Source organism: Python bivittatus, unplaced genomic scaffold (genome assembly GCF_059951505.1).
Source record: "Python bivittatus isolate LINGU-HERP-01145 unplaced genomic scaffold, Pbiv_v1 ctg000070_np1212, whole genome shotgun sequence".
Lineage (NCBI taxonomy): Eukaryota > Metazoa > Chordata > Lepidosauria > Squamata > Pythonidae > Python > Python bivittatus.
In genome coordinates this window covers 51,385,607-51,588,315 of record NW_028277034.1, presented here as the reverse complement: position 1 = coordinate 51,588,315, position 202,709 = coordinate 51,385,607, and the positions used below count along the sequence as shown (strand labels likewise).

Here is a 202,709-nt window from a genome sequence, read left to right as displayed (position 1 = left end):
TTGGAAGGCGCTGCAACAGCTGCAGACTGTGGCTATTGAAGCTGCAAATACCTTGCAAGGTCTTGAAGAGAAAAGGCATGATTGCAGTGAATTTTTTTCACATGCATCCACCGGCCCTTGCAGTACAGCGAAAAGAGTGAAAAAAATAATGGAGTATCTTATGCTAGGTTCAAATGGCCAGGAAATCTGAAGGGTGAAAACCGTGGCATTTGTACAGAAATCCTTGAAAGTATTTATGGAGGGTGATGTCAACTCCTAGATGGCGAGTCAAGCTGGTCAAGAATCAAGGTCAATTCTTGGTGGCTACACATCTATGCTATTTCATAGCAACAGTACTGAAACAGTTTGCCATTGGCTTCATTTGGAAAATGTCCTACCTAGCCTAAAATTCTGGAATTTCCTGGGTGGTAGGGAGGGTATCTCCCACCCAAGTACTAACCAAGCCAAACCTGCTTGATTTTCCAGGATCAGTCACAATCTCCCTACTGTGGCCTACAGACAGTGTCCTTCATACTTCCTAGCTATTTGTTGTACCTGAGTGTATGTAGGCTCACACACACCTAGGTGGGCACAGATGTTATAATACAGAGTTGTTGTGCAGCCGTGTAACAATATATCTGTTCTACAAGGTGCTGAACAATGTCTTTTTTTTTTTTACATTGCCTTAGATTTCTGATTATGCTTTTGAAATTGTCCAATCTGTCCACATTTTTCATATGAGCACTTCCAGAAGGACCAACGGGAAGTTTCTTTGTTGGTATGTTTGCTTAATTCATACCTCCCTTCTCTTCTAGGAGATGAAACAACCTATCTGGCTCTTTCTGCCCCTTCCCTTGTTTCATCTGTAAAATCATCTTTGGGGCCAAATAGGCTAAGAAAATATGACAGACCCAAAGTTTACCAATATTTATTTATTTATTTATTTATTTATTTATTTATTTACTTACTTACTTACTTACTTACTTACTTACAACCATAATATAAAAACAATATACCAAAAATGCAAAGCCAAAAACAATGAAAATAAAAACAGAAGAACGTAGGGCCACAACCAATCCCCCTTGATGCAGCCCACCACACTCTCTTCCAGCTCCAGCTTCACCCTGTGCATAGCTAAGAGGTCTCTCAAAGTCTAGCTTGACTGTAGCTGCCACACTTCTAGAGGAGATGATGGTTTTCATGCATTTTTCATACCCCATTGCAGAAGAAGCTACAAATTTGATTTTGTCTGATTTTAAATTAAAACTCCAAACTTCAGGGATGCTCATAAACCTGTTTTGCTCCAAATGTGCAATTTCAGACTACCATACCTGAGCTGCCAAACTCCAAACAGTCACCAGATGGTATCATAGAGTAAGGTTTTTTTGCATCTGCCATCTAATGATTGTTTGCAGCCCAGATCTGGTAGCCCTGAATCAATCAGTTCATATCAATCATTCTTCTGCTGTCAATTGGTTTGGAACTCACTTTTCCATCAGTTAATTGAATGAGGCAGGCAAAACCAGTTTTTCTGTATAATTCATGACCTGTTTTCCCAAATGCACCTGGGTAACATTCACTTCAGCGTGGAGTCCTGTGGCCAATGCAGCCCGCTCCTCAGCCTTAGAGCAAACCGGTTTTTCCTGCAACATGACATTTTTCTTCAAAGGCCAAAGCGAAAGGTTGTTTATTTAATCTGCCTTCCAAGTCTTTGGGCCTGTCATCCTGATGAGATGGTTACCAAGTCAACAGATATTAAAATCTTCATGAAACAGCCATCAGGAACGGAAGCTATTGGAAATACCGGCAGATGTAAATATATGAAAAGCAAAATAATGTAGCCTTTTCCTGGGCTGAGGATGATTCCAAATATATGCATAAAAATGAAGTTGGGCTAACACTGTAGGAAGAGAATCTATAAACAAGAGTATTTTATCTCCCACCAAGCATAGCTTCTCATTCTTATTCCTTTTCCCTTTCTTGACCATTAAATCAAAACAGCATTTAGTGCCAAAATCAAACATCTCACTTCATGCACCCAAGGATATATTTTGAAACATAGGAAGGTATCTAACCAGATCAGGTCTAATCAGTGGTGTCCACAGGAAGGAGAAGGGGACATGGTAAGGTATGATATGGTATTTACTGGATTTATAAGGCCACCCAACTCCAACAATGGGATTCTGGGTGGCGTACAATAGAAAAACAAACAATAAAACCAAAAGAACCAAATAACATATCATATCAAATCAAATCTTTACTACGTTGATAGACTGGTGTATCAAATAACATAAAACATGTACAATATATACATAGAAAACACAAAATATAAAATGGCGTCCAAACACAATAATAAAAACAACCAAAAGGGGACTCCATTCAACTGGACCCAAATGCCTGGGTCTTAATGGTTTTCCCACCCTCTAGAACATCATTCCCCCCAAGGTGAGGTTAGCCCCCTCTTTGTTAGCCTTTCAGAAGGCCCTTAAAACACAGTTTTCCCATCAACCTTGGGAATCCCATGGGGAGTCTGCAAGGTGGCTATATGAGGTCAAGTGACTGTTGTTCTCCCGCAATCTTGGGTTTTACGTTTTTTTATTTTACTTATGTTTCATTATTTTCAGATTGTTATCTAGTTTAAACTGTTGCTATATTTGTACACTGCCCAGAATCATGTTTTCATGATATGGGTGGCTATATAAATATGCTAAATAAATTAATACATTTGCATGTAAGTTCCCAACTAAATTATTCTACCTTCAGCCTCTCTCTCTTCGGACATTCATGGATGGGAGAGTGTAGCTGTTACCCCAAGACTCACATAGAAAAATCAGGTACAGATCCTAGGTTGGGAAGAAAAAAATCTTGTCCAGAGTTAAGAGGAATTGCTGGGGGGGGGGGGGGGGGAAGAACCTTTTCTCATTTTATCACTGCCCCACCAAGTGCATGATGTTACCCCATCTTCTCTTTTTTTAAAGATGGATAGCTACCTGGATGTATCTAAATCTGAAACCCCGATTTCAGAAAATGTCAGAAAATTGAGACTTTCACTGGAAACCAGGTCCCTTAAAACCTGGTTATGTCGGACTTCCCGGGAAGAAATGGCGGACTGAAGACTGCTCTGCAAAAAGTGGAGCCGATGACCGCGGCAGAATGAAGAGCCGGCGAGTAGACCAGCTTTTCGTAATTCATCTCAGGACAAGGATTTGGGATTGTTCACAAGTGCTCCAGACAGTTGCTGCTCATTAGGAGGCTGCAAGACAGTGGTCTTTGGCAGGTTTAGAGCTCTGAGAGACTAGGGAACACCATCTTTGCTTATACTGTGGTTGGTACCTTTGAAAGGATGTTTGATTCGCATACTTACTTTTCTAATAACTTTTGGAGATTGATGTCAGGTTAAGCCGAAGAAACTCCACGAGACAGTACTGGAACAGCTCAGTTACTTTATGAGCTCTCACCTGCTAGACAGAATCTCGCCAGACTGAATCTAAACTCCCCAAGCCAGCCACTAAACACTACGAATTCCTTAGGGTGGTGCCAGTCTCATCCTCTTCACTTTCCCATGCTCGCGCTGGGGGCTGAGGAGATGCTTCTGTCCTTGAACCTTCTCATCCCAAACCATCACATCTTACCCTTTTTAGTTCTTTTTTTATTATTATAATAATGATGATGGTGATGATGATGATTTAATTTTAGAGTATTTTTGTAATTATGGTTTTTTATAGTTTTATTGTATGCTGCCCAGAATCATGTTTCTATGAGATGGGCGGCCTACAAATATGATCAATAAATTAAATTAAATTAAATTAAATTAAATTAAATTAAATTAAATTGGGAACCAAAGTATCCCATCAAGTGGGTACCATTTTATATAAGGCAATAGGGCTGCCCCAAGTCACTTTGCTATTAGAGTGAAAAGACAAGATGGCCTCCCTTCTATTCACAAACAGAAGGTAGTGAATTGGCAGTGACACGTTCCTTTCACTCTACAGTGGGAAAACATTCTTCACTATATATATTGCAACAGGGTAGTTTAGGGTGTGCAGCTTCAATAGAAGGTTTCTACACAGAGAGACTTTTAGGACATTTAGGAAAAACCTATACAGAATGTGGCCATTGTTTCTCATTCATTCATTCATTCATTCATTCATTCATTCATTCATTCATTCATTCATTAAATTTATATGCTGTCCATCTCCCCCAGAGATTACTGGATCCCCATTACTGGGTTTAATAGTACGGCTGGCTCACAGGAGAAATAAAAAGCCTCTCTGAATTAAAAAAAAAATCTATTTGCTGCTGAGAAAGATGGAGATCTTTTCCCAACAATTTCCAGATCCAGGAGCAGCCTTTACAACTGACTTTCTTTCTCACTTGTCGAAGGCTCCTTCAGTGATGGTGGGATGGAGAGAAGGTTCTTACCTTAATATCTATAAAATGTGGGTTGGTCCACTTGGGAGAACCCAGAGCATGAAAGGGTGATTCCAAATTGTGTAGGGCTTTATAATCAGGACTGGAATTCCCTCAGAAGCAGATGGATTACTTTTTCACATTTTGAGATTAAGCAGTTATCATTTCTACAGCTCTGGGATGAAATCACACACTTGAATTAGCCCTGCTCTTTTCTGAAGGACAGACTCATTCCTAATACATGCCCTAAATGTAATGTGATTTTGTCAACCACCTTCCTCAATATGCAAACCACCTCTTATCACACCAACCATCATTAGATTTCCAATTCTCTTAGGCTAGTAATTTATCTCACAGATTACAGTTTTTAAAGAACCAAAGTTCTGGTTTACATAGTAACCAGGGTCATTTTAAATCAAGAGTGCTTCAGCTTTATATCAATTGCACAAGCACTGTTACCATCTCTAAGTATATCTCAGCCCCTATCTGAATGTTACCTACAACAATGCTGTTGTCCACCTGTTAAAGCAGGGAGTTTGCTCTACAGCAGGACTAAGCAATCTGTGGTGGTAGTGGTCAACAGTATCAAAATGAGGGGTGTAACTGAAATGATTGAAACCCTGCCCTTTTTGATACTCTAGGCACCCCCACCCATGGACACCCTTGGCCCTAAGTCCCCTTGTGTCTTAATTTCACGTATGCTCTCTACCCTACTTCCAAAGTCCTTTGCAAACAAGGACATAAGAACAGACCTGTTGGATCAGGCCAAGACTGCTGTGATTTCTTGCCTGGACATTTTGATCGGTGGGCAGTTGCATATCCTTAGACCAGTGTTTCTCAACCTCAGCCACTTTAAGATGGGTGGACTTCAACTCCCAGAATTCCCCCAGCCAGCAGGCTGGCTGGGGGGATTCTGGAAGTTGAAATCCACCCATCTTAAAGTGGCTGAGGTTGAGAAACATCGCCTTAAATGCCCATCTGAGGTCAGATCTTGCCACCCACAGTGATTCTAGGGAGGAACCTAATCTTCCAGTGTTTTCTAGTATGTTAGATTTTATACCTTCCTTGATCTAAACAGCAGCACCTCCCCTTCTGTATCCCATTAATTCCTTCCAGATCATCACATTTCTTTTTTCATTTGTACTCCCCTCCATCCCCATCTTGGCTCAGAGACTTACAGCTTAGGCTCACTGCTGTCATGAACTAGAAGCTTGGTTTGTCTCCCTTATATAGATTCAGCTTGTCCCCTAGAGTTCCCCAGTGCTCAGGACATCCAAACCCCTTTGTCTGGCACCACTCTCTCCTCCATACCTTGAAAACCATGAGTTCTGCCTGTATTCTGGCTCTGCGAGTAGGACAGATGGCATTTCTGAGAAGGGTTCCTTGGCAGCACTGGATTTCAATCTGCTACTGAGCAGCCTAAATTTGGCTTCTGGAGCTGGTTAATTACAGTGTTTAATATCACTGGGCCAATGTAGGTTATAACTGCTGCCTCTCTCCAACACCGCCCAGCAGATATCTAGATGGTCTACAACCTTCACACCAGGCCAGCAAATTGCCACGCCATCTACAAGCCCAGCACAAACCCATCCCTCTGTGTTTCTAGTGACTGAATTGCCCACAGTCAAAAGCTCTCCACCCCCTTAGAGAAGTATCTTTGGCACAAGCCTTCTTCCAGTGGGAACATCTCCTTAATATTCTCTTTCTCCAAGACTCTTATTCTCCTTGAGATCAAGGGAGTTAACACCCTGGGAGCGGGACAATGTTCCCACTGGTTGGAAGATCTCATCTTTTGCTGCATTCTTATTTCTAGCAAAAATTACCTGGCCCTTTTCTGGAAGCCTGCTGTAGGTGGAGGAAAAAAGAGTGAATGAAAACAAGGAAGGAAGGAAGGAAGGAAGGAAGGAAGGAAGGAAGGAAGGAAGGAAGGAAGGAAGGAAGGAAGGAAGGAAGGAAGGAAGGAAGGAAGGAAGGAAGGAAGGAAGATACCCCCCTTTTTTTCTCTTTAATCCTATCCTATGGGCATGCAAAAAGCTCCTCCTCAATGAATTACAGATGTGGCCTTGAAAAGAAAAAAAGTTACGCAATTTTGCTTGGACCAGAACATGGGTCTAGACAGCCCACTGGCCCCCATTATGCCTAGACAATGAGAACTAGCAGCAGGAAGCAGGAACAGAGTGGCATGAACCCACTCTGCCCTCTGTTGGGCAGTCCCCTTAGGAGGCTGATATATTCCTGCCAATGATGAACTCCACAGCTGCTCCTCCTCACCCCCACCCCCACCCCCAGCTTTTCTCAGATGTAGAAACGTACGCACACATCATCCCCGTATGAGCAATACGCAAACTTTCTCAGTGGTGTCTTTTGCTGTACAGTGAAAACTGTCATGAAAATTATTACTCATCCGGGCGGTGTCATTTACATAGCACGCTTGTTGAAACTAGGGCTGGGTGCAGGGAAGTTTGCAGAACAGAATTGCAGCTGGAAGGCATTTCGCCAAGCTGGCACTGGAAGCCGAAATATGAATCAGCTGAAGGCAAAAGCAGGATCCTCAACGTGCTAGAAACATTGCAGTTCCCCAGCCCGGAAGAAGGAGATACAAGATCAAAAGCAATCCATGCCATTGAATGGCCCAAGCTGAAGGCAGTTTTGCTCCCAGGCACAACCAAGGATTCATCTCGGGTGGGAAAATTGTTTTCCTAGGCAAGGATAGACTTTGGGCTCGCTGCAGGTGCAGTCCCAGCTGGTACAGCCAGGAGTTACACAAAGCAATCAAACATTGCAAAATACCTACATACACTACATATATTTTCCCTCTTCTGCTCGCCCACTGCTGGCTCTGAAAGGACTCCAGGTGCTGCAATTTTATGAATATATAAAGCTTGTCTTCTGAGCGCTTCCCAGAGGTGGCCAGGAGCTGCCCTGGTTCAGCATGGATATGGTTTGTCCCTGCCCAGTATTAACTGATTCCAACCATGCTTATTTTTTAAAGATCAGCCAAGGTTGGCTAGGTTTTATGAAAAGACAATACATGGAACCCTCATCAGGAACCATGTTTGAGGCTGTGAAACAGTTGGAAGGGATTAAGATCGGTTTGCTGATAAAATCAATGAGTGATATTTGCTAGCGAGCGGGCAGATCATCAGCAGGAGGAAAGGCTGGTCTATGTGTGTGTGTGAGGAGGGCGGGGACAAAGAACTGATGTCTTTTGGAAAACATAAGGCCAGGAACGAAGAAGCAATGATTCAGGCCTGAGGACTGGTTGTGGAGAGGACATTGAAATGAGAAGGTTATGGAGAGTACCAGCAGAATCCTGCAGCTGTGATAGAAGCATGTGGTCTGTCCAGCACATCTGCCTTCTCTCACAGTCTTGAGAGGATCGTGCCTTATGCCCACCTTATAAACCCAGCGGAGGATTATAATGCTGCATGATTTATCCTGCAGCATATAGGCAACTGTGGCTGATCTTGTACTTGGAGGGGGGACCACCAGAAATTCCCAGGGTTGTAGACTAGACTGAGAAGTTGAGAAAACCTGGCAGGCGAAGCCAAATAACTTCTGTCCTGAAGCCAAAGAAAGTGGATGGACATGTGTGTGAAGTCACCTGAAGCTGAACTCTACCTGAAAGAGAAATTAATGTTATCATATTAAGGGATTGTGGGATTGCAGTTGGAGAAGCCCTGCTTACATTACAGTTTCTGAAGGTTTCCCATCTCAAACTGGCAGGAAATCAGGCTCCTAATCAAGGCCACAGTGGCTGTGGTCAGAGGGGGTTCCAAGGATCACAACAGCAGAATTCAGAAGCCCCATGGTGCTCGGGGCTTCAGGGAGCTCACTCATGAACACTTATGGATGTCCATAGAGCCCCTTCCAGGCACCATGGAGAAAATTAAAATAGCAAGTTGCTGCACTGTTTGGAAGGGGCCATCTGCACAAAGTAACCAAGAGTGGTAGGGACCATTTTGGGTCTGTCAGTGGCTAGGAGCAATCTCCCCGTTTATCTTCTGGTTAACAAGTCTTTTTTATTTGGACTTGCCTACCACAGCAACTTTGGGGAGAAAAGGCCCATGATATGCTCTCAAAATTCCCAAAGTGCCCACCAGACCCGCTCATGCCATAGGAACAGCAAGAGGACAAAGTCAATCTTCAGCATTTCTTAGCCTGAAGATTCTTCTTTGCTTTCTCTCCTCAGTCTGCCTCCATCAATCAGCCTTCTTGAGGGAAGTAAAAGAAAGTCTCAGTCTGAATGGAAATTTGGAATTTTGTATACCAAAAATACCTGTCCTGTGACCCAGTACTAATTGGTCAGAAGACAACACTGATTTTGCACATTCTTTCTGCAAACTACAACCCTCCAGATGCTTGAGGTCAGGAATTATTTTATTGAAGAGGGAAACCATAACCAAGGAACTCATCTTTCAGGTTTCCTCCTCGCTGCCAGGAGAGTAGGGTGAGAAGAGGCCTCCTAACAGCCTCCACAAATACTTTTTAGCAAAAAGGGCATTTGGAGCCAACTGCCCTAAAGGTTCTCACCTGGTGCTTGAGCAACAAATGGAGAGACCAAGAAGAGTTGCAAACCCTCTCTCTGAGACATGCTGGTTCTTAAAGAGGTAGGGTTGTGTTCCTGCTGATCTTTGGGAGAGTTGGAAAACCCGGTTCAAAACTGGACAGACAAATCACAGCTGCTAGAATCAAAGGACATCCTCTCACCTCAAGAACTCATGGGTTTCAGACCTGATCTGATGGTCTCCAAGCGTGTAGGGCCTCAATTCCTATAGCTTCCAGCCAACATGCTCTAAGGGGAAAGACCATGTCCAAGGAATGAAGGGACACGGGTGACCCTGGAAGCTGTTGCTTCTTCCTTTCGCATTGATCTTCCCTCTCTCTTCCACAATTGTATTTATTTATTTATTTATTTATTTATTTATTTATTTATTTATCATATTTATCTATTTCCATGCTCTAGAGTTTAGATAATAAACCCCTTGAGGGCGGGGACTTCTTTTCTGCTTGTGGCACATATAGAGGGGAGAAAGGGAAAGAATGCATCCGACAGATGTAATATGCAGGGCAGTCTGCCTTTCAAATGAGGTTATGGGTTACCCATCTCACAGGGTTATTGTAAGAATGAGATACCAGCTGCTCCTTTCTTTCCTTGTCCCACTTCAGGACCTAGTTGTGTGTCTGTTCTCACTTGATTGTCTTAATATCTGGCCATTGTTTCTTCATAACGTCCAACCAGTAGCCACACAGTCATACTTTTTCTTCCTTCTGCTGGATCTTCAGGCATTCTCCAGTTGATGTGACAAATGACTTTCTTTAACAACAACATCATCATCCATAACCGGCACAACAAAGAGTGAAAGCATCTATGGGCTCTTAGATGATTTCTTCTTTTTGTAAATGTAAGTATATTGAGTAATCATTGTGATTTCCCCTTCCTCAATAAAAGTAACAGTGGTAATTGTGTTAGTGCAGCCATATCAACTAGCAGGAATAGCCAAGTTTGTAAGCACTAGGCCTGTGCAATGCTTCAGGTATGATTCCCAAAAAAATACTTTGGGGCACACATGGGCACAAATGTAGCCCCTGTCTGCAACTCTTTAACACAGCCGCATCTTTTCACAGAATTGCACTGCACAGCCTGAGGGCTGTGCAAGATGGGAGGAAAGTCATAAACCATAATTCTGCTCGTTCACCCAACAGCCAATATAACCAACATAACAATGACGAAACATGCCCAGCATGTGCCTGGGGCATTTGCAAGGAGGGGGTCAGAAGATGGTGGCCACGGCTATGTAATCAAAGCCCCACCTCTTTTTAAAAGCATTGCAAAAGCAAACTAAAACCGGGCACTTCCTTTATACAGAAAGGCTCAGAAGTTCAGGAGTTTGAATTAAGAAATCTTTCTTCCTCTCCTGCTGGAATCTGGGTTCATACAAAACGCTGACAGGCGGCAAGTTTAAGACAGAGAAAGTCGGATCTGTACTTAAAGATACACAAGCCTTAATTTACAGTCAGGTCCAGAAATATTGGGACATCGACACAATTCTAACATCTTTGGCTCTATACACCACCACAATGGATTTGGAATGAAACAAACACAATGTGCCTTAACTGCAGACTGTCAGCTTTAATTTGAGGGTATGTACATCCAACTCAGGTGAACGGTGTAGGAATTACAACAGTTTGCATATGTGCCCCCCACTTGTTAAGGGACCAAAAGTAATGGGACAATTGGCTTCTCAGCTGTTCCATGGCCAGGTGTGTGATATTCCCTCAGTACCCCAATTACAATGTGCAGATAAAAGGCCCAGAGTTCATTTCAAGTGTGCTATTTGCATTTGGAATCTGTTGCTGTCAACTCTCAAGATGAGATCCAAAGAGCTGTCACTATCAGTGAAGCAAGCCATCATTAGGCTGAAGAAACAAAACAAACCCATCAGAGAGATAGCAAGAACATTAGGCGTGGCCGAAACAACTGTTTGGAACATTCTCAAAAAGAAGGAACGCACCAGTGAGCTAAGCAACACCAAAAGACCTGGGAGACAATGGAAAACAACTGTGGTGGATGACCGAAGAATCCTTTCCCTGGTGAAGAAAACACCCTTCACAACAGTTGGCCAGATCAAGAACACTCTCCAGGAGGTAGGTGTATGTGTGTCAAAGTCAACAATCAAAAGAAGACTTCACCAGAGTGAATACAGAGGGTTCACCACAAGATGTAAACCATTGGTGAGCCTCAAAAACAGGAAGGCCAGATTAGAGTTTGCCAAATGACATCTAAAAAAGCCTTCACAGTTCTGGAACAACATCCTATGGACAGATGAGACCAAGATCAACTTGTACCAGAGTGATGGGAAGAGAAGAGTATGGAGAAGGAAAGGAACTGCTCATGATCCTAAGCATACCACCTCATCAGTGAAGCATGGTGGTGGTAGTGTCATGGCATGGGCATGTATGGCTGCCAATGGAACTGGTTCTCTTGTATTTATTGATGATGTGACTGCTGACAAAAGCAGCAGGATGAATTCTGCAGTGTTTCGGGCAATACTATCTGCTCACATTCAGCCAAATGCTGTAGAACTCATTGGACGGCGCTTCACAGTACAGATGGACAATGACCCAAAGCATACTGCAAAAGCAACCAAAGAGTTTTTGAAGGGACAGAAGTGGAATGTTATGCAATGGCCAAGTCAGTCACCTGACCTGAATCCCATTGAGCATGCATTTCACTTGCTGAAGACAAAACTGAACTGAAGACAGTTGCAGTAGAGGCCTGGCAGAGCATCACCAGGGATGAAACCCAGCGTCTGGGGATGTCTATGCGTTCCAGGCTTCAGGCTGTGATTGACTGCAACGGATTTGCAACCGAGTATTAAAAAGGGAAAGTTTGATTTATGATTATTATTCTGTCCCATTATTTTTGGTCCCTTAACAAGTGGGAGGCACATATGCAAACTGTTGTAATTCCTACACCGTTCACCTGAGTTGGATGTACATACCCTCAAATTACAGCTGACAGTCTGCAGTTAAAGCACATTGTGTTTGTTTCATTCCAAATCCATTGTGGTGGTGTATAGAGCCAAAGATGTTAGAATTGTGTCGATGTCCCAATATTTCTGGACCTGACTGTATATGGTAGGTCAGTGTTTCTCAACCTTGGCGACTTTAAGATGTGTGGACTTCAACTCAACCAGTCGCCAAGGTTGAGAAACGCTATGGTAGATACTTGACCTACCATTAGATTAGATTAATTATTAGATTAATATTAGTGATGGCTGTTCTTTTTGCTAACCTGTGGAGCAACCTGACAAGGGCTAGCTGTTTGGAAGGGGGCCGGATCCATTTTGCCTGGAAGATAATTCTCATGCAGCCATGCCAGGATGAGCATTATCTAAGCATTTCTATCTCACCGCAGAGCTGAACAGCTGGGAAGTCAAAAGAAAACCTTATGCCGTCAGAGAGTTCTCAGCATATAGACAATATTTCTGTTTAAATCCTTCAGGCTTCCTTTTACTCCCTGCCAATTCAGAAGGCTGTTTACAAAGGACTTAACGCTGTGCTTTGGGGCACAGGAAAACAGTGACCTCTCTTGATTTGTCTACCGCAGGTTGGCGGCTTCAAATCCCCGTTGGGGAAGAGCGAGTCAGCAGCGGCCCCATGTGGCCCCCCTATGCATTTTCCTGATTGGACGTGGCCCACTGTGGAAGCTGTGGCTTGACCACCTCGGCCAAGGTTTCAGAGACTTCTGTGCAGGACAGCGTTTGCTGGCCAAGAAGCCCACGGGAAACAGCTGTTGTGTCACGGTCGGTTACATTCAGCAAAGGAACTGGTAGGAAAAGGAGTTTCCAAAAGTGGATTTTTATTACCTGATAGAATTAGGGTTTTATAAATCCCAGCAAGCAGTTGCTATGATTTGGAAGTGACTGCGAATTCCCTGCTGGCAAAGAAACCACACCAAATAAAAGCCCTAAATATTTATTATTGTTTATAACATTGGCTAAAGGAAAAAAGAAAACTTTTAGGATGTATACAGTGAGTTTTTAGGAAACAGCGAGTAGATCCCTACTAATATGGGACTGAAGAATGATTAAAGTTGAATGCAGTGTTGTTCCAAACGTGGGTATCGAGATGCTGCAGAAATTAAAAATTCTACAAATTTAAATCCCAACTTCAGCCACTCATTCTACTCGGTGCTCAGACTTCTTTCAATTTCCCCATAGCTCAAAAGCTAGCTTCTACAATTAAATGGGCTATCCACTGCCCACTCCATGGCTTATCGTGAATTAGCATTGCTCTTAATACTATAGTGCTGTTTGCTAGAGCTCACAAATAAATCACACCGCCACTAAGTGGTGGCAAAGGAATACAGAAAATACTCTGTCCTGCCATCTAGTGGCCCTCTTGATTGCAACCAACATCTGGGTGTCCCAGCTTAGCCATTAAAAAAATCAAACAGGTTCCAGTACCACCCAGCCAATTCTTTTTAACCAAACTGCTAAGATGAGGCAACCACAAGGGGGAATTCCCAAAGGCAAATGTCACCACTTCTAGTAACATCCATCAGTTGTGCATGTTGGAAAGTTGTCAGCCAAGCCATTTAAACTGTGTTTATTGAAAAAAAAACGCACACAACTGGTTGGGTTCACACATCACTCTAAGTAAGCCTGGCTGGCTGGGGAATTCTGGGAGTTGAAGTCCAGAGGTCTTAAAGTTGCCAAGTTTGAGAAACACAGATTTAGGGGGGGAAAACACATAGAATTTTTTTTTTCTTTGATAATGTAAGTATTTCTGTTAAAACTGTCTTTGTGTTTTGTTCTTTTTCTTTGCCATTATTTTAAAAGCAATAAAAAATTATTTTAAAAAATGCTGATCTAAACCATAAACCTAGAAACTGGGGTGGCATGCATGCTTTGAAAGTGGTTCAGAACGAAGAGCTCTGGAGGTCATGAGCCCAACATACGTATGTGAAACTGAAAAAGTAGCAGTTGTTTTGAGTCCCCTCACTAAAGTTAGTACAACTATTTAGAGCAGTTGCACTCTTTCAGGCTTGTACAGAATCCTAAGAAACCACAGCCTACTTTGATGAGAGAGATGCTGTGTTCACATGAGGTCCCAAGCACTTCCCAATTATTCTCATAGCCCTTCTATAAGCCTCATTATTTGTTAAACCAAAATTGACCAACCACATTATGGCTTAGCATCCTGAGCAAAGTATTGGGGTACCGAGGCTGGGTTTGCACACAGTGTCTATGTCCACCCTTCTTTCGGAGTTCGGATTTCGTCAACAAATACAAAGCTCCTTTTGGAAGACACCAAATACACCTGGGTGTCTCTGAGATGGCCATTTTTAAATCAAATATGTGGTTGATTTTTCTTGCTCTGGGTCTAGTTCAACCATCCTTTTGCAACTGGTACACTGTGCTTTTAAGAGGACTTTTTCCCCGAGTAAAACCAGCTTTAACTGCAACAATGAATACAAAGAATGTTTATGGGCTCAGTAGGAGGTGGATGAACACGGTTGCTGGGTGATATAGTTATTTGTGCACAGAGCAGCTGCCATGCCTACAAACGTGTCAGAGAACAACTGTGCCTACCTGCCGGTCTGGCCTGAACACCCTTTATTCTATAAACATTTGAGCCAACAAAGTTGGAGGCCTCAACACAGGATATTCTGGAAATACGAACACAGAATATCCCTAATTTTTTTTTAAAGTTCTCCCACCTTAGCATTCTTAAAAGGAAAAGCAGCATAAATCCAGACTAAAATCTATGAATTATATTGTCAAATGATTAAGAGGAATACAGAAATGGGGTGTTTTCAATCTTTATTTCAGCCCAAAGGTTTCCAACATGATCAAACAAAATGAAGCGTACATCACACATCATACATCACAGAATCTTTGGATGCTAAAAGCCTGGATTAGTTTGATTACATCTAAATACACCATATAAAAATAAATCTATTTCAGAGGGCTACATCATTTGATGCTTTGCAGTTTTAAAACATGCCATGGTAAAGAGAATAATAATTTAAACCACAGTTACTTCTGAAGCTCCTTTCCAATATTCCCTTGAGGATATAAAATGGGTCCATGTTTCTAAAAAGAACAACTTCAAGCTTAAGTGGAAAATTCAGTAGTATGTTCAAATCAATAAACAGCAAGAAAGCAATCAGATACAAATCAGCTGCAGGCAGTTATACCCTAGGCCAGTGTTTCTCATGCTGGCTGGGGAATTCTGGGAGTTGAAGTCCAGACCAACACTGCCCTAGACCAATCTAATGCAGAAAACATAAAAAAAAAAACCACCTTTGGGGACAATGCAGGAATCATTAAATGGTCCTCATTGAGGTGGTTCTGTTCGGCATCCATGCAACTTGCAATACATAGCTTGGCGTAGCTTTCTGGGTGAAGGAAGGAACAAGTCTGAGTCCAAGGAGAAGTCATCATGGATGGTTAAGAGATACATAAGAGAAAATGCTTTACCTTTGGCATTTTATTCTACCGAACGATGTCAATACAGTAACCTAGGAAACTGAGGAAATTGCCTTCAGGACACAGGGGTCTGCAGGACCAAAAACTTTCCACTGCGATGCAAGCTCCCCTCCTTTTGAACATGCATGCAACCTCCCAATACACGTAGAAAAGGGGGGCAACCTGTATTGCAAAGCTGCTTTCACCATTTACCCACCCACCCCTGGTATCCACACCCCCAGAGAATGCTTTTGCTTCAAAATAATCTCTTTACCTATCGTCCATCTATAACAGCCTTTTTGCTAACTTACATCAAGCTACAAAAATCTGCTTCACTATTACTTAAGGGTCCAATTGTGGGCCAAATGCAAGCTTGATAACCCTTTCATCTCCAGCTTCTAGGGAGGGAGCTGCAAGCCTACGGTATCATCCCACAGGAATATAGATGACTGAAATGTGTGTAATGGGATCTGACATATCATCCAAGTTTCACTAATTACAGAGACATCAGTAGTTTTACCAAAATATTTCAGTCATGCTATAAAAAGGATGTGATGATAGTTCACAGCAAGTCCTCTTCAGCTGCTTTTTGGCAACAGACGATCACTCCCAGCACAGACTTCACCTAAGGCACTTGGATACACAGCAAACAGAAAACCAGCTCCTTGCAATATTTAACCATACAATAAAGTCGAACCTGGTTAAGCAAAAGCAGCATTGGTAAAACAAGTAAGTGATATGAATGCTGGGAACACTCTGCTTCAGTTAGACTTCGGGAAGTGCTACAAAGTACTCAAAAATTCTTGGACCTGCAAGATAAAAGCATGAAAGTAGCAGTTTACAGTAAATGGACAAGCTAAATAGAAGTGGGAACTAAATTCTGGGATTATATTGAACATGCACACAGTTAAGGATCCATAAGTATGGTAACCAGAATATTAATTTGATCTTAATTTATCCTGTAAGTTTTCTGGCCTTGTTAGATGACTCTGCTGCCAGAACCACTAACAAGGGCATCTGCCTAATTAGTGGTTGACTGAGTTAAGCAAGCTACGTGAACTGGTACCTTAGGGCAGGGTATGAACAATGCCCTAGGGTATGAAAAAGGTTACCATCCCTGTGGGCTGAATCTAGATTTAGGCATGGATAACTAGGTTAGCGGAAGCTGACTTTCCCTATTAGTCACCCTCTTGGCAGCCCTCTGGAAATTCTTAGAGAACTTGGAAGGTTGTGCAAATTGAACTGGGCTATGATTCTCTCTCTGTGTATGTGTGTAATGGGACTAGCTTATTAATTTCACATCTGAAATGAGAGAGTAGTGAAACCTATGCCACCTAGAGGTGGTTTTGAGGAGGTGGCATACAAATAGATGTTTAACTAGAAAATAAAATATTTTTTCACAATTTAAGAATAATCAAAGCAAGTGTTCCCCAGTGTCCCTCAAAATGCACTTTCCTGTTCTAGTCCAGTAATTTGCAATGGGCTGAACCTGAGAATTCCTAAGAGCCCAGAAAATCCTGTATTTGCAAGGGTTTCCATGTATCTGATGGATGATACTCCACAAGTTAGTTGATAATATTTCACAAATGCACCTTTTTGTACATGCATAGTACCCAGCATGGAACCCAACAAAGGTGAATGCTGATCTAAGATTTCCACAGACACATTCAAGCAGAGAGTTCTTGATCATTAACAGTCACTTGGAAACATAAAAAGTAGTACTCTCTGGTAAGTGTTACCTTCTCAATCATATTTTCATGTTTGTCTTTGTTGCTTTTGAAATCTTCATTTACATCCAGCGTTAGAATGGGTACCTCTTGCAAGTATTCAAAATCCATTCTGTAAACAACAAAAACTGGATATTTGAATTGAAAACCTAACAAAGGTAGACAATTTCAGAAATACATAACAATCCTATGTCACCCGCTCTGAAACAAGTCCCAATGTACACCTAGAATCATATCCTTTACTAATATGTCTTTAAAAGCCTATAATTCATAACAGCCACATTAATTAAGGTCATCAAGAATGATAAAATAGCTTTTAAAATTAAAGTCAGTAATGAAATCAGATATATTTTTGGAAATGGAAAGTCTCTAGCAATATCCATTGGCTCAAATATTTGATCTAAGGCAGTGTTGTCCAAACTTGGCCACTTTAAGATGAGTGGACTTCAACTCCCAGAATTCCCCAGCCAGCATGGCTGGCTAGGGAATTCTGGGAGTTCAACTCCACTCATCTTAAAGTGGCCAAGTTTGGACAACACTGATCTAGGGATTAAAAAAATTCCAATTCACCAGGGCAGAGACCATTTCCAATTGGGCCTCACTATATGCTTAGGGCCCAATGTCATCTATACAGAAGGTTTAAGAGAAAAGTTGGTTGATCTCTCAAAGGAAAACACCTTTGCAAGAACATCAGCAGACAGATGTAGTAGAAACAATCAGGGGGAAAAAAATACCGTAACGTCCTGTGCTGGAGCCAGCTTTCATGTTTGTGATGAAGCTTCTCCAGGTATTCTATGGGAATGCTTTGTTCTTCATCCCTTCCACGGATGTAAATCCTATTCAAGCATTTCTAAAAGGAAAAAAGCGAGAGTAGAGCAGAATTTTCAGGCAAAATAGCAATAAAGCAAAATGCCATCTTCTGGCAGGAAACAGCAACAACTTTAAAGATCAGCATTTTAATATTTTTAAAATTAATTTCCAGTATCATGCTACATCACAGAACCCCATCTGCTCTTACAAACCAGAGAACACTGATTTTGTGCCATCCAACCATGTTCTCAGTTGCCCAAATGCAGCATTTCTAAACTACTATCAAGATACAGCTTTGAAGTCAACAAGATCTACTTCAAGCTAAATATCAATACTTTGTCCTAGAATTTTTGTAAAAAATGCTTGCCATCATTTTCAAGGTGTTACTAGCATAGCAATATAATTTAGTATTTCCAAAACATTCATTTTTACACATTTATTTCCAAAGCGCATGGTTCTTATCCAACCAGTCCTATGAGGTAGGTTGGTTTAAGTCAGAATGCAAAACTGGACACCGTTAAGTAAAGAGAAAGGAATCCTCTTACAAACATGTATTTCAACTTTTATATTTCAAGAAACGGCCAGACGGTTTGAGATTAAAGCTAATATGTAGTTAATTCTCTCACTCCAAATTTGTCCCCTTGAGTAGTAGCTAAGGGAGAACAATAAAATATTTGAATTCTGACTTCCCTCTGAGAAGGCTGAGAGTAAATCAGAGATGTGGGCAGGCACATTTTACAGGGTCAAAATTTTCCACCATAGGCAAGTTTGTCAGTTTCAAAGTTGTATGACACTTTTCTAATAATTGTTTTTTAAAACTGAGAAGCTAAAAGTACATTACAATGATATATTATTTTATTGCTTATTGCACAGTGTTTTTAACATTCTAATAAAAATGGTTTTTCTCCACAGATCAAAGCTTTTAGTTTTTTAATGTAATTTTCAAAACTCATAATAGTCTAGAATTTAATTTTTTTCCACATTATAGTAAATGATGTAGCCCAAATACTTATGCAGAACTCTGACAGTGAGACAAATGGGTTAATTTAAACTAAGCTTATTTGCATGGGAGATTTTTTCAGAAAACCCACATCTCTACAGGAAATATGATACAAACTTGTTTATTGAATTCATGAAGATGGAGGAGTTTCAAATTCCTCCTTACTTAAAGCCTCTAAGCCATCATATGTATTAAACTACTAAAGAATCTATCCTATCTCATAAATGCTGATCAAGATAAATCAGTATGATATGATTGTCACACGAAGATGTTAATAGAACTGAAATGGTAACACTGATACCATCTCAATCAGAAGTTAGCAATCTTCAGATTATCAGGGGCCACACTAAATATTATTTGGCTGGAGGGTAGTGACATGGTCAGATCAGAGTTTTTCTGTTTCTTTTTCTAGTTTTAATGAGGAGGGTAGAATGGTTCTTAACTATGATCCACCTGTTTTGGGGCTTACATTACAGTTTCTTGTTACAAAATGGGGAAGCTGCATCACCAATGTTTGTTAATGGTGCAGCCAGAATTCATTGGTGCAGCTGACTACCTCAAACCTAAACCCTTTATAATGTTTTAGGATTTCAGGAGAATCCAAGGTACAAGGGTTGTTATAAGCTTTAGGAATCAGAATTGGGGGCAACCCCACTTTCTTGAACTTAACATCGCAAATAATTTGAGTAACTCTTCATGAATACATAGACTGAATGCAACAGAGGAAGCAAAGGCATTTAGGATCTGTAAGAGAGAATGATGAAATCAGGGGCAACATGTCAGCTATTAAAAGTGTTTCACATATGCAAGAATTTGCAGAAACTAAGAATAGTGTAGAGGTAAGAGCCAAAACTGCAAGGGATGTGTTCTAATGTCCAGTATATTCACAAAGCTTCATTTCTTACTTCAGGAGTAGCTCGGAGATAGATGATGCCATCCAGTTCAAGGCTGGATCCAAACTGCTGATTCATCCAATCATGCCAGTCTTGATAAATAGTCCACTCTGTTTCATTCATACAGTCAGAGTCATATAAATTGGATGCAAAGATGTACCTTTCCAGAAAAAAAAAGAATTCAGGTTCAATTATCCTAAAATGCAGGAAACATTATATTTTGGACCTGGAAAAAACTATTGCATCTGGGCTTCTACTGAATCTTTTGAAGTCAGCTGTGGTTTGGCAGAACCAAAATACCAAACCTTTTGATTGTTCTGTGTTTAGGACAAAACAAAATCTGGGCAGGCAAATACAATGGGTTGCATGGCCAACGTGGTCCTCTCAGAACAGCAGATCCTACTGCCCCTTCATCTTCCCAGCACCTTTTCTCCCTCTTTTTAACTCTCATCCCCAATGTCACAACACAGCATATCCCTCCAGATCTTCCCACTGACTTCTCTCCTTCCCTCAGAAACTGCAGATGTTCCAGGGATGTTCCAGGGCGGTATTTCTTACCCGCACGCTCACCTTCCCTCTTCTGCTCAGCAGCTTCTCTTTCTCCCCTTCGTTGTCAATCTCTTTGGCTTTTTCTCTACTCTCCAAACCCCTTCTGCCTAGATCAAAGCAGCCATGTTTTGCTCCATGCACAGATCCAAACAGCCCCTTTTAATTCTATCCATGGACTAAAACACCAGAAAGATGTGTGTTTCAGTTTGGAACAGCTGTTCTGGATGAGGAACATTTTATGAATGTTCCCTAATTCTGAAACTTTTCTGAAAATGCATATATGCAATTTGCTAGAGAGAAAAAAAAGGATAGAGAGAAAGCATCCTTGAAGCTAACAGTTGTATGGCATCTTTTAAGAACTGCTTAGCTGAAGAGTGAAGCAAAACAACTGAGAAAAGTCTTTTCAATATTACATCTTTTTGATTACCAGATTCCAGTATTTGCTGACTGCCCCACCTTCCTTCTGAATACTTGTTACAGTTGTCTTATCCTTGCTTCTCATTTTGCATTCCCACCCTTCGGGAAATGTGGAATTTATCTAACTAAAATGATTGGAAGAAGGGCAATGACATTTTGTGCACCGAGAGCAAGACATTTTGGGGCCAGACTGAATTCAATATTCCAATACAATATTGTGGCATCTCCAAGATCCAGCATTCTTGTCTGAACTGAGAAGCTGCTATTACCTTTGAATCAAAATGTTCAAATCTCGCTCTCCTATCTAAGCACTACAAAATTAACATTAAGTTTGAATGCTGTCTCTAGGGGTGTCTGATCGTAGGAACTGAGAAGAAGGTGTTGCTTACATTACAAATATAGTTCCTAAAAAAAAAAAAATTCCCACAGCCAGTATAACTGTTGCCAGTCCTTCATTGCCACTTGCAATTGTGAGATAGGTGGGTATATAAATCGACAGAATAAATAAACTCCTATAAAGGCAGGCTCCTAGCTAAGACCTGGCAGTTGCATGATGTTCCAGGGTAACTACTGAAAAGTAGTTTATGTATGCACACAGCCAGATGTGTATATTGTGCATGCTGCCTTCTCCGAAGTAAATGAATAACATGACAGAAGCCAACACCAAGGCTGTAACCTCAATATTTGTCTCTCCCCTATAGTCCAGCTACAGTCCAGCCTTCCCCAAAGTATGTACTCTTCAGAATTCAACTCCCAGAATTCCCCAGTCAATATGGCCATTACTGAGAATGCAGGAAGTTGAACTTCACCTATCTGGAGGGTGCCCAGATTGGGCAAGGCTGTTCTAACCCATTCTGGTATCAAGAAACTTATTCTGGGGATGGAAAAAGAGGAAAGCTTTTCAATTTTTCAAAAAATGGAAAGGATGATGAGAGGTACAACTGAGGGGAGGAGGGATGACTAAGAAAACAATCATCAAGAAGCATATGGGTACCTGTCACTATAAATGGATCTTTCAAAGAAAACCACAGCGTTCTCAGCTTCTTTTAGTTTCCCGTCAAAAGACTGGATCTGAGCCCTGATTCTGCTCAGACAGGCATAGGCTTGAAAGGTAAAGGACCATCTCCCAGGCTTCTCATACATCATCTGAAGTAAGTTGCCACCACTCTTTTGAGAGGCTGTCAGCTCCTGTTTAAAAATTCATGAAAATTACATGAACATTAAAAATGGCTTTTCTTTGAGAATAGATAAGTGGGATTTTGCAGTTGAAAGCAGACTAAACCCATTTGGATCCTCATAGAGGCACTTAAACGTTTCACCAGTAAAAAGTCTGTATTTCAATATGCATGATTTTCACTACAAGAAAACAAGCTTCCTGCATTAGTATTGTAAAAAGTGGTGAAGTTTATACAGGATAAACTTCTGTATAAATATTTTTTGTTTAAATATTAGATTTGGCATTTGATTTAATGCCAAATCTAATATTTAAAAAAATCTATATAGATACCTACAGTTTTAATAAAATACTGTGCTTTACAACCAATATTCTAATGAGTGCAAATAAAGCAATCTTGCATAAAGGACATCATGCCCATATTTATTTATTTATTTATGTATTTATTTTTAAACCTGCCTTTATTACTTTTACAAATAACTCAAGGCAGCAAACATACCTAATACTCCTTCCTCCTCCTAGTTTCCCCCCAACAACCCTGTGAGGTGGGTTGGGCTGAGAGAGAGTGACTGGCCCAAAGTAATCCAGCTGGCTTTCATACCTAAAATGGGATTAGAACTCACCGTCTCCTGGATTCTAGCATGGGGCTAGAATAAACTCAGGAAAACAGAGTTGTTTCCTCTTTAATCTAGACCTGTGCAAACATTTTAATCAGCAAAACCCAAGTCACGGTGCATCTTGCTTGACCCACCTGGCTTTTTAAAATTATTTCCAAGAATGGGCCTCTGTAGAGACCACCTAACATGCTTAGAAATTTAAAAAGTAGCAACTGCAGTGCAGTGCTTTATTTGAAAATAGGACCACCTGCCCAGAAAAAATGTGCTATTAAAGTAAGCAGGGCTAGTAAGCCAGGCTCTTCACTCAGGCCTTGGGGTAGGATGGAAGTGAGCCCAGCAACCGGAAACAAAGAGTTGGTGGGATGCTGTGGTGATGTGATGGGATATATTATATCATTGTGGGGTTTTGTGGGTTATATATATTCTGGACTTATGAAATGTTGTTGTGAACCGCCCAGGATTATCATGCAAAAGACAGGTGGCCGTGTACATTTCTAAATAAATAAATATGGAGCATCCTGGAAGGCTGAATAGGGCAGCAAACAACAGCTTTGTCAGTTTTATTTCTAGTCACCTGGACCTTTGTGACTGTCCACGTGTCCCCATGGCAGTGACTTATGACACACAGTGCCACTTCTCCTGACAATCATTTTGTGACCGCATTCACATGTTCCCAAATTCTAAACGTACCTAGCGATTCAAGAGTTGCCTCCCCACATCACGGGTCTTATCTCATATGGAATGCAGCAGTTTTATCTTGTCCCTCCACTGTTTTGCCTCAAAAATCTATTTCTTCACCCAAATCGTATAATCATATCTTCTCATACCTCACAATCATCTTGGCAGTTCTGAACATTGCACCATCTTGCCAGTGGCTCTGGAACAACTTCCCATTCCTTTTGGGCTTTTTTGAGAATATTCACAAAGGTAGATTTGCCTGCAGCTAAGGGAGAGAAGATACTCATCAAACCAGTAAGATTCTGTGGCTGTCTTTAGAAATTGCTACCAATTTGAAAAGGGGAACTGTTTGGTAGGGCAGCATCAGAAATTAGCCTTGGTTTAATACTCAGGAGGGCAGTTATTTACATATACAAAATAATCCCTTCCTGTTATCTCCCCGTGGCTTGCTTTTCAATTTAACATAAATTCCAAAGCAGATGCTAGTGCTGATGATAATATAAGACTTTGTAAGCCTTGCTTGTTCTACTGTCTAAATCAGTGCTTCTCAACCTTGGCATCTTTAAGATATGTGGACTTCAACTCCCAGAATTCCCCAGCCAGCATAGCTGGCTGGGGAATTCTGGGAGTTTAAGTCCACATATCTTAAAATTGCTAAGGTTGAGAAAGACTGTTCTAAGCTATGCTTTAACGAAGGTTGCTTCAATAAACCACCATTGCCTGAGTTGAAGTCCACATATCTTAAAGTTGCCAAGGTTGAGAAACACTGGTCTACATGTATCCCAAGCCCTGACATTCATATTCAAGCTTGTGGTTGTACTCTTAGGAAAATGAATGATGCTCTCCTGCTGATTATGTTTCAATAATTTCACTGTTTTCAACAATTTTTACCATTACTTTTTGGGTGATCTTGTATTGTTTTCTGGATTTTTTACTTTGTAAGCCACCCAGTAGCCACCCACACCCTCACGGTAGTGAGATGGGCAGCCATATAAATTTAAAAAAGCAAACCAACAAACAGCGATTTAGGTTTTAATGCCGTGCTTCGTTTCACTGCCATTAACTTTCAAACTAAAAACATGAGTTTAGAGCAAAATCCAGCTAGAACGTTTCTGTCCTCATCCAGACCACCTCTCTGGATTACCGCTCCAGTCTTTAAAATGCACCACTGCAAGAACAAACACACCCATAAACTTGCTACTTTAATTTATGGCTGGGGAAGAGCTGCCCCTACAATGGCAAGGGTCAAGCAGACCCAGGATTGACCGAAATCAAGATATATTACGTTGACAGCGTTCCTGCTATCTACTAAGCGGGCTACCCACTGCGAAGCAACCCCTCCCTTCACCGCTTACCGATATTGCCCTCGATGGCGATCTTCTTCACGCTGCTCCGGCTTCGCTTGGGTGGGGTTGCCATGGAAACGGCGCGCCGGTAACTAAACGGAGCTCCCCCGGAGAGTAACGGCAGCGCAGGAAAGCCAAAAAGCGCGCTCCGCCGACTTTGCCCAACGTCACTTTGTCTCCCCGCCGGCGTTTGAATTTGGCGCGGGATCGATCGGGGTTGGCTGCACCGCCCACTGACGTCACGCGAGGGCTCCTCCCACTGGCCTCGTTGTCGCGTCCCCAGCCAGCGGGTGTTGTCATGCGACCTCTCCAATCGCTTCTGGCTTCGCTACAGGGGCCCGAGAGGGACCGAAAAGGTGAGCTTGAAACGCGAACGCCGTCATCGAGAGGGCCGCCTAAAAGTACAGTAAAGAGCCGAGGTAGCTAGGCGGACAACGCCGGCTTCAAGTGAAAAAGGGAAAGGGAAGGCTAGCCGCACGCCGAACAACGGATGCAGCCGGAAAGAGGCAGTCGAGCTGCGAGCGCATCGATCGGTTATGATGAGGTTGCCATGGAACCAGAGACACCCTTTCCACCCCGGACAAAATTGATTCCCTGCAAAACGGGGAGGTGTTTTTGTGTGTGTGCTTTTTAAAGATAATTATTCTGCCTAGGTAGCTTTGCACCCACTGCGAAATATGGGAGAAACTGCATATAGTGTATGTGTTTATTTCCATCACATCCATGGACCAATTCAGACAGCCTGAGCATGTCAGTGCATGCTGACTGGGGAATTCTGGGAGTTGAAGTCCACACATCTTAAAGTTGCTAAGGTTGAGAAAGACTGTTCTCAGCTATGCTTTGTTTAACCAAGTTTGCTTCAATAAACCACCATTGCCTGAGCTGAAGTCCACATATCTTAAAGTTGCCAAGGTTGAAAAACACTGTCCCAGGGAGTGGGATGCTGGCTTGCAACTAGTCCCTAGGTTAGAGCTCCTAGCTGCCCTCAGCATGAAAATATTGCAGAGAAACTGGGTTTGGGTTGTGCTTGCCTCCTGGCCATCATCATCATCATCTGCCCAAACTGGTCATTATTGGTGGGGAATGCAGCATATGGCACAGATATCTCCGTTATCTTCCTAAACAGCATTATCTTAAAGCCTCAGACTGAACCCACAGGGGATAGTGGAGGAGATATTTGACAATAATAACAAATCATTGACAATCATCATCAGTCAGTTGCAAAAGACAGCTTGACTTGGAATAGCCTACATCCTGCAATACTTTTGACACCATCAAATAACATCTGCCTATCCCAGGTCCTTGGGAAGGACTCGATAGGTGGATAAAAATGCCAAATCCAGTCTAAACATCTGGCTGACTGTGTGACCAACAGCAATATTGTCTAGGTGTCCATCTGGTCCTGGCCAAGGCATTTGGAAAACCGCAACTTGTACAGAAAGAGGAATCAGCGGAAAACCAAGAAAACAGCTGCAAAATGTGTAGAGAAAGAAAGCAAGGAATGGTTGAGGTTCAGAGACAAAAATGCAGGGTGATCATTAGGAAAGAAAGGCACTGAGAACATGAATGAGCACTGAATAGCAAAACAAACGTACCAAAAAAATGTCAAGAGGAAGGAGAAGACCAAGACAGCCTTGGTTGGAATGGAGCTAATGAGATGCTCAGAAAGAAAGAGATGAGAAGTTTAAAGCACAATCTATCCACTGGTGGATATACATGGTGGGAGCAAAAATAAGTGTGCAAGGTTTGAAAGGTATAGAGAAGTATCGTGAATAGTGCTGGGGCAAACCTGAGTTGGTAATGTTTCCTTTTCTTCTTTTTAATCTCATATTACAGTGTCTCAGTAAGTGATAGCACTTTACCAATGGTCAACCTAACCATGGTTTATTCAATTTTCATTTCTGGAATTGCATGATGCAGTAAATCATAAATTAACCCCACAGACTGGACTTGCACCTGGGCTAAAAATGATTGGCTAGCTTGTGGTTAAATGTGTCATTTGCACACACCATTTGCAGTTTTTCTTCAGGTTCCTACTTTGAGTAATCTTAAAGAAGATTGAAATAAATGCATATTTATCTTGAAATAAATGCATCTCCCTTGCTTTTTCTATATATCATAGCTTAGGTTGTCACCTCCTATACAAACAATGGAAAGGATTTAATGTCCTCACCAAAAACTCTTTAAGGTGAGAAAACTTTTGAGAACAAAACTCACCTCATTTGGGAAATAAGATGTTGCACCTACTCTGAAAAGACAAATGCAAATCAACTCTGCTCACAAAGCTTCTATGTATTGAAAAACACACCCACCACAAATACCAAGCCAATAGTGAAAGTCTAAGGTGTCCATAGAAACCAACTGTCAAATTAAAGAACTAAGCAACCAGGCTGTGCAAGAATTAGGCCTCATGTAAGAGATGTGGCTATGGAAGGGCCAGGAAGGGACAAATGCTGCTTTTTATTTTGCAAGTTATCTGCAGGATCAAAGCTGCTGAGTTACTCCAGAATCCAGAATGGCTGGCTGGGGAATTCTAGGAGTTGAATTCCACACATCTTAAAGTTGCCAAGGTTGAAAAACACTGTACTAGATATAGCAAAATGAGGCAACCATGTTCCTTTGGACTACAATGCTCATAGCCCCTACCAGGCAGTCTATAGTCGGAGTAAGGAGTTTGCTGTCCAAAACGGTGGGAGGACACAAATATATCTTTTCCTGGAATACGTGATGAGCTGATCTTCTTTTTACCAAAAGGATTGTGCGTCTATACTTCCTTCTCTCAAATTCACCAACCCGATGGCACATAATTAACAGATATATATGTGACCCTTAGTAGATGATTCAGGAAAGGTTTAGGCTTCCTTAATTTCAATGGGGGTACTGTATCATGCATTCAGTTGTAGTATCCGTCTTCCCAGGCATGAGAACACATATACAAACGTACTAGAAATCCGTAAAATGTCTTGGATGTTGGGTAGTCCAGGCTCAAACCAAAAAACAGAATGCTTGGGAGGTGCTGATCCCTGCATGGAACAAAATGGGGCTGTTTGATCCAGGTAGAAGTAGCTGGAGGAAGAATCATCATCATCTAATAAAGGAATTCTAAAACTTTCATTCCAAATATTATTGAAACCTGATTCCAAATCAAAAGCGGACATGTTCTGTGAGTACTGGATAAAAAGAATCCAGTCATTACCCAAAATGAATGGGGCTCAAATATGGGTCTGTATGTGACTAGGCAAAAACAACCCCCCCACACACACTTTTGAGTAGCCTTACCTCTATCTGAAAACCTAAACGCTTTATCAGTCTTTTGGTAACCTGAATTGAGGGACTGGATGGATATGGGTTCATTTTATTGCCATTTGATTTGCTTGGAGTACAAACAGTTAACAAACCCATGTGAGGTAACTGCAGAATACCTTCTGTGAGGAATTATCAGATGTGCACAATGTACAGATGCATATGAATCTCACCTATCAGACATTTTAAGCATGAGAAGGGAAAAAAGGCAGTCATGTTCAAACATAGCTATTTATTTTTTTTCTTATAAACAGCATTCATTTCCTTACTGAAAAAGCCTAGAATTTATATAGTTTTTCATCCCATCACTTACAACAATATGTATACATTATTTACATCTTTTCCAATATATGTGTTGCAGAATTTCAGACATCCAACTTTTTTATTTTTAATTAAAAAGCCATTTTCAGGTAGAACAAGTACTGATTAAGTGACTACAAACTGAAGTAATATTGGCACAGTTTGCTTACAGTACAGGTTATGTTGCATTTTATATTTTTAAATGATTCTCATGTCCAGCATCTGCTATTACTACCTTTTTCTCTCTGATAAGCAGCTACCATATTTTTTCTTTAATAGAGAGGGAGTCACTGATAGAGATCAAGCTCTGTCCCTGATGCAGCATAAATTCTGGCACACAGGATCTGTTTAATTTAATCAGCAGAATCAAATGGCAAGGCTTTTCTAAAACTACAGGGTTTTGTCCACACACTTACATGTATTTAGGTTTTCTTGCTGGAGACACGGAAAGTTAACCAAAAACTTTCCACATCTCCAGAAATGTATTCAAATTTGACATGCTGAGATGCAATCTTTGACTATTACTGAATGATAAATTGGAGCTGTTCAGTTCAGAAAAGCTTAAGGTTGATTCTGCTGGTTGTAGATTCTCTCAATCAGACAGGAAGCAATTGCCACAACAGATCCATTTGGAAGCATGTTTCTCTGGTCTCGTTCCCTACCCTTCACCAAGCGAGCCCAAATAATTGCTCCTATACTTTTCTAATATGCTGCATGAAGAATGACCTGGGTGGATCTGTCTGCAGGAACCAGAAGTACTAGCAAGTAACATCTTCTCAAATCTTTTCTTTCCCCTCACTACATACCAAAAGCATTGATTCTTATGACAATATTTAGCAACGCGACATCAGTGAGTAAATTCAAAAATGGAACCAAATGACATTTCAAAAGATTTGTGTTCCAAATAACCTAGTAATAAGTGTACAAAAATAATGAGTACAGTTTAGTGGCTATAAAAATTAATTTTCCCTAAAAATACATTAATCTATGAAAAACTATTGAAAGGACAGTGCTCTTGGGAAGGAAAATAAGCATACAAAAGCATTTTAAAATTGGAGTTAGTCTGCTACTGCAGGAGAGAATTATGTTTTAAAAAGGAAACCCATGTGTGCAATAGACATAAATGTAAATATACCTCTAAAGTGGCTAGCGGTTCTAGAAATGCAGTTCAGGAAAACCCAAATAGTTCTTGCCTGTTAAGAAGTGTAATTCATCTCCCCCACCCCCACAATATGTATTAAGTAATATGAGAGCACTGCAGTTGAAAAACTGGCAGGTCCAACTTCATATTACAGTTTTAAAATAGGAATTCTGGCATTTAACTTGCACTTTAATATTTGGGGAAAAGAATAAATGTCTTAAATTATTTTCCAGGTAAATCAACACACACATACACACCCACACACACTTTTTCCCCTCAAAAAATAATATTTATATGGAAATCTAAGAAAAGGCTTTTAGTAATGGGAATAAAAAAATTTAAAATAAGACCAGTTAATAGCAGCATTGGCCTTTTGCCTATGAAACAAGTTTGAGAGATTGGTGTCAATTTCAAATTGTTAATAGAGCCTGTTTGGTTCTGTAAGATTACCAGTGAATATTCAAAGTTCTCTCTTGCATAGTAAGCAGTTAAAGAAAAGTTGGCATGCAGTTGAAAAGGGGGAATTTGTCCTTTTGACAGTTATCTCTTTAAAGCCCACCTACTACTACTAAGCAAAATGTAGCATATTTTTATACTTGCACAATTAGTATGAATCCCTGACATGGATGTGCAAAGTAGATACATAATTTCTAGGACCAGGATGATAAAATTTTATCCTAGCAATGTCAATTCTCTGGATTAAATCAACCACTGGCTCAAGAAAACACAACACAGCTGGTTTTAACAGACTTGGGTCTATGCTTATGACCATACATCTTGGTCAGCCTTGTCTAATTAAAGTACATTACCTATTCAGGTGGGTAATCAAGACAAAGAAACACACTGGCAGGTGAAACAGAGAATGAAACCAGTTCAACCTTCTGACATTTTAAGGCTATTCCTTCTTTGTGGAAGGAATGCAGTTTTTGTTAATGGCTGGTCATGATGAAAAAGTAAGTTTCTACCCAATGTTTAGTATCAAAAAGCATATATTTTCTAACACAGTGTTCTTTTAAAAGAAAAGGCTAGATTCCAGGCTGTGACTTTTTTTTAATACTACTACAGTGTTCAATTTTCAAAATCTGTATTCAATTAAAAGATCAAGGAAGCTTTTGTATTTGTATTGTAACACACTCTTAAACAGTAAATAATTGTTCAGACTACCAAAACAACCCCACTAAAAGCTTCCAGTGCTGTACAAATTCAGAATAACCACTCCCTTAATATTGTCAATGCTTCAGTCTTCAATGCAATAAGAAGAGTTGAACCCACAGCACTTAGTCAATGATCTCCAAGTTTTTATCATCCAAGAAGGAAGTTAGCAATGAATGGAACCCAAATTTGTCAGTATTGTTTCCAATGAGTCCCTGAAATTTTAAGACTAAAATTATGAGAGAAAATTATGTCCAAGCTAAATTGATTCCAATTAAACATTATTCTGGATACTTACACATTTCAAGACCCAGTCATATGTTTAGAGGATACCTGACGTTTTTCTTATTTTTAACAGACATTTTTTAGGAGTGGTTAAAATTACTAGATGGAGATTGGGGACATTTAAAATGTTAACAGTCCCAATCTATAAACTGCTGTTGACATCTCAACTTTGAACAAAAATGTTTTTGATTAGCAATTTAAACTTTCAAATTCAAGATTCAGAAATCAGGACTGTGGATCTGACTTCTAAAATCTAATACTGACTATTCTGATTATGAAACACTGCCAAGATTTTGATTATTCATTTTCTACTAGATCAATAGGGAGAACTATCATTATTAAGGGCTACCAGATTATAAGAGTGAAGAGGATGAATTAAGAACAGCTAGATAATGTAATCACAGTAATCTGTTTTGTTTTTCCTCATATCACTAACTGTCAACACTACTTCTCTGGTAAAGAGTATATTGTATGCCTTTTATCACTTCAGCACTTAAAAGCACCAGAAAGGTATATATAAAATATCAAAGATGTCATAAAAACATACTATGAGAAACTGTTGCGTACATTAGACTTTAAGATATCATTCACGGCCTTTAAATATTATTGGTTTAATGGACACACAGCACATACATGTGCAATTTGTAGCCAGCTCCAGTGATAATGTGAGAAGTGGTCTTCAAAGTCAGGGTTTAAGGATACATAGAGCAATTTGTGTATTTTACTCAATCCATGGAAACTGTGAAGCAGATAAAACCTGTAACATTCCAGAAAATAAAAATTGGGAGATTTTGAATTTAATACTATACTCAGAGAATTGGTAAGTTTCAGCGGCCCTGCAATTTAGAACAAAAGGTGATGATCCTAAGTCATGAAATCAGAAATGGGCTTTTCATTTTTGAATTCCTCAGAAGGAATGATCCCAAATTCTAAATATTCTATGATGAAATATTTATAAAAACTACAGTACTAATCCCATAGCTGCCTGGGTCTGTGATATTGGCTCTTTTCTTCATGTGAAGAGAGAGGAAAATAAATAAAGCAACACTGCAAAATTGTATCAAAATTTGTATGTGTACCATTAAGTCATCTTAAATGCCCACACACTAAAAATTCCAAAATACAACTGCATTTTGTATCATGTTACAAGAAATCAATGCTTTCACTTAGAGCATTCTTGTACAAGTGAGATTACAAAGGGGCTGCAGATTTAGGATGCATGAAATGGTAAGTATAGACTATGGTAAGTAGATTGAGACAATTTCTCTTATTAAAAGCTGAGAGACTAGGGTTGTTTTAGCCCCATTTTTAAAATAACAATGGTGCATATATAAATAGTGAACATTCCTTATTAATATTATTGTTCCTTGAACTACTTCCCCTTTTATTTTGACTTGATGCCATTGCAGGACTCTTCTTAAAGGGCAAGAAACTTGATAGTACAGTTTGATAAAGTAATGATCAAGAAAATAATCCCACTGGTAGATCAAAATGAGTTAAAATCTTGGCAGAACATACATTGTGAAAAGTGGTCTACCCAATACCATTCTTGGCCCTCATAGTACTGAAGACGTAGATGGGTAGCTCAGTACGATATTAAAAAAAATAAAATGAGCCGCTCACTCACTTCTCCTTCCCCAACCCATGTTCATTTCTAAAGTCATTGCTTTCTCTTAAAAACTGGAGATCACTGACAGAAGTTATGGCTTTTAGAAAAGGTTTACACATATTTATTATATATAACAAGTATTAATAAATGTCCTGGGTAGCTATTTGTGTTTTCTGTTTCCAGCAATGTTCTTTGTATGTGCTTTGTACCTCAGAAGAGAATCTACCAAGGCACTTAGAGAAGATTAAGTCTCTTTAAGGACCTTCTGAGAATGGTATACAACTGGCAATGCTGAACCCTTCCAACTAGCAGTGTCACATTTCCCAACAAGCATGTTATTTTTCCTTTATTAACACACATCTGCTAAAAATGAACAATAACAATGAACAATAACAGAAAACCATTTACTGTGTGTATCTCACTAAGTGAAAGAAGTTTCACTAATAAAAGCACAGAGAATGGATCTAGGTTGCCTGAATTAAAACAGAAGTTTCCTTTTCTCTCTAAAACAAACAAACAAAAGGTTGCAAACCTCCACACACATACTCAGGCGTTAAGTTCCATGGAACTTAGTGTGTAGAGAATTTCAGCCCAAATCCCTAAAACCCCACATGCCTGTTTAAAGAAACAAGTGATTTCCACAATTTCATTTTCGCTTATCTGTCCTTTGAAGTGAGTTTTTCAATCAGTTCTTGAAGTGGAGCAAGTTCTCTTCTGTCTATAAGGTTAAATTCCTGTGGAAGGTGGAGATAAAATCAACATCTCAATCAGATACTTAATGAAAGTTATTAAGTAACTAAAAGCAAAATCATTTTATAGGGAGATTATGATAGGGAGAAAAAGTTATTAGACAAAAGATAGGCCACCTAGGATGGTAAAAACTGAACTTTTCACAGGAACTGCTGCTGCTCAGGAATGTAATTTTCCCACCTCTTGTGGCATGCACAGATAGCCACAAATTGCCCCTTGTGGATACCTGAGTTCCCTAGCTAAAATGCCACGATGTCTCTAAACCTCTGATGCATAGGTGCACAGTTTCTATACTGTTCTAACTAGAGCAGATAAAAATCAGTGAATAGAAAGAGATTGTGTTTCACTACCCTGCATGTACTTCTGAGGTGACAAGATGTGAACAACAACGCTAGTTTGCAAGTTATTCTCTAGATTAGAGATCCTAGCTTGAATAGAACAACATAAACATGGTTGAGATAAAGGGAATGTTGCATGGGTATTGGTAACGTAGTCTACACTTACTCTGTGTTACTGAACAGAGTTAAGTAAAAGACTCAATTATCCAAAGCAGAATGGGCAGCAGAGGTCAGTGTCCATGGGCCCATTCTGGTGACAACCATGGCATGTAGATGACTGCGTTTTGAAATATAAGAGGTATGAATGATAAAAAGTATGAATTTACAAATGAAAAAAAATGGATATGCTATGTGTCTGTGAAAGGAAAAGAAAAGGGAAGGATGTAATAACTCTGAATGGGGGTGGTGTGATCTTGAGGAGTGGTTTATATGCAGAAAAGTCAAGGCATAGGTTTAATTATAAATGAAAGAGCTAAAATGTATGTTAGAAAATATGAATTGATGTAATTTAGGTGGTTGTCATTGTACATGAAAGTAGGAATCCATAAGTTGGTGATAGTTGCATGTTACACTCCAGTGAATGGTAATCACAGAAAAACTGTTGATGAATTTTGAGAAAAAAATGTGTCACATTCTAGTATTTCAGAGATCTGGATGGGAACAGTAGTGATATATCATACAACGGAATTAAAATGCATGTTATAAATATCAGTATCCAAGAAAAAAAGAACTGGTGAAAGGAAAGCCAAAAACGTTAAACAATGGTATTACATACTATAGAATGTTCCTTGTGAAGGAATAAATTATAATTTTAATAATTAAAATGAGTTTCCTAACTAATGATTTAAATCAAATCCACACTACCTCTAAAAACAAGAAATCTGCAATTGTAAACTATCAACCCTGGTAGAGACACTGCAGCATTATATTACATTATGTTTTACAATATGCACAGCATCTGGTATTTAGGTACGCTCTCAGTTTGAAATTATACTAACAAAAACATTTTGTATCCACAAGGTAGATGATGTTTCCACATGTCAAATCCTAAACACTTCAACCTCTACTATGAAACTGCAAATTCATGCTCATCCCATGGTTGATGAAATAACGCTGAAATTGCAGCAGCAGTTATTATTGCTGGCTTTCCGTAATGCTTTCATTATTTCTATTTATGTACATATTTTAGATCTGCATTTTTTTTTAGAGGCGTCCAATTCTGTGGCACAGAATTTAATTAATGAAAGTAATGCAAGCGCGGCACAGCAGCAAAGTCAAGATCATAGTAAATAGTTTCTAAATGACTGAAAATTCCAAGACAAATAAATATTTCCCCTTAAAACGCCAAAAAGCTCAAAGAACCATTTTGCACATACAAAATTAAAACACAGCAATCGCTGTGTTTATTTACCTGAACAAAAAAGATAAAGTGCTTGAAGGATGTGTTGAGATGTGCTTCTTCTTGAAGTTGGATAACAGGATCAAAGTGCTGGTGATATATGTGAGCATAAACTCTGAAGAGACGCTTTAAGATGGTCTTAGCTACTGACATGAAATTCTTTGGGAAAGGAACACCTAGAAATCAAGAAAAATGTAATCACTGCGATCCTACCAAAAAATTATCCCTATGGCAAGAGTGTGAGGATGTGATGGAATGGAACTATGAAGGCCAAACTCAGGGAGATAAACATTTTCTTAGCTCGCCAGAAGAGCGTGGGAGGAACAAGAGGATGAGACTGGCACCTCCCTGAGGAATTCACACTGTTGTGGCTGGAGGACTTTGGGAGCTGGGGTTTCAGTCTGGGAAGATTCTTGCTAGAGGTTGTAGCTAATAAACATAACTGGACTGAATTGGCATTGTCTCTTGGAGTTCTTTGGGCTAGGCCTGACAGAGGACCAGCTCCAGCGGAAAACCACTATCCAAATACAAGTTTTTCCCAGCAAAAATATTTAAACCATACAGCAAATTTCATTAAGTGTCCAATCTGAATGATATGGACAAGTCATCTCCATCCTGATACACTGCGATAGAAACTCCCAAAGTTCTCCAATCAGCATAGATGGCGGGGAACTCTCAAAGGCACAGTACTAACACATCCAGAATGCATCAAGTTGGGTAGGGTTCCCATGAACCACTGATTAATATCCGGTTTACTTGGAAGACTTTGCCTTGTGAAATTTACACTGATAAGGGCATTGTAAAAACCTGAAGACCAGGTTAGGGACATATTATCATGGAGAAAATCTATCTATGTGGTTGCTAAGAGTCAGCACTGACTTGATGGCACATAATCAATCTATCAGTCAAAATGTGAGACTGGAATGAATAGAGACATAACCTAGTAGTTCTGAGGGGGGACAATCATCCTCTAAATATAATTTTTGGGTTTTATGATTATGTATTTTTATTGTATGTATTGCTGCATTCTGCCTAGAGTCATCTGGAATTGGGTTAAAGTAACATAACGTAACATAACGTAACATAAATGCAGGATATATCTGTTTTAAAGATGGATGTTGCCATTGCAGATAATTTAGTTTTGCTCAGCAAGGTCAGTAAGGATGCAGAACCCATCTTCAAGGTATTCCAACTATTGATAAAACCATATTTTATAGAATCCAAATCCTCAGATGTTTTTACAAGAATTCAGTTTAGTATTCATCATAATTATAGATGTCTGAATTTGTTAATAAAAGCAAAAAAGAGCAAAAATATATTATTTTGACAGACTGCTATACAATTAGGCAGCTGTATGACTGCCAAGTTAGTCAGAAATGGGCATACACAATTTTAGCAACTTCTTATAAAAGACTGGGTAAAAAGTATTATTTTGGGGATGTGAAGTGTTTCCTTGTAGCAAAGAAGTATATCACATTGCTTTGAAAAGACCAAAGAGCTTAATGAAATAATGATCGCAGCATACATTCAAGAGCAAACATGAATATCTACAGGTGGTCCTTGTGTAACAACCACTCGTTCAGCAACTGTTTGAACTTGCAACGGCGCTGAACAAGGGGGACTTACAACCGGTCCGCGAAGTTCCGGTCATCACAGCGCCCCAGCAGTCACATGATCGCAATATGGACACTCGGCAACCATCCCATGGTCACGTGATTGCCATTTGCAACCTTCCCTGCTGGCTTGCCACAAGCAAAGTCAATGGGGAAGCTGGCAGGAAGTTGGAAGTTGCGGTTACATGACGTTAACAACTCATGGTGATTCACTTAACGCTAGTAACTGGGGACTGCCGGAATTGGCGTCACTAAGCAGCATGTTCATGTGACATTGTGCTTTATGAGCCATCCAAATGTAATTGATATTAAATACATGATGTATTCTTCAGAATTTTGTGTGCATTTTCCTTCCGTACTTTCAGAAATAACATAAATGACCAACCTACTTTTATGTTAGTATACTGCCAAAGCCCACATTTCAGAGTTACCTATTTTGGATGGAAATAGCGTCTCATCATCCAGCTGATCCTGAACCCAGGTCATAAGATAATCAATGTACTTTGGTGCTGAGCACTTGATTGGCTTCTTTATATTTGTCCCATCTGCCCAATGGTACTCATATCTGGAATGGAAGAAAAATGAAATAGGTTCCTTTTAAATAACCATAGATTTCCGTTTACATCATTGTGTTTTTAAAGGGAGGACTGGAATATGAACATTTAATTTTGGGTGGCCCCCAAACATGACCAGGAGGACTTTTCTTCCTTTTAAAATAAGAATAAGTTGTTCTCTTGCAGTATCTCAGATGGAAGGCTGGGTGCCATTCCTGGCATGCAGTGTTCCATTCCACCCCCACACACCCCAGCAAACGTCAGGAGAGATGGAGCGAAGACCACACAAAATACAGAACTTTCCCTCCATCTTTTATAACCAAAAACATTTCGGACTTCTTAGCCTTTTAAAAGGTAACAATGAAGACCACAAACTGTTTCCTAAACTAAAACATGTTTAATATTATTATACAATAAAATGTAAAATGCTATATTCTGCCTCTCCTAGTTTCACTGCCAGAAGTTAAGCATGGACGACATTCTTACTTTGGCCCTGCAGACATCACTGAACAGCTCTCTTCTGTGCAGAAGTCTGTAATTGTTCCATAAAGCATGTTGATCTGGTTAAAAAAGTCCACAGCTGTCAAAAGAAAAAAAATTCTATTTAGCAAGCCAGGGGAAAAAACTAGACTATATTCTGTGTATCTTTCAGCAGAATAAATCACCACAGATTACAAAGGAAATGCTCTTCAGAAATAGACACAATGTTTTTAGAAAGCTCAAATACCAGGATATAAGCGCTCACATGATTGCAAATACAAAAATTAATTTGTTTAAAATAAAGGAAGTGTCCATAACAGATTTCTCCAAAATTCCATTTCTGTTGGAGCACTTCCAGTGAGGCTGGCGAACTGATGCCCCTCACTTCATGGGAGACGTTGCAGCCAAAAGGCAGGTGAAAGAAGCTCAGGGTCTGCAACAGACTCAGATCTTTAGGACGTCTTCTTAGGACTCATTAATCAAAAAAAAGATCAGTCTGGTAAAACATCAGCAGGCATCAAGAAAAACAACATGAATCTTAGTACTTGATCAAGCTTATCTGGGTCAATCATGGTTACACCCCCAACAGTGGTATTCTCCAAATGCTAACAGCATGTTCATAGGAAATCCCCATGGTTCAACTCATTATAGACCTGCTAAGAAGAATTAATGGTTGCATGCAGTATACTATGGAATATATACTAGGGGTCTGGATAGCATTTGAAAGGGTTGGCAATTCATGCAAACAAAGCACCTCTCTTTGAATTGCTAAGGCAGTGGTGTCTTGTGCAAGGTTTGTGCAGCTGATCCTAGCTTTCACAAAATCTTGGTGAACCTTAAGCAAATAATCTTGTGACCACTTGCCTGACCTACACAAATTTTCCACAGTGAGGTTTGTCAAAGAGTATTTCCGTCTTTCATATAACTTAGGAGAAAAGAGAAACAAGCAACAAGATGCTTCAGATATCAGATTCTCATCTAACTATAGTAAATGTGTACAGTACCGCAATGTGTGTGGTTAACCATAAAAAATTAATTTATTAAATATGCATAACTGCAGAGATACTGTAGAAAAAAGTATACCTTCTTTTCTGATAATGCTCTTATTATGATAGATAGCAACAAAGAAAAGGAGATTGTTATAACAGTTCATTTACAAGAGTTCCTGCACAAGTTGCTTTTGATCAGTACTGAAACTAAAAGCATTTAAAATATGTTAGCTAACTGGAAGACTCTTATTTTTTTTCTTCTTTATGAAACAAAAATAATGAGGTGATATAATAAAAAATGTTAAAAGGCTGCAAATTTATATAATAAAGAAAACTCCTCAAAATTGGAACAATTTAGTTGAAAATTCTCCCCCTTGCCCTTCCAAAAACGCTTAAACCAAAGAACTCATACCAATGGTCTATTGCTCTAAACTAAGTGTAGATGTATCCTTTTGGGGTTGGATGAAAGAACTGTTGTAAAGTTCTGACTAGGGTTTTGTTTCTAAAATGTACAACTAGAAAACAGGCTGGCTGGAGTCCAGCCTTCAGGTTCAAGCACTCTGAACCAATTTCTCAATGTTTTCTAGGACAATCTCTCATACAGGATGTTGCAGTAATTCAATCTCAATACAGCCAAGGTACAGGTGGCCATAAGCAAGTCCACCTTTGGAAGGAGATATGCAAGCATGCAACCTAGGTCAAACTACTCATAGAAAAAGCCATGACATGAGATTCCAGAAGCAATCCTGGCTTCAAGAACACTGCCCTCCTTTCAAGTGTCATCATGCAGCAGAGGGGGAGCAGGGAGAAGGCCACTCCAAGGCTTCTACCGAAAGACCGGTCGCCTCTGGCTCTTCTTCCATCTTCTTAACCAGAAGACTTCATGGAAGGAAGATCAATTCCATCTATCTCTTCCTCTCCATGGACTGTTACAATTCCACCACAAATTTTTGTAAGAACATCTGTAACTCTGTAGAGTGACCCATCATTTGCTTCCATCCTCCATATCCTTTTGTGTTGTTATATTAATCCAGAAGCTGCTCAGAAAGTCTTTTCAGTGGAAAAGGGGGTTAAAAACAATCCAAAGCAGACCTTACAGCTCTATTCAAAGGGCATTTTTGCTGACATATAATTCACCCAAGAAGTTAATAAACCAAAGATAAATTAATGAAGTCTGTTGGAATGAATGTTTTACCTGAACACTAAAGACCCACATTTCTGACTGAATTCTCATTGGCATAGGTTGAGCAATCCTTTCTAAAAGTGCCAGAAATCCTTCACGCTTCCCATTATCTCTCTATCATTTAAACAGAAAGCTATTGACATTAAACAGAGTGGCCGCCTTCATTCTGCTCTTATGAATTTTCCATTTGCTTTTCAGCAGAATGTGGTGCTTACAAAACCATTCAAAATGCAGCCTTGCATCAATTAATGGGTTAACTGAGTATCTGTACTAAAAAGAAACAATTCCCATTTTGACAGTACAGAAGGTGGGGAAAAATAATGTCATTGGGAAGAGGGCAGACTCTGATGAAAATTTTCCATCCTGCAATAATAGTCTATTCTTTTCAATTTTACAGTATCTGCAAGTTGGCTGTTTCAAGATATTTGCAGACTTCTATCTGAAAACCAACCTTGAAAACATAAACCTCTATGTTTTGTTTGAGTTTGGCTGCAAACACAACATCAGCACTGAGAGTTCTGTAGCCTTACACAATCTGTGGTTGTCTGGGAAAATAAGTTCTGACAATTTCAATGCTATTGCTACTAATCTACTAGTCAGATTATTTATTCAGCAAAACTCACACCTATCTTCAACAAAGGAACAACGTTCCTGCAATCCAAATTATTTATTTTCACCAGACTGCACTCAGATCAAAAGGAAAAGAGGAAGTGAATATTCCAAATGGTATTCTCCAAAGAGATCTGCATTTGCACTGCCAGTACCCAAGTCTAAATGGCACCGTCATCTCCACCACATATATTTCTATTAAAAAGGCATGCATTTCTCTAAGAAAATGTTAGGGGTCTCTCTGACCATCCTTTTCCAGTTTTTCTCTGCAATCACATTTACATGTACTAATAGTCAGCATAATAACACATCTTAAAACTGTTCTTCACTGTTGATATGAACATTAAGAGAGACAGGGCTCCTCACCCATTTCTATTCACCAGAGAAGATGAAGACTTCCTCTCCAGAAACCAGGGAAAACAAATTCTGGATACATTCACATAATCCCACGCACATCCTTCTGGGAGAAGGACAGGGTGCAATCAAACAGCAGTTTTCAAACTTACATTCCACAGAATAGGACTGTATTAGTCAAAAGACATGATGTCCTTTATAACCTTTATCTGAGTAACCAATTTTGTCCTTATTCATAGAAATGCCTTTTTGATATTATCATAGAGGCTCAGGTAAGTGATTTAAAACTTATGGAATGTATGCTATCCCAAATGCTCATTTGTAATCATAGCCTCTGCTATCCTACTCTGGTTTTACAGCTGTAGCTATGTATCTGAAAAGAGAGCCTCTGTGGTCTAATGCTTAAGGTGCTGAACAAGGAATGGAGAACCTTGAGTTCTAGGCATGGAAGCAGGTCCATGACTTTGGGCCAGTCACTCTCTCTCAGTCCTAGGAAGGAGGCAGTGGCAAACTTCTGAAAACGCTGCCAAGAAGACTGCAGAGACTTGTCCATGTAGTTGCCAGAAGGAAAGCCTGACTTGAAGGCACAATCTTAAAAAAATCTGAACAGCAAGGAATTAATAAATGACTTTGCATTTATCATGTGTTTGCTATCCTTAATGGCATTATTGATACATCAGATTTGCCTTTCACTAGGAAATTGGATTCCCTCCATATTAAACATCACATTCTTGTAATCCCCTTCAAGTGAGAGTTGATGAACCTGGTTCAAGAAGGCAAAAGAAGGGAGTCAGTATCAGAACTCAGGGAAGGCGTTTAGATGTGAAAACAGAGATGCAGCTGAGCTAGACCAGAAAGCCAAGGAACGGTGTGCAGGGAGAGGAATGGGAAAAAGCCAGTAAATAATAGACCATATCCTATAGCACACAGAAGAACTTCACAGGTTAAGAAAGTGATTTAAGAACAGAAAGAGTCAGGGGCCAAACATGATGGGGAGGAGTGGGTGGGGAAAAACTCTTTGCCTAAGCCAGAAGATTCACAAAGCTCAGAGAAGCTTTAGAGATGAATTCTCTCTCTGCTCTAGAAATGATTCTACTCTACTCATCCACAAATCTTCTTGCTCCAGCATAAGGACAGCACACCTACTATTTCTGGAGGACAGGAACGCGTGTCATCCTAGGCTGCTGAGAAGGCTCTCTCCCCCTTCCTTTCTTGCTCGGTATCAAAACTGGTGTCTTCCAACCTCTGCCAGCAAAGTGGGGCTATGCAGCCTGCCTGCTGCGTTCACCTCAGTGTAGGCAAATGCCTCCACTCCAACTGACCAGTGTGTGTTATCGTGGGCACACATATATCCCTTGAGTCACTGATCCCTGCCCTCCGTGGCTATTCCTGCTCAGCTGCCTCTCTCCTCTGAAGGAGCCTTCCCACATAAAGCCTAACTGCATGGCTGGCCAGAGAGAACTGGTGAACTGTGTGGAATAATGAGATAGTAAACCTTCCCTTTTTTAACTTATTTTTTTTAAAATGAGCACATGAGATGACCAATATATGGTGGGATAGTAATGCTGCCTTTCCTTTTCCCTTTCATTAATCCATTGGTGGACCAATGAAATGGTGGAATAGTAAAAGTTCCTCCATCTCCACCCAGCTGAAATGCTGGGAGGAACCTGACCTGAGCTGTTCCAGCTTCCCATCCTTGCTCAACTGAAAGCAAGAATGGTAAAACTGCCTACAGTCTCCAATATTTACAGCTGCAACATTTGTTAACAACATTGTTTGGACCAGCAGCATTCTCAGCTTCCAAGACACCTGAGATACCAGAACTTGTTAAATCCTTTAGAACTAAAAAACCTACTATTACTTTTTATAGATATTTGGTATCAATAAATCAATTTGAGATGCAGATGTTAAGGGATGAGTGGAATAAAGAACTAGAAGTTTCTATATTGCCTAGACAATGGGAGAGTCTTATCTTCTATAACAAGAGTGTCAATGGATCTTAAACTATGACTTATGCAACAAAAAATAATATTTAGAATTTACTGGGCTCCATTACATTTGTATAGAAAAGGACGGTCAAAAACAGCATTTTGTTGGACGTGTAATGAGGACAATGCCTCTTTAAAACATATGTTTTTACAATGTCCTATACTTACTAAGTTTTGGGAGAAAGTAGTAGACTATATAAACATGATTGTGCAACAAAAGCTAAAATTTTCAGAGGATAACATTCTTTTGAACTATATACCTAGTACATGGAATTTGACACCTGGACAACGTAAATGGATTCTCCATGACCTTACTACAGCCAAAAGACTGATATTGCGGCACTGGAAAGAAAAATGTATGGCCCCATTTATTCAATGGATTGAAAACCTGATTGTACTTGCTAATTACAAGTGGATTGCCTTTAGACGTAGACTTTGTATGGACAAGTATAATGAAATATGGGACTCATCTATACAAAATACAACAGGTTAAAAATATGGCATATATAAATGTATTGGAAACATATATTCATTTGAATAATATTTGCATTAGATAAATATATATAAATGTGTAACTATTTACTGTATAATGGTATACTACAGGGTTTTTTTTTGCTGTTCTCGTATTTTTGTCACTTTTTGTAATACCTTTTAATGTTTTCTTTCTTCTTATGTATTATTATTATTTTTGTGTTTTTTCTTTTTTGTTATTAATTAAAAAGCAATAAAAATTTATTTTAAAAAACCTGTCTACAGTGTTTTGTGCGACCAGTAAACCATGGTCCAAAAGAGTAAATGGAAACCATATGTCCACAAAGAAACATGACTAATCCTTGCTTTCAAAGCATGAATAGTGGGGTGGGGGGTGGAGCAGGAGAATCCACCAACTGGGAATCATATTATATTATTATATGGGTCTTTCTTTTTTTATGTTTCATTCAAATGAATAGAATTAGTATTAATTTCTTTTTTTGACTGCAGAATCACTGTATTATTAATATTAGTTCTGTTTATTATATTTTCCTTGGTATATTTCACCTAAAAAATAACTAAGTCAGGAACCATGGAAACATCAGTCCAGACAGAACATCTGGCTGGCACTGTTGTCAAATCCAAGGAACAGACTTAATCCAGACAGCAGTTCCTTAAGCCAGCTTCATTTCCAGCTGAGTTCGGAAAGGAGACATGAAGTGAAGCTTAATGTTTGCTGCACAAATGTGCCTCATCAACTGCACTGCCATAAATCCAAAGCACAACAAAATTTCTGGTGTTTAAGGCCACTTGGGTGGCCTTGGCTGATTTTTAGTTTTAGTTTCCTGTTTATAAACTGGAAGTTTTCATTTAACTGTTTTCTAATCAACTGTTTTTTATTGTATTTCTATTATTTCACTAGTGTTTGATATGTTGTTCATCATCCAGATTCATAAATGGGTGAGGTGGTTTACAAATATTGTAAAATAAATAAAAATGAATAGTTCAGTACTGTGGGGAAGGGAGAATACTTTAATTGGCAGTTTAACTAATCAGCGAGGAATCATTTTGTGATTAGAAATTTAATCTAAAGCTGAATGAACTGCTGTGCAAGCGTTTTGAGTTAATAATAGTTTGAACTCAAAACAGCCACTATAAATATTCTGAGCTCGAGCTCAAATTTTCCAAGAATTTTGTTTCAAAGTCAGAATGAAAGTCATTTCAAATCTCACTATTTATGTTTCTGCCATAGGAAATAAGCTTGAAATCAGCATACCATCCTTAAAATTGACTGTTTTAAGTGATCTATGCACAAAGCAAAATAGATATATTCCATGAGTGAAAACCTTCAAACCACTTTAAGTTTTGTTCCGAGAAAATACAACCAATTCAGTCATTCTGATGGAATGTTTTGAGTGAGGCAGTTTTGTTCTGACTTTAAAACAAAATACATTTCCTTTTCATGCACGACCTGGTGTTCAGGATGACAGAGAAGACCACTAACGTTTGGGCCAAAAGTTTCTATGAGTGGCAGGCCTACAGGTATGTTTCTGTGAAACAAAGTCTCCTTTCTATGCAAACATCCTATTACTTGGAAAATCATTTGTACCTATTGTAACCTCATTATTACTACTGCCTTGCATTACAGGACACAATAATAATGATATATCAGTATTCTTAACTGATTAAATATTTCATTTACTGTATATTGTACTGTGTCCTGGGCAACAGCCATTTAAGGTACTGCTGTTCCCAAATTGTAAATGGTGGGATGAACAGGTACAGCTGAAAGAATTAGAAATGGTTATTCCCAATTTCACAACTTGCATTGATTCAAACGCGGCCAATGGGCAAGAATGAGAGGTCCTCATCAAATCATTTGGAAGGCACCAAGTTGAGCAAGGCTACTTTTTTATTCCCCAACCACAAAATACATTTCAGATTTCTTCTACTATTCCCTTTCAGTTTCTTGACAAAATATTTTTCCACAAAAACAAGGGAACTGTTTATTTTAACAATTATCTTAATTCAGCTAAAGAAGGGTATCTCAGAATAGCAAAAAAGCTGTCACTGGAATCTAAATGAGACAAACCCATCAGACTGGTATCTATTTTTAGTATTTGCTAAAGAATACTGGCTCTCAAAGGAAGTACCTGAAATTAAAATAAACTGCTGTTGGAAAACCCAGATTTTTCATCACATTTTTCTGCTTCAGATAATTCTGCCGTTACTTGATATACTGCATTATAAATGGAGACACTGAAGCTCCAAAGAAAGACTGATTATACTTGGTGCTACCTCTGACCTATACAACTTGTGACCCACTAAGAGACCTATATATCACAGCTTCCAAGCCTTTAACAATCCCCACTTTCACAGCCTCAGAAAAGCCATAAATCCAGGAAGTAAATCAATGCCTTTGATGAGTGTGGTCCAGGTTGGTGGGGCATAAGTTCCATAGGCCATGTTATAAAACTCTGTTAAGAGCCAGACATACACAAATTTACCGAAGAGTGTTTCTGGAATCCAGAAATACAGAACTATCATTTGTGCTTGGACTGAAAAAGATAGGAAACGGACATCATTCCAGAGCAGAAGAAGAGAGACTCTTTCTGCATATTTGAGCAAATGAACTGAAACTGCACCTTTTTGTTGTGCTCTTTAACCCTGCAACAGACTGAGGAAAAGAAGAAGGGACTGATCATAACCACAAAAGGACAGCAGTAGCAGATGATTCAGCTGAAAATATACACCACGCCTTGGACCCACAAGTTGCCTTAAAGCATGTGCTCCTTGGATTTTGATTTGATTTGCCATCTCTCCCCATATTATGCCCCAAACAGGATGAAGCTATCCAACGCCATATTGACTCATTTCCAATCTCCACAATTTATTGCCACTGCTGAAGGCAGATTTACAACCTCCAAAACATAAACGTAACAATTACTTCCTAGTAAAAAATATGTCTAAGTTGCAAATTCCAGGAGGAATGGATTATGTTAAAAAAAAGAAAGTGCTTTCCTAAATCATCAGTGCTGAAACATATACAGAAAAAACTTACTGTTCACTGCAACCCATTCGTTTAGATCTTCACCCTCGGGCAGCATAACAGCCATCCGTAAGTTGCCACTTCCAAGAGTTGCCTCTGCATGTTTCAGCAGCTCATATTGGTGAGAGCCTTCCGGAATATTCTTCTTTGGTTTAAAAGTTTTAGAAGAGCGGCTACCACTGCAAAGGGAGAAGAATATTTTGGCTTCAGAGAAACCTGAGCACTAAAAGCACTAGAGAAATAATTTCACAACAAGGAACTTCATTCCCATTCTCATATATTCTTGGTTAAAATACACTTCTTCCCCCCTTCACAAGCAATATAAAGAGTTACATGTGGACAAATAGGATTAATGTATCTCAGAGGTCAGTATTATGACATCTAACCTAGATGGCACCCACAAAACCCCCCAATTAAATAAAAAATATTGACTGAAACAATTCTCTCATGAGATTGCCAAATCTCTCAAGGTTTCAATGTTCTTGAATGAGATGGCAAAATCTTGTTGCCTGAAATTACGTACTTTATGTTATTAGATTTGTAAAGCTGCCCAATTTGGAAACAACTCTGGGCAGCACACAATATTAAAAACAGATAAAAATAACAATTAATGGGAAATAATGGCCACACAGAAGACCAAAATAACCCCAAATAGACAACAGCCCTCTAAGGACCCCAGAATCAAAATTAGCCCAGAACCCAAGAAAACAAATAGTATTGTCCAATACAACAACAGAGTTATATTAGGAGTTGATACCTGCCACCTGAAAATGTTGCAAAGTTGTAACTTATCCTTATTATATTAAATTTATGTTTCATAAAGGTAAACCTTTACACAGAAAGGGATTTGCTCTGTATTATATATTCCTCCTACCCTGAGTTTGACTTAAATTTTCCCAAGGTGGAACAATATATATTGCTCTCTTTAGTTCTGTATCCCCATTTTTGCTATTGGGCAAATATTAACATTAAAAATAATGGAGAAGTTTCTCCAAATGGAAAGATTAGGACAAACTCCCTTCACACATCACCACAGCTACAAGGCATGGCCTTTGTGCTGATGAGGCTATTGTTAGAGGGGTCCTAAATACAGAATAAAGGCACACTTGATTTTGAACAGGTTGAAAAATAGAAGTCAGCTTGAAACCTTCCCATTGATCACGCCCAAAGTTATGTGTAGGCAAGAAATATCAAGGCAAGTAAAGTGACGATCTTATTTTTGTTATGAATAAAATATGTGAAGTTATTTATTGTGCTTACATGGCATTCCTTCAAGTCACTGACTGATTGACTGATTGACTGACTGATTGATTGACTGATTGATAGAATCCCTTTATTATTTTTATAAATAACTCAGGCGGCGAACATACCTAATACTCCTTCCTCCTCCTATTTTTCCCATAACAACAACCCTGTGAGGTGAGTTGGGCTGAGACAGAATAACTGGCCCAAAGTCACCCAGCCAGTTTTTCATGCCTAAAGCGGGACTAAACCTCACAGTCTCCTGCGTTCTAGCCCGGTGCCTTAACCACTAGACCAAACTGGCCATGTTTTGTCCCAACTAGACATCCTGTTTACGATTAATACTTAGCATCTTGGCAAGGGAATGGGGGAGTTTTAGGCTTGGCCCCCTGCTGCTGTCTGAATCCGGTCCCTCCCATACACCTGCAATCTGCAAGGAAAAAAGCTCTCCTCTAAATATTGGGGAGGGAATTACCTGAGCTGAGAACACATTAGAGGACAAAAGAATAGAGACTCCTTCTCCCCCATCCCCTCTACCCTATACACAATTCTTAACTGCTTTAACAATTCTCTGTCCAAGCAGTTGCCCATCCAGGCACTGAGGAGACAATATTAACTTGGTTTTAGTGATGTGACACCATTATATGCCTTCTAACTGGACCAGACCTCAAACCATACCAGTGTCTCTTGAACTGTCTGAATCTAAGCCTCCCACTCCCTTTTAAACTTCCTCTATTTTGCAGTCTCCACCAAGCTCAGCAGCAGCCATCTGCTCCATCAACAAATATGCAAAAATCCTTGCACATGATCCTGCTGCACAAAATTAATCCCACAGTGTCACAGAGCAATAGGTCATGCGCTCTTGTCCCCAAAGCAACAACCAACCCAGAAAAACAGCATCTAAATTAAGCAGCAATTCCCTCTGAAGCTCCTGTTCTTTGGCATCCAATAGTGAAAGACCTCAGTCATATTCAGTCAACCTAAATCAATGATTATCAGGGAAGAGGGAAGATACCACCAGCTCCAGAAGCTTCCTGACCTCTCCAAATAGCCCACCTCCCTGGGTGTATGTGCCATTCTCCATTACGTGAGAAGGAAAGACCTATGCTACAAAAGCAGCTTTGCTTCCTGATGAAAATCAAGAGAGCACTATTATAGGAGGAAAGCCTCTCATCACCCTAAAAATGGGGAGCTTCTCAAATTTAGTTTCCTAAAGCTTGGATGCCACTCCTGCCGGTATACATCAGAACTGGATTTTCACATCCAGAAAGATAAGAATCAACTCTTTAATTTTTGTGCAAAAAAAGGTAGACATACAAGCACAGATACTTTGACAATGGATAGTACACTGACCAGAGATAAAAATACCTTCCAAATTAGGAGGCAACTACCTTAAGCTGCTTCTCCATTTTGCATCAAAAACACACTTTGATGAATTCATATTTTGTAATACAATTTGGGGTTTGATTCAAATCCAGCCCTGGGGGTGAAAAACAAGAGGGCAGCAGCTGGTTCTGAGTTCCTACTGTGGCCTATGGCCAGCATAAACCCACCTTAACAAAGGGGCAGGGAGGCTGACATGTAAAGATCCCATCTCATTGTCCACCCTCAAATACAAATGAGTAAAAAAAACTGACCATTTAGCAAAACATAATTCTAACCATTAGAATTAAAGGTTATGGTTATTTATTAAAAATAAAGGTTATGGTTTTGCAGACCATATTATTACATGTCATTACAATGCAAGTGAACTTAGATTAGAGGATTCTAAGAACTGAATTTGCATAGGCTGTATCAGACCATTATCTCATCATCACAGACTAGACTTGACTCTCTAGAGACCCAATCATTTTTTTTTTCCTTTAAGCACCTGCTAGCTGTCTTCTAACTAGAGGTCCTGGGAATTCAACAATCATACACTCTACCAGGGTACTATAGCTAAGAACAGATGCATTTAGCTGCCTAACACCTATGCAATAGATCAAAGAAAAGAGGGCTACAAGAACAGAATAGCAGTCCTATATTCAGCCATCAAGTGGCTCTTGTCACTAGAAACTAGACTTTAATACACATGTCCTTGCAGCCTTCAGTTTTAGACTTTTAGAATTAATACATAATTGAGATATAGCCAAATTAGTTTCCCATGTAAATCCAAGGTTAAAAAAAAAATTATAAATTAAACTTAAAAAGATATGCCCCAAATATACTTCAATTGTTCCTATTCCTAAAGTCATTATCCCCCTTCAACTTCATATCAGCCATCCCATTAAAACAGATCACAGTACTATAATTAGATCACAGCTGTACAAAAATGCTGTTGAACAGTTGTACACTAAGCCAGACTCTTTGTTTGAAAGAATGTTGTGATTATTTTAAACTCTAGCTCACAACAAACTCAGCACTTTCACCTACTATATATTCTTTACAACTAGTGCCAAAATGCCAAAACCACCTCTTTCTCAAACAGCAAGTTAATTTATGCCAGCAAAGACCCCCAACTATGTTTTGCTCTATGAAAACTCATCTGGCTCAGAACGTGGGATTTCCCCCAATCCAGCATTCAACTGGAAAGTTTTCTTGTTCTGCCCCTTTCTTTGAAAAAAGTTTTTTTGTTGTACTAGCTTAGAAAAAAAAAATCCTTCAAAGTTAAGCATCACTTAATATGCATCCAAATTCAATAGCACAAATGTATGTGTTTTCAATTCCTCGCAAAAGACAGAATGGACAGTAACAAACCATTGAGAAGAAAAACAAAGGAAATTTAATTAAATATATGTTACTACAAATCTATCCCTGAGCTATAGTGGAAAAGAAAATGAAGTTAGTTTTGGATCAGATCTGACATTTCTCAATTCTTCTAATCAGGGTTCACATGTTCAAAGGTATGAGTTTTCATACAGTGATCCTACTGCATTCTTGCAATGCTGGTTTTTCTCTTAACCTCATTAATAATCAACTGATATACAAAAATCCTGCTTCTGTCTATACTGAGTATAAAGAATATAGACATCAGATCCTCCCATATGAACCTAAGGGCCAATCACATGAAAACACAATATACAATGTTTAAATATTTTTCCAATCTGGAGTGTTTTCATATATACATTAGATATATGTTTAAGTCATCTCAATGCAGAATAATGTTCATGCTACACTCAACACACTCAGCAGACAACTAGATCTTCCAACAGAATGCTCATTATCTGTTACACAAGCTGCAAAGCCACAACTGTCTAGAGTTATATTTTGTTTATATGTTTATAACAATCAAGACAATGCATAGCTCTACCCTATTTCCAGCTTTCAGACAGGATGTTGCTTATATAATCAAAATGGCACCATCCATGCCTAAGGATGAAGGTAGCAAGCTGTGAGTTGTTGAATGCTGATACTCCAAGAAATACCATATAAAAAAGAATCTTTTAGCTAGACAACATTACGTTGCAGGGCACAGTCAAAACAGTGTAATGAGGACTAGGTAAGATTAGGAGTCAAAGGATGCTAACTTTGGGGAGGTATGGCAGAAGATCAAATTGGAATGAAATGCCGAGGGAGGCTCACTAAACCTGACAGTGAAGCACTTCCGGGAGCAACATTTTGTTCCAAATTCCCAGTACAATATGATACTGTGCAACTATTTCCTCTGGAGAAAAATACAGTGGCAAATCTGTAATGCTCTGAGAGTATGAGTTACCTAACCAATCTACATTGCACAACAGTGCAGATACTCCTATAATTGTGACTTTGTGCTCACATAATGTTAGGAGCCAAGTTGCTGCTGAATTACTTTACATGAATCAAACCCTTGTTTAACAAAAACATTCTATTGTGGGACTGTTCAACAGTGACATATTTTAGCTATAAATAATTCACTCTAGCCTTTACCCAGGAATATATTTTACCCAATTGAGCAAGCTGATCTAAGTTCAACTCATCTCCTCCCAGAGGTCTTTAAGGATGCTACAAATTTTTATAACTAAACTTTCGTATCCATGGATAGGTCTCAGGGCTTGTACCATCATGTTCCAGGATTCCTACTGTATAACTGTTTTGTTTTATTCAAAGGAATGTTACTTAGATTATTTAACTGTAAAACTTTAAATCTGCAAGGGTGAAAAGGATCATGGACTTAGAATGGAACATAAGCTGAATATGATTTAGCAGTCTGATAAAAAGGGAAATACATCATGACTGGTACAGTTTCCAAATCATGGGAAGAAATCACTGCGTTGTGTTCTGCATTGGTCAGACCTTACCTTGAATACTATGCCCACTTCTGGTACCACACTTAAGAAAAATTCAGAGAAAATGAAACAGGTACAGCAAGACGGGCAGTAAGAATGACTGGAGACTATAAATCATACAGTTGAGAAGTGATTAAAGGAACTGGACATGTTTAAACTTGAGAAAAGGTATCAGAGTGGAGGAGCACATTAGCACTACTCAAAGACATATTTATTTCATTTCGATACCCTCTTCCTTCCAGAAAAGCCTAGAGTGATTTACAGAACATTTTTTTCAATAGCCTTAAGTAAGACACAATAAAACCAGTAGGGTTTCAGAACAAATAAAAATAAAAATATAAACATTTATTTAAAAGAAAGAAAGAAACACATAGTAATAGGCATTCTGAGATATAATCTGATTCTGAACAAGTGCTTACCCCATAAATGCTGGGTAAATAGGCATGTCTTCAACTGATTTCTTAAAGAAAACAACTATAGGGAGGTTTACATAAAACTCTTATGATTCTATATAGGAAGAGTATTTTAGGATTATCTGTCCAATGTATGGCGACTGTAAATTTCTAGATCCTTGCTTTTCTATGGTTCTGAAAGCAAGTAAAAAAATCAAGATTTATTTCAACTGGGGTGTCTGATTTCCAGTTTTTAATAGAAGCCAAACCATCAAGGAACTGTCAGTTTTATTCTCATTCCTACTGAAACATCCTTATTTCAAATTCAGGGTCCTTCAAGATTTCTTAAAGCTCTGAAATGTTTGTTAAAGCAGTGTGGTCTACTTCCTCTTTTACCATATAGATAACAGGAACTGTACGTACCCACTGCTTATTCTCCCTTCCTAAATTACATATTTAAAACCATACTTCCACTTTTTGGCTGACAGTCCAAAGCAAAGTATGAGGAGGAAACATTTTTCAGCACAAAGTTTGTGCATATATTTAGCAGCTGATATATTCCAGACTATTCAGCTTCCAGACATGAAATAAATAGATAAAAGATACATTCTGAATTTCATTTAATTCCCAATTATGAAAACTCACACATCCATGACCGTGTATTTTCCTTATTACTTTCCCACTCATGTACACCCATACACAGAAATCAGCTTTCTGATAAAAAACCAAGTTCACTTAGTTAACATTTGTAGAATTTTTAAGAAAAGTACCTCTCAAAAAGACTTTTTTTTAAATTACCTGGGATCAAGCAAAGAGTAAGACATAACTGATCTTTGTAACTAATAGTGTGGCCTCCAAAACTAAAAAAAAAAAATCAGCATTAGGCTTTCATATTAAGGTGACTATAAAATATTACTTGTTTTGAACAAAGCTATCACTAATTAATGAAAATATTATGCCTGAAATTCTACATACATGTACCTTTAAGGCCCACTGAAGTCAGCCACTGAATTCATCAATCTAGGCAACTCCCAGAATTACTGCTGAGATATCTGGACATTAATCAAAACATCTGGAGAACATCCAAGATAAGATAAGATAAGAAGTTTAATGAATACTAATTATTTCATCTCTTGTTGCAAACACCCCTTAAAAAAAAAATCAAATATGAAGATCTTATTTAAACAACATGGAAAAATAATCCATAAATTGGTTCATAATGAATCTCTCAAATCCCTTTTTAAATTCTCTAAGCTGCTGACTATCATGGCAGTGAATTACATGAATTGGTAAACATTATAAAAAAAACATGTTACTTGTCTGCCTTGTATCCTCTGCCAGTCAGCTTAATTAAGTAATCTTCTCAGAAAAAAAGCTGACTATGTACTCTCCTTCTCGGCGACATCCATAAATTTTATAACAACCTCCTTATTTACTATACCATATTTACCCTAAAAAGATCAGGTTTTCCCCAGATAATTTACTTTTAAAATGGGAAGGTCATTTGCTGAGAATATGGTCATCAAAGTTAAGAGACTGTGGACAAGTCAGAGAACAGGGACTCTGCTGATGAACCGGAGGTGTGGAATGTAACAGACAATATCTCTTCCTTACAAATCCCTCACCAGGAGAAATAAAAGTGGGAGAGAGGTATAAGTGATGGGAGATTTGGGCACTGCTGCATGAATCTCATGGAGAATCCTGTAGGGGAAGCAGGGAGAGATGGAAAACCAGGAGCTGCACGGGTACATGATACACGCAGATCTCTAGACATGTATGCTAAAAGCAGGCAAAGGCATGCATAAGCTATCTGAGAAATGACAGGTGGTGTAGAGATGAAAGGTACAAATGCAAAAATGAATGCAGCAAAAGATGTAAGCAATTAAAATACAGATTTTAAGGTTACAGTATTATTCCATGCAAAAAAAACACTTATCAGTTTTGACATGTAATGCAATAGACACATATGTCTATACATATATATTAACATGGAAATCAGCAGATCCAAAAGAAGGGAGGAAATGTAGCTTTTGTGTCTAATCAGAGAAAACGAAGAAAACGAATGATGTAGGGAAAAGCTTAGGAAGCAACAAAAATGCAAAGCATTTTTCAAAAAGAATGCAAGGCCAGTAATGTTGGTGCATTCAAATAATGGATTTGGAGACCTTCTAGCATCTGTCTTCTGATTAAACTGACAGACTCAACATATTTCAAAATTACACGATCTGAATGCTGAGCCACAATTACACCCCTGAAGAAAAAAAGCACAAAATCCATTATTATAGAAAGAAGAAAAGAGTAGACTTGTCAATAAAGGTGGTAAATGACATCTTTAAGCATAAAATATATTGGTACCTAATTGCAAAGGATAAAACAATATTGAAGGATCAGATGCCTCTGAAATAATTGTTGGATGTAATAACAAAAGATGGATGCTTCCTTACAAACTTAATGAAAAGGACTGACTGAACTTTTGTTTTGAAACAGAGGGATCCTCTGTCCTATACACATGCAAAGAACACCTAACAGCAGAACTGAAGAAAATCTAGAGAAATTACTGATTTTTCTCATCAATTAAATAGGATCACTGTGCAGCTGTTCTATGAAGTAGTGCACATCGTCTTAAAATTTCAATCCAAAGAACAGTTTTATGGCACGGGATCATATATCAACCTGTACAGGAAAAATAACTGGATAATGACAGCTTAATTAGATAAATCCAAAAGACAAACTGAGAGTTTAAGAAATACTATATTCAACATATGAAATCAAAGATGATACTCGGGTTGGAAGTTAAGAATGGCAAAGACTATCAAAATGAGGAAGACAACAGTAAGGGTAACTGTTAAAAAATGGAATGCAATAAAAAAAACTTCAAAAGTATTAGAGAAAAGCTGATATTCTTGACAGATATTGATTAGATATTGATTAAAGGTCCTTAATAAAAACATATGCAGTAAAAATACTGTATCTTGCAACAATTCAATACATGAATTAAGTATAGAGAGAGGCTTCTTAATTGTCTAGCCTGATTCTATTGCTTTCACAGGCTGACAAAGGCAGCTGAAATTCATTTCTGACTGAAGTGACATAAAAGCACTTATAACAAATATAAATAAATAAATCTGCCCACCTTCTGCATACCATATATGATCTTATACACCTTTATCATGCTCATTCTTTAGTCTCCCCATCCCCCGGAAATCTTCAAATATACTCCTTCTTCACAGACTTTCCATTTAAACACCTCTCCATTAAGATAAAAATGGGCCCCAAAACAAAACTTTTCCTTACAGGAAGGTGTTTCAGCCTCTTGTTTATTATGGTCATCCTTTACTCTACCTTCCCAGAGTCCATGAATTGCAAGGCTACTGATATTAAAGAAAGCTTCTTCTGATCAGAGTCTAACCCTGGATTACTAATCTTCCCAAGTATTCGTATTAAAGTTTCAACATACTACCACAACTACATAATTTCACCACTACTTCTTGTAAGTAGATTTCACTGTTTGAAATCATAAATCCATTTCTGATTCAAAATTTTATTAGTCACAGATGAATTTGGGATCCTGGTACCTGTTCATATCTGCTATACAAAGTCCCTAGCTTTCAAGCATTGCTATTACTATTCATTCGGTTTAAGGCCTTTTCTTTGAAGTAAGAAGCTCTTTAAATATTCCTTTCTTTCCTTACATATTGAGATATTAATTAGCAACACAATCCCTTTTCTATTCCACTGAAGAGTCTCCATGCACCAAAAAGACTTAACACAGTCTTTTGTCAAAAGTCAGCAAAACATGTAAATACAGCGCCAGTCACTGGAAAACTCTGAATGATGTTTGGGTATGTTAAACAGGAAAGCAAAGGGAGGTTAAACTTTAAATCTTCCTAGCTTTTCAAATTGTCTCTTTTGGCAACCACAAATTGAACACCACAATGTTTTACTTTGCACAATTTACATTCTCTCTTTCTACAGCATGGATACTCAGTTATCAATACTGGACGATCAAATAGAGATGTCCAGCTGCAACTGGACAACTGTAATACTGTAAATAGACATTTTATTAATTATATTGAATCCCTTAGGTTCTTAATAAAATATACTATTTTGTTTCACAATTCATTCAGTGTTGACTACCAATTCAAACAGGATAAACACTTGGGAAGTTTGAAAGAAGACTTTCAGAAGACATTACAATGCAAGGGTGAAACCCTACAGAAAATATTTACCAAGAGGAAAGAGATAAAACAATACAGCTAAGATAGAGGAAGGAAGGAAGGAATCACAGAGAAAAGGAATGGGGAGCAAGGCTGATGAAAATGTCTACACTCACATTTAAACATAAAACAGCAGCAACTGTCTCAAAGCTGAAACAATGCAAGGAACTACGGATCTATAAACTACTAAAACTCTTAGTGTTTGTCTGTTTGTAATCTTCAACTGGGCGAACCAGTGCATCATAGGACAATTATTTTTGAATCAACGTACCTCAAATGGGCTAACTTAAAGAATGTGATCAAAATCTGGGACCCATTTCTCCCATAGGATTGAAATTTGGCAAAGTTGTGGCCCCTTCAGCACCACCACACCTTCTGACTACACTTCCCAGAAGTCCGTAGGTTGTGTGGTGCAAGGGAAGATGGGAGGGGCATATCCCTGCCCTCTTTCCTGCCCCCCTCTGGCCCCTGCACCCAATTGGCTGGCGGTAAGGCCCGACGGGCAAGCTGCGATTGGCTGCTTTGGAACCAAGGCCAAAATTTGAAATCTCTTAATGGCAGTTGGCAGTGAGGGAAGGACAAGGGAGCAACCTGGATGCCTGCAGCCAAGGTAGGGCTGGCTGGGGGGCACTGGTGGTCGATAGGTGAGCTCTCTTCCTCCCTGGAGGGAGGAGGCCCTTGGGGACACACCGGGATGGGGACCGGTGGTGCAGTTTTCCTCGTGCCCTGTGGCTCCCTTTGTTCCCCCTCCACCCAACAAAGTAGCAGGCAGTTCCACGGGTCAGCTGAGGAGGAGGAGGAGGAGTGATTTCCGACAATCCCTGCCAGTTTCCCACAAGCAAAGTCAATGGGGAAGCTGGGAAGAAATCAGAAGTTGCTCCTGCTGCCACTGCTTTTTTGCCCACCCGTAGATATTCTGTTTCTCTGTTTAGGTAAGGAAATATCTCTGAAAGGATGGCCCAATGGATCACAGGTTGTCTAGTACAGAATAAAAATTACTTGGTACACTTTACAGAAAGATATACGAACTGCAGAATGTTATGACTGCATAAACAGATTCAAAATCTTTCTGTGTTTAACTGCACTTACTCCCCAGTAAGTGTATTTACAGTTGTAAACTGAGATCATGAAATCCAAACTCATTCCTGGAACAAGAAATCTGTATTAACTTGCCACTGGATTACTCAAGATTATTTCTTATAAAGTTATTTAAACACCCCTGAATCTTTTCGTTTGTAGCTTTGTTAAGTTAATCACCAGAGTTAAATCCAGGGCTGAAAGAGCAAACTCTGAATACACTATGATCTGAAAAGATGTACACTGGGGGGCAAGAGAACCTCAGAAATAAATATTGGGTTTTGGGAGAAGGACAGTTGAAGGCCTGTTACAAAGCAGTGGTGAAGTGAAAGCACACTGCCTTCAGAAGGAAATCCTGAAAATGGTGATTAACAGGGTTGAGAAGTAACTAAAAGGGGAAGAATGTAAATTAGATATTCACATAATAGAAGCACGTGGCTATAGAAGCCATCTAAACAGAAATGTGGATTTCTTTTAAAAAGTGGAGTATTGTACACTCAACACTCCTTTCTTTATTCTCCATGGATAACTAGAGAGAACAGAATAAAATCAAAGAGGTCATGTCTCCCTTTGCCATAACCCTCACTACTTCTTGCTAATAAATGCACCCAGTACCTTAAGTCTTCAAGCATCAATCTTCACGTAGATCATTATATGCCTTTTTGTACAGAAGGGGCTATATTAGAAATATTGAACAGATAATGAACCTTTTGCTATTAAAGATCCTCTATTACTACCCTTTAATTTTCATATTGAAATATATGGTACTGCATTACATCCCTTTTTTAATTCTAGAAGCTTTCTAAAGAACAGAGGAAGTGTTTGTTGTTGTTGTTTTTAATTTTTCAACTAAAAAGTCAGGCTGCCAGATGTCCACCACTGATATGGTTGGGATACTGGTCCATACTGGTGAGGAGTGGCAAATTGCAGATGGCCACAATGTGCCTTGTTGTCTGGCAGAGAAATTTAAGCAGACTAGTACACTGTCACTGAACGCCTTTGCAGACGACCACATCTGTAAGCCAGTTTAAACATGTATAAACCACTCCAAAGAAATATATTAAAAATGCAATTTCCTTTAATCGATAGTTTAATCTCACAACCCTCTCAGTTCTCCACCACTGAAGATGGAAGTTCTTTGTATAATTGTCAACCTCATCACTTACAGAAGTTCTTCCTTCATTGTTCCAGTTGTACTATACATATGCTAATGAAACATAAGCTTATTTGATTCCAGTTCCGCAAAGCCCAGAGATGCAGAGTAAGCAGATATAACCAAAATAACTGATAATTCTGTAGGTGGACACCCCATGCTAAAATAAGTAGCTAAAATTACAGATTAGTTATTTCAACTTTATAACATAATGGAATGTTTTACATGGGAACTTTACTAGAATATTATTTAAGCAAGTCACATTGAGAGATGTAAATGTGTAACTTTCACCGCAGCATAAGACTTCCTGCTTTGCACTGCTTAGAAGTAAAAATGGCCCACATTAAATAGTAACTCCTTTTTCTACCAACTAGATCCATTACCAGCTACGCAACTGGTTATTTCAACACATGCAAGTTTCATCATGAAAACAGTCTTGCTAAATCAGAACAAAAAAATCATCCATCCTAGCCAGGAAGCCTCTTACAAACTTCCAAGAACAGCAGCTCTCCTGTTTGTCTATCCTGTTTTATAACCAGAGATACTGTTCCCAAATTTGGTTTGTCGTCATTATGGGTAGCAGCCACTGATGGAGTCCTCCATTCGAGGATTGTACTGCTGTCACTACAAGCTGTAATAATAAATATAATAATTTATAAATATGTGAATCAGGAAAAGGTTTAAAAGACGATGCTGAAAATGTAATCAAATTCAATTGTTCAGCAACACTATGAGCTATTAGCACTAACCAGGGATCCTACATAACAAAGATCCCAAGCCACTTTAAAAGTCAGGATCATGGTTGAATATAGCTCTAACTAACTGAAGATGGGGGAACTTATTGTCAGCAAGCACAGAGCAGAGATTACCAAGGATAGGTGGCTTTTCCCCCAGGCACTGGAACCAGGATGTTGAAAGAGCTAGTATGGTCAGACTGGTGGATGAATGTGAGTTTTATCATGGCCACAACACTGTTCATTGTTTAAAATGGTTTTTTTTTTAGTGTACTGTGTTTTTATTCTGTTCACCACCCAGAGCTCCTCCTGGTAGATGAGCAGCTATGTAAGTTTATTAAATAAATAAAAACACTTCTAGATTTCTTAAATATGGTTAACAGGAAGACAATGTTTTGCCTGCAAGGCTTATATGATTCCAAAACTATATCACAGAACAGAAATAATTTGAAGAGATGTAAAAAGAATACACAGATTACAACATTATGTATACTAATGTAAAAAAATCACATCAGTAAGTGGAAAAGTTTAATGCTTCATTTTCAATTTCTGGGATTTCTGAATCTTACAACTCCAAGCCATATCTTTAAATTTCTAAAGCTAATACAAAAATGTTAGTAAACTTTAACAAAGAATTTGTCAGCAATGCCCTCTATTCATCCTATGCCAGTTACCATAAAGGAACAATGAAGTCAACTCCATCATTCTTGTGAAAGATCAGGGAGATTTTCTCAGAATTTTTTTTTTTATTTGGAGAATGCAGATTGCTATTCCAGGAGTTTAGAAAGGGTGGCAATGCCAGTGTATTGAAGAAAACTTGGATTCCACAAAGTCTGGGTTGATCACAAATAAGATGCCCAGTCCTAACCTGGCTATTTTTCCAAACAGAAAAATAATCTTGTCAGCTGTAAGCTCATGGCTGATCTTTACTGCAGTTCAATTATTACATAAAGTGAAAGTCTAACAAAGAATAACAATTTCTCCATCCAGTATATACTGTAGAGAGTAAGGAAGATGACCTTGACAGAAATGTACAGGAACTGTTACCTAGGCAAAAGGGGCTGAAGCATTTTTTAAGTCCAGAGCAACAAGACAACATTTGAAAGTGGCTTGGCTCAGGCAGATGCTTCCCTGATTCACTGGAGTATAAGAAGGGGGAGGAGGTACAGCACAATCAGACTTACCAGAGTATGTTAGTATAGCCAATCTCAATAAAAGGAAGTTTAATATTCCTGTGGAGTTGATTTGTTGGCCTGGTCTACCTAGTGGGGCTGACAATATAGGCATATAAATATTTGCCAAGACTGCTGGTGGTGCAAACTGAAAAGTTATCAAAATAGATTCCTTGAGGCTCACATACATTCACACAGAAAATTCCAGAAGACATGCAAGTGTCTCTGGTGGGTGGGTGGGTAGATGGATGTTTTCCAGGAGCCTGAGGTGCCTTTCATGGAGACCTCTCTTTGTATTAGCCCCAGAATACCAACTCGATGAGGTCGACTGGGCTAAGAACCTCTAACCCAAAATCACCCAGCAAATTTCCATAGCTTGAACATCTTAACCATATCGCTACACTGGCTCTCATCACATCAATATGAGAAAATCTTTTAGCATTGTTTTTGGATTTTAAGAAAGTTTGTAAGAAAGATATAATGAACCTGAATGTTACCCTCTCCCACCAAGCTGATATGCTAAGTCTTGCCTTTGCAAGAATCTTTCTGTTGCAGATCAAGAAAGTTAGGGAACATGGTATGTTTCATATATTCAACAAACCTGTTTTTACTTTAGTAGGAAATATTTTATCAAGTTAAACAGTAAGCAAATCTCCAAACTTCAAACCTGACCTTTGTTTATTGTGAGTAATGTCTGGCAGGCATCCTTTTAGCTTGATTCAGGGACTCCTGTGTGTACTTTGTAGTCATAACATGAACATCAAAATAAGCCCTTACTTTCTCAGAGATGTGCGATATGGGACAGTTGTCCTACAAATGCAACACAGCTCCAAGCAGTACGAAAAGATATTTTGGCTACACAGTTTAGCCAGCTATCAAAAAAATGTATGAAGTGCTTCTTATTCTGAAATGTTAGGACACATTTCAGAATAAGAAGAAAACTTAAAGAGTTTAACCTCTGGAATATCTTATTTATAAAAACTCTAACTTCTTGACTACCCATTGCAGCCTGTTCCACTTAAAGCTTCATTCTTATCTGTGATAAAGATTCTAATCTAGCCCGGATATGTCAGAGAATCTTTTGCCAAATAAAGCCAAATGCTGAATAAGCTCTGGAAAGTTGTGATTTACTGTCAAGCTCTAGTGTAAAACCATATATGTAAAACACATGTGATTCATTCAATATACCTTTTTATTACATTAATTTTAATTAATTTATGTTTTACTGTGTCAAGTAAACCCAGAAAAGTAGATTGAATGAACGCCCCTGGCCATAATTCAGTGGGTTTTTTTTCCAAGTATTTTTGATAATGCAAATGTGTCCTAAAACTGTTAGACAAGTCATACTTGATATTTTTCTATATTTGGAATGGGAAGGTTTTTAACTTAGAGAGGGGTAGGCAGCCATGGGTCTGTCATTAAAACCATTCATTTTGATGCTCTCAATGGTAAGGAAGATATCAGGTAATGAGAAGGTACTGCTAAATGTGATTAACTAATGCATCTTATGCAGTATTTATTTCTTGGATTGCTAGAAACTGTTAGACGTTTTTTCTGCTCTTTGTCCAGATCATAAAGTTACAACTGATACACTGCCATCATATAATTGGCTTGTTACTAGATTGTTTAATGATACCTCCATGATTTTTTTCTTTTCAGAAGGAGCGGCCATGCAAGAAGCTATTGTTATATTATGGCATATGATGGGAGTTTTTTAAACCGTGTTTTGTATATATAGAAAATCCACTGAATAGATTTATCTGTAGCTAAGACAAGGGGGAGGGAACTGTTCCTGGATTTTTATGAATTAGGGATAACATGTAAGTCTTACCAGAAGAATTTGGACTGATAAGAACAGGTTTCTCATTTATAAAAAAATTCTAAGATTCTCATGCGTTCATTGAGTTTTGTGGTAATGTTACTGCCTAGAAATTTTGTATATTTGTTTCATCCTTCTGCCATGTAGATACAGTTTCTAAATTCTATTGTGCAAACTTTTTAGGTCTAAGACTGAGCTTATGAAATCTAGAAAAAGAAGTAGGGATAAGAGCTCTAACAGATTTTTTGAAAATGCTGAGGGTTTTTTAAAAATTTCCTTAAATAGACCTGAATGAAACAATTATAATCACTGAAGATATAAGCTAAAGTCTTGTAGCCCTATAAAAAGCATATTTTAGACTTTTTATTCATGATTTTTGCAAATAAACAATTCTGCTGGCAATTTTTTATGGGGGCACTTATATAATTGAAAGACTAACTAAGCAAAAGCAATAAGCAACTGAGAAAATAAGATTTTAAGAGCATGTCCCCCCCAGGCATTCTTTTTCAGGCAATTTAAATAATTTTAAAAAGCATGGTGTATTGCCATATGCTACGCCTACAAGAACTATCTTTAACATCATCCTGGGAATTGCAGGGTAGGCTTTTGTAACTATGCAGTAATTTGTTCTTTAAAAAACATTGCCAACTTGAAAGATTAGGTCTCAAATTTCCAATGAAATATTCATGACTGTCCAACAATCCAGAATCCTAGGAGCACAACCCCTGCTACTGGTGTATGACCACAGCCGGATCAACTTGGTCATCCAGAGAAGAAATAAACTGGACATTTATCTGTTGTGATTTGTCAAAAACACTTGCATTCCTATTCCACTACCTTCTCAGAACCACAAAAGCTCTTTAAAAAACTGGAAAACGGACTTAGAAACTCAGCTTTTCTCTGTTATTTCAGGATGTTTGATTTCCAGCACCATCTTTAACTGCCACAACAGAAATTAACTTAAAAACTTGTATTAAATAAACACACACACCACACAAGAAAGATTTGCGTTTCTGCCCCTATTTGTTGAGAGCTGAAAAGAGATGGAGAAGAGCTGTACTCCCCCATCCTGAATTGCGGATTTATCTGCTTGTTGCATGTCCACTGTCAGTCCTAAGACCACAAAACTTTCTCAAAGTTGCAAGGTGTTGGGACTCAGGGTCTGGGAAGCAGTGCCCACAGGATCTTGCTGTTTTCATCAGGATGATGAAAGCAGCGCTGCAGCATTATGCTACAACCTCCACCCCTTCTGGGCACGTGTGCAACTTCACCACACATGTGGGAAAGGGGTGGGACTTTCATCTCCCTGATCTCTGCTTGCCCCTCTTCGTAGACACTGTTAGGTTCGAGCAAGCAAAATAAAAAAGAAATAGCTAGGAAATAATGCTACTCCATGACACACAGTGGTGGGTTCTTCCCTGTCTGAGAACAGCAATTTTAAAAGCAAGCAATCTACACGTCAGGGTATATTCTGGTTGTGATTTATGGAAGTTTCCAGCGATATTAAAAGCAGGGATGAATACACACCATTAGCATTACTACTAGGACGCTCCGAAGTAGGAAAATCAGATCTCTTGTAGAACTGCCACTAGAAACAAAAGCTGTGTCATCTACTTTAGCCACAGTAACCAGATCCAAGAATGTGCACATTATCTTTCTGCTAACCAGAATGAGAGGGCACAGAGTGATGGTAACTATGGTGAAAACAGGTGAAAAGGACTGGGTTACACGGTTAGTCAAGAATAAACTCACTTTTGAAGCATACTTGCACAAGTTATGTTTTCCAGCTTGCAGCCATCAAATGTGGTTAGAATGCAATACTTCAGCTCACAACTAGCCATCTAACTGGAAGATTTAAAACTATACCTCCATGGCCATATGTTACCATCAGTACTTCACAACATTAGTCTTCTTCAATGAAGTGCTATGAATTGTTTATTCTTGAAGCCCCCAACATATCCCTTGCCATTTACCCTTTATTTAAGGGATAATTCACTTAACTAATGTGTATTATCGTAATTACAATGCCTCCACTCCTATACAGAGATTTGGTTTCTGCTTTTAAACCAGAAAACCAAATGGAAAAAAAACCACAAGCTGTACGTATTTATGTGCTAGTCATGACTATTGTTTTGGCATAAAACTATCTCCAAATTAATAGAACCAACTTTCAGAATTTTGGAACTGTTATCAATCTGACAATACTACACAGCATTTGGAAAAATCCATTTAATAAATATGAATCACACCCTCAAGATACTTATTATTCTATAGTAAATTCCTACTTACGTATTATTATTACTCGTGTACCACTTTTGGGGTAAGCCCATACTTATGGATGTTGCTTCCTCAAAAGTTAACATCAAGAAAGTTCAGTAAGGACTGTCATTTATTTGTTAAGATTTATTCAGGAGTTCAAGACAACATATATAGCACTCCCTCCTCACAACAACTCTGTAAGGAATGCACCAATCTTTAATAGATGGGCTCCCATCATTTCTCAAAGGTCAATAATGGAAGTGGGGACATGCTTTTTATCATCACAGTTGTAAGATTTCTCTCCAGTGCAGTGAAAGATCACCCTAAAAACAATCTCCATTCTCACTGCAATCCCCCAGAGCAAAATGCAGAATTTCGAGGACACACATTACTTAAAAAAAAAAAGTACACAATGCATATCCTCCAGATGCTCTAGAAAGACCCATCAGGCTGTTAAGAAGCAAACAACTGCCTTCTAAATTTAGATACATATTTTTAAAGTTTTTTTTTTTAACTAGATCAGAAACTTGCTTCTCATTACAGTCAGAATTTTTCAAAAAACACTAAGAAAAACCAGTCCAGTATAACCACGCAGCTGTGATTGGTGGCCAAAACAGAAAAGGAGGAAGAGCACCTCCATATAACAGGACCAACTGGGTGAGCTGCCAATCTGGGTTTAAAAAGGCAAAACACAAACAATGCACGTGAACACAAAATGTTTCCTTCTAAACTGGGCATCTCACCCATTCCTCCACCCGAAGAACCATCGGGAAAAGGCCAGGGTCACTGAAAAGACTCTTGGAAAGAAAGGATGATTGATTGCAGGACCCCTCGGCAAGGGTGGGAGGGAGATGCAATTCCATTTTATGGCTACCAAACGAAGCCCCTGGGGAGTCCCCCAGCTGCTGTGAATGGGGACGGAGGAGGGCAGAGGAAAGCAAAGACATGGGGAGGGGGCATGGCGAAAACCCCAATCACCCTGCCCCAATTCAACTGCAAGGACTTTATCTCTTTATTTAGATTTATTGGTCACCCAACTCCAGTGGACCCTTCAAGACCCTTAACACACACCCCCACGCACCTCTTACCATATGGACCCCAGCAGATCACCTCCAGGCACCCAGCAACAAGGACTATCCCCCCCCCCCCACTTCACTTCACTTCACAGGCTTCCTGGGAAAGAAAAACGCTTCAAACTTTTCAGAGAGGAGATCCCGGGGGAGGCAACTCATCCGCCAGCCCCGAGTCCGCTTTCGGGTCACTAAATCCTCCCCCCTTCCCCCACTGTGGTGCAGGAGAGCCCCCCCCGCAGCCCCGCCACTCGTGTCCGTTTTTTAGAGGGGGGAGGAGGGGGAGAGATAAAGGGAGGTCAGCAAAGGAACCCCCTTCCTCCCCCCCCAATAAACGACTGCAAAAGCGCTTCCCCCGCTTCCCGCAGGAGCCGAGATGGGCGGGAGGCAGGCGGCTGGCCTCGAAGGGGCGGAAGGAGGAAGCGGAGTGAGGACGGGGCAAGGCCGAGGGGAAGCCGAGAAAGCGGGAAGGGCGAGCGGCGAGGGGGGAGAAGCGGCCCGGGCGGGCGAGCGGGCGAGGAGCGCCTCGCCGGCCCCGCCGAGCTCTCCGGCCGGTTCTGCCCCGCAGCCCGCCCGGCCGCCCTTCCTGCCTCCCAGGCCACGGGGCTGAGGCGCGCCGGGCCGCCTTCCTCCCGCGGCCCGGCCGGGCGGAGAGCTGTGCCCCGCCGGCCGAGGCGGAGGCCGAGGCCGAGGCGCAGCGCTCCCCGCCGGACGCGTCTCCCGCACTTACAACAAGAAGCTCATGATGGCGGCGGCGGAGCAAGAGCGGCTGCCTCGGCGCAGCTCCCAATGGCAGGCGGCCGCGGCGGGGGAAGAGAGGCGGAGGGAAGGCGGGCGGGCCCTGACGAGGCCGTCCGCCGTCCGGAGCCGCCTCCCCTCTGCGTCCTGCGCCTCGGAGCGCGCCGGCGGCCTCCGCTCCGCCCTCTCAGGCGCTTCCGCGCGGCGGGACCCGCAAGCTCCCGCCCTTCCCAGGCAGGCAGGCAGGCAGGCAGGCAGGGGACGATGGGAGTTGCAGTTCCACGCGCCGGGAGAGGACGGGTGGGCAGCAGAGGGCGGGCTTCTAGCCTCTGGCCGCCCTCGGGCTTCCTTCTCCCCCCACCTGAGGGCCCCCCTTTTTATTTCCTCTTTCATCATCAGGGCTCCTGCGCCTCTTGGGCCTTCCCGGCTGCAGGTCATATTCAACAGGTGCTGCCCGCCTGCCTGCCTGCCTGCCTGCCTGCCCACGCCCTTCGCAGGACATCGGAGGAGAGCTGCCCGGAGGATGCCCATCTGCTGTCCCAAGGAGCCCGGGTGGCATTACTCCCTGGGCCAGTCCGCCTCCTTGGTACGGGCTTCAGGGGGCAGCTGGGCCCTTGGGCCGAGACCCAGGACAGATGCCGGGAACCTGGATTGGGGCTCGTGTGAACTGCTGTTCTGGGCAGTGGAGGCAGGGAAGAGCATGTTTTCTTCTGTTGCCGCTGCGTCCACACAGAGTCCTCCAGCTAAGCTGGAAACTAAATGTCACTGCATCTGTAGGGCCATTGCCACATGCAGCAATGCCCACAGCGATCTGCAGTGACACCCGCATGACACGCACATGATGCAATGTCATGTCCTTGAGTCCCAAGGGGTGATGCAAGTAGGTAAGTCACAGCATTTGTGGAACATCGTCCCATGTTTCGTCATTTGCCTCCCACCCTGGTGACACCCATGATCAGATGACCTGTGTAACGCACTCCAACCGACGGTTGGCTACTGCTTCAAACGCTCCTCAAGGGCCGACCCAAGTAGAGCGCCTGGGAGGTGAGGGAGGCCTGCTTTGTTGTGGCTGAGCACAGGAGATGCACTCTTGCCACCTCCTAACCCAGAACCAGTGCTCCAGTGCCCCTCCCCAAATCCCACATCTGCTTCTTCTGAGGATGTGCAACAGCGTTTGGAAAGAGAATATCCATGATCAACAGGACACGCATCTTATGCAGATCAAGTTTCAGTGTGCAAACCCACATCTGATCCATAACTCTGGCCAAACCCAGTTCAACATTTTCATAGTCTCCTCCGTGGGTGCTCAGAAAGAGAGAATGAGTTGAGAGGTCCACCACATCATCACCAATCTCTTGAAAGACCTCCCCATGTAGAGAAGGATAGAATAGAATTCCAAGGCAATTAACTTATTCTTTCTTTGGCTGGACCCCAATAAGACCAGCCCCACTCATGAGTCGAAGGAAGCATTCTGGGGTACAGGAGAAAGTAACGAGATGCAAAGGGGAGTTTTGTTGATGCTGCGAGCCAGAGTTTGCAACGTGTTTACTAAATTAGCTTTGCTGCTTGGGTTACAACATACTGAACCATAAACTAGCCAGTCATGGCCAACCTGTGTGTTTGTTCTCCCTTAAAAAAAAAAAAAATGTGTGTGGGGTTTCTGGCTTGTCATGTTAGTTTAGTGACTATTGATTTGGGGGACATGGTGTGTGGTTTGCCTGGATAAGTTTGTGGGTCTACTTATTATTCAAATTTGTATAGCCGCCCATCTCATATATATGACTCTGGGTGGCTTACAGACAACAATTTTAAAATAGGGGGAAAAAACAATATAAAAGCATGGCTGGTGTGGGTCTTCCGGGCTGCGTGGCCGTGTTCTGGAAGTTTTGTTTCCTAATGTTTCGTGACATTAATGCTGTGACTGGCATCTTCAGAGTGCAGGAACACAGACAGGAGCACTCTGAACTCTGCTCTCTGAAGATGCCGGTCACAGGTGCTGGCGAAACGTTAGGAAACAAAACTTCCAGAACACGGCCACACAGCCCAGAAGACCCACACCAGCCATCGTATGCCGGCCATGAAAGCCTTAGACAACACAATATAAAAGCATATTAAAAAATCATAAAATACATAAAACTCACAGCTGAGGTAATCCCATTCCTCAAAACAGCCACTGCACTGCACAGATCTGTTGTGTATGCTTTGCCAAAGAGAGGGAATATCATGCATCTTTGCTTGTGTGTAGATATTTTTCTGAGTCTGCCTCCTCCGAAGCAGCTCTCAGAATGGTATACTCAGTCCACTTCCCTTAAGCTCTCAGAGCAAAGAGATACAGATGTTACGCCATGCCCCCATGTACAGGGTTTTACATTACTTCTACCACTCCTCTTGGACGGTGGGGAATTGCTCTATTTTTACCCAGTATATATATATATATCCAGTATGGTGTATTTCAGTTACCTTGACTACCAAGAGGCATCGCATGACCGGTTTCATCTTTATTGGGAATCGTCAGACTCAAGTAGCCAGATGTTATTCTATGGGGTTCAAACCCTCTACCAGGACCAGACCTTTGCACTTTAGATGACATAGAATAACATCTGGTTACCCATGTCAGGCGATTCCCTGAAGCAGGTATTTGGGGGAACAACTGCAGTGGTGCTGCAAGAAACGCATTGCACTAAACAGTTTTCAACTTTCTGCGGCCAAAATGTTCCCTCATCCCTTGGCAAAATAATAATAATAAAACAATACCCACATGCCAGAAGCCAAACAAACAGGACTCCCAGGAATGTGCAGGCTATGCTCAAGACATGCTAGCTTCCATTCTTTTCTCTTTTTTTAAATGTATAAAGATTAGGCACAGTGGGGAATTTACTAAGCAGGTTCAGTGTTGGAGGATACATTGTTACCCCCAATGCCATGTTTAGATATCCACGCACTATGCCATAGGCTTGGTTCACACAATGTACTAAACCATAATTCCATGCTAAACTCTAAACTCTAGGCCACTGTTTCTCAGCATCTGCAACTTTAAGATGTGTGGACTTCAACTCCCAGAATTCCTGAGCCAGCATGGCTGGCTGAGGAATTCTGAGAGTTGAAGTCCACATATCTTAAAGTTGCAGATGTTGAGAAACACTCCTCTAGGCAGTTCCAATTAAAGGGAAGACCTGTGCCTTTTCACTTTTTAGGAGTATGAAAAAAAAAATTGTGCTCCCTCCAAATTTTTGGCTAAGTCAACTCTGCTCTAACTCAACTCTGCTCAACTTAGGGCACCTTCAAACAGAAAATATTATTTTACAGCTCTCTTGCTTTGCTTGGAGGAAGCCAACATATCTTAGCGCTTATATGCTAGTAACAGTGCATTTCCTTTCTATCAGAAGAAAGAGAGACCAGCCGTGGTTAGAGCTAAAGGAAGAGGTGTGACTCTGTTCCTCTGAGCAAAACTCCTCCTTCCTTTTCCTTTTGCCTTTCTGAAGCAGCTCTCAAGACTCTCTTACTCAGGAGTAAGTAGTCCTGAGAAGACTACTGCTTACAAGCTTCCTTTCTGAAGAGGAGGAGAAGATCCACATAACAGATTACAAAAAGAACTTGCCTCTTTCCTACGTATCTCCCCCTTTTCTATGTTTTGGTGAGGGAGACGCAGGATTATCCCAGAGTGCTTGCTACTCACATTGCAGTGGGAACAAATGTGAACATTTTGATCCCTGATGCAAAATCGCCCCTTTTCCTCCTCTAGCTATTATGATACAGCAATGGCTGTGTCAGCCTTGCGAGGTAGTCCAGACAAGAAGCACACCAAGAAGTACTAACTCTAACTTTATCATAAGGTCACATTAACAGAATCTTGGAAGTCTGAAAGCACATCTCTCCCCCCCCCCCTTTATAGTCCAAGAAACTAGGGAGGGTCCCTTCTGAGACACTTGCCACACCCCAATTCCTTCTGTGGACTCAGCTGCCACTTGTCTGACCATGGTCTAGTCTACGGCTCTTCCACCCATCTCCAAAGGTCATTCCCACATACCATTACCGGCTGCCAATTTCAAGGGGTTTAAAAGAGGACAAATGGATAGAAGACAAGGTTATCGGTGCCTTTTGACAGTTATTTGAAAAGCTAAACGCACCCCCAAGCCAAGCTCAACTCCTGGTCACTGCAGCCATGCACTTTCCCTGGCAGTTTTATAATGGCTCTTGAACTAAGACTGACTTCAAAAGCAACTGTGGGTACAAGAGGGAATATTGCCTGTTTATTCATGTTTGCAGTTGGCCACCGTGTTGCCCAGAATACTAGATTAGACAAGCCTTGGGTATGATTCAAATGGGCTTCTCTTATACCAGTGTTTCTCAAGCTTGACAACTTTAAGATGTGTGGATTTTATGTGTGGATAAATAAATACATTTTTATAAAATGTATTTATTTTATCAGATTTGTACGGCTGCCCATCTCGCAAAAAGTGACTCTGGGTGACATAACAATCAAATAAAGCAACAGTATAAAAACAATTATTAAAAATATGTATTATTATATTTCATTATTATTATTAAAAATTAAAATATTATTAAAAATTAAAATATACAAACCAGAGAGAGTGAGTGAGTATATCAACCACAGTAGGGGAGTCATCTTAGCATGCCACTGGTCCCCTGGGACTCCCAAGTCTGGTGATGTACCCAAGTCTTGAGGGACTTCCGAAACATTAATAGGAATGGAGGTAATCTAACTTTGGGGGGGGGGCGTTGAGAATGTTCCATAAGGTGGGCGCCACAGCAGAGATGTGGTCATATGTGGGCATAGGGTTCATAGCTGGTCAGAAAATTCTGGAATTAAAAAGTATTTTAAAATTATAAAGACTGAGTGGCTTTGGGTGTTTGGACCCTCTGGTGCCAGGGACTTTCCATCGTTGGTCTTGGATGAGGTGGCACTGCCTCAGACAGACCCAGTGCACAATCTGGAGGTTGGCTCATGCTCAAAGAGCAGGTGGCAGCTGTGGCTAGGAGGGCCTATGTACTATGTACAGAAAAGGAAGTTGCACTTTTCTCTTATATGCTGTGTGAATTCAGTTGTCATAATGGGGTGGTCCTTCTTCCCCTGTTCTGAAAATTTTGTGTTCATTCTTTTTAAAGGATGTGAAATTAATAAAAACAAGGCTGTTGGGGACTGCTTGTCAGTGTATTTTCCTGAAAAGGGTGCTGTGCCTAGATTAGCTGAATATTCTGACTTCAAAACTATCTCCTGGACTGTGAATCTTTTTAGATGTCTAATTTGGTAACAGCTGCTTTGAAAAACAGTGAGATTAAATTGCTAAAACACCCGAGTTTAAAGGAAGTTTTTTTTTAATTATGTACATTTTAAAACCTCTCTGGAGTGATTCCCAATACCAAAGTATGTCCTGAAGATAGTAAGTTTCAACTACTTTCTTTCAAAGTGTGTACCACAAATTCAATGGTCATTATACTGCAAGAGCATTACAGCATGACTTGCACGGATGTGGGAAAATCTGGGTTTGACTGTATTGTAGAGAAGGACCCACAGGATAAAATGCCTCTACAAAGCACAGCAAAATAAAAACAATTCCTTGCACAAAGAAAAGCAGCATCTCAAGGGGAACTAAACCTCAACTAAAACCCAACAGCTCACTCTCTATCTAGAGAGATTTTCAGGATGCAGGTCTTCTAATCATGAGATCTGCAATTTAAGTCTAAATTGAGGCTTATGGCTGTGGGAACTAGTTTAGAAATAGACAGAGACTTAAAAACAAAACTGGTAACTGCTAACCCATGGCTGTATTTTGTCCAAAGAAATAAGAACAGTCCAATTGTTTTTTTTAAAAAAGGTTAATTATTTTGCATTTCAGCGGTCCATTGAATAGCTAACTGCAGATGGCTGTTTTGCCCAAAGAAGGCCGTGTGAGAGAATAATATAAAGAGGATCACAGTCAGTTCCAGCGTTGTTGGGGATTCGGGATGTCCAGCTGCTTATTGCAAGTTGGCATCAGTTGCTGCAGAGTTGCATGACTGCAGAGGACCAGCTCCAGGCATTTGACTTCCACTGGTGTGAGGAAGCACTGAGCCTGAGGCTGGAGTCGCTTGTCTGAGATGGGCGGCTGCATGAAGGATGGATGGATGGATGGATGGATGGATGGAAGGAAGGAAGGAAGGAAGGAAGGAAGGAAGGAAGGAATGAAACGCCACCCAACCAACGCTCCAGACCCGAACCTATGATGCAGCTAGCAAGGGCTTGGAGCAGTGGTTAGTGGAGTCCTTGGGGTTCTCCGAGCTTGGTTCTTTTCTTGCAAACGTTTCATTACCCGGCTAGAAACGTTTGCAAGAAAACAACCAAGTTCAGAGAACCCCAAGGACCTCACAGTTCAACCCTGAGCTACACACATTCACCTCTATTGATGACTTTAAGATACGTGGACTTCAACTCTCACTTGGGGTCTCTTTGGGAAGGCTGCAAAGCAGGCCAGGGGTGTAAAGAGCCCCCCCAGATAGGGGCGCCCCGAACCCCACCCGAACCGCGGAGGGGGGAGAACGAAGGTGCTGGTAAAAGGTACCCCCACCCCCCAAGCGTCTCTTCAAACGGGTTCAGGAAAGCACAAGCCTGCGAAGCGGCGGGACTCGTTTGCAGGCGAACCAAACGACGCCGCACTTTCCGAGGAAACGCTCGCCTGAGGCTGCCGGGCCGCGCAGCCTCCCCTGCCAGAGGCCGCCGGTTCGCTCGCTCGCGCAGGCGCGCGGGCCAGCCCCGAGCCACGCGCCGGGGTGGGCGGGGCCTCCTCCGCCCACCGCGCGTGCGCAGCCCGTCCCCCGGCGAAAGGCGCTTGCCCGCGCGTGCGCCGGGAGGCCTGGCTCGCCCGGGGTGGTCGCCACGACGTCGACGAAGCCTCCCTCTCCCATGGCCGGGACTCGCTGGGTGCTGGGCGCGCTGCTCCGCGGCTGTGGCTGTAGTTACAGCAGTTGCCGCCACACCGGCGCGGCCTGCCTGCCGCTGCGGCCCTCCTCGTCGTCGCCGCCCGCCGGCGCCCTCGGCCTTTGGGGCCGCCGCCGCCTGCTGCTCTTGCTCGGGGCAGCCACGCAGAGCCGCGGGGTCGCCAGCTCCGCCGGGCCGGTGCCCGGCTTCGGCTCCTGGCGGGGATCGTTGCTATCCCCGGCCCTCGCGGGCCGCTGCTACAGCCAGGTATGCCGCAGAGGCCGCCCCTGTTGCGGGGGCGCCTCTCTCTGCCCCCCTTCCCCCCCAGGAGGCGGCTTGGACTACAGAGCACCTCATCCCCAGCGCCGCTCCGGGATGAAGGTCACGCAGGACGTAGATCTCCCCCCCCCAACCCTCGCTCACTCAGGCTCCTCCTCGTCCCCTTTGGAAAGGAAAATGGACGCAACATTTGTATCCTTTCCCCGAGGACCGCCCGCGCGGGCGAGCAGGTCCCCCTTCGCCCCTGGGTGACCTTGCCGGGCGGCCGGGATTAGGCTCCCTCTGCCGCCGCCCCCCGCAAGCCCTTTGCGGGGGTTGCCTTGGGGCAGAAGGGGCCCGGCGTGCCTCAGGAGGCGCGGCGGCTGCCGCTTTTTCTCCGGCATTTAAGGGCGCTTCGGGCTTTGCTGAGCAAGTTCGTGTTTGCCGCGCCGGTTTTCCTAACCGACTTTGCAACTTCTGGCGGAAGGTGTAACTTAAATGCCCTTGAGGCCCTCCAGGAACCTGTTGCTGTGGCGTAAAACAGGCCCTCCTTTCCAAAACTGTTGGATTCTGGGGCCTGTGTCTCATTTCTTCCCGTGGGTCATTTTGAGAAGCATTGGCAGGATGACAACCTACTGTTCTGAATACTATTGATTTATTTCATATTTATTTTTTATATATATATGTGTGTGTGTGTGTGTGTGTGTATATATATATACATACATATATACACATACACACACACACGCGCGCATTGAGGTTCATAATACAATTGTACGCTCTTGGTATCCAAAAGAAAGAAACCTGCTGCGAGGAGACATGCAACTTGTAATTTATCTGGGTAATGTTTGTGAGCAGCTCTCTCTGCCGTAAGGACCTGGGGTAAGGCTGACAGGATGAGTTCAGTATGCTGTCGTAGTACGAAAGGCAAATGAAAAGAAATCTGAGTTTGGGAGCAGATAGAAGAGGTTTCACATTCTAAATGAATACCACCAAATGGGTTCTTTAGGGTTGTGCGGTGTGGTGGATCTGATTGTGAGGAAATGTTTCAGAAGTGCAAAAACAGCACATGTCTGTATCGCATTACAACTGCTGTATCTGTTTCTAAGATGGAGTCCTGGAAAGAGATGTAGCTGTTTTAATGAACCACGGACAGATTTGCATTTGCCTTCCTGTGGGTTCTGAAATACCTCTTCCAGCAATATGCACAGACATAATGGTCATCATTTATATGCATTGCAAATTATGTAAATAGCTAAAATAGAAACTTTCATCCTTCAGATTAGTTTCCCCAACTTTGTGGTATCTTTCAAATGAGTTAGGACTACAACTCTTAGAATTCCTAACCAGCACCAGCAGAGGAAGTTATAATTCCTCTGTAATACACTAGGTTGGCAAAGGTTGCTCCTAATTGGCTGGTGTGGGTCTTCCGGGCTGTGTGGCTGTGTTCTTGAAGTTTTGTTTCCTAACGTTTCGCCAGCACCTGTGACCGGCATCTTCAGAGTGCAAGAGCACAAACAAGCAGCCACTCAGTAACCCAACCCCGCCCCCCACACACCCAATCCCCCCTTCCCCCCCCCCAGATCTCTGTAAATACCCACAAAAGGGTCACATCACCCTGGGCACAGAGAGAACTGCTCCTGTCTGTGCTCCTGCACTCTGAAGATGCTGGTCACAGGTGCTGGCGAAACGTTAGGAAACAAAACTTCAAGAACACGGCCACACAGCCCGGACGACCCACACCAGCCATCGTATGCCGGCCGTGAAAGCCTTCGACAATACGTTGCTCCTAATTGTTAATTTTTTATCTTGATCCTGAGCATATCTCCCTATCTGTGGCAGACACACATGCAAAACTTCTCAAGGCCGTATAAAAACAGGCAGATATACTATTTAAGCAAACTAGTCCTTTGGTGCAGATGGGCCCGGAATATCAGTCCAGTTAGCTCATAGCTTGTCTAAACTGAGGTTGTTGTAAAATATTATGAGAACTGGTTTTATATCTTCCAAGTAAACTTCTACTCTTTAGTGTCCATCCTGGAGTGAAGGCTTCTACCTGTGTCCCAAAACTCTTCTTGTTCCTCAGATGCTGTAACACACTTAGGGATTCATTTACAGCGATAGCGGCCAATCTTTTAGCAGTGATGGGGATTACTTGTGTGGCTTTTCATGACGAAATGAGTGCTAACAGTAATCACCATAAGTGGGTAGTACCTGCCCTTTTGATAATACCCCTGAGACAAGATGTCATGTGAGAATATTGAATTCTTGTGAAATTCCTTAATAGTGCAAGGTCTTAATATTTAATTAAATATTAACATTTAATTAATTTTTTGCTTGTGCAAGTTCCACAGGAACTGTACCATCTTGCCAGTCCCCAGGATATGGTTATGGCATTAAAAAAAAATCCTCTCTCTTTCTAGGATCAAGAGTCTTTTCAAGAGGGATATCACTTACCCCCAGAATATGAAATCTCTTCCGATGAAACAGAAGGGCAAAATGAAGTTCATCTGATTCGGGCCCAAGGCCTGCCATATGACTGCACTGAGCAAGATGTTCTCAACTTTTTTTCAGGTAACTTCATTGCCCTGACTGGCCCACTTGTAGCAACTAAAGGCTACTACCTCCTGGCATTAAACATACTGTTTAATGTTTCACATATATTTTATGAAGTCTCAGCTGCTGACTGTTTTGGGATGGCCATAGAAAGTTAAGCAGGGTTGGACCTGGTTAGTACTTGGAAGGGGACCAGGGTTGTAGACTAAACTGTGTAGTTGAAGAAGGCAGCACTCTGGAAAAAGCTAGCACCAAGGGGAGAGCCAAGACTGAATGGATGTGTTATTTTTTTTAAACTACAAATGCAAGCAGAGAGGAGAATGTATAAAAAATATCCCTCCTTAACATATTTTGTTACTTGAGGCTGATGTACGGGGCAGAGGCTGCAATTGATTACCAAAAATAGGTATATTAATATTAACACGTTAATGTGTTTGTATTACCCCCACCTTTTTTTAACAAAAAATTAAACAGCTGCATGTTTTGACTAAAATTAGTGAATTTTATCATACGATATTGAGAGATTACAGAAGCTGTGAAATGGGGCTGGGGAATGCGAAATACAAACCATTCAAATATACTCCGGTTGATTCATAATGGCTCGGGAGAAAAGAAAGGTGTCTGTTGTCTCTTCATCCATACACTTGCTAACTTTCTAGGGTGCAAGGTCCGAAGTGGTGTGGAGGGCATCCATTTCCTCTTATACCGAGATGGCAAGCGCAGAGGAGATGCTATAGTTGAACTGGAGTCAGAACAGGATGTGCTGAATGCCTTGAACAAACACCGGAAATACCTGGGCCAGCGCTATGTGGAAGGTACTTCTTGTGAAATGGTCCAAGAACCCTTTGCCGACAGCTATAAACTTCTTTAAGCTTTAAAGAAATTCACCATTTTTGGTGTTGGACTTCTTTTCCCAACAGTTTTTGAAATACGTAATAAGGATGTTGATGTCCTAATGAGGAGCCTGAAGTTCCGTTCAGCACCCGTAAACAATGATGGAGTGGTACGACTGAGAGGTCTGCCCTACCGTTGCTCTGAAGTAGATATTTCAGAGTTCTTCTCAGGTGACATTGCATGGAGCACTGATTCATTCTCATTCTTTCTCCTCCCTCCCTCCCTCCCTCCCTCCCTCCTTGTGTATGTGTGTACATTGGGTCGTTGAATTGTTTTAGAATTATTAAGAACTTGGAAGCATCTCATTTATTGTCTGTTAAGTGTATGACTGTTTGGATTTCTTGAATGGGCAGGAAAAGTTTGCAAAAAGGAAATAGTATTGTGGCCTATTTAATATGGTTGCAAACCTTCCTTGTTTTAAGATCAGGAAAAGAAAAGGAAGAGGAAAGATATATAATCATGTTAACAAGAGTTGCTTTTGCTTTTCTTAGACAGTAATTTAGAATATTAAATTGGCTTGCACCCTATGTCTGTGCAAAGCTTGGAGTTTAGAGAAAGGTTTGATCCCTCGGGGCCAAAATAAAAATAAGTTGATGCATAGTGTCAAGATCGTTACATTTACGACCGCTTTGGATGTTTTACTGTGTTACCGAGTGTGTATGCATTTTATTTTTCTTACCAACAAATTGCAAGATATGGCTTCTGGTTACCAGGGTGAGTCTACTGACATGCTGCAAAATGTCTTCTCTTTCAGGTTTGACTATACAGGACATAGTATTCGTTTTTGACTACGAAGGAAGGAGGAAAACGGGAGAGGCATTTGTACAGTTTGCAACACCAGAAATGGCTAATAAAGCTTTGTTGAAGCATAAGGAAGAAATTGGGAATCGGTAGGAGAATAATGGAAAGTTGGCCACTTTTAAGAGGGAATTAATGGGCGTGTTATCGTTTGCACGTGAGGCAAATAGTTTTTGTTTTTAATACGAGATGGCTCAAGGGTGGGCAGTTGCTTGCTACCTGTTGAATGTTCTCATATTTGAACCGAGCTTTTGTTATTAAAAAGGCTGCTTTGGTAAGTAATAATCATGATCTAATTCTCTCACTTTAAAAACAAACGTTATAGTTATATAGAAATATTCCCGAGCCAAAAGAGTGCAATTCGAACACACAGTGACTTTTTCCGGTATAAGAAGATGATGGTATCTCCTGTTCCAAAACAATGTTCTGAAACTATTTTTGAGGAAAGCAAGTTGAATGAGGTCTCGAAGCCCAGTTCAGCATATGAAAATGAAAACAAAAGTGGTAAGTGTGTACAGTATTTGTTTGGAGTAATTTTCCAGGGAAAATGAATAAATAAATGGCACATAAATATAATTTGCAAATCTTTGTTCTGTTTTCTTGACTTTGCAGAGGCTTTTAAGCAAGTATTTGAAAAGGATGTGGCTGAATCAGGAAGTTTCTCCTCCCCGTACTTTGTTCACCTGAGGGGGATGCCTTTTCAAGCAACAGCACAAGATATTATACATGTATGTAGGGGTACAGTTATTTCAAACATCCTGAGCAATTGTGGGTGGGAAGAAGCCTGTCATCAACCTGAATTTTAATGTCTTACTCAGTCACTGAACCTTGTAAAAAGATCTGATTAACCTGAAGCTAGTTTTAGAAACTACTGGCTGAAATGCATTTGTTTGAAATTCCCAATAGTGCTTTGCCACTAGGAAAGGGAAGTGGGAGTGCGTGGGAGTGTTAACTGCAATTGTTTTCCTGAGAAATTGAATGCTAATGCTTAACATTTACATTATTTGAACCCAAAGTTTGGGCATCTGGTGTATGGTTCATTGTTAGCTTTTTTTAGCTGGTCTATGATTTGATAGTTGACTTTACTCTTTTAGTTATAGTTTAAAATAATCTTGTTGATTAACAGTGGTTGATCTGACCACAGCTTCTACCTTGAAGGCACCAGGTTGGTGAAAGCGTCTTAGGATGTACCTAACGGGGCAAATTTTATAAAAATCTGCTTATGTGATTGCACATGTATAAAAGTACATCAGGATTGTGCTTCTTAAATCTGGCCAGCTGCTCCTAATAGGAGGGTTTTCAGAAATAGTTCCAGTTACTGCAAAATGTCTGTGTCCTCATGACGAAAAGGTCAGAAGTCCTGAGAGTGTGTCCTAATTGTTGGGAACTCCTGAATTCTGCTGAATCTCCAGTTTATGAAACATCTTTGGCTTATGTTTGCTTGCTTATAAAGCAGATAATTTAGTTTATCGTTGAATAGATAGATCACATTTTAGAATACATAAGTTATAAATATAGAAGGGTATTGCATCAGCTTCTGTTTAATCTTAGCTTCTAAAACTCTAATATTCTTTATTTAATAATCAGATGAATCACAAAATCTGACTTGCCACTCTCCTGTTTTTGTTCTGTTTTTAAGTTTTTTGCTCCCTTAAAGCCTGTGAGGATCACAATGGAATATAATTCAAGTGGTCAAGCGACCGGAGAAGCAGATGTGCACTTTGAAACACACACAGATGCAGTTGCAGCCATGGCCAAGAACAAGTTTAAAGTCCGTAAGTGCATCTTGTGAATTTTTCACAGGCTTACAGGCTTTGAAAAGCAATTGTGGGTGGCGCTATATATTTTTGAATATACTAATGTCAGGAACATGGATTTCCTGAAGGTAGGTGTTAGTCATAACACATAGCTGATAGATTCCTTCAAATTAATTTTCCATTTACCTTCTTTTATTTTGCAGAGCATAGATATATTGAATTATTTCTGAATTCATCACCAAGCAGAAAATAGAGCAGCCCGTGACAATGGTATAATTCCCAAAGTTTAGGTGAGTTCATTGACAAATTTGCGTTGGGGCAGCCTGATCTGTTAAGGAACAGTTGGATTCACTGGGCAATTAGGGACATTGTTTCTTACAACAACCGCTTGGATACCTTCTGGAAGAGCACAAGATAGCTTTGAAGGTAACTTTTTCCTGTTACTAATTCCTGATAACTTGTATGCAGAGACATACTGCTTCTGGGAGATAGCATGTAATGATCATGGCTGGTTGCTGCTTGATAGCTGAATTCTCCATAAATGTGATTTCTCAGTGGCCAGTTTCAAACCAAAAATGGTTTGGACCAAGAGGAACATACTCTGTTTTTTAGGACTTACTTTTTGAATTGTTTTAAGTTTTTGAAATGCACATAATGGGCTAAAAAGAGGGGAGTGTGGCACCTCATATCCAGATAGGTTTTCTATCAGATCAGCATGTCAACTGGGTTCAATATTCTGTGTTCATATTGTTCTCTAATTAGCAGCTGTGTGACAACCTATCTGTTCACATCTGTGTTCCTATAATCACTTTAAATTGCTACTTATTCAGGCTTTTGCAATGATTAAATCTGGGGGAGAATCAGACTTTTTCCATTTATTTTGTGTAGCTTCATTCTCCCATTGATTCTGATTCTTTGGAACACAAGCTCAGATCCAGGCCATTAGCTGAGCTTTGCTCTGTTTAAGTAAGTAATTGTTAAGTCAGAACCGAATTTACTTCATGTATTTTACTGGGAACTAAGGGACTTAAATCCATTGACTAAAATTACACATTGCACTAAGTCATTATTTATTTAACTGTAGCTGTTTGGCTGGATTAGCTCAACACACCAAGCCATCAGCCATAATTTACAAACATTTGCTAGTTCACACAAGATTATCTCAATATTTGGTTCTATAGTATTTTAAAAAGCTTGTAAGAGCTGTAGAATAGCCAGATTTAGAACATCATTAAAGAGAACATCTGTTCTGCTAAAAGAATCAAAAGCTTGCGTCAAAATATATGTGACATTCATTTTGTGTTAATTCTTTTGGCAACTCTTGCAAACTCTGTAATCTCAACTGATGCAAACTCTAAGCACAGAAAAGTTGTACTAGGCCACATCTGTACTTCATAATCTTCAAAAAACACAGATTGCTTGATATTCCTTTATGGATGTCATTTGCAACTGACATCCTTGACTAGAGTAGGGAAATAGGCTAGTGTTTATCTCTGTTAGTTTAATACGTTTGTGTTCTCTTTCTCAACAGACAAAATCAAGATGCATTTCATCTGCACATGTTCCTAGAGCTGGGCTACTGTTGTTTTCCCTCCCTGAATTGTCTTTCAAAGAAAATCCAGCGGCTGCGTCTGAAACCCTTAACAAAATGTTTGTGCAGGATCTGTTTTATGTAAACCAAAATTAAAGTTCAACTGTACTTAAACTCGCTACAGTACATTTCCTGGTAGATTGGGAGCCAAATTGAGAAGTGTGGCTTTGGTTGTCAGTTCTGACCATAGCTGGTGCAGATAGAGATAGCCTTTTGTTTCAGAACATCTGGTTAACAAAGCGAACTCAAGCATTAAATGGGTGGGAGGGGACGACTAGCCTCTAGCAGAGAGAGAGAAGAGGAGCTGCAGGAAGTTGCAGCCAACTGCTCTCTGCTCAGCCACAGTACGTTAGGGGACGGGACCTGAGTTACATTTGTGTGAAACTTAGTATCATCAGGGCTTTGAGGCAGGAACTTGGAGGAAATGCTGTCCTTCACTATATGAATGCAATGGAGGCAACTGCATACAAGAAAAAATACTCATGAGAGCATCTTCTATATTGTAATAGGCTCAGGAAGTTGATTTGGATGGTATGCTTTGTAGGGTGTTTTTGCATCAAAATCCTCTAGTGGCTGGAATAAAACTACTCATTATCTTGAAGAAAAGTCTTGAATATATGTAACGTGAGCAATAGGAATATTTATTTTTCCACCCTTGAACTTCCACACGTTTAGCTTTCACTCACAAGTTGTTTAGGTTGATGTAAGGGTGTTTCCAGACAAGCAGGTTAGCATACATAGAAATGGGATGGGGTATTGTCAAGGTGACCACTAATGAACAATTTCCTTACTGGGTTTTGATAAGACTGAAATGGTGGAATGCCATTAGTGACATGCTGGCAGAAGGGACTGGACAAAAACTTCTTCAGCTGCCTCTCTTCTTCCCCTGGCAATTACTAGAAAATTCTGCCTTCCAAAATGGGAGTTGAACATGGGGTATGGGGAGATCTCCCCCAATCACCCAGTTTTGCCTTCTATGAGGAGTTTCTTATTAGCAAAATTACCCTGGCATCCTTATGTTGGATACCCAAACCGGGTACATCTGGTACTAATTCCCAGATATGTGTTGCAATGCATTACAACAAACTATAAAGAAAAATTAAAATTCTAGCCTGTATCTCAGACCCCATGTCTTAACCAACTGGCTATATCAAAACAATGAGACTTGTTGAAATGGGCTTGATCCCTCCCTACGTACTTTTTTTAGACTCTGACATAAGAGCCTCATACGGGGTAAGTGTGTTCTGTAGATTATGCCAGTGTTTCTCAACCTTGGCAACTTTCAAATGGATGGACTTCAACTCCCAGCATTCCCTAGCCAGCATGCTGGCTGGGGAATGCTGGGAGTTGAAGTCCACCTATCTGAAAATTGCCAAGATTGAGAAATACTGGATTACGCTGTAATGAACACTGGTGACCCCAATTTCTACTGCCATGATCATCAAGCATATTTAATATGCTTAACAGAGGCTCTTTTTCTTAATTCAATCATGGTGCTTCAGGGTTCTTTATCTTCTTCTGCCAGTTCTTCAAAACAACTTTCACAGACAGTGCAAGTCCATTCAACTGCCAGACTTCTGAGGATGATACTTGTAATCAGACCATGAAAGCAAAAATATAGAAACTAAGCCAAAACCAAGTCAAGTCCAAGAGCAGGTAATCCACAGGCCTCATGCTGTTTCCCACAACCCTCAGAGCATCACAACCCAGTGGCATCTTTTTTTTAGCAATTTCCCAGTAAGATAAAGGTTAAAATGGATTAATGCATCAATTTATTCCTTTACATATCCCCCCCTTAAAAACAATTCAAAAGCCACTACTTCATAGTTCTGAGCAGGATCAATATGGGAAATGAATCATCATAAAATTAAAATATTGAGGTTTTACAGGGCAAGTTTCTACAAAAGCAAAACTCTGCTTTACAGAATTCTCCCTTGTGAATGGAAGTATTAAAATCAGACTGCAGAGTGGCAAACCCCACTTCTTTCTAGCACTGAAGATGTTACCTGGTTAGGTAACGAAACATCTGCGAGAAAACCACCAAGCTCAGAGTACACCAAGGACTCCACAGTTCAACCCTGAGCTACAGATACTCTCTTCTATTGGCTTTATGTTTTTCCAAAGAAGAATATGTGTTATGTGGGTTATACTAGAGTTAGATTTTCTTCCCCTTGCAGGAATACCAGTTCAACACACTTCCTCCCAGAAGCAATATGAGATGATAATTAGCAAAAACAGAATTATTGCACTGAGAGATCTTGACTGTGCCTGTCCATTTCAAAGTGAAATTAAATTCCTGCCCTTACGTTTTGGAAAGCTTGGTGAGGCTTACATATGGCCAGTAAAGATTGCACTATGCAGGCAAATGAACAACAGATTCAAATACATTCTGCGGCCTTGTTTTAATGTCTAGTTCAAGTAGACCATTTCTTACAAAGGATGAAACACTTTGGAACTGTACAGTAGTCACCACTGTTGAGTTCCCTGCTGTTAAGCAACAGTCTCCATCACGTGTCACAATATTTTCCATAACATGCTGCCAAATTTTCAGAAAACCATGAAATAATGGATTAAAAAAATCACATTGACCTACATTGAGTTTAAATGAACTGTAGTACTGCCCATATAGTCCTATTTTGTCATTCATGTCTACAGCTTGAATTAGCAGCTCTGCAAATTTTACTTATTTAAATATTAAGGGTTCAAGTTATTCTCTATTTTAAGAATGAATGAATGAATGAATGAATGAATGAATGAATGAATGAATGAATGAATGAATGATTGATTGATTGATTTTTACAGGTCATCCAAACTGTTATGATTCTTAGTTGCTGGCCTTGGCAACCTGCAAAAATAAGATACCCAAAACATTTCCTGGGAAGTTCAAAGAGACTACTTTTGCTGAACATTTGTATGCCAAACCAGCAAAAAATGAATGCAGAATAGCTGCATACCACAGTCTGTCTTTCAAAGACTTTGTAAAGGCAAACCTTTTTTTCTTTTAAGCTTGAAAACTTTAACTTGAAAAATACAAAAGCATGTTTGTGCCATTTTATCATTAAATTGGTTTGTTTTATTTTTTATTATTTTATTTTTATTTTTATTGTTTTGCACATGAACGTTGCCAAATATATTTCTGAAGAGTTTAATCAGGTGCTTCATGTTTTGCAAAAACAGGGTTCTTTAGACTAGAGCTACAAAAATGCTGTATTGGGGTTCCAAAGAGCCTGCCAGAATCACTTCTGGCACTCACCCCCAGGTTGGGTAGGGTCAGTATTCTGGCCCCCCTTTCCTCCCATTTTTGAGAGCATTAAGGGATAAAATGTATTCACTAATTCTATTTTAGCCCTTAGAACACCTGAAGCCCTCTCCAAAAAATCAGGAATGGCAAATGACCCTCAGTGGCAACACAAAACCTGGTGTGGCTCTTGCAATGTCAAAACTTGTATGCCCCCATTTTAGGCTATACAACAGGGGTTGAATGTAATATCACTGAAATACAGAGATTTGCGTATTCCAAGGTAGTGCTTGACTTACAGCTTGCAGAGGCCTATTTATGAAATGGGGCCCTCCACATAGCTCATTGGTTCTTTCTTCCACAGAAAACAATGCCTGAGCTAGACCAGGATAGTTCATAAGACTGGCAGAGACCACTGAGAATTGTAACCTCTGCACAGTTGGCACCCCTGGAAAAGTTGAAGAGTGCAATGTCCTGTTTTCTATCAGGACGCATGTTTTGAGTTCATCAGTGGAGAGTTACAGCCAGTATCTTCTTTGTCAACGAAGATGTCATATCTCAAACTTACGAGTGCAGTAACTGTTTCTAACAGACCCATGAATGAGAAATCCCATAACCTACATCAGACATCAGATGAAAGTCTTCAAGGTGCAGTCAATGCAAAAGCTTCAAAATTACACAGTTATGACTGACTGTCAATGGATGACAACCAACCACACATTCTTTCTGACTCTGCAAAAGCAGAAAAGAATATTCCCTTGAAATACATTTCAAGCAGCTCCAGAGATCATTAGACGCGGACTGATTTCAGACAGGAAGTCAGCTAATAGAAAGCACTGTCACCCTCTGGGTCCTATGAAGGGCTTCCAGAATATTGCTGTATTAAGTACTTGTGGCAAAGATTGCAGACACGCTCTGGGTTGATGCTGGACGGAAGAGGCAGTTCATTCGCTGAACAATCCTCACAGAAAATGCCTCCACAGTTCTTGCAGATGTTCTGAACAGGGAAGAAATAACAATCAGAGTTACTGAGAATTCTAATTCACTCAACTGCAATACATAATGTGAAGTAAGGAGAAAAAAGGGTCAATTCTTAGCAACTAAATGGTTTGACCAGGGTTTATTTAATTATTTCTCTCTAATATCTTGGGAGACCAAAGGCTGGAAACTGAAACTAGAATGATTGGGGAAGAGGGGTGGTGATACAAATTGCTCAAGGCTTGGATTTGTTTTAGTTAATAAGCTGTTCTATTGCTAAGATTCAGGTCAGTTAGCAAATCCCTCTCCACCTTCGTGCAAGACATAATGAGAATTCCACTCATCGAGCAACAGTAAAAAAGTACAGATCAGCTATCTCTATCAAATGTAATGTAATGCTAGGATGCAGCATAAAAACAGGATCAGAAAATGGTCACCCAGGTTAAGAGATGGGCTGAGTTACCTTTCGTTTGCTCTGAGTACTTTCTTCTTGACACAGTTGGCACAGTGTGGACTTTTCAGGAACTTGTTCCTAAATCATTGAAAATACACTCTCATTTATGCATATTTTTGGTCAACCCTTCCATTTTTCCCATGGAAAAGCTTACCCTTAGCTAAAGCCTTCCCTCTCAAATGGGCAACTTTCTCCCTTTCAATTCTGTGCTTGCCATATCCAAATAGATTCATAATAAACAAAGATTGCAGTGCAAACGTCTTTAACATAAGCAACAATTCTTAGACCCCAAATTGCCAAAAAATATTCTATAAGCATCGGCATCACCCATCCAGGCTGGTATGCCTGAGGATTGTGGCCAACAGTTTTGCAACATCAGGAAATATTTTCTTGGGTTTTAAAGTTTAGGGTTGTTTTTTTAATTGCTATGAAATACATTTAATAACTGCAAACTCAATCCATCTTTCATATCCTTACATCCACTACTCATAACGGCTACATTCTATTTCCAGTGTCAGAGCTTCTGAGTAACAGTTGCTAAAAAGCACCTAATCCTTATGTTCTGAATTGTTTTAATATGAAATGCCAAGTGAAAAGCAACTTATTAATTCTTAGGAGTACAAAAATCAGAACTCTACATCCTAAAACAGTTTAGATATGCATTTTAAGTGTACCCCTCGGCTATAGAAGATTAACTGGCAACCCACGGCATCTTAAACAACGGGGCCATACAGCAATAACCCTTAGCAAAAATAGATATCACCACATTTGCACTTGCAAGAATTTGGAAGTTCAAGCTAACCTAGGCATGGGAAAAAAAATCCAGCTACTGTTCTACTGAATTAATAAAACCAGTTACTTACACGCTCCTCTTGCAGGTCAAGAGACACACTGCAATATAAGATATGGATTTAGCATGTTGCTTCATCTCCATCTTGCAAAAATCAGGTATTAAGCATGCTTTGATTTCCTGTATCAGTACTGTGCCTCAAACAAGTTTAACATACTCATTTATCTCAAACATAAATAGGGTTAGGATGCTTGACTCCACACCAATCCTTCATCAAAAGCAAAGGGCCCACAGGCTTCTTAATAAACACCAAATCAGATTCCAACAAACGCTCAACCTCACCATGCAATCGTCATACATCCGGCTTTCTACATTTGTTAAAACTAAGACAACAAATTATGTTCCAGGGTAGGAATACAAGATATAAAAGAATTCAGGCCAATAGAGGCGTTTGTTTCAACCCACAACAGAGATTGAAAAATGAAAATCTTGAAACTTACTACAATGCGTATCTTTATAACATCTACATTACTTGAACTGCCTTCACCATTCCCCGAGAAAATGTCCCGCCCAGTGGGGAGATTTGGGGAAATTTAGCACGCTGAGCTTGGCCGTACAAAAATCTGTATACTTATTGTGTCTGAAAGCAATTATATGCCAAACTCACTTCCCATATCTAGAGCATCGCTAAATAGTAGCAGGGAACCATGGTCTTAATGGAACCTATTTAAATTGGGATGATACACTAAGAATGTTCTGCAGCAAACATGAGATAGGGTTTCATACACACACACACATATACAAGGAATCACAAGAAGGCTTCCAAACTGACCTATGAATTATAGGTACCATCATTCCATTTGTTTAAGAGAAGTCAAAGATTGTGATTCTTGCATTTAGTCCATACCTGCTTGGAAGAACTGCATTTTCTTTCACTGATGCTCTCCGTTGGGAATCTCCTTCAAGGTGTGTGTTGCTTGAATCCTATTAAAGCAAGTAATGTATCGAACAATCAAAGCAAAATACCCCAAGGCAGACTCTTTATTTTGAATCTGCCACCAAAACCAAACCAAGTTCCCTACCTTTCCATAACAGTGCTGCTTCCTGTTGAGAATAATGGAGCCACCTGTCACTACTAGGTCAGAGGTCAATTAAAGGATCAGAATGACAAGTGAATCATCAGAATTGTCTGCCTACGCATTACCCTCCATAATATGGGGGTATCTAACACAGCATACAAGTAGTCCTCACTTAACAACGGTAATTGGAACCGGAATTTCCATTGCTAAGTGATATAGTCATAAAGCGCAATGTCACATGACTGCATTGCTTAGTGATGGCAATCTGGGCAGTCCCCGTTGCCGTTATTAATGAACATGACATTTTCTTGGTAACAATACTGAAGTGGGTTGTCTTTTTGATTGCCAATCTAGCCTACAATCCTGGAATTCTCTGGTGGTCTCCCATACAAGTACCCACCAGAGTAGACTTAACTTTGCTTAGCTCCCAAGTTTAACAAGGTCAGTCGGGTGCTGCTACCCGCTGAGTACTTTTAGGTCCAACACCTCTAAACTCTGAAGACAGCCACTAATCAGACTGATGTAAGAATCTTTGCGAAGACTGATGCTTAGAAAAATCCCTTATCAATCAATACAAGCCTGCTAATGATTCTGAAAACTTCAGGTGCTACAATTCTGCATCAGTTGCAATGGTTACAATTGGTTTTTGAGATCTGATTGAATGGTTTGGGATAGATCAAAACCCCATCCCTGTTTTAAGTGTCCTTTGTGTGATGCTTGTAAAAAAGGAGCAGGGCTTCAACCACATGGATATGGTTACCACCTTGACTTTTTTGACACCCCACCCTGCAGATCCCCGTTACAGGATATTTCAATATGACTGACAGGAGCATGAGTCCCAGCCACAATCAATAAACACTATGCTAAGCACCTGGTTTCAAAAGGAAGTAACATTAAGCCAGTTATGTATAGAGCAACAAAAAAGAAGCATTACTATCTTTGATCCTGTCTTCTGAATGCCTCTGTTAGGGCTGAACAAGCTTTTGTTATCTGGAATCCCATAAGGTAAATGCAACCACCGTTCCCGTTCCCGTCTCAGTTCCAGTTCAAGCTGGCCTCTGAAGTAACAACAGGAGGAGAAAATAGGTTGAAATATAACACACACCTGGAAAAAAGTGAACTGGTTCCCAACCTTTCCCTTTGGAACTATCCTTTTAAAAATGGCAACTTTGACTTGAACAACAGTAAATGAGTAATTGAACAACGCCAATACAAAATCACTAAATTTTGAAAATAATTTTGTGGTGCGTTGGCTCTCATAGCACCTCTCTGCTATCAGTTAATGCCTGTATGTCTTTTTTTCAGGCTTCCAGGCCAGCCTAAAAACGTAGATGAGGCTGCTTTAAGGAAGTGACTTGTTAAAGTAATCATGATCCTTAACCCAAGATGCAGGTATCTGGTAAAAAATTCACCACATTTCTGCCTGTTTTGGGGGGCCGTTTTAAAGCTTAAGGGCTCCAACCCCCCAAATGCAAAAACCCAAGGAGCTCTGGAAGGCCATGTGTGGCCTATGGGTTGACCATGATTCAGCTCTGACCTATTCTCCTCCCATCCTTCCCAGAATACTGTTACATTAATTGTCTTAGACAGAAATCCTACATATACTTGAGAATAAACTCCACTGAATTCATTGGGGTTCACTGCCAGGTAGAAAGATAGATGAAGGACTATAATTATAGAATTCTGCAGTTTCATATTTAACTTCTGCCACAGATTTATTTTACGGCATCCCCCGCAGTGCACCACTGTAGAAAATTTCAGTTTAACTTTATTATTTCAGTTATTTTAGTTTAATTATATTTATTGTTCTTAATTTGCATAGTAAACTATCAAACAGCATTGTGCTATGATATTCAATTTATAAAGGCCTTGGACAAGTAAAGCATTTAAAAAAAATATTACTTTGAACCGTGCAGGGTCACTTTTTATGAGAAGTAAATGCACCCAGAAAGTGTGACGTGCATGCTTAATTCGTTTCCAGTATCAGCCCTTTAGATCAGTGTTTCTCAACCTTGGCAGCTGGAAGACGTGTGTACTTCAACTCCCAGAATTCCCCAGCCAGCCATAAAATAAATCCATGGCAGAAATTAACTATGAAACTGCAGAATTCTGTAATAACAGTACGCTGGCTGGCTGGGGAATTCCCCAGTATGCTAGCTGGGGAATTCTGGGAGTTGAAGTCCACACATCTTCCAGCTGCCAAGGTTGAGAAAAACTGCTTTAGATATTCAAGTGCCTTGTCCTTCTCTGATGATCCCTCCTACATTCCCCATCTTTGCTGACTGCATCAAACAGTGGTATGTTCAACATGGACACACCAAAACATGAGTAAATTATGTATGTGTACCACGCCTGGTCATAACTCTCTGATGTGTAAAGAAACTATGCTCATCTACATTTAGCTATTCAGGGTCCAAGCATGCATTTGATGCCCATGAACAGAGGATCAACATCATTTAACTAAAGGGTAAGATGAATGGATGGAAGGATGGATGGAAGGATGGACACACGCACTGAAGACTCAGGCACTTAGTTATGTAAACAGTGGTTAATGGGTTCATCTACTGCCCTTCTTTTAAAGTGGGCCATAGCAACCAATGGGTGACCAGGAAAACCAGCCGCAAAGGTGGAGATTACTTGCAAAAACCACAGTCCCTTGCCTGGTGCAGGCGCATACAGTCTCTCATAAATTAGAAAGCACATTTTGGAACCCTCAGAAAATCACTTCCTCTCTCAGATGGGAAAATGCACACAAAAGCATGTGAGGAATTCAGCAAAATATCTAAACGATACATCCAGCTGAAAAAAGCCCACCCACTAAAGATACCCAGGGGAAGGGAAACAGTTCTCTCTTCACCGCTGCTTGGTAAGTTGCTCCACCTCCACCTGAAGACTGTTGATCTTCTCGCCAAACTCCTGCTTGAAGAGACGATTGTCCTCCTCCAGAGATTGGCGTTCCCGTTCAGACTGCTGCAATCTGGGTATGAGCCACATGAACTTGTGATAAAAAACAAAAGCCATGGTGGGGAGGAAGACTGAGTTGAAACAATAAACAAATAAAAACAAAAAGCTTAATGGGAGATGGAGGGATAAGTGTGGGAACGAGAAGAAGGGCAGGGACAGAAACGAATCTAAAGAAAGACCAAAATGGGTGAGGTGAACCAGGCAGAAGGAGCTTCTCTTTTCCATTTTTTTATTCTATTACTACAGTTTACAGTCATTAGATGATAAACATAAAACATCACTTTTATCCATAGTCAAAGCAAATCTCAAGTACAGAGTATGTGAAAGGTCTTTGTGGGTTCTTTATTATGTTACACTGCAGCTTTATACAAGTAACTGGAACTTGCATCGTGGGATACCTAGGATATTAGTGCATTTATCTAGCCCCATCCACAACCGTTACATCAGGTGAAGCACGCAGGGTTCCGGATCGAATACAAAGTTGTGGGTGGTTCATCAGGGTTCCCAGACTATTTCAGATGCTGCTCAACAAGGAGAAGGGGGGGAAGTATACTATCACAACACAGAAACTGATTTTGGCTACTTGAATCCACCAACCAGGGGGCAAATACTTAGGATGAAGGATTAACTGGAGGGTGGTCAGGTAGAATAAATTGCTCTGCCAAAGTATGGATTATGCCTGCCTTTCCACACAGGCTCAAGGATTCAGTCGGTCACGTGGCACCATCTGTGATGTATTACTTCAAAATACACAGAGGGAATTTTTCAAAAGTATCTCCGGGTGGAAAACAGAGAGACCTGTACGATGGGGCCACCTGTACATTCAAACTGGGCTTTCATTAAGGTTCGGTTGGCAGCTGCAGAGGAATTTGCAGCATTGGTGAGGGGGGTGGAGAGGTGCCCACTGGCTATCAAAGCTTGCACTTAGTCAGCCCTTCGTCCCAAGGGTGAGAGGCACCAGTGGGATGAATTCCACTCTAGGGAAATTCTGCAAAGGTAATATTCTCTGCACCCACTGGAATCAAGGAGGATCCAAGGCCCTTGTGAGAGTCCTCCCTCACACAGTGAGGGATGAACAACCTGGGAGTAATTCACAATATGTTGCAAAAGCCAAAGAGAGAGGAAAATAGGACAGTCTACATCGGTGTTTCTCAAGCTTGGTGGCTTGAAGATGTGTGGACTTCAACTCCCAGAATTCTGGGAGTTGAAGTCCACACATCTTCAAACCACCAAGCTTGAGAAACACTGGCCTACACAAAAGGGCAGGAAGGATAAAGAGATATAGAAGGAGTTGAATGTTGTTTCTCTATCTAAGGCCTGTTCTTGCAACACAGCAATTGCTGAAATTCTGCAAGCATAGCTTCTAACTTTCTTCAATAAAATTCACTTATCCAAAGCTCTTGGATGTTTTATGAGTTAAGTGGTTTCAGTCCTGCCTATTGGGTGAAGCCTGACAGCCCACAAGCAACAACCTAATTTCTCAGAGGTGACTACTACATTTTTCCTGGGTGCAAAGCATGATTTCAAAGGATATTTTAAATAGATGGGACTGTGAAATGTGAAAGCAGCCTACTTGAGTAATAGGCTAGGCACCAACCTAGGCTAATCTTGGAAAGCTTAGCAGAGTCAGATCTGGTTGTAACATGGATGGGAAACTACCAGAAAATATCAGGGCTGTAAACTTCAAGGCTATAAATACCCCAGAAGAAGACAAGTGGAAACACTTCCACAATGCTGCCAAAATAGCCAGATGGTCATGACCATGAAGTCAACCAGAGTTGAGTTTGACCCAAAGGAACTTCACCTACCCTATTTGGGAAAGGGACAATTCCCCTCTCTCCCAAAATGTTGAGGGTGATTCCTCAAAATGTACATGAGGAGTGTGGGTTTTTTGAAAACTCAGATTGTAATTCTAGGGCATTCTCACAACATTAACTATATGCCATTTAGATATTGTAATGAAAATACTAAAACTTTTGGATAGGAATTAAACGTGCCATCCCAAAATGCCATTTTTCAAGGTTCAGGAAAATAAATAAATAAGTAAATCTGACTGGTGTTGTCAGACAGATTTATAAGCTATGAAGTGAATGAGATTTTACAGCCATATAGATTTTAAAATCAGGCTATTATTTTTTATTCCCATCTTTTTTCCCATTTCCCCATTTTGCCTGGACACAGTAAAGGTGATTTATATAGGATGAAACTATTTCAATCCTATTGGGAACTAAAAGGAACACAATTTTTTAATCTCTCTCACACACACCCATCACACATGGACATATCCTAGGTTTACACTTCCCCAGATCCTCGATCAATATAGTCCAAAGCCGTACTGCCTAGGAATGCTGGAAAATGTAGCCCCACACATCTGGGGGGTACTTGGTTGAAGAAGAACAGACTATTTAAGATAGAAAAAAATAGTTTGGATAGTCTGAGAAATGTTGATAATTATCTATACACTGAGATCTCTTTAAGATCTAGCACTGTGACATCTTAGAACCACCTTTGATTTCATCAGAAATAGGAAAAGAAAAAACACATTGTTGAGTTGCAGCATGGTGTCTTACTAAACTTTCTAAGGCTTAGATGATCTTTCACTACAACTCCTAGCAAATCCCTTGTTTGATACAGATCACTCAGAATCAAATGTTAACCGCGGCAAAAGGCAGCTTTAAACAATGGCCAAATTATTGTATGCTGTAGTTGTTCTTAGTCAAGGAGTCATCAGCATTAAAACACTACCAGTTTCTGTTTATCCCTTTTATACATGAAAGAAACAATTATTCAGTCTTTCCTAAAAGAGGAAGGGAAGGGAACACGCACGTATCATAAAAGTCCATCAGGAAATGAGAATCACTATCTTTTAGGGAGAAAAGGCAGAGGTAGAAGGCAATGCAAAGGGAAAGAAGGGTTTACCAATTAAAAAATAGCTAACAGCTAGATTCTGCATCCATGTAACCTAAAGGGGATGAATAAATTATTTCCCCCATTATGAAAGTGGCCTGCGCTGGCTTATTATCTTAGCTTGTCCTTGTCCTGCAAAATTCCTGTCACAACGTTGAGCAATGAGAATTTGCATGATTTGCATTGTCTTAACTCTGGGTTCTTCTGATGGGTATTCCTTAATACCCATCCACTGGCAGCTATGTCAAACAAAGGGGTCGTTCATCAGATGAATTGGCAGGTAGCCTTAAAAGGAAATTCTCGGAAAATAGAGTGGAACAATGCAATTGTTCTCAACTGCAAGCTGAAGAGAGTGAAAAATGCAAGGAGCAGAGTGAGTCCAGACAGAAGTGTAGTTTGCTCTGCTCTCTCAAGCGAGAGACAAGTTCTCATCCTGCTTCAATTGGGGTGATTTTAAGAACAGCATCTGGGAACGGGAATATCCCTTAGAAGATTGCTGTGCAGCCCTCACATCTCAGATGCACTTTCAATTTACAAAAAACTCTGAGCAAGGCTCAGGTGGAAAAGTGTTCAGTGCAGACAAGCCTTTGGTTAATAATGGCCAAACGCTCCTAAAAGCAAGTTCTAACCATGATGTGTGTCTCTCCTGCTTATGATCAAGTGGAAACACAAAATCTACAAAATCATGGTTTCCTGCAGGCTCCCAACTTTTCTCTCTCTATTTCTTCCATCTGCTTCACAACAGGGAAACAGAGAACTATCTGCTTTCTTTGAAACATTTGGGGCGAGGCAGGGACATTGCTACAATTTTCTATTATGTTGTAAAGACTAAGAAAAAATGTGCAGTATACAATTGCATGTACATGGCCACAAATCTTGTTTTATCTATTTTCTTTCTGGAGTATTCACTGATCAAATTGCTTGTAGTTTAATAAAGTTTAAGCATTAATTGGGGAAAGGAAAGCTAGAAGTTAATTTTTCTATTTCCAAGTAAAACCTTTTTTAAAAAATTCCCACCAAATTCCACGTCAACTTTAGGTGACAACATGTAATTCTGACATCTAAATTCTCAATTTCATTTTGCTCTTCACTCGTAACGGAGCTGAGATGTCAGAGTTGTGATGTGACCAGCTGCAAAAATTAAAATGTCTAGTGGGGCTTCTGAATTAATTTGTTTGCTGCGCTATTTAAGGTTTTTGCCTGTTTCACCAAATCCTTTTCGCTATAGGAAAAAAGGAAATAAAAATGATATGTGGAAAATGGGGGTTGGAGTAGAGAAAATATGCAGTAAAAGAAAATGCCAGTTAATTGAACAAATATCAGTGGCTGTATATTACAATACTTTAAATAAGCACAACTTTAGTACAACTTAAACTCTTGATCTTCATTTCATAAGAGCAAGGCACAGTAACACGTATCTCAAATAAAGTTACATATTTTCAAAGTTCAGTGATGATGTATATGTTTCGGAGCCCCTTATTGTCGGATCTTTCCTCAGAATGCTAGCATTTAATTTATTTGGTTCAATTCAATCATCTCATTAAGCCACAATGTGAGATATTAGTTGAACTTAGCATGTCATGCAACCCAACCATCATGGCTTGCAAACAATGGTTATGGCCTGCCACAGTGTGTGATGCCAACTAATGGTGACGTATGCAACCATTTATGCAACCATGACATAGCACATTACATCAACTAGATTTCAGTCTATTAACAAATGGAGAACATACAGTTAAATTCTGACTTTTCCAATTTTACATTAAATTTTCAATCCATGTTGCCAAACCTCTACTGTGCACACAAAATTAAGAGGAATATACTTGTGCTTGATTATTCTGGGATAGTGAAATGAAGAACTCAGAATTTTACCTTTGTAATTGGCAAGTAATAGCTGTCCTAGATTTATTCACAGTGCTTCCCTTTAAATACTCCCATTCAATCAGAACAGCTCAGACTAGCTTAGCCTTAGCCTTAGCCTGTCTGGAGGTGGTCAGTTTGAGGGGATTAATTTTTTTATTAGAACTACCCATGTGTCTTCAAACAGACAGATGCTGACAGGCAATAGCTGAGAATTTTAGGAACTATTGTGCTGGCGCGTTCGGAAGGGTAGAAATGTTTTGAGTAACACAAGAGCCCTGATGCCCTGTATGAATAGAGAACATGGCTGCCTCTGGTCAGAATGCTTTAGCCTCACTTAAGAACACTTGTGGAAATGTTCTCCTTTTAACGTTAGGTGGAGAAATTTTGTATAATTGTATTTCTTTGTACATTCACTTTTCTGAAAGACAATTTCCTTTTGAATGTTCTTTCAGAGGGGAAGAGGATTCTGATGACATTCTCAGAGGTAGAGTCTGGTGGACTCACATCTATTTAGTTACAGAGTGGTTAAGGGGTGTGTACATTAATGTCCTGACTGTCATTCTACTATTGGCTTTCCAAGGGTCTGCAGATGCTTCTGAAATCTCTGTTAAACCCCAGGTGAAGAATCAGGACAGAATTCCTCTTACAGGGCTTTTTCAGTAGCAATGCAATTGTTCCTGCTTACGGGGGAATCCCTCCCTTGAGAAATGCTGCAGAATTTCTCCTTCTCTGGGAAAAATGGAGATGTCATATCTGGGATGCAAATATATGGATACCCATAGATGGCAACAAAGAGGTACAAAAAAAGGTCCAGCTCTTTGCTGCCACCTAAAGGTGGTATGGAGTGTTGCAGAACCCAAAAGATGGTCTACATACAAGCAGGTGGTATGAATCTTTGGTGGTTTGGAATTCTGGGAGAAGGCTGGCCTGAAGCTGTACGAGTGCTATTATATAACAAGCAGGCCAATATTCCCGGACTTTTCTGCAGCAGACTCATTGTAAGAGATTGGCCCTTGCAAGATGCAAGTTTAAACAACTTAAATTCTATTTTCATATAGCCCAAGAAGGAATGAATATAAATCACAATTATAGCTTGCTTGAATAAGCTGGCTCTAAGTTTACCTCTGTTCAAGCAGTTTAATTGTGGCAGCCATTTGACTGGTCTTCTCCTCCAAGCGGCTATTCAATTCACTCTTCTGTTTCATTCCCAGGTCTGAACTCTAAAATAACAAAAGGAACAACAACTATCCTTACTAACCCTTAAAGATTCTGAGGTTATGGTTAATATTTGTGCAAAGACCATCATGTGCAAAATATTTTGCATGAATATATTTTGCATTACTGTATCTCCTCCAATTTAATGCCTCCAAATGTGTTGGTCTACAGGCCCTATAATTCCCACGCCAGCTGGCATGGAAGGCTGGCAAAGGCTAATATACACATCAGCAGTGTAGCAGGAGAAAAGACATTTATCCTGCAAAAACGTTTAAAATCTCAAAAGGTACAGGAATAGGGGAACAATTGTATAGTCTCCTGATAAACATGGCTTTAATAGTTAATAAATAAGATACACATTCTTGCAAATTGCTGGTTTGCATAAGCAACAATTACTTATATTTATATGGATGGCGGATCTTTATTTTTCCTTTAGATGCTGTGCACATTCCACTGATTGTTCAAAAGTAACTTCTCATCTCCGTAGAACTGGAGAGGTCCCTTTAAACCAGTGTTTCTCAACCTCAGCAGTCTTAAGATGGGTGGACTTCAACTCCCAGAATTCTGGGAGTTGAAATCCACCCATCTTAAAGTTGCTGAGGTTGAGAAACACTGCTTTAGACCATCAAATCCAATCAAATCTTTAACATGACCGAAGATTATTTTGGAAAATGTGCAATTAGTAATATTTGTGTTTTAGATGACAGAATGAAACAATCTAAGGTGCATGAGAAACACCTCAAGTTTTGTTTCTTCTAGTGAGGAGGGAGAGAGTGGAATTTACAAAAGGTAAGGGAGACAGCAAGCACAACCCCTCCCTCTCTTTTCAACCCAGCGTAAAGGGAGAGTTTACTTCACATTTGGACCAGCCCTGCATGGACAAATTGCAAAAGGAATGCAGAGTTTCTTCTAGCTATTCTCACACTTTGAAAATTGCTCCACAGAAGAGTTACCTGGTCAGTTGTCCTACTTTAAAGCATTCTCATTGTGAAAGCTTTCCTACAGCAACCATGTCCCAAAGATTCAGTAAGACCATATTCTTTAACCACACCAACCAAGAGAAATGAGTAAAAAGCCACAGTGTCGTGGCAAGCTTCATAACCGAGCAATCTTATTCTCCCATGTCCAAGCCCTCCATTTTTCCCAAATGAAGGCTAGGAGGAAGAGAGGCAGAGCCTGCCATCAACCCATCCCTGCTGGTTTACCTGCAGCTTGAAAGAAAGTTCAAGTTTTAGGGCCCTGAGATCATCCAGTTGCTGTCTGAGCACCACAAGTGCATCTTGCTTCTCGCAAACATCTTTTTCCAGCATCTTCATAGCCAGCTCCATCTCCTGTCTCATTCCAATCTGCATTTCAAGTTCTTTTTCCACATCCTAAACCATGCACACACATATAGACATGCTATGGCAGAGCGAATGTTTGAAAGACTCTGCCCCCATAAGAAATGGCTATGATTCAAGAAAGGGTAGGGTTGAGTAGAGCGCTATAGTGTCCATTCCTCCAGGATATGGAATAAGACATTAATTTTCAATGATGACTCTAGGAGAGGAAGGTTAGCCTGCCACAGAGGAAGTCAGAGCATGTCTTTTCCAACATTAACTAGTACAAAAGGTATTATGGCGTGAACATTCAGGGGCATCAGAACAATATTTAAATCTGACGTAGTGGAATCTGGCATGTAAAAAACCTCACTCCTTAATAAATCAGGTCACTTTCCAAGCAGTTCACACTTTCTGATGTAAGGGGAGTGGAAACAGCGATCTTTGTGATGTTGCTGAATTCCAAATCCCAGAATCCCTCTCCACTGGCCATGCTGGGATGGGCCTACAAGGAGTTGTAATTCTGCCATAGCTTCTCTACACCTGCTATCCACCTTACCAGTCTTAATTGTGTTTCCTCTTTTAATTGTTTCCTCGCTTCAGTAAGGGCATGTCCGTCTGCAGTTCGATCCTGCTTATTTACCTGTAATCGATCAAGACGTCAGTAAAGCAAAGAGAATAGAAAGGTTATTATCAACAGAGATGACACAGATTAAATGCTAGTGCTGTCTCTTCTAAGCACAGAGTTAACCACCATTCTCCACAATACAATGTACTGGCTGGGGAGGGAGCATGTTGCAAAAATGCCACAATCCTGTCAGTTAACACCAAAAACTATTATTTCTAGTTTATACATGTGTTTGTCAAGTTTAGAAAGCTGCTCAACTCCATAAGGACTCTCCAGGTATAACATCCAGCTTCTGTACTGTTTCATTTGTTACCCTGCCCCACCCAGAATCACTTGTAGGGCAGACAAAGTGGGAAAGGAATGGGATTGGATCCAGTGGACTCCACCTACAGAGCCACCAACCCCAATCAGGCCACAGTGTTAGGGTTGTTATCCTCCTTCTTTGAGAGATGGAGAATCCTAATAGCCAAACAACCTTGAGAAGATATTATACATCCTAACACAGGAACACACAAATCACCTGGAATGTATTACAGGTGGTCCTTGGTTAATGACCACTCGTTCAGCAACCGTTCAAACTTATGATGGCACTGAACGAGTGGTATTTAACCACCAGTCCTCATAGTTCTGGCCGTCACAGCACTCCCACAGTCACCTAATTGCAATCTGGGCGCTTAGCAACCAGCCTGGATTTCCGACCATTACAGTGTCCTGTGGTCACGTGATCACGATTTGCAACCTTCCCTGCCAGCCTCTCACAAGCAAGTCAATGGGGAAGCCAGCAGGAAGTTAGAAGCTGCAGTCACGTGAGTTCTTCACTTAATGACCTGCAGTGATTCACTTAACGACCATAACTGGGGACTACAGGAACTGCCATCGCTAAGCGGTGCAGTCATATGACATTGTGCTTTACAGTCACATCACTTAGCAACAGAAATTCTGGTTCCAATTACTGTCGTTAAGCAAGGACCACCTGCAATGCAAAACACAAGCAGAAAGCAGAAGAGTGAAGGTGATCAAGAATAAAGAGGTCTTATCAAATGAGCCATATTACAGAAGCACAAGAGAATGGAAAAACCAATCCGTCCCCAATTGCTGGATGTAATACACACATACATACTGACCTTTCGGTTGGATTCCAAAATATATGAACTCTCCTCCTTGACTCGCTCCATTTCTTCTTGCAGTGTTATAATTCTGTTGTTTGCAACAGCAAGCTGCATTAACCACAAGAATACAAATGAAAGAAAATCTACCACTGCTGACACTTTCAAACAATTTGGGGGTTGGGGGCTGCAAGTCCACCTACAGTTCCTTATATTATTTTCTTTTCAATATTCTTCTAGCCCATACTCCATAAAATGCCCACCTAGGAGGCACACCCTCAGCAAAACTATGTTGCTTTCTTGCAAGATAATAGAAACTTCCCAATTTGTAATCCAGACCCATCTGTAGTTTGTTAGTGTCACCTTTTGCACGATTCCACAACAGCAGTAACTCTCTGTTAGACATCTGTACTCTAGGCCAGATATATTTCCATTCCATAATGTTAATTCATCTAGCACCTCTTGCATTTGGAATCTACTATGGGGTATGCATGAACCAGACTGGGATATTAGTTAATTATAAGTGATCTAATTTATTTATGTATCGTAATGTACCTAAAGCCTGAATGATGTCTCTTTTAATTTTATCCTACACAGGAAAAATAACACATTTCTTTCATTTCTACCTACCTCCTCAGTAAGTTTAGTGTTGGATTTTTCCAAAGCATCAACCTTTGCCTGCAGGTTGTTGACTGTAGCACTGTCAAATAAAAAGACACGTAGTAACTATATGAAACTTAAGAATTCAACACTAATTGACCGAATTTTCTACAGAAGATTTACCTCTTTACCTTAAATGTCTATTGAGCTCTTCTACATAATTTTTCTGGTCCAGAATTGCAGTAATTTGACCATCACTGAAAATGGGACACAGTGAATATTAACGATGTACATAAAGCAATATTAAGCAATACTGCCGAGCAAAGCAATAAGGAAGAAGAATTTGTTTATTGCATTCATGAAAAAGTTAGTAACTAATGCACGGATAATTACTTGGCCCCTAAAAGAGCAGACATCAACTTCTTTCTGACATAACAAAATAAAGTTCATCAATTCAACTGACAGTTGTTTGCCAATCATACATTAAACTACAATTAAGATTTTTAAGGTCTAGTATGGTCTGAACTGACATACAATAAAAACCAATTATCCTAGAATAATAAATAAATAAATGATGGTTTGAAAAGAATTTCACGTAACGTGAAAAGGCTTGCAAATTACTGTTCGTCATAATTATAGACTGGCATAATGTCTGAATTGGCAAGTCAGCATTCAGCCTCCAGAGCCAGGCTGTCTGCAGGGGAGGTCAAAAAAGTCAAGATGGTGATGACAAGAAGACATCCCACCCCCTTTACACATGATGATCAGTGGTCCCAGCTGCCATCTTGACTTTTTCTCACACACACACACCCCTGCTCCAGAGGCTGCTTTACACAGAGATGAAAATGAATCTATAAAAATGGGTGCTGAGATGATAGAAAGGTAAAACACATAATTAACTCTAAGCCAAACTAGGCTTCTTCAACTCAGTTGCCTCCAGAAGTGTTCAGCAACATCACATGTAATGCCCAGCCAGACCCTTTTAGCAAGAAATAGTGTGAATTACAGTCCTGGTTGAGAAGGCTTTCAATATGGCTTCCATGTTTGAAGGTTTGTTTGCATGGTTAAAGTGACAGGAGAGATTACCAATAAGAAAAATTAACTTAATTAAAATTTCATATTTAATTCACTGCTGCTCCAAACAGTACCAGGAGTCTTTTTGTAAGCCAAGTAACTACATCTGTATCACAGAACTTCAAACCTACTACAGGTAGTCCTCAGTTAATTACCATAATTGGGACTGACAACTCCATCGCTAAGTGACACAGTCGTAAAGTGAAAAATCATGATTGTGCCAACTTATGATGGCAGTTCCAGCAGCATTTGTTAAGTGCATCATCACGTGACGATGACTTGCGACTTCCTGCCGGCTCCCCCATTGACTTTGCTTGTTGGAAGCTGGCATTGAAGGCGGCAAATGGTGATCACATGACCATAAGATGCTGCAACTGTCGTAACTGCGTGCCAGTTGCCAAGCGCCTGAATCACAATCATGTGACTGAGGGGATGTTGTAATGGCTGCAACTTCAAGAACCGGTCGTAAGTCTCCTTGTTCAGCACTGTTGTAACTTTGAACGGTTGCTGAATGAGTGGTCACTAAGCAAGGACTACCTGTATATATATTTTTTGTGCCTTCGATTCAGTGTTGACTCCTGACAACTGCCTGGACAGGTCCCTGCAGTTTTCTTGGCAACATTTTCAGAAGTGGTTTGTCCTTGCCACCTTCTTCCTAGGGCTGAGAGAAAGGGACTGGTCCACATTCACCCTGGTGGCTTCGCATCTAAGGCAGAGCTGGAACTCCTGGTCTCCTAGTTTCTAGCCTAATGCCTTCCACCATTACACTAAACTGGCTCATACTGGTATCACTATTAGCATTTTAAAGTTTTCATGTCTTTTTTTCTTCACAAACCATTTCACTAGTTAAAGTATTTCCAGAAATTATTACAACGTTGTGTTAAATCTGGCATTGCAGGCTAGGGTGACAGTTAACAGAAAAGAACAAAGCAGTAAAATTGTCAAAGTTCTCCTACAACAGAGCTTCACACAACCATCTAAAATACAGATTCTGGATAGGAATAAAAGGACTTACCCTTCACTGCCTTTACTGCTATTGCCATCCTTCAAGTACATTGAAAAATCAATAACTCCAACCTACAAGAGAAGTAGTAATATGTCATGTCTGACACTCATACACTTTTCTTTCACATTATTTTTCTTATACTGTAACTTATTAAGTGTGTGATTCATCTACGGCAGTGTTTCTCCACCTCAGCAACTTTAAGATGTGTGGACTTCAACTTCCAGAATTCCCCAGCCAGCCATGATGGCTGGGGGAATTCTGAAGTTGAAGTCCACACATCTTAAAGTTGCTGAGGTGGAGAAACACTGATCTAAGGCATGTTCAGTAATCAGGTACATGGTACAATCAGACTCGCAAGATTGATGTCAGCCCCATTAGGCAGACCAGACGAGGAAATCAACTCTACAGGAAGGCTAAACCAACTTTTATTGAGATGGGTTATAATCACAGAATCTTGCAAGTCTGATTGCACTGGACCTCCTCCTCCTCCTTAGAGTTCAGTGAATTAGGGAGGTGTCTGCCTGAGTCACTTCCAAATGTTACCTCACTGTTCTGGACTTAAAATAAGTTTCTCCCCTTGTCACCCCTAGTAATGGATTTTGCACATCTCTGTCAAGGTCATCTTCCTCATAGTAGAGTGTACTATACCTGGAAAGAAGAGTCACTTCAGAAGTCTGCCACTGTCTCTGAAATCAGTTCTACATCCCTAACTTACTATCTTCAATCATTTATCGTGCCTCTACATCTCCAATTGCCTAAAAGTCCAGGAATAAACTCTGCAAGTTTTCTTTAAAGTGTATCTCCGAGAACTGCTGTTATTTCCACATAAAATGGATGCTTTATTTGCCATTTTGTTATCTTTTTAATTTATTTTAATTGTATTTTTAATTGGTATTTATTCATTTGGATTGTTTTATTGTGTATGCCATCCAGAGTGATGGGCAGCTATATAAATGCGATAAATAAATAAATAAATAAATAAATAAATAAATAGTTGCTCAATAAAAGAAAAGAACAAAAAGGATGAGATTTTTTTTTAATCAAAGGGAAGTTTTTCCCCTGTACTAACGGTTTTATTCTTTAATATGAGAGTTTTTATTTATTTATTTAACACAATTTCATTCAGATTTTGAACATTTCTTCTGTTGTTACTTGTCCCTTTGCTTCAAGGAAAATGAAGGAAAGAAACTGAAATAACATTTTGGTTTAAAATAATGTTGAAAAACATGAAGGGACATTTTACTATGCATGGTGGACTTGTGAAAAAGCCAAAGACCTTTTGTATCATACAATGATACAAAAATTTTTAAAGTTTAATATTGCAGATACCAGAACTTATTTATTGGGACTTATGGATACTAAATTAGAAAAGATTCACGATGATTAATTTTGCATATGGTAACAGCAGCAAGATTACTATATGCACAAAAATGGAAGAATACTGAAGTTCATACAATGGAGGAATGGATCGTAAAACTGTTCAAATTAGCAGAAATGGCAACTGACTTGTTTGGTCAGGAAGAAAACAAGAAGTGCTTTTTAAAAGACTGGAAACCTTTTATGGACTTTTTGCTAAAAGAAGAAAAAGTGAAATGATGATTTATGGATTTAAAGACTGAAAATATGAAAATTAAATAAGGTGTTGAAGAGATAAGGGGGGGAAACGATGGGTTTGTCAATATATGTTGAAGAGAAAGATGGAAGTCATATTTCATAACTTCAGTTTTCTTTCTTTTTTTCTTTTCTTGCACATTTTTCTTCTTTCTTCTCTTTTTCTTTAGATTTGTCTTCTACTTTTTGTAAAATTCTCAATAAACATGAATTTAAAGAAAAAAGCATTTTGACTTAAAATACACCTGGTAGGAACTAAGAGGGAAGGAGAATGTTTGTTCTAAAGGACATACAACATACAACTGTTTAGAAAAGCTCCATGAGCAGTAGTTAGCATTTGATTGAAGGCAAACATCTGTACAGCAAAATTAGAATGTGCAAATCAAATCAGTAGTCCTCTAGATTCTTGGTTCCTCCAACTGAGAACATCTCAATGTTTTCGTTTAAAAAAGAGGCAGAATCTGTCTTCAGAGTTTAGTGAAGTGACATTTGATTTCGCACAGCCAACATTAAACAGCCAAAATGCAAGAAGGCTAACTGTATCTACAAGCTACAGTAACTCAAGAGACAGCATATCATCCTCAATTATATGTAAACTAAAGATCCAGCACCTGAGAATCCAAGTCTTCACCCTTCATGCAAAAATTTGCATCAATGACATTTAGGCCCACTAAAAGTCCAGCAATTATAGCACCTTCTTCCTCCATCATTAGGGCATTTGGTTCATAAAATTCACTGCAAAACACATTGAAATACAATTTGTTACATCATGGCAGGTGCTTTTACACACACGTTCTATACAGGTATAGATGATTTGGCTACGAAGACCCACATATAGTTTACTTGTCCTTAGCCTTGTTGTTCGCCACCTAGAGTCAGTTTGTGTGAGATGAGGGGCTATATAAATGTGATTGACTGATTGATTGATTGACAGATAAATCAACCAACCAACCAGCCAAACCTTCTGAGGTCATGAGAAGTCCATACCCAGCAGAGCAGCCCTGGTACTTGCATACTCTCGATTCTGTGCTTTCTAAACTCACAATTAAATAAGCTCTTCTGCCACTTCATCTTGGAAGGAAGTTTCTATGGCAGAAACCCTACATCTATCACTTTTCAATCATTCACGTGAAGACACAAGGCATGAAACCTACATTGGGCAATGGGCCACAAGGGGTCTTGCCCTCTAGGTAGGCACAATCCTCATTTCCCAGCCACACTGAGCAGCAGGGCCTGAAGAAGAGTTCTATATGCATTCTTTTACCTTGGACATGTTTTATGGGAACTCCATTATGCAAGCTAGAATTCATACTCTGTTATCCAAGGTAAGAATGTTTCAACCTAACAGCTGGAATGACACAGGAGTTAGGGCTCTCAGAATTCAGAGGAACCCTGAACAGAACCCCAAATGTCCATCAGAGAAACTGCATAAATGTTTTACTACTACATCAAAGTAAACAAAAGACATGTTTGTGGCAATCCTTCAACTTCACTTGGTGGTATCTCACAGATTGGAGAGGAAGAATCTAAGTGCATGATGCTATTCTAGCAAGTCTCCAAACAGAAATGTTTAGATTTCATCCTCTTAAAAAATTCAGAACACTGAATGCAGTGACACGTAGTATAAAAAGTCTGCTCGAAGAGACCAACTGATTTACGTCATGCAAGCTGATTTACTGAAGCCAAGGCTTTCCAGTCAGGGACAAACGAAGTTCTCACCTGAGAATTTCCCTTCTGTTTATCAAAGCTTTCATGTACTCTGAAAGTTTCTTCTGCATTAGCGCCAGACGAAGCCAGGCTCTCCCTCTCCCCACGGGGGTCCTACCAAGTCCCAAAAGCAAATGATAAATGTTGTTACACATAAGGCGGTATGTAATCTAAGTGCCAGATTCTGCACACAAAATAAACAATAAAATTGGGCAAAGAATTTTTTTCCTAATTAGACAGAAGTAAATTATGAAAAACTGCTCTTTTTTACCTCCACACAATTGGTTTAACTTGGGGCAGCCAGAATCACAGACAATATTTCAGATGGGGACACACAGATTTACATGGTAGTTTTTACAATATGTATTGTACTGCTTTATTTTCAAATCCTTTTCCTAGCTGAGCACAGCAATGAATTTGCTTGTTTCCCTCTTGTTCCGTATCAAGGAAACATCTAAACTGAAACAAGGCGAGAAACCATTCCACATTGTCTGTAAGAGATAAAATATGCCAGAGCTTCACTTGCTCCCTCTCCTCCTTTTCCAGGCATTGTGTAGAAGAGAGTGCATGGAAGGAATCATTTCTAATTAAAATTAATTCAGTATGAAATCTAAGCTCAGAGAATTTTCCTTTGCTTTCAGCTCTAATTAAGAGGTAAACAACCTGCAGCCTGTATGCAAAGCTCAACTTTGTTCGCCGGGGATCTTTCGTTTCTTAATTCAAATTTGCAAAAGGATGAAAGTTGACATAACCCCCGCATGTTGCAAAGTTCAACATAACTTTGTACCATGCAGGAACTATGCCAACGTTGATTCCTCTAAGGAGTCACTGAAACGTAACATCTGACTGGGGCACCTAAACTTTTGCATACAACTAAATACATTGCCTCCACTCCTGGAGATAATGTTTAATCAAAATTACTAATAGCCATTTGCAATCTTAGCCTCAATGACTCTTGTCTACTCTTCTTTTCAGAGATGCCCAGCTTGATGGCCATCATTATAGGTCTAGAAACAAATCCAACAGCCTGACTAGCTCTGTATGAAGTCGTTTTTGTCCTTTTGTTTGATCTGAGCCTCCTGGCATATGGCTTTTATGAATGACCACAATTTTACAGTTCTATGGAAGGAGATAAACTTTCATAATCATTTTCTTGCCACATCATGAATAATTTTGATATCTTTCTTATCTATTACTCTTACTCACCATTATCATTTTTCTTTACTGGAGAAATACTTTATTCTCCTCCTTTAATTGCTTTTTCCTCTACCTGGTTCAATGTGATTTTCTCTTTTTTTGAGATGTGGCAGCCAGATCAGATTTTGTGTTGGAGGACTAAGAATATACAGCACGGCCACGAGAATTTCAGAACATTTTGTTTCTGGTTAAGATTAACTGCAGTTTACCAGATAGGCCAATCCAATCGACACTTCTTAACTATGGTTTGTTTCACTGTTTAAAGCAATGGCAAGCAACCTCATAATCCAAAACTTCAAGAAGGTCTTGCTGGGTTTCTGAATGTTTTTACTGAAAGTCTTTAGGGACCATCTGGTTTCCTAAACCTAGTTTAGCTTCATTTACAAACCCAGCTTGCATGGGTATCCTTTCCTGCCCTCCTTTTTCTCCAACCACAGAGGAAGATCCTTTAGTATCTAACATACTCTAACATACTGTACATCTAATACTTCATGTATTGCATCAAGAAAATGCACAAATAGCAAAGCATAGCCATTACAGCCTTCCACTTTTCTCCTTACACCTCTGGAGCAAATAACAGAAACATAAAATGCAGGTGTTATGGACTGGTATCTGAGTCCTGAACGAGTCCCTAGTGAATAAAATTACCGCTCCACAGAATTTCTGAGAAATGCTTGACCAGCATCTCGTTGAAAGAATAGAAGAAGACAACACTTACTTCAGCCCTGGCAGATCTTTAACACTTGCTGTGATTTCTCCAGCTTCAGGGACAAACTTCTCTACCAATTCCAGAGGCCCCCAAAATGACTTGTTTTGGCCCAGAAAGGTCTTCTTGGCTAAAGAAAAACATTTGTGTTTCTAATATCTGAATTGGCATCTCAAGTGGTTTGGGACAGTGGTATTGTATTAGAAATTCAAATACTATGTTTCCAAAGCCCCTCAATATCTTAATCCAGCCTTCCCCAATCACACCTCCCAGGTATGGGTGCACCAGAACTCTGATCATTCCCAGGAAGCATGGCCAATGATCTGTTGGGAAGCAGTAAACCAGGAAGGAATCTCTTAATCCTCACTGATATATTTTTGGAATAATATTGTAACATACATTAGTACATTCATGGGACAATCTTTTAATGTTAAAGTTGCTAATGTTATGTTAAATTATGTTCCAAAACTTTGGAATCTGGCTGTTTTGGGGGAGCTATGGTTATATCAGGCCTGGGGTGTTGCTAAGATAATTATTTTGAGAAATTGGAAAACCAGTCTTATCCCTGATATTACAGATTGGATTCAAGAGATGTGTAATCTATCTGTTTTTGAAAAGGCAGTTTCTTCTACTAATCAAGAAATGACAAAATATATTCTCCTTTGGCACAGATTTTATGGCATTTTGTAACAATAGAGAATCATCATTTATTTTGTTTCATTTAGATTCAGAAACATTTAAATATTGTTTGATTTTTGATGGATAGGTGATCTGTATATATTGTTTAACCCTGTCCCGTTTTTGTTAAGTTGGTTATTTTGCTTTTGTTGTTTTTCATGTTTTCCTTTATTTTTTTTTCCAATTTTGTGTATTTCATCTTGTAAAGCTTAAGATAAATAAACTCTATTAAAAAAAATTAAAAGGAAACAGTGTCTTAATCCATCAAGAGAGTTCCTCATATTTATCTTTTTATTTGCTCAGCTTTGCATCCCTTTTCCTTTCAGAGGAAGAGCTGGACACCAGACCTGGATGCCACAGAAGGAAGCTGCTCACCTTCTCTTCCCCCTCTGCTACTTCTTGCTTTCATACATGTGAGCATCTGGTCCATCTCTTTCTGATTTTCAGCAAGTACACTGGTATCACAACATTTATTACAAAACCAACCTTTATATATGCATCCATAATGAATAACAGTGGATTAATTGAGAAATCCAACAGTATACAAATGAGTACGGATGTCTCTGAAACCACGCAAGGCATACCAACATACATCAACCAGTTTTCTACTTGAGAAATGAAGGGATTTACTGGCTGACATCTCTGCCTCACACTCTAAAGAGGCTTTCTAGCAAGCTCTGAGGTTACTGATGTCCCTTCTCCTGACTTTCTACATCAAAACCTGCTTATTGAGGAATCTGCCAGCATAATTTTGGGGGATGGATTTGGCTTTAATGCCTCTATTTCCTGGGGAACCACGTTTAGAGAAAACAGACCAGGATTACTCCATCTCACTTCACTGGATAAGAGTTTTAACTGCTATCAAGTATCTGTGCAGAGAATTCAGGGCAAAAAAAAAAAAAGGATTAAAAATACATATTACTTAGGTCTTTGAGGGCTGGGGGCGCAATTCTGTCTGGTGACACAGTGATATCAAAAACTTCTCAGCTTTTTGCAGGGAAGGGGACTGGGGGGGTTTTAAGAGTTAAAGCAGAGGGATATATTGTCAGCACAATCTCTATATGCTTTAAGAGCTGCAGCCTGCAGTGCTGTGCCTTGGTGTGTCAAATGCCCTAGGGAGGACTGCTTTGCTATTTTCATTCCTACCTTTTGCCACAGAGCAACGGGGGAAGTGATTAACAACAGCATGCAAAGGTTTTCAGGTCAAGAGTTACACAAAAATATCCTTTCAGTGGGATTCTAGTTGCACTCAAAAAAGTGGGCAATGCCAAGGCAAAAACATTTTGGGGATCAGGACATATTTGGTTCTTCCTCATGCATTTAATAATGTTCCCGTCCTGTTCCATTTAAAAGTATACATTAAAAGTCTTAGTTGATTCCATAAATAAATACATTGACACATTTTTTAGGCTTGGATTCTTATCCTAATGGGGTAGACCTCCAAATCAGGTATTGGACACTGGATATGAAGGTATGTTGAGGGAAACCTGGAAATAAGATCCATACGCAGAAACCCGCCCACTGCCAAGATATGAAAAATAAACACTTCATGCACTTTATTGGTGAAAATGCGTGATCTAAAACTAATGATCCCTTTAAACAGTAGTTTACCTAAGAAAAGCAAGTAACCACATACTGCCCTATCTATAAGTTTATTCCAATTTAACCCTGTGGATATAATCCCCTGAGGAGATCTTCTGTCAATCTGCACCCACCTTTTAAGCCATGTTTAAGGCAGTGCTCCATCACTACAAAGAACTGCTGAAGAGGTGCATAGTCAGAGTCCAAGGTTCTCCCAAGATTAAGAGCGGATTCGATCAAGCCCTTTATGCTTAGTTTCGCCATATTCATCAGATTCATGCGTTCATTAGCCATGAGATAGTTGGGATCTACAACAGAATACATATACAAGGTTTGATAAGAAGCAGGATTGTAATTTCAGTCTCTGTTCCTTGACTGAAAATACCTTTAAGAAAACCAAGGGGTAACCATTGGAAGACCTACAGTTGGAAGACCTGAAGGAGCACGTTAGGGACAGATCCTTGTGGAAAATGTCTAATGTGATTGCTAAAAGGTGACACTGACTTGATGGCACATCATTTTCGTCTTCTTCTTATTCTTCATCATCATCATTATCATCATCAACAGTCATATCTATCAAGGAACATTTCAGCAATGGCTAAAGTTAAAAATAATGCTCGTAGAAAACAGGCAAAGCTCTAAGGTAGCCTTCCCAAAAGATTGAGTTGGACTAAGCTCCCCAAATTTCCACCCAGGTGGTAGAAGACAATTATATGTATGTAGTTTAGGAGGAACAGATGTAGCATTTAACTACATCTACAATATGTGTCATTTAGTGAACAGGTTTTCTCTGGGGATTTATACAATCTTAGAAATCAAGGTAGAGTAAAAGATATTAAATGGGGCAGGGGGGTTCACTTTTTGGGATCTACACGTTTTCAAACAAGGTTGGGAAGCTGAAATCTATTTTGGCTTCCCAGCTGATCCTCCCACAAGCTGACTAATTCCATGGAGCTTCCATGAGGCCTGGGAAGTTGATTAGCTATCAGCTCAGCACTTCCTCCAGCGGAAAACAAAACAATTTTGCAGCATTTCTTCTGGAGCTGTGAAACACTGCTTCATCTTACCCCTCAGATCTAGGGGCTGCATCCTTGCCACCCTTCCACATCCCCCAAGTATAAATCCACACAGCTTCCTTGCTCTGACATGAGAAAAGGTCACAAGTCATTTTCAGAGGATATGTCTCCCTGCCACGACCTGTAGGTCATCCTCTGCTAACAGCTATGGCACCCCATGGATGACTTTACATGCTCTGCTCTGGACATGATACTTTCCTCCTAATTCTGCTTCCAGATGTGGGGTGCATTCATGCACAGTCACAAAGTGGCCTAAAATGACATGTTCCATATCAACAAGCTTATGGATCCAATTGGCTCTACTGGTTTCCTGTGGCATCACCCTTTTTCACCCAGTCCCTGATCTGTTCTCCCACCCCTCCCTAATGGGAGACAATTTGTATAAGTATCAATGATAAATGGCAATTTATTCAGAATACTGTATATAATATCTGAAAAACACTCCTGACCTTATACAGGAGTGTCATCATTCTAGCCTTACAGCTAACACATAAGGGTTGAAGTGTTCCTCAGGCTGAATCATCTGTCTTGACTACAAAGACAAGATATCCAAGAAAAAATTGATTCTCCTCATTAAATTCAATGCCCAACCACCTCCACCCACCTTCTCTATTGTAACTTTGTTATTTGATAACATTGGAGGCCTCAAAATTTAGTGACCAAAAAAAGGCTTATCTATCTTGGAAAAAACAACTTCATTTGCTACAAAATTCTATTACTGAGGATATTCAAGATGTCCTTTCCAATCTAAATCCAATTTTCCAAAGGGCAGAAGTCTTAATATAAAAGTGAAATTGTATTCACTGTGAACTCTAGATGATGTCACATCCACATATATTAAATGTTAGCAGTGTGCAGTGTTTTAAATCTCAAGGCAAAAGGCGCTTTGGAATATGGGGGAAAGTGCAATCCTGGGGAAAGACATGTTTGGTTTAAGAAGCTATAGACCAGCATTTCTCACATTTGGCAACTTTATGATGTGTGGACTTCAACTCCCTGAATTCCCCAGCTTGCTACATTTGAGAAAGACTGCTATAGGCAGACATTGTGTGTACACTTACACAAGCTCTGAAGCACCTTTTGGCTTTCCAATTTATACTGCTGCACAACTCCACTAAGTATTATTATTTCTAACCAAGTCTCCTGGTACAGCTGATTTGCAGACATATTTACAAAGACAATGTGGGTTGCAATCATGACAAAGGCTGATGTTGACAATTCTGTAATGGAAACAGCGAACCAAGAACAGCATAATCTAATATATGGGAAGGAGTGGGATTGTCTAAGAAATTAACTAATGCAATAGATTCTTTTTCCTCTAAGAATGGTTATTTGTATTGCAAAGCATGCATGAATCAACAGTGCATTTAATCAAGCTGTACGACACTTACTTTACACTCAGAGCAGGTTCTCTGGCAGAATCTCCATAGACTAAACCCTTGTCAATTCAGATGCTCTGACTGTGCGGGAAACCTGCCCACTTGCCTTGGCCATGTCCCTTGTGAATAAACTCTGTTCCTAAGCTTGGCAGAAGAGACAAAGCCACTGGCATTCCCCGCTTCTTAAAGAAAATCTTAAAGCTGACTTGCATGCCAAAACAGAAGGCTCAAAGCTTGAATTTAGAGACTTTGGTAGTCTACGGGATAAATAGGCAAATCAATAAAGTAAACATTTCCTCACAAAATGGGAGTCTTCCTTCCCATGAAGAACTGGCATGCTGCTGTGCAACAGAAGGAAGTTCTGACAAGTCCAGGAACCATACCCCTGGACCTGAGTTTGTCTCCAAAGGCCAGTCCAATCTTGAAGCACCTTCAGTGGTTGCTGATTAGGTGCTAGGCTCAGTCCAAGGAGATGGTTTGGGTTTTTTAAAGAACATCTAGGATGAGGGGGAGTGGTGCTGGTTAACTAAAAACAAGAGGAATAGATTATCTTCCAAACAGTTTTATCTGTTTTTTTATGCTTATTGCTCATCTTATTCCAGGAAAGTGATCCTTTTGGCCCCTTGCTCTTCTATTCTTGCAAACATTCCAGCAAACCTCGGTAGAATTTTATTCATAACGTTCTATTAATTTAAACATTCTTCTTTATCTTTGTTCTAAGATGAAGATAGTTTTATATCTACTGTAAACCACCTCAAATATTCTACTGAAGGCAAAATATACCTTTTCTAAAACAGATGAAATAAAATGATAATTAGGATGACAAGAGTCTGACTATAACATTTCAGACCAGTAATTAACTGTAGAAAGCAATGTCCAATTAAATAAACTGGTTAAAAAGTTACTACTGGACTGTTTAACCTTACTATATGCTGCTGCCTAGCATCAGAATAGATGTTCAGATCTTCTTTTCATTTCTGGGTTTTTGGGTTTCATTTTCTCCCAAGTATAGCTTACAATGTTAAACAACTATGATTAGCTGCACCAAACTGAACAAGAAAATTAAGCATAAACAGAACTGAGAGGCTAGATATAAATCTGGGAATAACCAGATGTGAAGAGGACTTAGGATCTTCCAGTTTTTTAAATACAGCAGTTTCAGGGGAGCTGACTGTGATATCAAGACAGGTTACAGCCATCTCCCCACTTAATTTTCCTCAAGCATCTCATGTGCTTTGTGAAATAAAATTAAGGATGCTTCCATGCCATCTCTGTTTTCACTCCTCAGCCCCTTTAAAAACTGGATGAAGACCATCCTCTATCATCTTTACTTTTGTTCCAAACACAAACACTGAAAAGGAGCAAAAATGTAATTTAATCGCCCTTCCACCCCTATAATGCTAGAGGTCCTGATTTCCCCTTACCTCCACTTCATACAAATAGAAATAAAATAAATATAACAAGCATGTGTCCTTGCTTCAGGATTCATGTGTTTGTTTCATTGTATGCAAACAAAAAAACAATAACAAAAAAAAAGTCTGAGCAGTTTCCACAAAGGAGACAGCAAAGTCATCAAAGCCATCTTTCCTCTTGAAAGACCTGCTGGGAGCTGGGAAGCATGGTGCGGTAAGAGGTCCTGCAAATGGGGAAACATCTCACACTCTCCAAAGAGCTGCATGTCAGAGAAGGAACTAGTTTTATTGTGGTTTCAAATACACCACAGCCAAGATATTTCTAAATGGACTTAGCTGCGGAATGGTATGAGATCACACAGATGCGGTGCTAATTTAATTTATTCAATTTAGGTACCGCCCTACTCCAAATTGACTCTGAGTCATATATAATAAAACCAAACAAAATAGAAAATACAATATAATAACATTACAGTACAAAAGAGTACAGGAATCAATGGCAAGTCCAGTTAATAACACCCACACCCCCAAACAAATCCAACAGGGGCCCCAACTATCCTAACCCAAGACCTGGGAGAACAGCCAGGTCCTTAAAGCTTTCCCAAATGCCACCCAGGTGGGAGCCACAAAGATCTCAGGGGGAGCCTCATTCTAGATGTGCTCGGACAGAGAAGGTACACTTCCTGGGTCCTGATAGATGACACTCTTTAATTGAAGGGACCCAGAGTACGCCAACCCTAATTTGGAAGCAAAGGTAAGTTTCTTTATAGGTATCATAAAGGGTCCTTTATATTGTTCTCCAGGGCAAACAAGAGTCAACAGTGCAAAATTCAGGGGGTAAGTTTACACCTCCACCCCAAACTTCACAGTACTGATTAGATTCCCTCCATGATATTACTACATCCTATTCATAGCTCTTCCATATACTTTCTAGAGCTGGGCAAATCCTTTGAGAGGTACTTTGGAACATCTGCATGTTCAGAATATCGCTTTTGGAATAATTAAAACAACCATGTCTTTTTCCAGGTTCATGCAGCTGTTTTGGAACTTGCTCCTGGCTGTCTTCATACGTCTGTGAAAACACAGCCACCTCACACATGTGAAAATGGAGGGGAATGGGTTTTGAAGATACTGAGGGTACCTGGAAAACGATACAACTGCTTTAACCACTCCAGAAACAGTCCTTTATTCTTGCTCCCACACCTCCCAAAGAATTCAAAACCTACTACTTTCTCTTAAACTAAGACTAGAACTAGTCACATGTTGACAAATGCACAGTCCCAACCTAGATTTGTTAGAACTGATTAGTACCAGATGAGATGCTGAAGTAGAACTAAAATCATGTCCATTTTTCATATTTTCATTAGGCTGAGCTTTACTTTTTCCCAGATACAAAAATCTTTGGAAGCAACACCTTTCTGATGTAAAGTGGGAAACAAGGAAATGCACAAAAGCCACTCGATTATATTATAAAATGTAAATCCACAGAACTGAAAGCTTACAGTTTTTTGTCATAATGTCAAGACTGATTCTATCAATTTCTGCATTCTTGCCCAGAAGCGTGGCACAGAAATTCTCCAACCATAGCCAGATGCTGCTTCATTTGTTACCATTCTTTCCACACTGAACAGTGGCATATGACACACAGGCTGCATTTACATCACACATACAGCCACAAACCAGCCAACCACATTTTCGCCTACTGTTTTGGCAGGAGCTGCCTTATGTATGGTTAGTTTATTATTCCATGTATTCTATGAAACCAACAATTTGTGAACCCAGCTGTAATCTTGCTAACCATTGGTAACCAAACAGGGTGAGCAAACATTGCCAGCAACATCAAGTTACAAACACCATGTAACACAACACAATTTTACTTGCTCATTCACTTATAAAGGCTACTGTTCTTTTAAGTGATGCATAAGTAATACTGCAAAGAACATGAATTATTATGTTTAATTCGTGGCCTGCTCCAGTTTGTGATAAAATCTAGTCAGTCAAAAACTAGTTTTAAAAGCAAATGAAGGCATAAGTGAAAGAAGCTCCACCATACAATAATCTACACCCCTGTAAACAGATTTTTTTCCCGCAAGATCCGATATCAAAATTGAGCCTAGCTTAGAGGAAAAGCTTAGGGAGATAGACAAAATCTGTCAGGGGGAGAATTCTATTCCTCTTATCCACACATTCCTTTTGTTCTTAAGCAGAGTTTACTTTTGTTCTTAAGCAGAGTTTGGTTTGCTGCTTTTCTATATTTTTGAGACATGGTCACACTCTCATTCTTATCTACTTGGAAGCCAGTTCCACTAGGTCCAAATTATTATTGATAATAATAATAATGATAATAATTTATACTCCCAGTGAGACACTACCTTGACATGGTTGTGGGGCTTGCATGCTCCAAGGAGGATGAGAGTTATGCCGGAGGTTCAACCATACTGGACAGGTCTCATCAGAGGAGTCAGACGAAGAGTGTCTCTTCCATAAACAATATGGTGAGACATAATTTACAGAAACCTATACTGGATCAGTCATCGCCTGGGTCAACAAGGACCACGCTAGGTGTTCTAATTCCTGGACATCTGGTGACAAGTGGGCTACAGGACTCAGAGCTGTTGGCTGAGCAACCAGGGCCAGCAGCTGGAGGACTATTGGAAGAAAAGCTGTTGCCAATCCAGCAATGGAGAGACTGCAATGAACCAGCCAACACCTGACATAGAAGAAACAGTGCAGTTCTGGACGCAGCTATGGGACAACCCAAAAAAATACAACAAGAATGCAGCTTGGATAAAGGAGGTAAATAAGAATAAAAAAGAAGCTGAAATGAAAGAGCTTGTAATTCTGCTGCAAGAAGATTGCACAGATTGACTACAAACAACATCATGGCAAAGTAATAACACTGGTACATTGGAATATCTGTAAGAAATACCATTTGCCTGTAAGCAAGAATTGGTGGGACCACAAAACAGACAAACTAATAGAAAATGAAGAAGCTAAAGTGCTCTGGGACTTTAGAATTCAAACAGGCAAGCACCTGCCACACAACACCCAGACTTAACAACTGTTGATAAGAAAGACAAAAAAGTCTGGATAGTGGACATTGCAATACCTGGAGACAGCAGAACAGAAGAGAATGAACTGGAGAAAATCACAAAATACAAAGACCTGCAAATAGAAGTAGAACGACTGTGGCAAAAGGAAGCAAAGATAGTGCCCACAGTAACAGGCGCTTTGGGTGCAATGCCAAAACATCTGGAGCACCCCTTGAAGACCATCAGCATTGACAAAATGGCCATCAGTCAATTGCAAAAGGCAGCTTTACTTGGAACAGCTTCCATCCTGCGACAATACATTTAACACCATCAAACAAGATCTGCCTATCCCAGGTCCTTGGGAAGGACTCAATAGGAGGATAAAATGCCAAATCCAGTCTAAACATCTGGCTGACTGTGCGGCCAACCATAATAATTTATTAAACTTGTATGCCACCCAACTCTCAATGGCTCTTATAATTAGGAATATACATGCCTAGGAATGAAGTATTTTTGTTACATTTCAATTATTTCTCTGAATGTCTAATACAAGTTCCTATACATTTGTTATATGTAACTGTTCTTTCCTCCATAACACATTCTCCTATGGCAATAATGAATATTCACAACTGTGCACATGCACTCAGTATATACAGGCCAATTGTGTTGAAGTAGTGCGCCAAAAGGACAGGACAAAGACCGAAACTTTGAGATGCGAGTTGGAGGCAGCCATGTTTAACATCTGCTACAAGAAATTAACAGAAGAAACTAAGCAAGCAAATGCATGGGTGTGGCAGAAAACATTTACTAAAGCTTTTAAAAGTCTATAATAAAAGAGGAAACAGTCAAGAATGAAGGGTATAAATGAGGAAACAAAAGGTTTACAATGTGTACCCTTTAATGAATCACTGAACCTGGAATAAGTGTACTGTGATGGCATTATACCTTTGGAATGACATCCCTTTCAGAAACTATTCAGGGGTTCCTCTTTGCTGGATTTTTTGAGGACTTAAAAGATTTATTTGCTCCAGTCCAGATATGATCAAGTTTAGAATATTCTTTTATTATCTGCTGCCAGGTGTATGGGCTGTATCAATTATTTATATATTTAATATTATTTTTAGGATTTGGTTTTGTATTTTTAGGTAGTAATTACTTTTACTTTATTTTGAAAAACAGGTTATATGTCTACTGAAGTATATAGCAAGGTAGAGTCTGGCTTATATATATATATATATATTAGCCCTCTAGAAGGAGACCGCTATCTAGTGACAACCTATGGATTGTAATGCGGACTATGCTCCTTCTAATAGTTACCAAGAGTAGCCCACAACTAAAACAAATAAATAAATGACGGTATGGATGCATATTGAGAATGCAATGGACATGACTGCATTAAGAGAAAATGCATATTTTAACCGAGAAAAACGCAGCACAATATGGGCACATCCAGGTGACGACCACTGGAAAGCCATGAAACTTTCAGCTCAAAAGACAATAAAAGCCACGAGAAATGGAATGGAAATAATAGCAGGAAGATGTTGGGGTGGCACGCACCTTCTGTATCATCGCGCAATTGCTCCACCAAATCTGTCAAATCCTCCCAAGAGTCTTTGCAAACAGCAAAAAAGGAAAAGAAAGAAAATGTCATGCAAGACTGAAAAAAAAATCAAGGTAAGAAAAGGAACAACAGAAAGGGAGGTTGTTATACAGGAAACATACTGAAATTATCTAAGATTTAAAATTTTAAAAGGTAGTTTTGATTACGATACTGCACAGTAATATAGAAAATTAAAGAGACAAGAAAGAATGAATTTTTTAACTAAGTCAAAAAAGCATATTAAGTATATTTTTATTAGTATTATTTAATAATATTATTATTATTATTTTTAAACATGGTTAGAATGAATTTGTAACCTGCCTTTTTATGGAATAGAAAGTTTCAAGAAGCTATATACCAGTCTCCAAAACTACTTTTAAAATTATTGGAGATCTCAGTATAAAAGAAGAAGAATCTGTTCTGGTCTTTTGCACCACAATAATTATCTCTATTTTTATTTTTTATTTATTTATTTATTAAATTTTTCAACCGCCCATCTCCCTCCAATGGGGGAACTCTGGGCGATTCACAACAAACATTAAAAACATAAAATATATAAATACATAAAACCTTAATTAAAAACATTACTAAAATCTCTATGCTAAAACAACCCATTATGTATCCTTTGTGCATAAATTATACCAAAGATATTGATAGCATCATGTTCAGTACAGCACCATATAATGAATCTGACCCTACCACGAATAGATTTGTTCAATCAAAATGAAAATTCCAAAGAGACAAGAATGTATAAATTGCCCATAATTCACCATCTTGGTGAACAGGAACCATTCATAAACCCAACATTCTGGGATAATATTTTCTTTCTCTCTGCGTTCCTAATTCAAACTCAATAAGTAGTCAAAACAACTTGTGTGCAAGCATTTCTTCCTAATACAATATAGGAAGAATGATTAAATACTGGAAACCATTCTGGTTTCCTCCCCCAGAAAAGCTTTAATAATCTCATCTGTGCGCATGCATAAACTTGCAAGTAGCAGAGAAACAGACATTTGTACAATGCTTTTAAAAATCCAGTACATACGAGATTCCCATATCTCACAATCGATGCCCAAATTCCTGTTTTCATTCTCCACAGGAACTATTATCTTGCCCTCTGACCACTTGAAAACATTACTCAGTAACTTTTTCTGGCTTCTAAAATTTAACCGTGCTGTCTGTACACGTTTAACTATATTGCATAGGCATAAAAAGCTGGTAACATGGAGTTTACTCATCAGCTAAAACATAATGTGGTTTAGTTTTGGCTTAGTGTGATGGACAAAGTGGTTCACTTGCTTCAATTGGGGGCAGTAAACTAGTCTGAAATTTTGCTTTAATACTGGCTTATTGATAGCAACCATAGCTTAGCAGGATGTATGAAGGGAAGCACAGTTTGTTGGTAGTTTCCTAGCTTAATTCTGGTTTGTTTTTGTGCTTTGCCCAAGGCATTGATCAGGTTTGTTTTTTATCCACAAAATGTCTGAGGGAAGTGTCGCCAGGAAGAAGGCAAAGTACCCTAAGAACTGACCAGATAATAAACCAGCCAACGTTGCAGTTCTTCAAGACAGTCTCGTTTTTGACATTTTGAAGAATCCACAATTTAATGCTAATATGACAGCCCTATTCCTTTCCTACCCTCAACGTTACTCGCAGGAACAATGTCGGATTTTCTCCTCCATACAAATATATGAGAGTGGCTGTTGCTACAGCCATAGAACCTGTGGCCAATTCTCATGGAGAACACGATGAGATAGTTCCACAGGAAAGCACAAGATCATGCAGCTTACAGCCAATGGACACAGACACATGATAATGGGATAACTGCTAATGAAAAGTCTCCTTTCCATACACACTGTGTTCTTCACATGCAATAATATTTCAGATTACAATATCCCATAATGAATATTGCAATATATACAATTTTAAATATATGTGCTCAAGGAGATCCTTTCCAAAGAATGCAGCCCACTTTTAACACCAAGAAGCAGAATAGATTAAAATTTAGTATTTGCTGTATTTTTATTCTTTCCAACAGAATATTGGAAAGAAGTTAGGTAAAGGAGCTTGTCTGTCTATCAGCGGACTACCTGCTCCCTAGGACATCTACTGATCCCACACACTCCAACAGGGAGGCCCTACTCCAGGTCTCCTCTTTGTGCCACCTTATGAGACCTTGGAGGTATGTCTTCTTGTTGGCAGCCTCTGATTTTTGGAACAATCTACTGCCTCCCTAAAGCTCTGCAGGCCTTTAGAATGGCAGTTGTATTTGTTGTAGACTTTTTTATGCCACCCACAGTCATATCAATGTTATCTATCTATCTATCTATCTATCTATCTATCTATCTATCTATCTACCTACCTACCTACCCACCCACCCACCCACCCACCTGATAACTCTCCAAAAACTGAACTGAACAAAATCAAAGTTGGTGGGTGAAGAGAAGCTAGAAAAAGAAAGATCTACTTTGAAGATGGGCCAGATCCTGTTGGATGCTGCAGAGAAGAGCATTCCAGAAAAAATCCCCCCAAAACATCTCTAAGAGAGAGGCTGTTGGGAAGCAGCTCAGAAAGTTGGCGACTTCTCCATCCTCAAGCCCCCCTCTAGAGCTTTTAATAGGTTGGAAAGAATTCCAGAAGCCACGCTGTGCCTTCTTTCTTGTTTCTGTACAAAAGAGCAAACTGGATTACATTCCAGAGATGTTGCACTATATTCAAACAACTGTAAAGCTGAAACGTAAACACACTTCAACCCACTGAAATTAATGGAACTTCTTTCTAGGTATGTATGTGCTTCCAATTTCATAATAAAACAGGGAAGGAAGGAAGGAAGGGAGGGAGGGAGGGAGGGAGGGAGGGAGGGAGGGAGGGAGGGAGGGAGGACTAGCGGTTTGCAGAATTGGTCCCCTGCTAAAGAGAAGGGAGAAACTAAGAGCACTAGTCACCTTCACTCTCACTTCTTTTGTCTGGGCTACTGAGAAGGTGCTGCAGTTATCCAACTGATATTTCCATTACAGGGCCTGAAACTCAGGACCCAGAAAGGGGCAAGGAAGGAGTTCTCTGCAATGGGAAGATGGATCCACAATGTCTAAACACCTGAGCTTTGGAATGTTAACTAAGTCATCACTAAGAACACAGAAGTTCAGAACTTCTTTCAAACCACTACAGAATCCTGGTGCAACAGTGCCCTTAGAGTATATTCACTGATTTCTGTGAGAATGAAACTAGATATCAATGAACCTCTTTAAGTTAGATCAAGATCCAGCTTAGCAAGCCATTGTTAATATTAATAATTTATCCATCTTTCCAAAGCATTTCAAAAGATATTTGGAAGAGGTAAGAATGGCAATCTAGAAGCACTTCTCAGCACTCAACAAATGTTAGAGAACTCTCACAATACAAGATAAACTGTTTCCCATTTCACTCTGTGATCAAGAGTAGTTTTGTTAGAAACTTGCTAAAGATGTTAACACTAAATATTTTAGCTATCGATGATTACCAGCATCCTTACTCCTCTTATTATCATATATAAAAAAGCATAAATCAGTTTCTCAAAGCAATGAAGTTACCTTTAAAACAAATTACATATGAATACAGCTGGGCAGTCTAAATTAGATTTTGGCTTCTGGGTTTTTCAGGTAAGTGATTGCTATTCCTCAACTGATGGTTAAAAAACTCTCATTTTTAAAAGAAAATCTGTAACTGACAAGTACTTTTAATAAATACGTACATATGCACCCACAGCTGGAAGCAAAGACCAGAATCTAATTAACTGTTTGCATTATGGACAACACTTCCATGTAAGACATATTTCATATTTTCTTTCTTTTTTAATTAGTTACCCACTATGAGCAACTCTGCTAGAGAGCTGCTCTAGAGAGCACTGTATCTTTCCAGGGTGGTTTTTAGCGTAAAGAAAGGAGATTAAAAACTTCTGGAAAAAAATGGTGAGCCACGTAAATCTTCAAACTGTTATACTATTCATGATTACTCAGGAAATTCCACTAAATTCAGTGGCATCTACTCTCAGGTATATGTGCACATCAATTTGCCCTCCTAAGCTGAGACATATTTCTCTTAATCAAAACAAATCCTTCCCTATTTTTAGCAGAATAAAATATGTACGTTTCAAAAACAACATACAGTATCTTGACTACTACTAGCCCACAATCATTTTCCTTATAAGTTATAATTAAATTCTAACCTACAGTGGCAAAAATTATTGCATTCCCTTTCATTTACAAGTATTTGTCTGATGTGAACCATATAAGGTGCATTTATGTGGATGTATGTAAATGTGGGGATTTCTCAGAAACTACCTTTGAAATTCTTTACACAGTAAAATCCAGCTTTATTCAAACATAAAACCCATTGGGTTTAATGAGGCTCTCGCCACAGAAAGAGGGTTCATAGACTGAAATCTTAGTTTCAAATAAGTTTATCGGAAGAATGCTACTGTGAAAGGAACAGGTCTAGAGTTACCTTGGGTGAAGCAAATTGGGTGAGACTGAGGATCGCAGCCATTATTGATTAAAGTTTGGGATCCCTAGCTGCTTCAAAAACCATTTAGCCAACAGCCAGCTTGGTTCCAGATCATATAAAACAGAGATTACTGTATTGCTTCAAACTGGTAGAATTCAATATTGCAAACCAGCTGCATTTTGAGTCTCCCTTTACACACTGCCTCCCAAAAATACTTTCTTAGAGCCAGACAACCTTGAGAGCAATAATCTACATTGTAAAAAAGGCCAAAGGCCAAATATTATATGAGTAGATTTATATTGAGTCTGTTTTGCTTAACCATGATTTATCACTAAATCACAACTCTCTGAGATCATGCATTAGGGTAAAAAAACAATGGTTTGCAAGCCATAATGACAAGTTCATGTAGTATGCTAAAACGAAACCAAGTAAATCATACTATGGCTTAGTTCAGTGTATGAATCCAGTAAGTAACTGCACAGAACAGTTAAGCGTATAACTGCACGAATCTTGGAAGACACTATCTACCAAAACAATGTCATTTCAGCGGCTATGATAAACACTAGTTTCAACTAAGTGATTGCTTAACAGTAAGATTAATTACATTTTAACAGCTTCCAGACAATATAAAACTGGAAATTTAGAACATATATTGCTAACTCCATATACTTTGCAAATAAAGATTTGCTATGAAGATTTTGCTACATAGATCTTATATTGATACAAATGCATGCTTTTCAGACTAGTCAAAATAATGTTTATTGGGCTGAAAAATGGCCTATCTGTGTAGTTTTTAATCAATATATGGTTTTTCTTTATACATTTTTATCAATGTATGTATTCCTGCAGAAGGTTTACATAGGCAAAATGATATTCCCAGTGTCTGGAATATCTATCCAGTGCCTTCTTTAACAATATATATTTCTAGAGATCTAAGAATTACATAAGGAATTTAAGATTGCAGCATCCATGATTTTATGAACCTTCCTAGCTAGCTTACCTTGTTAGAGCTTGGAAGCTAAGCAGAATCAGCTCTGGTTGGAAAGATAATTCCAGGACTGTAGGCTAGACCAGGAAGTTGAGAAAACATCTCAGAAGAAGGCAGTGGAAAGCTACTTCCATACTGTTGCCAAGAAAGCAAGATGGTTGGGTCCATGAAGTCACCAAGAGTCAAGTTCAACTCGAAGGAGATTTTTCTTATTGATCTTTCCTTAACTCTGAGTTCCACAACAATATTAGAACTAGGATAAGGAATGTAGGTTGCTTACTATCAAACTAACTTGTTAGAGGTTTCCCCCAAAGTCTTTTCTATGTCTCATTTGCCTTTCTGACCAGGTACTGTTTCTATTGGATTCATTAGTATTTCCACTTGAATTAAATTGTGCAGATGACTTCACCTGATTATCAGAATGGTATGATCCCTAGAAACTCAGTAATTAATAGCTAAAGGAAAATCATCACTGTAGTTAAATGTTAGTTATTAAAACACAATTTATTACAGCTGTAGAAACTGTTGGGGTATATTGGAAAGAAGGTCAATCAGAGAAGGGGTTCTCATAAAACTGGAAAGTGTGTAGCAACATGCACACACATACATATGCACACACACACACACACACACACACACTTTTACAGCTAATATTCAATTGCTCATATACATAAAATACAGCTAATAGTCACTGATTTTCTCTGTTAAAATAATATTATTCCTTTTATCATTAGTAACCCAAGGTGAAATAACTTCCATGAATGTTATAACTGCTGAGAATATATTCTTCCAACAGGGTCAGCTCATGTGCATTAGCCCAACTTTAGATGCTAAAAGTGACTATAGATTTTGTTCAGCAGTGAAACGTGGAAGGGAACCAAGGGCCCCTAATTGCATTTTCTTCCAATTTTCTACCACAACAAAATCACAGTTCATGTTTAGATGGTGAAAAGCCCTATATGCATGACAGTTGTGAATTATTTACCACTGTGTGATTGTCGGTAAGGGCAATAAGAGGTAACGGTAAGTTCAGAGAAAGAATGTCAAATGCAGACAGAATAAAAAGGTCTGCATTTATTTTAAATAATGCAAATTATCTAATGATACTAATGCTGCTACTTCCAGGATTTTTTTTCAAATCCAAACACTTTAATTTTTAATCATTTTTATGGACTCCAAAGCTTGTGGTCACCTCCTTTAAAAACGGAATGTACTGTAGAAGTAGTTTGGTGTCACCTATGCCAAATGCTTTCAACTTTCACCCTTACAAAATACTGCTCATTATGCATTCCAGAAAGTCATCATAAAGGATACCTGCCTCTACTTCTGAACTGCTTAGTTTATATAAAATTAGAAATAAAACAACACCAGGGCATATCTCAAAGGAATTTGTGTAAATGAACCCTTAAATCTCAGTTTGGATGCTTTTTTTAAGGGTTCATTTACACAAATTCCCTTGTTTAACTCAAATAAGTGGCATCTTAAAGACATCCTTTTCAACGCCTGGGTGTAAAAGCGTTTAAAATTACAATGGGCAGCCAGAACAATGAAGGCTTAAGCAGAGATTAAGTGTGGGATAATCTCCTGCAAAATAAAGTTTCCATATATTAAAATCATTTCTTCATTTTCATTTCATTAGCTTCCACTTTTCCTTTTGTTTGCCTTCCAGTTAAGAACTGAACAGTCCTCTCCTGGTGTCTCAAATGTAGGGAAGTGCCTGTGAATGCTGTATGCGCGTAGTGGGGCCATATGATAATATTAGCCAGCAATTAGACTTCCTATTGCGTGAAACATCCCCAAGGATGGCAGGTGCTGCTTTTCTATCTAGAGTCTATAATTTATTGCCACTATATCATGGATCAAAAGCTTCCAGAAATGTTTTCAGCTAGAAGCAGAGATTGGGAAAACAAAGCCACCCAAGGCAGTTACCTGTGCTTCATGTCTGGGTCAGAGATGGGAACCAACAAAGAAAGAAAAAATCAATTGGCTGTTCTCTGTGAAAGTAAGGACTGAGAACCAGCCTCAGTTAACTCTGGATTTTATACAACAAATCATCCTCACCTTGAAATGGGCTCAGGTAATACAAGGCTGCCTGTTGTGACACTGTCAAACAGCACCGGATTCCACACCTGTGAATATTACACTGGGGCATGATATTGCAAAAGTCTGTTCTCACTTTGCTTCAGAAGAGCTATTATGATAAGAATCCAGTCAGTACAGATTTGAACAGGGAGCTGAATCCAAATCAGCTCCCCCAGATGCTTCCTGGTTTTAAAACAAAGCCTTTAAACCAGGGAGCTAAATGATACCCTTTATACAATTCCGTTTCCTCTATCCCCTATAATTTCCCTACTAACTTATCTGCTCTTCCTGCCAAAGCAGACCACCATGAAGTCTCACCTGAAGCCCCAAAGGACATATTTTCTACTTATGCCATCTAGATTTTAAACCATAAAATTCCTTCCATATCAGTAAGTGGCATATTTTTTTTTTTTTTTAAAGACAGCTGCTTCAGTACCTAACCCCATCATTTTATTTTTGGCAACTGTCCAATATAAAAAATAAACCCCCTTTTTCTTAAAAAAAAAAAAAATACTTTAGGAGGTTGAAATCCCATACTGAAATATCAAGATGAATTTTCTTTCGAGTGCAGAACAGAACGCCCAGCCTCAGCTTATTCTGCTAGATCTTGCTGCAAAGAGCCCAGGTGCCCAAGAAAAACAGAGTAATCCAAGGGAAGTCAACTGTTTTTCCTGCTGCTGACCTTAGCCTTCAGCCAACGTTTCCGTTCCACAAAGCCGCTGCTTTTTAAATCAGACTCGGAGCCGACGGCACGGACAACTTTCAAATTAAATAAGGTCATTCAGTGTATAGTAAAAAGGCTAAGTTTGGCCCCCAAGCCCTGGAACCGGGGGGGGGATCCACACATCCCAGTCCCCACCACTTTATACTGCAACAACAAGGGTTGGAGGGCAGAATGTGCAACTGTACCTTCTTGGCTAGGTTCGGGATCAGGTGTGAGAGAGATGTCATCCAGCTCTCTCAAACACAGCCATTCTCCATCCATGGACACTCGGAATTTGCAAAGATAGATGGTTTCCATGGCAGCCTGTGTGATCTTGTCTGTGGTGGGAGTTGGCGTATCGCTTTGAGGCGTCAGAGCAGACATGATGACTCAGCTGATACAACAATAAAGCAAATTTGAAAAAAATAAAATCAAACCAAATCATAAAAAGGAAAAATCTTCCCGTCGAAGAGAAAAAAAAATCAAATACCTTGCTGGCGCAGGAAAGATTTGCTCGAGATCAGACAATGCACTACTTTGAGGAAAGCAAGGCACAGGGGAAGGGGGGAAGATGCCCCTTCTCAGCTGTTTCCCGTTCTCGGCTTTCTTCTGCAACGCTGCACACCCGCGCACGCACACTCGATTTGGCTAGGAGCTATTATTCCTAAAGAACCACCTCAAGCAAGGCCTCTGCATCGGGGGGGGGGAATAGCCTTCTTTGCGGTCTCCTAAAAAAAGCCTTTTCTTAAAAAAAAAAAAAAAAAAAGATGGTAAAACAAGAAGGAGAAGAAGAAGAAGGAGAAGAAGAAGAAGAAGAAAAGGTATCCAGGATCCACTGAGATCTACAGCTGCTCTCTCTCTCTCTTTCCTCCCTTCAGATCAGCCCAGATACAGAGTGATAATAGGACTGGACTGTGCGCAGTTAAGGAGGGTGTTGACCAAAATGGCTGACTAATGAACTGAAATGAAAATTCAGACTCATGTGACCAGCTTGCTCTGAGCGTATGGCAAGCAATTCCCGAGATGCTTTATAGATGCTGCCGATGCAGGAAGAAGAACGGAGCTGATCTTGCTCTCGACATCCCCAGCCTCTGCTCAGCCTGGGCTAGTCCAACCCACCTCAGGGCACAAAGAGATCTATATATAAACATGCTTCCATCAACTTGAACTGAGGCTCAGATGTTTACAGAATGGGGTTTCCAAAACACATTTAGCACACACTTAGTATTTTAGCAAAGAGGTCTATTTCCTGACCGGGGAGTCTGCGTCCCATAAATGCATCCGTTTCATGTGTATTTAACACCAATGCCAGGGGAAAAAAAATTGAAAAGGGATTCTGCTAAATACCCAATGCTTTGCATACAGAGATATTATTTGCCACATAAGTAATGTACAAACTCCAACAACAGCATGTTTTCAAAGAGGATGACAGCATATTTTGTAGCTAACGCCAGTTAAATAGTCTGAAAAATTCAAAGGCACCACAGACACAACCGAACTGGTTGGTCTGCAGCAGAAGTCATAACCTCAGTTTGCGACTAATGTAAACAGATTTATTTACCTCCCAAGAGAATAATAAGGAAAAAGACACTGCAGATTCCGGTTCCTGGAGATACTCATTACCTGTTTATTATGTTTACCCTGGGATAATTTTCATAAGTTCACTTCATAAAAAGTGAAATATAACCCTAGAAGAAATTATCATTGGATGGATATGAAATGACGGAAATACACTCATAAGAGAAAAACAGACTACTATTCTAGATAACAGGACTGCTGTTCCAAAGTCATCTTAGATCTTGCTTGAATCTGCCATTAAGAACTTGCTTGAAGTAGATATAGCCACTGTATGCTTATGAGGTAAAGAACTAAGAAGAATACTGAATATTTGAAACCAGGAATGGGCAATTAATGCCCTGAGACTAGACATAGCTAAATCAAAACCCTTATGGAGGAGATCAGATCTTTCATAAGAGCTTCCTGTCTTTTCCTCTAGGATACTGCTTAAGAGTATCACCTAATGCGAAGAGAGGACTCTTTGGAAAAGACCTTGATGCTGGGAAAGATTGAAGGCAAAAGGAGAAGAGGACAGCAGAGGATGAGATGGTTAGATAGCATCACTGAAGCAATGAGCATGAAACTGAGCAAACTCAGGGAGGCAGTGAAGGACAGGAAGGCCTGGCGCGATATGGTTCATGGGGTCACGAAGAGTCAGACATGATTTAACGACTGAACAACTGCTTAAGAGAGAAGGAAGAAGTTATCAGAAAAAAGGGGCTCTCAGAGGGTGAGTGAATTTACTTTTGGCTGTAGCTCATTTCATTTCCATCTACCATGTGGCCTCCAACAATTATCTGAGGGACTGTAGATGGCAACAGAAAAAAAAAGGTTGCCCACCAAATTTTAAGCCATAGGCAAGGCTTCAGAAGAATGTGACTATTGACCAGATCTGGCAATATTATAATAAAACCCACTAAGAACAAATATTAAGCCCTACGAATAAAGTAGAACTCTACTTACAAGATAAGAGGCCTATAGCTAGGCAATTATGATTGATAAGCCATGCTCGAATAACAAAACATTATATTGTTTCTTTTGCAGAGAAAATGATACCTTTTTTGCCCATTCCGGACTGAAATTCCCACAGCCGATTCTTCGATGAATATACAGAGATTAAGGAGAGTTTCCTTGTGTGACAATCAAAGGTTTAAGAGCTGCTGGCTTTACGTGCTCAGAAACAGATGTGAGAACACACATTTAGACTCTGTTTACTTTGCTTTTTGATTTCTGAGACTTTTCCAAGACCAAATCACAATACTGTCTAAAGCACTTTTGTATAACCAACTACGTGCCACAGAAGTTTTAGAAAGACTGTAAGTCTCACAGAATTGCCTCAATAACCATACTCAAATGCATCTCATCTTCCATAAGTCACACTGCATACACCTATAAAGCAGAGGGGGCATTCTCCATGCCTCGTAAATCAAAATAATGCTCCAGCTTTACCTTGTAGTATGCCTAGTTCCCACTGTTTAAAATTAAAAGACTCTAAAATAGAAATTATAGCCAAGTAGTGCAGAGAGAACGGTGGATATCAGGAGACATATCTGCAAACACATTGGTGCCAATGAGTACCATTTTCATTTCCTTACTATAGGTTTCCTACGATGTCAAGATTTTCCCAGTAATTACATTTTTAGCTATCATGTAAACCAGAAGCGTACATTAAAATCATTACATACCAGATACTAATCTATGCTCTGATTTAGGCTCAGAATAGGTAATCTTTTTTTCTTCTTTATTCTCATTACCCATGATACAATAATACAGATGGGAAAATACATCAGCATTATTTGCTCAAGGCTATCCAAGGATTAGAACTCAGAAACAAGTACTACAACCTACACATTATATTTATTATCTTACTAAGGAAACAGTGCTTGATATTTCGTAACGGTATATTTCATTTATCTTCAGTTTGGTTTCTTCAATGCTATCTCTGATCTCTGCTACCTCCCATCTTATTTTGTATTTACTAGTGATGTACAAAACGTTTTGCATTCAAAACTTTTCCACTTCAGAACAATGATTCTGACTTGCCAGAACATGTTGTTCCAATCTTACTGGAAGCAGAGCTAGTAATATTCAGTGTTTTTCAACCTTGACAACTTTAAGATATGTGGATTTCAACTCCCAGAATTCTGGGAGTCGAAGTCTACACATCTTAAAGTTGCCAAAGTTGAGAAATACTGGTTTATTACTGGCTTAAAAATATCTACCAGCCCACTTGGCTGCTCAACTCTGTTTCCTATGATACCTTCCAACCCACTTGAAAGAACTCCCTTAAGCGGAAGATCCTTTCATGTGGCCTTTCTCAGACCATTTTAGGTAACCTTGGTTAGTCTCAGGCTAAGCATCGGATTGCCCAACAATTGAGCTACAGTATAATTTGAACAGGCTGCCCAGTTTTTGTAAGTTACTAAAAACAATTAATTGAAGAGGCATGCAGAGAATAATAGAGATATGGAGAGAGTAACAGAGATATGGAGGAGCAATTACCTAGGCAAAAGGACTGGAACATTTTTAAGTCCAGAGCAATGAGATAATATTTGGCTCAGACAGACACTCCCCTGGTTCACTGGAGTATAAGAAGGGGGAGGAGGTGCAGCACAATCAGACTTACAAGATTGTTATTACAGCCCATTTCAATAAAAGGAGATTTAGCCTTCCTGTGAAGTTGATTTCGTAGTCTGGTCTACCTAGCAGGGCTGATACTCCTTCCACTCCCTGACCTATTTAAACTACAGTTTGGTTTTAACCTAGGCTTGCTATAATGCCTTCCTTCAGCACCATTACAGAGTAGGTAGATATTGCAAACTCCCCTTGCCTCATGGTCTTTGCCCTTGTGGCACACCAGAGGAAGAATCCATAACACGTGTTCTTTCATATTGCAGGATTTATACAACATGGCATCAGAACCTTATTCTTCCCCTTCTAGCAGCAATTCCTGGACCCTCAGATAGTTTCTACACTGATTTTCTGCTTTCTGATAAACTTTTTTTTATACAATCTACAATATTGCAAAGTTTTCTTACCTAGCATCAAGGCTTCAGCAGGGGATCCACAGAAAGATTTAAGATGGACTGCTATATATGCTTATTTGTGTTCATCTATTTTGGCTCTCTCCCCCCCCCTTTTTTTTCTGTTTTATTTGCTTTTGTTCGTATCTGTTTTAAAGACTGTAATAAATAGAATTGACTAATCTTACTGGAAGTATTCCAAGATGAAAACACCTGTTTCAAGCTTAAAGCACAAATAGTTTCAACCAGGAGCACTTCCAAAACGCTTAGAACAGCATCAGAACTCTTTTGGTAAGGTTGGAACATATTTTCTGTTCCGATAAGGCAGGAATATTTTGAGTTCAAAACATGTCAAATTTGAAATGTTTTGCACATCCCTACTTTTTGATTCCCACTGAGCTAAATTCCAAACAACCACATATTATTTCCTCTACAAAAATATTTCCAAACTTCTTGGTAATACAACATAAAAAGAACCGATTTATCTATAACATAAAACTTGGTCCTGACAAACACTTATTTTTCTAGCTGTATTAGGCCTGGGCAGTGCTTCAGATCTGATTCAGAAGAGGGGCTTCAGAATACATGGGAGTGCAAATGCAGCTCCTGTTTGTGACTCATTAAAGCAACTGTGTCTTTTTCCAGCATCAGATGGCTGGAAGGAAGCCCCACAGCATTCTAGAAAAAGATGTGGCTGTTTTAATGATTCACAGGCAAATGCTAAGTTCACACTCCCATATGTTGTGATGTCCATCTTTCAAATCCAATCTGAAGATTGCACAGCTTAATTAGATATAATGCAGCGATGTCTTCCTAATATGGAAAAGGATAAAATGATATCACTTTGTAGCGTACATGAACCTAGACAGACTGCCTCTTATGTCCTGGGATGGCTGGTTTCCTAACTGGGTCATAACCAAATCCATGAACTTGACACTCCAGAATACCCATCTCTCAAATCCAAATGTCTGTGCTACTTCTAATATACATGTCACAAATTTGACAAACATGATGTAAGATCTGGAGCAGGGATGGGGATCCTAAGTTCCAGGATGTGGTTCCCCATCTCCATAGCTGCTGAAAACTGGTGGCAGAGATTTGAGATAGGAAACACCCCAAAGCTTAAATGTAAGCCGTAAAATAGGCTTAACACATAAAGAATAACCACCTAAACTTCCATGTCAGCCCTTTAAGGTAGGCTACCTCAAGAAACAGACATGGCAGGGATTCCAGGAATACTCTTTACTGGAGTAAGCAAAAACAACAGAATTTTGAAAGCTTGTCCAAGTTTCTCTTTGTCCAATCCTATACTAAACAAAATCAAGGCAGGGTTATTTTGCGTTTCTTTCTCACACTTTTCTCTATCTGAGGACTGTGCAATCTCTTCTCCATTCCTTCTTTAATGGGCCATTCCTTTCTTTTCCCCTTAACAGCTCTCTCTCGTACCTTTCTCGAAGATCAGCTTTGCACTCCGTTACACCCCAAACATACAGACCTGCACACGTAAAAAAAGATCTTGTCCTGCCCAATTTGCATCTTTATTGCATTCATCGTGGCTCTCAAACACCCCAGCCATGAACAGCTTGACCACTCCTGATTTAGAGATAAAAGCCCTGAAAAGAAATGTTTTCCTAGCAGCTAACAGCAATAAAACTAATCCTAAGCAGAAAAGCACACCACGGGCATCAGTTGTGAGGGACATGGACTGTCAAAACGTACTTCACACCTAGGTGATTACTTTAAGCATTGTTTGTGCAGTAAAATGCTTTGGGCAGATCTAGCCTTGATATAGAGTTTGTATAGAACTTGAAAATCAAATAATGCTACCCTCCCTTTCCCATATATTCCTACTAATTATTAAAGTTATTGATACAAATTAGTCTTTGGGTAGGCAAAAAAAAAAAATCAGTAAGCACTAGATGGAAAGTAGTCATGGAAACATGATCAAAGTCACTTCCTCCCCCCCCCAATAACCTGCCACCCACCGTATGATATTTAATGATTTCACATAATAAAATGAACTACCAATTTTATACTAGGCAATAGCGCAGGATCAGTTTTTGCAAAAGGAAATAATGTTAAAAGAGAAGCATGGTAAGATCTTCCAAGTTTTCATTCTTGTTTTGGCTCCTTCCGTGACTTGAGACAGAACACATATGTTCTCCGCTTCAGTTTCTCAATCTGCTTCACAAAAATAAATGCCTGATTCACCAAGAGCTGCTCCAAATTAGCACGCTGCTTCATTCATTCTTCAAGTGCATGAGCAACATGCTATTTGGCTGGTAGAACTGGTATTTCAACCTTTCAGTCAGCTTCTACTGTACTGTACACCTGTCTCTACACACATCACAGATAATGAACCCCTGTTCACTGCCATAATCAACTGATAATCTTGCTGTCTAAATAGTTTTAAAGCTCAGGTAAGGTCTATTTATGTAGTGGCTAAGAGTTAACACCAACATGATGGCACATAAACAATCAACTGCTAGAACATCTTCTCCCGTATCAATCTGTTCCCTAGGAGCTCTCAATCACTGAAAATAAGACAGCATGTCAGACTTTTAAATACTGTACCCATGCAAGTTTTCACTACTTTAAGCTAGTTGTTTTTACTGGCTTGATTTTTTTCTAATATCTTGTGGCAATGTTTTATTCATTTTGTAATATTTGTACTGTCTTCTTTGGAACCCAACATGAAGATACTGCTTAGCTCTGGAAGGGCACAGTAAGTATGTTTAGAAAGTAAGCAACATTTTCTAATACTTGCTATTCTTTCTCTTACATACATTTATAATAAATGTCCTAAACTTCTTTAGTCTGCCTGCTTTCTTTTGCTGGAGCAATGTACCTCTGTGGTCATTAAAAAAAAAAAAAAACACTGGAAAGTTAAGATAGAAGGAAAAATAAAAAACTATATATTCAGGGGGGGAAAACTGCTAAATTTAATCTACAAGAAATACACAACTTTTTTTTCCCCTAAGAAAATCATAGGAGCATAAAAATTTTGCCTGTTTTAGAAATTTGAACATAGGCTTCCTCTACTGAGTGTATTATCTGATGACCAAAAACAGTTGAACAAAAAGTTGTATCAGGACTGGTATTAAGTCTCTTGGGGGCAAAGAAACCTCTTCTTTTTGTACTGAAAAACCCTAAAAACATCATATGCAGTACAAGTGGTGGTTACAGCAGTAATAGTGCTCAGATTATAAACAAAATACATGCACACTGAACACGATCCGTTACTAATATAAAAACAGTGAGTCTGCTTCAGTCACACCCCTGGAACATTCCTTCACCTTTCTACCAATTCAAAAAGGCAACCAGCATTACAGAAAAGGATAGAAAAGACCCAGCCAGAGTCAATTCTCCCCTTGTCTAAATCAAGCAAAGACTCCTTTGAATCCAGCTGGGCTGCTGGTGACTTTACAGAGACTTCCATAGTTTTCTTGGGTACATACAGAAACGGTTTGCCATTACTTTCTTCTGGTCTTCCCCCACCCCAATTTCCCAATCTAAAAAGCAAACAGAAACTTTGATTCCAAAGGAAAACTCAAGTGCTGTTCTTGATCTTTACATTCCTTCTGCATTCCGAAGACAGAACATACCTTTTCCCAACCAGCGGTCAGCATTAAGCAAATGTTTTTAAAGTACTGTAGTTGCTGATTACGTGCCATCAAGTCAGCGTCAACTGTTAGGCACCACAAAGTTAGACCTCCAGGAGGATCTGTCCCCAGCTGGGTCCTTCAGGTTTTCCAACAGGGTACCCATTAGCATTGTAATTAAATCCTTCAACCTGGTGGCTGGTCCTCCTCCTCTTCTCTTTCCTTCCACCTTTCCCAGCATCACAGGCTTCTCCAGAAAGCTAACTCACTACTATCATCACTACTATTTAAGGAAAGGGCTGATATTTATTTTTAATCTTCTTTCATCTACTTTTAGCAACGACAGCACAGCTAGCCAAGGCATCTGCCACTATAATAAGGAGGTCTCGCCGTGTTGCTGTTTCTCTCCAGAATCAGCCTCTTTTGCTCCCCAGAGGTTGGGTGAGACTGGTGGGCAGCAAAGGAAAAAGGGGGGAAAGGGAAGACGGGAACCCAGAGTCGTAACCTGGGCACTTTCTTGGGAGGAGGCCCCGCAGAGCGACCTCCAAATGAATCTGCCAGGCAGGAAGAGCAGCAAAGGCACTTCTCTCCAAAAACCACTTTGCTTTTCCTTAGCGGACACCAATCTTCAGCTAAACCAGCTTTCTTTTGGATAGACTTTAACCCATCAGTTTAGGAACAAAATCACAGGCCCTGACACTGCAAAGCAGGTGACAAGGGACTGGGAGGACTGGGAGAGGCGGTGGCTGGGGAGGGACGGAGGGAGGGAGGGCGGCCCTTCACACCCACCAAACCAAAAAGGGGGTGAAGCCCCCCCAGGAACAAGTGGGAAGGAAACCTTCCCCTGGAGGATTTGGGGGTGCGCGGAGAGCGGGGAGCGCCCATGAGAAAGGGACACGGGGGGTCGGGGTCCCGCTCCCCCCCGCTGGGGATGAGGGGCCGAGGTCTCGCCCGGGGAAGCCCCCGAGTCGGGGGAGGGCTGGGGCCGGGCGCGGCTGCGCGGGGAGCCTGGAGGGGAGCGGCCGGGCAGGCGACGGGCTACTCACGGGCGCCGCCGGCTCGCGGCTGGCCGGGCTCCGGCCCCACGTAGCTGAGCAGGACGGGCAGCGGGGCGCCGCGAGGGCCCGGCGGGGCGGCGCGCCACGCGCTCTGGGGCTGCGCGCCGGGCGCGGCGGCGGCGGCGGCGCCTCCGCGGCCGGGGTAGAGGAGGAAGAAAGGGGGCGAGTCCGGCGCCGGCGCCTCCTCCGCCGCCCCGTCCGCCTCCCGCCTCGGGGCGCGGCGGCCGCCGGGGCTCTCCATGCCGGCCGGCGCGGGACTCCTCCGCCTCCCGGCGCGTCCGCGACGCGGCGCCCGGAGCAGGCGGGCAACTTTGCCCCGCCGCCTCCGCGCAGCGCAGCCCGGCCCAGCCCCGCTCGGGCCCAGCCAGCCGGGGTGGCGCGCCTCGGCCCGGCCCCTCGCCGAGCTCCGCCCCGCCCGCCGCCCCGGCCCCGGGCGCCCGCCTCGGCTCCTCCCCGGAGCGCACGGCGGGGCGCCGAGTGGGCCCCGGGGGGGGGTCTCCTTCCCCGCCCGGTCCTCGCTTTGGGGCGTGGCGGGTTCGTTCGTTTTCTTTCTCATTCCCTTGGGGGTCTCTTCCCCCCTTTTGCTCCGGTTCTTGTTTGGGTTTTGGGGTAGTTTAGGTACATTTTCCTTTTTTTATTTTTTTTTCCTCTGCGCCTTATAGCTTGTGTGGGTAAATAACAGGGTCTTTTCAGACTATGTAGTGGGTTTTTTTTGTTTTTTAATATACCAGGAATGCAGTTAACAGCTTATGGGGTTAGTTTGCTGTCACAAACGGCCACGCTTTTAAAAAAAAACGTTAATTGCCGTGTTTTGAAGGGCCGAAGATCAGCAGCAGTCCGGCAGCGCCTTTTCCAACCGACCAGTTTCATTAAAAGGCATAAGCTTAGGCTTTTAATAAAAGTTGTTAGTTGGGAAAGTGCTACCAGACTCCTGGGGTTTTTTTTCTTTTTTCCACCATAGACTAACATGGCTCTCCCCCTACAGTGGGTTTAAGAGTCACTGTAAAGAGGTTCAAATACTGTCTGTATGTTTGTGTGTGTATGTGTACATATACATGTGTATGTGTGTGTGTATACACACGCACACACACACCCCTACCTACCTGAGTCAGTCTCTGAGTCAGTTTTTGACTCCTGGCGATTGCCTGGACAAGCCCTTGCAGTCTTCTTGGCATCATTTTTTATTTTTGGCAGTGATTTGCCAATGCCTCCTTCCTAGGGCTGAGAGAGAGTGACTGGCCACATCTGGCTTCATGCCCAAGGCGGGACTAGAACTCACCATCTCCCCGTTTCTACCCTGGTGGCTTTTAACCACTTTTCCTACCCCTCAACTCTCAGGCCTTTCCCCATTACGGACTTACATCTTCTCCCCCTCTTCTCTGATCAGCAAGAAAAGTTTCCCTCACTGACATCTGTCACCCTCTGCAATTTGTTTTGCCAGGCTTAGAACGTGTCTGGCGTTCAATGGCCCGGACTAACTGAAACACGTTCTTCTGAATTTACCCAGTGATTTTGATTTCCACAACCCACTAAACCATAAACCAATCTATTTGAAGTCGCAATTGTTTTGTTTTATTAAACAAACTTCTATAGCCGCCCTGCCAGAAGGTACTTCTGGGTGGTAAACAAGAATCAGAACCACAAAATAATTTTTTTAAAAAAACTGTTAAACCAATATTGATAAACTTTGCATCCATCAGCCACCCCGTCCCAGCTTCATCAACAACCTGGCCCTAGTGCCTGGGGGAGATCTTGGGCCTTCGCTGCTTTCCTGAAGGTTAACAGGTTTGGGGCCATTTGTATAATTATTATTATTATTATTATTATTATTTTTATCCTGCCTTTTTTAATATACATATCTATTTGACCAACTCAGGGTGGCAAACATACATAATACTCCTGCCTCCTATTTTCTCAACAATAACCCTGTGAGGTAGGTTGGGCTGGGAGAGAATGATTGGTCCAAAGCCATCCAGCCAGCTTTCTTGCCTAAGGGAGGCTTAGAACTCAGAGCCTCCTGGTTTCTAGGTCAGCACCTTAACCACTACACTAAATTGGCTGTTTTTTATCTGTTTTGTGGGTAGGCTGGACAACACCATCTCCCTGTTTGCCCAGCATGCCCTTGTCTGGGCACAGAGAGGGAAATTAATCGCATGATTAGCTTACGCAGCCTTTCTCTAACAGGATTAACATGCAGCAATTTTCCCAAATAACCCTGTGCAGGTACTCAGTACTATTTAAATACTTAGCTTTTAATAGCTCTGAAGTACTTAATTCTGAGCAAACAGTGTTACTCCATGGAATTAAGTAACATTAACTCAATGGAGTATCATAGTAAATTTGTAAAGATTCATAGTAGCTAGTTAATGAGTGGTAAAAGCATGGATTATGTTTCCAGTGCAGGGTTGACAATTACATTTCAATAAATTTCATTACAAAAAGTAATGAGATTTGTATTCTATTGCACCTGAATTCACTTTTCATTTATTTACTACTGGAATTTCTATGCACTCTACTCCAAAACACTTGTCTGTGACTCTAATGCCTATCTTGTGTTTCTGAAATCTTGGATAAAATCATAAGTTTTGCCCCAACATCAGATAAATTAATGTCCTGTGTCATTGCCTTCCCCCATTCCATATTACCTGGTTAATTTTTTTTAATTGCCTGTATCTTTCTTGCAAATAACCCATTATAATTTTTTTCCAACTTCTGTATAGTTATCTAACAATTGTTAAATGTTACTTTTTCCCATGTGTAGTAAGCTTGCACACTTTCCAATGTCTAAAATGCTCTTAATTCCAGGAATTAAATTGGGCCAAAAAGAAAGATAATTTCAAAAATTGGAACAAATGATAGAGGGTGGGTTCTATCTTCGCGGAGGGTTTTAAAACAAAATCTGGACAGCTATTAGTAATGCTATAACTGCATAGAACAGAGTTGGATTGCCAAATTCCTTTCAAAATGTAAGAATGTAGGAAAATTATGTACAACTCTGCAGAGTTTAACTTTGAATTTGTAAGAATTTCTGGGACCTGTGCTAGACAATTTACTTATAAACTACTGGCATGATAATTTTTAATAGTTTACTTTTAAACTGCTTAATAAGAATCCACAAAACTAACAATTGCTTTACTAATTCTTCAGTAAAGTTTAGTTGAGCTTAGTACGACATGGCAAGTGGAACTAATTAAATGACAGCCTTTCACTGAGTAGATAGATACAAAAATTACTACTAAACAAGTCTTCCCCAAATTAGCACCCTGTTATGCTGGTCTACGACCATAATAAACATCTGATTTGATCTGGCACCCTCCAGGTGCTGGCTGGAAGGTTTGAGGAATTGGTCCGTAACATCTGAAAATAATTAAGTTGGGGAAGGCTATGTGTGGTGTACAGAGGAGTACGGCTGTCTCAGTAGGTGGCACCATCTGGCCAACCTTTTCTAGGTTCAAAATCTAAGCAGAGGCAGACTTGAATCGTACTTGTATGAGGAAACTACCAGGCAATATCAAAGCTGAAGGTTAGACTGGAAAATAATAATAAAGCCCCAAAGAAGGCAACAGCAAACTACTTTTGTACCACAGCCAAGAAAAATACACGGATATGTCCCTGAAGTCACCAGCAGTCAAGCTTGATACAAAGAAGACTTGACTTTTATGGAAGGCTACAACAGCATGAAAAGCTGTCCTGAATTGGTAAGAGTGCTAGTTGTATCCAATGGTAATCCAAGCAGACGTCTGCTCATGTATCCCTAAGTTATATTGTCATCTATCTCCCCTCTCCACTGCTGCTATCTATGTCATGCCACATTCTATTCCAGAAATAATACCAATCCTCAGGTGCAGCTGGAGGGAACCAAATGAACCATGATTGAAGAAAAGCAGGTGCCTCAATTAGTGCTTATTTAAACACTTTATACTAAGTCAAAATCCTGTAACGGCTACAACCCCAGAATATTATTATGTAAAAATAATACATATGTTATCATTCCAAAAAAGATGTATTTATTAAGCTTATGTCCACTATCTTCAGTCTGTAAATAAAGAGGGAGCGATGAAAGAAGGAAGAGAATGGATCACTTAAGCTTAGTACTTTTCTTAACTCCAGCACGAATGCCAGACAATTCGCCTCCATATTTCTGTATTTCTCTTCGGAACTCACGAACTTGTCCCTTTCTACGGATCTTGGCTCTTCTGAATTTCTCACGATGTTTTACTCTTGGGTTACGGTCAATCTTCTTTCTTTTAGGTGTGAGGCCTTTATTTTTCAAAATCTGGTAGGTTGCTCCTCTCTTTTGATCTGATACATCCTCTTCAATGATGAGATTACTTGTGCCTTCTTTTTCTTGTTTCCTCTTCTTCTTAAGCATTATCTTTTCTTCCATCTCCTTATAAAAATTCAATGCAGCTTGTTCATCAAAATCTGAATCATCTGTGGGTTCTTCTTCAGCCTTGCCATTAGAAAACTCTGGAGATTTTGATTTCCTTTTATTAACTGCTTTTCTGACAAATAGCAAGGACTTCATCCTACTTTCCATCCCATTGGTCTCACTATTATGGAATTCATTAAGAAGCAGACGAACCTCTGGTAACAGTTTTTGGTCCACAACTCCTAAGTCATTTATTAAGTTTCTGTAAGTTACAAGCCTTTCAATGACTGGATGGCCATGGACTGGAATTCTTTTTGCTTTCAGCACCAAGTAAAAACTGATGTTACAGCAGTAGTTCAGATAGAGGTGATATTTGGTTTGCAAATACTGGCTACCTTTTCCTTCTGGGATGACTCTGTTCCTGATCATCTGCATGAGCGGCTCCACTTCATCTCTGAGTTCAATGACTTTGGCTTCAAAGTCCTGAATCAACTCCAGCAGTTCCGGAGATTCCTTTCTCAGCAACTTCAGCTGCTCCTTTTTAGAAAGAGATGCCAAGTCCTTGGCAATTTTCTGTCCCGACTCCTTTCCACTTGGCTCAGCTGCCCTGGTGTAAGCCTGCAGGAGGTCTAAGCCATAGTCCTCCTCCCCCAAATTCTCCGCCATCCGCCTTTGAATGGCCTGAGCCTCCACCTCTTCTTCCAGCTCCTCTGCTTCCGCTTCCTCCTTGCTCTTCTTGGGGGCTTTGGGACGGCTCCCTGCCGCCTCGTAGTCCGTACCATAGTAGAGCTTCTTCCGCTGACCCCAAGCTAGCTCATGGGGCAGGCCTGAGCCCCACCTGCCTTCGCCCCGCTGCTCTTCCAGGTCGCTGTCCATGTCCAGAGGCTCGTCGTCGTCCTCCTCCTCGCCACTAGGCCCTGCGTCCTCGCTCGGCCCTTCCCCATCTTCTTCAGACTCGCTCTCCTCGGACAGCTCCAGGCCCAGCACCTCCTCCTCTTCCTCCTCCTCGCCTTCCTCCTCCTCGCTGCCCAGCGCCGCCAGGACCGCCTCCTCCAGCCGCCGCTCGTGGAAGTCGTCCGCCTCCTCCGTCACGCGCGGCTCCCCCGGCTCCGGCTCCTCCATCTTCTCTTCTCGCTCTGCCGAGGCCCGCAAAGCCTGCGGGATTTTCCGGCGTGGCTTGCCCATGATGGCTGCCGGGCGACGAACGGGGGAGCCGAGAGGGACTCGCGGTCTCCCCGGCAGCGCAAGATACCACTTCCGGGTCGAGGTTCAGTCCGCCGCCCAACTCGGAACCCACTTCCGGTTTCCGGGGAAGAAAGGGATTCGCTCTCTGTACTTGCCGCCCGATATTTTTTTTAAAAAAAATATTTAGTTCCTAATGGAGCGGCATGAATCCCTCCCTTCCGCCCCAGTCCCACATGTAATCGTTGCTTTTCCCAAATAGTTGAACTTCCGGCGGCCGAGCGACTCGGGGAGAGCGAGGCTTCCGGTTCTGGAGAGGGCCACTTGCGGGTCTGGAGAGCTTGCGGCGCTCTGGTTAGAAAATGACCATAGAGAGTGGAGCTGGCTGCGTGCCAGAGTCCCGGATGTCCCTCCGCTGGGGCCGCGGGAAGGAGCGTTGCGTCTGAACCGTGTCTTTGTGGCTCTTGACTTTTTGCCCGCCGCCCCTCCTAACCCCCCTTGGTGTGTACACTTTGGAATGCTCTCTCCCTGATTTTCGCAAGGAATGTGCTGCTGCTTTTTAGAAGATCTGCCTCTGCACCCAGACCAATAGTTTATGAATGGTGTCCCCCCTGCTTTTGTTTTCATTTTAATTTTTCTTTCCCCCTCCTGTTACTATGGTTTATTCATTTAAATTGGTTGGCCGCCCAACTGCAGTGGTCTCTACTGTCCGTTTTTACTGTATATGGTTCCTGTGTCGTTTAGTTTATTGCTGTGGCTGGGCAGCCTAGATTTTGCAGAATGTGTAATAATAAAATACAGACAATGGGATATGTAATTAGCTTCACTGCCACTAAATGAGTCTCAACAGGTGAGTGGGGCTGGCCTTTCCTGGACTTAGAAGCTCTGCAGGGTTTGACCTGGCTAGTATGTGGAGACAGCCAAGGAGACCAAGAATGGAGACTTAAATTGGGAGGTCAAACCGATGACAAAGCCAGCGGCCCGCCCATGTTGTTGGCAAGAAAACGGCATCTGGTGCTTTCTGCTGGGGGCAGGATGTACAAATACAAGATGACAGCCACGACTGTGTGCTTAAAGCCCTGTGATCATAAAAAATCAACGTCTTGATTTTTGTCATTGCTCCCCACACAATGCCCCTGATGCCTCTTCCATGAGGTGTCATGGAGTTGAAGAGTTGAATTTGACTAGAGGGCATCTTCATCTTTACCAGAAGATGGAGACAGTTACAGATTAGATTAGAATAGAATAGAATAGAATAGAATAGAATAGAATAGAATAGAATAGAATAGAATAGAATAACTTTTTTGTCATCCCACTATACACTCTACACCAAGTGCATAATAAAATGAAATTCTGTTGCAGTTGGCTTACAATCATACACTAAAATACAATCAAGATACCATAGTTACTATAAAATATACATTCTGTACACATTTGACATTAAACATTCAAACATCTAATAGCCTGGGGGACAAAGCTATTTACCAGATTAGGTTTTCAAAGAGATGAAACACAGTGCTGTGACCCCAAGCCAATCTACAAAGAAAGGGACAATGTCTGGGTAACGCTCTGCTCCCCTTCCCTCCTAATCATAGTATCTCATAGCTAATGAAGAGGCTAATGCGAAATACTGGCTTTCTTTTGAGCTTTTAAACAGCTTTGATTCCCTGTCCTAATGATTAAACCTGTCTATTTTATTCAGCAGCCACCTCTTTTTCCTCCTCAAATAATTATAGCAGCTGCACCTGTTTTGTGGTTTTCTTAAAAATAAACTGCCACCTGGGCTGTTTACGTACAATGGTTCCAGGGTTGGGTCTAATGTATCACTTTGCGGGTATCAGATGCAGTTTTCTTTCCACCACAGTGAGTCTTGGAATAATTCGATTTTTCTTCTTTTGGCCTCTCTTTCTCTCTCTTCTTAATCGACTTTTAGTTGATTGAGAAAAGGGACTATAAAATATTCCAACCTGGCAGACTATCATGGTTATGGAGGCCTATGGGAGAAGAAAAGGTGGTCTGGCCATAGCAGTACTTTTGACACTGAATTATCCAAGATTATACTTGAGTTTAAAAGTAAAGTAGCCTTGTGTTGAACTCAACTACTCATGATCTATATAGTTCACATATATAGATACACATGTCTATATAGTTTCTTTGTCTTGATGTATGATTGGTTTGCAATTGTTTTTTTGTATGATTTTTGTTTTTACTTCCTAATCTAGCTCACAGCTTCCTATACTTCCATCCAAATATTATCCCAATAATAATCCCACTTAGCTTTCAAAATCAGCCAAAGTCAAGTGGGTTCTGCCACTTCCTGAGATTTACTTGAGATTACCACAGGCAAAAATGACCACCTGAGCACAAGGAGGACCTTCCTGTTTAGTCAGACTTTTCATCTCAAATCAGTGGTTAGTGCATTTTAACTGGTTTATCAGATTTTTAACTAGTTAGTTAATGAACCTAGCTGAGTGTCCTCTGGGCAAAATAAAATAAGTAAATGAATAATTGGGGAAATGTTTACAGAAATGCTTTATAAAATAAGAAGTCAGTAACTAAAGGTAACATTCTTATATTACCCTGGAAGCCACAATGGTAGGGTCCCAGGATGACTGGCTCTTTGTTTCGAAGATGCAAGTAACTTAGTTGATGTTGGAGATGATTCCAGTATGGATGCCTTGCAGTAAGAAGCTGCTGGGAGCAGGTTAGCCTGAAGTGAATCCAGGAGAGTTTTGTAAGTGGCAAAAGACCTGCATTATACAGAACAATCAGGATCAATCAACTGTGGCATTAACTTGGGCAAACATTTATTATTTTATCTATTTAAATTTATTAGCCAGCCAATTCTAATGGAAACATACTAGAGGACAGGCAGTTTTGATTAGGTGTGAAAAACATAATTCAGATGGTGGAATTTATGACAGGACCCATAGCAGTGGAACTAGAAAAGGGGGACTTCCCTTCAGTAGCTTAATTTTCTCTCCCTGTCATTCTTCAAATACGCTCAAAGTGCAACAGGCAGAATTCCCAATGTTTTCTAAAATTCACTATCAGTTATGTTCATTGTAAACCCTGAGTGGACAGCAAGGTTCCCTTCACTGTCTCAAACTCCTCTTTCCCCAAGATGCAGCTTCTGTCCATGCCACACTCTCCCTGCCCTTTGTTTTTAACCTAATGAAAAAATAATACATCACATCTTTCTTTGCTATAACATTTATAACTTGCTCTGTAATCTAAAGCATATTGGATCCAGTTGTGGTTAATCATAGGTGGGTCAAGTACTCCTTGTACATGCTGGCATTCTCTGAAAAAAGACATCCCACCTGATGCTAATAATATATTAGCTCTAAGTCTTGATTTGAAAGTTATGTTGGAGGGAGTGATCCCCAAAATAACTCATTTTCTTTGTTACAGAACCACAAAAGGAACGGAAACGTTATACTTTAGAAATAAAACTGTGGTCAGAAGGTGGGTATTTTTAACGGTGTGCTTGGAGGCAGTTAAAGGCAGCTGGACTGCAAAAAGGAATTTGAAATCTAGGTATAAATCACACTCCTGTACCATTGGTAACAGAAGGAATTCTGCTCTTTTAAGCCAGTAAATTTAAGCAAATCAGAGCAAGAACAACCTTAATCCAGCAGAAGTGAGGACCGAGTTAATGAGAAATGGACGGTGTATGGATAGATCATATGTGAAGGAGCTTGGGCAAAATGCTGTAGGACCCCCATGGGGTCCCTCCCCCGTTTCCTTCCCATATCTTCCTTATGCTTGCTCTCCTCTTCCCCCCCCCTCTTTTTTTTCAGCCTGAACATGCTTCTATCAAATGCCCAAGATGAAAGATTATTAAGCTCAGTTTTGCCCTGGCTTCTTGTCTCTCTGACCCTCTGTGCCCAGAGACCAGAAAAAAACTATACAAATCCAGCAACTTTGGTGTATTCAACCAACCATAGTCAACCAGGGCAGAATCAGACAGATTCCTATATTCCTATATCGCCTATTTGCCAGGTGGGAATTAGACATTCTTAGAACATATTTGTGATACAAAGATGATGGGCTCAGCTTCATAACGAGAAAGCTCACCTACAGCGCTTCTGCAACCCAGCATTTCCACACCTCTGTCCCTCACAAGGGTCTGAAACCTACCTGTGATTATCTTTACTTCAGCTGACCTCCAAATACAAAGAACTCAAGCCAACCTTGAGTGCTTCCTCTCTTGTGCCAGCTGACCAGTAGGACAGTGTGAACAATGCCATTTAATCAGTGCCTTGATCTGAACCGTCCTACAGCAGTACTAACAGAAATCTCCCTACCCTCACTCCACACAAAAGAGAAAGAAGATTAATTGCTAGTGCCCCCACCAGTGTTTTCTATACACACGTTCATTTGTCTGGTCATTTACCAAAAACAAAGTGAGCAGATGTTATGAAGCTATTCCTCCTGCATTTAAAAACCTATTTTTAAATGGGTTAACCTATGAAAGTGAAATGATAGAATATTGCCCTTTTTTCAACCCAGAACTTTTCCCAATGGTTGTGACTATAATTGCACAGGCTTGAGGGGGGGGAAGAGGGATATAGCATGAACAATGCCTACAGATCGGATACTGAAGGTTGCCTTGAGTTCCAGGAGCCATTAGGTGGAATGAGAACAGAGTGGCCACCAATGCACCGATAGCTGCAGGGGGAACGAGAAGGCAGTCAAGGTGGTGGTCACAGCAACACAATCCAAGCCTGGTCTCTTCTGTGTGTGTGTTGACATCAAAGGGGCAGGGCTTTGACACTGGTGCCATGATTGCCATCTTGACTCTTTTGACTCCCTTCCCCCGCGGATTCTGCTGCGTCAACGGGAAAAACAAGCCACGTCCAAGCTTTCCAGAACTGCAGAAATTCAGAGGAAAAACAAGCTTTGCTCCAGTTTCAAGTCACCCAGCACATGGGCAGAAATAAATGGGGCAAGATCATGAGACCAGACAGGTCTGGGGCTGATTCTCAGCTGGTCCAAATGCCTCATGTAGGTTTGCCCTAGTGTTATTAGATTAGATGTAAAAGCATTGCTCAGCGATTTTTAAAAAAATCATTTTTGTTTCCTTACCACAGGACTCATGTTAATTTGCCAGTCAATGCAAGAAAGTCTCTGTCATTGCTTTGTTTGTGGTCACTGTCCCCAGGTAAGTCTGCCATCTTTTCATTCACCATTTTCCTCTTTCCTGTCTCTTCCCCTCCTCTGTGTTGTGTGTCTTTGCTGTGCGTGTATACTGTGTGTGTATATGTGTGTGTGTGTGTATACACGCACACATATACACATTCTCCTTCTACAAGTCTCTCTGCGGCTGATGAAGTGGACAGTGATTCAGAAAACCTTACGTGATGATAATAAATGCATTTATTCTTTAAGATGCCACAAGAATATCTGTGTTTTCTGCTGTAAAAGACTAATGGACCTATCCCGCTGGAAATCAGTGTCTTTTAGATTAGCCAAAGACTATCTAAAGCTAAATTTATTCTCTGCCACATGCTATCCTTTTTATGTGCTGATGGCCTCTCCTGAGTATCATCTATTCCAGAAAAGACTGGATTACCAATCGTACTGCAGTACTAGACAATATTAATTTGTTAATCAAGAGTTCCAAAGCAGTATTTTTCAAACTTGGCAAGTTTAAAATGTGTGGACTTCAGCTCCCAGAATTCCCCAGCCAACACTATCCCAAACCATCACAACTTGCTCAAAGCACACTATGTTACTTATTTCTCCATTTATACTACATGTATATCCTTTTAATAATTATTTTATGAGTGTCTCTCAATCCATAAACCACTATCAATATTAATAAAAAATATTAACTAAGGTGGGGAAGAGAAAATGCTACTGTCTAGCCAAGCTTTCAAAGAATGGGGAGGTTTCCTCTCTGATTAGTAAGCTAACAATAGCTTGTAGTTTCACAATGTCTGGTCACAGTCTTCAGTGCTGCTTGCTTGTAATCAGCATTGGTCTTTCAGAAAAAAACTGGTGTGCAATCCTTCCACGCACACGTCCTTAGCAGAGAAGCACCTGAGGACAAGAGTTAAGGATGAAGGCCTCTTGGATGTTCTATGGAGTTGGGATCATCTTTTGCAGCACAATTCTTGTAACAGGTATGTGAAATCTATCAAGAGAAAGCCATGCAGGATTGTCAATGCAGCCTGGAAGAATTTGCCCGTTGTTTTAACTGGCGCATTCATCTCTCAGTGATGCCCCTTAGAGACTTTTTAAAAGCCAATAATCCTGGGATGGGAGGCTTAATATATTCTGCTAGGTGGTTTAAAATGAGGTAGGTGTGCGTGCGTGTGCAAAACCCCCCCCCATTGCTTTAACTGGCGCATTCATCTCTTGATGAGGCTTATAGGAAACTTTTTGAAAGTAAGTTAGTCAAATTAAGTGTGCCTTTTTCCTATTGTGTTACTAATACTATATATTTTTATTATGCTCATTTTGTAGAAACTTTCTATAATCTTAGCATTTATAATTTTGGTTGTAAAATTTTACGTTGCATTCATCATAACCATAATGGCTATTCATTCAAAGTAAGAAATGCTGGAATAAAATGCTTATTTTATCCTGTTTTAAAGTGATGGGGGGGGGGGGAGGGACATAAAAATATCCAGAGACATCTACTTTAAACACTTCTAATTCAATAAAAAAAAAGCATTCCAGTATTTCTTACCTTTAAAAAGTCTCACTTCCTGCACCTTCATAGCTATGTTTTAGAAAATAATAATTCTAAGGTGCTTGGTCATAACAAAACTGTTTGATTTGCTTTTATGGAGCAACCTAAATGGTGCAATTCTGCTTCCTTCCTGGTCAGACAGATGAATGGAGCATATCACGTCTACCATGTGAATTTTGACATCTCTGTTTACCATCTTGCCTGTGGCGATGCCTTTTTCAGACTTGATGGTCAGAGTCCTTTTCTGGCAGAAACACCCTTCATTATATTTCTAAGATCCCCCAAAAGGTAGCTCAGAAGGGCGACTAAATTCAGAAGCTGGAATCAGGAAGGCAACCCAGATGGGTGGACATTTGATGAGACCACGACCTTGTGTGAAAGGAGGAAAGAGAAAAATGTGGGGTTGTAACAGAGCTGCCCCTATTTACTTGATGGAATCTTGGGCCGTTAAAATTGAAAAACTAAGTGACGGTCAGTTCAACAGGTTAAAGCTTTTCCCATCATGGCATCTCCAGTGAGAAAGACCAAGTGATATGAATGACCTTGAAAAAGTTAAAAGATTGAAGATTAAAACACCCGCACTCGTACACACAACAGCCTTTGTCAATTAGAAAAACTAAGGACAGCCTTTGTGCGAGCTGTCTGGACTAGGGACAGAGATGGGCTCTCTTTTTTCTATTGGGCCTCATTCCTCAAGTAATGTATTGGGGGGGCACACATTAAATAGGGCTGAATCAGGCAGGAAATGTGAGTGTGGGGCAGCCATCCCTTTTCTAAATTCTACTTTTCTTTCTTTCTGTCCTCCTCTTCTCTCCCTCTCTGTCTTTCAAACAGCAGCTTCCAGGGAAGGAGCCACCAGTAAAGTGAGTTTGCCATTAGGGCGACACCAAGATGAAATTATCCCAAAAGTCAAATGCAGCTTTAGAACCACAGGTAGCCCACAAGTGTTTAGAAGAAAAGAGACTGCAGGCATTCTGCATTCAGAAACCTCAGCAGAAGAATGCTGCCGATAAATTGGATGCAACGTGCTGGATAACAAATGTCTGACTGGGTCTATGAACTCTGCCTTTTTGGTCAGTTAGAATGCGGGAAGCTGATTTGCAACCAAAGCTGGAACTCCAGGTTGGCTTTGGTTTGTACAATGTATTGAGCCAAAATGCAACTGGCTAATTTGGAACTCACTACGTTGTACAAACCCAGCCAGTGTGTTAGTTGGTAGTTCAATAGTCTGTGCAAACGCAGGCAACATTGAATGCGTGAATTGAATAAAACCATAGTTGAGTTTACCATGGGTGTTGTGAAGACACAGCCATTGCATACAGAAAGTCCCTGGATCAAACCCTCCACCTCAGATACTTGAGCTGGAGAAGATCTCAGCTTCAGATGCCAAAGGCTGCCATTTGGAATCGATTCAGATCAGTTTCCCCCACCTAGTATGCTCCAGATGTCATAGACCAGCTTCTACATCATCTCCCTGCCAAATGGCAAGTCCAAGTCTTCTAAAGGGCACCAAGTTGCAGAAAGCTGAGCAAAAGAGATGACTCAGCTGATTTCAAGTATTCATGTGCAACTCAAAGATTAACTTGCAGGATCACAACCTGTGCCTAAAAATATATCTTGAAAGGCTGGGGTTTCAGATTCTTTTGCAGCCATCCTAAATTTAGCTTCCAGTGTTTTTCGGTTGCAGCTCTCAATATTACTAACCCTCCAACTTCTCATTCAGCTGGACTTGTTTTGTCGGGACTGCTGGATGCACGTGATGAAATCAAACCCTGGACAAAATGGCATGAGAGAATGTTCTTACTTTTTGTTGCCTCATTAAAGCATTTGATTTGTTTAAGCTTACTGGCAGCAGAATGATGAAGAGAAGGTTCTGGTGGACAACAAGTGCCAGTGTGTAAAGGTGACATCAAAATTTGTCCCTGATAAAGAGAATCCTCAAGAAGAGGTGCTGCAGAGGAACATTCGCATATTGTAAGTGGTGCCTTATCTTCCCTCTGCATTTTGCTTTTCTGTCAATATCTAACAAAAGTGTAATCACAGAAAGGGATGGGGCAATGACAGAGATGCACAACTTCTGGAGCAAGAGTGGGCAACCTGAACTCACCCACCCCCCAATCTTTTTGTAGCTCTTGAAGCTCTTTCTGGACTCAGTGTCAAACAATGTTGGCAAGACGCCCAAAACTGTAGCGCAGTCTCCCCATCTGGCACCCTCCAGATGCACTGGGACTGCAGCTCCCAGAATTCCACAGCCAAATTACAGGTGTTGCCATCCCAGGATATCTGGAGCGTACCATAGTGAGGAGATTGCTGTAGTCTAGACCCTAAAATACAAGACAGCCAAAGTGATGTAGTGATAAAGAGGTTGGACAAAGATGGGAGATACCCAGGTTCTAGTTCCCCTTCAGCTACAGCAGCTTCCTGGGTGACCTTGGGCAGTCCCTCCCTTTCATCCCAAGAGCTAGAGTGGTTCAGTGGTGAAGGTGCTGGACTAGGACTGGGGAAACTCCAGTTCTAGTCACCCCTTAGCCACAGAAACTCCTTAGGGGACTTTGGACCAGTCCCTCTCTCTCATCCCAAGAGCAAGTGTGGTCTAGTGGTGAAATGGCTGGACTAAGACTGAGGAGACCCAGGTTCTAGTCCCCACTGAGCCATAGAACCTAACTGGATGACCTTGGGCCTCTGTGTCATGTGAGACTGGACTATTCTAGCCTCAGAACATTTTGACCAAAAATTTTGCATACATTACCATCCAAATGTTTTCATAGGAGTTACCATACTGGTTCAGAGAACCATCTGTGTACAACATAGAGTACAACTATATTTTTGCGCTGTTGCTATGGAAAACTACTGGGAGGAGAGAAAACCTGGCACCCTCTAAACATGTTGAGCTGCAATACCCACAATTCTTAGCCAATATAACAGATGGCAGGGGATGATGGGAGATGCAGTCTTAGACAACTGGAAGGCATTTGTAATAGGGCAAAGATACATTCCTGTTGTACTTCATGAGGACAAACCAATATGTGATCAATCTTATTTTATTTCCTTTTTCCAGTGTTCCACTCAAAGCCAGAGAGAACATTTCTGACCCCACTTTGCCAGCAAGAACCAAATTTGTATACAAGCTCTCCCAACTGTAAGACTTTCTCTTGTTTGTACTTCAACTGGCACCAAAACATTTATGGGCAATTTCAAGGCACGTTTGTGTTTGCTGATGGGCATAGAACTGAAATGGTACCACCGCTGTGTGTCTTCTGCCAAAGCAGGTCTCTTGTCATTTTGCCCAAGGCAAATGTTGTGTCCTTGTAAGATGTTTTAGAAATGACAATATAGTGAAAAAAAAATATTTATTTATCACATTTATACCTGCCACAATCAAAAAGACTATCGGTGGTTGCCATTAGGAGTAGATAAAACAAATATGTAAACATTAAAACATTTATGGTGAATTTAAAATTTTAATAAAGCCATAAAACCAGAAATAAAATAAATACTTGGCAGCCTCACATTAACACTACTGCTATCTGAGTCAGTCTCTAACGTCAGTACAGGTATCTTCTCAATGTATCATGTAGCAATTACAAGTTCTTGACAACCTCATTATTCTTAGAGAATATTGAGTGAGAAGCAGTGAATATAGCATGAATGGCAAAATCGGGTTCATTGGTCAGAAGTGCACAATTTACGTCTATTCTGGAACTGAATAAATGGACTATTTATTTATTTATTTATTTATTTTCTATAGCTGCTCACGTATCTCACCATCACTTAAAGTTCTTATATTGAAGCAATCTCCTTTTGTAGCCATTCTTGTCCTGTAGTGTAGAATTTTGGATGTGCGGGGAAAAGATATCATATAGCGTCTCTCTTTTGCTCAGAAGCCAGGTAATTATGAACTTTAACAATAACGTTGCACAAACCTATAGCATTGGATATAAATTGTTTTTCTTTAAGGAGGAGTAGAGTTAACAAAAATCCCCCTCTCTACTTAGTCATGATTGTGGAGTCCTTGGTGCTCTCTGAGAATAATGAGGTTGTCAGGAACTTGTAATTGCTACGTGATACATTGAGAAGATACCTGTACTAACGTTAGAGACTGACTCAAATAGCAGTAGCATTAATGTGAGGCTGCCAAGTATTTATTTTATTTCTGGTTTTATGGCTTTAGAGGAGTAGAGTTATCAAAAATCCCCCTCTCTACTTAGTCATGATTGTGGAGTCCTTGGTGCTCTCTGAGCTTGGTGGTTTGCTTGCAGACATTTCATTATCCAACGTCTGCAAACAAACCACCAAGCTCAGAGAGCACCAAGGACTCCACAGTTCAACCCTGAGCTACATATATTCTCTTTTATTAGTCATGATTGTCACACAAGAGCTCCCAGTGTCTGTCTTCTTTTGGCATACATAAACTCATCAATTCCTTCCCTTTTCCCCCATTTCTTCCATTCAACTATCTCTGTGTGTTCAGCCTTCCTTCCTTATTCAGAAGTACCAGCTCATCTTTTACGGGCGTCCTGTCAGAGCAACAATTTCATCGCAGCATGTGATGAACAAACACAGCCCCAATAGCTGCTTTTCATAGAGCAAAGTAGCTTCAGCATGTTTGAGAGCTGAAGCAGGAAAGTTGGAACCAACAACGCTCAGGCCAGAGAGAACCGTTATGTAAATGTGGGGCAAATATCTGTAACTCTCACGGGTGAAAAAATGAATGGCTAGAAGTAGTGTGTTGACTCAAAAGGATATAAGGAAAAGGATCCAAACCTTGGGGCTGCCTTTGTGTTTGTGTGTGTGTGTGTGTGTGTGTGTGTGAATTTATATATTTTAATTCCGATATTCTGCAGCAGGCATATACATGACTTCTTTCTTGTCTGCAATAAAGCAACTTATCTAGCCATGTTGAAGCATCTGCCATTACCGATTGCAAGGTTGGGTTTCAGTAGAGATAATATTTATAGCCATGCCTGATGTGAAGACTTGACAGCGTTGGCTAATGGGGAGCTGAGCAGGATAGGGCAGGAGAAAGAGAGTTTATTCTTTCCCCCCTCATCTCTTTTCTGATTACTTCTTCACCTTGCCAACATGGGCCTGGGCCTCCAGCAGGGGAAAAATAATTCCTTGTGAGATGGGTGGTGTCTAAATTCAAAATATAAATAAACAAACAAGCAAATAAATAAATAAATTTCTTTTCTGACGAATCAGAAGCTAATTTAGTCACAGAGCAATTTAAGTTTTCATCTACTATTAATAAAGGCAAATGCAGGAGCTGCTGCTAAGTGAGTGGAATTCCATAAAATCATTTGGCAGTTTCAGCAATAACAGAAAGGTAGATTGATCCTCTCTTCTGGAATATTTCTCAGTGCCTTGGAGGGTTGTGGATGGATCCCTTGGCTTAAAGTTTCTCTTCCTGTCTTCTGTTCTAGCTGTGGCAAATGTGACACCCCAGGAAGTGGAAAAGAAGGGAGGTTTGGCCTGAACACTTTATGTAATGATCCTGAAGAACCCTGTTACACCTACGACCGGAATAAATGTTACGTTGCCTCCAGCTTGTTCTCCAACAATGGGAAAATAAAGCCCATTGAGACAGCCTTAACACCGGAATCCTGCTATCCTGATTAGATCACAACTGTAATGTTTGTTGGGTGTGTGAGCATGTCTACACCACAGAAATGTATGCTGACCTTATATCAGTGATTGCTTCCACAGCTCATTTGGGGGGGATACATATCCCAAGCTTCACATACAGAAGGACCCCCTTCCTTTCTCCCATATTGAGTATTTATATGGATCCATGGACAAAAAAGCCATACAAGTAAGAAGGGGAAGGAGGAGGTTAAATGAACATTCTATTCTCCCAAAGAATCTTGGGAATTGTAGTTTGGTCTGGATGCTGAGAATTTTCTGAGACATCTTAGATATCTCTCTTGGAACCATGGATCTCCTGGGTGAAGAGAATAGCCATTTTAAGTCTTTGGTGTAGACATCCTCATATTGCTCTTAATGCTTAAAAGAATGTTTAAAAGTTACCCATCTCTTCATCTGCATCAGCAGAATGCTGTCCCTTGATTTCTTCCACATGCTTTTTCCAATGTAAACAACTACTGCTTTCCTCTTATTATCTGCATTATCTACTACCCTTTTCATTAGTGCATGTCATCAATAAAATTATATTTCATTAGAATGATAGTCATTTCATTGGAACTCAACCCTATGAGTTAGAGTGGGTTAGATTTCTAACTGCTATGAAAGTGGTCTAATTCCACTTCAAAGACCAGCGCTACATCAAATTATTTTGGAGTTGGTCCTGGTAAGTTGTGACCTGAGGCCCTCAAATGTTTTCCCTCTTATCCCAGCTCAAGATGCTACATGTGGACAATGTAACATGTATTGGTGTGTATGGAGGGAGCTGTCTGAAATTATACATTCCACATTGACAAACCTGTGGCTCCAACTGGCTCTGTTGGTTTCCTGGAGGACCTCCCTTTTCTATCTGGTTCTTCATTTGTTCTCCCATCCTAGAACATTTCTTTTGGTTATCAGGAACCCCAGTCTCTGCATCACATAGTGGGTGATGTTGGGCAGGGGCAGAATTTTATTGGAGGGAACCACCAGTCACACCTCTTAGAATGTTGTGTGTTAAACAGCATGGACAGCAGCACAGCACAAACCCATTTCAGGTGCACAATAAGGACATAGTGCGGGGGCGGCAAGATTTAGGACTGCAGGAGTTCCTGCCAGCTGTGGGAGGGGAGTACAACTAAGCAGCTGTGTGGGTGTGGCTAGTAACAGCAAGGAGAAACTGGTGGAAGAAAACCTTCAAATCTCCATTGGGTGACTCTTGTGATCTTCTAGGTGTACCAAACAGCTCTGTGGGTTCCAACTGCATCATTTATTCCAATTTTCTACCAGTTGCAAAAAGAGATAAAGGATTCTGTAGGCAGCTGGGAATCCTCACCAGGTATTGCTCAGAAACTTTCATGTAGCTACATGCCCCAAGAAAGGGAAGCCTTTGATATTGCCTTCCAATTTATCAATATTTTAGATTTAATTAACACTGTAGTTAATTTTAGAAATGGTGCACAATTTGCAAGTTCTAAAGAAACTTTTGGAGACTGAGCCCAAAGCACTGCATAGCTCTAGTGATTTCTGCATGGCATTTGAACCACTGATATTTGTTCCTTCTATTACTGGATGGATAGTCAAGTAACGAAGCTTCAGTCACCTATTGTCCAAAAGTGAAATATGGTTTGTTAAAACCAAACAAACCATATTTCACTTTCACACAATATTGTTAGCATGTTGTGCAAATTGAGCTAAGTGTGGCTCATTCAATAAACTATAACTAATTCAAACATGGCTTGGCACAACTTGTGAATCTCTTCCTTATATATTAGTAAAAGCCAAAAATGGCATCTGGCTTTTTACCTAGTGTAACAGGTGTGGGAATGCTTGCATGAATACTTTAAAGAGGAAAGCTGTGTGCTGGAAAAACTTGAGAAGCTGAAGAGTTTGGGTAGAAGAATTACAGAGGAAATTCTGTGGGTAAGGAAGCTAAGGAGCAAGAAGGAAAACAGCAGCTATGCTATGCAAGATCTGCTGAAGCAAACCCTGGATTCCTAGATGTAGACACATTTCCTGAACTGCACTGATTCCCAGAACCACCAAGGATAGCAGTCAGCTCAAGTTCAGCTCAGGGGAACCAAGGAGAAGAAAGAAGGCCTGAATGGACATAATTTGATCTTGATCTCCCAAAAGATTCTAGAAAGTGGCAAATCAGAAGCTTGTAAAAGCCTCCCTAGAGAAAAGCAGAAAAAACTCAATCTTGCTATGCACAAGCACTCTTTTCCACCCTGATTTACTTTGTGCTGGCTTTCCAAAGTTGTAGCGACAATGAATGAATGAATGAATGAATGAATGAATGAATGAATGAATGAATGAATGAATGAATGAATGAATGAATGTTTGATGTGTAGGACTATTAGGTTTATGCTCCACTTTTGCTTTCATCTATTTGAATATCCTTCTCAGTACTCATAATTCAGTTTATAACTGAAACACAACCTGAATCATAATTGTTGTGCTTGGAGCCAAAGACTAAGAATTCTGGAAACTGCAATCCAAAGACATCTAAAGGATGCCACAGTGGGGAGAGCTGACCCGTGTCACATGTTCCTATTTACAAACATGCTTTCACACCACATCTGATCAGTTCAGGCCCTTTCTTCCCTTTTTCTTCTCACTCTCTCCAGGACTTTGAGGGAGCTGAATTAGCTGGACCACACCTGTGCTCCATCTATAAAAGAAGGAGCCCTTTTGCAGGGGCTGTTTGTGATCTTGCTGAGAGGAGAGATTTTGTGTGTGTGTTGGGGAGAGAGAAGAGAAGGTTGAAGGTAAGAGAGGAGAAAAGTAAGAAATGCCAGGCCAGAAATGGCTTGGAAAAGTCTGGACAACCAAAACACAGAAGAAGTGGGCTCTGATTCAGACCCACAAGAAGAACCCAACAGCCACACTAACATCTCCAGAAGCACCAATAGCCTACAACCCATACCCAGCTAATGCTGGTACCAAACTTTCTCCCTTCCAGCAAAAGTCTTGGAGCCCCTGAAGACCTTGCAGCAACTTGGGACAGAGGCAAGCAATACCTGATTGAAAAGCCCAAAATAAAGCCAGCCAGTAACTAGACACACCTGGGTAGCAAAAAGATAGCTAAAATTCAGGCTGAGGAGTTCCACAAATTCCATGGTTGGGAGAGTGCCCAAAGATAATGCTAGCTAGGCTTGATCAGTTACTCAGGTAGGGGCCATTCAACCCTTCCTGTGAAAAGGAAGAAGGAAAAGAAGTTAGTAAAAACTCACAGAAACTATAGAAAAGAAATCCTTAGATACATAATATAGAAATGTATAGGAAGCATAAGAGTAGGGACAATTAAATAGTTATAGAAAGAGCGATAATATTGAGAAAATAAGTGGTTATCCATTTTTGCATTATAAATCTTCTGCAACAATGGGAGAAAAACGAACTCCATTACTTGTGTGTGGTCTGTACCATCTCCCAAAAAGAACCCATCACCCCCACTATGCAGAACAATTCTTCACATGTCTATTCAGAAGAGAACCTTCTTTACTTCAGTTGGACTTATTCCCAAATAAGTGACTAGAAGACTACAGCCTTAATTCATTTTTCATTTAAATCCATTCTCAGAATTGCTGAAAACTGCACTGTCTAAGAGGACTGTGGGATAAACGTATCATCCTGCTTACATAGAAGATCAGTTGGGGAGGGGCTCTATGTATCAGATCAAATAGCTGGAGTTCTGCAAATGTCCTGAAGGAACTTGTCAATTCAGCAGAGAATTCCTACTTAAATAACATCCAAAATAGAGCTGTAGCAGGCTTCTGTTCTCTTGATCACGGGATGCTTGGGTCTTTGTATTAATTTCCCATCACTGATGAATAATCTTCTTTGAGCTCTTTGCATCTCTGGAATTCATTCTTGGTGTTCTTCAAAGCTCCCACTTTTGGTCCAACACCATTCTGTTCCTCCAGCATCTGCTGCAAAAACTGAATCAAAACATACCATTTCACTGGATGTTCAAAGGAACTGTTCTATAGGCTCTATGATCCCAACTTTTGCTGACCCAAAGACTCTAGAAAGTGATCTTATAAAAGAAAGAAATGTGAGGGATGTAAAGGCTTCCATGCAACTGCAGGATCTGGTCTCCAGCAACAGGTTACTGGATTATTAACAGCACATTTTTTCTGACTACCATGATTTGGGTCATCACCTGCTTGATAAGGGGTGGAACAGCTGCTTTTCAGGCAGGAAGTCTTCACGTGAAAATATTTACATCTCCAGGAGACCTCTTCCTAGCACACCTACCAAGATTTTAACAAAGGGCTTGCTGTTATCCTAAGGCAAAATAGTTTGGCTTTCTGTCCTTGAATTTCCTTGGAGAAGGAACACAATTTTAAATGTAAAAAATTAGACTTGTTCTTTAAAAGTGAACATTGAGTTTCTTAGGATTTTGGGAAAGCAACTTATTGGAAACAGATCCTGCTATTTACAGTCCTATGAATTATAGCAGGCAGGAGTCAAAGCAAGGGCCTTTGGAGCATTGTTCAAAAGTTGCAATACAATTCTCAACACAGCCAATAATGCATGACTTAACAGGCATAAGAGCTCATGTTCTTCCCTTGCAGCCTCCAGCTGAAAGACTTCTCAGTAAACAAACTCAAAAGATCTCCTTCCCTAAGTTCATGGACAGCTGGTGCCAGGCAAAGGAGGCAAAACACTTGGGTCACTAAAAGTGAGGTGGGATGGGGTGAGATTCCTCTTTCATATGCTGTTTCAAAGTCTTCAGCCAAATACCTATAGACCTCCCAATCCATCTCTCCCCACCCTGATTCTCTCTTGGTTCACTGGACTATAATTTTTAACACTGAGCCAGCTGGCTAGGGATGCTGAGGGTTGTAGAGCGATGCATCTGGAAGCTCAAGATGCTAAAAAGCTGCCCTCATCTAAAACTAGACAGGAAAGAGAAACAGAATGTCAGTAGATGCAAAGTGAGCCCTTTTGGTTTTGGAATCACATCTGAACAATAAGAAATCAGAGAAAAGCAACCTGATGCCCTCCAGATATTTTGGCCACTGAGTGTGTTGGTTGCAACCAATGTTTAAAAAAGTCCTGAAACATTTGGAGGCCATCAGATTGTTTACTGCTAGGTGAGATGTAGGCATTTAAAGTTTACCTCTGGTATCCGGTAACCTTTTCTTTCAAGAAACTCCCTGAAAGCATGAGTTCCATGAAGTTGTATGAACTTGGCACTCTGCAAAATCAACCAAAAATCAAGATAAGTCCTTCCCTCCTTCCCTCCTTCCCTCCTTCCTTCCTTCCTTCCTTCCTTCCTTCCTTCCTTCCTTCCTTCCTTCCTTCCTTCCTTCCTTCCTTCCCTCCTTCCTTCCTTCCTTCCTTCCTTCCTTCCTTCCTTCCCTTCTTCCCTCCTTCCTTCCTTCCTTCCTTCCTTCCTTCCTTCCATCCTTCCATCCTTCCTATGCTCCTTCAGCCACCTGCCCATTCACATGGGGTATTTGTTCATTCCACTTGTAGATCAGCTCTGTACTTGCCTGATCATCAGTGGTAGGTAGCAGATCTAACAAAAGTTTGACTCAGGAGGAATGCAGAGGGGATCACTGTAAACAGAATTCTACAGCTAAAAAGCTGGAGCTCAGAACAGACCATTCCTCAGTGACAGGAACCCTTACCTTGTCCTACCTCCCAGTTCCTCCTCTCTCCCTTTTACACACTAGGATTTAGGCATCATGGCACCCTTTTACCAGTTGCCCTAATGTGAGCAGGAAGACAGCTCAGAGCTTCCCCCAGTGATCAGTATCTTTACTGTACATTCTTTAATTTTCTTCATTTGTAAGACAATGGATTGCCTTACCTTGGTTTGGGGAAGCTGTAAAACACAGCAATTGGAGCCAAACAATCCAATCTGAGCCATGGTGGGTTGACATCAAGGTTGAGGAGAAATCATTCTAAACAACTTCCCCAGCTTGGGCACTCCCAGAGGGTGAATTTCAACATTTGAATTCTCCAGCGAGTCAGAATTCTGGGAGCCAATATTTGAAGGATGTCCAGGTTGTTGCATTAATGGGGACAAGAGGGTCCCTACATTTCTACTTCCCCCTTCTTCTCTCTTCCACCTACTGGAGTGTTGTCCTAACTTGGCCACTTTAAGATGAGTGGACTTCAACTCCCAGAATTCCCCAGCCAGCATGGCTGGCTGGGGAATTCTGGGAGTCCACTCATCTTAAAGTGGCCATGTTTGGACGACACTGACCTACTGTTTCTCTTCATAGACAATTATATCCAATTTGGGCTGCCAAGAAACAAATGGCTGCAGGAAATTAACCACCCCCCCATCTGCACATCTTGTACTTCAGATCACACGTTGTGCACATCCATATGCACAGCATCTGTTGCAATATCCTAACATACGGACAATCCTAGAAATATAGTTGCAGTGAGAACAAAAACCTTCTGCCTTCTTGCCTCTCTTCCAAAGGTGGGGGCCAGTGGACAAAGGCCAGAAGAAGACAATACTGTATGCCACCAAGAACGGGCTGGAGAAAGAGAAGTTGCCCACCCACAGAGCTGGCCAAAGCTTTTGCTCTCCCACTATGTCTTTTTGAAATTCTACATATCAATAAACATTTTATCTATTGTCAACTAAATGAAAGGACCTGGCTGGATCCATATTTGCTCAGGGATGTCAGAGCACTGGCATGGAGAGGTTTGCTATGGTTTCCAGATCGGCTCGGTGCTCCTGTGATTCCAAGCTGTCATCACCGCTTGGCAACCAGAACGATTGACTTCTGACTCAAATGTTGCTCAGAACTTTCCCTTTTTCCTTTCCTTTTTAGCACTGACGCTCCATAGAGCTTGAGGAGGTCCCACTTTCTCATCGGTAGAATCACTTGCCTCATCTTGCCTGGTCTCCTTGGCTGGCCCCCTTCTCATAGTTAGTAAGCCACTGTAGCACCACAGTGTCCTCACCCAATATTCATTAGAGCAAAAGGTCATCTTTGCAGCTCTTTCCAGTCAAGATAAGCTGTTTCCTACTGCAAAAACAGATGGGGCCAGACAAAGACAGGGATGTGAGTCCTGGCCAGATGATCAGTTCTTCCATTGGTTAGCAGAAGTGAGCACTGGTTGGTTTCAAATACATTTTTGGCAGGTGCAGCGAGGACAATTGCAAGAACTATTCCAAAGGTTTGGAGACCAGATCAGGAAATCAACTCCACAGGAAGGCTAAAACTCCTTTTAGTGAGATTGGCTATACTAACATAATCTTGCAAATCTGATTGTGCTGTATCCCCTCCCCTCTCTTATAATCCAGTGAATCAGAGAGGCTTCTGCCTGAGCCATTTCCAAATGTTATCTTGTTGCTCTGGACTCAAAAAACGTTCAGCCCCTTTTGCTAGGTAAGGGTTCTTGCATATTTCCATCAAGATCATTTTCCTTACTCTCTATACCCTCACCTCTCCACTCATTCAGGCAAAGGCAACTGCAGGGTGGGTCAAAAAAGGAAAAAGTTGCAAGGCTTTGATCGTGCAGGTGTGGGCACCATCTTGAGTTTTTTCAGCCACCCTGTGGATACCTGTGCACAGAGGCCCTTTGGAGAGATTTGCCAGAAGTACAGCAACATGGGATCCAGCCTTGCTGTGGCAAGTCTCTGGAATACATTGCCAGCTGGCTTTACAAACACATCTTTTGAAACAGCCTTTTAACACTGGACAATTCTCATTCATTCCTGGATTCAACTGGGTTTTATTGTTTTATGCTCTTCCATAAACTACTGAGAGACATCATTAGTTGGCAGTACAAAAGGGATTACAATAAGCAACCCCCCTAAAATGTTCCACTTCCTCACTGTTCGTATGTTACGTGGTATTTTTACTGGTCATGCTGTATTATTAATCCAGAATCTGGAAAAGAAATCTTCCTAGGAACTTGCAACATACCTCTTCACTTATGATCTTTCTGGAATTCTTGATGTTGCTCTCTTTTGCTTTTGGGTTTTCTAAAGGTTCATTTGCTTTCTGTTTTTTCCATGTCTTGGGGTCCAGATACCAAGCCCCATATCTGATCTTCTCCCATCTGGGCTGGCAAGGATCCTGGGAGAAGAGAGGGAGGGAAAGAACATCATTTTTATGTGCTCCTGAATCTCTCAGCACCAGGGACCCTTTCTCTGTCTGTGAATCCCAAGAGCTGTGAGTAAAATGGCATGCTTTTTTTATATTAAAAAAAAAAGGTATTCTTGCAGAAAGCAAAACAGAGAAGCAGGACTTGTAAATACTGTTCAAGCAATTCAAACGATACAGAGAGTCCTTGTTTAGCAACTGCCTTGTATAGCAACCATTTGCAGTTATGACAGTGATGAAAAAGTAATTTTGCAACCAATCTTCACATTCACAACCTTTGCAGGTCAGTAAAGCAAAGGAAAGCTGAAGTAAAATCATAATCACAGCTGTAGTTTCATTTAGTGACCACTTCAGTTAAAGACTGAGTTGCCTGCAGCATACTGTGAATCCTCTTTAAAAACGTCTTTAATTTTTTTAAAAATGGCTGCCATTTGGAACACAGACCCATTCACAAATTCCAACCACGATGCCCATGGCTAGTCACAAAACAGCCCATTGCCAGAATTCAACCTGGTATAGTTACTTCCCACCCCGCTACCCTCCCAGGCTCCAGTTACATCCCCATTACCATCCCAGAATATCTTTTCTCTTTCTGAACAAGCAGGTGGGCCACATTACCAACATAACTACTACCTGCCATGTTTGTTTTCTAAGAATGTCTGTGGGACCCCATGTAAGATCCAGAAGCATTCTTGGAAATAAAGTTGATGTTAAAAGTTGTGCTTTCCTTTGTAGCAAGCCAGTTTCTTTTTCATTTTTAAAAGAATCTATTAACAATTGAAAGATAAATGGGGGAGGAACCTGATGGTGTCAGAGGAAGTACGTCCAGACCTATCGTTATTCTTGGGCTACAGATTGCCTATGCCCAGCTTAGAGACTTGGGATTTCTTCAGCTTTCCCAAACAAAAGTCAAGGCTTAACAAATAATCTTCATCAATGCACTATGTATCTGGATGCTAACGGTCACCCACCTTAGAAGACTGAACATCCTGATCAGGGTTCTTCCTCATGGCCTGAGAAGGTGGCATTCCAACATGCTTCCTTAAGTCCATTGGTAGATCATGGAGTTCCTCAACATGAATTGGAAGAAATATAGGGAGCATGGTCTTGTAACCTTCATCAAACATACTTAGAACAGCATCTTCATCGATGTTATATTTCTCTCCTCCCTGAAACGGGAATTCAAATCAAGCACAAGTATCCAATAAATGCATTATTTTTTTCCAGCAAAAGGTATATTCTTTCTGTTAATTTGTTTTACTTATTTATTTATCTGTAAAGCAAAATGGTAAATAAGCTTTGAAATATGCTGCTTTTTTTAAGCATCTAGGAATCAGTTTTGGTTTTAAAAAGTACAAAATAATTCAGGTTTATTATAAAGCTACTGGCCAAGAGTTCAATAAGTCAATGCAGATATACAGGATGTAGCTAGGTACTTCTGAAAGATTTAAGCAATTATTCAGGTCTAGCTGAACATTACACATAAATATACAAAGCCACCACCCTCTTCTGTTAATCTGCAAAGGAGAAAAAATAATTTGGATGGAAAGGAAGTTAAGGTGGAAGTTATATCTATTTTCTATTTGATACTTATGCACACTAAGATTTAGGAAACTTCCACCCCGTTGCATTCGTTTCCACTCCCCGATCTCTCAAAAAGGACTGTAGTGCAAACCTGCAATCATCTTCATGGGCAATAACTTCCAAAGGGAGAGAGCAAGACTAAGCAAACAGATGGTGAGAGGTAAGAGATCCTGCCAGTAAAGGCCCCCAAAATTCTACAGAGTTGCAGCACATCAAGAAAAATGTCTGTCTTTGCTGTGGTTTCTCATATATCTCAAAGGAACTTGTAAAAAAATCAACTCAACTGGATTTTGCTGTCATCATGGGAGTTTGGAATCATCTGGAGATGATTCTGAACTGCTGAAAGGGTTCCATGTCTAAATGAATGGGCCAGTAGCTTCCCTATTGGACTTTAAAGGAGCAGGATAGAAAAAGTATTGACACTTTTGAACTTTGGTATTGGAAAAGACTCCTGAGAATACTCTGGGCAGCCAGGAAAACAAACCGATGGATCATCAAACAAATCAAATCAGAGTCATCACTCAAAGCACAAATGACCAGGCTCAAATTATCATACTGTGGACAAATTATGCAAAGATCTAGCTCTCTTAGAAAGTCTACAGTTCTAGGAAAGGAGGAAGGAAAGAAAAGGAGACCATGATCAGCAGAAGGTGACTCAATTACAACAGTGATGAATGCACTATTGGAAGAACGGAAGTAGTATAGGTTGGGGACAGATCTTCCAGGAGAAAATCTATCTGTGTGGTCACTGAGTCAACACCAATTTGATGGCATATAATCAATCAGTCAAATAATCAGCATTCCTATCTTAGTATAGATTCAAAAGGCACATTGAAGGGAAACATCATCCCAGGACTGGAGGAATGACTGAGCTCCCATTTGAAATGGAGGCGAGTGCAGCAGAAAAGCTTGCTCTGTCCTCTGGCTTGTCTGCTAATACATGAAGAGGTGGTTGCTGGAACAAGTAGAAAACAATTGTAAACAAAGCAGCAACTACAGCAGGGTGGGGACGGGGGTGTCAAAATCTGCAGTGTCACAATCAAAGTCCTGTCCTTTTCCTTTGGTGTACCCACCATCTTGCAGATTTTGACACATCCCCCCTGCAGATGTATATGAGGCCAAGTCAAGAAGTTCTTACCCAACGTTTTAATGTCAGAGAAACAATGACTTGGGTTCCAAGGGGTTCCAAGGTCAGCTGGAAGCTTGTGGGCTATAGGGAACCTACCCTGATTTTAAATTATAGATGTGATCCAGCCTTCCAAAGGAAAAGATGGTGGTACAGTTGGGCCTTTGCTAGTCATCCAAAAGCAGTGGAGGGGACACTGTTTTCACAATGCAGGCATTTCAATTTCCAAGAAGATCAGGTGCATCCTAAGAGTAAGCTAAGTTTGTAGCTTTCGCTTGTTCCAAGTTAAGGGGCTATCACTGAATGGGCCACAGCAGATCAGTCCCCTAGTTTGGAACCCAATACCTAAAAAAAATCCGCTCCGTTCTCTAAAATATCACGGGGGACTGTGATAATGCTGTGATTCCAGCTATTCAGAGGAGTTTATACTTCTCCGAATGATGCAACACTGTTCTTGGCCATTTAAATGTTTCAAGTCCAGTCTGGTGGACACCTTCCCAGCAATGTTGTCTAGATATGTTGGACCACCACTCCCATAATATCATACATGCTAGCTATGCTAGACATGCTATGCTAGACATGCCTATGTCTTATAGTCCAACTCAATGGGAGAGTTGGGTTACAGAAAGTGGATGAAGCGTTGACTTTTTCAGTTTCTGGTGTATTCAGAGCAGCATCAGGAGACACGCTGGGTGGTTTCTTTGGTGCAGAAGACATCTGGGCTAGGAAAGAAAATTCAGTGGAGGTTGCTCTGACTCACTAGAGAATCGAACCCGTCGCAAAGGTCTTTGGTGACTTGCTTTATGTTCTCGTCGAGAGGTGGAACGTAATTCAACCTGGCCTCCAGTTCTCTTGCTGCCACTTCTATGGGGGAGAACCAGGTATAAGGAGCCTTGTTTTTTGGACCTTTGCTGTAAGAGACATTTGCACATGCGTTTACACCACAATATTTATCGAGTAGCAAATCCCAAGATATTTAATGAGCTGTTCTCCCCATTAACTAAGCACTAAACTGCAGCCTTGTTATCTCTGCTCTGCTGGGACTAATTAATATCAGTCAGTGTTTATTTACAAGTTACTTTTCCTAAGTAACCAGAGGCATCAACAACATGGGAGCCATGATCATGAAACTGAAGACCAGCCCTCTTCTTAGGTGCATCAATGCAGTAAAAAAGGAGCAGAACTTTATAGTTGCTGCTGCTGCCATTTTGACTTTTTAGCCCCCCCACCCCCCAGACACCCCAGAACCAAAGTGTTTATTCCTTATCACATTATTAATTCTCTCAATAACTCTACAAAGTAGAGTTCAATCAACTGGACATTTATCCACCTCAAAACACCTCCCCTATTTTTAAACATTTTACAGACCCAGTAGGCACACAGTAATTTGTTTTTCAGCAAAACTTCAGCCACGTAATTTTTCCATTTCCTTATTTATTGTATAGCATTTATGATCCCCTTTTTACTGACTCAGGGATACATAACTTTTTCAGGGCTGAGTCCCCCTCTTTGCCCTTCAGTGACCAGACTCCAAAAGCCAGTAGAGAAAATGAAATATATCACTATTATTGCAAATCCACCCCCCCCCACACACACACACTACATCGTCTTAAGATTTTAAGTGTTTCTTGGCAAACGCTAAAGGAGAGTTGTTTCTTATCGTTGCTTTCTTCTTGACGTTACTTTGACCTTTCAGTCTAACCTACACCCCTGCTCTCCTGTCCAAAACCAAACTAGGCCTAGCCCTGTTTAGCTTTCCAGGTCTGAATAACTAGTAAAAAACAAGCTAGACATTTGGGACAGTGGAAAATACAGTGGTACCTTGGGATACGAACGCCTCTACTAATGACCTTTTCAGGTTACGACCAGCTCCGGCCACAAAAATTTACCTCAATGTGCAAACTCCGCCTCGGGGTACGGTCATTTTTCTGCCCTGACACATGATCCGCGGCCGTTTTCCCGCCGCGCCGCACCCAGCCGTTTTCCTGCCGTGCCGCGCCCGGCCATTCTCCCGCTGCGCTGTGCCGCGCCCGTTCTCCCGCCGCGCCGCGCCTAGCCGTTCTCCCGCCGCGCCGTGCACGGCGCCCGGCCGTTCTCCCACCCCTGACGCGTGGTCTGCGGATGCCAGAACAGATTAACGGTAATTACATTGAACCTTATGGGAAAATTTGCTTCGGGGTGCGACCAAATTCGGAGGGTGGAACGGATTAACCAGATTTACATTGAACCCTATGGGGAAATTTGCGTCAGGTTATGACCAACTCGGGATACGCCCAGAGTCACGGAACGCATTAAGTTCGTATCCCGAGGTACCACTGTACTTTATGTTCCTCAAAGACAAGGCTCTGCACAGGCTGGCCACACGGTGGCGCTCAAGAGCCAAAGAGAACCAGTATATTGGAGAATAAATCTTACATCCCTCACTCATAGTACTAGCTTGAAGCCCCCCAACCAAAAAATCCTCCCCCCTCCATTTATTCTGTCTGCTTGGGCCAAATCACGTAAGAAAGCTGGAGGAATGTGTGCTAAAGCTGGACTTTATGCACAAAGCAATGGGCAAAACCCTTCAAAGTATCAAAAAAAAGCATTTAGAGAGGGTGGTTGAACAGTCTGGCCCCAGGATGAAAATACTCCCCACTTGCCAAAAAATGCCCGGAGTGAAGAAGTTCCAGGGGGAAGCACCTTTCAACTGGGTTGGCTTTGGACGCCACGTGATGCCATCGCCTGGCTTCCTTGGTTATGGCTGTGCATATTGCGGAAAGGCAGCCCTTGTGATTCATAATGCTGGTGGATGATGGGGTGGGAACTAGACAGTTATGGGTTGTGAAGCTTGGGCACTATCTGTGGCCTGGCACTCACCAGCTGACCCGTTTGGCCCTCGCTTGTCGGTTTCTTTTGTCTTCCAAGAGGGGCGGAATTGTAGAAGGAGGACGGGGTTCCCGCTCGAGGTTGGCATCAGGTTCTTGACTAGCAGGAAGCACATCGGGGTCGAGGACGCTCATGACTTCCTTGAAAAGCTGAGATGGAGGGAAGGGAAGGGAAGGGAAGGGAAGGGAAGGGAAGGGAAGGGAAGGGAGGAAGGAAGGAAGGAAGGAAGGAAGGAAGGAAGGAAGGAAGGAAGGAAGGAAGGAAGGAAGGAAGGAAGGAAGGAAGGAAGGAAGGAAGGACTTTCTGAACACAAATATGTCATCCACGTCTGGCTCCAAACAAATTATGACATCATCATATTTCAAGCATAAGATTCTAACTCATATTTGTTTGTTTTGTTAGTATATTTATCAATTATCAAAATACAAAAAGCCTCTGCCTCTTTGGGAGAAAAGACAAAGCCCTCTTGGTTTTTTTCCGACTCTTTGTGGTAAAAATAATCTCACTGGAATTGGAATGGCAGGATTTCCTTCTCCGTATAATGGATGTGGAGAGGATGAAGACTCCTAGCCCTGCTGGCTGAGGCTGCTGGGAATCGTAGTTCTGTGATTCCCACCCTGATTGTAAATTCAGGGGTTCCCTCACTGGGCAGATGCTCGAACCCCACAGTCCAAATGCCCCTTCCAATTCTGCAATCTGCAGGTTCTCGTGTTCACCATCAGAGGCTTAAAAAGGTATAAGACCAGGATTCCTCCAGGATGTCCTGTCCATCAGGGTTCCTCAACCTTGGCAACTTGAAGATGGGTGGACTACAACTCCCAGAATTCCCAGGCTGGCTGGGGAATTCTGGGAGTTGTAGTCCACCCATCTTCAAGTTGCCAAGGTTGAGGAACCCTGAGGTACATGTAACCTTATTTTTAATACCATAGGACAGTGTTGTCCAAACTTGGCCACTTTAATTCTGGGAATTGAAGTCCACTCATCTTAAAGTGGCCAAGTTTGGACAACACTGCAGTAGGAAATCTTCCTTTGAGAAGCTGCACCTCCAGGGGGCGCCCCTGAAACAGAGTCTCACCCGCTTTTTGCATATTCCCTATAAAGAGGTCAGTGGCCAACTTTCCCGCCAGCAGGGGGCGCTCTAACAAAGCCCTCCATCCACAGATGTAGTACGAAAATGACCAACTTCTGTTTATAAACAGATCACAACAGTTGTGCTTTCTACTTGCATTAAGAAATCAATAGCCATACAGATTTGGAAAACATGTATGAACACAACTGTTATTATATTTCAAGGGACTCATTATGCAAAGGGGAGGGCATCCCATGAAATGAGATCTTCATCCAAGGGCGGCGTTAGCCAGGATGAGCCCATGATTCCTGCAGCCTATTATCCTCCCTCCTGTGCAAACTGGCCAATGACCAAGGGACAGACAAATGCTTCCGGACATGAAGCTGGATACCTTAAGGAGAAGGACACATCAGTCTGGAACCAACCCTCAACAGCAAATGGTAGATATAGCAGGAGAGTTCTTGAAAAGGCCCCAAAGGAAAAGGCTTGTTGTGAACTGAGTGAATGACCATCTTTGCCTCAAAGTAAGGCAAACGCTAAAGAATAATACGACTTCCGTCCAGAGCACAAAACGTGCCAAGAACAAGGACCGTTTTTTCTCTTTACTCGGCTGAAATCTGTGGCTGCTTGTTCTCATGTACTTTGAGTTCTGACACTTGGAATAACAACAAAAATCCCCTCTCTTATCACTTTTAGGCATGTGAGATTCAGACGGGGAATTCCTCCCAGCGCTGGGCTCCCATGAAAGAGAATCCTCCGCTGGTGTCAGCTAAGATACTCAGAAGCCCTGGCTGTCGACTTCACCAGTTGCACAACTTCATGAAGGTCTCTCTCTGAACCCGGAAACTTCCCCTGGGAGACAGATAACTTAGCAAAAGAGGAAACTTAATCTCTCTTCAACCCACGGGTCAATTTGTTTAGAAGACATTGTTTTCATGCAGGAGCATCTGGATTACATCAATGAAAAGTCTGAAAGCCATTTCCACACATGCTTTTTCTGCTGGAGTGAAGGCACCTCGCTAACCGTTTCCGGTGGATGTGTCCTCATGCTGATCTCATCCTAAACTTGTGCTGAAGCTTTAATTGCTCCCTTCTGGAAGCGGTGTTTTTCCTCTTATTCTACCCAGGATGCCCCATCCAGCACATGGAAGAGGTGGCTTGAGGTGACACGGTCAAGAATGGGGATCTGCCCTGCATCCGTTGGTCTGGCAGGTCTGCTGTGGGTCTGGTCCCCGGGCTCAGCACCCCTTTTTCAGGGCTGATTTGGCTGCGAAGGAAACTGGATCGCCAGCTTCCACCGGCACAGTCTTTTTTCTTTTTTCAGCAGGTCAGTCAAGGCCTTGACCACTGGTCCTAGAGAGTGCAAAGCTCTGAAATTAACTAGGCCACCCTTGGCTTAAGGCATATAATTGAAAGGACTGTCAGGCAGTCAGGATGCATTGTGGAAGCAAAGTTTTGGACTGGGGCTCCCAGGTGGGAAGGGAGCAAGGCAAAGTGGTTGCGTGGATGTAGCCTAAGTAGGGCTAGGGAAAACTTGTTTGGTGAACCCCAAACCCCAGTCACCAAGGAAGCAGGGTCCAAGGTCTCCCAGACAGTCGTCCAACAAAACAAATGGGGGTCTACAATGGCAGCTGGCAGATATAAAACCCACCTCCCAAACATTAATTGGCTGAAGCACAGTAGTCACACTCACAACTGCCTGCTTGGCCAATGGGGAGGATCCAGTGACAGAACAAAGTTTTGCCAGACTGTCCTGGTGCAACGGCTTAGGGGAGACCATGGAGGACAGGAAGGAGCTGTGGAGGACTCTGCAGTCCCTAAAATGGGAACCCTTTGCCACTTCCCTACCTGGCCCTTTCCCCACCTGTGGATGCTCTTGCCCACGTACATGCTTTCCTCCCTTTTTCTTTGCAAAAATTGTCATGGAAACATGGCCTATGAGTTTGCTGGAGTGATCAGCTGTGCAGGAATGGCTTGGTCCCCATTCATCACCCCTTGAAGCAGCTGGTTCATTCTGCCTAATGGTAGAGCTGGCCCTGAAACAGATCATCGTTGGTTCCATCTAACTTAGTCCTAAAGCTCCTGTGATGTTCTTCAGCTGGGCATGTGGTGATCGAGGTGTTTTCAGTGTGTCCATGGGGAGAGGTGAAAAGAAGCAAGTTGGCAGGTTCAGCGCTGCAATCAACGCCCCGTCCTATTATAGGTGCGGGCAGTATTGACACATGCACAAAAGGGATGCCACTTGGTCACAACGCTGTGGCCACCATCTTGAGTGTTTGGACCACCCCTCCCAGACACCACTGAGCATTATCCTTTACCTTCCCTTCTTGTCTCCTCAATCACCCAGATTTCAATTTTAGACCTCCAGAGACACCTTGGGTCTGCCAAAGGTCAAGTCAGCAATTACAAAGCAACTCTTAGTTTCTCATTCTTCTCAACCAGCTTTCTTTTTTTTAAAAAAAAACTCCTTAGCCATCTGGGAATTTACACAGAGAACCATCTGGGAATTTACACAGAGAATTTGATGGACCAAATCAAGGGGCTTCCTTTGCCACTTTCTCTTCAAACTCTTGCTAAACAGCTCTTTATGAAACAGATACAACATTTGTTGTTGTTCAGTCGTTAAGTCATGTCCGACCCTTCGTGACCCCATGAACCATATCGCACCAGGCCTTCCTGTCCTTCACTGTCTCCCGGAGTTTGCTCAGTTTCATGCTCATTGCTTCAGTGAGATACAACATAAGTCCTCAGAAATTTATAAATTAAATATATTCTGCAGCAGAAATATTTATAAAATCAGATCATGAGACTCTAGCTTAATTATTTCAATATATGATTACTGTGGCGAGATTATTATATGTATAAAGATGGAAAGATTGGGCATTACCCACCATGGAGGAAGGTTGGTGAAATTGACAGAACTTGCTGAGATGGCCAAATGGACTTCTTTAATTAGAGAAAGGTCATTACTGACATTCATCAATGATTGGAAACCCCTTATGGACTTTTTGTGTAAAAATGAAAAAAATGAACTTGTGATTTACAGTTTTGATGATCAGACAGGATAGATTTTAGAAAGAACAGAGTCATGATGTAACTTTAGAGAGAGAGATTAAAATATAATTGTACTTATAACTGCTGTGAGGATTATCAGAAGCCACCTCTTTGTACCTTTATATCTTTCTTTTTTTTTCTACTGTCTTCTACTTTTTTTCTTATTGCACTTTGAGCTTTTTCTGTTTTCTCTGTTTCTTTTTAGTTTTCTCTGTTCTATTTTAGTTTGTATTAGTTCTTATTATTGCTGTTAAAACTTTTAATTTTATATGTGTGTGTGTATGTGTGTATCTACACACTGTATATATAATTGAAACGATTAAGCTAGAGTATTTGTATGTATGTATGTGTGTGTGTGTGTGTGTGTGTGTATACTCTAGCTTAATTGTTTACTCCACCAAAACAATTTATTGGTAAAAATCCAAAATTTCCAGCCCAGTTATTTAAAATTTTTTATTTTAAAGGTTTGGAGCCCAATTAGGATGGGATGGGACAAGAGGTTAGAGCAATTCAGACCCCAGATCTTCAGTTTAGTCAACCTCCATACTTCCCCATCAACTATAACTGGAAAACACCAGATGGCAATTGACTTTTTCCCTGTTGTGGCAGAATGTATTCATTTAATTAATTTTTTGCTTGTTTTCTATTAAAAGTAATCTGAAATTGAGCTAACTTTGTAGGAATTATAGATTCTAATAAGAGGGGACCCATGCCAAATTGAAGACAAACTATTATAGATCAATATAAATGTAGATGTACTGATGATATATACACACACATAGTTCCGTGTCTGTATCTATGGAAAAAGAGTGCCAATATAATGTTTATTGCTTAACCAAGTTGGGAACCATTTTCAGGCACTCTTTTCTGGGCATAAATCCTGCTCATTTTCTGATGATTAGGCCCAAGGTTGTTTCGCAACAACAGCCATACCAAATATTGATCTTGTTAATGAAAATCCTGCCTGATAAACAACCAAAGTGGAATGATAAAAAGGGAGCTCTATTTCTCATTCTTTTAAAATTTAATACATTTGTGTTTAATGACCTATTATAATACTCCTAATTTTCTTCATTTTGATGTAATTGGACTTTTGTACCTGTGTGAAAAGGCTTCAGTGCTGTGGCCCTCAAGCCAATGAACTAGTCCTCATGAGGTCCTCGGGACAATTTGAGGTCCAGATTTCTGCTTTAAGCATCTTAAGTTCCCAGCTATGAATTCTGTTTTCATGCTTAAATATTATAGCCAGACCTTTCCTAAATGGTTCATTTTTTGATTGCTAACTGAACTGAACCTTGTTACTCCCTTTCCCTTTCCCTTATGCTATAGGCTCATTTCTCAATAAATGGCATACTGGAGTTTAAATATAACTCCCTGGCACCTTTCTGGTTTTTTATTCTCACTTATACAAAGGCATGCCTGCCCGTGTCACAAAGATGCCTCAACACGTACTTTCCCACCATGTGCAGAGACGCCAATTGGTGTTGAAAAATTAAAATGCTGGTGACAGCCATGAGATCAAAGCCACCTGCCTTAAAAAGGTGGACTTTGGTCACACAGTCATGGCCACCATCTTGATATTTTTGGCCCCCCACCGCTGCAGGTCCCCATATACACATAGTAATACTGTATTCCATATGGACGGATCTAAAAGGGTGCAACTGATTTTCTTAAAGTGGTTTTACTTTAGGCTAAAGAGTGGAAATGTGACTGCCATCAAAGAGCCCAGATTGAAAGACCTTGTAAAAACTGGGACAGTTCTCACCTCTGCAGGAATGCTCTCTTGCAAATGTGGGTAGAGCGCTAAAGGGTGTTGGCTGAGGCAGTATTCGGCTTGAGCAATGTGGTCCCTTCGTGTTCGGCTCACCAGGCTGAGCTTGGAAGTGTAGCTCTGTGGCTCGGTTAGCATCTTTCGGGACCCCTGGGATGCTCTGACAAGGTTCTTAGGCTTCCCGGAGAGAAGAGGAGGGCTGGGTCCCCTGGCCGGTTGGGTGATGATGCCCTCAAGGGAAGGAAGGAAGCCCTCTCTGAAGTCATCCAAACCGCTCCTCAGAAACCGCCAGCGTTGGCCATTCAAGGAACCCGAGAGTCTGGATTTATGGCAGCCGTGCTGTTGAAAAAATTGAAAAGGCATGTCTTCCCCACGTGGATCTGAAAAATAACCACACTTGTTAGGGGTTATCACTTGGTTTGGCTGGCCTTGCCATGGCTGAACTGGGCTGACCCACCCAAACCGAGCCAGCAAAGCTGCTGTCTGTCACTGATTGTACATCTATGTTGAGAAAAGCATCTTGGCTTAATTTCATAAGGGTTTATTCAAACCAGATGTTTGCAGCCTCTCGAGCAGGAGGATGCAGCTTCTGGTGGCTTACAGATTGCACTAGGATTTCCACAGCAGATTGAGAGCTATGCCGTTTTGTTTCTGAAGCCCCCCCAAACATCCCAAGAGTGAAAAAAGGGGGGCAGCCCTGCTCCCTTGGCGGGGGAAGCCCTGAGAGCCACAGAAGAGATGCTGGCTGGGGGGCACTTTGTTGGCACTCTCTGATGTAGCACCTCCAGAGATGGCACCCCTAATGTTTTTGTAGCAGCTGCGCTGTATTTATTTGTTTGTTTCCTGCAGGACTTCTAGGTGTCACAGGAAGTCTGGCAGTGATCTTTTCCACTCAGAAATGAACAAAACAAAGATATGTAATTGCTGGGTTTCTTATCATCCTGGGAGGATAAGGAAAAAAGAGCGATTTTCTTTTCTAAAGGATTGACCGTAGAATCATTATAAAAGCAGGTAGCTGGGAGGTCTATTACAGTGATTTTGCTCAGAAAAATGGAAGTGTTATCTCAGGGAAACTTTCTGTATGATTCTTTTCCTCTTTTGCTTCTGCCAAGCTTACTCTAGTTCCCCCAATTTTCCTGTAACACCAGAGTGAGTAAAGGAAAGAGGAGGAGGAGGAGGAAGAGGAGGAGGAGGAGGAGGGGAAGAGGAAGAGGAGGGGGAGGAGAAGAGGAGGAGGAGGGGGAGGGGAGGGGGAGGGGAGGGAGAAGAAGAGGAAGAGAAAGAGGAGGAGGAGGAGGAGAAGAAGAGGAGGAGGAGGGGGGAGGGGAGGGAGAAGAAGAGGAAGAGAAAGAGGAGGAGGAGAAGGAAAAGAGGAGGAGGAGGAGGAGGAGGAGGAAGAACAACCATTCTTATTGGCATGCTTACACAAAATTTAAAATAAAGACCTTTCATTGGTTACATAATGGTATTACTATCATTACAGTTAATGAGAAAAAAGGACTATTCTTTATGCTCATTTTTAATCCTGTGTGTATGTTTAAAAAATCTCTTATGTTCATTAAAGCCTGTAAACCCCTCCCCCCCCATTTTTTGGGGGAGAAACTGTCTTGCTGATTCTTGTGATTTTTTAAAAAACAGTTGATGCAGTGGCAGATATATATCTGGTGAACTTTTCTAAGCATCGCCAACTGATTTCTGCTCTGCTTAAAACTGAACAAACAGGGTATCTCTCTTCTTGTAAAAATGATGTAGCCCATGTTAAGGGGTAGTTAGTAATAATAATATATGCTTTATATCGAGCTACAGAATTAAACAAAGATGCTGTTTTTGTTTTTATTTTAACAGAATAATGTCACACTGTAGACACCCTAGGGTGCATTTTACAGCACAAATCCAATTCTTTTGTTCATGGGAGCTTATTCTCAGATAAATACATTTAGAGCCGCCACCTTACATTTGTAGCTGAAGTCATAATAAGAAAAGAACATACCGGCAGCTAAAAGCAGCGGAGTGATCCAGCATCTGTGTCCAAATCAACAGTGCACAATAGATTTTTGCAAATATTGCCTAAAAATGTGGTCTTGGGTTGTCTGGCATGCCACTTTCTGAGTCTGCATCTAGCAGCAATCTTTAATTCTGCAGGAGAGGAGACAACTGACTGCGTTCCCAAAGGACCGCTAATAAATCTCGGTGTGTTTGGGACTGGTCGTTGTGACAACCAGATCTGCCCGGCTAATCATTCATCACAGCACACGCTTGCCTTTTATCCTGGGCAAAAGCTGTCTAAGAACGCAAGGGGGAAAAATGTAGATGCCAAGGACAGTACAGTTCATGCAGCACGCAAAGGAGCGTATGGGTTGTGTCCCTCCAGGACGGTTTAGTGCAAGCACTAGGACATTCAGGCAAATGCTGGGATCTGTGCATCATAAAATCATAGAACCGTAGAGTCAAGATGACCTCAGAAGTGATCCAGTCCAGCCGCTGCCTCAGTCCATCTCTGCAGGGCCCAAGGAGGCCGGTGTGCAGGACCGATCACATATTTTGCCAAGGCTTACGGCCACTGGGGCAAGTGGAGCCAGATATATGATCCTCTATTCTGGGAACTTTTTACAAGAGATTAAGGGCAAGTTGGGTGCTGTGAGCCTTTCGTGGTTCCCTCACCAAAAGACTTTTCAAAGTGTTTTTACTGTTTTTTATATGTAGTTGTTTTTATGTATTTTTTTTAATTGTTGTACGCCGCCCAGAGTCACCTTGTGACTCTGCACTGATAGATAGATAGATAGATAGATAGATAGATAGATAGATAGATAGATAGATAGATAGATAGATAGATAGATGCTATTTGACATGCCCTCCAAAGTCTAATACATCCTTTGGATTAACAACAGTTGCAGCACCTAGCTTAGCATCTTGCACAGCAAAATTGGACTTGGCACGGTGCAGAGGCTCTATTCAAGGATGTTTGCATGGTATGGCCAAAAAAATCAAGATGGTGGCCACGACAGTGCAACACACATAAAAAATAGGTGGAACTTTGATCACCCATCATGGCTACCATCTTGATCTTTTTGACTATACCTTGTGGAAATGCCTGGGCCTGTTGAAGTCTCAGGACAATATTGTCTCAGATATCCCCCATATCTGAATAGTCAGCTATCCCTGAAGTTAACTTTGACAAGATTACATAAATACATCCATGAAATTGTATCTGCAACAAGAAAATATGGAAGTACTTTGTATTACCTCCTTCCAGGGTACAGGTACTTAGATTTTTCCCAGTCTAGTCCATAGCCCTGAGATTTCCTGGTGGAATCCCATCCAGCCTGTCCTTGCTTAGCTTCCTAACCTTGGTTTCCTCCCCACAAAGGAGCTCCTTCTCCTTTCTCTCAAAGCAAAGGTTTTCTTCCACTCAAAACACACTGCAACTAAGAAAATCCGGTTGGACAAGTCAGACAACTTTCCTTTTCTTTTGTGCTAAAGCTTGGAATTTGCAGTTAATCTGCACCTGTTTTTCCAGATGGTTTTATTAAGTCCCTCCAGGGGTGGTGGTGGATTATGGCTTATCATGAAGTCTGAACCCAGCTTGATTATAGTGGGGTCTTCCCAGTCATTGAATATCTGGATAGTCTGGAAATTTGTTGAGGTACTTTTTAAGATTTTTCTCATGGAATAATGGGCATTTGCTTAGTTTGGTACTTGCATCTATCATTCATTTGGCCTATGGCCCATTGTGGCTGAGAAGCCTGGGATCTGTACTTCCAAAACATCTGGATGGTGCCAGAAACGGAATTAAAAATATCTGGATTCCATCATCATGTCCATCTCCACCCCAATCTGAAAACAACCTCTCCCTGATTGTCTCCAGGTACCCAAGATAGAAGAATTGGCAGTTCCTTTCTAGCTCCCAATATTTGACCTAAGGAGTGTAACAACTCTTAATCTGGACCTGCATAAATGCATAACCACAACATGGCCCATCCTCCACCACCTTTTGGAGACAGTTGACCTTAGGCTATTGAGAATGCCAGAACATCTACCAGCACCCCTGAAGGGGCTTAATAAAACCATCTGGAAAAACCCTGAGTTTCAGTTTCTAATAATGCTACTGTTTAGCAGAACTTAGTGGCTGGTTTCAGGAAAATCCCCAGCTTAAATCTTACCAGAGATCATCTAATATTGAAGTCCACGATTAACCACAAAGACCACATTGCTTGAGCCATAGAGATATTTCGACAATGCCATGTATGAGGGCCAAAAACATGTTTCCCACATAACATTGGCAAGGTTTACTGGCTGGAAGATGGACCACTATACTACTTAATACATTTGCAAATAAACTAAAGAAAGTATTTTCTCCCAAATGGAGTTGCATTCCTTTGATGGAGATTCATCCAAAGCAGCTGCAAGATGTTGAAACCTGGACTGGATGTAGTTTTCCCCCCCAGGGCCAGAAAACAAACTGCAGTAAAACAAGAAGGATTTCTTTCTGAAGCTATAAATTATTCTGATCTGACCTGTACTCTTCCCTTCAGTCTGCAAAACGTGATTTGTAAGCAAAGAAACTGGGAGACAAATACTGTAGGCCTTTTCATAAAGATCATAGGTTCTTATCATTATTCCCCATTCCCAGCCCCAGCCCCAGCAAAAGAATGTTTTGTTTCATTCCCAGGATTCAGGTCCCATGCCAACGGATTCTCCAAACCTTTCTTTGCAGAGCTACGTATATGGGAAAAATCAGAAGCAATGTTTTGGACGATTTCATTCCTCTTTCAAGATGGGACTGCCAGGGTTTGCTTGGCAAACTTTGAGGGGCAAAACACACATACGCATGCACACAAACACACAAATCAAAACTTTCCACATGCTAAACATTTCTGCTGACTTTAGGGGTTACAGGACAAAACCATCGAGGAGACATGCCCCGTGGAGTCATGTGCTGTACCCTCGACCATGTTTATGGAGGATGCCTGACAACACGTTGAATGCAAACATTGGCGCATGGCCTGCTAGGTACAGCTCAGCTCCTGGTGATTCCATGTCTATATCCATATTGTTTCCTTGGCAAGAATGCAGAAGGGGACCATCATTCCTTTCTGCCCAGATGTTTCTCCAGCTTCTCAGCCTAGCCTGTACCTGGGATTTTCTGGTGGCCTCCCACCCAGCTAGGTCTCAGCCAGCTTATCTTTTTGAAGAGCAGCCACAAGTGACTAGGGGCTGCCCCCTGCTGGGATAGGCATTATACAACCTCTGGATGTGCGTGAGAGGAGTCCACTCAATGCATCCGTACCTGGAATGCCATAGGCTTCCTTTGCATCAGGCATTATCCTCTGTGGCATGACCATGATCTGCTTTTACATCATGTCCTCAGGATGTTCCACAGCTGAAGCAGCTTGCTTATCTGTTTATTATTTATTATTTGCTTGATTATGTATTTATCTGTATGATTCTGAATCCCCAAAGCCTCATCATGAATGAATCCCCAAAGCCTCTAGGTGGCTAGCAATCTCATCATGAAATAATACATCAATTAAAAAGAGGGTTAGGATTAGGGTTAGGATTAGGGTGGGAAAACCCTGCAAAAATACATAAAAGAACCAAGAGACAAAAAAGATGCAACCAGTGTGCTCAAAACCCCACCATCATTTAAAGTTCCTCCTCATGTGCTGGATGGAACTAGTAGGTTCTAAAAGCTTTCCCAAAGCCCAGATGAGATGGGGTTGATTGAATCTCTGTGGAAGAAAGTTCCAAAGTGTGGAAGGAAAAAGCCCCTTCTGAAGCCTATCAGAAAACAATCCCAAAGGGACAGGACAGATAGATGAATATCAGAAGAAGTGGTCTTTCAGATAACAAGTTTGTCAAATCTTCTTTAGCTCTTCTATTTTTGAAGTAGTGTTTTTCCTCTTCTCCTAGCACAATTTTTGTCATACATACAATCTAGGGCAGTTCAACAATGATGTCATGGATGATGTCATCAGGGCTGAGATCCACCTGTTCAGGTCACCCGCATTCCTCTATCTTCAGAATGCTGGATCGTGACTCCAAGAGCCTACAGGCATCTGAATATTCACGCAAACATTCAAAACAAGCATAACCAGAGAAGACATGGAGGCTGAAGTGAGCCCCATGGGTTTCATCCCTATCAGCCCCCTCCAAATATTAATTTGGGTCAAATAAGCATCTGGACATGAGGAGGTGGACAAGCAACTATAGTTCCTATGATATTCTTCCTTCTTTTCCTTCCTTCCAAATTTGAAAATAACAATTTTGTCATTATGAGATTTTTGTGTGGGTTGGCCTTCCTATGACTGCTGTTTCCCTTTTTACTACTTTCAATCAGTTTCTGGTTTGCTGTAACATCTGCTTTCACAATGTCTCAGTCTTGGAAGCAATCCAAGGAAGCAAAGTTGACAAATCAGTCAGATACTAACCTGAGTACAATTTGACAAGCTGCTCTTTAAGAAAGATTCAAACAACCTGGAAAGGCAGCATAGATGATCAGGGGATCTATGAAGAGAGATCGAAGTAGCTAGCTATGGATTACTTTAAAAAGAAAAGGTTTCAAATACTGAGGGTGTCACACAGCAGAATATCCAGATCTGTTCTCTAATGTTCCAGATTGTGGAAAATGGAAACACGAATTTAAGTTACAGGAAGACAAATTCCCATTGAACACTAGGAAAGCATTCCTAAATGTAAGAGCAGTTCTGGGAGATGAAGTCCACACACAGCAGTTCAGTGGTGGTATCAAAGTCCCAAAGAATGGTGACCTTCTCTCCAATGGATGAATTCCAGCAAAGGCTGGTCATCCAGCTGTTGAGGATGTTCAGATTCCTGCACTCAGCAGAGAATTGGACTTGGTGGCCTAATTGGCACATTACAACTCTATAATTCTTTGACCCTTTAATGCATTTTGCACACTTGCTTTTTGTTCTGGCAATTACAAAATGGACCCCCAAAGGATACAGGTTCCTATTCGTAAAGAACATAGCTCACATCATAGAATCTTATGTGTGAAATGGTCCAATATCTTGCACAGTCCATAATCTACCTTGCAGGATTCTGTAGCAATATGGTTAGAACTGTAGAATGAAAGGATGAAAGTTTCAAACTTCTTCTCTCAAAAGCTCATTAACCACCCTGCTCTGCCTCTTGCCAGGTGTAACTGCTTGGCAGTTACTATTGCTACCATCTATGTTCAAGGGGACATCTCACCCAGTATCCTTCCTCTAACCCAGTGTATGAGACAGATAGGGCTCTCACCACCTGTAGTGCCCTTCTGTACAAGCAAAAGGTAGAGAGGAGAGGAGAGGAGAGGAGAGGAGAGGAGAGGAGAGGAGAGGAGAGGAGAGGAGAGGAGAGGAGAGGAGAGGAGAGGAGAGGAGAGGAGAGGAGAGGAGAGGAGAGGAGAGGAGAGGAAGGAAGGAAGGAAGGAAGGAAGGAAGGAAGGAAGGAAGGAAGGAAGGAAGGAAGAAGAGAAAATAATTTCTACGATGCAGTCTCTTGCCCTTGTAGCATAATGGCATGTGACTAGTTGTTTCACCTTTCCTCCCTGCCCCCGCCCCTTGTCCTCTTTGGGAGAGAAATCAATTTCACAAGAGACAAACAAAATCAAATGTCATTGTTAAAAAAAGTAACTCAAAAGATATGTGAGAGCTATTAACAAAAATATATTCAAAGTTCTCTGCAGCTACAAGGTCCTGCTCTACTATAATTAGTGATGTGGAGCAAAAGATGGTTTTCAAGTTATGTAACTGCTCCCAAGAAATAAGGAGAAAAGTAACTATTAAACTGAGTCTAGATTACACAGAATGCCCTACTTGTACAGAGAAATGGAAATAGGAGAGCATAAGTTACAAGCAAAGTATTTAAAACTAAACACAACTAACTAGAGCAGTTAAAAATACATGGATAGAGATATCATGAATCTCAACACAAAGTCTCTGCTACTTTGTACCCTGGACCTCCCCTGATTGATTGGGGAAATTCCAGCCATTTATCAGAGCTATTGGGAAGACAGAACATCCACTCGTTTTGCCAGTTCAGACACAGAAAGATCTTGCTCCATTTCCCCAAGTCTACCTTTTTCTTTTAAAAGAACAACTTTTAAAATCTTTATCTAGGAGAAGAGGGGTAGGAGAAATCTTCTGAACATACACGCTAAAGCCCATGCCTGAGAGAAGATATGTATTTAAACTCTATCTGGCATTTAGACTGGCACAGAAAATCAGAATAGTGAATGTTAGCTGATTATTCACAACAGGTGCAAAGACAGATTCTCTGGAAAATGGCCATCTACTCTATGTTTCCAGCAGAGAAGAATCTCAGTCAAAGCACTTTATCCTACTTGTTCCCACAGGATATTTCTCATAATGTTTAGCTGAAATCTACTTCCCTGTGATTTCAACCAATTTGTTCTAGCTCTGTCTTCTGGAAAATAGACTCACCAACTGTATCTTCTCAATAACAAATGTTTAGATATTTGAAGACCACTCTTCTCTCTCTCCTCCATCACTTCCACTCAACTCTTTCAAGCATTCCCTACTGGACCTTTGTCCTCCTTTGAGCAGGTATCATTTAACAATGCCTTTTCCATCTTGAATCCAGACCAGTATGGGTTTAAATGAGTATGGTTTGTCTTGAATGGTTTCATGTTAATTTTTTCTTCAAATTCTCTACTCAAAATATCAGAACTTTCTTTTATTTTCTTCACTGGCCATGGTGGAAAATAATGCTAATACATGTAATGCAAGTTACCCACAGCTGTATTTAATTTTAAAAAAAGAAAAGATCAGGAGTCAAGTGATTTCATGCATTGTGGTGACATTCACACACTACATTTCATCTGTAATTCATTTCTGAAGTTCACCCATTGCACTGAATCATAAGCACCAAATGGTGGATTTCACACAAAAGGCTAATCCATTGTAATGGACATAGGGAACAGCCTTGAAGGACAGGAGTAAGAACCACTACCAAGGCAATGGTGAGGTTTGAAGAGGGGCTTGAGTCTGGGCCAAGAAAATAACTTGAGAAAACATCTCAGACAAGCCCCCACGAGAAGGAGGGGGGAAGTACATTCAAACCTGCAAGATTCTGTTACTATAAAAGTAGTCTTCACCTACATGGCATTGGTTTCGTAGTCTACCTTGTTGGGCTGACATCCATAAACACACACACACACACCCTCCTAAATATGGTCAACATTAACCAAACATAACAAACTGTGTGATTGAATCTGCCAACCATTTACCAGACTGCTGGAGCATAAAGACTACTCATGTATGCTGAGGCACTATTGCTAAACCCAAACATGTGCACCAACAGTACAGAAGTGTACACATCACACAGAAAGTAGGAGAGAAGAGACACAAAGGAAAATAAACTACTAATGGTTTTGCTATGAAGAAATTTGGAAAAGACCCTGATGCTGGGAAAGATTGAAGGCAAAAGGAGAAGAGGACGGCAGAGGATGAGATGGTTAGATAGCATCACTGAAGCAATGAGCATGAAACTGAGCCAACTCGGGGAGGCAGCGAAGGACAGGAAGGCCTGGCGCAATATGGTTCATGGGGCCACGAAGAGTCGGACACAACTTAACGACCGAACAACAACAATGAAGAAATTAGAAATGTGATAGAAGAAAAGGCAACAAAAACAGATTCCAGCTCAGATGATATGAGAATGTACATGAATGGCATTCCATGACAATTCCCTAGTTTTGGTCAGCCGCAAGAGTGACCCCTGAAGGATCTGATAATAAAGATCCCACACTAAAAGGTCTGCATAGATGGAATTTGGCTTCTCCCCACCCTCACCCCTCTGCTGCACCAAAAGTCTCTTCCATGTAATCTCATTTATATAAAGGCACAACTGGGTGCAGATTGTGCCCTTATAAATCCGTCAAAGGTGACTGGAAGATAGATTTAGCCAGTGGAAAATTTCTGATTTGTTTACTAGATCAGGACACTGAAGCTGATACTGTGGAGGACTACAGAGATGGGCTTGCAGAAAATATACAGCAACCATTAGGAAAACATGAGCTTAACTAGAGAAATCAGGAAAGTGTCAGAAAGAAGTTCAAGACTGCTCCATCTTGACTCTCTTTGGTATAAGAGGGAGGGAAGGGAAAACAGTGCCAGGCTTTTAAGATTTTGTTATTAGAGCCTATATCAATATAGTTCTAATATTTTACTTACTTGTTTGTTTGTTTGTTTGTTTGTTTGTTTGTTTGTTTAAATTTGTATGTTGCCCAACTGACTTTGGGCAGTATTTCTTGTGGTATCTGTTTCCTGACTTGGCCCACCTCAAAGAACTATGACAAAAGCTTTCTCCTTAAGTGGGCAAAGAAGCAGTAAATTTCCCTAGAGGCTGGCTTTCACTATCTCTCTCATGCTATAAAATAGTATAAAGATAGGTGCTCACAAGAGAGAAGGAGAAGGAAAAAGTGGTGACAGAAATCATGAGGTAGGACCTGCCTTCCAACATCCAAGCAGGAGACCCAGATAATTTCTTTCTCTCTCTTTCTCCAGTCTTTCCACCCACAACTTTCTGTGAGTATGTGCTGAAACATAAGATCTCAGGCAGGCAGGCAATAAGTAGTTGGGCAAGCAGTAGAGATTCTGGGACATTATTGTTGTCTCCCCTTCTTTCTCTTTGCTTTCCCTTTTCCAAATAAGCTCTTTTTTATATCTGTAGAGTTGTCTATACAGTATCTGTAGAGTTTTAGAAATGAATTTCTCATTCAAACTTTCCCTGTTTATGCAATTGCATGGTTGCACAGCTGTTCCTTGTGGTCAGCGACTGGCACTAGGTTTCTTAAATTCTGTATTTCCGGCCTTTTTTTCAGTTTTTCTAGAGCTGGACTGCAGGAAGAAATCCAGAGCAGAGGAGCTAAGTTCTCCCCAGACAGACAAACAGACAGGGCCCCCCAATAAATTCTGTTTACTGGGGAACTTTTGCCCGGGAGGATTTAAGTTATCCCAGTTTGTAACACTTTCTCAGTCCTACTTGGTTTTGAATAAAGGAAGCAAGTCCTTTCAGACACATTATACCTGAACTTCAGGTCTTTCTGCATCTAAATATCATTTATTCAAGCACAGGGCACTTGAAGGGAAGAATAAGTCTTGCCTCCAAACATCCTAGGAGTGATGGCTAATCAAGGACAGACAACACCGCTCTCAGTCAGATTTGGATCTTGAATCAAGGAGACATTCCAGGGAGGCTACTTCTAGCAATAAAATTGAGGTAGGGGTGACTCGCCTTTTTTGTGCTCTTTCATTATAGTTCTCTGCTACATAGAAGCAACGCAGTCCGTCATGGTGGCATTTTCTGGGCTGTTTGAAAAGTAAACATTGAACTCAGCAGAGATAGACATTTGGCAAAGAGAAAGGGAAGGATTTCCCCAAGGTTTCCACACACCACACCCACATTTCAAGTTAATAATTCCATTTCTTGTAAAAAGGAAATAGCTATCTGCTCTAACAGGTTAGATCAGGGCATGGTTTGCTGATCCTGTCCTGATCTCCATGGGTTCAAGCGTCAGCCCTTCAAGATAGACCAGACTAGGAAACCAAAATCATATAGGCCTGTACTACTTTCATTGTAAAGTTATAGTAACACAATCTTGCAAGTCTGAACACGCTTCCCCCCTCCCTCCCTTTACCTTTGTGTGAACTAGGAAGCGGCTTGTCTGAGATGTTTACTCAGGCTACATTCCTGCCCCAGACTCAGGTTTCTTTTATCCGACAGTTGCCTTGGCAGAGGTTCTTCCTCCTGTCTGTCAAGGCCATTCCCTCTGCCTTCTATATCAAGGGTAATTCTGCATGGCCCACTCAGATGCCCCTGAAGCCCTGCTAGCTCTTCCAGGGACCCTCCAGTTTTTAGGATCAGGGTTCAGATATACCAGTGTTTCTCAACCTTGGCAACTTTAAGATATGTGGACTTCAACTCCCAGAATTCCCCAGCCAGCATGGGATTCTGGGAGCTGAAGTCCACAAATTACACAGGGTAATTTCTGGAGACTAGTGTCATGCCCAGGCAAATGGTTCTTTCTTTGCCAGCTGAGCCTGGTGGAAGAAGATGAACCTGACATATGAATGTGTGAATAGTCTCTAGCTTGTTTCCACCAAATGCATGGATTGCATGGTTGAAGGGGGAAAGAGAGTTTGTGTGAATGGCAATGCCCTTGATCTCCATACATGCTGCAAAGTATGTGTGCATAACCTTTCAGTAATAGCAGATGGCAGCCAAATTTTGCCTAATGTTGAGAAAACTAAACAGTCTGATCTGGTTAATGCTTGGACAGGAGACCACTAAGGGATCCCAGGGCTGTAAGCTAGGCTGGGCTAAAAATAAAACAAAAACAAAAAACAAACCCCACCATGAACAAGGCAATGGCAAGCTATTTCTATATGGTTTCCATGAAAACAATATTATTTTTAGTGATCAGAAGTTAAGCCCAACTCAGGGATGTTTACACTTTCTAAAAATGTTACCCTTTGTAGTTTAAACAAGGAATTCTGGTCATATACTCCATTTGCATCTTCCACTGAATGCAGGAACAGCAGATGTGAGATCAGCATCAACTGCAGGAATAATGCGCTAGCCAAAATCAGCGCCCCTCCTGTTGGGCGCAATCATGGTGGGAGGGGGCTTGTCCTTGTGCAGGTATACAGTTGCTAATTGGCTAACCATTCTTGCTCACATCAGCGGGTTACACCCATGTGGGGAGCTAACCAATCAGCCACCGTACCTTGGTACCATATGGGGAAAATCTTCCTCCTCCAGAATCTCCCAGTGTTTTCTGACAAGCATGGAAATTCTCCAGTTGTCTTTCCAGTGGCCAGCGGTTCCTAATGCCAAACTGGGTCACTGATTTGCCCTCATCCATTCTATCTTAACAAATACATCTCTTTTTGTAAGCCACTAATGTTTCTGCCCAAAGGGGATAAATAACACTATCTGTCAATATAGTTCAAGCAATCTTGCTTAAATCTTGCAGGTAGCATTCCATGCAAATAAACAAATTCGTTCTTATAATGTTCTATCTTTGTATTTCTTTTTCATAAACTCAAAAATAGTAAAATGCCTCTTGTGCCTGAGATACCTGAATGCGTATTGTCTCTATATTTAATAATTTTCTAATCATAGCTTAAAACCAGCAAAATTATGCAGTGAAAGCAACTAGAGCCGTATTTTTCAAACTTGGCAGCTTTAAGAATTCTGGGAGTTGAAGTTCACACAGATTGAAGTCGCCAAGTTTGAAAAACACTGAACTACAGCAAACAGGTGAATTAAGGTGAGCAACAAGGCTTGATTCATACATTGCACCAAGCCATGGTTTCTTTAACTATAATGTTTTGAATAAACCACAAAGCATTGGGTTCACACAGTATAATCCAAACCACATCCTAGCTTAGCATGTTAGAATCCCAAACACTGTATCATCAGAAATTTAAATCAGTGTGAAAGATGTTGTCCTGTCAAGCCCATTTCCTGGTGATGACGTGGACACGTCTACGCAGTTTTCTTGGCAACAAATTAGGAAAATGAAAAAAGGAAGAAGTGGGGAAAAGTGTAGAATTCAGAGAAAGGCAGAGTTTGTTTCAAGGAAAAATAAAAAAGGAAATTGTAGTGCATGATTCATCGGTGTACTTTACTTAGGACATGGAGAATGATTTATTTGCTGGTATGATAAAGTCAAGGTTAATGTGGATTTTAAAAATCATTATGTTAGATGTGTCATATTGAGAATATGGAATAGATACAAACCCAGATTGTGTCTGAAAACAGCTTTGTGGATCTCAGCACAAGAAGCGTTTTATAGACGAGAAATAATAGGCAAACACAGATGGCTAACTGATCATGAGATACTAGCATATTGTCAAGGGGAATATAAAATAAAATCAAGAGACGAACTGGTGACAGAGGGATATAGTTGTCAATGGTTCTCTTATTTACAATTATTAGAAAGGTTTAACGTAGACAAAAGAATTTATGTTTTTGAACATTGTAAGACTGAGTTTGAAATAGAATTGTGTACGAATGATGAACATGTAATTGCTAAAATGTATAAACTTCTATTGAAATTTGAAACAGAAGAACAAGTGAAAGAATATATAATAAAGTGGGCTAAAATTTTTGGTTATCATATATAGATGGAACAATGGGGAAAATGTGTGGCTGAAAGGATTGAAATGTATACTATGCTATAATCTTAAAGAGAATTTTTATAAAATGATGTACTGTTGGTATATGTCACAAGAGAAATTGTCTGGATTGTATAAAGGCATTTCAAATACATACTGGAAATGTGAACAAGAAGGGACATTTTATCTTGTTTGGTGGACGTGTTAGAAAGCTGGAAAATTTTGGATTCAAATACATACATTGATTCAGAAGATTTTAAATATTAATATACAGTTGAAACCAGGGGTTTTTCTTTTGGAACTGAAGGACAAACAGTTGGGAAAAAAGTCATGGAACTTTGTTTTTATACATGATAATTGCAGCAAGATTATTGTATGCACAAAGATGGAAAGATTCGGCAATACCTACAATGGAGGAATGGTTGGTGAAGATGATGGAACTCGCTGAGATGGCCAAATTGACTTCTTTGATCAGAGAAAAGACAATAACTATGTTTATTGCTGACTGGAAACCCCTTTTGGACTTTTTGTATGAAACAGAAAAAAATGAACTTATGATTTATGGTTTTGATGATTATACAAAATAGATTATAGAAAAAAGAGAGCTACGTTGTAACCATAGAGTAAGCAGTAAATTTTTAATTGTACTTACAACTGCTGTAAAGATCGGAACCACCTCTTTGTATCATTTTTCTTTCTTTTCTATTTTTCTGTTACTTCTTTTCTTTTCTTTTCTTGCACTTTTAGCTTTCACTTTGATTTCTTTCTTCTTTTCTTTTTCTTACTTTATATTGGTTGGCATTGGTTTTTATCTTCTTTCGTTGTAAAAGCTTTAATAAAATTTATATATAGTTTTAAAAAGCTATATATATATATTTGCTAAGCTAAGGGTATGGAAAGTGAAAGTGAGTGGGATGGGGATTCCCTGAAGGACAGAACAGTGGGTGAGCTTAGCCAATAAATTAGCTCCTTGCTGAGACACAATCACTTGTCCTCTAGCTGGATCGCCACAAGTGGGAACGGAGACTCAGCACAAAGATGATCAACAAAACCTTCCTTGCCGTCCTTGTACTTCTGGCTTCTTGCGTAGTTCTCATGCAAGGTAAAATGACCTGGTTCTCTTTTTGGTTCTAGAAGGGAGGCATTTCCAAGTTCACCCTCAGATTTTCAAGGAGGGGGTGTCCACCAGTAGACCCCTTCCCTATTTCTTCTACTTCTTCTGCATATTCTTTGTGTCTCCTTCTCTGCTCTTGGTCCCCTGGAATGTCTGCTTCTGGCTTTGAAGTGAGGAAAACGGGGTTGAATGGAATTAGGAACATAACATTTCCCTTATGGGAATCGGTTAGGCTCAAGTGAGCACAGCTGATGAGCCCCACTAGAGGAATTTATTTATGTATTTATGCGTGCAACCATGCATACAATCTATGCAATTTATTATCGCCTCTGTTTTGACAGATTCTCAATCTCAGGGTTCTACGTTGTGGCAGAATCCAATGTTTCTTAGGTAGCATTTCAGGTATTTTGTATAAGAAGCTGCTCCTTCTCACAAAAATCAGTTGGTGGAGCTTTTAAAAACTAGAGAAAGAAAGAAAGAAAGAAAGAAAGAAAGAAAGAAAGAAAGAAAGAAAGAAAGAAAGAAAGAAAGAAAGAAAGAAAGAAAGAGGAAAGCAGGAAAGTCAGTTCTAAATAGGACATAACAAAATAGCTCCACACAGCAAAATGTGAATAACAGAATATGGGTAGATGAGCTGTTTTCATGGGCTTGTATAAAATGCGATACAGTGCATAATGAAATGCTCAGTGTAGCAGGTGGATTTGCTGAGTAATACAGATTTTAAATCTTTTTAACATGAAGTTTCTGCTCCTCATTGAGATTGGTTTAAATATATATATTCTCTCTTGCACACACACACCATAATGCATGAACTCCCAGCCACTGGAATACTATCACCTTCTTCATGATATATTATAATTAGTATTATCTATCTATCTATCTATCTATCTATCTATCTATCTATCTATCTATCTATCTATCTATCTTTTTAAAAAATTAAGTTTTATTGAAGAATTCTTTTACAGAATAAATACAATACAAATTTAAAGAAAAAGGAAAGTAAAGAAAAGAAAAGTGACCCGCAAATAAGAAATAAAAGGGACAGAAAAGAAGAAAAAAGAAAAGAAAGGCTATAAAGCAGTGACTTCTGATCTTCTTTACAGCAATTATAAATGCATTTATATTTTATCCTCTCTCTCTAAGGTTACATTATGGCTCCCTTCTTTCCATAGACTACCCTTGCTAATCATCAAACCCGTAAATCACAAATTCATTTTTTTCCATTTTCATAAATGGTTTCCAGTCACTAAAAAATGTAGTTACAGCATTGTCTTTTCTCTAATCAAACAAGTCAATTTTGCCTATCTATCTATCTATCTATCTATCTATCTATCTATCTATCTATCTAATCGCTATCTATCTATCTATCTAATCCATCCATCCATCCATGTCTGTCTGTCTATCTATCTACGTACCTACCTACCTGCATCTACCATCTATCTATCTTATAGGGGAGGTGATAGCATCGCAATGGCTGAGTATTTGTGCATTATAGTCAAGAAAAATCAAACTATATTATGACTTCGATCAGCAACCTATGTGAAAAAAATCCTTTTCCTATCCCACCTAGATCTCAGAACCCTGTGCTTTCTCTACCGACAACTGTCATAGCCATCCACAGCCTGGATGCTTTACTGGTGCAGAATGGGTCTGGGTCTGGGTCTGGGTCTGGGTGTCAAGTCAGCAAATGCTGCCCCTCTGCCTGCCTAACTTTCATCCTGGTGTCAGTGCAACTTCCAGATGTTTGCTACAAAAACTGGGACTGCAGCAAGCAGATGAAGAAATATCTGAGGGCTTGATGCCATCTGGAGGTTCTTTGGATCTTTGCAACCTAGATCAGGTAGTCCTGAGGTGACACCAATAATGTTGGGAGTCTCAGCTGAGATCAGTGAAGCTTATTCCTAGGGAAGTGAGTCTAAAACTGCAATCTATTTAGAGGAACATCTTTAGCAGAGCAGGTTATATGTGTTGGGTGACCAGAACCACTAGGTATAATCCAGCTGGGCCTCTCTTGCATTTCCTTATGAAAAAAGCAGAGCAGATCCAAGGTCCTCCAGATATTATGGACAGCAATTCAATCATATTCATTCATGCTGCCTGGGGTGATGGAGCATGGAGGTTATAATCCAACAGATTGGAGGGCACCAGATGGAGAAGCCTGGCATAGAGGTCAAGCTAGGACTTGGAAGATCTCATTCCTTTCTCTGACAGCCAGTTTGGTGTAGCGGTTAAGATACCAGGCTAGCCACTGGGAGACTGTGAGTTCTAATTCTGCCTTTCTTTCTCTCAGCATAACCTACTTCACAGGACTGTTGTGAGAGTGAGAAGAAGCATGTGTGTCACCTTGCATGCCTTAGAAAAAAGGGATGGAGTCATTGCAATTAAGTAAAATAGGGCATGCATTTTGCACGTGCACACCCACAAATGCCCCTACAGCCAAGCAAAACTTGCCTTGTGTTTTCTTGCTGAGGAATTCTGGGAGTTGAACTCCACTCATCTTAAAGTTGCTGAGGTTGAGAAACAGTGCATTAGGCAATTGTGAATGATATGTGAATAACTGCCTTCTCTATATGATCCCTTGCAGGAATGCCAACCTCCATCAGGGAACGCTGTTTATGCAGAAGACAATTCCCTTCTGTGAACATGGAGCTTGTGGCTACAGTTCAGTACCACAAGTCAACCGGCAGCTGTGGTCAAGAGGAGCTGCTGTAAGTAGTCGAGCAGAGCCCCGATGTCTTCTCCTGTTGAGGCTATTGAATTGCTATAACTGGCCACACGGTCCTATTTCCGTGGAATTGTTGGGTTGCCTTTTCCCCCCTGCCTGCACACCCCATCCTGCTCATAAAGATGGGGGAAAGTATGCATATTAGAGACCTGGCACATGGCGTTTTAGTTCAGCCTCTGTGGCTGATCTTAACCTGGTGTTCATGTGATGTCAGGGGCAAAGCTGGCTTGTTGAAAAAAGCAAGATGCTTTGGTTTGGGCAAAACATCCTAAAACTATCACCGTCTCTCTCTTTTCTCCATACTTTGCATCACGATGGAAAGCATATTCCAGCATACACACACCCATTTCAGCCTGCTGGATCCCTCTTTATTTTCAGCCCTAGAGATCTCTATCTTATGCTCTTCAGTTTATACCATTCTCTTCTTATCTGGTGATAACATCAATGCCCAGCAAAAATTTGAAGTATTTACCTCCAGGTCTAAACAGCCCATACCAACTCAAAGCTGTTCCACTATCAAGATACCACCAGAATGAGCAACATTCAAGGTGTCCCAAAATGGGTAAGGGAGGGGGGAACATAGATTTTCTTAAGCAGACAACTTTTGTTTTTCTGAGAGTAGGAAAAAGTATGCTTGAGATTCATGGAGGACAAAAAAAGTGGGGGAATTTCAGACCTGGCTTAAACCTGCTGAAATGTATGGAAGTAAATGCTTTCCATGCTGGCCTACAGTGAGGAAAAGAGAGAGAGAGAGAGTTTGTGATGGTTTGTACAAACCAAAATACCTCAAAAGGTATCTTGAAAAAAGCCCAGCACAGAGGAATGGCTGGTGAAGATGACAGAATTAGCAGAGATGGCAATATTGACTTGTTTGATTAGAAAAGGGACAATAACTACATTTATTAGTGACTGGAAACCCCTTATGGACTTTTTGCTGAAAAAAGAAAAAAAAAGAACTTGTGATTGATCATTAGAAATGGTAGACTATGGAAAGAAGGAAATTATGTTGTAACCTTAGAGAGGATAAAATATTAATGTACTTGTAACTGCTATTAAGAAGATCAGAAGCCATTTCTTTATAACTTTTCCTTTCCTTTCCTTCTCTATTTCTTTCTTTGCACTTTTTTTCAGTTATTACTTTTCATTATTTTCCTTTTTTCTTTCAAAATTTGTATTGTTTTTATTATTTAAAAAAAAACATATAGATGTAGATATAGATGTAAAGTATCTTGAAAAAAACAACATACCTGTGGGACTTGAACCTACTCTTATTTTCCATATTCAATATCACCATGTTAAAACAAAGTTTGATGTCATTGTATGTATGTATATATGAATCTCTCCCTCTTTCTCCAAAAGTAGTATTATGCACAGAGTGCCTTTTTCTGCCCCTAGAGTGAGCAAACCCCACTCCATTCTAGTACTGAAGATATTACCTAGCCGGGTAACGAAATGTTTGCAAGAAAACAACCAAGCTCAGAGAACCCCAAGGACTCCACAGTTCAACCCTGAGCTACAGATATTCTCTTCCATTTGGTAGCAACAGGGTTGTTTGGTAGGGTTGAAAGGTGGGAGATCTCAGAATCTTCTGGGTGTTATAACCCCTAGCCCCACCTTTCTGCCCCTGGAGTAGCTGCTTAGTACTTGCTATCACTCCCTACCTCCCAAAGGGATGTTTTTACCTGCCATGCTCCTCCAGCAGGTGAGACAGATAGGAACCCCACAGGTAATGCTCTTGCTGGCAAATAATAGAAAAATACAGCAGATAAAAATGAAATCAATTCTACAACACCACCTCCTAAGCCTGTAGTACAAGCCATGTGTTAAGGAAAACCAGTCCCCTATCCTTTGAGAGAGAAATAAACAGATAAGTCAAACTACCAGATTAAAAAAAAAAACAACAGGACAATGTAAAAAAAAATCCTTTTGTTGCTTTAAATAGTCACATGTAAAACATGCAGCTGCAAAGGAAATGAGACCAGAGACTTCCTCAAGACACAAGGAGTGATTTAAAACAGATATCCTAGCGAAAAAAGATAAATTTATTTATTTTGTTCAATTTATATAATAAATAGTAAAAGTTGAGGGTCTGAGCAGACTATAAAATAGTTATTTAAGCCATGCAATCACTGAGCTTGCATAGAGAAAAGTAAACCTCAGACATAATAGTTTACTTTCAAACAAGTCAATCAAATGTCTAATTGCAAATCCATGGTGAAACACATATCTGTATCTTAGAAAGAGTCCTTCCAAGGAGTCCTGCTTGGTTCTCCTAGAATTTTTCAGATTCTTGTGGATCATATCCTGAAATCAGGATCAGAACAAAATTATCTTAGCTCCTTTACCTGCCCCAGTAGCCAGATTTCTAGCTTGGATTTTTAAAAAACCAAAGCTTTCCCCCAGAGGGATATGGAAATTTTGTATATGGGTTCCCAGTTATGCCTTAGGTCTTTCCTGCTTGAAGTCAGCTGTTCTGGGTTTGCAGCTGACAATTTGGAGACCTGTGAAGGCAGGTTGGTTGGCTTCACAACAGTTGCTTTGATAGTCAATTAACAGTGAATGCTAATCACATCAAACAGCCCTTTAGCTAATTTGATCTTTTTGCTTACGTGCAGAGTGATTTTCAAAAATGGTGGCCGAAGACGTTGTCTCAACATTCATCTGAGGCAGGGCAGGAGAATCAAAGAGGTAAGCAACAATCAGAACATGGACAGAAGGATCAGGGCAAGGCCATCATCTTTCAAGGAAACCTTTTGTAGCTAGAGGAAGCTAATCAACTATGCTTCCTTTACAGGCAATCATGAAGAAAAATAATGCCAGAAAGTGAGGTTCATGCTGACATTTGGAGAAGCGGCTTCACATACTTCACTTCGCTTCTTACGGACTCATAATCAGCTTCTGAAGGATGCGGAATCTATGACACCCAAGTTGGAAACCACCAGTCCAACAGCATTATTCTTATCAAGCTGCTGGGATTTAGAAATGACCCCAAGTTCTTCCTGTAGGAATGTATTAAAACAACAACAGCTGTGTAATGAGGCAAAATGTCTGTGATTTTGTCTTGATTTTGACATCACTCTCGATGGAAGATCTTTATTCTTTCTATGTGATCGAACAAGTTATAACAATGTGATACTGGCATATTTCATCCCTGAATATTTTATGTTTATTATGCCACTATATACTTCCATTCCTAATCATGAATTATGTGTATTGTAATGTTGCAGCACAAGCTTCACCTTTTTTACTATTGTTGCAATGTTGTGTGCAAGTACCCAAGTCACAGGATTGGATTCGTGACATCATAACACACATTACCCCCCCCCCCACACACACACACACATTGAGTCCTCTGTGGACACCTATGTATATAGCCTATTATAGTTAATGATAAAGAGGATATTTCTTTAATATTTCCTAAGGGTCATTAAGCTATTCTCTGTCCAAAGTTTACTCACACGGTATGTCCTCAAAACACATTTAACCTGATTACTGAATGATTCCTGGGTTCTCACATATCCCAAATCATAAATTAACCAAACAGGATGAATTGCACAACACCCACATCCCACACAAAACCAAGCTTTGCCATTGTGGAAATGCAGTGGCTAGATTTGCAACTGATCTGGTTCAACCTACCGTGCCTAGCTAAATTTTTCAACCGATATAAGGAGAATAGAATACTTTTGGTCTGTTTTCGCAGCAGTAATCATTCAAACTTTTGTGTATTGTGACCTTGCAAATTACCCGCTTCTTTTTTCCCCTCATCCATCAACAGACTCAACAGCCTAGATTTATGTTATCTGTTTCCTGATTCCAGCCATTGGCTGCAATGTAGCCCCTTCAAAGCTATGATCGCTGGAGTCTGGAGATTGCATGACTGATCACACGTTCCCATGAAATTTGAAAAATGTGTTGCTGTTGATTCTGTATTATCACTAGTGTACAGTATGTTCTTGAAAATAAAGATTTGTTGGAAAAATATTGCAATTGAAAAACCAGTATTTCTGATGCTGGGCAAAGAAAGTTAAGCAGTTAGCGTGTCCTCCTTCCCCCCCATTTGTCTTCCTTTCCAATTGTCCGAGTCCTCCTTTGCCTGTTCAGATAGCTGGTAACCCTAACTCTGAAACACATTCGGTTATGCATTTTCCTTAAAAACGTGGGTTTATTCAGGGGAAAATATAAAGCAGGAAGCTCTCTTCTGTTCCAGCTGTGGCTAGATGTGATGCTAATACAGTATATCACAAATATATTCCTATTTCTGTTTCACGCCTTGATTTCCTGCACTTCATGCACAATCCCTAATATAAGTATAAAGTCCTTTACTTCAAATAAGACTCACTTAGACTTGTACAGTTTATATTTGCTATAATTGCTACAAACAATTAATTGAGCCAAAAGCTTGTCAGGATTCACAGCATGTGTAAGCCAAGACCAGAGCAAATAAATGTCACGGCTTAAGGAACTTAGACATTAATTAGACTAAACACTGTACAATTTGAACTTCAGAAACATACATACATATGTATAGAGAGGGTGGGTTCATACATTAGGTTAAAGTGTGATTTGCTCAATAGGCCACATGACACTTAGCTATAAACCATGGTTTAGAAACAACAATGGCCAGATTCACTAAGATGCTAAGAGAAAAACAAGAAAACTATATGTTGCCTTAGTGTGGGGCATAAAGCCAATCTTTTAAACCATTGTGATCTTCACGTAGGAGTAAGAAGACCCAGGATTAAAACCCTATTTAGTCACAATGTGTGCTATGCCTCTTTGTCTCTAAAACTAGGTCCTGTTTTTTTTCAATACTGAAGCAGAATTGCAATATATATCGTGGTATCTGCAGGGGGGGTCAAAAGCTGCAAGATAGCAGCAACGGTGTAGTAACTGAAGCCCCACCCATCCACCCACCATCTTGCAGCCTCCACCGCAGAATCCTATGGTACATAGATAACCTTAAGTTATGGCAAACGTCCATAATCTTGTTCACATGATCATGGGATGGGATGTTGATGAGATAATATTTGATGTAATTGGGCAAGAAAGCCCTGTTTGGTGGCCAAAGGTCAATATGCTTCTTCACATATTGACAAACCAGGTGGGTCCAGAAAATACACAGGCAGCATTCAAAGACAATGAATGTCAGGCTTAACAAAGGTGCTTGTTCTTATTCAGAAATTGGCTTGCTGGTCAAGGGTTCACAGATACGGTTGTGTAAGATTATAGTCTTTACTGCAGAGAAGGAAGCCATGTTCACATTGAAGACTTGTCAACTGTGATACTCTGAAATCAAAGCCCTTTGTTCAGTCTAGGTTCCTTGCTTTCAGTTGTAGGCCTTTTCCTCCCCACTTTTTAAGTTAACAGAAGTTTGATCATTCCCTTTACAGCAGTGTTTCTCAACCTTGGCAACTTTAAGATGTGTGAACTTCAACTCCCAGAATTCCCCAGCCAGTATGTAAACACTGATATAGACATTGTGATTAACTATAGATAAGGAAACATCTGTTTTAACAGAATATGGAAGGAAGGAAGGAAGGAAAGATTGCCCAGGAGGAAGATGTTCATGCTGATAGAGCAGGAACTGTTTTAATAAGCTAATGTGTTCCATTCCATTGATAATGGTTGGCTAAAATCTTAAACTAAAAAATTCCTATTAAAAAGGAGATGGGAGAGCAGTCCACTGCACCTGCCCATCCAAAGCTAATTGATTACTTTGGATTGAATAAACATATTTCTGACTCTCCACTGATCGTCTGGTGTGTTTTATTAAATTCCAAGCTTGGGAACGAACAGAGAAAAGAAGGGGTTTGATCCTTCTGACAACATCATCACACAAATGATCTGATTGACGGAATTTACTGCTTTATGATGTCATAATACATGGGATATCACTTATCCCCTTGTCTTCAGAATCAAATGCTGAATTTGAAAATTCATCAGAATGAGAAAATATGTGTCATGAGGCTATTACACACAAAAATCCTTCACATCTCCAGGGCAAAGGCAACATTTGGAATGTAGTATTGGTGGGTTCCCAAACTGGTCAAGATTCAGATGTTTATAAACACCTCCAACTCCTTTGTTGTCAATGAAAAAACTCATCAATTCCCAGAAAATGAGGAAAGCTGCACTCTAACATACACCAGGTTATGTATTCTGGGAAATCATTTTGTGAGTGGAATTCTTGTCACCCCACCCCTTTTTCCTTAACAAATCTGGCTGAAGAATCTGGGAGAATCCTGCTTGGAGAAGCAATTAGTTCTAATTTTAGGCAGAGGTCCACAGACTGACACCAGTATGGCCCAAAGCAAACTTTTTGGGGGGAAATTGTGGTAGAAGATTTACAGAGACAGAATGTTGGGGAACCTCTCAAGTGACTTTAAGAGATAAAGGGATGAAAAGAATTAAAGGATAGGTCCAACATTGACTTTCCTTGGTATTCACTGCTTCTTGTATGGGAATGACGTGGGTGTATTGCCAAATAGTTCAAAAATTACAGCAAGTGTGAGCAGGTGATAGCTGCTTGTACCTGCTTTTCCTTATTTGTTGGCCTACAGGGGAATATCCCACATAATTGTAGTAAGCAGTGCCAGAGTTTCTCTGAAATGCTTATGAAGTTAGCATATTTTAGACCTGAGGGTCAAACTGAGAAAAGTTCTGCCTTGCTCATATAAGAACTGCTGCACAGATGTTCCCAAATACTGGCCTTTTCAAGGTACTGTATATAAGGAGACCATGTACGACCTGAGATGTGCCTTGCAAAGAAAAGTGCAGTCAGGATTAACCTGGACAGATTTCTTCTGAAGGCAGTCAGGTAGACTAGCAGCCCAAGATGACCAAGCCATGGAAGGCAGGGATCAGTGACTGGAGGGGAGCAGGTATCCCACAACAGGGTGTGCCAACCAGATGGAGTAGAAGAATCACCTATACAAAAATGAAGTGCCACAGGCACATTGCATAGCACTCCTTGTTCCAGCAAAGTCAGAAAACACCATTTTGACATAGAGCAAGAAAAGATTAGAGGTGCCCCTGTGGTGGGATTGGGGCTAGTTGAGGGTGACATCATTCATTTCTATCCTCAACCAATTGTTAATAGGGTGTCTTTGCATGGGGGCCAGCTGGGATGCGTGGACAAGCCCTGTAAATACAACAGATGAATCTACCTTGAGCTCAATGTAAGTAGTAGTAGTAGTAAATTAAGAATAGCAGTATTCTTTAATTTAATTTAATTTAATTTTATTTTATTTTATTTATTTTAAAGGCTTGTATTGCCGCCTATCTTATGTGTCACAGCTCTGGGTGGCTCACAAAACAATAATAAAAACCAAGAAAGACAATAAAAATCAGCATTCCCCCCCCCCACACACACACACCTCAAAAAAATCCTGGCACCCTAAACAGCACTCCCAACTCATCAACAATTAGAATCACTTACTGTGATTTACCGGTGATTTGCACTTATATCTAAGTGCAGTCCAAGCACAGCATTAAAATAAAACACATGATGGGCTGGTCCAGCTGGCTTGAGCTAGAGAAAACCCATTTTGTCCATCTTTGTTCTTGGTTACTCCCCTTCGGGCCCCTTCACCCTGCACTGCAAATTCCTGAAACAATCATGTGGTTGCCATTGCTGAGAGCCTCTACCATCTTAACCCAGAGCAACAGTAGATTCAAAGCCAACTTCCTTTTCTTCTTGGAGATAAATTAGCTAGAAGTTTTACACACTAGTCTTATCAGCTAGGGAAAGATAGAAGGGAAGAGGCTGCAATATTTAGCAAGGAGCCCACCTCTTGGGGGGCTCTGACCAACTGGGGTGTGAATAATTTACTGATTGCCCATCGCTTGCTAATGATCATGTGCTTTTGTTTTCACAAGTGTATAAAGGCTATGCTAATTTACTTAGGGGGGCTCTCGGTTTGTGACTTGGGTCCTAAGAGTGCCTCTTTATTGCTATACAGAATAAACAGGTTGCAATTTCCCCACTTGGGTGTGATTTTTGGCTTTTCGCACCAGGTGAAATGATCCCAATGTTTGACTGGGCCAATCCATAGTTTGGCCAACACACAGACTGGTATCAACAAGATAGCAATATAACAATCAATGTAAATATTTTCTAATCCAACACTACCATAATTTAATTTAATTTATTTAATTTAAATCCATATAAAATCTTGCATATAAAAGTTCTCCCAGCTGCATACAGATCCTGGAAAGAGGAGGAGGAGGAAGGTCTTTTTAAGCCTCAGGAGATGGGACCCCAAATGTAAATCTAGGGGGAATCAAACAGTAGGTACAAGATAGCAGAAAGCTCTGAAACCTGAGATGGCCTTTCTAGTACAAGAGCGGGCTAGTGACCCTGCTTACATGACCAAGCCAAGCACCCAGGTACATCACATGATTCCAACAGCTTATTGTTCCTGCATGCCCAGCCCAGAGGTTGGCACCAGCAACTTAAACAAGAAATGTACCCAGAGACCTGCCAATGTAAAGAAAGTGATGAAAAGAAAATGTGGAGGGGGCATCATGAGACTCTCACAAGGATGAGGCCTTGACCAGAGGACATAATGCACAGTCTGGACAAGAACTGTGGACCACAAATTGCAATAGTCCACCAGCAAGGCATGAATTCCCTTCAATACACTGCCAATTCTTAGAAATATAAAAATACAAATAAAAACCAGAATCCACAGATGGTCTAACAGACAATACTTGGACATTTGCTTAATATATTTGGCATTCAGATTCCTTCCTTTTCCTTGAAAGCAGGGATTTCTCCTAAGAGACAGTTTCAGTTTCAGAGATCCTCCTGAGTCATCAGCAAGGGTTAGCAGAACAGAAATTAAACCTTTCTGAAACCAAAGACTGCTTATTTTTTTAAAAAACAAAACTAAATGGCCAGAATTAGTTAATTAGCTTTTTTTCTAACTGCAAATTAGGAAAAAATGCAGTTTCTATTTTTTTTTTAAAGACATAGCGTAGCTGGGTTAGAGTCCAGTGATATGTTGGGAATCAGCCTATCTTTTGCATTGACTTAAAAACTCTGGGTTACATTATAAAGAAGATATCTCTACAGAGGTGTCTGTGGGATATGGTTAAAAAAATCAAGATGGTGGTCGTTAAAACTCTGCCTGCTTTTTTATGTGCAACACACATAAAAAACAGGTAGAACTTTGACCACACCATTGCAGCCACCATCATATTTCTGACCATACCCTCTGGACACCCCCGTGTTTCCCCTTCCACTTTCAGGAAAGGGGCCTCTTAAGGATTTAATCCTACACTAATAATGGAAGGTAACTTCATGCAACGTAACGTTGGCATATGTCATTGGGAGTCAGATGGCATACAAATTTGATAAATAAACCAATAAGTAAGTAAGTAAGTAGAGAAGTGGAAGGAGAAATGAATTCCCTGTGAAGTGCTGTCATGGACTGTGAGAATAATCTTGAGAGACAGGAGGAAGAGCCACAGCAAAGGCAGTAGTTAGATAAGAGAAATCTGAGTCCAAGGCAGGAATGGGGTTGGAGAAAATATCTCAGACCTGTCCCTCCCTAGTTCTCTGGAATGTAAGGGCAGGCAAAGGGGGAAGCACTTTCAAACTTGCATATTCTGTTACTGTAACCTTACAATAAAAGTAATATTAGTATTCTTGGTTTTGGTTTCTTAGTCTGGACTACCTTGAGGTGCTGACAAGTGCCACCGCCGTAAAGATGGATTAAATGAAGCATTTTCTTCATTTAGGTTTCCTTCTCTTTTATTGTAAAATGTTCAAGGGATCACCTTGCGCAGAGCCTCTATTCAGCACCCCTAGCATGTCTATTGTCCTTTGCCCCAATTCACTCCAGGCTCACCCTAGGGACCTCTATCCCTTTAAAGACTATTTGGAAAGGGTTAGCTGCTCTTGAAACATTTGCTTGGGCTCCTCACATTTGTGTTCCCTTGTGGGATCAAAACGCAGGACACAAATGCAGAATAATCAAGGCTTCACTGCAGTGTTTATTGAGCAGTACGTACTGGAGGGGGACCCCACCAGAAGTTAGTGGGAGGCACTCCCCTACAGGCAAAATGGATGCTCTGATATTTATACAGTTCTACAAGAAGGGGAAGGGAAAAAGAACGTATACATATCCGCATACGTATTCATATGATGATGCAGGCATACCTAAATAAGCAATAGTTCTCAAGTGATTCTCTGCCCCTCTGTTATCTGCTAGTAAAACAAGAGTGTCACAGAGAAGAAGAAACAAATTAGTTCAAGGTGCCAGATGCCAGGAAGAAGGCATCCTCCCTCAGGGCAGATGCCCAGGTTGCTATGGGGATGTTTGTGATAAGGAGTTTACAACTGGCCTGGTTCACATCAGCTACAAGGATGCTTCCACATGCCTTTATGTTTCAATCTTATTAAGGTGATCCCATTCATCTGAGGCCTCTAAAAACTTTCTTTTTCACCCAAAGATTCATTTTTCTCACACCCTTTTTCGGCAAAGTTTAACATTTCCTCCTCATTCCATTTCTTCAAGAACTTCATCAAGTATTTATCTAGGACAGTGTTTTTCAAACTTGGCCACTTTAAGATGGGTGGACTTCAACTCCCAGAATTCTGGCTGGGGAATTCTGGCTTCATCTCCCCACACTGGCTGGGGAAGTCCACTCATCTTAGTGGCCATACTCAAAAAATACTGATCTAGGAGGTCTTCCAGATGAAGGCATGGTCCTGGTGGTTGGAGAAGACAAACCACCTCCATTGATCATGCAATATAATAGAGCTGGGATATATTATATTGCGTGATCAGTGGAGGTGGTTGCTCAAATTGTTGAGCAAACAATTTCAATGTATTCCACTGCCAGTGATATATTCATGGATTAGAAAATACATACCATGCCAACAATGGCAAGACATCACTGCCCTGAGTTGAAGGGACAGCCTGCACTTCCACTGATGGGAATTCTTGGTTCATCCACCTCCCAAGGTTGTCTTTTAACAATGTTGTGATATCCTTATGAGAAGAAGCTAGTAAAATATTGGAGTGATAGGGTGCCTAAAATCATGCTGAGAAATTTTTCTCCATTCCTCCAAATCTTAGAAGCTGATCTGATCCTTGGAAGCTAAATGCAGCTTTCTCTTTTTAAAGTGGATTAGACAATTTTCCCCTGTTTCTACACTTGTTAGAGTAACCATTTAGTCTGTGTGCTTTTCAACTTGGCTGAACTGGCTCTTGCACAATTACTGTATTTATACCCCATGATCACCCTGGTTGGTGATTAACACATTTTATGCATTTGCACAAAGTATGGAACTATAAACTGATCAAATAGCTTGAGTTTACACAGAATGCTATGCCATAAAACCAAGATTAGTATGTTGCCCAAAGCAGCTGCTAAGTTTGTAAGTTTAAAGGGGCTTTCCACCACACTAGGAGTGCCATATCTAGGTTGCAAGCATCTGCATAACAGTACAAATAGTCCTCATTTAGCAACTGCCTTGTACAGTAACCATTCACAGTTATGACAGTAACAAAAAAATAACTTTGCGACCAATCCTCACATTGACAAC

At 40.7% G+C, this 202,709-nt stretch overlaps 8 protein-coding genes and 1 long non-coding RNA gene across 16 annotated transcripts; 4 read left to right on the top strand and 5 right to left on the bottom strand.

Moving 5' to 3' along the window:
* Positions 1–14,709: 14,709 nt before the first annotated feature.
* Positions 14,710–25,389, bottom strand: DCK (deoxycytidine kinase). The gene is made up of 7 exons (XM_007429752.4): positions 24,589–25,389; positions 23,383–23,498; positions 21,759–21,952; positions 19,811–19,958; positions 17,830–17,945; positions 17,108–17,207; positions 14,710–16,177 (listed from the first exon to the last, which is right to left on the bottom strand). Exons 1-7 carry the CDS (start codon positions 24,650–24,652, stop codon positions 16,151–16,153), a joined length of 765 nt encoding a protein of 254 aa, XP_007429814.1. The 5' UTR covers positions 24,653–25,389; the 3' UTR covers positions 14,710–16,150.
* A 2,705-nt stretch (positions 25,390–28,094) lies between these two features.
* Positions 28,095–66,422, bottom strand: MOB1B (MOB kinase activator 1B). The gene is made up of 6 exons (XM_088133173.1): positions 66,256–66,422; positions 46,159–46,325; positions 37,510–37,603; positions 36,901–37,034; positions 34,869–35,032; positions 28,095–33,103 (listed from the first exon to the last, which is right to left on the bottom strand). Exons 1-6 carry the CDS (start codon positions 66,267–66,269, stop codon positions 33,026–33,028), a joined length of 651 nt encoding a protein of 216 aa, XP_087989299.1. The 5' UTR covers positions 66,270–66,422; the 3' UTR covers positions 28,095–33,025.
* Positions 66,423–73,068: 6,646 nt separating this feature from the next.
* Positions 73,069–79,732, top strand: GRSF1 (G-rich RNA sequence binding factor 1). Its single transcript, XM_088133172.1, has 9 exons — positions 73,069–73,446; positions 75,861–76,011; positions 76,653–76,808; positions 76,914–77,057; positions 77,642–77,777; positions 78,011–78,189; positions 78,298–78,413; positions 79,325–79,460; positions 79,646–79,732. Exons 1-9 carry the CDS (start codon positions 73,165–73,167, stop codon positions 79,693–79,695), a joined length of 1,350 nt encoding a protein of 449 aa, XP_087989298.1. The 5' UTR covers positions 73,069–73,164; the 3' UTR covers positions 79,696–79,732.
* Positions 79,733–83,416: 3,684 nt separating this feature from the next.
* Positions 83,417–136,139, bottom strand: RUFY3 (RUN and FYVE domain containing 3). Of its 5 annotated transcripts, XM_088133169.1 has the most exons (19): positions 126,979–127,477; positions 126,695–126,882; positions 109,869–110,042; positions 107,488–107,605; positions 105,585–105,686; positions 104,477–104,600; positions 102,264–102,325; positions 100,366–100,431; positions 100,205–100,274; positions 99,593–99,685; positions 98,400–98,483; positions 97,727–97,894; positions 96,429–96,526; positions 90,430–90,549; positions 88,507–88,630; positions 87,401–87,477; positions 86,567–86,594; positions 85,713–85,781; positions 83,417–85,268 (listed from the first exon to the last, which is right to left on the bottom strand). In XM_088133169.1, the coding sequence occupies exons 2-19, from the start codon at positions 126,870–126,872 to the stop codon at positions 85,125–85,127; spliced, it is 1,899 nt and encodes a 632-aa protein (XP_087989295.1). In that variant the 5' UTR covers positions 126,873–126,882; positions 126,979–127,477; the 3' UTR covers positions 83,417–85,124. The 5 variants fall into 5 exon arrangements, 4 of the variants coding, with proteins under 4 accessions (XP_087989295.1, XP_087989294.1, XP_007441844.1 ...); XM_088133168.1 differs by lacking the exons at positions 126,695–126,882; positions 126,979–127,477 and adding an exon at positions 135,717–136,137; XR_015794642.1 differs by lacking the exons at positions 83,417–85,268; positions 85,713–85,781; positions 86,567–86,594; positions 126,695–126,882; positions 126,979–127,477 and adding an exon at positions 135,717–136,139 and having other exon boundaries at positions 90,430–90,569.
* A 3,573-nt stretch (positions 136,140–139,712) lies between these two features.
* Positions 139,713–141,401, bottom strand: UTP3 (UTP3 small subunit processome component). The gene has a single exon (XM_007441249.4). The coding sequence runs from the start codon at positions 141,283–141,285 to the stop codon at positions 139,807–139,809; it is 1,479 nt and encodes a 492-aa protein (XP_007441311.1). The 5' UTR covers positions 141,286–141,401; the 3' UTR covers positions 139,713–139,806.
* Positions 141,402–141,569: 168 nt separating this feature from the next.
* On the top strand, positions 141,570–146,449 carry LOC112542379 (uncharacterized). 4 transcript variants are annotated; one of them, XR_015794640.1, is made up of 3 exons: positions 141,570–141,783; positions 144,697–144,750; positions 146,379–146,449. It is a non-coding gene; the product is annotated as an uncharacterized LOC112542379 (long non-coding RNA). The 4 variants fall into 4 exon arrangements; XR_003086154.2 differs by lacking the exons at positions 141,570–141,783; positions 144,697–144,750 and adding exons at positions 144,864–144,956; positions 145,086–145,287; XR_015794639.1 differs by lacking the exons at positions 141,570–141,783; positions 144,697–144,750 and adding an exon at positions 144,864–145,287.
* A 763-nt stretch (positions 146,450–147,212) lies between these two features.
* Positions 147,213–154,166, top strand: JCHAIN (joining chain of multimeric IgA and IgM). The gene is made up of 4 exons (XM_007441250.4): positions 147,213–147,413; positions 149,827–149,959; positions 151,044–151,124; positions 153,409–154,166. Exons 1-4 carry the CDS (start codon positions 147,350–147,352, stop codon positions 153,602–153,604), a joined length of 474 nt encoding a protein of 157 aa, XP_007441312.1. The 5' UTR covers positions 147,213–147,349; the 3' UTR covers positions 153,605–154,166.
* Positions 154,167–157,153: 2,987 nt separating this feature from the next.
* On the bottom strand, positions 157,154–173,539 carry LOC103066793 (protein FAM47E-like). The gene is made up of 7 exons (XM_025175049.2): positions 173,158–173,539; positions 167,261–167,418; positions 165,162–165,312; positions 162,663–162,860; positions 161,512–161,664; positions 158,733–158,810; positions 157,154–157,545 (listed from the first exon to the last, which is right to left on the bottom strand). The coding sequence occupies exons 1-7, from the start codon at positions 173,524–173,526 to the stop codon at positions 157,417–157,419; spliced, it is 1,236 nt and encodes a 411-aa protein (XP_025030817.1). The 5' UTR covers positions 173,527–173,539; the 3' UTR covers positions 157,154–157,416.
* Positions 173,540–188,273: 14,734 nt separating this feature from the next.
* On the top strand, positions 188,274–195,133 carry CXCL11 (C-X-C motif chemokine ligand 11). Its single transcript, XM_007441252.4, has 4 exons — positions 188,274–188,412; positions 191,009–191,132; positions 193,765–193,837; positions 193,944–195,133. Exons 1-4 carry the CDS (start codon positions 188,349–188,351, stop codon positions 193,974–193,976), a joined length of 294 nt encoding a protein of 97 aa, XP_007441314.1. The 5' UTR covers positions 188,274–188,348; the 3' UTR covers positions 193,977–195,133.
* The last annotated feature ends 7,576 nt before the right edge of the window (positions 195,134–202,709 follow it).

Coding starts and splice junctions, on each gene's coding strand:
- GRSF1 (XM_088133172.1), top strand. CDS start 73,165: ATGGCCGGGACTCGCTGGGTGCTGGGCGCGCTGCTCCGCGGCTGTGGC. Junction 76,809..76,913: donor GGGCCAGCGCTATGTGGAAG/GTACTTCTTGTG, acceptor TTTTCCCAACAG/TTTTTGAAATACGTAATAAG. Junction 79,461..79,645: donor CAAGAACAAGTTTAAAGTCC/GTAAGTGCATCT, acceptor TTTATTTTGCAG/AGCATAGATATATTGAATTA.
- UTP3 (XM_007441249.4), bottom strand. CDS start 141,285: ATGGGCAAGCCACGCCGGAAAATCCCGCAGGCTTTGCGGGCCTCGGCA.
- RUFY3 (XM_088133168.1), bottom strand. CDS start 135,969: ATGGAGAGCCCCGGCGGCCGCCGCGCCCCGAGGCGGGAGGCGGACGGG. Junction 110,043..135,716: donor GCCGCGAGCCGGCGGCGCCC/GTGAGTAGCCCG, acceptor ATTCTGTTGTAG/ATCCCAACTATCTCATGGCT. Junction 87,478..88,506: donor AGAAGACAGGATCAAAGATA/GTAATGCTTCTT, acceptor TTGCTTTAATAG/GATTCAAGCAACACACACCT.
- MOB1B (XM_088133173.1), bottom strand. Junction 35,033..36,900: donor GCTATTTCCATCCAAAATAG/GTAACTCTGAAA, acceptor CTTGATTTCTAG/GTGTTCCTTTCCCAAAGAAT. Junction 33,104..34,868: donor ACTTTATCTTTTTTGTTCAG/GTAAATAAACAC, acceptor CACCTTCCACAG/GAATTTAACCTTATAGACAG.
- DCK (XM_007429752.4), bottom strand. CDS start 24,652: ATGGCAACCCCACCCAAGCGAAGCCGGAGCAGCGTGAAGAAGATCGCC. Junction 21,953..23,382: donor ACTGCCAAGATGATTGTGAG/GTATGAGAAGAT, acceptor ATTTTTAAACAG/GAGCTGACAGCCTCTCAAAA. Junction 16,178..17,107: donor ATGAAAATATGATTGAGAAG/GTAACACTTACC, acceptor TTTATCTTGCAG/GTCCAAGAATTTTTGAGTAC.
- CXCL11 (XM_007441252.4), top strand. CDS start 188,349: ATGATCAACAAAACCTTCCTTGCCGTCCTTGTACTTCTGGCTTCTTGC. Junction 188,413..191,008: donor TTGCGTAGTTCTCATGCAAG/GTAAAATGACCT, acceptor GATCCCTTGCAG/GAATGCCAACCTCCATCAGG. Junction 191,133..193,764: donor TGTGGTCAAGAGGAGCTGCT/GTAAGTAGTCGA, acceptor GCTTACGTGCAG/AGTGATTTTCAAAAATGGTG.
- LOC103066793 (XM_025175049.2), bottom strand. CDS start 173,526: ATGCCTTTTCAATTTTTTCAACAGCACGGCTGCCATAAATCCAGACTC. Junction 167,419..173,157: donor AAGAGAGCATTCCTGCAGAG/GTGAGAACTGTC, acceptor CCTCCATCTCAG/CTTTTCAAGGAAGTCATGAG. Junction 157,546..158,732: donor AAGGTTACCGGATACCAGAG/GTAAACTTTAAA, acceptor GTTTTGATTCAG/TTTTTGCAGCAGATGCTGGA.
- JCHAIN (XM_007441250.4), top strand. CDS start 147,350: ATGAAGGCCTCTTGGATGTTCTATGGAGTTGGGATCATCTTTTGCAGC. Junction 147,414..149,826: donor CAGCACAATTCTTGTAACAG/GTATGTGAAATC, acceptor GATTTGTTTAAG/CTTACTGGCAGCAGAATGAT. Junction 151,125..153,408: donor GTATACAAGCTCTCCCAACT/GTAAGACTTTCT, acceptor CTTCTGTTCTAG/CTGTGGCAAATGTGACACCC.